General features: G+C 54.6%; 9 protein-coding genes and 1 long non-coding RNA gene across 14 annotated transcripts; 5 read left to right on the forward strand and 5 right to left on the reverse strand.

Moving 5' to 3' along the window:
- The first annotated feature begins 518 nt into the window (after window positions 1-518).
- Window positions 519-20,592, forward strand: ARAP3 (ArfGAP with RhoGAP domain, ankyrin repeat and PH domain 3). 4 transcript variants are annotated; one of them, XM_065690357.1, is made up of 34 exons: window positions 519-709; window positions 2,390-3,481; window positions 4,106-4,152; window positions 4,424-4,497; window positions 4,712-4,779; window positions 8,778-9,047; window positions 9,284-9,353; window positions 10,105-10,225; window positions 10,445-10,632; window positions 11,278-11,384; window positions 11,490-11,689; window positions 11,815-11,900; window positions 12,040-12,222; window positions 12,468-12,606; window positions 12,914-13,045; window positions 13,117-13,270; window positions 13,378-13,480; window positions 13,698-13,896; window positions 13,986-14,049; window positions 14,350-14,513; window positions 14,644-14,856; window positions 14,992-15,097; window positions 15,525-15,672; window positions 15,853-15,921; window positions 16,179-16,253; window positions 16,358-16,472; window positions 16,601-16,729; window positions 16,888-17,021; window positions 17,153-17,235; window positions 17,451-17,486; window positions 18,183-18,246; window positions 18,330-18,467; window positions 18,726-18,764; window positions 19,393-20,592. In XM_065690357.1, the coding sequence occupies exons 2-34, from the start codon at window positions 2,430-2,432 to the stop codon at window positions 19,957-19,959; spliced, it is 5,337 nt and encodes a 1,778-aa protein (XP_065546429.1). In that variant the 5' UTR covers window positions 519-709; window positions 2,390-2,429; the 3' UTR covers window positions 19,960-20,592. The 4 variants fall into 4 exon arrangements, with proteins under 4 accessions (XP_065546429.1, XP_065546432.1, XP_065546431.1 ...); XM_065690360.1 differs by having other exon boundaries at window positions 15,591-15,672; XM_065690359.1 differs by having other exon boundaries at window positions 4,109-4,152.
- On the reverse strand, window positions 20,561-22,938 carry LOC136019801 (proteinase-activated receptor 2-like). The gene is made up of 2 exons (XM_065690361.1): window positions 22,665-22,938; window positions 20,561-21,893 (listed from the first exon to the last, which is right to left on the reverse strand). The coding sequence occupies exons 1-2, from the start codon at window positions 22,759-22,761 to the stop codon at window positions 20,869-20,871; spliced, it is 1,122 nt and encodes a 373-aa protein (XP_065546433.1). The 5' UTR covers window positions 22,762-22,938; the 3' UTR covers window positions 20,561-20,868.
- Window positions 22,939-24,148: 1,210 nt separating this feature from the next.
- Window positions 24,149-29,919, forward strand: FCHSD1 (FCH and double SH3 domains 1). The gene is made up of 19 exons (XM_065690779.1): window positions 24,149-24,264; window positions 24,512-24,609; window positions 24,872-24,917; window positions 25,780-25,853; window positions 26,058-26,202; window positions 26,282-26,418; window positions 26,495-26,558; window positions 26,653-26,781; window positions 26,980-27,102; window positions 27,184-27,279; window positions 27,363-27,470; window positions 27,574-27,678; window positions 27,928-28,158; window positions 28,247-28,330; window positions 28,443-28,599; window positions 28,685-28,890; window positions 29,015-29,114; window positions 29,185-29,252; window positions 29,393-29,919. Exons 1-19 carry the CDS (start codon window positions 24,244-24,246, stop codon window positions 29,456-29,458), a joined length of 2,058 nt encoding a protein of 685 aa, XP_065546851.1. The 5' UTR covers window positions 24,149-24,243; the 3' UTR covers window positions 29,459-29,919.
- An 830-nt stretch (window positions 29,920-30,749) lies between these two features.
- Window positions 30,750-42,739, reverse strand: RELL2 (RELT like 2). The gene is made up of 7 exons (XM_065690439.1): window positions 42,701-42,739; window positions 39,187-39,400; window positions 37,492-37,557; window positions 37,348-37,414; window positions 36,860-37,048; window positions 32,553-33,123; window positions 30,750-30,791 (listed from the first exon to the last, which is right to left on the reverse strand). The coding sequence occupies exons 1-7, from the start codon at window positions 42,737-42,739 to the stop codon at window positions 30,750-30,752; spliced, it is 1,188 nt and encodes a 395-aa protein (XP_065546511.1).
- Window positions 42,740-44,942: 2,203 nt separating this feature from the next.
- HDAC3 (histone deacetylase 3) lies at window positions 44,943-58,285 on the forward strand. Of its 2 annotated transcripts, XM_065690437.1 has the most exons (15): window positions 44,943-45,048; window positions 45,265-45,347; window positions 48,994-49,136; window positions 50,861-50,942; window positions 51,826-51,882; window positions 51,974-52,029; window positions 53,908-54,041; window positions 54,319-54,399; window positions 54,485-54,558; window positions 54,766-54,830; window positions 55,539-55,628; window positions 55,745-55,803; window positions 56,166-56,245; window positions 56,624-56,781; window positions 57,052-58,285. In XM_065690437.1, the coding sequence occupies exons 1-15, from the start codon at window positions 44,994-44,996 to the stop codon at window positions 57,119-57,121; spliced, it is 1,287 nt and encodes a 428-aa protein (XP_065546509.1). In that variant the 5' UTR covers window positions 44,943-44,993; the 3' UTR covers window positions 57,122-58,285. The 2 variants fall into 2 exon arrangements, with proteins under 2 accessions (XP_065546509.1, XP_065546510.1); XM_065690438.1 differs by lacking the exons at window positions 44,943-45,048; window positions 45,265-45,347; window positions 48,994-49,136; ... (1 more) ...; window positions 51,826-51,882; window positions 51,974-52,029 and adding an exon at window positions 52,997-53,432.
- Window positions 58,286-65,134: 6,849 nt separating this feature from the next.
- LOC136020052 (uncharacterized) lies at window positions 65,135-84,906 on the forward strand. Its single transcript, XR_010615174.1, has 4 exons — window positions 65,135-65,198; window positions 68,061-68,151; window positions 70,722-70,823; window positions 83,983-84,906. It is a non-coding gene; the product is annotated as an uncharacterized LOC136020052 (long non-coding RNA).
- Window positions 84,907-92,214: 7,308 nt separating this feature from the next.
- LOC136020088 (uncharacterized) lies at window positions 92,215-229,795 on the reverse strand. Its single transcript, XM_065690816.1, has 6 exons — window positions 227,215-229,795; window positions 227,022-227,125; window positions 220,991-223,781; window positions 111,639-111,697; window positions 99,772-99,860; window positions 92,215-94,609 (listed from the first exon to the last, which is right to left on the reverse strand). Exons 1-6 carry the CDS (start codon window positions 229,657-229,659, stop codon window positions 94,383-94,385), a joined length of 5,715 nt encoding a protein of 1,904 aa, XP_065546888.1. The 5' UTR covers window positions 229,660-229,795; the 3' UTR covers window positions 92,215-94,382.
- LOC136019700 (uncharacterized) lies at window positions 133,731-147,343 on the forward strand. Its single transcript, XM_065690162.1, has 2 exons — window positions 133,731-134,395; window positions 142,240-147,343. The coding sequence occupies exon 2, from the start codon at window positions 144,053-144,055 to the stop codon at window positions 144,737-144,739; it is 687 nt and encodes a 228-aa protein (XP_065546234.1). The 5' UTR covers window positions 133,731-134,395; window positions 142,240-144,052; the 3' UTR covers window positions 144,740-147,343.
- On the reverse strand, window positions 203,851-206,543 carry LOC136020074 (protocadherin gamma-A10-like). The gene has a single exon (XM_065690799.1). It carries the CDS (start codon window positions 206,344-206,346, stop codon window positions 203,851-203,853), a length of 2,496 nt encoding a protein of 831 aa, XP_065546871.1. The 5' UTR covers window positions 206,347-206,543.
- On the reverse strand, window positions 216,289-219,056 carry LOC136019699 (protocadherin gamma-A2-like). The gene has a single exon (XM_065690161.1). The coding sequence runs from the start codon at window positions 218,731-218,733 to the stop codon at window positions 216,289-216,291; it is 2,445 nt and encodes an 814-aa protein (XP_065546233.1). The 5' UTR covers window positions 218,734-219,056.
- Window positions 229,796-236,786: the final 6,991 nt, after the last annotated feature.

Raw genomic sequence — 236,786 nt, forward strand, 5'->3', positions numbered from 1 at the left:
GCTCTCATGATGGGGCAGCAGCAGTGGGGTGGGTGCTGCATCCCCAGCATCCCTAGAGCTCAAGGCATGGGTCTGTAGTCCCCAGCATTCCACCCAGCCAGCACCAGCCCTCCCCTGTCCCCTCATAAACATGGGCATTTCAGCCTGTTTCCACCAATCTGGCAGGACCTGCACCCTGCCTTGTTCTGGGCCATGATGAGTATCTCACCTGTGTGTGGCCAGAGGTGGGAGCAGCCGACAGAGCCCGATACACCTGCGAACGTCAAACATCTCCCTCAGCTGTGCAGCCTTTGGTGTGGGTGAAGGTTTTTCCATGGCAATGCACATGGGGAGCAGGATCTTCACCGGGAAGGTGAGAGAAGGAGCACGAGGGGGTGCGCAGCGAGAATGCAGCCCATAAAGGAGGGCAGAGCCTGGCTGAGGGGCAGGACACGGGGCAGCCAGGGGCAGGGTCATGCCGGGGAAGGGGCAGGACGGGGCAGGGATGGGGGCCGGAGGGCTGGGCTGTAGGAGGGACCGGCAGCGGGAGGCGGGCTGGGTGCCTCGAAGCCAGGCTGTGCCCGCAGCAGCTCCTGCTCGAGGTGCCTGCGGGCCGATCCCTGTGCCCGGCGCACACCTTGGCATCACCCTGGAGCCCAGAGCAGGACGGAGCCCGCAGCGGCGCTGCCACCGGCCTGGGGGAGCTGCGGACCGCGCTGCGGGGCGAGAGGTGAGGGACAACGCCGGCGGTGGCAGCGGGTGGATGGGGCAGACCTGGGACAGGGAGGGAAGGGCCCGGGCTGGGGCAGTTCGTGCCTGCTTCCAGCGCCCTGAGCCGGTTGGTCCTGCAGGGACAGGGACGGTGTCCATCTCCCTGTGAAGTGCCATTGCCCGTGGGCTCAGCGGGACGGCCCCAGAGAGCCACAACCAAGCCAGTGCCCAGTGCCTGGCATAGGGGGGGTCTTGGGAGCCAGGTCCTAGCAGGCAGCTGCCTGCTGACGCCCCCCAGGCAGGGTAGGCAGCAGGCAAAGCTGCCCACAGGTCCCTCAGGGCAATACAGGCACCGGAAAGGGGGAAATTGCCCAATTTCTGCTGGGTATAGCCCTTTAACCCTGTGGCAGTGATACCCAGCTCACACCCATACAGGCCATCACCCTCCATGCCCCTCTGCCCAGCCCCTCTGCCCAGCCTCTGTCCTACCACAACAGGCTGCAGTGTCCCCATGCCTTGCTCCCCCACCTTCTCAGCCAGCTCCTGCCATGGCTGTCCCTACTCTGGTACACAGCCACTTGCCCTATGGGGAGCCCCCCATGCACACACACACGGGGCTGGGCACACACATGTAAGCAGAGCCCTGCTCTTCACATATGCTTGCTGACAGCATCCTCCTCATGTGCTCAGGCTCACCACAGCCACCACCAGCACACCAGCCCCATGGCACTCGTGCAGCCAGCAGTGGGGAGCACGCAGAAGCCTGCACAGGGATCGTGCAGCAGGAATCCTGGCCTGGCTGTCCCTCGGCTCCTGCGGGAGGGGGCAGGGGATGTGTGGGATCATGCAGGCAGCAGGAAGGAAGCCTGTGCTGAACAATAGGGGGAAATGGAGGAACTGGAAAAAGACCGAGTGGCAGCACAGTCAGCACAGATGGTTTAGTGCGGAGCAGCGTGATTCATGGGAAAAGGCCCTCAGCGCTCCGCAGAGACCACAGCTCTGTCCCAGAGCTGTGCCAGCAAAGATCTGGGGATGGGGGTCCCTAACAGAGCGGGGCCCGGCCGGTGTCAGCATGCGGAGCCCCCAGCCATGCCCCTCTGCCTCCAGCTGTGGGTGCTGGCAATGGGATGGGGTGGGTGGGAGGCTTCCCCCCCTCTGCCGTGAGTCACGCTGACCTCTCCCATGCCCTCGCCAGCAGTGACAGAGGGAGATTATGGTCTGTCCTTCCGGCCGCAGAGCCCTCCCCGCGCTGGCCGGCTCAGGAGCTCATCCCCTGGGAGGGGCCCAGCTGCTCCCCCCATTATCTGCCTCGGGCAGCCCCTCGGCCGGGACACCCCTCTGGCTGCTCCCATCCTCCTCACACCCAGCCCCGTGCCTGGCAGAGCCCGGGATGTCCCCTCGCCTGGCAGCCGCGCAGAAACCTGCTCCCCCGTGAGCCCCCGGCTGCTCCGTTCCTGCCTGGACTCGGGTCACGGCCTCGCCGACAAAGCGGGGCCAGGATCCGGCAGCTCCGGGGAGGGGCGAGAGGCTTGGGGCTGCGGAACAACAGGATGCGGGCTCCTGGAGCTGGGAGGTGAGCAACAACGGGGAGAGCGGTGAGGCAGGGGGAGCTCCGGGAGCTGCCCGTGCTCCCACCCACAGCCGAGCACCGCCGTCCCCTCCTGCCACCTCCTCATCCACTTTCTCTCCTCTTCCACAGATGATGGGCTGAGCATCCGTCGCAGAGGCACCCCAGGGCCATGAGCTCTCCGTGCGGTCCTGACTCCGATATCGCAGACTGGCTGGCCACCATCCACTTGGAGAGGTACCGGGATGTCTTCAAGCAGCATGGGTACCATGTGGCCAGAGACGCCACCTCACTTGACACTGACCGCCTGCAGCAGCTCGGCATCACCGCCACTGGGCACCGCAAAAGGATCCTGAACTTGGTGCAGCAGACACGGGTGCTCAGTCAGTCCTGGAGAGGACCCGCAGCAGAAGATACCCATTTCCAAGCCATTGAGGGTCTGGATGCCCCCCAAACAGGCAAGGATGCCATGAAAGCAGAGCCAGGAGGGGCCACTGACACCTTGGGGACGCAGCAGCTTGTGGCTGCGCCCGCCCAGGCATCACCTGTAGACAAGAAGGACCCTGCTCCTCCCCTCGTGAAGCCTGTTCCCAAGCCGAGGACGGTTTTCCCTCGCTCCAAGCCGGAGCAGAGCTCAGCACCTGCACCGCCAGCACGCCCCACGGTGCCGGTGCACACACACAGAGACAGGACCGCTGCAGCCTTTGTGGTGCTGGAGGGGTTTGTGCCGGGGGAGAGCTCCACGGATCTGGAGAGCCCAGAGCCCCGGCCAGCGCAGCCGGTTGGGCCAGGGGCAGCCGTGGCCATGGGCATGGGCTTATCCCGGCTGCGGGTGCGGGACAGCGCTCGGGAGGGGACATGGTCCCCGCCAGCTCTGGATCATGGACAAACCCTGGAGGCATCAGAGAAATCCCCCCTGTCTGTCCCGTCCGTCCCACCACGGCACAGCCACAGGGTCCCAGCGGTGGAGATTGGCACTGGGAGTGTTCCAGAGGGTCACCCTGCATCCATCCCAGCCAGGAGAGATCCCTCGCCGTGCCCCAGACCAGCCCCGCAGCCCGCCTCAGCGCAGGGCAGGATGGAGATGGTGTCCAACGTCATCTATGAAGGACTTAAGCGCCTGTCAGCACCCACTGAGGACTCGGGAGGGGAGGAGGGTCCCCAGGGCCAGGCTCAGCCCCAGGCCCTGTCCCCACACGGGCCGACCCAGCCGGACAAGCCTGAGTAAGCAGATGCTTTCCCTCCCCACAGTGAGTGGAGGGGGGGACAAAGCAGCCAGATCCAAGGATCCAAAAACCCCCTCCATTCCCAGGACCCCATTCCCAGCCTGGCCCTGCCTGCCTCCGGGTGCTGACAAGCCCCTTTCACCACCCTTCCCGTGCCTCCCCCAGGCTCTGCATGGAGCCAGCCCGCAGGGCAGCTGGGATCCCTCTGAGATGACAGGGTGACCATGGGCCCCCGGATGGCTCCTCTGGTTGGGGGGAGAAGCTGCTGCCCCTCCTCTGCCCCCTCCACGCAGCAGGGTTGGGGGTCCCTGCTGTGGTGAGGGGTGGCTGAGTGAGGGTCTGGGTCTGGCTTCTGCTGGGAGCAAGGTGGGAGATGTTAGAGGGGGTGACCTGGGATGGGAAATGCCTGGCAGCCCCAGGGGCCACAGCCTGGGGTTGGGAGAAGGGAGCGAAGGAGGGCGCTAGGAGCGGGGAGGGGATGCTGCACATCTCGGGGGACGAAGCCGGGTTCTGCCCCAGTCAGACACAGCCTCAAGCTCATGTAAGCCAGATGGAAAAACACGATGGAGAAATGCCGCCCCATCCCAGCCGCAGCCACAATAACGCCTCTCCTGTTTTCCAGCAGTCCCGGATTGCCCCCTGTTCCGCAGAGACCCACCAGCACATCAGGTGAGAGCACCCAGGGTGCGCAGCGGGGACCTCCCGGTGTCCCCAAGGAAGGGGGGTGAGGAGGACACCCTCTGCCTTGTCCGCAGGTCCTGCCCTGTGCCCCTGTCCCTCTCAGGGCCACATCTGGTTCCCATCTCTGTGGTGCTTTGGATGTTGGGGTTCACTGTGGTGGGCCCAGTGCGGGGTCCCCTTTGGGGCTGTCAGTCCTGGCCGGTTGCTGCCCGCAGCAGGCACTGCTGACTGCCTTTCCCTCCCATATCTCTGCCCACAGAGGTCAGTGAGCAGCTCGTCAGCCCCTACAGCGAGACCATCTTTGGGCACATAGCCCCATCACGGGAGCAGAAGGTGAGAGGACACTGTGGGGATGGTGGGTGGCCCCTGACGTCACTGCATCCCGTCAGCTGCTGGTGGTGACACGGAGGTGCCTGGCAGTGCTGAGCATCACTGGTGGGCTGCGGGTCACAAGCTAAGCCCCCTTGCAGTGGGCCAGGCTGGTTGAGGAGGTTTGGGGTGGGAGAAGGCAGAGAGGAGGGGAGATATGACCAATCTCTCCTCCCAGGGTGCTGGCATCTCTGATCAGAGCTGTGAGGCAGTGCCCGAGCTGGACCTGGAGCGAGAAGCGTGCAGGTAGGAATCACCTCCTCTGGGCTCAGGGTCTGGGATTTGCATGCCAAGGGACAAGGACACCACTGGGGACAGCCTGAGAGGCTGTGGAAGCTTTTCCCCCACTGCAGAGCTGATCAGGAGTGTCTGGGATCAGGTCAGCAGTCACAAGAAGAGCTGATAGGCTCGGAGATGAGAAGAGGTCGTGCTGGTGTGTGGCCCTCGAGGGGTCAGTGCTTGCCAACAGATGCTGTGGAGCTGTTCCAGTTGTTCTGGGCACCTACACACCAGGCAGAGCCTGGATTTGGCTGCTGGAGGCAGGAAAACACCAGGGAGGACAGGGATCAGTCAGAAATGGGATGGCTCTGAGGGCCAGATGAAGGAATGTGCAACCTCCGAAGGCTGCAGCATCATTTGATCAGTATCTGCCGATCTATCACATGCTGTGGTGGACAGTGAGATTATGAGGGGCACTTTAAAATGCTTTTGAAATGCCCTTTCCATAATTCCTGATACCATCTCAGAAAGAGGAAGGGAAGTTGCTCTTCCTGTTTCAGATGGGGAGGGTTCCTTTTCCTGTGTTCTTCAGAGAGGAGGCGCTGAGCTGCAGCTCTGTGTCCCTCAGCTCTGCCGTGGCTTTGTTGGCCAGTGCATCCCCATGCCCCTGCCTCTCTGGTCCCAGTATTGGTCGGTCCAGTTCTGGGAGCGAGTGTGATCCAGTGTCACAATCCCAACACAGGCCATGGGCTGGAATTGCAAATAGCTGGGAATAGGAGCTTTGGAAACAGAAATACTGACATCTGCTGTGGAGCCGCTGAACCAGCAGTTCAGAGCAGGGCTGGGTGCCTGTGGGTCACAGTTTCCATCCGCCAGCTTCCAGGGAGCTGGGATGCAGGGCATCCTGAGGGCATCAGCTGGTGCTTTCAGCCCTGGACCCACCAGGGTCTTGCTGAGAGGAGATGGGATGTGACCATCAGCAGGGTCAGAGGCAGCAGTTGACAGGGTTTTCTCACAGCCTGAGCACTAAGGTTGGGGCATGGGGAGTTGAACAAGAGACAGAAAAGCCTCTGAAGACCTTTTGCACTGTGCTCGTAAACCCTTTTGGTGGGCTGATCCAATGCTTTCCTCCCCACCAGTCCAACCATGATCCCCCTGGAACAGAGCTACGGGCTATCTATATGAGGTACCTTCTCTCACCCTCTTCTGGGGCAGTTCCATCTGGACCACGCTGCTCCCTGGCTTGGGGTCTGGGCATTGAGGGTCAGTGTTAGAAATGAGCAGAGCTGCCTTTGCCAGCAGCAAGATCTCCTCAGCAAAGAGGAAGAGGAATGAGAAATTACGTTTAAACCTGGGAGCTGCATCTCTGAGGGTCCAGCAGAGGCTGGAGCGTAAACTGGGATTCACCCACTCTGACACTGGGCACCTTCATCCAAGCTGGTGATGCTCAGCCCCATGAAATGCTGGTGTGGAGGATAGCATCTGCCCTGCTTCAGACATCAGTCTTGGCAGGAGAGAGATGGCACAGCTGTGCCTGTGTCACCTCATGGAGCTCAGGGCACTGGGTCAGACAGCAGCTCTTTGTAATGAAGATAGTGGACCTTACCCTGGCTCGCATCAAGACTCACGATGAGATGATCCTCAGGAACATACATACCCAGACTGCTGCTCCCCACACCTCAAGGCATCTTCCCTGTGGAAGAGAAACACTGGGAATGGTGTAACCATGACAGCTTATTCCTTATCTCCCTACCTACCTCAAGGTTGATTGTCTGGCCCGTGACCCCCAGCTGAAGTAACCAGATCCATCAGCAGCTCTTTGGTCCCCTCACCACCTGCAGATCTTTTTCCTCCATCACCCGCCCTCCATCTCCCAGATTCCCCATGTAAACACTGACAGGCTGAGACTGCCCCAACTCAGTGCACCTCAAGCATCATGTTCCAGGCTCAGCTGACCTGGAATTACCCTTTCCTTGCCCTGGGGACTCATTTGGCCCTAATGTTGGTTGTTTTCATTGCCCAGCACCAGCTGAAAGGGAGATGACTTGGCCTTAGCACACTTGCTTGGAGGTTTGGAGCTTTCCTCTACCAACCTTGTCCTCAAGGGCAGAGCTAGGAGTTGGCCTGAGTCTTGGTGTGCTCCTGGGATGCTGAGAGACCCCACTCCAGCTGGGCCATGAGCTTTGCTTGTCCCTGCCAGATGCTGCTTGTCCTCCAGCTCTTTGTGGCCTCAGTGGCTGTAAATCATGGCTCAGGAAGGGGCTGTCATAGGGTTTTCCTCTTCTTCTCTTGCCCTGACCCATTGAGAGCATCTCTCTCCCACTTGGCTCTGGCATCAAGGCTGATGTCCACCTATGATGTGCAGAGTCCTCCAGCCACCCCGTTCCCTGGGCAGCCCCTCCTGAAGGAGCTGGACACTAGGCTGGGACTGCAGCCAGATCCATCACCCTGCCAAGGCTCTGTTACACCAGTTCAACAGCAGTGGTCATTGTGATCTGAGCCTCCAACCACCCATGGCCTTTTCTTGCCTTTCTGGAGCCAAACAGGCCATTTTCCCTCTCCAGCCCCCCACACTATCCCAGAGCTGACCCCCAGCCTGGGTGGCTCCAGCCCAACATCCTCCCAGGCAGACTGCAGGTCTTGCTTTTGTCCCACATGGTTTGATAATGTCCAATGGCCTCATAAGGTTCTTATCCATGGCCAAAGCACAGGTCCATGCATTGCCTTAGTTCCTATGATGAGGCAGTGCTCAAAACAAGGTGTTTTGAGAATTTGCAATGAGTGAAGGTGTTTGCAGTCATTCTCCTGGTTCAAAAGCATTCCAGCACATGGTATGGTGCTGGAGGTGGTTTCTTACATTGAGTAACACCCCCAGTAGGTTTCTCCTCCATACATTTCTCCTTCTGCAACATCCCATAGTGAGGATTCCCGCAGATCAGCTGCTTCTGCACCCTGCTCCTGCTGGCTTTATCTGCTGTCACCCAGCTCCTGTGGCTGGAGCAGAGGTGGCCGGGAGATGCTTTACTGCCCTCCTCATGCTGCTCATGACTTCAGGAACCTGCCCCATCACTCACCTTTTCCCCACTGGAGAAGTGAAGCACCACTTGCTCACGTGCTCCTCAGGCAGAAGCTGTGACAGGGCTTGGACCATCCTCACTGCCTGTCTTGGAGTCTTTTCTTCATCTTAGCATTGGATGCCACCAGTGATCCAGTGGTAAGGGTGCTCTGCTGCTGGTGCTGCAGCTGGGGTGTCCCAGCTTCTATGGCTCTCTTGCTGCCCATCACCATTGCACCTGGGCAGCTCTGCTCTTTGCTCCTGAGACTGTCAGACATTCCCCAGCACATTTCCTTTCCAGGGAAAGAGCCACGTCTGGCTGGGAGGGCTGAGGGGAAGGGGCAGGCTTAGCGGTTTATTTTTATAACTTCCTTTTATTGTTATGGCTGGATGGGCTCACCAGGCCTGGCTGGGGGCGCCGCACAGCTTCCCAACAACAGGAGATGGCTGCAGGAGCTCCACCGGCCCATCTCTCCATCCCAATCCCTTTGCAAAACACAAGAGCGGGCAGGAAGGTGTCGTGGCAGAAGGACATTCCCAGTGCCATGAGCACTGGAGGGTTAGAGTTAGAAGGAAGCTGAAACCCCTGGTGAGGAGGTCTGGGGTGGGTGTAGAGCAGGGAGCAGGAGGTGGGACTGGGATTGGTTTGCTGCCTGCGAAGAGGGGCAGGTGATGCCAGGGCTTTGAAGATGTGCAGGGACCTGTGCAGTGTTACCCACAGTGGGGAAGCCCATTTTGCCAGGTAGCCCCAGCCTTGCCACCATATGGGACTGGCTGAGCCTCAGGCTGCTGGTGGCTACAGGGATCACGAACACTGAGCCCTTGTCCCACCCTGCTCATGGAGGTGCAAACACCACATCACTGGGTGTCCCAAGGAGCTCAGGATGGGGCCAGGGGCAGTGTGAGACATCCCAATGGGATGGCATTAAGCTGCCATAGGCAGGCTTCCTCATAGTCCTGTTTCCTACAGGACAAGCAGTGAGTGCAGCAGTGAGGGAAGGAGTGAGGATGAGGAGACCCGGTCCCGGCTCATTGACCGCATCATCCAGAATGACACGGAGGGATACTCCACTGTGGAGGCACCGCGGGCCGAGGGCACCCCGTTCATCCTGCCTGCACATCTCTACCCAGATGAGGTCCTGGACGACCTCACCATCTCCCCTTATGCCAGCTTCACATCTCTGTCTGAACCCCGGCCCACCATGCTCAGCGGATGGCTGGACAAGCTCTCCCCACAGGGGTATGTGCCCACCCATGGGGCAGTCCCCATAGGTAAAGCTCCCTTGGGCAAGGCTGGTGAGGTTGGCACACTGGTCACCGTGCCAGACCTCCCCACAGGAGAAGGAACCATTTGGGTACCACTGCATCGGTCTCTGTGCAGACATTCTTAGGGGAACAGGGGTCTGTGAGCAGATGAGGGGTCCCTGGGGGGATCATCTCCTTCCCAACAGCCTCATTCTTCTGCCATCCCAACAGGAACTATGTCTTCCAGAGGCGCTATGTCCGTTTCGACGGGAAGAACCTGATGTACTTCAGCAGTGAGAAGGTACCAAGGGGCAGGATGTGGGCAGGGTGGGAAGGCTGCACTAAGAGCAGGGTGCCTTGACACCACGTGAGCTGCCATGGCCCCTTTGCCTCCTCCTGTCCTGCTGTAAGGAGCCAGCACTCCTTTACCATCACCAGGGCAGAGCAGCCGTGGTGGGGATCTGAACACAGCCTCGTGCTATAGGAAGCCCAGGGTAGCAAGGGTCCCTCTGCCAACAGGGAGCAGCAAGGGGACCCCTTCTGGCTCCCATGCACTGGGGTGGACCACAAATGTGGGATCTCTGGGTGCCACCATGGACCCATCCCTGCCTGAATCCTCATCTCCTTGTGGCCCCAGGCTCTCTGAGGCAGCACCCAGCTGAGTACCTAGGGATGTGCTGCACAGAGCAGCTTTTCTTGCTGTGGGTGCTGTACTGTGGGTTAGGCACATGTGATGAAACAACCCTTTCCTGTCTCACGTCCTCTCATCCTTCCATGGGTGCATGGCCCCATTTAGGCATGATGTGGGGTGTTGGTGGCTGCCACACCACATGAGGTGACAGACACTGTTTCTGTGGCCCCAAGTCAGCGGCACCCATGCAGAAACAGGTACCATGCATGGCCCACAGCTGCAAGAGCTTGCAGGCATTCCTGTCCCATCTCGTTACCCCTATGGTAATGGCACCACAGGGGCAGGGGCTGAGGTGGGTGGGCTATGGAGGTGTCCCACAGGAAGGGCAAAGGGGGATAACCCTGCCTGGGGCTCATTCCAGGAGCCCTACCCTAAGGGAGTGATTCCGCTGTCCGTGATCGAGATGGCTCGCTGCACCAAGGACAACAAGTTCCAAGTCATCACCAGCCACCGGATCTTTGTCTTCCGTGCTGAGAATGAGGGTAAGCGAAGACCCCAGCCAGGGACCACCGGTCCCTAAGGAACCTTCCCTGCCTCCATCCTCCAGCCAGAGCATCCCAGGGGCAGCTCTCACCCCCTCCCCAAGCCATCCAGCCACGATGATCAAGGGGACCTGTCCCCTGCCATGTCCGCTGGGTGCTCTGCTCCATGCCAGGGCTGTTGGGAAGGGCTCAGACCGCTCCCTCATGCCTGGTCCCCAGCCCAGAGGAATGAGTGGTGCTCCACGCTGCAGAAGAAGGTGACGGAGCAGCGCCTGGTGGGGTCCCGGCCCCGGCCCGCCAACACCGCCCACTGCCAGAAATCCGGAACCCTGGAGCTGAAGGGACAGAAGTCCAAGGTGTTTGCAACCCTGAGCCTGCCTGAGATGTGGCTGTACAAGAGTGAGCAGGTTGGTGGCTGGACCAGACACTGCAGTGGGCTGAACAGGATGAGGGCAATGGAGGGGTGGAGGGATTTTAGCTAGGGCTGGTGCCAAAGGGAGAGCAGAGAGGAAGAAGACAGGTAGGAGAAAGGGAATGGCAGAGCAGGAAGCGGGAGATGCTGCACACAGCAGTAGTAGGAGCTTGGGCTTGGAGATGCAGGTACCAGGAATGGACCCCCCCTTCCAGTCTTCTCACTATGACCTGCTTCCCAAGGGGTTCCCCTCCTCCTGCCTGCTGAGCTTTCTCAGCACCCCCTTTTCTTTCCCAGTCACTTCATTTTCAGTTTGCAGACATGCACTGAGCAACATCGAGTCTCTGTGGTTTCTGCTCAAGTTGATACTTGCTTTATGAGTGTGCCTGACCCCAAAATTAAGGGGCTGCGTGCCTTTCATTTTAAGGTGTCACGTACTTGCAGGATGCTTTATGTCAGCCCTCATGAGGTACCTGAGAGATGTGACATGGTACCAGGTCTGCTTGTCCAGGCGAAGCAGGGATAGGATGCTGGGGGTGCTGGATGCAGCAGCCTGTCTCCAGCCCCAGCATCACTGGGTGGTGCATCCACTGCAGCCATGGCACTGCAGAGCCAACACCAATGTCACTCTGAATTGCAGTTCTTTAAAATGGGCATTGGCATCTGCGTGATTGAGATGCGCGGCTCCACCATCCGCGAAGCCAAGAACCGCAGCTTCGAGCTCATCACCCCCTCCAAAATATTCAGGTACCCCAGTTATCCAGTGGGATGAGGTGAGGGGAGCAGGCGGATGCTGGACCCGGGTGCTGGTTGCTCCAGGCCCCTGAGTTTTGGCTCTGCTGGTGTTCATAGCTTTGTGGCGGAGTCAGAGCGAGAGAAGCGAGAGTGGATGGAGGCCCTGCAGGAGGCCATAGCTGAGATGCTCTATGACTACGAGGTGGCAGAGAAGATCTGGTCCAACAAAGCCAACAAACACTGTGCGGACTGCTGGGCTCCGAGCCCCGACTGGGCATCCATCAACCTGTGTGTGGTTATCTGCAAGCAGTGTGCAGGCCAGTACATCTCCCATGGGGGTCCCATGGGTGTGGGTCGGGGGTGAGGGCTGCGGTATGGGTGCGACGCGGGTACCACTTCCCCTGGTGGGATCAAGGGGTGCTCACTCTCTTGCTCCTCACAGGGCAGCACCGCAGTCTGGGCTCCAACATCTCCAAAGTGCAAAGCCTGAAGCTTGACACCAGCGTCTGGTCCAATGAAATCGTACAGGTAGAGGCACTCAGGGCAGGATGCTGGGGCTGGCACAGCAGGCTCAGGGTCCGGGCTGCTTCTCCACACAGGGCAGCAGCCCCACGGTCTCCCTCGGGATGCACCTGACCCTCGCCATGACCTCGGGACTCTCCTACAGCTCTTTATCATGCTGGGAAACGACCGAGCCAACCGTTTTTGGGCCGCTCGCCTTCCCGCTGCTGAGGCCCTGCACCCAGACGCCAGCACCGAGCAGAGACGGGACTTCATCTCCCGCAAGTACCGAGAGGGACGGTACCGCCTGCCCCATCCCCACTACACCACGCAGGAGGATGTGCTCCAGGTAGGAGCAGGGAACCTCGGGATGCAGGCAGGATACTGGGGTGCTGGGAACCATCGCAGAGCTCCATCCAGAGATGCCAGCACCTCCTGCTTGGCTGTGTCTGCCCGCACCCTTGTGCCAGGCAGCTCTGGGGGCTCTGGTGGGAGGTTGTACCCCACTTTGCCTGCCTTCAAGCACCCCCAGCAGCAGGCTGGGGCTCTCTGTGTGCCAGGACATGGTCCCTACAGGCACTTGTCCCATCCCAGGCACTGTGCACTGCAGTGACAGGACCAGCTCTGCTCAAGACCATCCTGCAGTTCTTCTCATCCACGGAGGCTGGGCTGGCAGCTGACCCTGCTGCTTGCGAGGTGGCACTGGAGAGGAAAAGGCTCAGGAACCATTCAGGTACGAGGAACCACAAGCCCCATCTGTCTGTGATATGGGGGTTTCCTCCTATCCACTGCCCCCCACAGCATGCCCCAAGGCTGGGGACAGGCAGGACACTAGATGCTGTGGCTCACCGGGTGTCCCCCCTGCACCCTCTTTTGGGATGGGGCAAGGCAGTGGGTTCTTCTGGAGCCCCTATTCAGGGAGCCCCATGTCTGGCACACCTGCTTACTCACACCTGCATGAGTGGGGTCTCCCTGCCCCTCCACTACCCACACCTTGGTGGGTGTCTGCTCCTGCCTGCTATCAACATCATTCCCCACAGGGACACCCCGCACACAGGAACCGGGTCCGGAGGGGGTCTACAATGAGATCACGCAGCCAGTGGCACACAGTGGGTACCTGTACCGGGCCACAGCCTCACACAAGCTCCCAGGCAGCAAGAAGAGCAAAGAGGGTAAGTGTGGGGAGCACAGGAGGGCAGCCAGGGAGTGCGCACCCCGGTGCCACTGAGCCCTGGTCCCACAGACTTCCAGCGCACGTGGTGCTCCCTGGAGAGAGCCCTGCTCTTCTTCGAGACAGAGAAATGCACGGAGCCCCAGGGCCACATCGAGAGCGGGGACCTCCTCTCCATGGGTGTGAGCAGAGCTCAGGCAGTCGCCAGCCCTGGCCCCACTGAAAGGTACCCCCAGCAGTGCCCCCACTGCATACCCATGGATGGGCATTGCTCCTGCTTGGAGCAGGTTCAGGGTAAGGGGCTGCCCTGATGGGCTGCTTCATCCTCTGCAGGTTCCGCTTCACCCTCGAGCTCTTCCTCACTGGGGAGAAAGTGCAGCAGCTGGGAACCGATGGGCCTGAGACACTGCAAGCATGGGCCAGTGCCATCGGCAAGGTGAGCCAGCCCCAGTGCCATGCCAATGGTGTGTCCCCGGGCTCTGTCCCTGCCTGCCCATTGTGCTCCCCACACTCTTCATCGTCTGTGTCAAGCATCCTCCTTCCCTTTGCAGGGGCTCCCACCCTCCCCAGCAACCTACCCCCATCCCCATGGGGTCTGCGCTCGGGTGCTGAGCCCTGTCCTTCCCCATCTCACCTCTGGCTCCCTCCCGCAGTGGTTCACCCCCGTGAGCTGTCACTGCCTGCTGGGCTACGAGTTCCAGCGCGTGGGCCAGCTGCGCTACAAGTGCATGCTCAACCCCGAGCGGTGGCAGCAGGCCTTCTTCATCCTGCAGAAAGCCCACCTCTTCATCTGCCCCGCGGAGGACGACGGGGCTGAGGACAGCATCAACCTGCGGCGGCTGCAGGAGCTCAGTGAGTGCCATGCTGCAGCCCGGGACAAGGCACCATAGGGCGGGTGGCCATGTATGGCTCTGACCCCTCCACTTCTCACCTCAATGCAGGTCTGGTTCCCCCCACGGAGACTCCAGAGAAGAAGGAGCTGCTGATCCTGGTGGAGATGGGGAGGTGAGGCCTGGCTGTGGGAATGATGGAGAATGAGACAAGCAACCTTAGCCGGCTGCCCAGGATAAAGACACTCATCCTTGGGTTGATGCTGGTCCCAAGCCCATGGTGGGGATGCTACTGGGACAGCAGGGCTGTGGCTAAGTGGCTTACAGAGGTCACCCCAGCCTAGGGTCTTACTGGGGTAGGGTGTCCCCTGGCTCAGCCTGTCTGTGCTTTGCTCCCTGTGCATAAGGGCAGGAGGGGGTAACCTGCCACCCCTGGCAACCTTCATTCCCTCTTTTCTGCCCTTGTTGTTCTCAGGACATTTTACCTGCAGGGCTTGTCGCGGGCGGACTCGGCAGCATGGTACAGCGACATCCAGGCATCAGCAGGGGGCCGGGGCAACGCGCTGCGGGACCAGCAGCTGAGCCGGGCAGACATCCCCATCATCGTGGACAGCTGCATCGCCTTCATCACGCAGTACGGTGAGCCCGGCATGTGGACCACAGCCACAGCATCCACCAACACACACGGGGTGGCCAACAGGGCCAGGCAGCCCCATTAGGGATTCTCTGGGCAGGATAGGGCCTCCATGACCCCATGTCCCTTTCCCAGGGCTGCGGCATGAGGGGATTTACCGCAAGAATGGAGCCAAGTCCCGTATCAAGGTACTGATGGAGGAGTTCCGGCGGGATGCCCGCAATGTCAAGCTGCGCATCAGTGACAACTTCATTGAGGATGTCACGGATGTGCTGAAGAGGTTCTTCCGAGAGCTGGAAGATCCTGTCTTCACCCTGGAGCTGCACCCACAGTGGAAGGAGGCTGCAGGTACATCCTCCTACCACGCTGGGCTGCCTGCCAGGGACCCAAGGGTCAACATCCCTCAGGGCAGGGTCCTGGTACCCTGTCAGCTGTGGATCCACTGGGCTCACCATTAAGCCATTACCTGTTTGTCTCACTCAGAAATACCCTCGAAGCCCCAGCGCCTGGAGCGGTACAAGGAGCTCATTCAGCGCCTGCCTCGCCTCAACCACAAGACCCTGGCTGCACTCATCGGGCATCTCTACCGGTCAGTGGGACACCTCTCTGCAGGGTCCCCTGGTCCAGCTGGGGTACCCAAGGCCAGCCAGAAGTGTGGGACCACTCCATTGCTCAGGGAATGCTGGCTGCCATCCCAGGGAGACAGGAAGAGCCCAGTGCCCGTGCCCTGCTTCATCAGCCCTCCAGCTGCTGGGGTGTGGTGAAGCATGATGCTCTGGGACACATCAAATGTTCCCAAAGTCATCCTGTAGCAAGGGGGAGTGACAGGAGGTTTAGGAGTAAAGGACACCCCCCTGTAGGGTGTAAACTTCACCCAGTGCCACAAAAGAGAGAAAAAAAAACGAAATTCCACAGCTGCTTTTCAGGAGAGTTTGTAGGAGGCAGAGGAGGGTGGCTGGGGCTGGAACCCCATCCAGTGTGGGACCAGCCCCGCACCTCTGTCCTCCTCGTCCCAGGGTGCAGAAATGTGCAGACCTCAACCAGATGAGCACCAAGAACCTGTCGCTTCTCTTCGCACCCAGCCTCTTCCAAACCGATGGCAAAGGGGAGCACGAAGTCAAGGTGATGGAAGACCTCATTGACAACTATGTCAGCATCTTCAATGTAAGCTCCCTGCAGGGCCTTGCCAGTCCCCTGCATGATGGCTCTGTCTCCCTCCCTCTTTATCCCTCCATGCTGCCCACCTCTGCCTTGCCCTGCATCCCTCCATCCTGGCAATGTGTCCTCACTCCACATTGACTCCATGTGTCTCCCTTCTCACCCTGTGCATCCTTCCTCTGGAAGATTGATGAGGACCAGGTATCCCAGATGGATCTGGAGAACAGTCTGATCACCACCTGGAAGGACACTCAGGTACTGGAGATGTGCTTGCCAGTACCCATCATGTCAGGGACCCCTGGGCTGGTGGGGCTCCCAGGTTCCCACTGTCCCACACCAGATATATGGGGAAGAAACTTCCCCACTTGTGTCCCATTTGCCCATCACCTTGAGGCTCCCGCCCAGGGGATAACACCCGCAGCAACCTGGGCCACCATCCCAAGCCCCATAGAGAGGGGCTATGCACAGCACCCACACCAGCACAGCACCAATGCCACCCTCTCTTCCTGCAGCTCTCACAGGCAGGGGACCTCATCATCGAGGTTTACCTGGAGCAGAAGCTGCCCGACTGCTGCGTGACCCTGAAGGTGAGTCCCAAAGGAGACCATGCTGGTCAGGGAGGGTGCAGGCACAGCCTGTCCCTGGGACCCATCCTGCTACCACCTGCAGCTCCCCGTGTGTCCGGCCCCAGGTGTCCCCCACGATGACAGCAGAGGAGCTCACCAACCATGTGCTGGAGATGCGCAATGTGGCAGCCAGCCTGGACATCTGGCTGACCTTTGAGGCCCTGGAGAATGGGGAGCTGGGTGAGTGTGGTGGGATGGCACAGGGGGATGCTCTCAGCAAGGCAGGGTTGGTGAGGAGAAGTGTGGGGTGAGGGGGGCAGCTTGCTGCTGGTGACAGGGAAGGGGACACGGTGTCTGTGCCTCCCCAGAGCGGCCCCTGCACCCCAAGGAGAAGGTGCTGGAGCAAGCTTTGCAGTGGTGCAAGCTCCCGGAGCCCAGTGCCGCATACCTGCTGGTGAAGAAGGTCCCCATCGGTGAGGGCAGCTGCCTCTTCACAGGTAAGGCAGTCACAAAGGGTCCCAGCCTTAAAAGGTGCCCCCAAGGGGGACTGCTCTGCCTGAGCTTCCCCTTGCCCTGGCCACCACCCTGCAGACATCAGGGGCACATCCCTGAGACCACTGTGGGACCCTGACCCTTGTCTCCCCAAACTGGGCAGGCGTCAAGCGTGAGACCCCCAAGTGTGGGCTGCTGAGGTGCCGTGAGGAGCCCCCCAAGCTGCTGGGGAACAAGTTTCAGGAGCGCTACTTCGTCATCCGGGACCGGAGGCTGCTGCTGCTCAAGGAGAAGAGGGTACCCAGGGGATGCTGAGGGAGGAGAGGCAGGGAGGGGAGCCTGGGGACAGCAGTGGCACAGTATTGGCTGTCCTCCTGATTGGGTGGCTGGCACCAAGCTGGACTGACCCCATGGATCTCCTTCTCCAGAGTGCCAAACCGGAGCGGGAGTGGCCCCTGGATGCAGCCAAGGTTTACATGGGCATTAGGAAGAAGCTGAAGCCACCAGCCCAGTAAGTGGGACCTTCCCTGGGGCATGCATCCCTCTGTTCCTTGGTCACCTCCAAGCGAACCCAGGCACTGGGAGCATGCCAAGCCCCAGTGGGACCCAAACCCACGACAAGCTTGGATCCATGGGGGAGCTCAGCCCCCTGCCACTGCCCACAGACCTTGGGCTGTGTCTGAGCTCAGTGCTGCCTCCTCACAGCCCATCTCTTCCTTTGCCCAGGTGGGGTTTCACACTGACCCTGGACAAGCAGCAGCTGTGAGTATCTGTCCCTGCCACCCTGGGGCTGGGGGTGTTGAGATCAATCCCTCACTTCAGTGGCAGTGGCACAGCCAGGGGCAGTGCTATGGGACCCAGGGGTCAGGGCAGAGCTGGTGCCTGGCTGGGGCTCTCAAGGGACAGAGTGTAGAACGCACCCTGGCACAAGGTGGGAGCCAGGCTCTAGGTGCAATCTCCGTACCATACACCCCTCCTACCTCCCCATCCACACCAGCACCCCCAGGAGATGCATCTCCAAGCACCCACAGCAGGCTCCAGAGGGACCTGCCCACCCTGCTCAGGTCTGCATGCCACCTGCATGGCTGTGCTGCCTGCCAGCCTCCACCCGGCTCAGCTCTGTGTCCTCATCACTCAACACCTGCACTAAGCTGGGCTCCCTGCACTGGCTTCCCTAGCACCCCTGGGTGCCTGGGCACATCCCCGCATCCTGCTGATCCCCTCCCCATCCCCACTGCTGATGCTAGGACAGGGACACGGGGCTGAGAAGTTCTGCTAAGGGCAGCAAGGGCAGATGAGCTGAGGAGCCCAACAAGCTCTCGCTTTGCCCTGAAGCATGATTTGGGTTTCAGGGGTGTAGTTGTGCCTGACAGCCCCACGTTCACGGGCAGGGTGACAAGAGGACATGGGCCCCACTGGCCCTGCTCCTTGGCAGCCTCTCCACTGACTCCTCTGCAGGTACCTGGTATGCTCGGGACAGGCTGAGCTGTGGGACTGGACCACCAGCATCCTCAAGGCTCAGGTGGGTGCAGACTGGCTGTGCTGTGGCCGGAGGGGGCTGTCAGGGCAGCCCAGCATGACCCCACTCCCTGTCCCTGTGCACAGCATGATGACCTGCGCCCCGTGATCCTGCGCCGGCGCTCCTCCTCCGACCTCGCCAAGCAGAAGTTCGGCACCATGCCGCTGGTGCCGCTGCACGGGGACAGCACCGATGCCACCATGCTCTCTGCCAACCAGACCCTGGTAAAGCCCCACAGCTACCCCTGCCCACAGGGGCTTCTGCACCCACCCAGCTCCATGCACCCATCCCAGCTCCATGCACCCACCCCAGGGCCCCAGAGGCAGGTGCATGCGCGGGTCCCTGATGGATACTTCGGGTGGGTGTCCCTGTGCTTGGTGCTGTGCTCATGTCCACAGCAGCTCCCTGCTGCCTGCCCAGGCATCCACAACCCTACTCCATGCTATCTCGAGCTTACCTTTGCCCATCTCTTCTGTTTCCAGCGTCGCCTGCACACGAGAAGGACTTTGTCCATGTTCTTTGTAAGTACCAGCACACTTTGAATGCATCCATTGCTGGCTTCGAACTTTGCTGGCAATGGGATGTCACCTACCCTTGAGACATGCCCAGGCCATCCTGCCCACACTGTGTGGCAGAGGACGGGGTGCCCACTACTCTGGGTGTCCCATACCCAGGGATGGGGGTCCCTGCATGGTCCTGGTGTGTGCAAGCAAGACCACAACAGACCAGCCCAGTTCCCACAGCCTCTCCCATTGCCCAGAAAAGATCAACATAAATGTGAGGAAACAGGTTTAAGTCCTCCTCACCATCAAGTTATTTGCATGGGAGACGCCTGGCTGGACCTCACCTCACCTGGCTCTGTGCTCTACGTAAGCACCCATCTTCCCTGCCCACCCCAGACCACCTCTGCCAAGGGAGGCAGGGCTGGTGCTACAGCCTGGTGGTGAGGACCATGCCCCAGCAGGCGCCAAAATGCTCACCCTCCATCAGCAACAGGGAAGAAAGGGAACAGTGCCTGAGCCAAGAGAGCTGATGGATAATGGGTCCACGGCAGGGATTGCAGGGAGGGCAAGCTGAGGGGGGATGGAGGGGTACACTGCTGAGCGGTGCGGACAGTGCCCCTCACCGTGACATCCTGCCCTCCTGCAGCCCATGAAGGTTCACCAGGACTCCCTGGAGGAGCAGCAGGAGAAGGAGGCGGATGCTGATCCTGTCTACGAGGAGGTGGGCAACTTCCCCGAGCTGGCCACACTGGAGCTGGGGCAGGGGCTGCTGGCAGACCTGTCTGCTGTGCCCCCCATGGACAGGTCCAAGAAGCCATCCCTGTTCCCTGAGCATCCCCCAGCCACAGCGCTGCGCTCCTCGCTGCCCGCCAGCCCTGCCCAGAGGGTGGCAAGTCCCTCTGTCACCAAAGCCTTGTCTCTCGAGAGGGGCTTGAACCTGGAGAGTGACAGAGCTCCAGCCCAGGGGCTCAGACCCACCAAAACGGCTTCTCTGGAGAGGAACATGGAGCCTTCACTGGCACTGGGCAAGGACTGGGAGCAGGCCACCATGCCAGGGAGCAGTCCCAGTGCAGACACCACCGTGGAGATGCCCAGGAAGAGGAGCATTCAGCCGCCTTCACCCATCAATGACAAACTCATCCAGGAGCTCAGCAGTGTCATCCTCAGGAAGAATGAGGGCCAGCCGCCGGGGCCGGGCCAGCCAGTGACGTGACCCACTGTGCCAAAGGGGTGGCCACCGACCTGGGGGTTAAGTAGTGCCCAGCAGCAGCAACAATGGGTACCCCACACTCCTACAGCATGGAGCACGCACCCTCCTCCTCCTCCTCACCTGGGAGTGGGGACCAGTGGGGACCCGGGGACTAGTGGGAATCAGAGGACTAGTGGGGACAAGGATGCTGAGCCATGGTACCCCCTCTTGGGAAGGCTGGGGATGCTGCCCCATGTGCTCTCCCTCCTGGGTGGCATATCTGTCACTGGGCCCAGCACCACGGGAAGCAAGTAAAAGGGAAAATAAAAGCAGAAACATGGAGCCTGCATGTTTCAGCAGCATCCAGTGTCAGGCACAGGGCACAGGGTGCCTGCTGGCATGGGGAAGCACAGCATGATGTCCCCTCTCCAGCCTTTGGCCCATGGGACACATCAGAACACCCAAGCCACCCCCCAGTTCCCTTCTTGCCTCTAGCATGGCATATTTATGGGGGGAGAAGGGTCATCAATGGGAGCAGGGCTGGCCATGTGTGCCCGGAGCATAGTCCTGGCGATGGAGGACAGCTCCTGCTCAGCCAGGGTATTTATACCTCTTCCTTCCAGCAGCAGGGAGAAATAAAGGTTTATTTGTACTCTGGAGGGTTTGGTCACTGCAGGAGGAGCAATGAGGGATGTTGGCATCCATTAGATGGGGAAATAAGGGTGCCAGGGCCAGGCACCAGGCTGGGGACCAATGGGACAAGGGCACCACCAGCAGAGGAGCTACAAAACTGGATGAAGCCCAGATGCAGGGTGGGATCTTCTGCCCAAGGCTGATGCCAGCCTGGGACAGCGCAGCCCTTTGTGGTGGCACCACACCACAGGATGTCCCCCTTTGGGGCAGGGGGACACAGCACAGCACCCCAAGCGCTGCCTACAGCTGGCTCTGCTCATTGGACCGCAGGGGCAAGGCTGCCTTCTCCAAAGCCCTTCCCGAGGAGGTGTTGAGCCCCCTCAGGCAGCAGCTGCCTGCATCCCGCACCCAGACCCGGAAATCCCGGGAGACGTAGAAGTAGACGAAGGGATCGAAGCAGTTGTTGAAGGCACTGAGCACCAGGGCCACAGTGTACCACATGTATGTGGCGTTGTGGCACCCCGTGGCCTCCAGCATATAGTGGATGAAGAGCAGCACGTTGCTGGGGGTGAAGCAGAGGATGAAGACCAGGAGGACCACGGCCAGGACATGCACCACTTGCCTATAGCGTCTGCCCTCTGCCAGCAGCCGCACTAGGATGCAGCTGTAGGAGGCGGTCATGAGCACAAAGGGCAAGCCAAAGCCCAGCCCCACCAGGCAGAGGAAATAGTAGACAAGGAACGTGTGCTTATCCTTTCCTAGGACATCGTGGCACGTTGTGATGTTCAGGCTCGAGATATGACTTGTCTGGGGGCACAAAAGCAGAGGGGTCATGCCCAGCCCCACCACCAGCCAGATGCCTACAGAGACACCCGCCTTGACCCATGTCTGACTGGAGCCTTTCCACAGGAATGGGTGCATAACAGAGATATAACGCTCCAGGCCAACGCAGGTGAGGAAGAGGATGGAGCTGTACATGTTCCCATAGAAGAAGGCCATCATAGTGCGGCACAGGTAGTCCCCAAAGAGCCAGTGATTGCCCAGGAGGTGGTAGGAGATCTTGAAGGGAAGCAGGAGGGCAAAGAGCAGGTCAGCACTCGCCAGGTTGAGCAGGAAGAAGGTGCTGGAACATCTCCTGAAGTTGGTCACCAAGACCCAGCAGGCCAGAGCGTTGGCTGGCAGCCCCACGAGCAGGACCATGGAGTAGAGGGCAGGCAGGAGGCGAGTGGTGAGGGTGCTGTTGAGGAAACCTTCCACAGAAGCACTGGGGCAAACGGTTTCTTCTTGGGCAGTGAGGGGGATCAAGGCTCGCCCTTTGCCACGCACTGTGGAGGGGACAAGGATTAGGCTCAGGTCTCACCGCCCCTTCCCACTCAGGACCATGCAGGAGCTGTCATCAGCAACCGCAGGACCTGGCATTGCTCTGCTCCATGGCTCAGAATACGGGACCCCCATGAGCAACTGGTCCCCTGCAACCCAACAGGATCAAAAGGGCAGACAGGAAACCCACAGGGACAGGGTTGGGATAAGGCCACCCATGCCATCATAGGAGATGTTCTCCCACTGGGGCTGCTTCCTCCTCCTCCTGGCCAGGCCCCCAGCTAGGAAGCTGCCTCCTTGTTTTCTTGCAGTCAGAGGCTTTTCACTGCATGCTCAGAACAAAAGTGAAGAACAGGAAGGTCCAGGACACCAGACAAACAACTTCTGATCAAATCCCTCTTCTGGCTGGCTCAGAAAACATCCAGGCTTTGCTGTCCTTTTGTCACCCCCAGCTCCAAAGGCTCCATCCAGATGGTCCCCAGAGGACCCTGGTTACATCCAACAGGTTTCCCACAACCTCTGCCACCCCTCCACATCCAGGGCACAGGGGAAATTCAGGTTACAAGAGCAGTAACCCGATTTTTGCTGCCAAATGGAGAAAGGATGGCCAGGTTTCAGCTCTTCACTTAGGTTTTGAAAGTGGACACCCAGGGAAGGCAGCAGAGTAGAGCCCTGAGCTTTTACCATGACACCCAGATATCCCCTCCAAGTATCACAGGACATGATGGGTGCCCCTGGCCTGCCCCATCACCCTATAGACCCACCAAGACACTTACTTGGGGAGACTTGGACTGCCAAGCCAAGGCAGGCGCAGCCGAGCAGGAGGGTGACACAGGCGGCAGCAGAGCCGGGCGATGGCACTGTCCGGGACATCTCTGCGGGGTGGCCTCTGCACAAGCTGGGTCTGAAAGAGCATCACAGGCAGGGCTGGCCCCTCCGTGCGTCACCGCGGCAGGACCGGCGCCAGCCCCGACCCACTGCCTCCTTCCTCTTTCACTCCATGTCGTGCCGGTGACCACATCCTCGTGGTGAGACGAGGCGGGAGCTCCAGATGACCATCAGCAGCCCCCACCGGCGAGCACGCAGGGGACACGCTTGAAGCTGGGGTGATTTCCAGCCGCCTGCCCGCAGTGACGCTGTGGGGAGGGGGAAGCAGGCGCAAGGCAGCCATCGAAAGACAGTTGTGAACCACAGTGGAGCCGTACGTGTCCCACGAGAAGGGCAGGAAGGAGGCAGCTGGGTTTCAGCCTGGTGATGTCTTCAGCAACGTGCCTTGGGACAGGCATCACACTCATCACCTTGGTCTGGCTGATGAGCCAATGTCACCCTGTAGATGGGGCCATCCTGCGTTGTCCCACTCATCTGCCTCCTTCCTGCCACCAGAGTTGGTGCTGGGTGGCCCCCGGTTCATTTTCCCAGCTCCTTCGTGCAGCAGAGAGGCCATGGATGGGAACAACAGACCCGGTGACACAGCCCCAGCCCAGCCTTGTGTATCGACATGCATCAGCCAGGACATGTGCAGCAGGCACCAAAACTGTGAGAGGAGGAGCAAGGGGGAAAAAAAGGGGCAGTGGGGAAAGCCACGAGCTCTGCAGGAATCATAGGCAGAGAAAAAGCAGGATGGAAATAGAGAGATGAAGGGGATGGAAGAGAGATGGGATAGCGACAGAGGGAATGGGAGACAAGGTGGGTCAAAGGCTGGCTGGGGACCCCCCCAGGTTCTTGTTGCCCCCCACCGAATGCCCCTGCTCAGATCTGTGCCTGTGTCCCCATGGCACGACCCTGCCATCCAGGGGCTCTGCATCCTCCACATGCCGTGGAACCCCACATGTCCCTGTGTCTGGAGGCTGAGACCCCACTGCCCCACATGCTCCCACAGGACCGGTGCCCCAGCACCCCACATCACCCCAGCGCACCGGGGGTCACAGTGTCCCGGGACCATTGCCCTGCGTGTCCTCACCTCAGCGCTCCCAGTGCCCCTGTGCATTTCGCACGTCGCCCTGCCCAAGGGCATGGCCCCCACTGCTCGCTGTGTCCCCCCCGTCCCCATCTCCCCATGTCCCCACGCATGCCCCACCGCTTCGAACAGAAGCGCGGCGCCGACCACGAGGTGGCGCTGGGGACACGGAGCTGGGGGCGTGGCTTGCTCGCTGCGGTGGGCGGGGCTTGCCCAGACAGAGGGGCGTGTCATCGGCAGGGCCAGAAGTGGGCGGGGTTTTAGGGAGGGCGGGGTTGTGGGCGGGGCCTCTGGAGGGGCGGGTCCGGTCGCGGCAGTTCCGGGCTCTGCACGCGCGGGGCGGGCACCGGGTACCGGGAGCGCGGCCGCGGCTGGGACCGGGTCCGGGCATCGCCGCGATGCAGCCGCCGCCGCGCAAGGTGAGCGCGGGCTCGCGGCGGGGCGCCGGGCGCTGGGGACCGCTTCCCCCCGGGTGACAGCGGGGCCGGGACCTGCGGAGCGGGAGTCGCCCCCGGCGGACCCGCATGGGCGCTGGGCCCTGGCCACCGGCACCTGCAGCGGCCCCCGTTGTGGTGGGCAGTGGGGACCGGTGCCGGGGCAGCGCACGCCGGCCCGGCGCGGCCGGGTCCGCAGCGTCGCCGGGGGCTGAGCGGTGCCGTCCCGCAGGTGAAGCTCACGCAGGAGGTGCGGGTCCACGTCCTGGAGCAGCTCTCGGGCCTGCAGGGCAAGCAGCAGCGGGATGCCGAGCTGCTGGAGGACATCAGGTAGGGCCCCACGCCGGTCTGTGTGTGTCCCCTCCAGAGCTGAGACCGGGCAGCTCATCCCACGTGTGAGGCGAGGGCCCAGCCCGCTGGGCACGGCTCACCTTGAGCCTGCCGCGCCGAGGTCGTGGGCTCCATCACCCGCCAGGGTAGCCAGATGGGGGCATTGCGCGGTGGGGTGGTGGCAGGGGGGTGATGGCAGGGGTGGCACGTCCCTACCTTCCTGTGTGGGTCCTCACCAGCCCTCTATGCCTGCTCCCCACAGGTCCTACAGCAAGCAGAGGGCTGCCATCGACAGGGAGTATGGGCAGGTGAGGTGGTGCCACCAGTTCAGGAACCGATGGGCTGGGGGAACATGAGACCAGGCTCCATCCTTCCTGTGTGGGGGGCTCTGGAGCAGAGCACAGCATCATTCAATGATGGGCAGAGTTGGAAATTATCCAGCCAACAGGGCTTGGCTGGTCCGTGTCAGCCATGGAGGGCTGTGGTGATGGGTGAAGCATTTTCCCTGCTGGAGACGGGGGGGCTGACACACTGACCACCTCAGGGCACCCACTGGGATGCTTTGCTGAGCACAGCATGTCTGAGCCTCACGTGTTTGGGGGGCCTGGAGGGAAAATCTTGCAGTGGGAGGAAGCTGCTTGGCTCCGCTGTCTGCTGGGTCATCGCAGGGCTCTGCTCTTAAATGTCAGAGCCTTGGTTTGCTCTGTGAGATGTCCTCGCAGCATCCCTTGGGCACAGCCTGCAGCGGAGTTGCATCCCCCCTCCCTGCAGCTGGGCTCCGTGCCATCCTGCTCCCTCTCTGCTCTCCAGTCTGGGGGGGGACCATGCCCTCAAGATTGGGGTCTTGCTTTGCTGGGGGCTCCTCTGCCCCACCTCTGCAGCCAGTGTCCCTCACTAGTGTCCCTTTGCCAGTCTTCTGCCCTAAAAGCCACAGTAAGGGGGTCGTCTTATAGGAGTGGCTGCTTCCCAAAAAGCTTTTCTGCAGGAAGCATGATGAGATCCCTGCTGACATCCAGCTACTGTGAGATGCTTGCCCTCCCTGCTCTGAGGACACCCGTGGGGTGAAGAGACAATGTGGGGGACCCCAATTTCAGCCCCAGAGCGGGATGGTGGGATTCTGGAGTACTCGGCAGGGTTGGGGAGTGCTGGTGATGCTGGGTCTGTCCACAGGCACTGCAGAGGCTGGCAAGCCAGTTTGTGAAGAGAGACTGGCAGCGGGGCCGCGGCGAGGCCAGCGACTCAAGGTGGGAGCAAGGGGCTGGGGTTGGGGCTGGCTGCGCACATCCATGGCCCTCCCAGCTGGGAGATGCCTAATGCCACCCAGGATTTCAGCATCCCGGGGGTGGGATGTAAGGAAGGATGTGGTACCTGACTCAGATGGGACTGGGGATGCTGTTAGGGAGGCTGGAGGGAGCCCTGCCTTGTCCTAACCCTCATGCCCTGCACAGGAGCACAGTTGCTGTCTGGAGAGGTGTCATTGAGGGGACCGCACACGCCGGGCAGGTCCGTGTCACTGCCTCGGAGAGCTACCGTGCCCTCGCCACGGAGGCCGCCCGCACCGCCCGGCTCTCCAAGGAGAGGATGCTCAAGAAGGTACCAGGACGAGGACATGTCCCCTGTGCCTGGGCAGTGGGGACTGCTCCATGTGACCCACTGCTGGCGCTCCCCACAGGGCATTGAGCGGCTGCAGAAGGCCCAGGCAGAGCTGCTGGACACGGTGAAGGAGCTGGATAAGGCGAAGAAGCAGTTCACCCACCTCCAGCGGAGCAATGAGGTGGCCAAGGACAAGGCGGCTGATGTGGAGGCTCGGTGAGCAGAGGGGATGGTGGGAGACGGCTGCCATGGCTGCAGGGTGGGCTCACATCTCCTCTCCTACCCTCCCTAGGCTCCGGAAGAGTGACCGGAGGATATTTCACACCAAGGCCAGCCTGCAAAAGCTCAGTGCCAAGGTCAGCAGCACAGGGTATCCAAACAGTGGGGTGCAGGGCGATGGTGTGGTGGCCCTTAGCCTGTCACCAATCCCTGCTCTCCCCATCCCCGCAGTTCTCTGCAAGGCTGGCTGAGCACTCGAGGCAGCTCGCAGGGGTGCACAATGAGTACAGCTTTGCCCTGGTGTCTGCTACTGCCCACCTGGAGCACTACTGGCGTGTGGAGCTGCCGGCTGCCATGCAGGTAGGAGCCGCCTGGACCATCCATGTCCCCTCCCGAGGTTTCTACAAGAAGCATCTCCCCAGTGCTGCTGCGAGGGGGTGCAGCAGAGAAGGTGCTGACGGTGCAGAGTCAGAGGGCAGGGATGCTCCCCAGGGGATGCAGGTAGTGCTGGGGGGATGCGGGCAGTGCCATGGGTGGTTCCCACCCGCTTTCCTGCAGGCACTGGATGGTGACCTCTACGAGAGGCTGCGGGAGCACTTGTCAGCAGCCAGCCGGACAGAAGTGGAGACCTGCCGGGCCACACGGGACTGCTTCCAGGGCGTTGCAGAGGCATCTGCACGGGTAACAGCCCCCCTCCAGGAGCTGGGTAAGGCAGGAGGGGATGGACAACCCCCCCAGTCTCACACTGCTCCACTTCTGCAGGTGTGCCGGGAGCAGGACCTCATCCTCTTCCTGCAGGAGCATCCCTCCTTCACCCTGGCCCCTGAGCAGCGCCTCCAGCTCACTGGGATGGAGGAGGTAGGTGGTGGGTGATGGGACATCACAGCAAGGTGGGGGGGCTGCACAGCCAGCCCCTTCTCAGCCACCATGTCCTCACCCAGGTATGCCTGCTGCCACCTGGGGATGATGGGGCCAGCCTGGAGAAGGAGGCACGACGCTGGGCTACACGGGTGGCCCGGGACCGCAAAAACAGGGTGCACAGTGAGGAGGTGGGTGCTGTCCTTCCCCACGGAGTGCAGGGGGTTCAAGGAGAGGCTTTCCTTGTTTTCTCCCCTGCTCTCTCTTTCCCATTGACCTGTGGTGCCCACTTAGGTGCTGCAGCGGCTGGAGGCCAGGCGGCAGCAGGTCGCAGAGGTGGAAGCAGCTGCCGTGGAGCGGCAGATGGAAGAAGTGAGGGAGAACATCCGGAAGGCAGAGGTGGGTCCCTCTCTCAGGATGCTCAGGGTGGGTTCCAGGTCTGTCACCCACAGGGTGGTGGATGCAGGAACGGGAGCTGTGGTGGATGCAGGGATGGGGAGGTGTGGATGCAGGGATGGGCGGTGCGGTGTCTGGGGATGCTCTGCCACTATGACAATCATGCTGGGGACAAGGGGTGATGGGGCTTGCTGGGCTGTCCCCGCACCCCATAGGTGTCCCCATAGACCTGGATAATGCATGTGTGCACAGGTGAGCCGAGTGAAGGCAGAGGCACGGCTGGCGCTGCTGCGGGCAGCAGGGCTGGATGTGGACACTTGGGTGGCGGGGGCCATGGTGGGGGCAGGAGAAGAGGCTCCCACAGGGCTGGATCCAGCTGAGTTCGATGACTACGAGGACAGTGACGAGCCAGATGAGGACGATGAGCCTGGCCCTGCTGCCCGCACCTACCCCTACACCTGCCGGGTGATCTTTGGGTACCAGGTACAGCCATGGGTGCCTGTCCCTCACCCTGCCTGCCCGGGGCCAGCAGCCTCAGCATCCCTGCCACTTTGTCGCCTGTACCCTGCAGGGCTGCCAGGCAGATGAGCTGTCCATCACCCAGGGAGAGGAGCTGGAGATCATCGAGGATGGGGACGCAGAGGAGTGGGTGAAGGTGGGAATGGGATGATTCCCTCCACCATGCTGGGGGAGGACACATTACGGAGGTCCCCGGTGCTGTCCCCTCTCCGGGGGCTGGGATGGTTATGTAGTTTCTGTCCCCTCAGGCTCGAAACAAGGCCGGCCAGGTTGGCTACGTTCCTGAAAAGTACCTACTGTCCCTGGGGGGTGAGCCAGGGGCCGGGGCTGGTCCTCCAGGACCTTCTGCATTGCACCGCCAGCTCTCCAGCATCATGGCTGCAGAACTGGTGCTGGAGCCCGGAGGTGGGTGCTGGAGCATCCCCCCAACCCTGGGGATGGGGACAGGTCACCCAGAGCGTGCTGAGCCCCTGCCACATCCTCCCCACAGCCTGGCTCGTGCGAGCTCTGTATGACTATGAGGGGCAGAGCCCTGAGGAGCTGAGCTTCCCCGAGGGGGCCATCATCCGAGTGCTGCCCCGCGCTGCCGGCGAGGTGGATGATGGCTTCTGGACAGGTGACTTCGATGGCCGCGTTGGTGTCTTCCCCTCGCTGGTGGTGGAGGAACTCACCGGGGCACGGGAGCCAACTGGGCAGGTCCGTGGTCCGCAGTCATTGTGTCCTCGTAGTGTGGGGCAGCCCCAGTCTTGCGCAGTGGCTGCTGGGGGTTAGACCCCCTCCCTTCCCTCTGTTCCCATCCCTCTTGGCTGTGTCTTCGCAGGAGCTGCCATCGCCGTCCCCACCGCCCTTCTCCCCTCCTGGCCTCGCACCTGGGGCCAGCCTGGTCCCCAACCCCTCTCCTGAAGCATCAACGCTAGGAGGTGAGTGCTGGGGGGCTGGGAAGGGGCCGGGGCAGGCAGAGAGCTGGGCTGAGCTGCTGCGCACTTCCAGGTTGCCGGCAGGATGGCGCAGGCAGCGGGCAGAGCTCTCCGGACCTGGCAGCCACCCGCCTCCGGCCAGTAAGCCCCATCACAGCGATGCTGTGTCCCCAGACCTGTCCCCATCTCTCCTGTAACATGAGACAGCACCATCTGTGTGCTTTGGGGGGGTCTGAAGGGTGATGGGTGTCCTTGGTACCACTTCCCTTCTCTCTCCACAGCTTCGTGCACCACCACCACCGCCCGGCAGAGCCCCTGAGCCTGACCCCGAGCTGCCCTTCAGCTGACCTTGCAGGTCCCACATCCCTCCCTGCTCCTCAACTCACTTCACCCCAGTGAGCCCCCATGGGCTGCTGTCCTGCAGCAGGGGCTTGCACCGCCTCGTACCCTGAGCTGGTCTCTCCATGGGCCGCATCCTGCCCAGCGCCGCTTGCAGAGTGGTCCTGCATCCCTTTACAGCACGTGGCATCCTCACAGCCCCTCTATAGGTGTGCTCAGTGCTAAGGCTGGGCCCCATCTCACCCACCTCTTTGCTCTGCCCCTTCCATCACCCATGCAGCCCTGGTTCCTGGGGTCATCTCCCCACAGGCAGGAGTGGGCACTGGGGGCTGTGCCCCAATAAAGCCAGTTAAGCCTCTGCTGAGGGGTTCAGCAGCTTTAATGGTTTTAGCTTGTCTATGTACAGTGCGGTTACACACCAAAGCTCGCTGCGGGCACAGGGGCTGCCCGCTGGCCTGGCTGCAATCCTGTGCCCCCCCGGGCCAGGCTCCAGCCTTTTCTGTGCTGGGGATGTGGCTGGAAGCTCCTCTCTCCGCCTCATTCCGCAGGGACCTGGCCGGGTCCCTTGCCGGTGCAGGATGTGGGCCTGTGCCCGCTCTGCGTGGCAGGAGTGCCCCGGGGGGGCTGTGCTCTGTGGTGAACGTGCTGGGTGGGTTGGGGGTGCTGCCCCACACCCTGGGGGAGCTCAAGCTGCTGCCTCCATCCCTGCCCCTCTCTGCAGCCCCTCGGGTCCATCCTTTCCCCGGCACCGGGTAGGCAGTGGGGACCTGGTCCTGTCCTGCCCCTGCCAGGCCTGGGGGGGTCTCCGGGGCGGGTGCAGTGGGTGGGAGTCGGGTACCTATTGCCAATGGGATGAGGTCTGGCGCCGAGCGCGTTGTCTGTAACGTCGGCGTGTCTCTCCGGCCATGCCAAGCGCGTAGCTGCCAACCCAGGGCCAGGGCCGGCTGCCCCACGGGTACCCCATGGCAGAGCCCCCAGCCCGGCGGGGGTCAGGGGCTGAGCACCTCCTGTCCACGCTCCAGCCAGGAGCGGAGAGGAGCTGTAGGGAGAGGGGCAAGAGGATGGGGCTTGTCCCTGTGGCCACAGCATCCCCCATGTCTGCCCAGAGCCAGCATCACTGCCTGGGGCTGGGCACACTGGTAATAGGACCTGCCAGTGCAGGACCCAGGGCACTGGGAACCAACCCTCCTGGAGCAGGGGTTCATCCTCTCTCCGTCACCAGGCCATGACCCACTAGAGCAGAGACACTGCTGCTTCCCACCCCAGCCATCACCCAGGGACTGGGGACAAGCACTCACGTCACACGGTTGCTCCTCGGTCCTGCACCACAGCACTGGGCTCCTGTGGGATAGAGGAGGGATGTGGATGTCAGTGCTCCTGTGGGAGCAGGATGATGGGGTAGGGGAGCTGGTCTCCACTGGCCACAGCAGTGATCCATGGGCCAGTGAGCAGAACCCTGCTGAGGCTCCAGGAGCTGACAACAGCACAAACACCATCTTGCTGCCCTTCATCACCTGCAGGACACATTGAGCAGGACCTCGTAGTGGCCCTGGTTGGGACCTAAGGATGAGGGAGCATCAGAGTGGTGCCAGGGCTTGATGACAGATGTTCTAGTGATTGCTGTTCTCCTGGGACTCCATGTCCTGGAGCTCACCAAAGCAACAGCCCAAAGCCTGGTGCAGGGTCCAAGGCAAGAGCCTGGCACCACAGAGGAGAAAGAGGAGAAAAAAGTCACCATGTCCCTGGGCTTACCCTGGGTGTAACTGCTTCCCCAGTGATCAGAGGGGCCACAGCTATTGCCCAAGGCACAGAGGGTCATGGGAGGAAGGAGGACTTGCCACCACCTCTCCAGGTCTCTGGAGAAGGGCTACAACCCATCGGCTCTGTCCTGTGTGGATGCCTTGGGCTGCCCTTCATGAAACAGTTGGAACCTTCCAGCCTGTCCCCCAGAAAGCAAAGAGAGGGCCAATAAACGCAGTGAGTTCCTGCCTTTTCCCTAGCCTGCCTTAGTCAGGCACCTTTCCCTGGCTCTTCAGTGCTGATGCAGTCAGCTCCATCCCATCTCCCTGCCAAGGGCTGCAAGCATGGTCCATGCCTGGCCCATGGAGCTCCAGCACAGCCAGCCCCAGGGAATTGCTCTGGCTCTTTATCCAGATCGTTTGCTTCCTTTTCTTCCAAGCATTTTGCACACATGTCCAGTGCTGGTTTGGTGTGATGAGCTACAAGGCCAGCTCCTGGGGCTGCTTGCAGGTGGGGTGATGTTGCATGAGGTGCCCTCCCCAGCTCCCTTCACGAAAGACTTTCTCCATAGCCACAGGTGAGTGAATGGATACATTGGGTGGCTGCTGCCACCACCAACAGCCTCATTTGCTCATTGATAACAGCCACTGATAGGGAGCAAATCCCCTAAGGTGGGGGCTATTGATGGCCAAGCAAATGGTGTCCTCACCAGTGCTCTCTGGCACCTCCAGCAGGGTGGCTGGGTGGGATCGTTGGGAGATATCAGGGTACTGGGAGCTCCAGCTATGGTGCTTCCTGTCTGAGCACAGCCAGCACCAGCCCCTCTGGAGCAAGGAAGAACAACCAAGAACTGACCGGTTGGCTTTGCCATCTCTTAACTTCAAGGCAAGAAAGGCTGCTGGTGCTATCTGTCCCTGCCTGGACATTGTGCTGGGGTCATGTTGAGCATTGTGGTGAGGCTACAGTTTCAGAGGAACCAAGCTATGTGCAGTGATGGAGCTCCCTCAGTTCAAGTAAAAGCCACCCCAACTACTAAAGAAAACTCATCCCTTGCCCTAGGGACAGCTGGCAGCAGGTCTGCAGCATCTCCCATGCAAGCCAGCCTGTGACCTGCCTTTGCCCCAGCAGTGCAGGTACTGGTGGGACGGGACCTGTCATAGTGACTGCATCCCCCAGACATCAGGAACAGATGGAATCAAGAAAGATGAGCAGAAACAGCGTGGCAGGCCAGGTCCCATGCCACAGCTCACACCACCACACTGGGGCTGGTTGATGTTGTCAGCAGTGCTTGGGATGCTGAGCCACAACCCAAACCCCCCAGCCCAGAGGACCCCACAGAGACAAGGAAGAAGAGGAACCCACCTTCTGCCCCACATCCCCCACTGCGGGCTGTTTCCTGCTGCTGTCATCTCTTCCCAAGTCATCAACCTGCTCATGCAGACTCAGGCTCCCGTGAATATCCGACACTTCATCTGCCGACCCCAGTCCGATCTCCTCCAGGCAGATGCTGGCTCCTTCCTGCACCAGCGCTCCCGGGATGCTGGGGCTCGACCCTCCGAGCATCCGCTGGCTCAGCAGCTTCCTCTGGCGGCTGGTGCTGCCGGGAGCAGTGCCAGCATCCTGCAGGGATCCCGCCGTGCCGGAGCCCTTGCCCGCCCGCCGGCTGTCGCGAGTGCCGGAGCTGGCTGGGGTGTTCGGGGCCGGGGTGGTGGAGCAGCTCTGCCCCCCGCTTTTGCCACCCTGGACACCCTTCTGGACGTCTCCGTTCTGCAGGCCACCCGTGGGGACAGTCCCATTGCGAGCCCGCTCCCGCTGGAGCCTCTCGCTGCTGTGCTCCAGCTCCTCTGTGCTCAGCTCCCGGCTGCCGTCGGGCAGGGGCCCATCCTGCTGCTCATGGAAAGCGGGTTTCTTCCCGATGTGTGTGACACGAAACCTGGAATGGGGGCAGGATGGATAAAAATCCTTTCCCTTCTTTTCCCCAGCTGTATTCCCAGCTTGCCTGCACCTCCAGCCTTGGTTCTCCTCTCTTTGTCATCAACTGGTGATGATCTCTGACCTTCCAGACTCACTCAACACCACTGCCCCCCACTCTAGCCATGCCCCCACTGACTTAATCCCATTTTCCCCTTCATTTTTGGCAGAATAGAGAAGGATGAAAAGGTCAATCCAGATGTTGTCTGGTGCAGGCACTGCCAGCCTGTTTTCCCTGTAAGATGGGTCACAGCTCTTGGAAATGTTCCAAGATGCAACCTGGATGAGCAGGAGCGTGCACAGAAACTCAGGTGTTGATTCAGAAGGTGAAATACAAGCCTGCTAAGCCTGGTAAGGAGGGGATGGCCATGAAGAGCTGCACGGAAGTTGGTCTGACACCCTCAGAGGATTAGTTTATAATCAGAGGTGATGCAGTATTACACATGGGGAGGAGAAGTCAGGGATCTACCATAACTTTGGGATTTGTGAGGCGTAATGCGTAGGCAAAGCCTAAGTCTGAATTGCAAGCAAGCCAATTGTGACCAATACTGTTATTCCTCTTTGGAAGCAAGGCAAGTGACTGCTGGACCAGCAGATGGGAAGGCTCTTCCATGTAAGCTGGTGTCCACCAGCCAAGGAAGACTGATCCCATCACAGAGATCTCCCACAGTCCATGACTCACTCAGCAGCCCTGTGCTTGAGTCACATGTGGAGGAGCTGCAGATGTCCCTGGCTGTGTGGAAGCCCAGCTGCGAACCAGCATTGGGGCAAAACACAACTTCAGCAGCAAAATTCAAGCTGCCAGGGCTGAAAGAACAGGGCCCAAAGGTCAAGGACATGGCAGTACAGCCACTCGGAAGGAAGGAGCTGAGAAGAAAGGTCCAAGACATAAGAAGAGAAGCCAGATGAGATGCCAGAGGTAAAGGAGACCACGGCCAGGCTGAGGACCTGGTGGCAGTCTGTGGGCAGCACAGACCCTTCTGCAGATTGCTCTTGGTTGGAAGGGTCAGGAAGAGAAATGCTCCAGCTCCAGATGAGGTACCCACAGGACTGCTCGGACCAGCAGCAGCAAATGTGACCTTTCAGGTCTATCCAGATAATTGGTGATAAGGCACCAAGCACTGCGATTCGGGAAGACCAGAGAATGTTCCAGACCTGAAGAGGGCCAGGGAGGAGGCACAAATGACAAGACCATTGAGCAATGCCAGCCTGGAGGAGCCAGGAACAGCTTCAAAGGAACAGGCAGGGTTCGGACTGGAGGGGGCACAAGAGGTAACGTAGCCAGCTTCTGTGCGGTGAGGGGAAAGGCAGGAGAGCGCTGTCTGTCTCCTCATCAGCATCACTGAGGCATTTGATTCAGTAGGATGGGACACTGTGGCTGACCGGGCTAAGGACGGAGGGAGAGACCCTCCAGTGGACAAGCTCTGCCGCCTACAACTGGTTTAGAGAAAGCCCTGGGATAAATGGTGAATCAGTCAATAATGTGAGAGTGCAGACCATATAATGCTGATTGCCTCAGAATTAGAGAATCATTTAAGAGCAAAGAGCCCTCGGAAGGTTGCCAGTCCAACCCTCTGCTCGGAACCAGGCCACCTCCCACCCTCAGGCAGATTGCTCAAGGCCCCGTCCAGTCTCCAAGGCTGGAGACCCCTCCGCTCCTCTGGGCCCTGCCCCAGGGCTGCACCATTCTCATAGTGAAAGGGTTTTTTCCTTACGGCTTTTCTGGATTTCTCTTGCTGCAGCTTTTGGCCACTGCCTCTTCCCTGTGCATCCCTGGGAAGAGTCAAGCTCCACCTCCATTTAAACTCCCCCACCCCTTTGAGTAGGTCTAGAGAGCAATTAGATCCCCCTCTATTACTTCTTCAGACTAAATAAACGTGGTTCCCTCAGCAGCGCCTCACATGCCACATGCTCCAGCCCCTGGTGATCTTGATGGACCTCCACTATCCTCCCTCCTTTCCACTCCACTAGGGATAAGGCTGTGCCTACCAGCTGCCAACCAGACTCAGTCAATGAGCTGCAGGTAACAGGGAAGGGTGCTGCACTCTCAACCACCATGTCCAAGAAAAAAGCAACAGAAAGAGAACAAAACCTGAGGATTGCAACAGAAGAGGTGGGTTAAAGGAGCTTTTGTCTGTAGCATCAGTCATGAGTCAAAGCACTTCATGCAATCAAGATATTCCTAGTAAATAAGGTACAGCAAGGGCAGTACCAGAAGAGCCATCCAAGATCTGGAAGAGCAAAGGGGCCAGCTTAGAAATGAGAACGAGGATCTGGAGGTAGTTTTGTATCTTATGGGCTCACAGGACCCTTGGCTTTCTGACCTCATAGCAAGGAGATTCGGGAAGTGGAAACTTCTAATACGATCTTGGAGAGATGCTATGACTGCACCATGGAGAAGGCTGGTGTAACACAGGATATTAGCAAGGTTGAAGAGAGAAAAAACAGATTTGCAGGAAGGTGCCTGTGGGAAAGGAGACCATCTTCTCTGGCACTCAGAGGTGACTGAGAGGAGACTGACAAGAGCATGGCCAAAGGACACAGAGGAGTGGAGTGGATGGAGCTGGGCACCAGCCGGGGAATGAGACTAGCCATGAGTATGCAATTGTGCAGAGATCTGGCCACCAACCACCACCAAGGACAGCTGACAGCTACAGGTGAAGAGGAAGTCAGAAGACATCATCTTTATCACCATATCACTTTATCCTTATCACCATAAAGTGAGATTGTAGCTGGAGTTCAGCATGGGGCGGTCCAGTGTGTGTCTCCTCCAGCTCCCCATAAAGCCCCCGATTCACCTCCCTACTGAAACTCCTAGCTGTGATGGTGGAAAAACCCAAAGCTCACCCCCGTGATGCCCACTCTGGCTCAACATCACCATGAACAACCATCTCTCTGGACCACAATGTGCAGCTTCAGCAGATCTTATGCTCTAATAAAGACCCACTGCAGGATCTGAGCACAGCAGAGCTCTGTGTCTCACCAAGGTGTCCATCCAGGGACCAGCAATCGCTCATCATCCTGCTCTGGTCAGCACAGCAGTGTGGAGCTGAGCCCTGGAGGACTTTGTCAAAGGTTTCGTGCTGGGGAATGGGGCAACCTGGGCAATGCTGCAGATGGTACTAAAGGTTATGGACTACACAGAGACCACAGGAAGTCCCTTGAGGTGAAACCAGTTGGTGACTGTAAAAGTATCTGTGGGAAGTACCAGGTACACTCCCCTGTTCTTATGTTCCTGCCAAGTCATCTAATTACAGTCGTCATTTGACAGAGACCTGGAGGAGTACGTTCTGATGATGGTGGCTGGTAACTTGGACCTGGGCCCTGCTGTCACCTCCTCTCCTTCCTAATGAGATCCCTAAAACCTGGGGTCACTGCTGCTGTTGGGCAGCAAGAGTCCTGCTTGCACATAGCTGGGACAGTAGGCTTTGAGAGGACATGGATTTGGGGCTCTGCCCAGCACTGAGTCATCAGAACAACACAGGCTTGAGTCACCTTCCTCAAGGAGAAGGAGGGAAGCCACCACATGAGCATCGTGGCCTGCCACGTGCCACAGGCATTTCCAGGTCTAAGAGGCCCCTGGGTCCTCAGGACTGCAAGTGGGGAAGGGGAAAGGACCAAGGGAACTGAGAAGACTCTACATGATGCTTGCTCCAGCAGAGCAGATGGGCCGTGTCTGGCAAGTGTCACTGAAGTACCTGCCCACTGAGAAGACGGTGGTCTCTCCAGGGTGCATCCTGCCTTTGCCATCCTTGGACCGTCCTTGTCGATGCAGTGGGTGCCTCTTCCTCTTGCTGCAGTGGATGCAGGGGGCCTGCGTGGAGCCCAGATGCACTGTGTGGTGATGTGGTGGGCCCCCGTCCTGGCTGTTACGGTGGGGACAAAGGCTGCAAATAGAAAGACGTGACAGTCATGTTATCTGGATACTTCCCAACCATGGAGCAGCCTCACTGCAGCAAGCCTTGGGAAGCAGCAGCTCTGAACAGGACCTCCTGTGGGGAGAGGAATGAAGAAGAACTATTCCCCTTGACAGTGGGGTAAAGCAACCCTTGGGAGAGCAGGACTTGTTATTGGGAAGATGCTTTATAACATGCTAGAAAGGGGCTGGCTGCAGCCTCCAAACCAAGGTGATACCCAAAGGCTGCTCCTCTCTTACTCGCCACAAGCTGGTATAGGCTTCCCTCACCTGGGCACTGGCACTGGGATGTCCCCTTCATTGTCTCCCAGCATCTCCTTGAGGGCTTCCGCATTTGCTGAAGAGAGAGGAAGAAGGGAATGCATCAGCTGAAGCGGTCAGCACGTCTCCAGGCCAGCCCTAGGAAGTGCTCACCTTCATTTTGTATGATGCATCTCACAATCTTCTCAACAGTGTCCTCGTTCAGCTCCTCCTCTTCATCTGGAAAGAGAAACTGTGGCACTGAGGGCTGGGGATTTGGGCACCAGTCCCTCCCCAGAGCAGCCACGTCAACAGAGAGGTTGGGGAAGCCTCATGTCCCCCATCAAGCTGGGAAACCCATGGGGAGCAGCAAATCCCTCACCTTGGAAAAGAAATGGCTAGACCAGGAGCCATGTGTGTGTGGAGACACATACAGGGGTTGTGTTGCTCCTTCAGAACTGGGGGCATCACGAGAAATGAGTGGGGAGAAGGTTCAAAACAAATCAAAAGAGGAGGTTCCTTGGGGGCACAGTTCAGCCCTGGAGCCCCTGGCTGCAGGATGCTGCTGGTGCTGAGTGTCCAAGGGTAAACAGGACAAGTTCACAGTAAAGAAACCTACTGGGGCCTGTTAAATATGGAGAAGCCATCTCTGATGGTGCAAACCAGGAGCTGCACACTTTCAGAAGCCTAACAGACTGTGCTGGGGAAACTTGGCTTAGTGTCTGCTCCATTGAGGTATTCATCCCCAGCATCCTTCTCAGCCTGCTTCTGGCCACTGTCAGAGGCAGGAGGCTTGGCTGAGCGGGCTTCAGCCCAGTTCACAATGTTACATGTTCCAGTGAGCAGATCAGAGCCATGGTCTGGAAGGCAGCTGCCTCAAAGAGCATGGTCAGGGGCTACCACCATGATCCTGGAAGCCTATGGACATGTTTCCCTTGGCTGTGGCATATCCTGCAGGCAAAGCCAATCCTGGAAAGTTCAGACACTGTCTCCGTTTGCAGCCAAGTCAATTAGCCAAAGGAGTGTATGCAAGGACACCAAGAAGCTCCTCTTGTGTCCATAGGTGTGCTGGAGGAGCCACGTTACCTTCCTGTGCATGAGAAGTGGTAGCAGGAGGTGCTGATCCCCCCAAGCACTGGTGATGGCACAGGGAAGGTGGAGGAGGTATGCAGCACCATTTGGCCTACAGAAGCAGCCAGAGGAACATGTTTTCTCCATTTCAGCAGATATTCATGAAACCATTAAAAGTCAGATCTTGCTTGGACCAAGCTCTAGCTTGTACCCACAGTTGATGCTGCAGTGATTTCCCAATCTAACTACCCAAGAGTGACTTACAGGGAAGTGATGGAGAAAAAACCCTAAAAGTCACCTTCCAGCTCCAGCCTCCATGAACACAGCAGGGACTGGAAGAAGACATCAGTGATAGCAAACACCATGCTGCCTCCATGCCGGATCTCCTAATGCCAAAAGGGCAGAGGGACAGCTTGTGTTCTGGTTGAGGGATGCTTCGCTTGTATGGGATGTGGGACATAATTCGGGGGATTCAGCAGGACCTGGCTGTTCATCAGCATTATCTTTTGGTGATCATGCTGCTTTGGGAAGAACCAGATGCTGGTTCCCACCTCCTTGACACCACCAGACTTTCCAGCCTGTGGAGCCAGCAGTTCAGAGGGCTCTTCAGACAACAACACTCCCAATCCCCAGGGAACACCGCACTGCCCACCCCTTTTTCCTAGCCCAGCAGCACGTGATGGGTAATCCTCCCATCCCCAGCCCACATCACAGGAGTGTGTTTAAAGGAGCATCAATCTACGTCAAGCAAAAGATAGCATCGGATCCCCACTGAGCCCCCCAAGCCCCAGCACTCACTGGCCTGGAGCTCCGCCAGCACATCTTTATTATCTGGGTCGAGCTCGTCCCGGAAAGTCCGGCACCGGTAACCCTTCTTCTTCAGAACATGGCAGATCAGGAAACCCACCAGCCCCATGATGAAGAAGACAAGGACGAGGAGGAAGACCATAGACAGGCTGTGCTGGGGGTCTGTCTCCCCATCGTCGGTGCTGTGATGGTCTGACATGCGGATCTAGGAGAAGGGGGAAGGCAGCTCAAAGAACACAGTGCTTACCCCCCATGCCCATCCTCTTCTTCCTCCTCTTCCTCCTGTCCACCTTCAGCAAGAGCCACAGAGGTGGCTCCGTGCAGTCTCCCAAGGACACTGCTGCCCCACACGCACCCGGCAAGAGGCATCCCAAGGGCAGCGGTGGCAGCATCCCTGCAGGCCTGCCCGGTCCCCGGCTGCGGCGCTTCCCCATCCCTTGCAAGCAGCTTCCCAAGGGCACCGGTTCCCCGGCCTCCTCCGGGCTCTGCGGCGAGCGGCATCACCCCGCTCGCCCTTGCAGGAGGATGAGCACCCTCATAGCACAGCGCCGACCCGCCACCCCCTGCATCCGTCGCTACTCACGGCCGGGGGCCTCCACCGGCACAGGCAAAGGCAGAGGCAAAGTCACAGGCAAAGGCAGAGGCAGGGCAGGCAGGGAGCCGCGGCAGCCGGGAGGGCGGAGGGCCGAGCCGGCCGGCAGCTCCAGCATCGTCCGCCCGCAGAACCGAGCTCATTCCCGGCGCCCCGGCTCCCCTGGGCTTTCCCATCTCCCTTCCCGGGGGCTCAGAGCGCGGCCGCCCGCTCGCCGGTTCCACTTTCCGGTACGAGGCAGGGTGTCCCCCGGCTGTCCCCGCTGCTGCGGCGGTACCTGGGCCTGCGGTCCTCCGCAGAGCTCTCCTCTTCACCTTCACCTGCCTCCTAGCAACCCCGCATCCCTGCGGCCCGGGACCGCGGCGAGCATCCTCTGGCCCCCAGGCTCCCGGCTGCCTCTTCCTTCCTTGGAAGGAGCCGAGCTGCTCCTGGGAGACGCGGCAGCCCGCCGCTGTCTGACAGCGAGAGCAGCCCGCCTGTCCCGGCGCTGGGAAGAATCACTCCAAAGAGGTTTCAGGGGAGGAAGGTGCAGAGGGAAGCTCAGGGAATGCCGGCGGCTGCAGCGGGGAGCAAACAGGAACGCCGCTCAGGGAAGCCGGCGCTGGCAAGCTGCTGCCCGCCCCGAGGCGAAAAACCTCACCCACATGCGAGCCAGCCCTGGTTCCCCCGGCACCCTCCTTTCCTAAGCGCTCGGCGATTTTTAGAGCAGTGAGCCGTGGTGATGGGGGGGGCACAGGGGTAGAAGTGGGGCTCAGATAGACCAGGACTGGTCCTGCACCGGTGTGTGCAAGGGGAGAGGGGTGCAGACACCCTCACTATGATCACAGCACCGAGGACATGGTGGAAAAGGAGCCCCTGGGGACCCCACAGCCCAACCCTCTGCCCCATGCAATGGTCTCTCCCTCCTTCCTCAAAAGGGATGACTGAGCCATTTGAAATCTCCAGCCGTGGTGCTCCCAGGACCTCCCTTTCCATCTCCACCACATTATCCTCACTCTGGGAGGCTTCGTCCAACTCTTTCCTACTACAACCTAGGCTTGCTCCTTTCCATCCTCAGCCCACCTGCCAGTTTTCCACCTAGACCCTGAGAAGCACAGGCAACCCTCCCACCCCATCTCTAGCAAGCTATCAATCTATATACACATTCAGTTGTAGGAATTATCCCACCATAATCCATATTGCCATGAGGAAACTTGCAGCTCCTTATCATCAACTGTGTAATGATGAAGGCTCCTGTCCTTATCCACAAGTGAGGACAACTCAAGTGAGGACCAAGGGTCACCTCCCAGGAGCACAGGAGCTCCATCAATGTAACATCAGGAGGTCACAACATCATAGGTACCACTCATATGCCTGCTGTCCTGGTAGGGACAGCTAAGATGGACCATCTATGGCAAGACCACAGGCAGTGAGACTTATTCCTCCTGCCATGCACTGCTACAGCCGCAGGAGAGGAGAAGTCTCCTAATGCTGGAACACACTGCAGCATCATCCAAGTCTCTGCTGATCAAGACCTTAAAGGTGGTTTACTCCTTGCCCTTGTTTCTTTGAAGAGGGGGACCTCACAGGAATGGGTTTTTGCAGAGCCCAAAGGGAATGCAGTCATTGCGAGCTTATTCCCATTTTCCTCATGCCCACACACGCTGTCCTGCACAACAAATCACTCTTTCTCCTCCCAGGCATTCCCGCCCACCCAACGCATTGCTGCACCCTTCCAGCTTCCAGCCTCCAGCCGTGCCAGGCGAAACGAGCCCAGGTTGCTCAGTCCTCCCTTCTCGGAGGGAAGATTCCCTTTTCCCACTGCGTCTGGTGTCGAAGTATTTCCACAACCCAGCAACCCACCTGGGGACAAATCCTGGTCTCAGTGGGGTGAACGGGATGAGGAGGGGGCTCCACTGCTTGTCATAGAATTGTAGAATCATAGAATGGTTTGGGTTGGAAAGGCCCTTAAGATCATCCAGTTCCAACCCCCTGCCATGGGCAGGGACACCTCACACTAAACCATGTCACCCAAGGCTCTGTCCAACCTGGCCTTGAACACTGCCAGGGATGGAGCATTCACAGCTTCCCTGGGCAACCCATTTCAGTGCCTCACCACCCTTACAGTAAAGAATTTCTTCCTTATATCCAATCTAAACTTCCCCTGTTTAAGTTTTAACCCATTTTACCCCTTGTCCTATCACTACAGTCCCTAATGAAGAGCTCTGCAGCTGGGTTATCCCAGCCCATAGTGTTTCTCTTCCTAATGCCTCCCTCCAGAGAATGGTCCGAGTCTCCATCCTCCTTCCACCACCCCAGCCTCAGCATCCCTCTGGTCTGCTCAGTCCTTGTCCCACTGTGGGACCCCGTTAGCACTTCAATGGCCAGACCATGAGCCTTGGCCCATGCAGCACCTCACAGGTGATCCAAGAAAGATACCACAGCTCCTCTCTGCCCCAGGACGAGGCACCATGGCAGGCATGAATCCACACAGCTGAGATAAGCCTTCCAAAGAGGCTGAGTCCATCCTGGCCAGGGGGATGGTCACCACATGGGGCTAAGCTCCACACAATGCCAGGGAGATGTGAACATGGTTATGGGCTGGATGCCCATGGCTCATCCAGAAGCTGGGCTCTGCATCCTCTGTCCCCTCCTAACCCCATTCCAGCTCCTGTCCCCATCCTGTGTGACCCCACCAGCCAAGGCAGCACAAGCTGAGACACAGCACCAATCCTGCCGGAGCTCCAAGTCCTTGGAGGCTTTGCTTCCTCCTGTGCCATTGCCTGGAAGCCTTTAAATTTTAAGCCATCAGGTCTAGAGGTGGCATGGGAAGGAGGAGACAGAGCAATAAGAAGGGATGGGAGAACAGTGTTGTCCCACATCACCCCATACCATGGCAAGCTCTGGTCCCGGTGTATTTTACCAGGACTTTACCTCTTGTCTATTCTCTTCCCATGCTTCCTCTGCAGCCATCACAACAGATGTCACCCCACAAGCAATGTGAACACTCCCGCTTAGGGGTTCATCCACCCTGGCCCTGCTGCTTGTCCACATGGCAGCTAAGCGGGACAGATCGCCTGGTTCCAGGAATCCCATGGGCATGCTCCTACCAGGGTTTCCACTGTGATGCTCAGCCCAGAAACTGCCATTGTCTCTGCAGAAGTGCTACATCCCATTGCATCAAACACCTCCCTGATTACTAAGCCCTTATTTAAGATTTTCAAACATCCCCAGCAAGCTAATGGACTTTCAACCACAGCGCACAAAGAGCATCAAAAATACCCTTCTCCGATGCTTTCTTTGCACCGCTCCAAGATTCGTAAAGATGCCTAGAGCAGTGACTGGCTTCCAGAAAGGGAGCTGGGCCAGCAAAGCCGGGAGAAGGGCTGTGTTTGTTCCTTCCTCACCCCTATCCCCAGCTGGCTGGATGCTATCTGCTGGCAGCACCTTGCAGAGTGACAACCGGGTGACCATCATGCTGAGGCAGCAGCCCCACCAAGACGTCAGCACGCTCCTTGTGCTCCCTGCTACACCCTTGTTGTTCTGCATGTTCAAAGCCTGTTTATTGAAATGGTGCTGCGCTCAGTGCTCACTGTGCCAAGAATCACAGCTCTGAGGGTCCACAGCCCTGTGGGGTCAAGGCCAGAGGGTCTTGCATATCCTGGAGTATCCATGCGTTGGAGCCAGCATCCCAAATGGAAACGCTCATGAGGAATAGTGTGAAGGGAGCGGCGCCCCTGCAGTAAGTGGCAAAGCCAGCCAGAAGCATCATTTAATAATCCCATGATTTAATGGCACCTTGAAACTAGTCCCTCACCTGCTTGCTGCCAGCACAGACCTCAAAATCCCATGCCATCACCTGAATGCCCTGCCAGCCCCATCCCACACACCCCAGCCATGCATGAAGGAAGCTCCCCTTGCTGCATGCCGATGGGTTTCCCTCCTACACCTTTATTACCCAGCACCAAAATCCTGCTGCTGAGAAGCCATGAAACATCCTGGTGCCAAGCTGATGTGGTCTCCATCCTTACCCAGCTCTTGGTGTGTCCCTTGGGTGTCCTTGCCTTTTGCCTGTTGCTCTCTGACACCCCAGCAGGTGGTTTGGGAAGCCTGGCTCCAGCTCAGCATCCTTCACCCCCAGTCTTCTGCCCGCAGGAAGTGAGACTGGCACGACCAAGACTTTGCCAAGCGTTGATTTTGGCTGATTTGTTTTCCAAGCCTTTGGACAAGGCCACCTGCTCCTTTCAACCTTCCTTCTTTCCAGCCCACAGGGAACAGTTTTCTGCCACCAGTGTCACTCACAGCATGGCCCCAGCCCTGTCTCTCCCTGGCTCCAGGGGAGGTTCATGGTTTTCCATCCGTTCCACGTGGCTGCTGTTTTGTACACAGCAATTTTCCATGGAGCTTTTGTCCACCCCCTGCCTGGCAGTGCCTCTCTGTCTGCCAACCCCATCAGGTTATTGTTGAAGGGGGGACCTGCAGCTGGAAGTGCTGCTTGGCTGGGTGACACCCAGTGGTGGTGGTCCACATCGGGGCTGCACCCCAGAAGGAGGTGAAACCCAGCAAGGTTTTTGGTGCCCCATGGAGACCTCACCACCCCATCCACTGTGCCTCAGCTGGTGGGCTGAAGCAGCTGGGGGTGACTGGGATACAAGTGGGGGTAACTGGTGAGCAACTGGGAGTGACTGGGGGGCAGCTGTGGGGCTACAGAAGAGAATCCAGGGGGCAACTGCTGTCAGCTTGGAGTAACTGGGGGCAGCTGGGAGTGACTGTGGGGTAGCTGTAGGGCTACAGAAAAGAATCAGTGGGCAACTGGGATCAGCGAGGGGTGACTGGGGAGCAGATACAGGGTTATGCGAGAGGGTTCAGCAGGCGGCTGGGGTAATGGGCGGTAGCTGGGAGTGACTGGGGGCAGCTGGGGGCTAGTAGGAGGCAGCGAGGTGAGACTGAGGTGCAACTCGAGGTAACCGGTGGGCATCTGGACGTGCTCGGTGGCCCCTGTAGGGCTACAGTGGCCAGCTGCGGTCAGCCGCGGGTAACCGCGGAGCGGGCAGGGTAACTGCGGTCGGCACTAGGACCGCGGTGGGGGGGGGGGGGGCCGCAGCGACCGCCCCGCCCCTAGCACTCCCCCGGACCTCTATTAAAGGCGCTCAAGGAGGTTCGGGCTGACGGCGCGGCGTGATGACGTTGACGGGAGCGCGCGGCGGCGGGTCTCGGTTTCTCCGCCATGGCGAAGACCGTGGCCTATTTCTACGACCCGGACGTGGGCAACTTCCACTACGGTGCGGGCCAGGCAGAGCGGGGCCGGAGGCAGCCGGGGCCGGGCGACGCAGGGGCCGCGCCGGGGCCGCGGCCGGGGTCTGTCTCGGCGCGGGGCGGGGATATGGCCTAGCCCGGCCTGGGGCCGGGTCCCTCACCGGCGGCTCCCGTCACGGCCCCGGTGAGTGGGGAGCGGCCGCCGTGCCCCGGCGGTGACTCCCCGTGTGTTTCCCATTCAGGAGCCGGGCACCCCATGAAGCCGCACCGCCTGGCGCTCACCCACAGCCTGGTCCTGCACTACGGGCTCTACAAGAAGATGATCGTAAGCAGCGGGGCCGCGCCTGGGGCTGGGCGCGGCGAGGGGGGACTGCGCGGGGCGGCTCTGGGCAGGCAACGGCCGCAGCTGGTGTGGGCGCTTCAGCGCGCAGGGCGGGTGGTGGAGCCCTGTGCTCGCACCTGCCCGCTTGAGTTGCGGCCTGCGTGGTAGGGCTTGGCCTGTGAGAGTAGGTTCTTCACAGCTTTCCTATGGTGCTGCTTGCCCTGCAGCTCCACTTTGGCACAGCAGGTAATGGAGTTCTTACAGACAGGGCTTTGAGCAGTCCCTGGGCCCCTGTGCCATCCAGCACTGATCTGAAAGGTCCCATCAATGTCTTGTTCAAGTGTGTCTGAAGCTGCGGCAGAGATGCAGCGTGACATTGCTGTGTCTGTAGCCCCTTCTCGGGTTGACCCCATGAGCACTGTGGACTGTGTGATCATGAAACAGTTAAAGCTGAAAAAATCAAACCCTCAAGAGGCTTCCTTATTCACCTTTATGTGGTAATGGGGTTCACTTATCCCATCTCACACCTGATCGCTGAGTGTCCAGCCTGCTGTTCAATGCTTTTGTTGCCCAGCCAGCTCCAACAACCGAGTCCAATGGGTTCTTAGTGTTGACCTGACAGAACATAGTCAGCATAGAGTGATAGTCAAAAAGCAAACAAGTCTTCATCTTCTAAGAAATTATCTACTTTGGGGATAATGGCATATAACCGTGAGTGCGTGAAGCCCTTTTTGACATCTGTTTGATTTCACTTGGCACAGGCAGGGTTGAACGCTGCGCCTTTCTCTAGAATCCTTGTTCACTTTTCTGCCCCTTCTTGCAGAACAGAGCAAATGAAAAGCTCTCAGGAGCACAGGGCATGTAACTTAATGCCTCACAATACAACATCAGGGCAAGAATGATGAAAATCTTCTACAGGCCCTATTGAGGTGGCTTTTGTGCATTTTGATGTGCAGAACATGCCACCTGCAACAGTTGATTGTCTTGGGGCAGCTTCTTCAGTCTCTTGTGGGTTTGTTCTCACTTTCAGTGAGCTGTTTTGAACCATTGAGTGATTTAATTCCTGGCTGGCCTGCTTCCAGGCTGTGCTATCTGATCCAGAGGCTGGGTGTAGCTGCTGCCTATTGTCTGTGATCTGTTTGATGAGCCCTAGGGAAGAGCCTGTGTCCAGAATGTTCCTCCTGTTGTAAACCCAGAAGTGCCTGGAGCTGTAGTTTACGTGTGTATATGTGTGTATTTATATGTACATATATGGGCACACACAGTCATGCATTTACGGTGTCTTTTCTTGGGAAGTATGCTGTTAAAAGAGGTAAGAAGCACTTCTGTTATGGTCATCATTGTGCATAGCTAGCAAATGGGGATGGGAGATGAAAGGAGGGCACAAATGCACCATTACTCTGATCTGTGAGGCTCGTTAAGACTTTCCTATGTCCTTCCTCTTTCCCGGGTGTTCCTCACCCTTCTGCAATCAGGTTCTGCTCCTTATGATCCTCTGCAAACCAGCAGCTTCCCTTGTTACTCATGAGTCTGAACAGGGATTCCCCAATCCCTGGCAGTGTGCAAGGCCAGGTTGGACACAGGGGCTTGGAGCAAGCTGCTGTAGTGGAAGGTGTCCCTGCCCGTGGCAGGGGGTTGGAACTGGATGAGCTGTAAGGTTCGTTCCAACCCAAACCATTTTGTGGTTCTGTGATAACTGGCTGACCTTGGAGGTTAGACTGCAGTTTGTGCTCTCAAAATGATTGTAGAAGTCAGTCCTGGGTTGTTGTTTGCAATTGTAGATGATTGCAAGGAACTGGTAATAGTTGGGCTTGTTCTGAGGCTGTAGAGAAGAAAGTGCAATCAGGATGTCTCAGTGCTGTGTTTTCACACCTGCAGCATCATGCCTTAGTACTAAGTTGTGAGCTGCTGTGAAAACGTGGTGGTTGTGCAGAGCTGCCAGACAGAAATGTGTCACTTCCAGTCCCCTTCAACAGCTCCACATCCTTCTTATGCCATCTTAAAGCTGAAAGCCACAGAGGAAGCTGCCTCCTGAACAGTCTGTGACTGGGAAAGTTATGAGCAAATAAAAGCAGGGATTGTGGTCAGCTGTGACTATAAAAGGTCCTGTTAAGGTTGTGTTGTGGTTACATCATTATGTGACTTCTCTGCCTCCTCCAAATAAAAGGCTGCCATCCTGTCAAGCTGGGTTTGCCTCCTTCCACCTTTCCCAGCTTCCCTGTGGCTGTGGTGGTGTGGGAATGCAGTGAACTTAGGGGTAAACTTAAACAGGGGAAGTTCAGGTTACATATAAGGAAGAAGCTCTTCCCTGTGAGGGTGCTGAGGCGCTGGCACAGGGTGCCCAGAGAAGCTGTGGCTGCCCCATCCCTGACAGTGTTCAAGGCCAGGTTGGACACAGGGGCTTGGAGCAAGCTGCTCCAGTGGAAGGGGTCCCTGCCCATGGCAGGGGTTGGAACTGGATGAGCTTTAAGGTCCTTTCCAATCCAAACCATTCTGTGATTGCTGGGAGCAGGATAAAGGGTGGAAGGTGGCAGGTTGTTTCCTCTGCCAGCAGCTGAGCCTGTCTTGAAGCTTTTGGTCTTCTCCCCATTTCCCTTTCTGCTTTGAATTGTACATCCCTACTTTTTGTTCTCCAAGAGAGCCTCTGGATATCTTTGAGAACTGTTTCTTTTCCATTATGACTCTTTAGCTTTGGGTTTGGTCTTGTTTGATTAAATCAACCATCAGGATTTCTGGGAGAGCCCTCATGGGATCAGGAAGGCTGCAGCAGCTCCTTCAGCAGCTGCACTACAGGCTCATGCTGTGAATTACTTTATCTTCCTCCTTTGAGTTGTCAGAGGCAGCAGCCTCTGAGAAACACCAAACCCCACACATCCATGTGGAAAACTCCATTACCACACACAGATCAGATCAGGAAAGGAGATGATGGGTTTGTTCTGTATCTGAAAACTAACATTCTCCTTCTTAGCCCAGGAAATGGGTGCCTTGCTGCAGCTGCCCTCATAAATTTTCCCTTTGAATACAAGCTCGTGCACTTAAATTGTCCTCATGTTCCACTTTTTCTGTAAAGGGCCTTCTTTCATTAAAGATAAATTGGGAAGCACATAAAAGCTCTCTTGTTGATTTTTAGTGCAACTCAAATTGCTTCTTGCCAGGTACGTGGTGTTAATTTTTAACTCCCTGTATATTGAGGTATGTGCATTAAGTGCCAGACTGGCAAGTCTGTATTGTCACACGGGCTTGAATTTGAATCCATCCACTTCCCTGCACATTTTTTTCCCAGCTTTCCAAAGACAACAAAGCTTATGCAACTCTATCAGCTGTCTGTGAGCTTTCTGCAAGTGACTTTGGAACCTCTCAGTCCACTGCAGGCAATTCCAATGGAGGGACCAAAACCACCCGTATGTCAAGGACTTAAAATTGTGTGAAAGCTGGTGAATAGTGCCCCCGGTGAAGAGAAGACTTGGTAGGAAAACAGGCTTTGTGGAACTCATTGAACTTAAATGAACAGAGATGTCAGGAAGCCAATGTACTGGGATTGTTTTTGATATATCACATGCTGGTTGTTTGTCCATTAGCGTGGGACTTCTCACAGTCAAAGCATACCCAAGTTTGGATGGGAAATAAGTCTTGCCTTTCTCTCTTGAAGGTTTTCAAACCATACCAGGCATCCCAGCATGACATGTGCCGATTCCACTCCGAGGACTACATAGACTTCCTGCAGAGAGTGAGTCCCAACAACATGCAGGGGTTCACCAAGAGCCTCAATGCCTTCAACGTGGGAGATGACTGGTGAGTGCTCTGTGCCTCCTCCGCAGTCACAAATGGGGTGCTCGTACATGGCTGTGTCTAGAGGGGCCATTTAGTATGTCCCATTTCTTTTCTTGTTTGTAACCAGGATAAGGTTTGTGTCCCTCTTATGTGTCTCAGATTACTAGAACCTCCTCAATTCCTTTCACGTCTCCTTAGCTCTTGCAGTCTTCCTTTTTAGATCTACATTTAGGCTGTAAGCTTGTTGTATTAGAGATGATATTTCTGCTTGTTCTTGCAGAGCCTCAGTTCTTGAACATGGTGACTATCTCTTTTAATAATTTCCTGCCGTTTTAGCCACCTTAATATATGCATGTTAAGTTCAAGACAGCTTTGAGAGTCTGAGTTTCAGGTAGAACTAGGAGATACTCATGCTTCTTTACAAAACTACGTGAGGTCTTGTTGAGAACATTCCATTCCAGCCTTTAATGCTTGTGAGATGGAACTTGAAAGAAATATATGGAAGGGCTCTGTGTGTGACTGAGGAAATGGCAATATGCCTTGTCTGGTTGAGGACTATACGGGCTGTCAGTAAGATTGTTCTTATGTATTCTGTGGAGGGGAAAGCTTTTAAGTACTATCATGGGAGGAGTTATGTTAACTAGAGAGCAGTGGTAGCCCAATTATAGCCTGGGGTTTAATATTTAGGCTGAGAATAAGAAGACTGTTCTATAACCTTGCTGCTCCGATGATCAGACCCCATCTTATCAGAAATGAAAGGGGAAGTAAGACCCTGTGGTCTTTGAGCCATTGCTTGACCATGAATGAAATGTGGGACACTTGTCAGCCACCTGGTGACACAGGGGCTGCATGTCCTGTGTTTCTATACTCTCCCAGTGCCTGGGCTGGCTCTGCATGGTGGGATGGATCAGACCTTAGTGCTGTCATAACAGCTGTGTTCAGTATGACCCAGCAGTAAGCACTTGCAGCCCAGAAAGCCAGCCATGTCTGTGGAGAAGAGCTTTGGACAAGGGCCTGTAGGGGTAGGACAAGGGCCAATGTCTTTAACCTGCCAGCAGAGAGACTGAGATGAGCTGTCAGGCAGAAGCTCTTCCCTGTGAGGGTGCTGAGGCGCTGGCACAGGGTGCCCAGAGAAGCTGTGGTTGCACCATCCCTGACAGTGTTCAAGGCCAGGTTGGACACAGGGGCTTGGAGCAAGCTGCTCTAGTGGAAGGTGTCCCTGCTCGTGGCAGGGGTTGGAACTGGATGAGCTTTAAGGTCCCTTCCAACCCAAACCATTCTAGGGTTCATCTCCAGTTGCAGTGTATGGCGTGCAGGGCTGTGTGCCTGGAAGCAGAGTGGGTGCAGGATCTTCTAGATACAGCCATGGGGAGATAGTGTAGGAGCAGACCAGCCCTCCCCTCTCCTCAGCATCTCTCATCGTGTCCCAGATCTGGTCCCATGTCAGCAGGGCTGCAGGACAGGCTCCAGCATGGTTGTGAGCAGGGAAGCCTTGTCAGGGCTGGCTTGCAAGCTTTGTTAGTCACTATCAAACTCAGAGTTTCCCATTGTGTTTGCGGCTGGATTGCTCCCTGCTGGCTTTCAGTGTGTTAATAATAAGCAGGGTCAGAGTGATCCCAAATTAATTGTTTCACAGAGAGTGAGTTATGATCTTGCTCAGGTGATGTCCCTGGATAGTTTTATTCCTGGCTTTCTTCTGGAGAACAAGGTGATGTCCTGTGTTTGAATCGTGGTTTCTTTTCCAGCCCAGTGTTTCCAGGACTCTTTGAATTTTGTTCTCGCTACACTGGGGCCTCCCTGCAGGGAGCAACACAGCTGAACAACAAGGTAAGCTGCTGGCCTTATCTTTTGAAACACCATCATAAAAGCCAACTGTGTTTAAGGAGAACCTTCTGGCTTTGTTAGTAAAGCAGCATAGCCAGCAGTGCTGTGCTGCAGTGTGAATACCTGGTGCTGTAGGACTATTAAGCTTAAGAATGTTCCTGTACTGTCAGAGGCAACCATTCAGTAGATGTTTAAACTGAATGGAGTCAGAGGATACTGATGCTGCGCATACTAAAGCCATAAAGTTCTCTTAGCACTGTGGAATGAACCTGGAGTCCTCAGTGAAACTGGCTGCTGAGAGACCAAGGGTGCTGCTAGGTCTATGCTATGGACATGCACTGAATGAGCCCACACAGAAGGTCTGAAGAAGAGGGTCACTCAGGAGTGTATAAAAAAAGTAATCTACATAGGTTTGAGTCAGAGACTGAGAAAGGTCTGAGGGGGAAGAGCAAGCGCAGAAACAAACTGTATGTGCCTGGTGCTGGGCTGCTGCTGGCTGGTGCTGGGAGATGATCTGTGCTCTAGCAGGGAATGTAGAGCACAGGGCTAATCCAGTATAGATGTGGTGTAGCCAAAACCAGTTACTGTGAGGATGGTGAGGTGCTGGCGCAGGGTACGCAGAGAAGCTGTGGCTGCCCCATCCCTTGCAGTGTTGAAAACCAGGTTGGATGAGGCTTGGAGCAACCTGCTCTAGTGGAAGGTGTCTCTGCCTGAGGACTCTGGAATTGGATGAGCTTTAAGCTCCCTTCCAATTCAAACCATCCTCCACAAGCAAAGGAAAGGCCAGAATGGTGTTTGTGTGCCACAGGCCTGGGCAGATTGAAGTGAGTGCAAGATTGTTGTTACCACATTGTCACCTGAAATTAACTTGCCTTTCCTTTCCTAGATCTGTGACATTGCGATAAACTGGGCAGGGGGCCTGCATCATGCAAAGAAGTTTGAGGTAATGAGGCAATTTTATGTATTCCTGACTTGTTGAGGCCCCAGCTCTGTGTTGATCCTGTTCTAATGCTGCTCTGTTTTCTATCTTACAGGCTTCTGGGTTTTGTTATGTTAATGACATAGTTATTGGCATCCTGGAGCTGCTCAAGTAAGGACCTGGGGCAAGTGCAGTCCTGTCCTGGTTGGCTGTAGTTTCCCTTTTCTCTGCTCCCCTTTTCATTTGCCTTTCTAGTATCCAGGAAGGCCAGCAAACAACTCAATTGTTGTCCTGGCCTCTTCAGATATAGGAAGTGGGGCTTGAGAACTGCAGTATGTGACTCCAGTTTCGCTGCATGCAGGTTAAGAGATACAAGAGTTCTTCAGTTCCATTTCTCATCCATCTGTGAAATGCTCATTTCAGGGTCTCCTGACTCTCAGCATTTTGGCCACGGTGAATCTGTTGTAGGTAAATGCATATTATAGCTCACAGGAGGCAGGTAAAGACTCCAATCTGTCTTGTTTTGCTTGATTGGCTTACGAAGAGGATTTGAGCACCACATCAAAGGACACTTGCTTTGAGTAGAAAAGAGTCAGATTACTTTTCTTTTTAGAAATTGAAAAATAAATTCAGAGTGGAAGAGTTACAGAAACGCCTCCAGCTTTTTGAATAATCTGGTTTCTAAATTACTTTTTTTTTTTTGTACTTTCCAATGCCCTCCTTGCCCCTGAATCTAATTGAGATATTACAGAATTAAAAAAGATTTGGGCTGACCAGACAGCAATTACATGACTGGCAAGCCTGCTCGCTCTTAAAGCCAGATGCATGAGATGTACTGGGGTGTCCTGTACCTCTTTTCCTCTCTTCCAGTCTTCCTGCTCTGTGCTTCTAACCTCAGGTCTTCACTGTGAATCTCTGTGCACCCATTTTCTAGTCTCATGTGAGTCCCATACACCGAAGGCTTCAAGTACAGCCCAGTTACCCCTTAAAGGAGATTATAATATCACAGAATCCCAGACTGGTTTGGGTTAGAAGAGACCTTAAATCTTATCCAGTTCCAGCCCCTGCCACAGGCAGGGACACCTCCCACTAAAGCAGCTTGCTCCAAGCCCCTGTGTCCAACCTGGCCTTGAACACTACCAGGGATGGGACAGCCACAGCTTCTCTGGGCACCCTGTGCCAGCGCCTCAGCACCCTCACAGAGAAGAACTTCTGCCTAAGAGCTCATCTAATCTCCCCTCTGGCAGGTTAAAGCCTTGGTCTGTCCCTACAGGCCCTTGTCCCAAGCCCCTCTCCAGATTTCCTGTAGCCCCTTTAGGCACTGGAGCTGCTCTAAGGTCTCCCCTTAAGGAGCTTTCTCTTCAGGCTGAACCAGCCCAGCTATCTCAGCCTGTCTCAGGAACAGAGGTGTATTTGATCATTACCCTAATGCATTTACTTGTGATGATCTCCCCTTCTCCATCCTGTCTCTGTGACCCAGCAGGCTTCTTCTCCAGTAAATTTAGTACAGTCTGGTGTTCTTGGTGCTCACCAACTGGGACATATTGCTGACAGTTCTCTGGGACATGGAGGAAGTAAGTGTTCAGCCTCCTCCTTGGCTAGCCTGTCTTTCATTTCCTGATATGATTAAAAAAGTGTTGGAGCTCTTAATAATTTACTAATGGCATCTTGCTTATAGAGGAAACCAAAGCCTGCAACCCATGGCATGGGAGTTGGAACCAGGTGATCTTTAAGGTCCCTCGCAAACAAAACCATTCTGTGATTCGATAAAATAGGTTCTCTTCAATATGTGCTTCCCAAGACATTTCTGGCCTCATCTGAAAACCTTTTACTTTAATACTTATTTCCAAGCACATCAGAAGTAAATATTTTAGTGGTGGGGCATGTTTGACTCTAAAATGTCTCATATTGAGTTCTTTTGGCGAGTGGCTTATGGGTGGATGGTGGTGGTGATGGTGGTCAGAGTATCAGGTGATGCTGAGGCATGGGGGGAACAGTGAGGTCGGCTGTGAAGCAGACAGTAATGCCATTTCCTCCTGTGTTCAACAGGTATCACCCACGTGTGCTGTACATTGATATCGATATCCACCACGGAGATGGGGTACAGGAGGCTTTCTACTTGACAGACCGTGTCATGACAGTGTCATTTCATAAATATGGGAACTATTTCTTTCCTGGTACAGGTAGGTATTTTTCCCTTATAGTGTGAACCTGGCCTCACTTCAGAATCCTTTGGAAGCTCTGCTGGAGTATTAAAGTGTAAAACCATGAAATGAGAGCTGCAGGGAGAAATGATGGAAGAAAGGGCATGGAAAAGCAATCACAGATGAGCAGAAGTGTAGTTATTTGTTAAAAACAGAGATCCTAGCTAGGTTAAGAGATCTCAACCCAGACCAGATCTGCCCTTCCCACACCTCTGAAGCCTCAGAGCTGTTGTGACTTCTGTCTTTCCCTGGCCAGGTGACATGTATGAAGTTGGCGCAGAGAGCGGGCGTTACTACTGTCTCAATGTGCCTCTGCGGGATGGCATTGATGACCAAAGTAGGTGTTTCCTGCCCTTTCCCCTTGCCAAGGTGTTTGCTGGTCCTTCTCCAGAGCCAAGCCAAATCTACCTTTCTCTCCACAGGTTATAAACACCTCTTCCAGCCAGTCATTAACCAGGTGGTAGATTACTATCAACCCACCTGCATAGTGCTGCAGGTAAGAAAGTGTGTTCATCCCTTTGAGGTTGGAGTGGGCTGCTATCAGTGTGTTACCTCCAGTTCTGGGGAGTCAGGGTTGGTGTGTCCTGGCCTAGCTGCTGTCCCAACCCTCTGGTGAATAAGGTTGGACAAGGAGTAGGAATGCTGTTGTGTCTGGAAAGCAATGCCTTTGTAGCAAGAACTCTGGTCTTTTTCTGCTCCCCAGTGCGGTGCTGATTCTCTGGGTTGTGACCGTTTGGGTTGTTTTAACCTCAGTATCAGAGGACATGGGTAAGTACAGCAGGGCTGGGGCACAGCAGGTGGTTGAAAGACCATCATTTAGTCTGGGGGGCTCTCCTGAGTCCTGTGCTAGGAGGACTGAGCTTTGACTTCAGCCTTCCAGCAGCACCAGCAGGATTTTGGGCTTTTCTTAACTCTGGTGTGACAGGAGGGGGTCTCAGAATAAGGCTTCATAGAAGGTGCTGGCTCACAGAGTAGCACATGGTTCAGGCTGCCTAGGTGGAAGCCCTGAACTTGGGTGTATCACACCAGCCATCGTGACAGTGGGACCTGTCTTGTGTATGCTTGCAACCCAGAAATCCCCATGTGCTGGGCTGCATCCCCAGAGCGTGAGCAGGAGGTCGGGGAGGGGATTCTCCCCCTCTCCTGTGTGCTTGGGAGACTGAGATGAGCTCTTAGGCAGAAACTCTTCCCTGTGAGGGTGCTGAGGCGCTGGCACAGGGTGCCCAGAGAAGCTGTGGCTGCCCCATCCCTGGCAGTGCTCAAGGCCAGGTTGGACACAGGGGCTTGGAGCAAGCTGCTCCAGTGGAAGGGGTCCCTGCCTGTGACAGGGGATGGAACTGGATGAGCTTTAAGGTCCCTTCCAACCCAAACCATTCTAGGATTCTATGTAGTGGTGTTTTAGTGCATAGTGAGATTTCTGACATATGGATGTGTGCTGCAATTAACAGCTTTGGCATTTTTCTTTTGGGGTTCTAGGGAGTGTGTGGAGTATGTGAAGAGCTTCAACATCCCCTTGCTGGTGCTGGGAGGAGGTGGTTACACAGTCCGCAATGTGGCACGTTGTTGGTGAGTCTCTCCTCTGCTTGTTGAGGGTCACTGGATAAGCAGTTGCTGTGGCCTGTGTCCCTTCAGAGAAAGCTACGTGGTGCATGGACTGACCTTATCTTACTCCATGTTTCCAGGACTTATGAAACATCATTGCTTGTAGATGAAGCCATTAGCGAAGAGCTCCCTTACAGTGGTAAGTTGGAGTTTTGTGTTTTCCTCATTAGATAAGGTATTTGTTACATCAGCTTAAGAATTAACACTTCTGGTCTGCCTTGACCACAGATAGAAGGATGAAAGAGGCCTTGGTTGTTTTCTACCACCCACTTTGCTGGGCAGACACACCATTACTGTGTTATGTATCATTTAATCCAGATTGTTTCCTTCTTAGTGACCTGAGTGTTTCTTTTACTGGCTGTTCATACAATTCCTTGTGGATGCAGAGCTGTAAATCACTCTGATTTTTAGGGTCTGGTCCCTCCTAGCATGGTGGGAGCGAGCTCTGCTTTCCGCAGAGCACTCTGGGCTCTGTGCTGTAACTCTCTTATTCCATCACAGAGTACTTTGAATACTTTGCTCCAGACTTCACCCTTCATCCTGATGTCAGTACAAGGATTGAAAATCAGAACTCCAGACAGGTAAGTCCTTGCAGCCTTATTGCAGGGTTAGCTGGGCAGTAGCAAAACCCTGGGGTTGATGCTGTGCCCTGTGAAACCAGGTAGAGGTTTCCAGGCAAGGAATTCTTGTGGGGCTGAAAACTGACCAAGAACAAGCAGAACCTTTCTTTTGGGATGTCAGGAAGTCTCCCAGCATTTGAAAGCCTTGCTGGGTTGCCTGTTTTGGGTGTTTGAGTTTCAGTGACTGAATTAACTCCTTCCTCTATCTGCTCTGATAAACAGTTTCTTGCACACTTTTGCTTCTCACGGCCACCACGCAGGTGATGCAGGCAGGTAGCAGTGGTTCATGCACACTGCCAGATCTCACTGTGGTCATCTCTCTGTTTTTCCTATATATAGTACTTGGATCAGATCAGGCAGACAATATTTGAGAACCTGAAGATGCTGAACCATGCTCCCAGTGTGCAGATCCATGATGTCCCTTCTGACTTGCTCAGCTACGATCGCACAGATGAGCCTGATCCAGAGGAAAGAGGCTCTGAGGAAAACTATAGCAGGTACCAGATCCTGTTCTGGAGAAAGGGGGCTTCCCTTCCTGTCCTGGTACACTGGAGACCATCTGTTTCCTAGAACAGATACTAAATCATTTCCAAATCTCTGGTTTTATCCAGCGAGCCTCTATCTAGAAATGTGTGGTCTCCTCACACAATATGTTATGGGGTATTTGGGTGCAGGGCATCTTCTGACCTTCAGTGGTGGAAGGCATTCTCTTGTGGCCTCCAGGGTGCCAGGGCTCTCCTTGCTGATGGTGATTGTCTCTCCCCTAGGCCTGAAGCTGCCAATGAGTTCTATGACGGTGACCACGATAACGACAAAGAGAGTGATGTTGAGATTTGAGAGCTCTGCTGTGGGGCAATGGACTGTGGGGGCTCCCGCATTGGACATGGGTGCTTGGAGCAGGTAACTGGTGTAGGACCCAGTTAGCCCTCCCTTTGAATTTCATTGTATGGGGTGGCAGCAGAAACACCACCACTGCAGGCTTCTGCTACCTGGAGAGGCAGAGAGCAGGAAAACGTGTTCCTTCCTGTCTACCATGTTACGGTTCCAGTTGTCACTGCTCTGGGATATGGGAACTCAAGTAGCACTCGATCCGTGCTGTGTTCTGGCTGCAGCCGTGCAGCTGCCTTCAGAGCCTGACCCATGGTGGTTTCATCACCTCATATAACTCCCATGCAGGCTCCTGCCAGCAGCATGGAGCTGGAGTGGTTGCGCCTACGATCTCTGCCTCTCTTCTGCAGCAGCACCTGATACATCCTGCCCTCCCCAGCCCTCTATTCAGGTACCCAGTTGCCTGTCCTCTGAAGCCTGCACTGAAAGCTGCTTCTTGGTGTCCCTCCTAACCATCTGATGCTCCACAGCTCAAGGAAAACTTTGAGAAGACAAGGCCAGTTGTGGGATAGGGGTTGGGAGAGTCCCTGGGACAGGGAGCAGCTTGATGGAGCAGGATGGAGGAATGGATGCAGGGCATAGTCTTGTTCCTCCTCTCTCCTTCCCCCCCTCAGTTTTTGTGTTCCAAATGAGTACTGGAACGCTTTGAGTTGGACCGAACTTCCCTGTTCTCTGTATTCTTCAAGAGGCTAAAATCACTGGAGCAGAGGTTTGGCTGTTGTACTTGTCAGTACAGAATGTCTTGCGTCTCTAATACAGCTTCCAGCTGTGTTGTCCAAGGTCACACATGGCCCTTCTGTGTGTTAGCAAGAGATTTGGGCTGCTTGCTCAGAGTGGAAACCATTCCCTCTTCAATGTAAGATGTTACTCTGCTTATGGGTGAGGGAAGCTGCTTCCTCCAGGGCCTGCCTACTTGCCTCCACACAGCAGAGATTTCCCTTGGCTATCCCTCATATCCCAGACTTTGCTGCTCCTCCTCCCAGATCATCACCTGGTACCTGGTTTGGAGCTCATGTGGGGAGGCGGGAGGGCTTTAGCCTCTGTCTGTACTGTTCTGGTTGTTTACTGATGTCTTTAAACATTAAAAGAAGAGGCAGTATTTTTCTTACCTGATCTGTTGTTTGTCTGTTTAATGCTCACACCCTTGCCTCCTGTCCTCAAGATTGAGAACATGAGACTCATCCCCAGCAGGGTAGTGTCTGAACATGAGGGCTGTAAACCCATGTGTGTTGGAGGGGCTATCTACAAATGTTAGAGGAGCATCAAATGAAGCTAGAAAGGGGCCAGCTTAAAAAGGGGGAGATTGCTTTGCACACATGAAGGTGAGCTGTGCAAGCTCTTGTCACCAGGTAATGTGAAATGTGGCTTCAGAAAGGACTTGGGGGCAGGGGGGGAAATCAAGGCTGTTAATACAGAGACACTTCTGGGTTTAGGTTGGTGGTGGCTGGCTGAGTGCTCTGGGGAAGCATTGCTGCGTGCTTGCCCTGTGCTTGTACCATTCCTGTATTTGTCATTTGGTCACTGCAGGGTGGGCACAGGGCTAGATGGACCTTTAACCTCTTAAGATCCCTTGCAACACAAACTGTTCTAAGATTCTATGAGACAGGACTTGGCAAAGAATTTCCTCCTGGGGCAGAATTACCTTGAATGAAGGAAAACACAAAGGGGCTGTTGGAAGCTCTGTGTTGCTGTGCTGTGACCTGCAGGTCTCTAGGACAGGAGCGGTGGCACTGGAGGGGTTCTGCAGCAGAGCAGGGGGTGCTTTTGTTCCGTTAGAGCTGCTCTTTCAGGCAGGCCTCCCTGCAATCCGGGTCATGGTGCAGAGCTGCCTTTGGACACCAGGTGGCAGATGGATCTCTTGCTGTGTATGGAGGCTCTGTGTCCTGCTGCTGCTTGTGCTTCCAGTCCTGGTGGGAGCCTGACGGGGGGGCTTCAGACCCGGAGGAGGGATATGGGGGGTGGGCAGAGTCCTGGCTGTGCTCTGGGAGAGCTCAGGGAGACCCCAGTGTGATGCAGCTGCTGCAGGACCCATGAGGGGCAGGGGATCAATTCAGGCCTACCCTATTTCAGGTTAAAATTAGTGCCCCTTGGTTAATAAACTGAGCTCAGGGTTATCTGCAGGCCAAGTGAAGCTTCTGCTCTCCCCAGTCCCACTGCAGCCAGAAGGGTGAACCAGGAGCCCACTAGAAGCATTCTTTCTGCATGGGGAAGAATGAGGGAGTCAAAAAGTGCAGGTAGGACAATTAAATCATAGAATCCCACACTGGTTTGGGTTGGAAGGGACCTTAAAGCTCATCCAGCTCCAACCCCTGCCACGGGCAGGGACCCCTTCCACTGGAGCAGCTTGCTCCAAGCCCCTGTGTCCAGCCTGGCCTTGAGCACTGCCAGGGATGGGGCAGCCACAGCTTCTCTGGGCACCCTGTGCCAGCGCCTCAGCACCCTCACAGGGAAGAGCTTCTGCCTAAGAGCTCATCTCAGTCTCCCCTCAGGCAGGTTAAAGCCATCCCCCTTGGCCTGTCCCTACAGGCCCTTGTCCAAAGCCCCTCTCCAGGGTTCTTTTAGAACACTGCCAGTCCTGTTCCATTTGTCACCCACCAGTGTGCCCAAGTCCTTCTCTGCAGGGCTGCTCTCAATCCATTCATCCTTCAGCCTTTACCGACATTGGGGATTGCCCTGGCCTCACTGAGCATGATGTGGTTTGTATGGCTCCAGCCTGTGCAGGTCCCTCTGGATGACATCCCTTCAAGTGCATCACCTTCTCCACTCAGCCTGCCTGCAGGTGAGTCCAGGCTGTGGGTGCACTCAATCCCACTGTCTCAAGCCACTGATATTATGTAGTGCAGGTGTCAGTATGGACCCTGGAGGGGGACCACCACATGTTCAATTTGGCTGTTGAGTCGCTGACTGTAACTCCCAGGATGCAGCCATGCACCAAATTCTTTATTCACCTAATAAGATCCAGAGCTTTGTTGGAAGTCAGTGACTCCTTAGCTCCAGAAGGCCAGATCCAGAAAGTATTTAGCTCCCAACCCATAGAAACTTAAGATACCATTAAGAGACAGTGGTGCTATAAGCACCCAGCCAGGGGTCAGGGACCTGAATGCCTTGTGTGGCCCAAACCAAAGCTTCTCTCCAAATGGAACTTTGGGAATCTCTGCAAATGCTGCCCAGCTCTGTGGCAGAGCTCCCAAAGTGTCTGCTTCTGGTTCACCAGGCCCTTCAGGTGCTCACAATGCATTTAAAGCATCCCCATATGCCCTTCACATGTCCCTGAATTTCCAGGATGCTGGGAGCCATCACTTCCTCTTGCTCACAGGTGTCTTGCTAAGGGATCCCTGGCACAAGTGTCTCCTCGAGCCAATACCTCCTTCCCTTGTCCTTTTCCAGTCCCATGTCCCCAGCTCCATCACCTCTCTCTGGTGAGGAAGAGGCCTTCAGCATACTGCAGCTGTAACTTCTTCTCTTCCTCACATGTCCATGCCTGTCGTGCCAGCACTGGCTGAGCAAGTGACAGTGAATAGGGATGGAAACGTCTCTCTTCCTCTGTTGCTTAGGAATATTCTTAGGCAAGATGGAGAAGTCTGTCTCCAAACCCAGGAGCTGGTAAATCCTGGCTCAGAAGTGTCTGCTGATGGGGGGGAGCTCACCAGGCATCTCTCCAGCGTTGTGGAATGATTCCAAGGGTCCTCTGGAGGTCTCTGGTGCATCTGTCCTGCTCCAAGTAAAGGCCAACCTGAAAGTTAGAGATTGCCCAGGGCCTTTTGCAGTCAAGTTTGAATCTCTTCAAGGACAGGGATTGGAGGATGCGGTCGAGCTCCCTTCCTGGTGCTTAACCACCCTCATGAATGTTTTCACATTCTCCTTGTATCAGGATTTTCCCTGTTGGAGCTGGTGGCTGTTACCCCTTAGCCTTCTCCCTGCTCTTGCTCCCTCATTTCTCCCGGAGTGCTGCTGTGAAACACACATTAACAGCATCTATACTTTCATACGGTGCTGGTGGGAAACTGATTGCTCCTTTGCTTTTTGAAGGAGGCAGAACCTCTTTGGAGAGCTTTCTCCCTGGATCTTTCATTTCATCTCTGTATCATGTCCTAAGAGAGGGTTTTGAGCCTATTCCCTGGAGTTTCTGAACACTGAAGTCACTCTTCACCACACTTGGGCACTCTATAAGTACAGGTACAACATTAGCTGGTCTGGGGGATGTTTGTACATTCCCCCTGTTTCCCATCCACATGTACCAGAGTCTGGAGAGGAGAACCACAACCAGCTCACAAACCTCCTGTAGCATGGCTGTGTATTTTAGCAGCTGATATTTTCATCTTGCAACAGGCAATGGTGTTACCTGTATGTCTCAGACTGACCTTTAGTTACACTCCAGGGCAAGCAGCACTTTTCCTGCCCTTGCAGTGCCATCCTTTGGGCACCCGGCCTGCTCCGGCTGCAGCAGACATCCCAGTACAGGTGTTTTTCCAGGTGGATGTGGTGTTTCTAACAGAAGATGTGTAGAAAAGTAAGTGGGAACGAGGTCAGGCTGCCACCCAGGGCTGCCTCCTTGGGAGCCAGGAGTTGCTGCTGTCCCCATTGCGGATGCTCACTTCTGAGGGTGCTGCAGGTGGTGGGTGCACCCAGTCCTGGGGTGCAGCTCCTGCCTGTCCCAGGCTGCTGCCACTGCAAGAAGCACTTGGGATATTACTGATGGGCATGCACACACTGTGTGCTGCTTACTGGGGGACACTGGGAGCTGGGCTTTGCCTGTGGTAGCCCCTATACTTACCCATCGCGTTCACACTGGGACATCAGTGCCGGGCAGTGATTTTATTTGCAGTTTGAGCATCAAGAGGCCCCTGCGTGAACCCCAGGTCAGGGCCAGCGGTGCCCAAGGGTATGAATTAGCCTTATGTGGGTTTGGGGGATTTCTGGCTGTGAAAACCGGGGGCTTTCCGTGTGCCCCCCGGTTGGGTGCTCCCATTCCCAGGTCCCTTGCAGTGCTGTTTTCATCCGCCAGGTGCGCGCAGTTGAGCCGCCTTGGCTCGCTTCCCGGGAATGAGCTCAGAGGCTTCTGATTGGGAGAAGGGATCAGCTGCTTTGCTGACGAGGGCTGACGCATCCCTGCATCCTTCGCTGCATCCCCCATCTCTCCCCCCGCGACCTCCTTTTCCAGACAAAGAGGGGAAGTGCTGGCTGCGTGCGCATCCCATCCTGCGCGCTGTCAGCCCCCGCTTCTGCACTGCCCCCCCTCCTGCTCTGCGCCGCCCCCCCCGGAACCTGGGGGAAGGAGCTCAGCTCCCATTGCCAGCAGCCTTTGTCCTGTCAGGCAGCTTCCTTTGGGAGATTTGTCTTTACGTTCAATGCCTGTGACAGGGCCATAATTGGGGAGGGGGGGGGTCCATCTGCTGCTGAGGGGAACAGGGGCTCGCAGGGAGAAATCACCTGCCCTGGCACACAAAGGCAGCACTTGCCCCCCAGCCTTTCGGGTGCTTGGTTGTCAGGCAGTTTGAGAGCAGGAGAAGGGATTAGCAGTGGTTTGTGCATTAAAAGTGACAGGGATCTCTGTAGCATTGTGTGAGTCCCTCTCTGCACCCCTCTGCTGTGGGTGTATTGTCTCCAGTGCACCCCCTTCCTGCCCAGTGCTCTCAGCCCATTGTTGTAATGTTGGTGTACTGCTCCTCTATTCCTGGTCCCCCAAACCCCCTTCCCTGCAGGCACTGTACGTTTGGATGGGTGCCCAGTAATGCCACCATACCCTGGTCCTGCTGGGGACCACCATCCCACCGAGCCCATGTCTATTGCTCCTGCCCCATGGCATCATCTCACCAGGCTGGGGTCCACCCTGATGTCTCACTGTGTTTTCCCAGTGCTTCCAGCCTGAGTCACCTCGGGGATGCTGAGCATACACCCATCTGTCCTGGGTTCAGCAGTTAGCATTTTTCTCCCTCTTAGTAGCTGGTGCAGCACTGTGTTTTTGACTTTTGGCCTGGGAACAGAGCTGGTAACACAAATGTTTACCCTGACCAAGGACTTTGTGAGTCTCATGCTCTGCCAGGGATGAGGGGAGGCCGGGAGGAAGCAGAGACAGGACCCCTGACCTAAACTAGCCAAAGAGGTATCCATACCACAGCACGTCATGCCCAGGATGTAACTGAGAGTTACCCGGAAGGAATGGTGCACTGCGGGGTTGGACCAGGTATCTGTCGGTGCTCGGTCAGGTGGGGTAGGGTGAGTTATCGGTCGGCTGGTGCTGAGGTGTTGTATTCTCTTCTATTGTTATTTCCTTTATCATTATTATCATTGGTGGTAGCAGCAGTGATCTGTGTTATACCTTAGTTACTAAACTGTTCTTATCTCAACCCGTGGGAGTTGCATTCTTTTCAATTCTCTCTGTTCCTCCGGGTGTACGGGGAGGACAAGAAGGGTGGGAGTGAGTGGACGAGCTGTGTGGCTCGGGTTGAACCACAACACCGTCTTTAGCAGCCCCAGAGCTACGTTTTGCAACTCTTTTTTCAGTTCCCCATTGCTCACAGGATGAGGTGTTCTGGCACCTCGTCTGTTGGTGCCTCTTCTTATGCAGCAACACTGCACAAATACCTGATGCTTGGTGCACTCCTGCTGCCAGTTCTGACCCGCCCAGCTCCCTGCCATCCCAGTGCCAGCGTTGCTTGGCTTCTGCCATGCAGGGGGACATGCCCATAGTTTTTCAGCTGCAGAAGTGACAGTGATAAAGCTAACATCCCCCTCGCCACCGCCACCCCCCCTCCGGGTGTCCCATCCACTGTGTCTGCACCCCAGCATGCTCTAAAGCAAGAGCATCACCCCGAGCTCCAGCTTGGAGCTTCACCCTGATCCCACTGGAAGGATGGCTCTCCCCCAGGGAAGGCCCTTAAAGGTATTGCTGTACTGAGGTGGGGTTTGCTGTGTGCAGCTCTGTGGTATGTAAGTGCTGGTACCCCCAAACCGGTGCTTGCCAGGCTGAATGTTTGCAGCTGTAGCGCCAAAATGTGTGCTGGGCACCCCGCTCCTGGCTGAATTCAATCCTTTGGTGTTAGCACTTTACCTGCAGTCCTCCATATAAGCACTTTCTCTCTGTCTTTCTGTATCTTAAACCTTCTTGCTTTTCTTCCTCCTTTTCCTCAGTGTTTAAGTTACAAAAAGGACTCGGGGGCCTGGATCTGTTTGTGGTGGTGTCTCATAGCTGAGTGACGACTTTTGGACTTTTTTGAACTGATCTTGTGAAAACTTCTTGCAAAATTCCCTTGGGAATTTAAGCCTCGGATCCAAATGGAATTTTGGTCCACACTGACATGCTCCTGGCTTGAAAGTTTGGATGCTCAGTGAGTGGCTTGCAAGGTACCTGTGTGCTCGCTTTGCATGTGCCCTTTTGTCCCTAAACCTTCCCTAGGGACAGCATTTGGTCACCCCATCTCAGAAGGGTGCTGGTTCTCCCCTCATGTTCGTCTTCAGCCCTTTCTCCCATCCCTGGGCCTGTATATGCTCCTACAAGAGGTAACGCCAGGCTTTGAGCACTCAGCCTCGTGTGTAAATTAATACAAATGAAATTGGGTGGTTTCTCTCAAACCTGGAAAAGTATATGATTGTGCAGAGCTGTGGGCATTAACTGTGGGGAGTTTCGTGTGAAACATGCTGCTTTTAATACAAAATACTCCCTTTTTCCTCAGGATTGTGAATGTAACACAGCAGGGAAAAGCAGGATAAAAAGGGATGGTGGGGAGAGGCAACCAGGAGAGCTCTGGAGGTGGCAAGGTTGCTGAAGGCTTTTAAGCCAATATTTTGGCTATAAAAAGCAATTTAAATGCCTCAGTAAGGGCTGGTTGGGGTCTCTCTTCCTGCTTGGAGGCTGTGGGGCTGGGGAGCTGCTTCCCCCCCCCACAGCCCGGGAGCGGCTCATCCAGCAGCAGAGGGTGCTCATGCTCCGCCGTGCAAATCCCGCTTCTCCCTCAGCCATCTTAGGGAAAAGCGGATTCCTTCCCTGCAGTCTCCATTTTATGTTTCTGACGCAGAAAATATAAAGGTTGGCAAAGGGAGAGGGCTGGGGGGGAACCGGGATGTGCCGAGGAGAAGCTTGGCAGCGCTTTCCCGGCGCCAGGGTGGGATGCGGGGCTTGGAGCAGGGGAGGCAGCGAGCCCTGATCTGTGCCGGGGGGATGCAGAGTGAGGGGGTCTCGGAGGGAGATGCCAGAATTGGGGCTGGGGGTTCTGCGGAATGAGCTGTGTTTGGGATGGAATGCTGCTTGGAGTCCCCGGGGCTGTATGGTGCCCTCCATCCATCCCTCCGCAGGATGCTCCATATTCCTGTTTTTGAACCCACATCTCCATAGGAGGCTGAGCAGACCCCACAAACCGCCTGGAAGTGGGATGGAGCTACGGTTTCACTGCAGAGCTTCTGTTGTCCGGGCTCCCCACATGAGAGGGACTTTCCTGTTTCCATTGTTCCGGACGCTGGGATCTATTCTTGCTCTATTTTTCCTTCCTGCCTGTGCACATTGGGAGGAGTGGGATGTTGCCCCAGGTTCGTGACCAACAACTCTTGGCAGCAGCACCTTTCCCAGCTGTATGGAGAGCCCCAGGAGAGCTGCCAGCATGTGATATTGAGTAACTATTGTCAGCATCTCTATTTGTAGTAACCATTTTTATGTTGTTTGTCACTGCATCCTTCGTGTTATGCGGTGGAGCACTTGGGGGCGAGCAGGCATTTCCCAATCCAGGATATGAAGCAAGATGGCAACTCACTGGAGGCTTCTCCAACAGTGAATTTCACTGAACAAACCAAACAAGGATGCTGTCGGATCGGAGATGGGCTGCGGTCCCCTCCCAGTTACCGGTTCTTTACGGACTCTTGCTCTGTACTGAGCACAACACATCCCTCCCTTCCATGAGAGGTGGTTGGCAGGAGACAGAGTTCTGTGAGCCTCTGTACTGGGTTTGTTTGCAGTTTTATTCAGGCTAAAGAATGCAGTTAAAGGGTTTTCATTCGTGGCACCTATTGTTTCCAGTACCTGAGGACCAAATTGCTAAGTCATCACCCTCACAGACATAGTACGTGCCATAAAGCATCCAACTAACTTCAAACCAGCTGGAGCTCCCAGCTCCAAAACCTGCCTCAGGTGTGGATTAAATACTTCACAATTTGGTCCAAGTCCATCAGCAAACTTAGACCAAAATCCCCAGGAAAGCTGACTTGTTTTGAGTCTGTTTCGATGAGTCTGCACAAGCAGTGCCAGGGAGGTGGGGGATATCCCTGCTTAGTCACTCCTTGTTAGAGAAATCTGTGCCTTTCATTCTTGTGCTTATCAAGGCTCAGTTTATTCCCAATTTCTTACATCCCCTTCTGTTGTTTTTCCTAGAAATGTGGTGGTTTGGTTTTGGGGGGGGAGGTTGTTGTTTGTGGGGGTTTTTTTTTTTTTGTTTTTTGTTTGTGGTTTTTTTTTTTTTTCCCCCCAGCTTTTTGCTTTGCTTTTACCCGAAAGCATGGAGCAGTTGGGTATTTCTTCTGTCCCACAGCCATGCTCAAAGATGCTTCTCGGAGGTAACAAACGTCGTGAGACTGCTGCGGTTTCTCGGGAGCCATAAATGAGTATCTTTTCCTTTAAATACCCTGAGTTAAAGCTCCCTTTGTTTGTGATCTTGTGCCTATACGAAAATAGGTCAGTGATTCTGTGCCGGCAGCGGCTCCGGGCGCCGGCGCGGCTGCAGGAGGAGGCACGGAGCGGCGGCACAGCCATAGGTCAGCTCAAGGAAGGGATGCTCGTCCTCTCCTGCCTTGTTACTGGGCAGTGTTCCGTTTCAGGGACTGCTGAGCGGAGGGGGGGGTGATGTTGGGGGTGCTACAGGCTCCTGCAGTCCCCATGCCCACGGTATTGAAGGGGGAGCAGAGCTCACCAAGCAGAGCTGCTCAGGGTTGGGTTTCTGTGCTGCTTCTCCCCCTGCCTATGGCTGGGATACTGCAGGAAGGGGTGCCTTGGCTTTACTACCCCTCTGGGATGGGTAAAAACCCCTCTGCTTGTTCCAGCCCATAGTGAAGCAACGGGTTTTCAGGCATCTGAGCAGTGGGATGCCTGTCATGGTCAGTGGTGTGGAGCTGGCAGAGGCAGAGTCGCAGAACAGGGTGCAAACCCTTTTCATACCCCTCTGTGCAAGTCCCAGGAGTGTCGGTGGGGACTGTCCATGCTCCCAGAGAACGGGGTGTCTGTGGCAGCCTCACTCCTGTGCAATGTAAAGGAAATAGCTGTTAAAGAAGGGGCAGGAAAGCCTGGGCACTGTGCTGATGCTGGGCATCTTTCAGTCACTTTTTCAGCACCAAACCTGCAAACACATCTCCTGAAACCCTTCCCTCGTGCCTCTCCACAAATCCTTTGGTGTTCAGTGCCTCGCACTGAGCTTTGTTATGCAAGTGGATATTGTGGACATTGTCAGGCCTGAAGTCTCTGCACTGATTTAAGGCAATAGATGTCTTCAGTGAGGTTATCTTGCCTTTGTGGCAGAGTAACCTGTGCCTGTATCTGTGGATGCAGGGAAAGCAACGCTCTGATCGTTCCCTACCCGTTTGTAAAGGCATTTGTTGCATGTAGCAGCCAGAGCTTTGGTACTTATTAGGAGGTCAGTTCTGGTCAGCCTCTGCATGAAGAAAAGCCGGGTGCTTCCCCAAAGCATGACTCCTTCAACAGCTCACAGATTACCTGGGTTTGCTGTACTCAGAAGAGAGACCAGGAAGGCAAGACAAGAAAGACCCTCCAAAGACAAAAGGGGGAAGGAGCCGCACTTGCTGGGTTTGGACAGTCCTCTGCCAGTGGGACCACGTCAGAAACCACTTCTCTCTGGTGCTCATAAGGGGGTTGTTCTAAAGCTTGACCCATGCTTTTTCTGTGCCCTGGCAGATGTTTCCTGGGGCTTCTCCACTTGCCTTATGAAGAGATAAGACTGGTCCTGGAGCTGGAGGAGGCTGGGCTGAGCATTAACCTGGTGCAGGTGAGTTTCTGCTTCTGCCCTTTGTGTAAGAAAGGGAGAGGTGTACAGTCAGGGACCTGTTTGCACTCGGCATCTCTTGAACTTCGCCCTGGTGCAGGTCCAGGCAGCTCTGTGCTCTTCTCTTGTAGAACTTGCTCAAGCTTCCACAGCTGATTAAACTCAGAAAAGTGCAGCTGTGGCAGAGTGTGAGCAGGGCTTCTGATGAGTGAGTTTTCCTCCAGTGTGATCCAACAGGGATCACATCAGCATCGTTCCCCTGACAGAAAAACTGCATTTTTCGCTATTTTGTTCCTTGTGTGTTGCCCAACTCCACCTCTCGTCTTGTGCTCCCTGCAGGGTTTCCCTGTCTAGTATTGCACAAAAGATGATGAATCAGGCTTAACACTGAGATGTACCCTCAGAATCTGGTGCTAAACATCAGCTACAGCAGCAGAAGTTCAACTTTGGGGGTGGGAAGGGGGAATAAGTGGGAGAAAAAGAGAGAAAAGGAAAAGCTCTCCCAGTGGCCACATGGGGAGAGAAGCAACAGGAGTCTCCCTGAATAAGCGCTTTTCTCCAGTGCAGCAAGAAAAGAGTCCCCCAAATACTTTTCCTACCGCAGCTCTTTGGGCATTTCAAGCCTTGCTCAGTGCCCCCGTTGTCAGTCCTTAGGCTCAAGTGTTGATTGGAGCCGGCTTTGATTAGGTGTAGATGTTGCAATGCTAATTGCCCATTAAGCTTAGTGCTGCCCATCCTTGAGTGATGTTTAGTGGTGCTTTAAGGCCCCTTGTCTCCTGCTGAGGGCCCTGGTTGAAGTTTAGAGCTCCCAGCACAAAGGGCTGGAAAAGGTGGATCCTCTTTTCCCCCATCAGTGGTAATTAACTATTCCCGTCTAATTGCTTCCCACTGCCACACAGAGCACAGCAAAGGGCTTCGAGGCTGATTCAGAGGGGATAAGGTTAAGGCACTGTGTGGGTCCAGTGTTAGTCTTAGGTCTGGTTCTCTAAGCCCTTATTTGCTCTCAAGGAAAACAGCACTGGAAAGTCTCCTCTCTAACATACACACCCTGCTTACCCTAGGGACTTTATTTCTCAGTCACCTTCTCTTCTTCATCCTGCTGCCTTATAATGTTTCTTAGCATCCTTATGACCAACCAGTGATGAACTTAAATTCTGTACTTAATTTGACCAAAAAAGGGCTACCAATGTCTTTAACCTGCTTGAACAGCAGTAATTGTCCTTGGACTGCTGGATCAGTTCAGCTTTATTACCCGAGTTTCCAAATAGGCTCACTCTGCCTGTAGAGGAGGCAGCTTTATCAACTCACTTTGTGGGGAGAGTCTCGATGAGTAAATTTTGGACTAGATCTATATGTCCTTGTATGTGTTCCAGAAAATCTGTGCTCCCTGTCATTGTTCCCTGTGTACAAGCTTCCATAACACATGTGGTTGCTGGGCTTCACACCCCCACCCTGCTTTTTATAAAGGCAGGGATAAAAAAAGGAAGAGTAAAGAGCTCCCTATTTATCTTCCCAAAGCATCTCGAGATGGTCTCGGCTGTCCTGTTTTTAAGACACAGAGCTCTGAGTTGTGCGCACAGGAGGAATCTGATGTTTGACAGGCGAAAGCATCTGGTAGAACTCCAAAAGAATAGGTCATTTTCTCCTGCCACGCTTAATTCCAAACCCATACAAACTTGGCCACGTGATGCCGATAGGAAACACCCACTGCAAACTGATTTTGTTCCTTTTCGTCAGTGTTAGAAGCCTTCAAACTGTTGAAGCTATAAAACCTCCTGTAGCAAAAGTGTTAAGTTTTCACAGTCCATTTTGCCTTGCTGTGGGATAATGGGCAAGAAGAGCTTGAGGTAGGGAACGTGAAGAGCAGGACCCCATGTCTGATGGCTCCTGCACTGAGGAGGATGGGTTCTCTCGGTGTTAAGACCATGACCACAAATGATAGCACCAACACATCAGAAACAGGGGAGTGGAAAATAAATGTGGTTTTGTTCCTAATGCCTTTATAACGTTTGTGAGGTACAGGAAGGATAAAACACCTCAAAGATGCCTTTTCCTGTAATTTTTTCACTTGTATTGATCAGAGTACTGTTTTTACAGTTGAAATGTGTTCAGGGCTTAGAAGGAGCCTCCCTGGGAAGGATGGTGATTCTGCCATCATTCAACCCTTGCCAATGATTTTTCTGGAAGCATCTCCCCCTGTGCCCAGCTGTGTGTAACCTGCCTAGTATCTGCAGCCTGAATTCCATCTCCTTCCTTCTCAAATCCTGGATAACCTTATAAGCCCATTCCTGGCCATAACAACATGCATTCAGTTTGAGGTCTTCTAAAGAAGGTCAATTTAGATGAGCTCTTAGGCAGAAGCTCTTCCCTGTGAGGGTGCTGAGGCGCTGGCACAGGGTGCCCAGAGAAGCTGTGGCTGCCCCATCCCTGGCAGTGTTCAAGGCCAGGTTGGACGCAGGGGCTTGGAGCAAGCTGCTCCAGTGGAAGGGGTCCCTGCCTGTGGCAGGGGATGAAACTGGATGAGCTTTAAGGTCCCTTCCAACCCAAACCAATCCGATTCTCCTTCCCAACAGTTTGCCTGACAATGGGATCTGACTGCAGAAGTGCTCTGGTGACAGAACCCACCTGTTCAGAAAATAGCTCTGGTTGCCATAACATGTTGGGAAGCAGCACAGGTAATGAGCAACCGTTTTTCAGTAACTGCCTGTATTCAGTCATGTCCCAAAAGCAGCAGGTCCTGCCTAGTGGGCTGCTTCAGAGATGTGCCTGTGCTGCTGCAGATGCTGTGGCATGGACATGCTCAATGACAGCCCCTTGAGACTCAGTCACTGCTCATCTTGAGAAGCATCTTTTTATCTCTGTTCAAACACATCTTTCTGCCTTACCTTCCTGCTGATCTCTGTGCTTGTCGCTTTGTTGGACTCTGGCTGAGGTCAGCAGGAAACAAGTGCTTGATGGGTCTGAAGCCTGCGGGACTGCAGGCATCACTTCAGTGCTTTCTGCAGTTCATCTTACAAGTGGGAGCTGGCAATGGCAAAGACAGCTATTGCTGCGTGCCAGCTCTGGTGCCTGCACGCATCCTGCACCTACTCACCTACCTGCTGCCTCCGGCGATGAGGCTTGATTTGTCATGGTTTTGGTTGGTAGAATGGAGTGAGCATCATACAGTGTGGGCTCCACCTCTGCAGCTCAAAGCCTGACCCCTGGGTCTCTGGGGGGTGGTAGCTCTGGGGCAGCCTGGGGACTCTGGAGCAGAACCAGAGCAATCAGCTCCCTGCAGGGTGAGTGCTTTAGTGCGGGTGGCTCAAGGAACTGGTTGGGATCCTCTGGGTTTATTTCCCAATCACCTGCATGTGGGTGGCTAAAAAGTACACCCAGAGGATTTCCAGCACCTGGGAATATCTGTTGGTGAGGCTTTCAATGCCTCCCATATGGTCCTGTCTTCCTGACCATTTCTTCTCATGACTAGCTCCATCACACAAAATCCTGGGATCGGAGGTGGTCCCAGTGAAGATGACATGCTTCCTGTGGCTCAGAAACAGGGACTTGGATCTTGGCTGCTCTGAGCAGGGACAGTTTTGTCTCATTGCTGTCTGTGGCTGCAAAACCTGAGGCTGCATCCCAAAGATGCCTCATTTGTGGTGTTACAGGGGAAGCCTTTTTCCTATCCGAGCTGTGGCTGTGCTGTCCTGTGTGGGGTGCCGAAGGAAAGAAACATTGATGGAATGGGCGGATGTGATGCCTGGAAGGAAGGATACTCATTGTTTTGTCCTGTGATACAAGGCTGGTGGTGCTGAGTCAGTGTCCAGGGAGGAAGGAAAATAGGAGGCAGGAGCAGGATACAGACTGCAGATGTATCCGTCCTTTGGACAGAGGATGACAGCTCCCAGCTGCCCCCCTGGTGCTCTGCTCTTCTCTTACCTGGGCTAGTATTTACATTCAGCTAATCAGTCTCCTTCTAACATAGCTATATGTCACTGTATAACTGTCCCATCCCTTCTCCCAGGCTGCTGAGCCAACGCCACTGTGCTGCACTAGAGCTGGGCAGGGCGCTTCACTGTGTCTCTGCACCCCAGTCTGGGGCTGTCAGTCTTTAAGCAGCTTTTAACAACAGGTCCAAAGAAATCACCTTTTAATCTCATTTTAGTGACTGGAGGTGGCTGAAGTGTGCAGACCTTTCCTGTTGTGTGTGTGTCCCATATCAAAATACTGCAAAAACAAAGAGCAGGGAAAGCATTGGTGCTGGCTCAGTTTGTATTTTTCCTGCAGAGTTCTCTCATCTGATCTCAGCCTGGAGAAGAGAAGGCTTCTTAAGGGGAGCCTTAGAGCAGCTCCAGTGCCTAAAGGGGCTGCAGGAAACCTGGAGAGGGGCTTTGGGCAAGGGCCTGTAGGGACAGGCCAAGGGGAATGGCTTTAACCTGCCCGAGGGGAGACTGAGCTGAGCTCTTAGGCAGAAGCTCTTCCCTGTGAGGGTGCTGAGGCGCTGGCACAGGGTGCCCAGAGAAGCTGTGGCTGCCCCATCCCTGGCAGTGCTCAAGGCCAGGTTGGACACAGGGGCTTGGAGCAAGCTGCTCCAGTGGAAGGGGTCCCTGCCCGTGGCAGGGGTTGGAACTGGATGAGCTTTAAGGCCCCTTCCAACCCAAACCAGTCTGGGATTCTGTCACCTGCCTGTGAAATGCACATGAGGGTATTTGTGAGCGAGCTTTGCCCTTGCTCTGAGCACACACTCCCCAGCCAGGAGCAGGAAAGTCCGTACTTCCTGGGTGATCTGCTGCTGGGGAGCACGGCGGTGTTGCCTGAACAGTTAATTTTCAGTGTGTGGGGGTGATTTAATGGATCTAAATGGGGGATGAGCCACACTTCTGGCAGTGAGGACAAAGGGATTTTCAGGGGGGAGGTCTGGAGCCCTGAAGACAGTTGAAGGATAGAAACTGCTCTCCTGCTTAAAGCAAGTATTTTAGGAATGTCTTTCTCTGTTCTTCTTCCTTTTTGTGTTTTTGTCTGCTGAGAACACGTAGAAAAGCTTCAACATGCCAAAAGGACATACTATGGATGTGCGGTGTGGTCTGAACTGCCCAGCTGACACAGATGAGGGCAATGAATCGGTGGGGAAAAATTTACAGCATCCTTTTGGTTTTAGAAACAAAAACGTTTCCAAGTGGATATGAACAGTGGCAGAAGGGATTCACGGCCCTCTGCAAAGTCTGGAGGCTGAGTAGGAGGGTTCATCATGTGGGAAAAGGCATTTATGTCGTGGTGTGGACCACAGGAGTGTTCCTCAACAGCTGGGGGGATCTTGCAGTGCTGCAGGGATGCTATCTGCCATCGGCGAGGGATCTCTGTCATTCTGAGCCTCACTGACAGCTTTGGACAAAGGGATTGCTGCTCTGTTCAGTTGTTTGCAAGTGAGTTGCCTGGATGCATCCTGGAGAGAGCTTAGGGCAGCCTTCTAATACCTGTAGGGGCTACAGGAAACCTGGAGAGGGGCTTTGGACAAGGGCCTGTACGCACAGGCCAAGGGGAATGGCTTTAACCTGCCAGAGGGGAGATTGAGATGAGCTCTTAGGCAGAAGCTCTTCCCAGTGATGGTGGTGTCCTGACCCTGCCTGCCCTTCTCAAAAGCCCCCCTCCACCTTTCTTGCCAGCCCTACATATTCTGCCTATATAGAATGCAGCAGTTTACATGACACACCAAAACCCTGTATGGCCTTTCAATACTTCAGTCTTGTGCCCTGTCTCCTCCAGGGTGAGTGTTAACACCGGAGCTCTTCTCCCTGCTCCCAGCCCATTCCGCAGCAGGCTGGCATCAGCTCCTCTGTTCAACCACAAACGTTTCAGATTTCTTTGCAAATGTGTTTTAAAAGGGGGCATGGGGAGGCCATAAACAACTCAGGAGCTTTCCCAGGGCTGTAGCCTGAACCCGGGAGTACCTAAACCAGCAGGGCAGTCTCTGTGGGAGAGTCCTGCAGTGACTGTGCAGCCTCAGGTTCCTCTTTCCTCACCTCGCCTGTGCCCTCACCTCTAGGTGAGGGAATCCTACAGCAGTTTCTGTACTGCTTCCGGAGAGCAGGGTGGACCTCATCCCTCCTGGCACTGCCCGATGAACAGCAAAACCATGTTCTGATGTTACTGTGTTCTGCTTTCCTTCCTAGCTCCATACGTGCTCAGGGATGTAGATCTAACCCTGTCACTTTGTAATAACAGCCATTTCCTTCCCCTTTTTGCAACATCATCATGTTACATCAGGATGTTAACATGTGCCTTCTCCAGGCACAGACCTGAGAGGCCACATAAGTGACAAGTGACCCGTCTCAGCAGTTCTGGCTAGTCTGAATTTAACCTGCTGCTTGGCTCAGGAGGTTAACGCGACCCTGTCCCCACAGCGTGGGCTTTCTCCCTTAGTCTGCTCCGTGCTACCAGATGCATTCTTTGCTTCCAACATATGGACTCAATTACTGTCCCTCTCTCTTGATTTCCTGCCTCTTTGTGTTTCCTGAAACTCATCCGCTCCTCCTGGCAGCTTGAACTCCTGCAGTGAGATGCTTTGCAAGCTCTTGCATTCCTCCGTCTCTACCTCCTGCCGCTTTGCTGCCTCTGACAAGGTGGTCCTGATCCAGAGCACGCACAGATAAGGCTGCAGACCCACACCGTCCCTAGAGCTCAGCCCAGGAAGCCCGAGGGCTTGGCTTGCCATGGTGGAGCTAGCCAGCCCACTAAATGCATGTTCCGTGTCTAGCCTCTGTGTCCCTGCTCCTTCAGAGAGGTCCCCACCCTGCCTCAGCGTTGTTCCTAGATCACTCCGGTGTTTTCAGCCAACTTCTCTCTTTGCAATACTTGGGTTTATTCCTCCCCCCCACACATCCCCCTTCGCTTCTGAGCCCGTGGGCTTTCTGAGCCTCTGTGCTTTGAAAGGAGCATCAAACTGCTCTGGGCTCCTCCTAGGTGCTGTTCGGCTTCTTTCCTGTTCATCTACTCCTGCAGAAAAGCCCATGCCTCCTGCCTTTAAAAGCATTTGAGGAGGAAGGAAGAGGGAGCTCCATCTTCTCCGTTACTGGTTCTCTCAACCCTTTCGTGCTTCTCCGGGAGACCCCCAGGCGTTGTTGTGTTGTGGTGCTGGAAATCTAAAGAAATCTGAGCTTATTCAAGGGACAGGAGGATGGAAATGGTTAAATCACACAAACGAGCAAGTTAATGCTTTCCATCCCCTTGCTGGCATGTTTCGGTTTGTGGAAGGGGGTCTGGCCAGCAGCTGTGCCAGCAATTGTAGCTCTAAAAGAGTATTTTCTTTGTGTCAGCTTTCATCCGTGGCCCCTTTGGATTCCCCTGGCTCCTGCAGATGCCGGAGTTTCCAGGGCTGCTGCTGCGAGGCCCTGTGACTGTTTTCCCTCCCATACCCGGCGATGGAGTTAGATGGGGGGGAGGGGGCGGTGAAGAAATCACTGATTGCTTCCTGCCCCATCCTTACCCTTGCCCAAGCAGAGGAAGGGTACTTTTCCCAGGATACAAGTGACTTGGCAGCGCTGGCAAACAGAATGAAAAGCTGCATCTCTGAACCCGGGAGCACAAGGGAGCAACTTGGGGTGCAGCTCAGGAGGATCCAGCAGACAAGTATTTGTGGCTGAGCAGTCCTGCAGCCAGCTTCAGATGCAGGAGCCGCCTTGTATAAGAAGGCTTCTTTACTGCTATGTGTACATAGCTATATATGGCTTATATATTATGAGATATTGTATAATAAGCTGTATTACAGTAAGCCTGGACACTGTGTGTCCATGTTCTCTCTCCTAAGGTCACTGAGCCCCAGCAGCAGGCACAGGGAATGGGTTGTGCCTGTGCTGTTGTTTGAGCTTCCCTTCGAGGGATGGTGCCTGTTGCCCCCCTCCCTCCCCCTGCCCCCGAGCTCCCCTACAAAGAATAGTAACTACTTAGGATCTCCCGAGTACCAGAGCCCTGCTTGTCCAGTACTCAGAGACCCCTTTGTGTGATACCAGACTAAACTTATCACTGCTTTTCTTACCCACAGCAGGAAGGTGTTGGCTGAGCTCTGCAATAGACAGCATCACCTTAAATCACCTCCCTAACTTCCTACTCACCTTCTCCTGACACATTTTCCTATTGCAGGCAGTGGTAGAAGCATAGAGAAGAAGTCCAGTGAAAAGGGTGTTTAAAAGTCCTTGAGTGCACTGAAGCTGGGTGGAGGTGGGAGGGGTGGAAGGGTGGTAAATGAAGCCCAGAGGTGGGGCTCTGTCACTGTCACTGCATCCTTCCTCAGCCTTCCAGTCCCATTGTCTGGCTTGGGCTGAGCTCAGTCTGAAGACCCCATTTGGTCACTGCCCTGTCTCAACCTCAGGGACCCTTTGCAGCCCCCCAGACTCTCTACTTAGCCTTGGCACAAGTGGGTAGGTAAGTGTAAGAAATTAAAAAGCCCTAATAGATGCCAGTGGTTACTGGTGCCACTCAAGCCTGCCCTAAAGACATCGAGAGCCCCACAGGTGAATTTGGACTGGTTTGCTGTGAGAAGAGCATCTCTGCCAGCCAAAGTCACAGTGGGGGCTCTTGTGTCACTCCTGGGAGCCCCCAAGTTTCCAGTGACTTGTGGGGTGTATTCCCCCTCGATCCTTACAGCCTCCCTTCAATAGCCCAAAAGCCAGGTCTGATAGCCCGTTTCGTGCCCAAGCGTGCTGCCCCTGCTCCGTTCTGCCGTGTTTCTGGGGTGCAGGGTGCTGCTGGTGTGGGCAATGGGGACGGGGGGTGGCAGGCAGCACAGGCAGCCTCTCACAGATGTTTAATGGGATTTTACAGCTCTGGGTCTCATCGGGAGCTGTTGTCACGGAAACAGATCTGCAGAGCCCCGTGCGCTCGGCGTTAACCGCCTCGGTGCCGTGCTGATGGCCAGGGCAGGATGTGCGTCAAGGCTGGTGGTGAGTGATTTGGATCTGGAGCTCGCAGCCTCTGCCTGGCTTTGCAGAGGCGGCTGGTTTATTTCGGTCTGGTGGTTTAATGGCTTCTTAAACCTGCTCGTGGGATCCTGGAGCACAAGGCTGGGAGCATGTTCTGCCCCTGTGTCCTGGCCCTCTTGCTCTCAAGCTTGGGAGACTCCTACACTAACGAGAGGAGACAACAGGCAAGGGTGGGCGCAGGGAAATGTCCTACCAGTGCCTGCTCCCAGCGCATCTCATAGGCTGCAGCGCGGGGACCTCCTCTGGGTGTGTGGCTGGACAGGAGAGGGCACCAGAGCTGCGCTGCCACCCCGGTGGTGGCAGGGCACGGGCCACCCCTGCACATGGCTCCCCGAGGGGTGACATCCCTGTTGCTAGGGCAGGCTGGCAGCTGAGGCCAGGCTAATCGCCTTAGCGGCCTGAGCACCATCACGAGAGTGAAGAGAGATTAGAGGGCACGGCGGTATTAGCTCATTGGAGAGGCACAAGGAGACAACTGAGGCAAGCAGAGAGGGAGAAGACCCCGGGGAGACTTCAGCGGAGCAGCTGGAGAGGCCTCCTCCATAGGCAGCAAATAACCCAACAGCTGGGATCTCTGGGGAAGTGAAAGGCTTTAGACACCATACCCAAGAATCCCAGCGGAGCTGCCCCTGCTCCCTCCTCCCCAGCAGCAAGGCGTTGCCAGGCAGTCTGGGTCCTAATCTATTCCCACCCATCCTGGGGGGGCGAATGTGTGTGAATGCTTTCCCAGCCCCTACACTGCCATGGGGCATGAAAACATTCCCTCAAAGCATATGCCCCATCCCTGGCAGTGTCCAAGGCCAGGTTGGACACAGGCTTGGAGCAAGCTGCTCCAGTGGAAGGTGTCCCTGCCCACGGCAGGGGGTTGGAAGTGTATGAGCTTTAAGGTCCCTTCCAACACAAACCAGTCTGGGATTCTATGGTTCTATATATAGTGAAGAGCCACTGGAGTTTACTCCGTATCTGAGAGACATGGAAGACAGGATATTGAACATACACTATCCCTTTTCCCGATTTTCCATGGCAGAGAAGGGGGTGAGTGAACTGCACAGTTCACTCCACTGTGAAGGAGCTCAGATGCAGGGCTCTGTGCCCTCTTCCTGCCACATCAGTGTCACCGGGTTCTGTGTTTCCTTCTCCAGTGGCTAACAGGGCTGGAGTGATGGATGCTTTACAGGAAGCTTTGTGGTCCAGCAGCCTGTCTCACCGCAGCAAGGCAGCGTGGCAGGGTACGTGCTGCTTCCTGGCTGTGCCATCTCTGTGCTGCTTCCCACAAGGAGTTCCAGGGCTGGTGAGGAAAGGAAAAAACATGGTGCCTACTTTTACCACTTGCTCTTTGTTCCTTCCTTGCAGCTGTCAAGGAAACCATGGCATGGTTCACATACCCAGCTGGTATTGCTGTAGTCGCTGATGTTACAGCCTTTTAATCTACATCCAAAATAGCTTCTCCACCCCTCCATTCCTGGTGGCTTACACAGCATCTTTCACTGCACACTCCCGCCTGCCATTGTCTGTTCTCCTGTCCAGTGATGCAGACCAGGACACCAGTCTTAAAATCATACGCTGTTTGGGTTAGAAGGGACCTTTAAAGGTCATCTGGTCTGACACCTCTGCAATGAGGAGGGACATCTTCAACTAGATCAGGGTGCTCAGAGCCCTGTCTAACATGACCTTGAATATTTCCAGGATGGGGCATCTTTGGGCAACCTGTGCCAGTGTCTCGCCATCCTCAGTGTAAAAGATCTCTTCCCCATATCTAGCCTGAACTTACTCTTTCCATTTAAAACCATGACCCCTTGTCCTATTGCAACAAACCCTACTAGAAGTTTTATGTTAAGGAACAGAATTGTACCTTTTAGGTTCACAAGTGTGGTAAAGACAGGACCAGAGAGACATGGAAAGAGTCGAGGTGGTAGTGAGAGATATGGAAATACCCCACCCATTGCCAGCAGCTACAGCAAAAGACAGAGAAAAGCCTTGTTCTGTATTAGAGGCAGAAAGAAGAGAGATCAAGAAGGTTTGGAAAAGGAGGCAACTTTTCCAAGGAAACAGGTTCACAAATGGCACAGTGAAGAGATGTTAAAGCAGCTTCTGTGCTGCTGAAAGTGGCAGCTGTACAGGAGGTTCTGGGTAGAGGGGATGTGATGTGCTCAGAATGGAAAAGAAAGTAGGGAAAAACAGGACCCAACATGGGAGTGAGGACACAGAAGTGGCCATAAGCTGGTGACCAGACCAGAAGAGTGGGGTAGGAAGATCTCTCAGCCAACCACTTGGAAAAACAAAACCAGGGTAGAGATGTAGAAAAGATAAAGCCATAACTTTTCTGGCACAAATACAGGAGGATGAGGGTCAGGAGAAGCAGAGGGAGAAATCTCCAGCTCAGCTTCAGCAGCCTACAGCAGCAGTGAGATGCTTGCTCATCTTTTACATGCAGAAAAGGGCAGGGATTTAAAGCAATGGGGCTGATCTGCCTCTTGGCCTCAGCAGGGTCCAAGTCTAATGGGTGGTTAGTGTAGCCTTGCTGCCCCCTCAGACCCTGACCATCTTGGTGTCTGTATGGCAGATGTGCCTTGGTGCTGTGCAGGGTACTTGTGGTCCTCCACCAGTGATGGGACTGTGACTGAGTGGCAGCAGCACAAAACCTGTAGGTACATGTGACACAGCACCATGTGTACTCCCATACATGGCCTCGGCTGTCAGTGACAGCGTGCCCTGTGTCCATTATCATCTGACTTGGTTTCACCCCTCTGGCCCTTTCCCAGAGGAGCACTCTGTGCTCTGAGGGCAGGAAGCTCTTGCTGCAATCAAAACCCTGGTGGGAGGGAGCACTTGCTGCCTTTGCAGCTGGTTCAGACCCAGCTTCCTTGGAGGGGGAGGATTTCCCTTTCCACACCTGCAAAAACAGAGGGCCTGGACTCGCTGCCTACAGGAGGAAATGACCAAGAGGGTTCTGGAGGTAGGAGCTGGGAGGGGGGTACCAGACACTTGAGCCTGAACTCTGCCTGGCACCATGGGATTCCCTTCCCCTGGCCTGGATCTTCCCCTTCTTTTGCTTTTCTCAGGAAGTGATTTCAGTTCAGTGCAGTACCCATGTGGTTGTCTCATGGTTTAACCCCATGGGCAGCTAAAAGCCACTGAACAGCTGAACGTCTTCCTGCTGATGAGAAGCAGTGAATGAATTCCTCATTGCTTTGCTGTTGCTTTACCTATTAAACCACCTTTATCTCAACCCTTACCCTTCTGATTCTGACCCCATCCTGATGCAGGCTAGGGAGTGAGTAGCTGTGTGTTGCTGAGCTGCCCAAAGCAGCTCAGGGTTAACCCATGCCAGGTCTGGGAGCATGTGTTTGCAGAGGATGCTGCTGGAGCTGGTGCTTCTCCAGGTCCTCCTCCCCTTGACTCTCCTGTCTGGTGCTTTGCAGTCCCCAGAAGCCCTCCCAGTGGGATGTATTGTTCTCCATCACCAGTTGTCAGGACATTTCTCCATGGCCTGTCACAGCTGCCGAGGAAGACAGGAGCTCAGCATGTGAGCCTTGTCAGCTCTGATCTGACTCCCATCCTGCCTAGCAGCTGGCTCTATTCTGCCTCGAGCAGCTCCATCCCTAGACTGGAAAGGAATGGGGAAAGCCACTGGGCTTCTGCTTAATAGCTTAAAGGACCCGTTGTAGAGGATCGAGGTCAGCGAAAGGGGATGCCGCAGCCAGCTCATCGAGGAAGACGTGCAGGGCACGGACACAATAGCTCCGTGTCCTCCTCTGGTCTGGCTTAGCACTTGTCCTACCCTTGAGCTTCAGCCAGATGATTCAGAATTGGTTTGTGGTTGAAGTGACTCAAGCCGTGTCCTTTTCTGCTGCCCCAACGTCATGCGTGTGCCATCTGCTTCCCACCATGCAGCAAAGTGAAGGCGGAAAATCAATCACAAATCCATTGCTGCTTGTCCGAGCATCCAAAGGGAAGGGGGGGGGGGGTTTAGCTGGGCTGAATTCAAGGGGACTCTTCCTCCTCAGAGAGGATGCTGCTGTGGTGCACAGAGCAGACACAGTACCAGGTGGTTGCCTGGTCTGTGGGAGAGATGATGATGGTTGTCATCCCAATCCAAGCCAGGGGAACAGGGCAGGTTGCAGCCTTTGCTGGTGGATGTGATCATACCAGGGCAAAAATCTGTGTATTGTGTGTAGGAGGCAGCAATTTCCAAGTATTCCTGAAATGTTTTGCTTGTCCTCTGTAAAGCCACTGAAATCTCAAACCAGATCTGCTGGGGATGACCGAAAATAGCATCTTTGGGCATGGGTTTTCAGCCCAGTGATCCCTTCGCCAAGCCATATATACTCTTTGCCCAAAGCACTATCTATGTTCAGTAGTTCCAGTGTTTTCCTGTTGTTCTGCTGCTGCTGGCATGAGAAGCCACTTGATAAAGCCACCTGGATTTCCAGAGGAGTCTCTTGCAGTCTCCTAAACCAGCTAAGCTCCCACAGGATGAGAGGGGAGGTTCCTATCTGCCTGCTAACCTGTTATTTAACTGGGTAAAGGCAGGAAACAAAATTCATCAGGAAGACTGTGAATAGTAGGGATATTTCTGGCACTACTTCAGTAGGAAAGAAACAAAAGCCTGGCTGTGAAGGGCTGCAAAGGGTTCTCATCTGGATGTTTGGAGGCTTGGGGCATCTCAAAGGGGTTGTCTTGCCCTGTGTGCCTTTCCTTTATAACTCTACAGAGATGCTCTGAGCATCTGTTGCCATTGGGAGCGAAACGTGGGGGCTGTGGGGTGTCTGTGGCAATGTCAGCCAAGTGTTCTGAGGTATTTAAACCCCAAAAGCCCCCTCTGAGACCTCGAAGTATCTGGGAAAGAGGAAGGAAAAGCAACCGCAGCGGCAGCCTTTTCTGTTTTATATGCGCTGTGCTGCCTGCAGTTCTGGTTCCCCTGCCTGAAGGGGGACACCATAAGCTAGATAAGGAGCTGAGCGAGGCAGCGAGGGTAACTGGGGCTGCTTAATTCAGGAAAAGAACACGAAGGAGGCATATGAAATCATAACCTGGAGATGTCGGGGTCTCTCCCACGGGAGTGAAGCTGGCAGGGGTAGGTTTAAATGCCAAGCTGCAGTTTCACAGCCCTCCTCTTCACAGGATGTTGCAGATGCTTTCAGCCTGCCCGGGTTAAATAAAGCAACGGAATAAAGCATTTATGGAAGAAAACGGTGGGAGGATGTGAGAAAATTCACCGGTTGGGAAAGATGAGAGAGTGTCAGTGCGGGCGTGAGGGAGAGCTGGGACCTGCGAGGAGCGGAGGTGGAGGGCGGGAGCCGTCTGCTGGGTTCCTGCCAGGCCTTGGGAAGGGGTTATCCTGGGGGCTGAGGAAGGATGAGGAGCAAGGAGCTGCTGCTGCAGGCTGGGGTTTGGGAGCCATGGGGGAGCCTGTGAGAAGGGGCTGCTGGATCAGAGGAGGGTGTGCAGAGGGGGAAGGACAAGCAGTGCATTGAGAAGAGGCTCCTGCTTTCTTTCAGCTCTCTTTAGCTGTGCTACAGTCCAGCTGGCAGCTGGGGGGACACATCTCACCCTCCTCCTTTCTGCTGTAGCCCTGAGGGAATCAGTGCACAAAGCCTGGCAGCTCTGAATGCTCCCTGTGTTGTCTGCCCAGACCAAATGCCTCATCCCTGAGGGGCTGACCCAGCAGTAGCACCCACACAGGGTCCACACAGCAGGGTCCAGCACCTAAAAACGCCCACCCTCCATAGGGGACACCCTGGCAGCAGACCTGGAAGGGAGATGGTTGACATCTGTGTTTGGAGGTAGTCAGTCTCTCCCCAGCCAGGCTCTGCACATGATCTGCGTGCATCAGCCCTGCTGCGCACAAAACCCCCCACCTATCCCCCCTGGTCCCTCCATGTTCCTCTTGCTTTTCTAGCTTAGGGGTGGGGGCAGACCCACAGGTAATGTTTCCTGCCCCATGTGGGGCTGCAGGTGGGAGCAGGGCAGGGAGAGGTGAGGAGTAGTTTCAGCTGTGCTCCAGGGATGGGTGCTGGGTTTGTGAGGGTTATCTAGCTGACCCTCCGAAAGGCTTTTAAATCCTGTATAGAACCTTATAGCTCGTCTCCTCTGCACATTTTAATGTGCCTTCCTTTGGTATTTCAGGAGCTATGCTTACAGCAAGAAAGGCTTTCAGTCCCAAAAGAGTTAACTTCTCATTGCCTGCAGCATCTGGGCACTAATTCAGCTGCTGCTTTATATTCCTGAGCAGGTCTCCTCCCTTCTGCCATCCCTTTCCCATCATAAAAACTACATCTTCCCATGCACTGAAGGCAGGATGCTGTGTTGTGGTGGTGCTCAGCCCTGTCTCCCCTTCTACTGTGTGCCCCGGTGCTGATCGGTGCTCAGTGGCTGCTCTAATTCAGGGCTGTTGCCTTGAGTGTGGTGTCATGTGCTGTCTGGGCCTCGTTACTGGGACACCAACACTTGGCTGTGTTTGGAAGGCAATGCCAGGCTTAAATGGATAAGGCCAAAGTGTAGGGCATGGGGGGATTTAGAGGGCTGTAATCTTGTCAGGCGGCATCTTCTGTTATCCCATCACTATTCCCTCCCATGGGGTGCACAGGGGCCTCTTAAGGAGGTGGTGTCTGAGATGTGGAGTCCCATTAGTGTCATGGTGTTGCCCCTAAGGGAGCTATGCCTGCTCTCTGGGGTTGGGGTGAAGAAAGGCAGGGGTCTGAAACTCTTAACGTGGTGCACTGGGCAGACCCGGACCATATTCCCCTGGTGGGAGCTTCTTGATTCCCCATTGTCTTGAGGTCCTCCAGCCCAGCATGAGGAAGATGAACCAGAGCTGGCCTGGAGGTTCTACCAGAGCTTCTCCCCGATGTTTTCAACAACACCTTACTTTCAGAACAAGTGGGACCAGCAAAGCCATTGAGGTGACAGGAGATAGTGGCATCCTGGAGGACACAGTGAAGACTATCAGCTGCTTGTGCTACACGTTGTCACTGGGCAAAGGCAGAAAACTGCTGGACCATCAGAAGCTTTCAGTAAGTAAAATGAGCTTTCACACAGTGCGTGGCTGTGAAGGGTGATGCATTTTCTTTCTTGCTTTTGGAGCTGCTTGACGCAGTTTTTGTGTCACTGTAGCTCTCCTGTCCAATCTTTGGTCTGCCCCTATAGACAAGTGAAGGGTCAAAGGCTTCAAGCCAAGGGGAGGAACCTCATCTGCAGTTCCCATGCTGGAGCAGACTGAGCAGAAAGGCAGAGACAGAGGGGCAAGCCACAGCCCTCCCTACACACAGCTTGGTGCTGGGGTGCCAGAGCAGGGACTCCAGTTCTTGTCTTGCAGGGTGTTGGCTGTTGGTGAAGTAGTTTACAGTGGGAACAGCTCTGCTCTAGCTTGCAGCTTCCAGGCATTGAGTTTTCTGTCCTAGTTTAACATATTTGTAACACTGAAGTAATGGAAAGATCCGTAACAGCCCAGCATCACCTGGAACCAGTACACAGCTTGGCTGCTGTCACATCCCTGCAGGAGCAGGCAGGCTGATCCCAGCCCAGGGAGCTGGGGTACCAGGAGGGTGGAGAAGAAACTAGGGTGGCTGGGAATGCTGTCGGGGAGAAGGGAGAATGGCCACATACGGAGGGGTGAGCCAGCACAAGGAGTGCAGCCGGGTCTGGGGCCTTTAACATGGCTGCAACCACAGTGCAGGCTCTTTGCTGCTGGAGCCTGTGCCTGTCCAAGCACTACTGGGAGCACTGGTCCCTCCTGGGGTCACCCTGAGCCTTTGCAGCTTTTAGTTTTAATGCTCTTTTGTGTTCACTAATAATACAATTCCGTTTTTTTTTTTTTTTGTATCATTTGGGTGTTCCTGGGGCTCGTCCATCATATCACAGGCTGGAAGCTCAGCAGCCCCATGTGACAAGTGGCACAGCTTCTGGTCCCCTCATGGCGGTGGCTGCATTCAGCTGGGCTCTTTGTGCTTCCAATGCACTTCATGTCTATTATCTCACTCCAGTCCCAGGTGCTCAGCTCATGCAAAGCCAGTGGTGCATGAACCAGAGAGAATAAGAGTGAGCATGTGGATGCAGAGAGGCCCTTGGGAAGAGGTAGGAGTGAGTACAAGAGGTTTGTGCTTGAAAGAGAAAAATGCTGATTGTAGAGGGGAGAAGAGTTGCTTGGGTTCAGCCTTGAGCAGCTGATTGGGCAGGATGGTGCTGGACATGGTCCAAGGACTCCCCACACTCAAGCCAGGGAGAACCAGGAGCCCACTAGAAGCAACGTTTGACCACTTCTGCCTTGGAATGGATGAGAGAGTCAAAAAGAACAGGTAGGACAGTTAAGCCATAGAGTGACAGACTGGGTTGGAAGGGACCTTAAAGCTCATACACTTCCAACCCCCTGCCACGGGCAGGAACCCCTTCCACTGGAGCAGCTTGCTCCAAGCCCCTGTGTCCAACCTGGCCTTGAGCACTGCCAGGGATGGGGCAGCCACAGCTTCTCTGGGCACCCTGTGCCAGCGCCTCAGCACCCTCCCAGGGAAGAGCTTCTGCCTAAGAGCCCATCTCAGTTTCCCCTCGGGCAGGTTAAAGCCATTCCCCTTGGCTTGTCCCTACAGGCCCTTGTCCCAAGCCCCTCTCCACATTCTCCATCGGTCCCTCTGCCTTCTTAGTGCCTGGGGCATCAGAGGGCTCCTTGCAGGGGCAAGAGCTCTGCCACCCTTATGTCAGGGATGTACTGGGCTCTGCCAGGCTGGTGAGTCCAGGCAGGGGTTGCCTTCATGCAACCAAATGCCCGTGGCTGCACTCAGCAGTCCCAGAACGGTGCAAAATGAAAGAGAAATTGGGATACATGAGCTGCACCCGGGCCAGCCTGGAGCCCTGCCTGAGAGCTTTTATTCTCTTGTAGCGGTTCCTTTCATATAAAGCCTTTTCTTATGGCTTTGCAGCTGTGATGGTCTGCATTATTGTGGCAGTCTATATGAACAAAAAAAGGAGAAATAAACATTATTTTTGGTACAAAAATGTGATCTTTCCTCTGTCTCATACCTTTGCTGATGCAGAGATGAACCTGGAGCTTTGGGGCACTCATCCAGGGGCCTCATCCAGGCTGGGGTGGGCAGCTGGGGAGCTGGAGGTCCTGTTCCCTGCGCAGAAATCCACCTGGGCAAAGCTGGCTCCTGAGAGCCCAGACATGGAGTGGGCTCTGGGGAATGGATGTGTCCCCCCTGCCCAAATGCCACCCGGGCTGAAAGCCACATGGGTGGGAAGCTGGTGAGGGCAGTAGCCACCCTGACTGTCCAAATCCTTGCCATGATGGCTGTTCCCCAGGGATAAAGGAGAGAGCAGAGCCCTGGGCACAGCGCTTGAGCCCTTCTTGTCCCCAGAGGTGCATGTGGCAGCCGTGTGACAGCAGTGTCTCTCCTGGTGACCCCTCAAAGGGGTCCTCCTGCCCTGGCTCTCCTGTCAGCAGCACCAGCCCTGCCACCGGCTGAGTTTTGAGGTCAACCCCGCCAGCAATGGGCCAGGCTGCAGCTCCTGCTGCTCTGCTGGGAGGAAGGCCAGATGGCCCCTTCAGAGGCACAAATGCTTTGCCATGTGCTGGTGGCCCTGGCTTGGTGGCACAGGAGGAGTTTGTCCTTGCGACTGGTTCTGTGAGTGGGGCTGGAGCCAAGGGCTAAAGGCTGTGTCTGACAACACAGCCTGGGCTGCATTCCTCATCCTGGGACTAAGACCACATTGCAGGAGCTGTTTTGCTGCTAAGTCCTAATGTCTCATGGTAGGTACTCCAAGGGGTGCCTGAAACCCAGCCGCTGCCAGACCCATCCCCTCCTGTCCTGGGCAGCACTGCCTTTACCCCCCTGCCTGCATGGGGGAGCAGTCCCTGCCACCACGGGTTTAGGAAGGTGGTGGTGGTACATCACCAAGGGGGTCATCAGTATCCCCTGGGACTGCTTCAGCCCCTCCTGCTGCAGCAAGCTGCCACCAGCATCTCCTCCTTATCCTCTGTCCTCCTCCACTCCTCCCCATCACCCCACAAGCACAGTTTTGGGGGGACATGGCCATCAGCCAGGGCTGTCTTTTAAAGTGTCTCTGCCTTTTCTCCAGCCCCCTTTCCTGTCCGAGGTGTTGCTATTGCTGCCACGGGTGTGGGATGGCGCCAGCCAACCAGCTCTGGTGCCGCTGGGCTTTCGGGACAGGCATGGACCCACAGGGGACTGCAGGGATGGTTTCAAAATGAGGGCAGGGACCTGATTATTGCTCTACTTTGTGTCAAACCTCACTTCGGGTTTTTATAGCAGCCTTTTGATGACCTCCTCAATGACAAGTTGCTAATTGGAATGGCCTCGGAGATGCCAAGATGGGTTGATGCCGGGTTACAGGGTGAGGACACCCCAAAGCTCTGCAGGAGCCAGCAGAGACCTCGTGAGCTTCAGCAGGGAGAAGTGCTGCATTGCCCTTGGGTGCTGCAGCAGTGGAGGAGGATTTCTGGTTCCTGACAGCACGAGGCATCCACCAGCATCCTGTAGAACAGCGGGCTCCAAACTGGTTTTACTACATTCCCTCAATATATTTATGGACGTATAAATTACCTGCACATACTAATGGGTATGTTGTAAAGTACAAACTAAACCAGAAATTAAAACAGGATGGGGTAAAGAGGAAAAAAGAACCAGTTTAAAATGGGGCTTTTATGTTTATTAATGGTACTAAAAAGTATTTTCTTCCCACACCTCAGTGGACTATCTCCTGCACCCCACTTTGGGGACCACTGGGGAGAAGGGAGCCAGAACCGCGACCCCATCTGGCACCCACAGACCCTTCCCCATGTCCCCCCTTCCCTCCCCTCCGGATGCTGCCCCACACAAAGCACCTTTGTCTGCCTCTTCCTCTTCCTCTGCTCTTGTCTGGCTGCTCTCCCTCCCTGGCGCCTGTCCTGTCTCCCTGTGCAGCACAAGGACCCTCTTCCTCTATCTCAGGGCAGGGGGTCCAAGCCCCCCATTGCCCCATTGAGGCTCATGGGGACTCCCTTGGCTGTGCCCTTGTCCAGAGGTAATGGTCAGGGTCCCCACCCCTCTTGTCCTGGCATTCATCCATGTCTTGGGGATCCACTGTCCTGTTGCCAATCATGGCACAGCTTCACCAGCTGCTTTTCTTTCCCCATGCCCGCAGGGCTGTGGCACTTGGGGTTCACCCGGAGGGCTCCCCCTACATCCCATGTGGCATGAGCCCTGTGGGAGAGAGGGGATGTACCCGGCATGTGTCTCCGCTCCCCAGCCCAAAACTGGCAGTAGCTTCCAAACCTTGGCCAGTGGGATGTGCCACCCATGTCCCCGTCTCCTGCAAAGGGGTGTTCCTGACTACAGAGGCAGCATCACACACAGGGACCAAGTGCATGTGTTGGCTCCTCCACCAGCAATGTGGTGACAGCGACCCTGGTGGTCCTACCCACAGCAGTGCAGAGGCCCCAGCAAGTTCCAAGGGACAGCAGTGTCCCCTTGGAGCAGAGCTCATCCAGCCACACCATGGCCCAACAGCAGTGCCCAAGGCAGTCCCCCCTCTTCCTGATTTGCCTTCATCCCGCTGGCATCCCATCCCTTGTTTTGCCTTCCCCTCCTCTCCCTTCTCACTGGCTCCATGACTTCATGTCTTGGCCACGGATGCCATCAGCTCCTCCAGCACTCAGCTGGACAAGGGCTCTGCCCTGTGGGGAGGACAGACAGACCGAGCAGCATGACAGACCCCAAGAAGCAAACACCACTGCACAGCAGAGGCCACCACGAGGTCACACAGGCTGTAAAGGGCAAAATCCCACCACAGCCTATTTCACCTGGTCTCCTCCATGTGATGGATGAGCTCCCGGCAGGCACCGAGTCCCGGCAGGGCCGGCAAAGGGCAGGCAGTGCCCTCCCTCCAACCTCTTCCCCCACTGCAGTCACAAGGTACCAGCCAGCAAAAGGCAAGTTTTGTTCCATCTGCACACGCTGGGCTTAAGCTCTTAAAAGGAATCATAAATCAAAGCATGGGGAAGTGGATTTATGGAGCAAGAAGGGACACAGAGGATGCTGAAACACTTCTCATTGCCAGCCGGGAATGTGAGGCTGTGAGAAGAGCCGGCTGTGGCACGGGGAGACACAGCCCCAGGGGATGTTATGGTGAGGGGCTGGCAGGGAGCTGGGAAGTGTGGGCTGTGGGAAGGGCTTTCCCACCACGTCACCCCCTTCTATGGACACCCCTGTTCTATGGACATCCACTCCCCTTGCCTAGCCCACTCTCTGCCCCAGAAAGCCCCTTTTAGACCTTTTCTATCCCAAGCACCAGGGTTTCTAAGTGCTTTTTGACAGCGCCAGCCCTCCTCGCTGATCTGTTTATGGCAGAAGCAGCCCCACCACCCAACCCCCCCCCCACCGACCCCCTCCCCACCACCACCTTCCCGGGGCTCAAAATCCAGCTGCAGGCTTTTGGCACAGGGATGCATGAAGCCTCGCTTAACCCTGCATCTCCCAGGCTCTGGGTCAGACCAGGGTGATCTCCTGCCCGCCTTTGGGCCCCCAAAGGAGCAGGCAAGAGGGAGCCAAGTGGAAATTCAGCCTTTTTAGCGATTATTCCCCCCTCCGCCTCTTTGCTGGGTGAGATCATGGCTGGAGGAGCTGACCGATGGGACTTGGCCCATGACCGCAGCCTGATGCCAAGGAGCATGCCAGCAGGCAGGATGCCAGCTCCCCACCCAGCCCTCCCCGTGGCCGAGCGGCCACAGGGCACCTCAGCTCACAAACTCAGTGGAAAACCAGGTTTGCTCAATTCCTTTTGGTTTGTTTGGAGGGTTTTTGCTGTTGTTTCAGTTTGATTTTCAAGGTCAACTGCCCAAAAAAGTGACTGCTGCAAACAAGAGCCCCATGAGCTGGTGACGTGGGACCATCACTGCCCGCAGCATCTGCAGGCTCCAGCCTTGCCAGCAGCAGGGGGTGGGCTGGGGGCAGTCCCAGGGGAAAGACAATGGGGTCTCCAGCACTATGTAACTTGTTTCTGTATCATCAAGGGCTTCCAGCTCAGCTGCCTGCAGAACAGCTTAGGGCTCCCCTGGTCCCATGCCATGGTTGCATCTGGGAGGGTGACAAGGGACAGCAAGGAAGGGGGAAGAGGCAATGAGCTGCTCCTAATGTGGGGGAAAGAAGGAGACGGAGGAGAGGCAGAGCAAGGCAGCAGCAGGAGGGCACTACAGTGAAGGAGGATACAAGACCCTTACGGCTGTCGTTGATGTTCAGAGCATCCCAGCATGGACCCTCACTGGCTCACTGCTCACTGGCTGAGCCACCTCACAGTGCTGGTGATTATACCTGCACTCCCCACACATCTAGTTGGGGTACAGCTACTCAGCCCCCCAGCATCCAGCACCGAGCTGTAACCCATGGTCCCACTCCAGCCACTGAGTCCCTCGGTGCCCTCCATGACTGGAAGTGAAAGACACCCTGCACCCCTCACTCGCCCCTGTCACACATCCAGGATCATCCCCTCCTTTCCAAGGCCATGCCGCCCTTCCTAGGAGTGATGCCTCCAGTCCCCTGCTAGTCACTCAGCCCGAGTGGCTGCCGGGGGCTCAGCCTTGTCACCCTCTTCATATCCCTTTTGTCAGGGCTGTGATCCAGGCTCTGTTTCTGTTGGCCTCCTTTTCCCCATCACCTCAGCTCAGGAAGCTCTCCATCAGCTAACCATGCTGGGATGAACATGTTCCCACTCCCACGTGTCCCTGCTAATTAGCACAGCTGACCGGGTTCCCTTCATCGGTGTTAGTTGGCCAGGCTTGTCTTTGTGCCCTGTTTTCTCAATGCCCTGGGGTGATTTTAATGCAACAGAAAGGAGAAATGAAATGAAACTGAACACGTATCCTCACACTGCTCACATCCTCACACTGACACCAGCAGCTGGGGACGTGGGGACACCATGGGGCTCAGGGCACTGGGGAGGCTGAAGCCACACCAATGGCCACAGCTCTGCAAAGCCTCTTTGCTTCCCACCAGCAGTGGCTGTCACCCAGCCACGGATCCGCTGGATTGACCACCCCTCTTCCTGCATCCACAGCCCCCATCACCCAGCTCTGGGTGCTCTGGGACAATGTCACCCTAGCTAGGTGACATTCCAGCCCTGCGGGTGGCACCTGGAAGCACTCACCCCTGCTCCCCATTGATGTGATTGATCCCTCCAGAGCTGCCCTAATGCACTCCAGGTGCTCCAGCATGGGAGGGATGGTGACCCCAGGGCTGGGGGCAGAGGGCACAGTGTGACAGGGGCCCCACAGCTCCAGGTCACTGCTCTGTTCCCACCCTGATTCCCCCCATGCCCTCCCCTGTGGTCTGTGACCGCCTGTTCCAAAGGGGGATGCTCTGAGGGTTGGAACATCCTCCCATGCGTGTGCATGTGGGTGCACACGTGTTTGCATGTGACGTGTGGGACGGGGGCTGTCCTTATGCGCACAGGGAGGAGGGTTGGCTCTGTGGGGTGCAGGGGCTGTGCCCTACACATTGCAAAGGGGAGGGGGGGCAGCCCAACCTCCTCCCAGCCTGGCTCTGTGTGTGTCTGTCTGTCAGGCCCACTCTGCCCCCACCTCCTCCACCTCCCCCTCCCATCTGGGCAGCAGCAGCTTGTGTTTTCCTCTGGTTGCGACATGACACCATGAACTGTGGGATGTTTCCCCCTGGCCTGTGTCAGACACCCCTACAGGGAGGAGGGGGCTCATATTGGCCAGGGGACCCCGCATACAGCACCTGACCCCCACCATGAAAACCCCAGGGTTGGAGAAGGGAGAGTGAATCCCTGGTGGTGATGGGGAACAGTCACCATCTCCCCCCAGGGCTGGGGAAGGGTGACCAGGCCCCTGCCAGTGATGGGGAAGGGCACCTGGATCCGCTTGGAGCTGGGAAAGGGGCTGTAGCTGTGGACACCGTGGTGTCCTCAGTCATGACTGACAACCATGTCACCCTCCACCCTTGGGGACCTGGGAATGAGGGTGCCCCAAGAGCATCCCCACTGCCAGAGCCAGGCTGAGGCTGAACCACTGCCTCGAGCAGCCCCGGCACTGCAGCAGCACTGGGATGGACAGGCCCCATCTGTGCCCCCCTCTTCCCATCAGAATAAAGAAAACACATTCAGAAGAAACCATTTTATTATTTTTTTTTCCCAAAGAAAAAAAGCCATATAAATATTAGAGTATAAAACTTGCGTGTAACACATCGACGTTGGTCTATACGGGTATAAGAAGGATATAAGCATATATATAATATATAAGTATAATTCAATATTAGACACATTGAAAGGGCAAACGTGTTCATTTCACGTACACTCGGAGTACAGAGCACATGGAAAGAAGATACAGAGAGAATTGAAAATACTGGTGGCCACGAGTTAGTTACCAAGATTAAAAAGAACACAGCACTAAATACACAACACTCACTACGCTACCTCGGGTTGCAGGTTAAAAAGAAATATAAAGACTACCATTCAGCTACAGCATTTTGGGGGGGGGGGGGCAGGTGGCAGCTGCAGGGGACAGAGTGGGAACTGCTCCCAGTGCAGCCAGTGCTGGAGGTGGCTGGATCCGGAAGGACAACAGCGGATGCTCCTGCTGCCCTAGGTTTGGGGAGGGGGCAGCAGTGGGGTGGCCGCAGCCTGGTTCAGAGGGCTGGATCTGCTTGGGTGAGTTATGTGTTAGTGGTTAAAAATGGAAAAACAACCCCCCCCCCCCCAAGAACCCGCTTGCCGGCCACCCCGCAGCCCCTCTCCTTGCTCTGGCTACACAAAACCCTATTTTGCCAACCTGGGGGGGGGCGGGCAGGTCAGAGCTGCTTTGATATGGGAAGCTGGCCTGGTGCAAGGGTGATGGGTGTGTGGAGAAACTCTATTCCTCATCCTTTGATTCCCTACACAGGGTGGAAAGCCCAAAGCCAGTGGGCACATCTCATCTGAGCTGGCTTGGCATGGTCCCTTGTGACATCCCCATCTTGTTGCCCTGTCTCGCCAGCTTTGCAACACCACCCCATGCTCACCCCCAGCTCTTGGCTCCCTTCCCCAGGTCTGGTCCCCAAACGCCGTCGAACCAACCATCACTTACTCAGTCACCAACTCTCAAAGCCATGCGCCAGCAGCTCCGCATATCTCCCTGCTTTGGCTGAGACCCAGAATAACCCCCAAATAAGAAGTGATGAATTTCCCTATCCCATTTCACCCATCCCACCCACCCCACTCCTCCCAAAGCAGCCCCAGCACAGAGGGGCTGTTCACACCATGCTGCATGGGCATGCGAGGACTTCTCTGGGTCCATGGAGCTAACTGCGCTAGTGCAGGCATGAGGTGAAGGATGTGCATGCAGAAACGGTGTGCAGAAGCGTGAAGCATCGTCCCCTGGTCCCCTTCATGGGGCCTTGGCCAGATGGCCACCTGGCCACAGGGGAGTGAGACTCTCTTAGCTTTAATTCCAGAAGAACATTGACTGTACATATAAATATTTACTGCAAAGAAGGGATGAGATGTGTCTGCTCTTCGGAGACCCCTAGAACCGCTGGGGCAGCTGCCGCACACCTCGGCATGCTCCTCATTGAATTCCCTACCTCTGGCATCAGGAGGGGGGTTTTAATCTCGTATTTCAGGCCATCAGTGGTTGCACTTTAAAACAAGAAAATAAATGTTTAGGATGCAGCTTTGCCATATTCATTTTGACTCATGCAATATAAACACTTATTGTTTTTCCAGGTACAGGGAAGCAGGAACTGAAGCACTCCCTACCAACTTCTCAGCAACAAATCCATCGCTATCATTAACCGGGGGTGAATTTTACTAATGGGAAGTTTAAGAGCAAAGATCTGGAGCATGGGCTCTAAGCTAGGAACTTCCTTTCCAAAGAAAAAATGATTGAAGTTCTATAAATTAAAAGATCCCTGCTAGAATTATTTACACCGGGCAAGCCAAGCACAAGCTTTGTGCCTTTCTAGGACTATCTGGGAGCAAATCGGATCCGAAGATGTGGCAGAAGACCTTCTGCCCTTGCATATTCTAACACCCAAGGGATCGTATAAAACATTAGCAAGTATTCACAGGGCACTTGTTTGCGTTCGGTTTAGCTTCCAGATTGGTTTTCATCATGAGATCTAACAGCAGCAAGACCCTGCTCCTAGCTCTGATGATGATGAGGAGATACATTCGCAGTGTTTCCTACTTTTAGCATCACAACAAATTCACATTCATCCTCTGGCCTGAGCTGTGGGTTGAGGGAGTGCTGGAGCCGGCTGCCCTGTGGCTCTAAGGTCTCCTTCTTCTTCTCTACTTCTTCTCCTTCTTCCCGGACTTCTTCTTGTTGCCTCCCGAGGCACCGGCGTTCTTGGCATCGCGCTTGCCGGCAGCGTTGGTGAGGGTGGCGGTGCTGCCCGGGATGTAGACGTTCTGCCGGTAATCGGGGACGTGCTGCAGGGTGAACTGGGGGCCATAGCGGGCACTCAGCCCCATGGTACCCGTCCCACCGCCCAGCGTCGAGTTGCCATCAGCAGCTTCTGTGGGGGACACCAGAGGGTGGGGGGAAAGAGAAGGGCAGGTTGTTACTGTCGGACAAGCATCAGCAGCCCCAAAAGGCTCTCACTGGGTGTCAAACCCAGACCTCAGTGCCACCAAACCTCACCCCAACCCTTCATTACCCTTCAGTGCTATTGCTCCATGGGATGGCTGCAATGTGCACGATGGAGAGCACAGCACAGCCGGCACCAAAATTCCTTGTTTTCATCTCATATGGTTGCTAAAGTCTTGGGATTTGGGGCCTCCAGCCAACCTCTTCTCTGCCCTTGGCAGTGATGGGGCTGCCTGTCCCACCCTGCCTGCCTGCTGCTGCCTTCTTAGCCCCCCTGCACATAATAACAACCCCCCCACCGAAAGCATCCTCATTACAAACATATTGTACAGCCACAACCATTAGCAACGCATTAAGGGAAATCCAATACTATTTTGTTTTTCCATTGCATTTAAAACCCTGCCCCCAGCATTTCTCCAGCCAGGTTTATTCAGGGAGCAGAGCACAGGAGATGAGAAAGAAAACCCCTCCCCTGCAGTACTGCAAAATGGCTCTAGGAAGCCGAGCACAAAGGAAATCAATGCTGAAGCGCGTCTCATGGTCCAGATCTGGGAGCAGGGGGAGGGGAAGGCAAATTAATTCCTGTTGCTCTGCAAAGCGCCAGCATGGAGAGAGCAAGCGTAGGGATGGGGAAGGGCTCAGATTCCCCCTTGGTTGCTGGGGCATAGCTGTAAGGTAGCAACCAGATGGAGACAGGGGGGATGCATGGAAGCAGGGGGAGAAATGAACATGGGGGGATGGCAAAGCACAAGAGATGCTTGTTGCCATGGGCTGCTGCATGATGTGCTTCAGTGCAACTGCCTGTGCGTGGCTCAGGGTGGGATCCTTGCCCAGCCGTGCTCAGAAATGATTTGCTAAACCCAGTTCTCTGCCCTGGATACTGTGGATCTTAGCCTTTTAACTGCTTCATGGCTGCGGACACACTCTCCTGGGAGGCTGGAGAGACCCAGCAAGAGCACATGAAGGACCCAAGGCAGAGTCCAGGGCTTCTGCTCTCTCCTTTCAAAGGTGGAAAGACCACAAGAATAAAAATAAACAAGCAGAGATCATGGGCCAGTCCTCACGTGTTTCTCCTCTCTCCAGATGAGATCCATGCATGCCTCTTTGTTGCCTTTGCTTCCCCTAAGCAGATGTAGGTGGCTAAGTCAGCCAGAAAGCTAGACAAAAAGCTGGGCCACATCCCCCCACCCCCTGCAATACTGCCATGTACACATCCCCTCACAGGGGTCAGAAGTATGAAGCAACTGCAGCTTGAAAAGTTACAGCTGCTCTGCTGGAGCCAGAGGAGAAGGAAAACACACAGCGAGTCCAAAACCAGGCAGGACGTTGTGCCCCAGGCCAGGGGATGCACAGGGCAGTGTATAAACACAGCGAACCAGCGTGGGGAAATGTCCTTTGCTTCCCACTGTGGAAGCAGCCACCAGAAGGAAAATTTTTCTCCTGTCCCCATTAAGCGGGTCCCAGACCTGGCAGGGCTTTGAGGACCTCGGGCTGCAGGAGATGTGCACATACAGTTGGTGATATCGTCCATCCACACTCGTCTCATCAGCAGCTTATTTCAAAACTAACCAGCACAACCACACACTCGTCAGGGTGTTAAACTGAGAATGGGATGGCTGGAGATGTGGGGTCAGACCAGGCTGCAGCCAGGGACTGACCTGCAGGTGGACTATGGCCTCTGGCAGCAGGGGAGATAACATTTTCAAGGCTCTTGTAGCTGTAGAGCCAGCTGGGGGCTTGGTGGGCTTGGAAACCTTCTCTACTGCCCTGGGCCATCCCAGATGCACCAGGGCTCTGAGCGGTGATGGGGCTGGGGCGCTGCCAGCACCACCCAGGACAAGTGGTCTCCATGAACTAGTTTGCAGTCACAGCAGTTTTTCACAGGGGAGAAAAAGCCACCCATGAAGTTCCCAGCCTGCCAGTTGGTCCCGGGGAAGAGCAAAGGGCTGTTTCTAGGTAACACTGCCATTAAGGCTGAAAAGAAGAGAGAACAGGGACAATAGAGGTTTATAAATGGGCACTGAGCTGCTCTTGCCAAGCAGGGCCCTTCAGCTCTTGTTACAGGAAAGGTTACACTCAGCCTTTACCAGCAGCCAGCTATTACCCCAAATGGTCCTGAGAAGGAAAACAAGGATTTGGTCTTCACAAAAATAACCAGCTAGCAGCTCCATCAGCCTCATGGGCAGAGCGGAGGAGAGGCGGGAGGCAGCCCCAGAGCATGTGTTGCGGCATCTGCTGGGGGGCTTTCAGGAGAACCCAATATAGAGTGTCTGCCCCTGCCTGCAGGCAGCAGAGCTGGGGAGAAGTACCTCCTCCAGCTGCCTTTCTGTATGCTCTCCCATCATCTCATGGCACCCCTACAAATTCTCCCTGGAAGCCAGAGTATTTTAAGGACAGGACGTCTGTCCTTTAGTGTCTGGTGTCCTGGAGCATCTGTGCTCCTGGGTCTATCTTTGCAGCTGCCTCTGCCCTTTCAGATGTCTCAAAATACAAATTTTTATGTTGTTCCCAGCTGCAAGGGAAGGAGATCACAGAATCATAGAATCCCAGACTGGTTTGTGTTGGAAGGGACCTTAAAGCTCACACACTTCCAACCCCCTGGCATGGGCAGGGACCCTTCCCACTAGAGCAGGTTGCTCCAAGCCCCTGTGTCCAGCCTGGCCTTGAGCACTGCCAGGGATGGGGCAGCCACAGCTTCGCTGGGCACCCTGTGCCAGCGCCTCAGCACCCTCACAGGGAAGAGCTTCTGCCTAAGAGCTCATCTCAGTCTCCCCTCGGGCAGGTTAAAGCCATTCCCCTTGGCCTGTCCCTACAGGCCCTTGTCCCAAGCCCCTCTCCAGGTTCCCTGCAGCCCCTTTAGGCACTGGAGCTGCTCTCAGGTCTCCCCTTCAGGAGCCTTCTCTTGTCCAGGCTGCCCCAGCCCAGCTCTCTCAGCCTGGCTCCAGAGCAGAGCTGCTCCAGCCCTCGCAGCAGTGAAAATTTCTGAAGATCCAGCAGGAAGCCCAGGAAGGCAGACAGAAGCCCTACAGCAGTCACAGCCCTGGGGGAAAACCAGCTCCCCGCATTGAGCTTGGGAGTGTGGTTTAACCACTGGGCAAATAATTTAATCCCCAGAGCCACTGGATCGCAGTCTTGGCATGGCAGGGCCAGCTTGGCCTCTTGCTGAAGCAAAGGATAACACCCGGCACAGGGTAAGGATGCATTCATGGCATCCACAGCCATTTCTAGGGAGCATCCTTAGCTCATGGAGCAGAGCAGCATCAGAGGAGTTCCTGCCTCTCAGATGGTCTCTGGTAAGTGTAGCTTGAGCCTGGGTTTGACATGGTGTGGGTGGAAATTGACATTCAGCACACAGTGCCATCACCTCTCTCACTGTGTCCCACCTGCCACCCCAGAGCTGAGAAATCATCGGGTGAAAGTAAGAGATAAGGATCATTTAAAAAGCCAGGAAACATCACCTAAGGATGGGCAGCACAAAGCTTAATGGGGATTAACACTGCCCCTAATTGAGGATTGCTGCAATCAACACTATGAGCTCTCACTAAGAGTGAGAGCAGAAAAGAGGGGGACAGAGATCAGGGGAGACATCACAGCACAGTGCTGGTGGAAAAAGCTTGTGCTGTGTCTGCAAATGGATTCATCCATCCATCCATCCCTCCCTCCCTCCCTCCCTCCTTCTGTCCCTCCAGCACAGCAAGGGACCAGCATGGGGAAGGAAAGGATGGAGTGCACAGAGCCATCCTCTTGTGGGGCTGCAGCAGGGGAAGCCCTGATCTGGTAGATGGATCTGCTTTAAATTAACCCCCAGGGTGAACTGAATCCGTGGGAGAGGTTAGGACTGTGGAGACTTGTGAAACTGGGGGAGATAGGCTGCAATGGGGCTCAGGGCTACATGGAAGTCAGGGCTTAACCTTGAAGGGACTCGCTCAGCTCCCTGGTGCTCTGGCTGGAGCAGCGGTCAGAAAAAACAGCTTTATTTGTGAGCGAGGAAACCGGATCTGGCGGCACTGGGTGATGATAACCACATGCAACCCCAGAGGATATTTTTCCATGGTCGTTTTTCAGAGCAGAGACACGTTTTCGCATTGCTCCTTTCCCTTGAGTGTAAACAAGTCCCTTGCCCAAGACCTTCATCCCCTCCCCTGGCCACAGCAGCTGTGTCTCCAGGCTGCCTGGTGTCTGCACAACAGCAAAGTTCATCTGCAGCAGCTTTCCAAGAAAGCAACGCCAAAGCCATCCCCCTCCCCCAGATTCTTTCTCTCCCAGCAGCTCAAAGGAAGCATCCCAAGCATTCTGCACAAGGTTTTATGGCTGTGCTGTTGCTTCTATTTTTAAATCAAGGGGGAAAGGACTGTGAGGCATTTATAAATAAAGGCTGCATGAAAAACAGCCTCTTCATCCGTAGTGCTGCACAGAGTGATAATTGCACTTCGTGACTGTGGGTGCATGGGAATACCCCTCCCTGCCCACCACTTCCACGTGGCACAGCTGTAAAGCAGAACAAACCAACCCAAAATGACCCCAAATCAAAACCCTGTGACTACAACTACAGTGAACCACTGGTGCAAACCAGTGTCTCCGGACACAAGGTTTGTTGGGGATACTGAATCAGGCATTTACTGTATTCCTAGCCTAGTCTCTAGCCACAAACAAATCTTCCAGGCTTCCTACCTCCTCGCCTTATAGCAAGTGGCAACACAGCACAGGTTTCATTTGACCTTTTGGAACCAAGTAGTTTATAAAACATCATTTCAAGACTGTCTCTTTCATGTAACAGAACTGCATCACAAGCCAGATAACATTCTGTTCAGTACATACAGAATATATATTGCGTGGAAGAGGTAGCCCTTTCTACAGCATGCCTGATGCTGATGGCTATCTGGTATCTCCTCTGCCTGAATCCTTCCTGACCCCTCTCCTCTGCAGGGTAACACACAGTGCTCTTCCACCGCCTTCTGTTGAAGAAGGACTTCTGAAGCCACCCCAGTTAACAGATACATCAATCCCATCAGCATCTTATCTAACAGCATGCACTGAGATGTCCACACGAGAGCATGAGCCATGGTTTTCCCACACACGATAGAGACCAACCATTTGCTGAAGCCAGGATCATGGCTTGGAGCATCTCCGTGTCAAACTGGTTGTTCGGCCAGGCTCCACCTTCCTCTCCATTCTGGGAGCTATGGGAAGAGAAAAGAAACAGCAAGTTACTGCAGCTGGGTCAGGAGGAGTGAGCTTGTCAGAGCACACCAGAAACCAAGGCTGAAGGCTTTAAATCCTTCTAGTAAATAACACTGTCCTACGAAATAACTTTGAGGTCTCTATCCTCCACCAGGCTTTTGAAGAAGAACCAGCAACACCAAAAGCACTTGGGGGCTCAGTGGTGCTTCGAGCAACACCTACCTAACTTCTGGTGACTTCATAGACAGCCAACACCTTATCACCTCAAAACCCCATCAACACCTTCCCACTGATACAATGCAATATTGCAAAAAAAAAAACACAAATGGTCCTAAAGCCCTAGAGATGCATTCACCCTTGTGTGATCAGGTCCCCTGGTCCTTTTCCAGGCCATATGAGTGGATACACCCCTCAAGCTATTTCAGGCTACAACTCCATTCACAGGATGGAAGGTGAGAAAACCCTGTGGCTGGGTGGGCTTTGGGATCTGCATGGAGCCAGTTGTCACACACTGCAAAACTTACTCTAAAGGGAGTCCAAGAGTAGGCATCAGCTCTGCAAAGCTGGCAGCAAACAGTTCTGGGGAGGCTGGATCAACAGGAAGAGGAGAGAAGGACATTCGGTTCCTTGGGACAGGCTGATGGGAGGGCTGAGCACCACAGATGTGCCTGGGAAAGCTCTGGGGATACTGTCAGACTTTAGCCAAGGAGGTTTTGTGGCTGAGGCTACAATCAGCAGCCTGTGCACAGTTAAACAAGCTCCGCTTTCATGTTTGCCAGGTGCCAGCTGTGCTCAGCCGCTGCTCACTGGTGCTGGCACTTCCCCTCCAGAGGGGTCAGGGCTGCTGTCCCAGAGCCCCTCCGGAACCTTCCTGCTTCCAGCAGAGACCTGAACATCTCATCAGCTTCCTGTGCCCTCCTCTGCTCTGACCCTAAATGACCACATCACTGAGACTACCTCTCCCCATTGAGTGCTCTGACAACCACAGCTCTTGCCACCTGCTGGGATACCAGGATCTGCCCCTTGGCTGGGTGCTGCCTCGCTTGGCATGAGGGCGGCCCTGTTCCTGCAGCTGGGAGCTCTCTAGAAGTGACACAGGGGAGTTTGAAAGCCCTCTCCCTTGGAGAGAGCTGAACCTGTTTCCCAGGGCAAGCATTCAAATACCAGGGTACAAGGCACAGACGTGGCCTCCTCCTCCACCGCTGTGGTCCCGGCCCTTACACCCAGGAGCTGCCAGACCCCAAAGCCCTGTTCGGACCCCGAAGCCCTGCTCAGACCCCAAAGCCCTGCTCAGACATGCTCAAGCAGCCAAGATCTCCCCCAGCTCTGGGGTCTCCTGCCGGCAGCTTCATGCTTGAGCTGCCAGCACAGGCACTGCTGATGCCGGCTCAACACTGCATGCAGGGCAGCAGATGGGCTCTTCACCCCAATGCCAAGCACCTCCCTATCCAAGTGCCCTCACTGCCTGTGCCTGTGGTCAGCCCTCACAGAGGACAGGCTCAACACGGCCCTTTTGGAAGTGGGATAGACCCACAGGCACGTCCTTGAAGGATGCATCTGCCACAGTGACCTTGTAGTCAGACTCCCTTTGAAACACATGATCTAAGTGTAGATACATGTATGGATGCTCCCATGTACTCTGTGCAAAATCTTGTCTCAAGCAACTTGTCCAGAGACACAAAGAACCTGTGCCAGGACCACCTGATCATCCATCCCTTCCCCTTCTGTACTGCCTGCCTGATCCATCCCCAGCCAAGCAGGACACTGCTTTCACACTGGTTTATTCATGGAGGATGAATCCAATCACTAATGTAGCAGGGGCTGCCCTGGCATGACCCTACCAACAGCACCACTTCTGAAATACCTGCTGTCTGCTGCGACCCAGGGCATCCCAAAAACTATTTATATCCCTCCTCCACAATGCATGTGGTGGCACGGTTTCAGGAAGGCCAGAAGCAAGGTTTGCCTGCCTCACAAATGGATTTCGGTGCTTGCATGATGGATGTGCTGAGACTACTCAGACATGGGCACTGCTGCCCTGACTGCCTGTTGGGCCAGCCAGCAGCATGCAGGCAACCCAGGCAGTGAGGACAAGGTGGGGACAGCCCTGGGGCTGCAGTGACCTGTTACTGTCAGAAGCAGGGCTGGGAATAGAGCCCCAGGCTAGATCCAATAAAGGACTTAGGAACCTTTTTGCACTAAACCCCATTGCAAACCACAACCCATTCAGCCACCAGTTAACCCCAGCAGCTCCTGCCCCACTGGGGCTGTTGAGGTTTCCAGGTTTTTGAGGTCTGCAGGAAAGCGGTCCAGAAGCACCCCAGTGCCTCCGAGCTGCTGCTCCTGGCTCAGGGAACTGCCCCAGCGTGGTGATAGCATCCAGGGATGGGGAAAGGGAAATCACAAGGAAGTGCCGAATCTCTCCTTTTTAATTGAAATATTCCAGGGGTTTGACCTCTGGTTTGAAAGCAGAGGCCCAGGTTCAACTCCCTCCATGACACAGCAGTGCCAGCATCATATTTTCCACCTCCTGAAAGACTCTTTCCCCCCACCTCTCCTTCAGGCAATGAGCTGCACAAGAAGACAGAAGCTCCTCCTGCCTCCTGTCAAAGCTGCATGCCCTAGGACAGCAGGAATGCACAGAAGGAAAGGCCCACCCTGTGGTCAGGGCATTGACCTTGGAGGTAGCACCAGGACCCCCACGCTCACTGAGCTCCCTAACCAGAGGGCAATTGTCTGTACTCTTGACCTGCTGGCTACGATCTTACCAGTAACACCCAGTCAGTTTCCATCCCAGGAAGGGTGCACTGGTGACTCATGTTCAGCCTGATGCAGCCCTTCTCTGCAAGCATACTGCACCCAGTGCTCCCAAATTTTGCACAAAGAGCCCCAAAGCTGTGTGCCTGCTCCCTGTGATGCAGAAAAGCTATTTTAGAAATGCCTTAGAGTTGCAAAAAATGGTTGAGCTCAGTTGTCTAAGCAGGAAATTCAAGTGCCTCAATTACTTGCAGTGCAATAATCCGGAATTCAGAGGCACATGAGAAAAATAAGTGCTGTAATCTAAAAACACCCCAAAATAACTTCTCGCTTTGGCAGAAGGCACACAGCTGATGACCAGGTCTGGCCACCTTCCACGGCGATAGGATGGAGTTGTGAATCAGAGCTGTGAATCACTGATTCAATAGCGAGCAGCCTGCCCTGCCCTTCTCCCCTGCCTGGAATGGGCAGATCTCAGACCCCTTCTTGCAGCACTGCTGGGGCACTGCTTCAGGGAGGCTGCCTGGAAGGGAAGGGCTGGTTCCTATGGAAATGATTCCAAGGACTCCCTGTTTATAATACAAATGCCATTGACTCAATAGTAGGTTTTTTTTCCTAAAACCCGTCCCCCATAGGAGAGATTTTTTTTTCCCCTCTGTTCAATCCTACTCCACACTTCAAAGCTCAGAAAAGAGCTGGCTTTCATTTCTGGGAACGTTTCCAGCCCCGCTAGGACTGGAGGGAAGGAAGCAAACCCACATTTGAGACAAACCAAGGGATGCAGCATCTTTAGGGGAGGTTCCAGGCATGGTGGACACAGAGCACAGGACAGGGGCTGTGCCAGCACCGCAGGTACAGCCAGTGCACAACCTGCAAACCCCTTCACTAAGCCTCTATGTGAAAATTAGGGAACGCTGAAATGAAAGGCTTGCCCTGCAGCCCTGACACAGCCCCACAACAAGCTGCATCATGTGGTTGCCCCATTACCAAGGACATCTGCTCCAGCAGCACAGAGTGGACCTGGCTGCTTTGCTGACCAGCTATTTCACACCGCCCCAACCACCACATCCCTTTTTAACTCCCATTTCGAGCAGAGCCCAGAATTATTCATTTCCTGCCGGGGTTGCTATGGAGCTCGTCACTATGGCAGCCGCAGGCCTCGCAAACAGGGATTTGCACAACTGCCTGGTGGAGTCATGAAAAAACTGTTTTCCTTGCTCTGCAGCTGGAATCAGGAGCTATAGCAGTGCCACAACAAACTGGACAAGTTGATTTGTGCCTGAGCAGTGCTCTCGGAGCCCCAGGGGCTGGAAAGGGCAGCCCAGCACCCCATGAACCAGACCCCAGCACCCTGGGGTGCCTGTCAGGGCTTCAGGCTGCGCTTGCCTTCAGCAATTTCCCAGGACACCCTCAGCATCCTCCCTCCTCTCTCATTTGAGGCTTTCTGGCTCAGGCAGCAGTGCCCTCCCTCCCTCCCCCCATTCAACACCTCTCCCACCTCATAGCCTGGGTGCCCCCAAGCTTCCCCACTCCAGGGAGGGGATGTGACTGGGGTTTGTTTCTCCTCCCACACTCTTCCTTTTTCACTCCTCTTTGTTCCCCCTGAGCAGCACTCTGACCAGGGGTATCTTCAAACCCATTCCTCCAGCCCAGTTCTGAGGCAGCCCCCCCCCCCCGTCCCCTCAGGCTTCCCCCTCTGCACTTCTGTCTCCTCTCTCCCAGCTGCCTCCAAGTCCTCCCCATCCCCCTTCCATCTCCCACACACAGCTCCAGCCAGAGGCAGCAGCAATAAAATCTCAGCCTGCGTGTTTCCAGGCTGGCAAAGTGACAAGAAAGAGGGAATGGATCTGTCCTCGCTGGTGCTGTGCCTCCTCCGCGCTTAAGGTGTGCTGGGGACACAGTCCCGCGGCTGGGGATGCAGCCCCAGGATGAGCATCCTTCTGTCCTACTGCCACACCAGCCGCCCCCAGCCACAACCCACAGACCACCCTCCCGCCTTCCCCAGCCTCGGAAAACAATGGAATCAGCTCAAAATTGCCACAATTTCCTGCTCTTCTCCTTTCCTTAGCAGAGGATGCTGCCGGCCCTTCCCCCATCACATTCCCTGCCGCTTTTGTAATGCCATTACAAGGGCCTGGATGAGGCCCAGCTTTAAGATCATGACTTTGCAAAGATGAGATTGAAAATGCTATAGCAGGCAAGCGGGGGAAAGATTTGCAGGCTCCCAAAGCACCGGTGAACCCTTACTTCCAGCCAGCTGAGCTGCTGGGATGCTGCACTGCCAGGCAGAGGAAGAACAAAAGGCCACAATGGCTCTAAAAGGGGGACCAGGGGCAGTGTCCCCCCTCCCAGGGACGCTTCTAGCCCTCCTGAATAAGATGGAGCTGAGGGCAGGAATTATTTCAGCCAGCCAATCCTGCCACCATCCTTAACCCACCATGAAGGATATTTTGAGAAATGCTTTGGAAAGGCTATTGTGCCTATTTGTCGGATCCCTGCACTCCTGCAGCCGGCCATGGCATGTGCTCAGCTGTGCAGGAAGCAGATGGAGAGAGAAAAGTTAAACTAATACACATAGCACCTGCTAAATTACCTAAAATAATGTTTCTATACATAAAGCAATGATGATGAAACTGCTGATATTCCAGGAGCTTTCCAGAATGAGAAACATGTTCCATTGCTAGGATATTTCCCTTTCTCCATAAAAGACTCTCCAGCTTTTGTCCAATCTGACAGGATCCAAATAGCTCTGACTTCAAGGGCCTTGACAAATGCAGGTAAAGGGATTATTGGCCTAGGATGGTCAATAAGGGAAGGAAACATTCAGCTGAAGTGGGGTACATGAAATAGAGAGCCCAAATACTGAATGTGCTGAGATTTGGGCTGTAATAAACAAAAAGGTGAAACCCGTAAGCAGAAATGCTCACAGGCATCATGCACAGCACAATCAGCTCAATGGTATCCTGGCTGTGGAAGTGGGGTGGGACCAGGACACATCACTACAAAACCTCCAGCTTCCAGTCCCAAGAAGTTGAAGGGCTTTTCCCCTGGCTCAGCTCTGCAGGACGAGGGGAAAGGAGAGCAGTTATCCACGGGGAACGCCTGCTCCCAGCATCAAAACAGCTCCTGCCTGTCCCAGCACCTGAAAGCCACTCCAAAACTTCACCCTGGGGCTGCAGCCCACGCTAGGAGCAAAGCCGGGCTCTGAGAAGTCTCCTAATGCTTTAAAGCAGCATCTGCTCTGCAGCATTTGATAGGAAACCACAGTCATAGAATCACAGAATCATCTAGGTTGGAAAACACCTTTATGATCCTCGAATCCAACTGTAAACCTAACACTGCCAGGTCCACCACTAAACCCTGTCGCTAAGTGCCACATCTTTTAAATGCTCCCAGGGCTGGTGACCCCAGCACTGCCCTGGGAAGCCTGTTTCCATGCCTGAGCACCCTTTGGGGCAGGAATGGTTCCTAATATCCAGTCTAAGCTTCCCCTGGTGTGGCTTGAGGCCTTTTCCTCTTGTCCTGTCACTTGCTACTCAGGAGGAGACCAACACCCACCTCAGTACCTGAACTCTTTTCAGGTAGTTTTAGAGATCAATGAGGTGTCCCCTCAGCCTCCTTTTCTCCAGACTAACACCCCCAGGTCTCTCAGCTGCTCTTCATAAGACTTGTGGTCTGGGACCTTCACCAGGGTTCTTGCCCTACGTCAGCCATGCTCCAGCACCTCAAAGCCAAGAGCCTCTGAATGTCCTTCAACCTTTCCTATTTCAAGACCCACCAAGGCAAAACCAAACCTGGCAGACGCAACCATCTGGCCCTTGCTGGGCTTCTGTGGTTCCAAACCATTCTGTGATTCTGTGAATGCAAACCAGGCAGAAGCAGCAGTAATTTTAGCCCAAAGGCTGCTGCACCTTTTTTGGTTCACCTGCAAACACGTGGAACTTCACCTGGCAAAGCGACCACCAGTGCTGGCTTCAACCCTTGAGTGCATTTGCGATAGTGCATTTGGGATGGAAACCTGAGGATTACAGTTATGTCCTAAACTTCCCCGTGTGCTGCTTCTCTTGACACTGTCAGTGGGAATCCTGCACAGCCCAGAAGTGCCAGCAGTCACTCCTAGGGCTCCTGGCCTTCCCTGACTCACTGTGCACCTCACTAGCTGCATGTTCTGCAGGTGACCCTGTCCTGAGGCCTGTCTCCTGACTTCTGCAGGCTGCCCAGCATGTGCCCATTTTCACCCGTTTCCAGTGAAAGAGTGAACAGAAGGCAAATCCACCAGCATTTCCCTATACATCCCTACTGGTGCATGTGTGCATGTGCTTTATAGCACTTGCTACTGTGTCCACTATAACATTACACAAACTTGCAGTATAAATTCCCAAGGCGTTACAACACCCACAAACTCCCCTATGGCTGCTGGGTTAGCACATGTTTCTTTTTAAGAAGGATGTGGTAAACCTTCATCTGTGGTCAGTTGTCTTTCTGCTGTGTATCCTCCCCTGTGCTGTGTAAGCCCATAAACGTCCATGTCTCCCTCTCTCTATCCTCTGCCCCAGCTGCTGCATGCTCTGGGATGTCCCACAAGACACACACATAGAGGGTCCCATTGGCAGAGCATGTCCTGGTACAGTGGGGTGTCATGCAGGACCTCCTAATGACACCAAACATAGACCAGAAGCCCCCCAAGCTGCAGCCACCCTTTGGTGGTACCTGCATGCTCTGAGGCCCAAGAATGCTTCCGAGAGCTTTAAGCACCATATTGGGGCACCTTTTTCCCCTCCCTCACCACACACAGGCAGGCTGCTGCTAGTCCTACAAGCCCAACTTCTGGAGCTGTTGTGTGTAACCCAAACAAAAAACCCTCCTTTCCTTTGTGGCTCTCTGGTGGGCACTGCTGCAGCATCCCCACTGCCAGCCCCAAACCCCTTCTGTTGCACTTTCCTTCCTCCCACTGCACAGGTAGGGGATGATGAACCTCACTATTGGCTGTGTTGGGGCTTGGAGGGGGAGTCTGCCTCGCAACAGCACTGGAAAGCATTAACACAAGGAGATTCAGGATTGGAGGGGATAAATAGGGGGGAGGTGATGTGTGTGAAATGGCACTTTGCATCTTCTTTGTATGCTTTGCTCCTCCCTCCCCTGGAGTGACCAGGGATTCTCATACTGCTCCTCACCTCCTTTCAAGTCCCCCACCATGGTCTCTGGTGTGCCTCCTGCCTATGATCTCCCTCTACCTTGCCAAGAACATATCAGTTCTTCCCAGCCCTGGATGTCTCACCCTTCCATGCCCACCTGTGAGCAATACAGAGCCCTCCCCACTCCTCCAGGCAGGAAATCCTGACTTGATCCTGGTGTTTTCCTGCATAAACCATCACACAGAGATCAAAACAAAGCTGCCGGGGTCAGGCAAGTATCGAATATGCGGGGCACAAGCCTGGTCTCTCTTTCTTTGGCAACTAGTGACAAAGCAACAAGATAGGTCCCTTGTACCAATCCCAGTCCCTGCATTCTCCCCCCACATGCCACCCCCACTCCCCCCCCGGGAAACCCCAATGATCCCAAGGGATGTCCTGCAACACTGCCAGACTGTATGTCTACTTCACTTAGGACAATTCATTGCTGTAATCTCCACTACATCCACTGATCTGATTTGTCTGGGAATAGCATCTGCTGCTTGGTATCATTCCGTATTCAGCCACATTTGCCCAGAGACAGCATGGGTGTTTCTTTGTTTTTAGAAAACAAAAGACCATCATTAAACAAATTCACTTATATCTATCCTCCTGTTTTTCCCCAACAAGATTAATTGAGAATTGCTCTACTCAGGTCTGACTCGCTGCCACATTTTCAGAGAATATTGGCTGAGCTCTTATTTCCTAAGCGTGTGCACCAGAGCTCCCCTGTGCTTCAAGACAAAGAACAAATTCTCTTTGTTGTCCCATAACAGCAATATATGGGATCGAGAGACGGTCCCTTGCTGAGCTTACCCAGAGTTTTGCCTGGTTCCAGGTGCTCAGAGACATGTGAGATTTGCTTCAGTGGGCAGAATTATGCTGAGAAAAGACAGAATTGTTCTTTCTCCAATTCTCATGAAGACAGCAAAGGAGAAATCACAACATGTGTTTAAACCTGCTTTCTGGTTTAGGGTCAGTGCAGCACTCCTTCTGGGATCCATTCAAACCACAAGCCTAAGCTGTCTTGTCTTTATTGCTATTTAATTTGGGTCAGACAAACAGCTAAAAGCATGTCCCGTTTTTACCTTTTCATCTAATAGGTGGCCTGCATTCCCCAAGCACCAAGCAGAGCCCTGCAGTTCAGAGGGCTCATGGTGTGAGCTAACATTGGAGAGAGTAACAGCGGGCAGGACTCAGGCCCGCAGCCTGTTTATTATCTACACTACCAGTCAGTGCCTGGGGAATTCACACACTAGACATCAAACCGCTGGGAAGAGCACGACGGGGAGCAGACTGCTCTCCAGGATTTGCCTGTTTGATGTCTAGGAAGACATCAGGGATGGGCACTGAACATATGATACCACTTTCTATTTCCATCCTTTACTACTGTGGCACAGGTTTAGAATAAGAACATCTCCCTCAATTTAACTTAAAAACAGGATAAAAGAAACAAGAAAAATAAAAATATTTTTTCAATAAAGACAGCTGTTCCATTGCAAATGTGGCATCTGCACACAGGCATGTGGGGAAAACAGCAGGAATTAAAATCCACTGAGTTATTTCAGTACCAGCCTATGCCTAGACAAAGCCCTTCTCCAAACCCAAGGGCCAGCCTGGGCAGCCCATATTACAGGAGCCCCTAGCACAACAGCACCGACATGAGCTCCTAGCGGCTGTTTCAGGGACTGCTGTGGGCACCCAAGTCTCAGATCATCAGGGGTAACATCACGGCTCATGCAGCAGAACCAACACATTGGGTTAGTTTAGCTCTCTGAGGCTGTCTTTCCTCCTGCCCTCTCTCTTCCCACCCCACATGCTGCTGCTCCCTCTTAGGCACTGCGAAGGGGCTGGAGATGTAAAGAGCTTTAGGCAGAGGCTGGGGTGAGGGTCACTGCCCCATGACCTGAGAAGAGATTCCTGTCATTGAGTTAAGTAGGTCTGGACTGCAACAGATCTGTGCCTTGATGAGCACCAGCATGATGCTAGAAGAGGGGGCAATAGAGCTTGCTTTGATGGAGCTCATTTACTTGCTTCTGTAACAAAGCTATTACAGCAGCTCTGGTGCACTTCTGTATTGAGCTTTGCTAATTGCCATTGGAACTAGAGCATAAATGGGTAGACTTTTCCTAATTAAAATGTTGTCAGTGATGGGGAACTCAACAAACCTCTGAGAAAACTATTCCAGCAATGGCCTTGTTTTAAAGTCCATGGCTGGTTTCTAGTAGGAATGCTTTATCTACTTCAAAGGCTCATTCCATTTTAGCCTTGTCAGCTAGAAGAGCCTAGTAACAAAGCTTAGCCACTGCAACAAGTTGGCTATAGCAGACTCTTCATTTTCTGTTAAGCTAAATTATCAAGCCAGACCCAGGCAAAGACTCAGACACAAGCAGCTGCCACATATGTTTTACTGCAAATTCCAACACTAAAATCCAAAACCCAACACTCCCTGTGGCACCATGTAAACCTCCACAGGAGCTGCCCAAGTGGCCACCAGGAATGACAAAGCACAGAGGTATGAGCTTCTCTCTTTTCCACAGCCAGCCAAGGAAGCACATTATCTGAATTTACTCCTGACTGCTCCAAGGGTATAATCCTTCAGTTTGCCACCCCAGAACACAATGTTTTCACATAAGTTATCCTGGAGGTAGTTTCATCATACACAATAACTTCTGGTCTGGTTGGAGTATACACAGAGGAAGGTGGACTCCAAGTTTTAAGTCCTTTCTCACCCTGATGGTACTCTAAGTTCACCCTTTGAAGAGGATCCCTGCCTCTTGCTTATGGACCAGGAGGGAAGACAGGAGAGGTGAAGGGCACCTGCTCAACATTTTCTTGTCAATACTTTCTCACCATGGGCCAAGAAAAGCAAACAGCTGGGCCAGAGGCGAAAGCACACAGTCACGAGAGGCGTACTTTTGGGAGGCAGGTCTCTGCTCTGCAGCCCCGGCTTCTTATCTTTTTGACATCACACGCAAAAACTCAGCCATGGCTTTGACAGCAAGACCAGACCTTGGGAAATAGCCTTCCTGTGAGCCTCCTGAACCATAAATTTCTTCCTTAGCCTCCCCCTGCCCAGTTTCCCAGCTCCAGTGGGAAGCATGGAGAGTGTTCCCCACCTGAATGAACCATCCCATGTTGGTGATTGCACTTCCCAAGGAATTCAAGAAAGGTTTCAAACTTCCCAACAGAGTTGGATCCAGGGGTCCCAACCCTGATTCAGCCAGACTAGCTCATGGGAGAAAGCACACACAGCAGCATTTCATGAGGGACTTGATCTTGCTGAGTTAGATGTGGCTGGGACACATTTCTCTAGAAGGGCCTTTGGGGACCTGGGGCTCAGCCACCCAAACTCTGGCTGCCACAGGGGCTAACATAGCCAGAGCAGGCAATACCCTTCAGCAGCACAGAGCCTGAGGGTCCATGACTGGTAAAGGAACCCATGGTGATTTCTAGTGGCATCTGTTCATGGGGAGGAATCAAGATTTTGGACTCAGAATCTAGTCTAAATGCTCAAAATATGTTTCAGAGAAGAAACCTTTCTCTGTGAAGCATGCTTTCCAGTCTCCAAATCATCTCAACTTTACCTGAAGGTCCCTCTGATTCCTGACTATCCTAGAGCTGTAGACACCAAAACCAGGCACACCATTGCAAACAACAGCTCACACCACCACAAAACAGAGCTGGCACAGAAGCAGCACTCTTTCTGACTCTTTGGCTGGACAATTCTACCAGTGACAGGGAACACCCATTCTCAGAGCTACCAGTATAGGACTTTCCAGCCCTGAAAGTGGGATGCAAAGGAAAGAAACATTCACCAGACATATACATGAAGACAGAGGCACTTACCCACTGGTTCCAGGTCTCTGGGTCTGAGAGAAGCGCCAGTCTGTGTTAGGCTGAGCTTGCTGCAAAGAAAATAGAAGAGTTTTAGTACCTCGGTTCTCGATTTGAAAATGAAAGCGAACTGATCCTGGATTATTTCAGTGTGGAATATCAGCGTGTTCCTTCCAAGTAAAGCAAATCAATTAGAACAAAAGGAAAGCTCCCCCTCCTCCTTTCTTGAGGATTTCTGAAGCAGCATGAATACTGAAAAGCATGAAAACTATTCAGCAAATAATCTTCCACAGCAGCTCAGGAAACCAGGCTGTGAAAGAAATGAAGCATGAAATAAACTGATAAGAGCATCAATTCAGCAGGAGCAATGGTACCAAAGTAATGAGCTTGGAGGAGCAAGAGAGTGGGGGTGGTAGCTGATACTGAGAAAGATGCTTTTAATGCCAGAAGGTAAAATGGAAACAGACCTTCCTAATCTGTCCTTCTTCTGTTCTTAAAAAGGCCTGACTGAGATCCTGATCTCACACGTTGTATTTGAATAACTTTTCCTAGATGCTGTGCCCTCAGAGCATTACAATATTTTTCTGTCCACAAAGAAAAAGAATGAACTTCCGACAGCAAAAGAAAAAAGCATTATTTGTTTAGGAGACACAATCAACTTTGGACACAGCAGCACACTTCATTAGTAAGCCCCCGTATCACTTTCTGCCTGTGTTATTTCACCATCAAACAATGGACATTTTGTAAATAAGGAAGGACATGAAGCAAGCTTGTATATTCCTGTTTGAATCACGCCTTTGTGAAGAGCACTAAATAGCAGAACTGTTTGCTGTCTGGAAGACACATACTTCCGAGAATCATAATCTCCTTAATTAACTTCAGAATGATAACATGCGACCTAGAAAGAATAGCATTTCTCTCAGTTACCTTCAAAATGAGCAGTTCATCATCCATACAGTGGAACAGCTATTTTATAGGATTATTCTGCTTGTACATGCAATTACTTAGGAAAAGTGAAGATGGGTAAAGCTGACCTAGATTTTGATTTAGTAAATGTGATTTCATTAATTTCTCCACAGCTTTGATGATTCTGATGGAAGAATATATTAGAATAAATTACTCCCCTAAAATAGAGGCCCTATTGGTACCCAAGCGGCATGCAAATGAAGCTGTTTAAATACTTGCCCTTCAGATTTGAGATACACATTTCTGCACACACAGTTCTGCACTAGATAAGCCCTTCTCAATCTGTATTTTGAATTCCTGTCGTAATTACCACTTTCAAATTTAGGGCAGGCATTTATGACACAAAATTACTTTACTTTTTATATCCCAGCATCATAAAAGCTACAGCTAAACACAGTCACCTACATCCATATTTAGACACCTGAATATAAATGCCTGTAGTCTCTGCTAGCCCAAGGGCACGTAAGGTCACCAAGATGCTTGCAAAAAATGTCACTATGTTCAGTGCTGAATAGTGAATTCAGCCCCTTGCTCAGAATAACCAAGCTGGAAAATGACCCCTTGCCAGGGAACAATCAGTATTTAACAACACTTTGGGGGTTAAGAAAGGAGAAATATCTACAATACACCTCTCAAACAAAGCAGAAGCAGCACCAACAAACTTTGCTTTCAGATAATCTTGTATGCCATGCAGAATCATAGAACCATAGAATAGTTTGGGTTGGAAGGGACCTTCGAAGGTCATCTAAGTCCAATCCCCCTGTAATGAGCAGCGGTTAAAAGAATCAAAAAGTTAAACACCCCCAAAATCATATTCCTGACCATGCTGAGAATCACTTCAAAAACAAAAGAGTACGAACGGGGCTAAGGCAAAACTCCAGCTCTACAAACACACAGTCTCTGATTTTACAGTGCTGCCCACCCCCTTCCCCACTTCCATCAAACCGAGCCAAAGCTTTCACCTGCCACTTCCCAGGAGGTGACAGTGACACATGTTCCCTGAGGCCACCTTCTCAGGTAGAAGGACAGAGAACAGCCAACTGGCCTGGATATTACCAACCATTGCATTTAGCAGACAGGACAGCAAGAACCCCCCCTTTTCTTACCCCATCGCAGGGACTCGCTAAGGTGCTGGTCACCTGCTCATAGGCAGCCACAGTCTCCGCAGTGCTAGAATGGCTGAAAGGTTTTACAAAGAGGAAATCACTCTGGTCAGACATGGGCGAAAAACAAGAGGTGTAATTCTGTGCCTGGGAGGTCAAGCCCGCTCCTCCCACGTCCAGGTACTTGATGAAGCCATCTGGCTTCATTTGCCCACGGAAATGGGAGGCAGGCTTGCGGCCAGTCCCTCGGCAGCAACCCGCAAAGGTCCAGCTGGCAGTGCCAGCTTTGAGACACCGGGCAGCTGCCACAGCAAACATCACACAGGACACAAGGGAAATGGACACCAAGGAGATGATGAGGTAAAGAGTTAGGTTGGTATCCTTGGGAGAAGATTTGGGGAGGTCCAAGGACCTGGAAAAGTCCTGCACACTGTTTTCCTCTGGAGAAATTACTATTACCACAGAGGCCGAGAGGGATGGTGTCCCATTGTCCCTCACTTCAACAACCAGCCTGTGGGGATCTTCTGACTCTCTGAGAGCCTGTGCAACCCTTATCTCTCCAGAGCGGCGCTCCACTTGGAAAGGCAAAGCCTCAGCAGTCTCCTGCAGCTGGTAGGACAGCCAGGCGTTATGGCCACTATCAGCATCAACAGCTACAATTTTGGTGACCAGATAGCCAGGCTCTGCCAAGACCGGGATGGTTTGGTGGAAAGCAGAGCCCTGAGGGACAGATGGGTAGACAATGGTGGGGGCATTGTCATTCTCATCCAGGACAAACACATGGACCACAGCAGTGCTACTCAGTGCAGGAGACCCACCATCCTTCACCTCTACAGGCACCTGGAACACCTTGTCCTGCTCATAGTCCAGAGCTCGCACGGTGTAGATGGTGCCATTGTCCTGGTCTATGCGGAAGTAGGTCGAGATGGGTATATCCTGCACCCCGTTGTCCAAGATGGAGTAAGACAGCTTGGAGTTGCTACCCTCATCAGGATCAGATGCTGACACTGAAAAGACAGAAGTTCCAGGAAGGGAGTTTTCCTGAACGTGAGCTGTATCAAAAGGGCTGCTGAAGTTTGGTGCATTATCGTTCACGTCAGCGATTTGGAGGTAAAAGGTTTTTTGGGTAGCCCTCTGTGGGAACCCTGAATCCACAGCCCTCACTGTGATATTGTATCCACTGGCCTTCTCCCGATCAAGGGGACCATTTGTAACCAGGGAGAAATGCTCTTTAAAAGACGACACCAGTTTAAATGGGAGCTCTTTTGCTATCTGCAGACGGACCTGCCCATTGTCACCAGAATCACTGTCCTTCACACCAATGAGGGCAATCACAGTGCCAGGGGTTGCATCCTCCTGCACTGGGCTGGAGAGAGAGGTCAGCACGATCTCTGGGCTGTTATCATTGATATCAATTAATTCCACTCGCAGGTGACAGTGTCCTTCCATGGCTGGGGATCCCTTGTCCCTGGCTCGAACCGCAATCTCATAAGCACTGGATTCCTCATAATCCAGGGGGGCTTTGGTTCTGATCTCCCCTGTCCGGGGATCTAAGGAAAACAGCTTGGTGAATTTACCAGGTGAATTATTGCTTGTTTTGAAAGAATATTCCACATCCCCGTTGGGACCTTCATCCAGGTCGGTGACATTCAACTTGGTGACTAGAGTGCCCACCGGTACGTTTTCCTCCAGGTGTACCTTGGATATAGGTGGATCACAGACAGGAGGGTTGTCATTTGCATCCAGGACATGGATGGTAACCTTGGCAGTGCCAGATTTCACCGGATTCCCTCCATCCAGGGCTGTCAGTGTTAAATGATGAACAGGCACTTTCTCTCTATCCAGTGCTTTTTCAAGTATGATCTCGGGCATTTTAACCCCATCTCCCCTCATGTTGATACTCAGGGCAAAATGCTCGCTGGGGCTGAGTTCATAGGTGGAGATGGAGTTGGAGCCCATATCCGGGTCTTCTGCTACCTCCAAGGGTAGCCGAGTCCCAGGGTTGGCTACCTCAGTGATCTCCAAGACCACCTCTGGCTTAGGGAACTGGGGCGCGTTGTCATTCACGTCGAGGACGTCCACCTCAATACGGTGGAGCTGGAGGGGATTCTCCATGACGAGCTGGAGGTGCAGGGAGCACGTGGGGCTCTGCCCACACAGTGCCTCCCGGTCCAGCCTCCTATCAAGGAGCAACACGCCCGCCGCTAAGTCCACCTGGAAGTGCCGCTGCCCACCCTCGCTCACCAGCCGCAAGTTGCGAGTAGCCAGGCTCCGCACCTCCACCCCTAGGTCCTTGGCCAGGTCGCCCACCGAGGAGCCCGGCTCTCGGTCCTCGGGCACAGAGTAGCGGAGCTGGGCGCTGCTGGGAGCCGGCAGGCAGGAGAGAGCTGCGAGCAGCAGCGGGAGCTGCCATGGCCAGCCCCGTCCCCCAAGCATCCCGTGCCGGGTGTGCGAGCGGAGCAGCGCGGAGCGGAGCGGCGGCGGCTCCGAGCAGCCTCCCCCGCCTCCCCGCTGCCGGCCCCGGCAGCCGCCGCCGCGCCAGAACCCCGGTGCCCCGGGGGCTCCGAGCGACTGTTGCAGGGAGGAAGCCGCCGCCGGAACCGCCGGAGCCGGGCAGAGAGGGATGGAGGGGGGTGGCGGGGGGTGATCGCAGCCCGGCCGGCTGAGCCGCTTCTCGGCACGCAAAGACACACAAAGTGGGCGAGCGGAGGGGATGGAACGAGTGACAGTTTTACGTCTCTCCACAGCCCCCTCCTCCTCCTCCTCCTCCTTTTTCTCTCCCTCCTCCTCCTCCACCGCCTTCCCCAAAATACGCACAGCGCAGCACAACCCCCCCCAGCCCCGCCGCCGCCAATCCGCCCTCACAGCGCCGGGAGGGCGCCGGGGACTCCCGGCAGCGGCAACCCCCGCTCAGCTCCGCCCCGCCCGGCTGCTGGCAGCGGGCTCCGGCGGGCACCCCCCCCCTCCAAAGCTGCTGGGGGTGCCGCACCCCGAGAAGTTTCGGTGCCGAGCCCCGCAGACGCCGGGGCTGCGGTCGGGACAGACTCAGACGCTCCAGAGCTCACCTCTTTGCACAGGGTGGCATCCGGCAGGTTGGCACCGGCTGGACCCGCGGAGGGTTTCACAAACATGAACTCGCTGATGTCCGATACCGGCGAAAAGCAGGAGCGATAAAGCGGGGCGGGGGGCGCCGTGGCTGTCACCTGGACGCCCATCACCGTGTCCCCTTGCTTAGGCTCATAATGCCAGCGCCCAAAAATGTGGCTGGGTGGGGGCTGAAGCGTATTCACGCTTTCCACGCAGCAGTCCTGGCTGGAAGACGCTGAGCCCCGCCGGAGGCACCGCACACCCAGTGTGACCAGTCCCACCAGTGAGATGGTGGAGATGAGCACTAGTGACACAATCAGGTAAAGGGTGATTGTGGGTAAGCCCCCACCGTCAGTAGCACGAGCCTCAGAGCCCTGCAAGGCCTCAGGGCCCTTCTCCTCCACCAGCACCACCAGTGTGACTGCTGTGGAGAGTGGGGGCTCCCCAGCATCCCGGACCACCACCAGCAGTTCGTGCTCAGAGGCATCCGTCTCCTGTAGGGCCCGTGTGATCCAGACCTCCCCAGAACGCAGGGTCACACTGAAAAGCCCTGGGTCTGTGGCTTCCACGAGGTGGTAGGAGAGCCAGGCATTGAGGCCAGAGTCCGCATCTATTGCCACCACCTTGGTGATGAGAGCAGGAGGGGTGGTGAAGGGGGAGATTCGGAACTGGGTGGCAGAGTCCTCCCCGGCCCTGGGGAAATGCACCTGTGGGGCATTGTCATTCTGGTCCACTATAAAAATGTGAACCAGCGTCCTGTTCCTAAGGGCCGGGGAGCCACCATCGGAGACCTCCACATGGAACTGGAGATAGGTGGTTTGCTCATAGTCAAAAGGGAATTTGGCAGAGACCTGCCCAGTTGTGGGATGTATGGAGAGGTAGCGAGTTGGATCCAGGCCTGGATCTGTCCCACCTGCTCGCAGGATGGTGTAAGAGAGGCGGGAATTCTGCTCTGAGTCAGGGTCAGCAGCAGAGACTGTAACCAGTACGCTGCCCACTGCATTGTTTTCTGCCACAAGCACTTCGTAGGATGCTTGCTCAAACTGGGGTGCGTTGTCATTGACATCTGCCAGGGCAATGGGCAAGACGGTGTGGCGGGAGAGCGGGGGCCTGCCCAGGTCCGAGGCAGAGATGGTGACATTATAGTAGGCAATATACTCCCGGTCCAAACGGGTACTGGTTAGTAGTGAGTACTGGTGCTCATAGTCCTTACGCAGCTGGAAAGGAAGATCTGGAGACACATGACATTGGACCTTGCCCTGGTCACCAGAGTCCTTGTCTCTGACATGGATCACGGCCACCACAGTGCCTGGAGGTGCATCCTCGCTCAAGGAGCTTGAGAATGAGGTAAGAATGACCTCTGGGGCATTGTCATTCACATCAGTGATTTCCACCACCACACTGCAGTGCTCCTCCATCGTGGGTGACCCCATGTCCTTGGCCTCCACTTCAATCTCATACACTGTAGCCTCTTCAAAGTCCAGGTTGCCTTGGACACGAATCTCCCCAGTTTGCTCATCGATGGCAAAGATCTGGCGTAAGGCAGCTGAGTTGTGGCTGCTGAGGGAGTAGCGGATGTCTCCATTGGGCCCTTCATCCACATCGGTGGCATTTAATTTCACCACAAGGGTGCCCAATGGCGAGTTCTCCACCAAGCGGGCTCCATACGATGGTTTGTCAAAGACTGGGTGGTTGTCATTGGCATCCAGGACCTGAATGGTGATGCGTGTCTTGCTGGACTTGGGTGGAGAGCCCCCATCTTCAGCTGTCAGGACCAGCTGGTGGAAAGCTCTGAGTTCCCTGTCCAGGGCCCGCTCCAGCACCAGCTCAGGGAACTTCCCACCATCTGTGCGTGCCTTCACGTTGAGGTTGAAGTTCTCATTGGCACTCAGGTGATAGGTCTGCAAGGTGTTGGTGCCTACATCAGCATCCTGGGCAGGCTGGATGGGGAAGCGGGCACCCAGGGAGGCCAACTCATAGATCCGCAAGGAAACCTCATCACTGGGGAACACCGGGGGGTTGTCATTGATATCCAGGATCTCCACCTCAATGCGGTAAAACTCCACTGGGTTCTCGATGGCAAGTTTCAGGTGGAGGAAGCAGCGTGGGTTCTGCCCGCAGAGCTGCTCCCGGTCTATCCGCTCACTGACCATTATAACACCGGTGTTCACATTGACTGAGAAGTACTGCGAATCCGAATCGGACAGTACCTGCAGATTAGCTGCCGCCAGTTTTGCCACATCGGTGCCCAGGTCCTTCGCGATGTTGCCCACGAAGGCGCCCCGGGTGAGCTCCTCGGGGATGCTGTACCGGATCTGCGCAGAGGAGCTGTGCAGGAACAAACAGAAGGAGAAGACACGCGGCAGCCCCAGGGACCGGCCCGCCTTTCCCGCCCTCGGCATCCTTGCCGGGTGGGCGGCCGGGCCGCGCTCCCTTCCGCGCTCCGGGGCCGCGCTCAGCGCTCGCCGCTCCCATTCATTGTGCGGGGCGGACGCGGTCCACCGGGGGCGGGGGGGCGAGGGGCTCCGCGCAGCCGCCCTGCCATTGGCTCCGTACGCAGCACCGCTCCTCCAATCGCCGCGCTCCGTGCCCAGGACAGCAACAACGGCGCCAATCGCAACCCGCGGGCGGTTGCCGCGCGGCGCGAACCTGCGCGGCGCTTCCCCGAGCGGCGGCGGCGGCGGCGGCTCCGCGGTCCCCGCGCCCGGGCGGGAGCGAGGAGGGGCGGCCCCGGGGGAAGGCGCGGCAGTGCCCGGTCCGCTGCGGTACGGCCCGGCCCGGCGAGCCCCGCGCCGGCGCCGCCTTCCCCCGCCCCTAGACTCTCACCTGGCCGCGGTCCCGCAGCGTACCGGCGGCGCACAGGAAAGCCCCGGGTTCCCTCGGTAGGGTGGCGGGGCGCGGGCAAGGCCGCAGGAAGGTGAAGTCGCTCCCTTCGGAGCCGGGGGAGAAGCAGGTGCTGTAGCACTGGGATGGGGAGTCGGTGGGTCGCAGGGTGACCTCCATGTACTTAAGGGTGCCGTCGGAGTTGAGCTGGAGCTTGGGGCTGGAGTGCTTGAAGAAGTCCCGGGACGGTGATTCATGGTGCCAGCAGCAGGGCGAGGCGGCAGCATGGCCTCTGCGCCGGAAACACCGGGTGGCCAGGAGGGTGACGGTGGCGAGCGCCACAGTGCTAACGGCTGCCAGAGCGATGATCAGGTAGAGGGTTAGGTCCGGCTTCTCCTTGGCACCAGCCAGGAAGTCCCGAGGGCTGTAGCTCTCCTCGAGGGCTGCCTCCTCCAGGACCACAGTGATGGGGATGGTGGTGGAGAGTGGTGGGTCACCATTGTCCTTCACCTGGACAATAAGCTGCTGCGCTGTCATGTCAGTGTCTTTGAAGGCACGCGCTGTCCGCACCTCCCCTGTGTACAGTGACACGTGGAACAAAGAGGGGTCAGTGGACTGTGGCAGCAGATGGTATGAGAGCCAGGCATTATGCCCAGCATCTGCATCCACTGCCGTCACCTTGGTGACCAGGTAGCCTGGTGGGGCAGACAGTGGAACCCTCTGTGGTGCCGGAACATCGCTGTCACTGGCAGGGTGCAGGATGGCGGGGGCGTGGTCATTCTGGTCCAGCACAAAGATGTAGACAGTAACATTGGCACGGAGTGGGGGGGACCCCGAGTCCCGCACAGCCACAGAGACTGGCAGAACCTGCATCAGCTCAAAGTCAAAGGTGCGCTGAGCATAGAGGTTGCCATTGTCAGGGTTGATGTGGACGAAGGAAGAGGTGGGGGCACCCTGCACTTGCCCACTCTGTATGGAGTAAACAAGCCGGGAATTATCCCCGTCGTCAGGGTCTGAGGCAGAGACAGTGCACAGCAGGGAGCCAGGCGGGTTGTTCTCCAGGAGAAAGGCATCGTAGGAGGGCTGCATGAAGCGGGGGGGGTTGTCATTCACATCAGATATGTTGAGGAGCAGCGTGAGCGTTGTGGTGAGAGCAGGAGACCCACCATCCTGGGCAATCAGCTCCACTACATACCGTGAGGTGGACTCTCGGTCCAGAGTCTCTCGGGTGACCAGGGAGAAGTGGTTCTGCAGGGACCTGATGGCAAAAGGCACATCAGAAGAGATCCCCAAACTCACATCCCCACTGGTCCCCGAGTCTCTGTCCCGTACGTTGAAGAGCCCCACGACTGTCTCCGGTGGGGTATCTTCTGGCACTGGGTTCAGCAAGGAAGTGACCAGGACCTCGGGGGGGTTGTCATTGGCATCCTCCACTTCCACTCGCAGTACACAGTGGCCCTCCATCTCCGGGACCCCTCCATCATGGGCTCGCACATAAATCTCATAGAAAGGTGATTCCTCAAAGTCCAGGGCCCCACTTATCCGGACCTCCCCGCTGCGGGGATCCAGGGCAAAAAGCCTTCGGACTGAGTCAGAAGTGTGAACCCCAAAGGAATACTGTATCTCCCCATTGGGACCCTCATCAGGGTCAGATGCATTGAGACGGAGGAGCAGGGCCCCCACAGGTGTGTTTTCCGGGACTTGCACCTTATACGTGGCACGGTCAAAGGTGGGTGCATTGTCATTGACATCCAGGACCAGAATTGTTATCTGTGCCGTGCCCGAGAGGGCTGGGCTTCCCCCATCCATGGCTGTCAGCACCAGCTGCAGTTCTGGCTCCTCTTCCCGGTCCAAGGCACGCTCCAGCACCAGCTCCGGGAAGAGTTTGCCATCCTGCTGCTGCTTGACGTCCAGGGAGAAGTGGGAGTTGGGACTTAGCCGGTAGGAACCCACAGCATTGGTGCCCACATCGGGGTCCTGCGCGCTCTCCAGGGGGAAGCGCGTAGCCACTGTGGCAGACTCAGCGACGCGGAGGGTGCGGTGAGAGGTGGGGAAGCTCGGGGAGTTGTCATTCAGGTCCAGGATCTCCACTTCCAGGCGGAAGAGCTGCAGGGGGTTCTCTGTCACCACCTGCACCGACAGCACGCAGCTGACAGCCGCTCCGCACAGACGCTCCCGGTCCAGCTGCTGGCTCACCACCAGCGCGCCGCTGTCCAGGCGCACTGCGAAGTAGCGCTGGCTCTCCTCTGAGCCCAGGCGCAGTCTGCGACCTGGCAGCTCCTCCACCTTCAAGCCCAGGTCCCGGGCCACGTTCCCCACCATGGTTCCCACCTCAGACTCCTCAACCACCGAGTAATGGATCTGTCCGGAGACCCAGCCCCAGCCGCAGAGCAAAAACAAACTCAGTACTTGCCATTTCCAGGCGGGTCGCTGGAGGCTGACGCTTTCCATGTCCGTGTGCGTCCGGCCTGGGACTCAGCAGGCTCTGGGGAGCTGAGAAAAAGATCCCTGTGTTTCTCTCTTCCACGGCTTGGAAACAGCTCCGGGGCTCCGGCAGGCTGCGGCTCCGGCTGTCAGCCTCTGAGCAGAGGGGGTGGGCTGGGGGAGGGGAACTGAATCACAGCCCCAGCGCGGAGGTGGGGGGGGGGGGGGGGGGGAACAGAGAAGCAGATTTCCCCCCCCGCTTCAGATCAGCGCCCAATTGGCCGGGAGCTCCGTCCCCTCTCAGCCAGGAGTCGCTCTCAGTAGGTGAGGGAAGCAGGGGCCCGAGCCGGCGGCACCAGCAGGGCTGCCGCCCCCGGCCTCCCCTCCGCCTCCCCTCACTTGCTCCCACAGCTCGCTTCTCGTTCGCAGGGAAACTGCACGTCCTGGTAGCCTGGAAGTTAGGTACAAGCCCTCCCTGTGTGCTCCCCCTTCCACAATGGTGGCTTCACATCGCACCCACAGACAAAGGGCAGCTGTCATGAACACGGGCCAAAGGACTTTTCATGCCTGATGAAAAGGTGCTTGTTAGAGCCCTGATGTTTCAGGGGCTCTTCTCCCACTCCTTTTCTTCCCCTCAGCTAATGCTTTGGCCACTGCCTTCACCCTATTATTGCCTCTGTAAGTGAGGTATCACTGCCATCAGTACCACCATCAGCTAGGGGACCTCTCACCGAGACAGGGGCACCCAGACCTGCCAGGCCCCCGTGGGTGTTGGAGGAAGAAGGTGGGAAGGCAGAGCTGGATGAGCCATTCAAAGCCAGAATGTAATTGCTTCCCGTGCACACCTGGCCGGATGCCACTTCTTCACCCTGGGACAAGGAAGGGGTCAATCTTCACAGTACCTAAGTCACTGCAAACACACAGAGTAAGGCAACAACCCACCAGACCACCACCGGATTACAACATCGGGTCAGGATGTCAGACTGGGAAGGAGGTCCGAGCATCCCACCTGGCAAACACACAAATTCTGCTTTGCAGACAAGCAATCTCCTGGAGAGCAAAAGCAGGGTTCTCAACCTTGCCTGTGGGAAGCATCACAGTAATTTCCCCCTCTCCCTGTATCAGAGGATGATGGCAAGCTACGGAGTGTTAGCTCACTTCACATCCCTGCAGAAGCTTTGTGCAGTTATGCCCTGGAGTCCTGTTCTCAAGGCCACCCTGACCCCCCTTCAGTGCACATAGACCTTGGGGGGCTGGTGTCCACAGCAGTGAGACAGGGCACGCAGCTCCTGCCTGGGACCCTGCCTATCCCCAGTGCCTGGGCACCAAAGGGACCTGGGGGAACAGGCAAGAGAGGCTGGGAACAGCCATGCACGGTGCACCGTGACAGGGACATCATCCTTCGGGGAAAGGACAGAGGCAGCGGAGATGCTCTGCAGCGCAGACACACACACACACACCCCCCGCACCCCCAGTCCAAGAGCCACGGGGAGCCACAACGCTGCTGCCAGTCAGCGAAAGACAGAGCAAGGAACCTCCCGATTAGTGCAGAACACGGCCCGAGTCCCACCTACTGCCTGCTTCGGAAAGCGGAGGGGGGGGGTAGGCGGTGGAGTGGGGAGAGAAGGCATTCTTAAAGGGCCAGAGCAGCAAAAAGCTAGACAGGTGGATTCCCTACGTTCAGAAACCAATACCTGCTTGTATGTACTCATTCCCTGAGGGCTTCTGGTGGTGTTACCAGCAGGTTCCAGTAACCTTGACTGTGGGATGTGCCCTGTCCCCATCCCAGGCAGAGTCCAGGCCAGCACACCTGGGTGACAGACATTGCCGCTGGCAACACGGGGTGCAGCAGCCCTGGAAAAGGGCTTGGTGCTGCTGCGGTGCCTCAGCAGAAGCCCTCTACGAAGCTCACATGGTCTGGGAGAACACACTCAATGTCCCAAGGTGGCTCAGTCACCAAGGGGCTGGAGCAAGGGGCAGGCTTCACAAGGGTGATCCTGCTGTTGCTTGGGTCTGCCAAAGCCTGGGATGGGGATGGTGGCGAGGCAGGAAGGGATAGAGGAGATATCCCTCTTCCAGAAGGCCAGAGCTCACCTGTAGAAAGGTTCTGACCAAGGCAACCCAGGGAGCTGAGAGATCAGGGCAGCATCCCTCAGGGCAGGACACACCACCTGTCATAGATGGGGCCAGCACCATCCTCACTGCATTGGTTTCAGGGTCTGGCTGTTGCCCTGCAGAGCAAAGAGGTATAAAGCCTTTGCAGGCTTGACATGGTCCGTGGCACTGGGCTGGATCTTCTGTCACCACAGAGACTGCAAACTCAGGGCTCAGTGCCAGCCGGGGCTCGAGTTACCACCTGCCCATTATCACCTCCTTCCTAATCATTTACTGTCCCCAGCCACAGAGGCATCTTGCCAGGACCCTTTGGTGCAGGGGACATCCTTGTCCCCAGCTGTAACACAGCCCACAAAATACAGAGGAACACTTGCTCCTGCAGCTGCTGCAGCCATGCCCATCTGCCAGAAATCAGAAGTGCTGAGTTTGAGCAGCAGCACAAGGTGGGGGGGGGGGGGGGGGGGGGGAGAGAGAGAAAAAAGAAAGCCATAAAAAAATCTGTTTCTGCCTCAGTCTGTGATTTGGCCGCAGTGAGCAGGCGGCACACGCAGCTCCACACCCATGCACAGCTTCCGCTGCACCTCACTTCCTTCTGCTCTAAGGAACCGGTCACTCCTACACACAGCCTCCCCAGAGGAGACACATTACTGGCACCAACCACCTCGGAAACCCATCAGATGTCCCCCCAGTTCCACTGGATCCACCACCCAGCCTCATCATAAAGGAACAAAGCATTGCTATAATTGAAAGCTCTCAAGATGCACAATTCCCAGCAGGGAAGAAGCACAGAAGCTGCCTGCCATGCGCAAATGCCTTCCTGACTGCTGTTTGTTCAGTCAGGATATTAGACATCACCCAGAGAGCATATTACAAATCATACAGAGCTTGTAATAGGGGTGTTTAAACACCTGCTTGGAAGGCTCACCATCCTGCTCAGAGCTACAATCCAGCATGACGGAGCCCTGCAAGCTACTGGGGCAGTCTGCAATGCCTCCCCCCAACACTGAAGTCAACATCATCACAAAACTTCTACAGAAACAAAATCGGAACCATGAGTCAAACATAAAGCAAGACATGGATGGGAAGGACTGCTCTGTGGCCACAGACCATCAAACGGAGGAACCAGCATCGTCCTTTGGCTTTGCGTGCTACACCGTGGGAAGCAGCACCCTGGTTTTCCAGTAGGATGGTGGCTCCCAGCCCCATTTGCACCACCACCTCCTCAGCCCACACCAGAGCATGATGCAGAGTGGCTATGTTCCCCTCCCAGCCCCTGACCCCACCAAGTACTCCAGCTCTTATTTTGCGGAGGGAAGAATATACCATTTGCAGCAAACTTTCTGCCAAGGATTTGGAAGTTGTTGCAAGTTGACCTCAGCTTCCATCGGTTACTCATGCAAGGCATACCCGAAACTGCATCGGAAAGACCTATGTTTGCTCACCTCAGCAAACTGACTCACTTGATCCTGCTCACCACAGTGCAAATGTCAACAAGATGGCTCATTTGACTCCAGAGAAGACCTGTTCAGCTATGGCTAAATGCTCTTCAGAGGCATGGCGCAACTGGATATTTCCCCCAGCCCCAATCCACTATCATATGCATATGGCACAAATGAACCATGGCTCTGCTCAGCACTGTGACACGCCACGGAAGGAGCTACATTACCTCAGCAGGTGTGGGTAGACGGCTTGCAGTGCCCACGATCTGGTGGTACAGCCCTGGCTCACCATTCCTTATGGTGCTCTGGCGGCTCCCCAGGGGGCTGGAAGAGAAGGGCTTTTTACACAGGACATCACTCTGGTGAGAGTCTGTGGTGAGATAGACCTGGTGGTACAAGTTTGGTGGCATGAAGCCACCCCGGACAGCATCAATGTGGTGGAAGGGCCCAGGTGTCCTGTACAGGGTGCTCCTGGAACTGTTGTACAGCTCCTTGGACTGCCTCCACTTGTAGCACTTAAAGATGCCTACTGACAACATGGTGATGAAGAAAGCTGCTGACACTAAGATCACAGCCAGGATGAGATAGAAGGTCACATGCCTCTTGGGATCGGCAGGTGACACTTCAGTGAGGTCAGTGAGCACCTCCTTGACCATCTCAGCCACAGAGATGGAGACAGTGGCAGTGGCAGACAGCACAGGCTCCCCATGGTCTTTGAGCAGGATGACTAGTGTGTGCTGGGGAGCATCGTCGTCCCGGAGCTGGCGGGCTGTGAAGATCTCCCCGCTGTGCAGCCCAACTGAGAAAAGGCTGGGGTCAGTGGCCTGCAACAGGGTATAGGAGATCCATGCATTGTACCCTGCATCTGCATCCACTGCCACCACCTTGGTGACCATGTGCCTGGCAGGAGTGCCTGGTGCCACCACATCTGTATAGGTGGCATTGGTGTTGGGGTGAGGGTACAGCACAGCTGGGGCATTATCATTGAGGTCAGTGACAAACACACTGACTGAGACATTAGTGGCCAGAGGTGGAGAGCCACCATCCTGGACCTGCACAGTCATGCTGAACTCCACCTGGTCCTCATGGTCCAGAGACGTGAGCAGGTAGAGGGTGCCATTCTCCCGGTTGATAGAGAAGAGGTGGCCTACACTGGAGTCACCCTGTAAGAGGGTATAGGAGAGATGGGCATTGCTCCCAAGGTCCGGGTCTGTGGCACTGACATTAAGAATGGGAATGCCAGGCATGTTGTTCTCCAGCACATACACATCGTAGGAGTCCTGGGAAGACTTGGGCGCATTGTCATTGACATCTGATACCTGCACCAGGATCTGTTTTGCCACAGACAAGGGTGGTGAGCCCGAGTCCTTGGCTGTGACGGTGATGTTATACTCTGATGTCTTTTCCCGGTCCAGAGCTGCTTTTGTTTTCAATGTGTAGTAATTTTTGAGGGAGGAGCTGAGCATGAACGGGATCCCAGGGGAAATGAAACAGTTCACCAGACCGTTGTCATGTGAGTCCAAGTCGGTTACACTCAGAAGAGCTACGACTGTCCCTGGGGCTGCATCTTCAGGCACAGGGCTGTACACAGAAGTCACTGTCACCTCTGGAGCATTGTCATTCACATCCAAAACTTCCACCAGCACTTTGCAATGAGCCACACCAGGAACAGCACCCTTGTCTTTAGCCTGTAAGTAAATCTCATACAGCTTTGTTTCCTCATAGTCCAGCTGTCCCTTGACCCTCAACTCCCCTGTGGCCGAGTCCAGAGCAAAGAGTTCTCGTACCTTGGTGGGCGTGTGGCTGCTGAAGGAATAGATGATGTCTCCATTGGGCCCATCATCAAGATCGTACGCACTGATCTTGGCAACCAGGGTACCACTGGGCGTATTCTCCCTCACACTTGCCTTGTAGGTGGATTGATTGAAGACCGGGGTGTTATCATTGGCGTCCACGACGTCAATGTGGATCTGCACGTGGGCCGATCGTGGCGGGCTGCCTCCATCCAGTGCGGTCAAGACCAAGTGCAACTCCCGTTGCTCCTCCCTGTCTAGCTCTTTCTCCAGCACCAGCTCCGCGTACTTGCTGCCATCCACCCTCGTCTGCACGTCGAGCACAAAGTGGGGGTTGGCGCTGAGCTGGTAGGTCTGCAAAGAGTTAATCCCCACATCGGGGTCTTGCGCGCTCTCTAGCGGGAAGCGAGCTCCCGCTGCCACCGACTCGCTGATTTCCAGCCTCGCCTGGCTGCTGGGAAAAACCGGGTCGTTGTCATTGATGTCCTGGATCTCCACGGCGCCGCTGTACAGCTCCAGCGGGTTTTCCACCACGATCTCAAAGCTGAGGGAACAGGGAGAGAGCGCTCCGCACAGCTCCTCCCGGTCGATCCGCTCGCTCACCAGCAGCGCGCCACTCGCCAGATCCACCCCGAAGTACTTCTTGCTGCCGCCGGACACCACCCGCAGCCGGCGTCCCGGCAGCCGCCCCAGGTCCAACGCCAAGTCGGCTACCACGTTTCCCACCGCGGAGCCTCTCCGCGCCTCCTCGGGAATCGCATAGCGAATAGCGGCGGAAACCCAATCGGAAACGCCGAACAAAAGCAAGAGGCTCAGTACCTGCCCCGTCGTCACCCCGCGGCTCCTTACAGCAACGCCGTTCATCGCACAGGACGGCCGCGCTCACCTCTTCGTCCCCCCGCCCCAGCTAGAAATCCTCAGCTCGCCCCGTCATGCCGCTGGCCAGCGCGCCCCGGGAAGCGGCGGCGGCAGGAGGACGGGCATTGCTTTCCGGGCTGCGCCGCGACTCCCTCCCGGGCTCTCTCTGAGACCGTCTGCGCCTCATCCCGGCTCCGAGCGGGGCCGGGCCGGCAGATCCCCCCCGCTCCATCATTGGCCGACAGCGGCACACACAGTCCCGGCCAATAACTGCACGGAGCGCAGGGCTACCGGAACTCCGCCGAGGTGCAGCGGGGCTCCAGCCCGTTGACCCCGAAGGGAAAGAGCAAACCTGCGAGAAACCCGGCTGATGACAGCCGGGCTGGGAGAAGCAGTGTAGGAAGGGCACGGGGACTGCCGTGTGCAGGAAGGAAGGTGTAAGAGATGGTGGAGAGGATGACGCCAGAAAGAAAGGGATGGAAACGGGGGAGGGCAGGGGTTGTCCCGGGAAAACCTCGCTGGAAAGAAGCAGCGGGAACAAGAAGGGGAGGTGAAGAGGGTCGGCCGGGGTACACAGGGCGCCGAGGAAATCCAGCTCCGTGTCCTTCGGGACCTTCAGAATGCCGGTCCTCCCACCCAAGTGCTTGGTCAGACCCTTCCTGATACCTCACGGCGTCGCGCCTTTGTGCCACCAAAGCACCGTAGTCGGCAAAACGACACAGATTTAGTGCTGCCGAGTGATAAGCAGCTGCTCCGGCAGCAGCACAGTCACCCCGCAGGGCAGCTCCTGCTGCGGGGTCCCCAGGACCACCTGGGACCTGCACCTCCTGTACCTTCCGAGGCGCCCCCTCCATGCCCCGTCACTGTTCCCGCAGGCATCTTCCCCGACAAATCGTAAAGTTCTCGGTTTAATACGCCCTCCTGCTCTCGCCACCGCTCAGCTTGCTCCCTGGTACCTGTTTCCACCAGCCAGAAGTGGGAAAATCACGGTCTGGTTCGCCGGGGTCGGGAGCGGTTCCCGTTCCCGTACAACAACAGCCCAGCAGGTTCACAGCACCGCGTGAACCACGGCACCAGCAGCGCCTGGGCAAGAAACAGCCAATTCCCGGGATGCCAGCCTGCGGTTGCAGTTGTTGCTGTCATCAGTAACTCGTGATAGGACCGGTTTCCCGACGTTTCGAGTGCTCATATGAATAAAACTACCGCTAATTTCGGGGTTTTTTTCTCCATCACCTACGTAACTGCTCAGCTATCACGGTGGGAAAGGGACAAGGAAGCTTGATAAGGGAGCGCCAGAACAAATGTCAATGGCGGCTGTGGCCAAGAAACAGCGCCCAGGTGTCCTCCCACAGCCGAGACATATAACGAAAGGATGGCGATGCCTGCGAAATAACTCGGGCTGGAAAGGAGCTCCCAGGAGTTCATTCACAGACCGAGAGAAAGGACAAGGCTCTCCTGCAAACCTGGTTCGGAAACGCGGTGGCTGGATTTCTGTTACCCTGCTGCTTGTTATGGCTGCATCGTGGAAGGGCTGCAATTAACACAAACCAACGTGGGAGACACGACACAGGGACCTTGATTCTGTCCTCGCTCCGTACAGCCCTGTTACCTGCCGTGAGCGGGCAGGATCTTCCCACAGACGTAGTATCAAACGGCCGGCACAGTCTTTCCTCTCTGCATGCTATTTCCTTTCCTACTGAATAAACCCTACGAGTAATAAATCCTATCAGGGCTACTTAGCATTCTTACCAGTCCACAGAATGTGATAAAAGTATACGCACCACGCTGGTAATATCCGTTAGTCATCTAACGCTGTATTTTAATAGAATTTAATTTCGGAGCAATTTAAAGACTGAGAAAGAAAATTGTATGCTTTAACCACTGCAGCTGCATCGTGCACGTAAGTACATGTTATTCTCTATCCTTTTTGGAACTCCATAGGTCCTTATGCAACCAAATCCCAATTACTTATAAAGAGTAGAAAATCCGCATCTTGCTTCGAGGCAAATTTTGAAACAGCATTCTGCCACCCGTTTTCTCTGAAATACGCCCTGAATCTTTTTTCCCAAGCACTGCCCATTTCGTGTCTTTCCTAAACACAATTCACTGAGTAATTTTGTCTACCACGAGTACCACAATTAAGGAATTTCTCATGAGTGCACACACAACCCCTATTCAGAGTACCTCGTTCGCTTAATCCCAGCAACAGCAGAACGGCCAAGCAGCAGAGAGCTGAGTACAGCAAAGATCTCAGGAAAGGCATAGAACATTTCCATGTATTTTGGGTGATCTGCAGACATTACGTCTCCTTCACTTTGACAGGAAGCCCGAACATTGAAAGTGATGCTTCATTGTTCCAGAAATGAAATTGTTCCGGATATTGTTCCATTGCTCTCACCATTTGGAGGCAAGTGGAAACGTGTGACAGTTTAAGGGGAAAACCGCCTTTTCCCTGCATCAGGAATTCCTTCGGGGACGGGCTCAAGCCAAACCCCAGCCAGAGCTGCTCAGTGGTGTTATTCCCGGCTCTGCCGGGGCTCAGGAGAACCCGGTGGCAGCAGCAAACCCAAAGCATTTTTGCTCTGCTCCGGGTTCAGAGCTACAGTGAGGCACCAGCCCCGGCTCCCCAGACGGCGGGGATATGGTAAGTCACGGGTTTGCACAACATCTTCCTTTTGAGAGCCTATGAAAAAAAATCCAAAAAACCCCCAACAAACCAAAACCACATCTACAAAACGAGTTGGGAAAAGCCGGGAACCGAGTTGCTGCCTCACTGAACGAACACGCCGGGATAGATCACACACCGTTATCACAGGAAAACGCTCAGATCCGGCTGAGATAATAAAGGAAGCAGTCACTACACTAAGACGAAAGGGCTGCCTCAGCCTCGGACCTCAAGACATTTTTGCCCCCGCTCCACCCTGTATCCACTCACCACCCCGGCTCGGTGAAACTTGCGCTAGGAGTAGGACAGACAGCAGTACTGACAACACTGTGTTGCGCCTCGGGGCACAAACGACAAATCGCGGACGAGACTGAGCAGGTAAAATGGTAGTCAGGGGCCCATGTGCCCCCCAAACCTTGCACAGACTCTCCTGAGCAGCGCTCCCGGAGACGACGTTGAGTTCTGTCGGTTGCCCACCCATCTCTGAGCGGAGAGCAGAGGAAGATGATTCACACAAGCCCGAAGACTCACACAAGCCGGCAGAGAGGGGATCCCAGGACAGAAACTCACCTGTGCCAGGATCCCAGGGCTGGAAGGGTCTTTGCCAGAGTCAGTGCCTGAGCCAGGTTCCCCAGCTAGGAGACGATCAGAAAGCGCTGATGCCGCTGGTCTCAGAAATGTAAAATCCTTCCGTCCCGACTCGGAGGCTAAACACACCTCATAGGAGTAGGGCAAGGGCAAAGTGCTGTTGCAGTAGTTGTACGGTGCTTTTGAGCCAAGGGTGGAATACATTTCTTTATCAGAAGTAATAAAACCGGAAGGGCTCCTCGACCGTCGGCATTTAAAGAACAATATCAAAATGACTGTGAAAACGAACAATAAGCACACAGCAACGAGTGCCACTACAAGAATGAGATTTAGATCAGATGTCAGCTCGGGCACAGCATCTCTGTCGCTCAGCTCCGGCAGCGCCTCCTGCAAGCTCTCGGCCAGCACCACGTGCAGCGTGGCCGTGGCCGACAGCGCCGGCTGCCCGTGGTCCTTCACCACGGCCACGAGCCGCTGCTTCGCCGCGTCCCTGTCCGACACAGCCCGCGCCGTGCGCACCTCGCCGCTGTGCAGCCCCACGCGGAACAGCGCCGGCTCCGGCGGCTGCACGAGCTCGTACGACAGCCAGGCGTTGCGCCCCGCGTCCGCGTCCACCGCCACCACCTTGGCCACCAGGTACCCGGCCTCGGCCGACCGCGGCACCATCTCGAAAGGGACGGGGGCCGCGGCAGCTCCCGTGCCCGTGTCTGTCCCCGAGCTCACCGCCGGCCACAGCACCCGCGGCGCGTTGTCGTTGCGGTCCAACACGAAGACGCGCACCGTCGCCGTTGAGCTCCGAGCCGGTTCCCCGCCGTCCTGCGCCCGCACCACCACCGCGAACTCTCGGCACTGCTCGTAGTCGAAGGAGCGCTGCGCGTACACTGCGCCGCTCTGCGCCTCCACCGACACGTACGGCTCCGCGCCCGCGCTGCCACCCTCCAACGAGTACCTCACGCGCCCGTTGCTGCCTGCGTCCGCGTCTCGCGCACTCACGTGCAGCACCAACGCCCCCGCAGCGTTGTTCTCTGCCACGTAGGCGCTGTAGGCGGCCTCCTCGAACACCGGCGCGTTGTCGTTCACGTCCGACACCTCCAGCACCAGCGCCGTGCTGCTCGAGAGCGCCGGGCTGCCCCGGTCTCTCGCCACCACCGTCACCCGGTGCTCGGATTTCTGCTCCCGGTCCAGCGCGCTCGCCGTCACCACCTTGTGCGAGCCGCCCGACGACGCCACGAGCGACAGCGGCGCCTCGCCCGACAGCTCGCACCACACCTGACCGTTCTCCCCAGAGTCCGGGTCCTTCACGTTCAGCAGGGCCACAACCGTACCGGCCGGCGCGTCCTCGGGCACAGGGCTCGACACCGACAGCACCGTGATTTTCGGCGCATTGTCGTTCACGTCCAGCACCTCCACCTCCACCTCGCAGTGCGCCAACAGCCCACCCCCGTCCCTCGCTTCCACTGCCAGGCTGAACGAACGCGTGTCCTCGAAGTCCAGCGCCTCCTGAAGCGTGATCCTCCCGCTCTCCGTGTCCACCATGAACTTCTGAAGCACCTCAGCCGGCATTTTCCCAAAGCCGTACGTGATGCGGGCGTTGCTGCCTGAGTCGGCATCAGAGGCGGAGACGTTCAGCACCGTCGAGCCCGGCAGTGCATCCTCCCGCAGGCTCACTCGATACCGCTCCTGCGCGAACACGGGGGCGTTGTCGTTGGCATCGGTGACGTTAATGAAGAGCTGGGCGGTGCCGCTCCGGGGCGGCTTCCCTCCGTCCACCGCCGTCAGCAGCAGCCGCAGGCTCTGTTCTCTCTCCCGGTCCAGCGCCCGGCGCAGCACCAGCTCTGCGAATTTGCGTGCGTCCTTGCTCTCCTTCACCTCCACCGCGAAGTACTCGTTGTTCTCCAGCTCGTAGCTCTGCAGCGAGTTGCTTCCAACGTCTGTGTCTTCCGCCATGCCCAAGTAAAACCGGGCGCCAGGAGAAGTTAACTCGTTGATCTCCAGCTGGAAACTGTCTTGTGGAAACCGCGGCGCGTTGTCGTTCACGTCCTGGATGGCCACGTCGACGTGGAAAACGTTGAGCGGGTTATGCACCACCGTCTCGAAGCTGACAGAGCAGGACGCCGACTTGCCGCACATCTCCTCCCGGTCCAGCCTCTCGCTCACGTACAGGTTCCCGTTCTCCCCGCTCACGGTAAAGTATTGCTTCGCGGCGCTCAGCCGCAGCTTGCGTGCCGGCAGCTCCGCCGGGCTCAGCCCCAGGTCCCTCGCCAGCGGCCCCACCAGCGAGCCTCTGGCCAGCTCCTCGGGGATGACATAGCGGAGCCGCTCCGGCGACGCACGGCAGCACCAGCACAGCAGCAAAGCGGGCAGCAGCACCCGCTGGCTCTGCATCTGCCTGCCCGCCATTCTCGGCAGCGCTCGCTTCGTCTCCCCTTCCCTTTCAACCTCTCTCCGCAGCGGGAGCAGGGGCTGCCGGAGGCAGCGAGCTCGGCGCCGGCTCTGACGCCGCTGCTAACAGCGTCGCCTCTCGCCCTTGCTGGCTGTGCCGCTGCCGCTGTGGCTAGCTACGGGCGACCGAGAGTCTGCGGGGGCAGGACGCTGCGGCGGCTCCCGCTCCGGCTCCAGAACCGCTCCGCGTCGGCCAACAGCGGCACCCGGAGGCGCCGCGACGCCACCGCAGCTGGGTGATGGCCGTGCGGTGATCCGGTCTCTACGCTCTGAATCACGCTGTCAGCGGATACCAGCAGTCGGCGCCATCGGCCACCGAAAAACGCGTTCATCCTCCAGTTCGGGGTTTCTCACTCCCGGCTGAAGGCGAACCAAGCAGCTCTGTTCAGCTGGGGAAATCACCAGCCTGGTTGGGGAACGCGTTACCAAGCAGCGGAGCAGCGCGCACCTCGTACAGAGAGCACAGGTAAGTACAGGTGAGTTCAAGCATGTACACTGCACAGCAAATGTCTGACATATTCCAACAGCTTCTACTACTGCTGCAGGTTGTCTTCAGCAATTTTCTTTCATTTCTACGAGTTTTGTGAAGCAACAGCTACAAAATACTTAAAAGGGGGAGCTGTTGTGGAAAGGAAGCATCAGAACCGCCAATTTATAACCCTTTTATCTTATATACCTCTCAGAATGGCTGAGACGGGGAAAAACTAGCAATATCTAAGAACATGGACGGGCAGCAAAAAGGTCCCCATGGCCAAGGAGACTTCAATTAACAGTGTGCAATTCCAAGAATCGGAAAAGGGAGTGGTGTACTTCTTGCTGGTGATGCCCGTGGTGTCTGGGACACATGCTGCCCGAGCTACCTTTCCCAGGATAGGCATAGACTTGCAGAAAAGAATACAACAACAAAAGTAGCAAGAAGTCAGGAGGGCAGCAATGGAGAATACAGTTCACCCATGACACAAACACAGCATGTTCTTTGCACCGACAATACACAAAACCCTCCAGGAGTGGGGTGCTCTGAAAATGGAAAGGATAAAACCCTCTTAAGTGCATCGCCTATGAAAAAGTACTTGATCCTCCTCAGTGCTTGTTTGTACAAGTAACACCACCTCTTAGCAACAGCTGAAGGAAATCAAAGAATGCAAGACTCTGTAAACCACCACATGGTTCATGACCATGGAGAGAGAGGGGCACATTATCACCACCTGAACCATATGAAGTGCTACCAAGACCACGGGTTTTGAAACTACAGGAACAGCAGGTTTTCCTAATGCTCCCATTGCTCTGGACAAGAGATGACAGCATGGATGGCTACTGTGCTCATTTCACTGGGACCTGCTGATAACTCAGCTCCTGGTTATGCCATTCTCGCAGTTCCCTTAGATGGTACAGAAACTGACTACAGGACTCAGTTTCTCCTTCACAAGCTTATTCCACTGCGGCAGCTCTTAATAAACAATCACTCAGCCACAACATCGCTCTGAGAATAGGTTCTTCCTCACCAACACGACCATTCTCACAAAGAAGCAGCCACACTCTTCTTCAGGTGGAGAGACACATACAAGAGGGTTACCTACCTATACTGAGCAGATATTTATGCAGAACGTTGATCTTCCTCAACGTTTCTTGCATTGCATTACGAAGGTGTGCTTACATTTTTTACAAATATTAATGATAAATTAAAACTATGTTGTAAGGCAATAGTGATAAACAAGAAATGAACATTATATCAGCATTAGAAGCATTAGGACATGCTATTGCTACACCCTCAGCTACACTGCTACCTCTACCTTATTGTAAAAGACATGACAAGCAGTAAAGCAGATATAAAGTGACCACAGGACAGTAACGATCACTTGGAGATCAACCCTCATTTGGCAGAGGAGGCCACAAGGTAGCTGTGCAAAGAGGCTTCTCGTGGGAAACAAGCTCACTCTCACAAAATCATTCCATGTGCAATAAGACTCTGGATGCACTCAGCAGCTGGTAAGGAGCACAGGAGAAAGCAGACTTTCTAACCAGTGATGCTATTAAGAACACATGCTACTCTGCTCTTCACTCTGCTTGCACTGATTTTAAACATAGACCCAGTGCTGCTACACGAGGGATAATGGTATGAAACAAGCTGTAAGGCAACATAAAAGTCACAATAACGTGTCACAGCAAAAGTATCTTCACATGTCTTGAACTGCCACACTGTCTGTAGTGCAGCCCAAAAAGAACCGCTACAATACTCTTTATAGTACTTCACCCATAGTTTGTAGGTCTAAGAAGTGGGTTATGGAGTCTACAGGCACAAGGCTCAGTCTGCGAACATCCAGTTCTTCAACTGCACTCCATGTTTGGAAGAGCATAGTGGGGGGTCACCACCAAGATGTTCCTGTACACACATGTATTTTGGAACTGCTAATAACTAATTTCACTCTTCTTCAATCTTCAATCCAGAGCATGGAGCTCACTTTTGAACCAACGAAGGAAACTTCCACAAGCAACAAAGAACTCATAGGATGCCTGTGAACGGGCTTCTGGTTGAGGAAGAAGTACCTCCAGTGGCTTAATTCTGGTACGCAAAATTAAAAGCACAGTCACTACTGGGTGAGGAGCACACTGTGTGTGAGGAACACGAGACAAGACCAAGACCCAACTCAGAGAACGGTTTCATTTCCAACAACAGCTTACATTCCTCCCAAATAAAGGCAGTTAAATAAAAAAGATGTGCAAGAAGGGGAGGCTAAGAATTGTGAAAGCAAAGACGGACAAAAGAAAAATACCTCAACATGCGGTTAACTTAAAAACCATTTTGTGTTTGCAATAGTCCCGTCCTATACACAAAACCACTCACTGGCTGGTAAGAAGCACAGAAAAAGAGATTCTTTCTAATGAGTACTGCTATTAAAAATGTAGAAAGCTTCATTCCTCACACACTGCTTTCAACAATGATAAATAACAAATGATACAAGATAAAGTGGTACAACACGTGCAAACAGGTAGTGCTATGAAACAAGAAATAAGGCTGCCTAAAATACACAAAATATTAACCTATCACAGAAATTTATAACCGGGACAGATAACGCTCCATTTCCGATGCTACTAAGTTTCTGTTGAGAATAAACCTGACAATGCTAATGACGCAAATTTCCATTTGCTATTAAACCGACTTTTTCAAATGAGTCATCACTACCAGGAATCCCATATTGAACACGGCAAGAGAGGAAAACGAACTGGCACCTTATAAAAACACGGAGCATAACGACAAGCAAAGTCCCGCCAGGACACGAAGCATGGCAAAAGGAACCATCAGGAAAGGGCAGAGAAGAAAATCAGGAAAGGAAGCAGAAAGCAGGAAAGCTCCTTGGAGGAACTCACCGTTGGAACGGCGGGGTCCTCCCCGAGCAGCGCTGTGGGCTTGTCGGGGGGTAGCTGGGCCGGGAGGGTGTCGCAGCAGCTGCCGGAGGACAAGCGGAGCTGGCTCTTGCGCGAGTCGGCGGTGAGCGACACCTCGTGCGAGTAGGAGTGCAGGAAGGCGCGGACGCCGTCGATGCCCACGAAGTGCGAGGCCGGGACGCCGCGCAAGGCGGCGCTGCCCGACGCCGCCAGCAGCTGCGAGCGGCGCCAGCGCCGCAGGCGCAGAGCCAGCAGCAGCAGCAGGAAGGCGAGGAAGAGGCAGGACACGGCCGCCACGGCCAGCACCAGCCAGCGCGTGAGGCTGGCGGCCGGCTCGCCCGGCGCCGCCGCCGCGCTGCCCAGCTCCGAGAGCAGCTCGGCCACGCTCTCGGCCAGCACCACCGTCAGCGTGGCCGTGGCCGACAGCGCCGGCCGCCCGTGGTCCTTCACCACCACCACCAGGCTCTGCCGCGCCGCGTCGCGGGCCAGCGGGAAGCGCGCCGTGCGCACCTCGCCGCTGTGCAGCCCCACGCGGAACAGCCCCGGCTCCGTCGCCTTGGCCAGCTCGTACGACAGCCACGCGTTCTGCCCCGCGTCCGCGTCCACCGCCACCACCTTGGCCACCAGCGCCCCGGGCTCCGCCGACCGCGGCGCCAGCTCCACGCCCGCCCAGCCCGAGACCGCCGCTGCCGAAGGCGCCGCCGCCGGCGGGTACAGCACCTGCGGCGCGTTGTCGTTCTCGTCCACGATCTCCAGCAGCACGGACACGTTGCTGCTCAGCGCCGGCGCGCCGCCGTCCTCCGCCCACACCCACAGCCGCACCTCGCGCACCTCCTCGTAGTCGAACGAGCGCAGCGCGTACAGCGCGCCCGTCTCCGCCTGCACCGACACGTAGGACGAGAGCGGCGCGCCCCGCACCCGCCCCTCCGACAGCCGGTACCGCACGCGCGCGTTCTGCCCCCAGTCCGCGTCCGACGCTCGCACCGTCAGCACCAGCGCTCCCGCCGCGTTGTTCTCGGCCAGCCGGGCGCTGTAGCGCGGCTCCGCGAACACGGGTGCGTTGTCGTTCACGTCCAGCACCCGCAGTGCCAGCACCGCGCTGCTCTGCAGCGCCGGAGACCCGCTGTCTACCGCCCGCACGGTCAGGTTGTACTCCGACACCTTCTCGCGGTCCAGCTCTCTCGACGTCACGACGCTGTAGTAGCTGCCCTGGGAGCTCCGCAGCCGGAACGGGACACCCTCGTCCAGGGAGCACCGCACCTGGCCGTTCGCTCCCGAGTCCCGGTCCTGCACGTGCAACAGGGCCACCACCGTCCCCGGCGGTGCATCCTCTGAGATCTCCCTCAGTGCAGACCGCACCGAAATTTCGGGGGCATTGTCGTTGACGTCTGTCACCGTGATCACGACTTTCGCTGTATCAAATAGCTCTCCTCTGTCGAGTGCCTGTACCTGCAGTTCATGTATGGAGAGTTTTTCGAAGTCCAAACTGTCCTTTAGGGATATTTCTCCCGTCTCAGAGTCCAAATGGAAAAGTTCCGACGCCCGGTCTGAAATTTTATGGAAAACGTATTTCACTTGTCCGTTCAGCCCCTCATCGGCGTCGGCGGCGATGAGGGTAACGAGGACGGAACCCACGGGCACTTCCTCAGCCACACGCACCGTGTACTCTGCCTGGCTGAATACGGGCGCGTTGTCGTTGGCGTCAAGCACGGCCACGCGGATCCGCGCCGTGCCCGTCCGCGCAGGCTCTCCACCGTCGCTCGCCCTCAACACCAGCTCGTGGAACGCCGCCTCCTCCCGGTCCAGTGCTTTCGCCAGCACCAGCTCGGGACGCTGATCCCCACCGGGACCCGCCTGCACGGCCAGCGAGAAGTGCTCGTCGCCGCTCAGCTCGTAGCGCTGCAGGGAATTCGGGCCCGAGTCCGGGTCGTGAGCCTCGGCCAGGAGAAACCGCGTCCCAGGGGCTGTCGTCTCGCTCATTCGCAGTTCCTTTTCTGCTTGTCGGAAGCTGGGCGCGTTGTCATTAACGTCCACGACTTCCACTTCGATTTCATAAAACTTCATTTCCCCCTCCACGATCACCTCACACCGCAGGACGCATTGCTGCATGCTCTCGCACAGCTGCTCCCTGTCTATCCTCTCCGCTGTCACCAAATGGCCCGTCTTCCCCTGCAGAGCAAAATACTGCGTCCTACCTTCAGAGGCTACTCGGACGCCGAGGTCACGGAGCGCCGGCAGCTCCAGCCCCAGGTCCTTGGCCACGTCGCCCACGAACGAGCCCTTGGGCAGTTCCTCGGGGACCCTGTAGCGCAGCTGCCCCCATGCTGCGTCCCACGCCAACACCAGAACGGTCCACAGCAGCGCTCGCTCCCGCTGGCCCCAGCTCCTTCCCGCCGCTCCCATCTCCGCCGAGATCCCGCACCGCCGCAGACAGCTCCCCACCACCGACCGCTGTTCTGTCTCCTTCTCGTCCTGCTGCTGCACTGTCTCCCGGTCCGTATCGCCTCTCCCGGCTTCTGACGGCGTCCCCTCCTCCTCGCTGTAGCACAGCTCCGCACCACGGGTCCGCTTGCAGATTGCTCGGCCGCCGAGACAACCAGCGAGCGAGCGAGCGAGCGAGCCGGGCCGCAGCGGGAGGGGCTGCCGGCATCGCTCCGGCCTTCCTCTCTCTCCTCCTCGGTCAACAGCGGCGCCCGCAGCCTCCTCCCGGCACTACAGGCACCGAGCGATGCCGAGCGGTGCCTGCCCGGCTTTGCCCATGGTCACCTCGCGGAGACGGCACGGACGCCAGAGAGCCGTCATCGGGTCCCGACCAGCGATGATTTCCAGCCTCGGCTGATCTTGAGGAGAGCTCTTCCGTTATCTTCGCGGCGTTGCTTCCGGGCAGAATTAAGACTTCTTCGGTGGCTCTTCTACCTCTAGGATTATTTATGTGTCCCTCAGTCAGCAGGTGCAATCTCCCCCACCATTTGCACAACTTTTTGAAGTCGTTGTTCCTGAATTACATTTCCCTCAGTTTTTCAGCAGATCTTAACTATCAGACTGAATTGACATCAGCCACATTAATTTCCCAAAACCTGAGTAATGGCACAAAGCAGAGATGAAGATGCTTATTCAAAGACAGTTGTACTCCAGGCTGGCCCTTCCTCTGGACTTTTTTACTTTTCCCCTGCACTCCAGAGACTGCTCTGAATCACCCTGCATTGCTGCCACTCTCCCACTCCCACTCGGGAATAATTCATTACAGCCTGACACTAGAAGCTGTGCTTTTCTACTTAGGACTTGGGGCTCCTCTGGGAGTCAGACAATGAAACAGCATTTTTCCAACCCCATTACATAGAGTTGGTGCATCTCACTCTACACACCAAGGAACCACCTTCACCTTTGTTAACATTGCACACAACACAAGCTTTGTAGAGAAAAAAAAAAAAAAAAAAAAAAGAAAAGCTGAACCTAAATATGTGCTGAACCAAGACATGACACCACTGACTAACTCACAATTTTCTCCCAGAAATATGAAGCTGTAAGTTTAAAGGCTTTATCATGGGGCACTTTCTTCAGCTTATTCTTCTGAGATAACACAGCAGATTCTCTTTTAGCTTCTCATTCTTTCTGCTCACACCTACAATTCTGTCTTAGGAGGATGATGTATCTGAAATTTGTGTTCCAAATTATACCGCAGTAAACTTTTACATTATGTGCAGACAGAATTTCTCACACTGCCCAAATATCACACAAAATGAAGACTACATTTGCAGACAGATACCAGTGAAAGAAGTTCAGCACATAACTCAGAAAAAGGATCCCAACACGGATGCAGGGAGATAGGTTTCTCTCCTCGTCACACTACTTGGAAGAAATGTAAAATATTTGCATGTGCATAAGCGATATGGAGCTCCAATAAAGACCCAGACATCGAAGTATTAACTCAAAGACATCATCATCTTACTTCAGCACATGGGCAATTGGGAAGATACACTAAAGCTTAATATAAACTGTACCTCTATGCTAAAAAATGATCATGCAGTAGGAAAGCGAACTGATGAACCCATAGCTTGGACAGGAATTTTGAGAAGTGTGACATCAAAAAATAAGACACCTGCAAACTCATTTTCTGTAGGTCTGCAATAAACCCTAGGAATCAACACAGCACAGGCCATGTTTCCACCAGTACCTCCTCACACACAGCACACCAAGACTCTTCAAACCCTTCACAACTTGCATCATTGTCCTTGATCGTCCTCATTTGCAGACAGATTCCATCGAAAGAAAAGTTGCATAGACAACTTTTCCTCACCATGGATAGTATCTGACTTCTCACTATCTCTCCATAACAAGCAAGAGCATTTTTCCAGTGATGTTTAAGGGAAATACATCTATTAAAGTCTACCTTTTACAGCTGTAAATATCAAAGACATGTATGGTACACGCAGAAAAATGTAACAGATCTAATCTCCCGCACACTATCAGAGACAACTGCCCACCTTCAAATCATCACAAGGAGCAAGGAAGAAGTGAATACATGCAAAATCAAAACGATAATAGCATGCTTTTCTTGATCAATATCTCTTATTGTAGGTACGTAATTTAGGTTTTGAATAGGGAATTAATGATCACTTGGCTCCTCCCAAAGCTCCCATTATGATATTTGCTGTCAGTTAAAAACATCACAACAACCTGCAAACACACAAAAAGTACCTTCCAGGGCTCCCCATCCACATTGAGTAACATGTCTTCTGCCAAGCTTCTTTGGGAAGATGAAACTTACATTGCCCGATAATACAGCTGGGCAAAGAACAGAGAAAGGAGCAGCCCATGTCTCTTGTGCCTTTCAACAGCCCCTCAGGCATTCTACCCGTATATCATCATTTCACATGCAGAGTTGTTATGCAAATGGTGTCTTAGAGAACTTTCTCTGCCTTTCAGGACGAGGAACCAGCATCACATCATGAGTGGCACAGGCCTTAGCACCGGGCAAAAAAAGCTTGTTGACACACCCATGCTCCTGGTACCAAGCCAGCCTCTCACCCTCCTTGTTCTGCATCAATAACCTTAAGTAGCACCAAACACTGTATCCTGTTCTTGACCATATGTAGGCTAAAAGCTGACAATGAAGAGTTTCATTCCTTGACGGTTTAGTGAAACGATTACATCAAAATCTTTGTCTTTGAATCAGAGCACCTTCATGGAATGAATGGAAACTGCTAGCCAGACTGACAACTAGAAGAGCTCTCTACTAACAACCAAACTGAAAACCAGGTGTAGAACAGGAGACAAAACAAGGCAAAAATAAGAAAACAGGAATGTGATGGCACCATAGCTTTGCAGCTCCGAGTATGTCATCAGTTGTAGGTTTATAAGACTAGTATCTAGTTAGTTGGTTCAAGACTCAGTCATGAATACGAGCCAAACAACTCCATCATGCACATGGGCAATTTTGCAGATGTGTAACTGCAACTCTTTATGCAACCTTTATATCTACACCCAAAAAGTACCATTCACACGAAAAGCTGTATCAGACATAGTGCATACAATGAGTAACTTCCTGGCACATACTTCAAAGAACAAGCCCCCAGACTAGAAATTTATTACAAATATACTCTCCCATCCCCTACATTCCCAATTTTAAAACTGCCAAAACATCAGCAGATACTTCATATGAGCAGGAGCCACTGAAAACATCTGAAGGTTGCTCAAGGCTGGGGAAAGCTTCATACAACCAACAAGGACAAATAGATGGCAAAATGACGTTTCATACAACAGTTCTTAGACACAGAACCCCAGAGTCATGCTGGCACTTCCATGGCTACTTCTTACAGAGAAAATTGTCAGAGAACTGTCATCCCCTCTGAGGCAGAAGGAAGAGGGGGCTTTGTGGTAGTGTCAGGAAACTGGTAACTTCCAAATATACTTGTTAGAAGTACAGCTATTAAGAACAACACAACCTAAAACACATGGGAGGAAATTCCCAACACCCCCTATAGAGCTGGAATAACACGTCTAGCAAACATTCTTTAGGAAGAAATAAGATCCCGCAGATAGGCACTGGACAGAGAAAGGAGCAACCCTGTCTCATGTATCCTTCAAGAGCCACTCAGGCACAGCTGCCCTGACTATCCTTCCAACACTTCAACACAAGGTGTTTATTGCGTATGTTTATACCACTACACTAAGATGACAAATTTTCTGCTCATGCCACTTCAGAAAAGAAAGATCAAGGTGTAAAAGGAAATCAGGCACAGACCATCAGAAGAGACTGGGTCACTGAACAGCGTGAAACACAACGAGGACGTGCAACACAAAACACCTCTATAAGGAAAGTACTGCCGGCAGAACTCTCGCTCCTCCCTTCTCTCCACCCGTTGGGAACATGAGCAATCACCCCACGCTCCCCTACCAGGAACAAGAAGCACCAACACCCAGAGCGGGCTTAGCCAGGCTTCGCCTTCCCTGTCCCACAGCTCCCCGCGCAGAACACGGAAAAGAAAAACAAACCATCTCAGAAAGGTCAGAGAAACAGCAGAGGAAAGGAAGCGGCGCAGAGAAAGGCTCCTGGGAGGAACTCACCGTTGGAACGTTGGGGTCCTCCCCGAGCAGTAGTGCGGGCTCGTCGGGAGGCGGCCGGGCCGGGAGGGTGTCGCAGCAGCTGCCGGAGGACAAGCGGAGCTGGCTCTTGCGCGAGTCGGCAGTGAGCGACACCTCGTGCGAGTAGGAGTGCAGGAAGGCGCGGACGCCGTCGATGCCCACGAAGTGCGAGGCCGGGACGCCGCGCAAGGCGGCGCTGCCCGACGCCGCCGGCAGCTGCGAGCGGCGCCAGCGCCGCAGGCGCAGAGCCAGCAGCAGCAGCAGGAAGGCGAGGAAGAGGCAGGACACGGCCGCCACGGCCAGCACCAGCCAGCGCGTGAGGCTGGCGGCCGGCTCGCCCGGCGCCGCCGCCGCGCTGCCCAGCTCCGAGAGCAGCTCGGCCACGCTCTCGGCCAGCACCACCGTCAGCGTGGCCGTGGCCGACAGCGCCGGCCGCCCGTGGTCCTTCACCACCACCACCAGGCTCTGCCGCGCCGCGTCGCGGGCCAGCGGGAAGCGCGCCGTGCGCACCTCGCCGCTGTGCAGCCCCACGCGGAACAGCCCCGGCTCCGTCGCCTTGGCCAGCTCGTACGACAGCCACGCGTTCTGCCCCGCGTCCGCGTCCACCGCCACCACCTTGGCCACCAGCGCCCCGGGCTCCGCCGACCGCGGCGCCAGCTCCACGCCCGCCCAGCCCGAGACCGCCGCTGCCGAAGGCGCCGCCGCCGGCGGGTACAGCACCTGCGGCGCGTTGTCGTTCTCGTCCACGATCTCCAGCAGCACGGACACGTTGCTGCTCAGCGCCGGCGCGCCGCCGTCCTCCGCCCACACCCACAGCCGCACCTCGCGCACCTCCTCGTAGTCGAACGAGCGCAGCGCGTACAGCGCGCCCGTCTCCGCCTGCACCGACACGTAGGACGACAGCGGCGCGCCCCGCACCCGCCCCTCCGACAGCCGGTACCGCACGCGCGCGTTCTGCCCCCAGTCCGCGTCCGACGCTCGCACCGTCAGCACCAGCGCTCCCGCCGCGTTGTTCTCGGCCAGCCGGGCGCTGTAGCGCGGCTCCGCGAACACGGGCGCGTTGTCGTTCACGTCCAGCAGCCGCAGCGTCAGCACCGCGTTGCTCTGCAGCGCCGGCGACCCGCCGTCCACTGCCCGCACGGTCAGGTTGTACTCTGACACCTTCTCGCGGTCCAGCTCTCCAGACGTCACCACGCGGTAGTAGCTGCCTTGGGAGCTCTGCAGTCGGAACGGGACATCCCCGTCCAGCAAGCACCGCACCTGTCCGTTCGCCACCGAGTCCCGGTCCTGCACGTGCAGCAGCGCCACCACCGTCCCCGGCGCCGCGTCCTCCGATATCTCGCTCAGCGATGACCGCACCGAAATCTTGGGGGCGTTATCGTTGACGTCTGTCACTGTAATCACGACTTTCGCTGTATCTGATAGTTCTCCTCCGTCGAGTGCCTGCACCTCTAACTCGTGTATGAAGACTTCCTCAAAGTCCAAATCGTTCTTCAGAGATATTTCTCCCGTCTCAGAGTCCAGCTGGAAAAGTTCCGACGTCCGGTCTGAAATTTTATGGAAAACGTATTTCACGTGTCCGTTCAGACCCTCATCGGCGTCGGCGGCTGTGAGAGTGATGAGGACGGAACCCACGGGCACGTTCTCCGCCACACGCACCGTGTACTCTGGCTGGCTGAACACGGGCGCGTTGTCATTGGCGTCAAGCACAGCCACTCGGATCCGAGCCGTACCCGTCCGCGCAGGCTCTCCACCGTCGCTCGCTCTCAGCACCAGCTCGTGGAACGCCGCCTTCTCCCGGTCCAGCGCCTTCGCCAGCACCAGCTCGGGACGCTGATCGCCGCCGGGACCCGCCTGCACGGCCAGCGAGAAGTGCTCGTCGCCGCTCAGCTCGTAGCGCTGCAGGGAATTCGGCCCTGAGTCCGGGTCGTGAGCCCCGGACAGGGGAAACCGCATCCCAGGGGCTGTCATCTCGCTCATTCTCAGTTCTTTTTCTGCTTGTCGGAAGCTGGGCGCGTTATCGTTAATGTCCGTGATCTCCACTTCGATGTCGTAAACCTGCATATCCCCGTCTATTATCACTTCACATCGTAGCATGCATTTCTCAACAAGCCGGCACAGCTGCTCCCTGTCTATTCTCTCCGTCGTCATCAAATGGCCCGTCTTCCAGTGCAGGTCGAAATATTGCATCCTGCCTTCGAAAACGACTCGGACGCCGCGGTCACGGAGCGCCGGCAGCTCCAGCCCCAGGTCCTTGGCCACGTCGCCCACGAACGAGCCCTTGGGCAGCTCCTCGGGAATCGTGTAGCGCAGCTGCCCCCACGCCGCGTCCCACGCTGCCACCAGGACGGTGCACAGCAGCGCTCGCTCCCGCCGGCTCCAGCACCTTCCCGCCGCACTCATCTCCACAGCGGTCCCGCCGGCCCCACTCAGACTCACGTAGCTCCTCTCCGCTGACCGGTCTTCTGGCTTCTGCTCCTTGTCCAGGTCCGTGTCTCCGCTTCAGGCCGCGGCCGAAACCCCTGTGCCTCGCTGTAGGACGGCTCCGCACCGCTGGGACGCTCACAGACAGTCCGGCCGCCAAAACAGTCAACGATCGGGCGAGCTAACGGGGCCGCAGGGGCGGGGCTGCCAGCAGCGTTCCGGCCTTCCTCTCGCTCCTCCTCGGTCAACAGCGGCGCCCGCAGCCTCCTCCCGGCACTGCAGGCACTGAGCTCTGCCCAGCGCTGCCCTCCCTGCCTTGCCCAAGGCCAGCTCGCGGGGAGGGCAGTGGCGATACGGAGCAGCCATTGCGTCCCAGCCTGCGGTAATCGGCCTCGGTTGCTCACGACACGAACTCTTCCGTCATCCTCGCGGACATCCCGGCCAGGCAGAAATAACAAGCCTCCCGTGTCTTTGCTAATTCTACCGGTTATGAATATTTGTGTGCTCGTCAGTCCGCAGGCACAATCTCCCCCACCATTTGCACATCTTTTTGTAGTCCTTCTGCCTGATTGACTTTTCCCTCAGCCTTTCAGCAGATCAAAACTATGTCAGACTGGAATGACATCGGCCACATTTATTTCCCAAATCCCGAGTAGTAGCACAAAGCAGAGATGAAGATCCCTCCACTATGATAGCCGTCCCCCAGGCTGGCCCTTCTCTCTGTACCCTGTTTTTCCCCTGCACTCCAGAGGCAGCTGTGGATCATCCTGATTGTTCTCATTCTCCCATTAGGGAATGTTTCAATACAGCCTGACACTGGAGGCTGCACTTCCATTTAGGACTGGGGATCCTCTAGGATTCAGACAATAAAACACCATGTTCCCAACCCCATTATGCAGAGTTGGTGCATCTCATTCTACACACTAAGGAACCACCTCCACGTTTAACTCATAACATTGCACACACCACAACCAAGAGATGACATCATTATATAGCCGAATTTTTTCTGTATGAAGCTGTAAGTTTAAAGGCCTTATCATGGGGCATTTTCTTCAGCTTATTCTTCCGAGAAAACGTAACAGATTCCCTTTTATCGTCTCTTTCTGCTCACACCTACAATTCTGTCTTAGGAGGATGAAGTACCTGGTTTGTGTTCCAAATTATACTGCAGTAAACTTTTACATTATGTGCAGACAGAATTTCTCACACTGCCCAAATGTCACACAAAAGGAAAACTACATTTGCAGACAGATACCAGTGAAAGAAGTTCAGCACATAACTCAGAAAAAGGATCCCAACACGGATGCAGGGAGATAGGTTTCTCTCCTCGTCACACTACTTGGAAGAAATGTAAAATATTTGCATGTGCATAAGCGATATGGAGCTCCAATAAAGACCCAGACATCGAAGTATTAACTCAAAGACATCATCATCCTACTTCAGCACATGGGCAATTGGGAAGATACACTAATTTTAAAGCTCAGCATAAACTGTATATCTATGCTCAGTCACTGATCAACAGGAAAGCAAACTGACAAACCCATAGCTTGGACAGGAATTTTGAGAAGTGTGATATCAAAAAATAAGACACCTGCAAACTCATTTTCTGTAGGTCTGCAATAAACCCTAGGAATCAACACAGCACAGGCCATGTTTCCACCAGTACCTCCTCACACACAGCAGCTCCAAGACTCTTCAAACCCTTCACAACTTGCATCATTGTCCTTGATCATCCTCATTTGCAGACAGATTCCATCGAAAGAAAAGTTGCATAGACAACTTTTCCTCACCATGGATAGTATCTGACTTCTCACTATCTCTCCATAACAAGCAAGAGCATTTCTTCCAGTGATGCTTAAGGGAAATACATCTATTAAAGTCTATCTTTTACAGCTGTAAATATCAAAGACATGTATGGGACATGCAGAAAAATATAACAGATCTAATCTACCACACACTATCAGAGACAACTGCCCACCTTCAAATTATTACCATAAGAACAGGGAGAAGTGAACACATGGAAAATCAAAATGATCGTAGCATGCTTTCATTGATCAATATCTACTAGAGTAGGTACATAATTCAGGTCTTGAGCAAGGAATGAACAATCACTTGGCTCCTCCCAAAGCTCCCATTATGGCATTTGCTGTCAGTTATAAACATCACAACAACCTGCAAACACGCAAAAAGTACCTTCCAGGGCTTCCCATCCACACTGAGTAACATGTCTTCAGCCAACCTTCTTTGGGAAAATTAAACTTGCATTGCCCAATAATACAGCTGGGCAAAAAACAGAGAAAGGAACAGCCCATGTCTCTTGTGCCCTTCAACAGCCCCTCAGCCATTCTACCTATCCACCATCATTCCATATGCAGAGTTATTATACAAATGCTCTTACCAGAGGACTCCCATTGCCTTTCAGGACAAAGAACCAGTATCATACAACGAGTGGCACAGGCCTCGGCACCAGGCAAAAGGCATGTTGACTCACCTGTGCTCCAGGCCAGACTCTTACTCTCCTTGCTCTGCATTTAACAGCCTTTAGTTTTTCCACAAACTGTACCCTGTTTTGGACCATATGTACACTAGGAGTCAACAATGAAGAGTTTAATTTCCTGATTTTTTAGTGAAACAGAATTACATCAAATTCTTTCTCTTAGCATCAGAAAACCTTCACAGAATGGATGGAAACGCCTACAGCCTGATAATTGGAACAGCTCTCTACTATCAGCCAAACTGAGTCTGGGGTTTAGGTTAGGAGACAAAACAAGGCAAAAATGAGAAAACTGCACAAGTAAAGGCTTCATAGCTCTGCAGTTCCAAGTATGTCATATGTATTAGGTACATAAGAAGAATATCTAGCTGGTTAGTTAATGATTCAGTCATTGGTATTAGCACAAAGATACTGTCATGCACAAAGGCAATTTGTCAGATACACTCTGCAACTCTTCATGCAACATTTACATCCATGCCAAATAACTACCATTCACAGGAAAAGCTGCATTGGACACGACAGTGCATAAAATGAGTAACTTCCTGGCAATTACTTCAAAAACAAGCCCCAGTAGCAGAAATTCATTACAGAAATACCTTCCTATCCCCTACATTCCCACCAGTTTTAAAACTGGCAATAACATCAGCAGTCTCTTCATGTGAGCAAGAGCTATTGATAACACCTGAAGTTTGATCAAGGACAAGAAAAGCCTTATACAGCCGTGATGAAACTTTGTCTTACAGGGACACAGAGATGGCAAGAGGAATTGAACAAAGCAGTTCTTTAACACAATACCACAGAGTCACGTTGGTACTTCCATGGCTATGAACTGCAGACAAATGAGTCAGAGGATTGTTATCCTCTCAGGTCGCAGAGAAATGGGGCTTGGTGAAATCGGTAGAACACTGTTTTCTCCTCCACATGTACTTCTCATAAGTATGTAATTCAGCTGTTAATTAGGAACACCACAACAACGAACCAACACACGGGATAAACCCCCCTGGCCTTACCCATAAAGCTAGAATAACATGTTTTCTAGCAAACATTCTATGGAAAGATGAAACACGCCCAACAAAGTATTTCTTTGCAGCTGTAAACATGAAAACCATGTGTGGAAAAGAAAAAAATATAATGTAACATACTATGAGAAAAAACAGCCAATGTTTAGATCATCACGATGAGCAAGGGAAAAAGTTAACATATGCAAAATCAAAAGGATCAGAATATGTTCTTCCTGAGTTCTAGAGTACGTACATAGTCCAAGTATTTGTAGGGAATAATAGTTGGGTTTTTCCAAAAGTCCCGTTATAGCATTTGTCATAAATACGTAACTAAGTTGTCACAAACACACATGAAGAACCTCCGAGAACCCCCCCCAGAGCTGGATTAACATCACTTCTAGCAACCATTCTTTGGGAAAACAAAACTCACACTGCAGGATACTACAGTTGGGCACAGTCCCCAGGACTTACTTCGAGAATCCTTCATAACTCGCATAGCATTGCTTGCACTTATTTACATCACAACACTAAGATGAAGAAACATTGTCAGCTCACACCAGTTTAGAACAGAAACTTCAAGATTTAAAAAAAAATAAAAATTGATGCAGACGTCCAGGAGAGACTAGGTCACTTAAGAGTGTGGAACACACTGAAGACGTGGTAAAACACAAAGCAATGCCCAAACTAAAGTACCACCGGCAGCAGCTATGGACCTTACAACTCCCCCATAAGACTGGAACCTGAACAAACAGCCCATATTTCCCTAACGAAAGCAAGAAACACCAGCACCCAGAACGGGGCTCGAACAAGCTTTGTCTTCCTCGTCCATACAGCTCCACGGGACGCACACGGAACACGAGACCTACCGGGGAAAGGGTAGGGAAGAAACGCGGGAAAGGAAGTGGTGCGGAGAAAGGCTGCTGGGAGGAACTCACCGGGGGAGCGGAGAGATCCGCGCTGCGAGGAGCCTCAATGATGTCTCCAAGAAGCGGCTCGGGCTCGTCGGGAGGCGGCCGGGCCGGGAGGGTGTCGCAGCAGCTGCCGGAGGACAAGCGGAGCTGGCTCTTGCGCGAGTCGGCAGTGAGCGACACCTCGTGCGAGTAGGAGTGCAGGAAGGCGCGGACGCCGTCGATGCCCACGAAGTGCGAGGCCGGGACGCCGCGCAAGGAGGCGCTGCCCGACGCCGCCAGCAGCTGCGAGCGGCGCCAGCGCCGCAGGCGCAGAGCCAGCAGCAGCAGCAGGAAGGCGAGGAAGAGGCAGGACACGGCCGCCACGGCCAGCACCAGCCAGCGCGTGAGGCTGGCGGCCGGCTCGCCCGGCGCCGCCGCCGCGCTGCCCAGCTCCGAGAGCAGCTCGGCCACGCTCTCGGCCAGCACCACCGTCAGCGTGGCCGTGGCCGACAGCGCCGGCCGCCCGTGGTCCTTCACCACCACCACCAGGCTCTGCCGCGCCGCGTCGCGGGCCAGCGGGAAGCGCGCCGTGCGCACCTCGCCGCTGTGCAGCCCCACGCGGAACAGCCCCGGCTCCGTCGCCTTGGCCAGCTCGTACGACAGCCACGCGTTCTGCCCCGCGTCCGCGTCCACCGCCACCACCTTGGCCACCAGCGCCCCGGGCTCCGCCGACCGCGGCGCCAGCTCCACGCCCGCCCAGCCCGAGACCGCCGCTGCCGAAGGCGCCGCCGCCGGCGGGTACAGCACCTGCGGCGCGTTGTCGTTCTCGTCCACGATCTCCAGCAGCACGGACACGTTGCTGCTCAGCGCCGGCGCGCCGCCGTCCTCCGCCCACACCCACAGCCGCACCTCGCGCACCTCCTCGTAGTCGAACGAGCGCAGCGCGTACAGCGCGCCCGTCTCCGCCTGCACCGACACGTAGGACGAGAGCGGCGCGCCCCGCACCCGCCCCTCCGACAGCCGGTACCGCACGCGCGCGTTCTGCCCCCAGTCCGCGTCCGACGCTCGCACCGTCAGCACCAGCGCTCCCGCCGCGTTGTTCTCGGCCAGCCGGGCGCTGTAGCGCGGCTCCGCGAACACGGGCGCGTTGTCGTTCACGTCCAGCACCCGCAGTGCCAGCACCGCGTTGCTCTGTAGCGCCGGCGACCCGCCGTCCACTGCCCGCACGGTCATGTTATACTCCGACACCTTCTCGCGGTCCAGCTCTCCAGACGTCACCACGCGGTAGTAGCTGCCTTGGGAGCTCTGCAGTCGGAACGGGACATCCCCATCCAGCAAGCACCGCACCTGGCCGTTTGCCCCAGAGTCCCGGTCCTGCACGTGCAGCAGCGCCACCACCGTCCCCGGCGCCGCGTCCTCCGATATCTCGCTCAGCGATGACCGCACCGAAATCTTGGGGGCGTTATCGTTGACGTCTGTCACTGTAATCACGACTTTCGCAGAGTCGAAAAGGCCCCCTCCATCATGTGCCTGCACCTCCAGTTCGTGTGTTGATACTTCCTCAAAGTCCAGATTGCCTACCAATGTGAGCGCTCCTGTCTCAGAGCCCAGCTCGAAAATCTTCGAGGCTTTCTCTGTGATTTTCGTGAACGAGTATTTCACGTGCCCATTCAGCCCATCGTCGTGGTCGGAGGCCATGAGAGTGACGAGGACGGCGCCCACGGTCACGTCCTCGGCCACACGCACCGTGTACTCTGCCTGGCTGAACACGGGCGCGTTGTCATTGGCGTCAAGCACGGCCACGCGGATCCGCGCCGTGCCCGTCCGCGCAGGCTCTCCACCGTCGCTCGCCCTCAGCACCAGCTCGTGGAACGCCGCCTCCTCACGGTCCAGCGCCTTCGCCAGCACCAGCTCGGGACGCTGATCCCCACCGGGACCCGCCTGCACGGCCAGCGAGAAGTGCTCGTCGCCGCTCAGCTCGTAGCGCCGCAGAGAATTCGGGCCAGCGTCTGGGTCGTGAGCTTCGGCCAAGGGAAACCGCGACCCGGGAGCTGTCGTCTCGCTCATTCTCAGTTCTTTTTCTGCTTGTCGGAAGCTGGGCGCGTTGTCGTTAACGTCCGTGATTTCCACTTCGATCTCATAAAACTTCATTTCTCCCTCCACGATCACCTCACACCGCAGCACACATTGCTGCATGCTCTCGCACAGCTGCTCCCTGTCTATTCTCTCCGTCGTCACCAAATGCCCCGTTTTCCCGTGCAGGGCGAAATACTGCATCCTACCTTCGGAGTCTATTCTGACGCCGCGATCACGGATCGCTGGCAGCTCCAGCCCCAGGTCCTTGGCCAAGTCGCCCACGAAAGAGCCTTTGGGCAGCTCCTCGGGAACAGAGTAATGCAGCTGCCCCCAAGCCGCGTCCCACGTTGCGATCAGGACGCCCCACAGCAGAGCTCGCTCTGGCTGGCCCAAGCGCTTCCCCGCCGTGCCCATCGCTGGTGCCCTGCCGGCTCCTCACCGCCACAGGCAGCTCCCCGCCGCCGACCACTGTTCTTTCTCCTCCTCCTGCTGCTGCACTGTTTCCCAGTTCGGACCGCCGCTCCCGGCAGCTACCACCGGCGCCTCCGCCTCGCTGCAGCACGGCTCCGCACCGCGGGGACGCTCGGCACCCGAGGCGATCAGCGAACGAGTGAGCGGGGCGGGCGGGGCTGCCGGCAGCGTTCCGGCCTTCCCCTCGCTCCTCCTCGGTCAACAGCGGCGCCCGCAGCCTCCTCACGGCACTGCAGGCACGGAGCTATGCCAAGCGCTGCCCGCTCGGCTTTTCTTAAAGCCAGCTCTCAGGGAGGTTACAGGCGATAAAGAGATGCCATCGAGTCCCAGCCAGCTGTGATCTCCTGCCTCGATTGTTCTTGTGAGGAGCTCTTCCCTGATCCTCGCAGCGATCCCGGCCAGGCAGAAATAACACTACTTCTTTGGCTCTGCTACTTGTACTGCACAAAAAACTTCTGTGCCCATCAGCCCGTAGGCACAATCTCCCCCATTTGCACTTTTTGTAGTCGTTGTGGTTTAGTGACTTTTCCCTCATCCTTTCAGCAGATTAAAACTGCCAGAGTGGAATGACATCAGCCACATTCATTTCCCAAATGCTGAGTAGTAGCACAAGGCAGAGATGCCTCTTCATAGATGTCTTCCAGGCTGGCCTTTCCTCTGGTCTTTGTTAATTTTCCCCTGCACTACAAAGGCTGCTCTGGATCACCCTGAATTGTTCCCCTTCTCCAACTTCCTTTCGGGAATGTGTCATTAGAGTCTGGCAATACAGGCTGAGCTTCCGTTTAGGACTTGGGGCTCCTGTGGGAGTCAGACAAAGAACAGCATTTTCCCAACCCCATTATGTAGAGTTGGTGAATCTTATTCTACACACTAAGGAACCACCTTCGCGATTACTAACTCATAACATCGCACACAACACAACCTTTGTAGAGAAAAAATTCAGCTAAACCTGAACATATGATGAACCAAGAAATGATATTACTGAGCAACCCAAATTTTTGTCCCAAAGGTATGAAGCTGTAAGTTTAAACCTCTTATCATGGGGCACTTTCTCCAGCTTATTCTTCTGAGAAAACACAGATTTTATTTTAGCTTCTCATATTTTCTGCTCACACCTACTATTCTGTTTTAGGAGGCTATAGTACATATTTGAGGTTCGAATTTCAGATTATACCGCAGTAAACTCCCACATCTGCCCGCCTCTGGACAGACAATTTCTCACACTGCTCAGATGTCACACAAAAGGAATGCTACATTTGCAGACAGACACCAGTGGAAGAAAAGTTCAACACATAACTGTGAGAAAGGATCCCAACATGGATGCATGGAGAGAGATTTCTTTTCTTGTCACACTACTTGGAAGCAACCTAAAATGTTCTCAAATGCATAAACGATATGCAGCTCTGATAAAGACACGGTCATCAAAGTATTAACTCAAAGACACTATCATCCTACTTCAGCTCATGGCAACTTGGAAGACACATGACTCACAGCTTAATGTATTGTACATCTATGCTAAAAAATGATCATGCAAAGGAAATCAAAGTGATGAACCCACAGCTTGGACAGTTGGATTCTGAGATATGTGGCATCCAAAGATGACACCTTCAGACTCATTTTTTGTAGGCCAGCAAGCAACCCTGAGAAATGATAAATCAACACAACATAGGCCATATCTCCACCAGTACCTCCTCACACACAGTGCCTCCAGGACTCCTCAAACCCTTCATAGCTTACATCATTGTCCTTGATCTTTCTCATTTGCAGACAGACCCCATCGAAAGGAAAGTTGCACAGAACATCTCTTTACCATGGATCTGACTTCTATCCCTACATAACAAGCAAGAGCATATTTTCCAGTTACATTTTAAGGAAATATGCCTATGAAAGTCCCTTTCAGCTGTAAACATGAAAGGCATGTATGAGACAGGCAGGCAAATAAACCAGATCTAATATTGCACACATTATCAGAGACAGCTGCCCACCTTCAGATTATTACAACGAGTACTGAGAGAAGTGAGCACATGCAGAAACAAAAGGATCATTAGACACTGTTCTTGATCATGACTTTTACAATAGATACCTAATTCTGGTATTCAGTTGGGAATGAATAATCACTTTCACAAAGCCTTTATAGCATTTGTCATATGGGCCTAATTAAGCTGTCAGTTAAAAACACCACAAAAACCTGCAAACAGGCAATCGGGACCTTCCAGGGTACAGCTGGAATGACATTCCTTTGGCCAAGATTCATCGGGAGGATGAAACTTGTATTGATTGATATTATAGCTGGGAACTGAACAGGGAAAGGAGCAGCCCATGTCTCCTGTGCCCTTCAACAGACCCTCAGCCTTTCTACCCATGCATCATCATTCCACATGCAGAGTTATTATACAAATGCTCTCTCATCAGAGGACTCCCACTGCCTTTCAGGACAAGAAACCAGCATCACATCATGAGTGGCACAGGCCCTGGCTTCAGGCAAAAAGCATATTGACACCTATTTTCATGGTTCTAAGCCAGCTTCTCGCCCTCCTTGCTATGCATTCACGTTCTTCAGTTGAACCACAGATTAAAGCCTATTTTCGATCTATGAGCTACACGTAGGCTAGAAGCCGATGTTTCATTCCTTGATATTTCAGAGAAACAGAATTACGTCAAAATCTGTCTTGGCAGATGAACACCTTCATAGGATGGATGGAAAGTGTTCCCCCAGCCTGATAATTGGAAGAGCTCTCTGCTATCAACCAAACACCCCAGATTTAGGAGACAAAACAAGGCAGGAATAAGTAATGGAAAAGTGAAGGAACCATAGCTCAGCATCTCTGTGTTATCTGTAGAAGGTACATAAGAAGAGTTTGTAGCTGATTAGTTGAAAACTCAGTCATGAGTATCAGCTCAACAACACTACCATGCACATGGGCAATTTTGAGGTGTGTGACTCTGCAACTCTTCATGCAAAATTTGCATCCATGCCAAATAGCTACCGTTCACAGGAAAGGCTGCATCGGACATGACTGCGCATAAAATGAGTAACTTCCAAGTGTATACTTCAAAAAACAAGCCCAAATCCCAGAAATATCCTCCATCCCCTACAATCTCACCAATATTAATACTGACAAAACGTCAGCATTTATTTCACTTGAGAAGGTGACACTGAAAACATCTGAAGTTGGTCAAGGCTGCGGAAAGTTTCATACAACCAACAAGGACATACAGATGGCAAAATGATGGGTCAAGCAGCAGTTCTTAAACAATGTAGCCGTGAGTCATGTTGGCACTTCCATTCCTACCGCTTGCTGAGATGTTCTTATGAGTACTGTCACCCCTTCTTTGAAAAAATACAGGAAAATGGGACTTGGTGGAAGTGACTGAACACTGTTGGCTCCTCCAAGGGTACTTGTCATAAGTACATTATTTAACTGTCAGGAACACCACAAAAACCTACAGCACATGGGAGGAGTCTTCCAAAGCTCCCTACAGAGCTAGAATATCATGTCTTCCAGCAAACATTCTTTGGGAAGATGAAAAAGTCACATTATAATACACTGCAGGTGGGCACTGGAAAGATGCAAACCATGTCTCCTGTGCACTTCAAACAGCCACTCATGCACAACTGCCAAGACCCTGACGTTCACAACTCCCATAGAGTTCCCTGCATTATATTTACATATTTACATTAAGATGAAGACAGGCCACTTCAGAGCAGAAATGTCAAAGTTGCATAGCAAACTAGGCATGGACCACCAGGAGAGATTAACAGCGTGGAACACAGCAAAGACACGGCAAAAAACCGAAGCCTTGCTCCAAGGAAAGTCCTGCCTCCAGCTGCCTCTGTCCTCCCGCCTCATCACCCGCTGGCAACCAGAGCAACAGCCCATGTTGTCCTGACGAGAGCAAGAGGCACCTGCAACCAGAACAGAGCTCAGACAAGCTTTGCCTTCCTCGTCCACACAGATCTCCGAGCAGAACACGGAACCCGTGACAGGACAGATAATCAGCAAAGTGAAGGAAGGGGCTTGGAGAAAAGCTCCTGGGAGGAACTCACCGGGAGAGCGGCGGGGTCCGCGGGGCGGGCGGCCGCAACGTCCTCCCCGAGTAGCGGCGCGGGATCATCGCGGGGAGGCCGGGCCGGGAGGGTGTCGCAGCAGCTGCCGGAGGACAAGCGGAGCTGGCTCTTGCGCGAGTCGGCGGTGAGCGACACCTCGTGCGAGTAGGAGTGCAGGAAGGCGCGGACGCCGTCGATGCCCACGAAGTGCGAGGCCGGGACGCCGCGCAAGGCGGCGCTGCCCGACGCCGCCAGCAGCTGCGAGCGGCGCCAGCGCCGCAGGCGCAGAGCCAGCAGCAGCAGCAGGAAGGCGAGGAAGAGGCAGGACACGGCCGCCACGGCCAGCACCAGCCAGCGCGTGAGGCTGGCGGCCGGCTCGCCCGGCGCCGCCGCCGCGCTGCCCAGCTCCGAGAGCAGCTCGGCCACGCTCTCGGCCAGCACCACCGTCAGCGTGGCCGTGGCCGACAGCGCCGGCCGCCCGTGGTCCTTCACCACCACCACCAGGCTCTGCCGCGCCGCGTCGCGGGCCAGCGGGAAGCGCGCCGTGCGCACCTCGCCGCTGTGCAGCCCCACGCGGAACAGCCCCGGCTCCGTCGCCTTGGCCAGCTCGTACGACAGCCACGCGTTCTGCCCCGCGTCCGCGTCCACCGCCACCACCTTGGCCACCAGCGCCCCGGGCTCCGCCGACCGCGGCGCCAGCTCCACGCCCGCCCAGCCCGAGACCGCCGCTGCCGAAGGCGCCGCCGCCGGCGGGTACAGCACCTGCGGCGCGTTGTCGTTCTCGTCCACGATCTCCAGCAGCACGGACACGTTGCTGCTCAGCGCCGGCGCGCCGCCGTCCTCCGCCCACACCCACAGCCGCACCTCGCGCACCTCCTCGTAGTCGAACGAGCGCAGCGCGTACAGCGCGCCCGTCTCCGCCTGCACCGACACGTAGGACGAGAGCGGCGCGCCCCGCACCCGCCCCTCCGACAGCCGGTACCGCACGCGCGCGTTCTGCCCCCAGTCCGCGTCCGACGCTCGCACCGTCAGCACCAGCGCTCCCGCCGCGTTGTTCTCGGCCAGCCGGGCGCTGTAGCGCGGCTCCGCGAACACGGGTGCGTTGTCGTTCACGTCCAGCACCCGCAGCGCCAGCACCGCGCTGCTCTGTAGCGCCGGCGACCCACCGTCCACTGCCCGCACGGTCACGTTGTACTCCGACACCTTCTCGCGGTCCAACATTCCCGCCGTCACCACGCTGTAGTAGCTGCCCTGCGAGCTCCGCAGCCGGAACGGGACACCCTCGTCCAGGGAGCACCGCACCTGTCCGTTCGCCCCCGCGTCCAGGTCCTGCACGTGCAGCAGGGCTACCACTGTCCCCGGCTGCGCATCCTCCGAGATATCTGTCAATGCCGACCGCACCGAAATCTCGGGGGCGTTGTCGTTGACGTCTGTCACCGTGATCACGATTTTCGCTGTGTCGAAAAGCTCTCCTCCGTCCCTTGCCTGCACCTGCAATTCGTAGGAATCCCCCTCCTCGAAGTCCAGGGGTCTCACCAATGTGAGTGAACCTGTCTCAGCGTCCAGCTCTAAAATTCTCGATGCTTTCACTGTGATTTTCTTCAATGAATATTTCACGTGCCCGTTCAGACCCTCGTCGGCGTCAGAGGCCATGATGGTTACGAGGACAGAGCCCACGGGCACGTCCTCGGCCACACACACCGTGTACTCCTCCTGGCTGAACACGGGTGCGTTGTCATTGGCGTCCAGCACCATCACGCGGATCCGCGCCGTGCCCGTCCGAGCAGGCTCTCCCCCATCACTCGCCCTCAGCATGAGCTCGTGAAAAGCCGCCTCCTCCCGGTCCAGCGCCTTCGCCAGCACCAGCTCGGGACGCTGATCCCCTCCAGGACCGGCCTGCACGGCCAGCGAAAAGTGCTCGTCGCCACTCAACTCATAGTGCTGAAGGGAATTCAGGCCTAAGTCCGGGTCGTGAGCTTCAGCTAATGGAAACCGCGACCCCGGAGCTGTTGACTCGCTCATTCTCTCCTCCATCTCCATTTCCTCGAACTTGGGAGCATTGTCATTAATGTCCGTGATTTCCACTTCGACGCCGTAAACCTGCATTTCCCCGTCTAGTATCACCTCACACCGCAGCAAGCATTGTCGCACACTCTCGCACAGCTGCTCCCTGTCTATCCTCTCCGCTGTCACCAAATGGCCCGTTTTCCCGTGTAAGGCGAAATACTGCGTCCTACCTTCAGAGACGACTCGAACTCCGCGGTCGCGGAGCGCCGGCAGCTCCAGCCCCAGGTCCTTGGCAACGTCGCCCACGACAGAGCCTTTGGGCAGCTCCTCGGGAACCGAGTAGCGCAGCTGTCCCCACGCCGCGTCGAAAGCTGAGATCAGGACTCCCCACAGCAGGGCTCTCTTCCGTCGGCTCCAGCTCCTCTCCGCCGCGCCCATCTCCGCCGCAGACAGCTCCCTGCCGCCGGCCCCCGCTCCAGCTCTTTCTCCTGCGCCTGCTGCACTGGCTCCCTGTCCTGGTCTCCGCTGCCGTTTCCTGCCGCTGGCTCCTCACCCTCACCGCAGCACGGCTCTGCACTGCGGGGACGCTTGCAGACCGGCGGGCCGCCGAGAGAACCAGAGAGAGAGCGAGCGAGCCGGGCCTCAGCGGGCGGGGCTGCCGGTCGCTCTCCGTCTTTCCTCTCGCTCCTCTTCGGTCAACAGCGGCGCCCGCAGCTTCGTCGTGGCACTGCAGGCACGGAGCGCTGCTGAGCCGTGTCCGCCCGGTCTTGCCCAAGGCTAGCAGAGCCGGCACAGGTGACACGGCGAGCAGTCAACGGATTCCAACTCTTCCGTGATCCTAGCTGCGATCTCGGGCAGGAGGAAGGCAAATTCCACCTCCTGCAACAACTGAATGGCGGTGATGGCAGTATATTGAAAGTAAAAGACTTGTTATTTGAACGTGCAGCATATTCTTTCTCTTAACCCGTAAGTCCTAATGCTTCATCTCCGATACGAAATTTTTAGCAGTGATTTTCGAGTGACTAATACAAGGAGAGCAACAGTAAACAGGTTCGGAGGTCCAAACCGCAATAACACCTCACCTTCTCGAGAACCATCGTTTTTAATTAACACATGCGCCGGGGGATTTGATTTAAATATTTCACTCCCTATGGAAAAGATTAAGGTCTTGAACGGCAATTTCCCCTTTTAATACACATAAAATTAGCGGATTTATAGTTTTACATATTTACGTTTATCAAGTAATTCAATAGCTTGAAAGTAGTGTAGTTTTCTCAGAAATCACGGTGCAAAGGATTTGTGTGGCTTGGTTTAAACCACGACAATGTGTTAACGATTCAGCTAATCTTTGACTGTCCATGTCTGTAGGACACCTCTTCAACAACATACCACGGGAAGCAAGAAAGTACAGCTGCAAACCCTCAACTACAGTGACCATCTGTAAACCTACAAATGGGCTCTATTCGAATGGGCTTAATTGCTGCCATTTTGCATTCTTGGTATGGGTAGAGACCTCTCCAGGTACAATAGGTAGACAAAACTATGTAAAAAGTGTCTGAGAGACCCAAGTCCTCGATTTAGTCAAAGCCGTCACACTCGTGCAACTATTTCTGCAGCGACCTTCCCCTAAACGATGGGAAGGCACATAACAGGGGCGGGGAAATAAACTGCCACTTCTCCATTTTTAGATCCACACACATACTACCTTAGAGAGTCCAACACAACATAGTAACCAAGGGGATTATTTTCAGGTTTAAGCCAGCACCAACTCCATCTCTTTGGGAAAAATCAATCAGGAAGGAAAAATTTCCAGTACCGAGCATCCACCCCATTTCCCCCATCACAAAAAATTAGCAAATCTCATTCTGTTCAGGATTCACCTTCACCACTGCTGACTCATAACATTACACAAGGTTTGTGGTAAAAACTTATCACTTGAACCTGAATTTCCAACCTCTGATGAGCCAGAAAGCGCTGCCTCTAGCTGCCTGCTCTGAATGGGAGTTACCCCTTCTTTCTTTCAAGCCTTCACGTACACACACAGATCATCAGTTCCGATTCCCTCACCCGTGAAAACCCAGAAAACACGGGGCTTCAGAATGACCTAAGGATCTTCCACAGCACATAAAGGGTTCTTGATATCCAGAACTAATGTATACCACTTCTTACGGAACGTAGAAAAAAATTAACAAAGTGTGCTGAACCAACAGGGGCAATCACTAACTCCCTGCAATGAACAGAGAATTAAGCCTTGCTTTCTGAATGTCCAGCATAAACAGCAGTTGACGCTGGTGACGAATCAAGAACTGACTTTCGCAGTTCTTACTGCAAAAAAAAAAAAAAAAAAAAAAAAAAAAAGGCACTGGACATGATAAAGTCATCCGCTCCTGGAAACGGAGATAAGCACGACCCCCAGCCCCAGCAGACCAACAAATAGCAACAGCAAAAGCAAAACACTGTTTAGGAAAGGCTCCCAGATATGCAACTAAATCAGGGCTTACAGACCTGCGGTGTGCTGGGCTCCGCGGGAGGCTTGCCAGCGCCGTCAATACTGGTGAGGCTCCGCACTCCGCAGGGCTCCCCACAGAGAAGCTCCTCTGCGGGCAGGCTGGGAAGCGGCGGCGGTGGCCAAGCGGCCTCGGCGACGGAGCGTCCTGGCGCCACGCACAGGTTGTAGGAGTAGGGCAAGGTGCCCTCGCAGAAGTCGGCCGGGAAGGCGGCGATGGCGCCGTCCCCTGAGAAGCGCTGCGCGCCCAGGCAGCGCAGCACAGCGGGCGGCGCGGCACGGCGGCCCCTTGCCAGCACGGCCAGCGCCACGCTCAGCAGGAAGAGCGCGGACAGGAGAGCCAGCGCCAGCACGAGGGAGAACTGCAGATCCGCCGCCGAGTCGGAGCCCGCCGCCCGCTCGCTCAGCTCCGGCAGCGCCTCCTGCAAGCTCTCGGCCAGCACCACGTGCAGCGTGGCCGTGGCCGACAGCGCCGGCTGCCCGTGGTCCTTCACCACGGCCACGAGCCGCTGCTTCGCCGCGTCCCTGTCCGATACGGCCCGCGCCGTGCGCACCTCGCCGCTGTGCAGCCCCACGCGGAACAGCGCCGGCTCTGAAGCCTGCACCAGCTCGTACGACAGCCAGGCGTTGCGCCCCGCGTCCGCGTCCACCGCCACCACCTTGGCCACCAGGTACCCGGCCTCGACCGACCGCGGCACCACCTCGAAAGGAACCGCTGCCGGGGCCGCGGCCGAGTCTGTCCCTGCGCCTGCCGCCGGCCACAGCACCCGCGGCGCGTTGTCGTTGCGGTCCAACACGAAGACGCGCACCGTCGCCGTTGAGCTCCGAGCCGGTTCCCCGCCGTCCTGTGCTCGCACCACCACCGCGAACTCTCGGCACTGCTCGTAGTCGAAGGAGCGCTGCGCGTACACTGCGCCGCTCTGCGCCTCCACCGACACGTACGGCTCCGCGCCCGCGCTGCCACCCTCCAACGAGTACCTCACGCGCCCGTTGCTGCCTGCGTCCGCGTCTCGCGCACTCACGTGCAGCACCAACGCCCCCGCAGCGTTGTTCTCTGCCACGTAGGCGCTGTAGGCGGCCTCCTCGAACACCGGCGCGTTGTCGTTCACGTCCGACACCTCCAGCACCAGCGCCGTGCTGCTCGAGAGCGCCGGGCTGCCCCGGTCTCTCGCCACCACCGTCACCCGGTGCTCGGATTTCTGCTCCCGGTCCAGCGCGCTCGCCGTCACCACCTTGTACGAGCCGCCCGACGACGCCACGAGCGACAGCGGCGCCTCGCCCGACAGCTCGCACCACACCTGACCGTTCTCCCCAGAGTCCGGGTCTTGCACGTTCAGCAGGGCCACAACCGTACCGGCCGGCGCGTCCTCGGGCACAGGGCTCGACACCGACAGCACCGTGATTTCGGGCTCGTTGTCGTTCACGTCCAGCACCTCCACTTCCACCTTGCAGTGAGCCAACAAACCGCCCCCGTCCTTTGCCTCTATCAGCAGCGCGTAGCCACGCGTGTCCTCAAAGTCCAGCGCCTCCTGCAGCGTGATCCTCCCGCTTTCCCCATCCAGCATGAACTTCTGAAGCACCTTGAGCGGCATTTTCCCAAAGCCGTACGTGATGCGGGCGTTGCTGCCAGCGTCGGCATCAGAGGCGGAGACGTTCAGCACCGTCGAGCCCGGCAGTGCATCCTCCCGCAGGCTCACTCGATACCGCTCCTGCGCGAACACGGGGGCGTTGTCGTTGGCATCGGTGACGTTAATGAAGAGCTGGGCGGTGCCGCTCCGGGGAGGGTTCCCGCCGTCCACCGCCGTCAGCAGCAGCCGCAGGCTCTGTTCTCTCTCCCGGTCCAGCGCCCGGCGCAGCACTAGGTCCGCGAACTGGCTGCCGTCCGGGCTCTCCTTCACCTCCACTGCGAAGTACTCGTTGGCTTCCAGCTCGTAGCCCTGCAGCGAGTTACTGCCCACGTCTGCGTCTTCCGCCATGACCAAAGCAAATTGGGCGCCGAGGGAAGTGAGCTCATTAATCTCCATGTGGAAACTGTCTTGCGGAAACCTCGGCGCGTTGTCGTTCACGTCCTGGATTGCCACGTCGACGTGGAAAACATTAAGCGGGTTATGCACCACCGCCTCGAAGCTGACAGAGCAGGACACCGACTTGCCGCACATCTCCTCCCGGTCCAGCCTCTCGCTCACGTACAGGTTCCCGTTCTCCCCGCTCACGGTAAAGTATTGCTTCGCGGCGCTCAGCCGCAGCTTGCGTGCCGGCAGCTCTTCCGGGCTCAGCCCCAGGTCCCTCGCCAGCGGCCCCACCAGCGAGCCTCTGCCCAGCTCCTCGGGGATGGAGTAGTGGAGCCGCTCCGGCGCCGCCCGGCAGCACCAGCACAGCAGCAGAGCGGGCAGCAGCACTCGCCCGGCTGCTGCCCGCCGGCTCTGTCCCTGCCTGCCCGCCATTCTCGGCAGCGCTCGGCACACTCTTCCCTCCTGCCGCTGCCTTTCGTCTCTTCTAGCCCCTCTCTACAGCGAGCTCAGGGGCTGCTGAAGGGCAGAGAGTTCGGCTCTGGCTATGACGCCGCTGCTTCCCCTTCCGCCTCTCGCCCCTGTTTCCCGTGCCGCTGCCTTTCTGGCCGGTGGCGGGTGAGCGAGCAGCCTGCAGCCTCAGGACGCTGCGGCGGCTCCGGCTGCTGCTTTACCTTCCCCACAGCTCTGCGTCGGCCAACAGCGGCACCCGGAGGCCCCAGGACGCCACCGCAGCTGGGTGACAGCTGCGCTCCCGGGGACCAGAGGATCTGGGGCTGCTCTCGTGATTATGGCAGCAACGGCAGCCACCCACCGAAAATGGATTTCTGTTGCCACAGAAGGCTTTTAAAGTAGTATTACACTCGGTCAGGATGAATTTCTTTTCACTCCGAATTGCTCAGGTTCTATTCTGATTTAGAATAAGGATTAACACTGATGGAGAAGTAAGGCCTAATGTTAGGGGACCTGAACTCAGACCTTCTAACCGTCCACTTGACAACCTCATATGTCTTCAACTGACTTGCCAATATGTTATTGGGGACACCCTGCACGTGTTCTTTCACTGGAAACACTGGCTGCTTTGAAATGCCACTCTGCACTAACATCTGACACATTGCTAAACAAATCTATGGTGTTAATTACAATTAAGCTGTACACCAAGGAAATCAAGAAAACCAAAACCATAAATTGAATAAAACAAGCAAAGGAAGTGCTAGAAAAATTCACCAGCTCTTGGCAATAATTTTAGCTTTTACAGAAGGCTGGCTTAGATCCCATTCTACGCAGCTGTAGACAAGAGAGATGAGGAACAGTAAGGAAGAGGAAACTGCTGCCCAGCATGGAAGATAAACTGAATAATGACAGCACAAAGAGCACAAGGAAATCAACCTCAGAGAAAACAGCCATCCCACTATTGCTGCCATTTCTGCAGCTGCCCTTCACCAAAAGGCATGATGGCGCAAGGTTGATGGGATGAACATTCATTAGGGTGGAACAATCTCACTTCATCAACCATATGCAGGTTTCCTTATTGAGTGCAACACCAAAACAGCATTAAACAACCCACTTTTGTTCATCAGTCACCAAGGTGAGAGTCCATTGTTTCAGGAAAAAATTATCAGGAAGGAAAAATCTCAAGCATCTGGCATCAATCACATTTTCCCAATCCCATCATATAAAGTTGCAAACCCATAAATTAGACAAGCAAGGCATAGAAGCAGCAGAAGAGAATGTGTTGTCAGAGAAACTTACCTGGAAATCTCCTTGCTCCTCACAGGGGGCATTGAAATTCATCCCTGGGAGCACCTGGAAGTAATTTCTATCTCAAGTTTCTTTATGGCCTAAAGTCTTTGCACTACACAATAGCAAGTTCAGTTTAATAGTTACAAGCTCTCAGCAATTGTTTTCTATTCTGTGGCTTGATCATCCCTCAAAATATATGAAGCATTAAGAGTAAAGGCCTTTTCATGGTCCTCTTTTCCCAGCTCAGTATTGAGCAATACAACAGATTCTCTTCTAGCTTCTGCTCACACCTACAATTCTGTATTAGATGGCGGTAGTATTTGCTGCAAACCAACAAGCACAGTGTCAAATGCTTAAGCACTGACCAAAACGGGGAAGAACCACGACCTTCAAAGAAACAATGTCCTGAAAGGAAGTGTAACTACAGCTGTGGAGGAACTCTACACTGTAATGTTACAGGGAGATACAACTTTGATAAAGGTTTCCCACAAGATTTATAAGCCATTCTACACCTGCATCATCCTTATACATGCTGATTTATGGTGTAGCTGCTCTACTACCATTGCCTTTCAGAACAGGGAAAAAAGACCACAAAAAATATGGCACAGGCCTTGGCACCAGGTAGGAAATCCAACCATTGCCCAAGGAAAGCTGCATTGACCCACCTATTTTCTTGATTCCAAGCCAGCCTCTTACCCTCCTTGCTCTGCATTTACAGCCTTTATTTGCACCATGGACATTTTGTGCACCTGTCAGCCTCACTTGAAGGACCATGTCATTCTGTGACATCTCAGAAACGGGTATATCAAAGTCTTGGCAGTTGAAAACCTTCAGGTTATGGATGGAAATGCCTCAGATCAACAGATGTAAAAGATCTTACAATGTTTTAAGGGTTAGGGATAATGAGGCCCAGCTTTAGACCTGGACAACAAACAAGGCAAGAATGGGGAACCTATGTTAAATTATGATGCAAAACTGAAGGAATCATAGCTTAACATTACAAAGTATGTCATTGGTAGTAGCTACATAAAAGGGAGGTCTGTTTGGCAAAAAGACAACAGGAGCTAACAGCGCAGACCATAGCCACATTCCCTTCAGACAATAAAAGGTAAAGTCATGAACCACAAGACAATATAAAAAAAAATGACACCTTCAGAATAATTTTCTGTCAGCCAGTGATAAACCCTGGGAATCAACATATGTCATGTCTCCACCACTACAACCATACACACAGCACTGAGACTCTTCAAACCCTTCTCAGTTTTCATTGTTATGGATTTTCATCAACTGCAGGGTCCACAGAAAGAAGCTGCACAGAGAATGTCTCCTTATCATGGATAATATTAGACTTCTCATTTGTATGTGACAAGCAAGTGCATTTCTTCAAATGACATTTTAAAAAAACACATCTATGAAAGTCACATTACTGCAATAAACGTGAAAATCATATACCAGACAGGAATGCAGCAGTAACATCTCACACACACAGCTTCACAACCCTAAACATGAAAGGGACACATGGTACATACAGAAAGATATACCAGAAGTAATTTCCACATACTATGAGAGCAATGGCCCATGTTCAGATGAGCACAATGATCAAGGAAAAGAAATACATTCGAAAACAAAATCATAAGGTTATATTCCTGATGGTTTCTAAAGCAATTCAGGGAATGAATAACCAGTTGATTTCTCCCAAAGCAACCGCTGATGCATTTCTCATAATTAAACTGTCACAACCTTCAAATACACATGAAGAACCTCCAAGGGCTCCCCATACAACTAGAATAACCTGTCTTTTAGCAAAAATTCCATGAGAAGACGAACCTTACAATGGAGGATACTATGGTTGGGCACAGTTCCCACATCTTTACATCTCTAACAAGTTGAAGACACATTGCTCATGACACTTAAGAGACCACAAGGTTTAAAAACACCAGGCACTAACCTACAGAGTAGACTGGGTCCCTTAACAGCATGGAACACAATGAAGTGGCAAAGCAAGAAAGTCCCAGAACCAACGTAAGTCCTGCTGGCAGCAACCACGCTTCTCCTGTCTCCAGCGAGAAACCTGAGCAAACACCCCAAGATCCCCTGCCGGGAGAAAGAGGAAGCAGCACCCAACGCGGGGCAGAGAAAAACTTGACCTTTCTTGTCCACACAGCTCCCCGCGAGGAACACAGAACCCGTCGGAGATAGAGCAGAGGCAACACCGGGAAGGAAGAGGAGCAGAGAAAGGCTCCTGTGAGAAACTCACCGTGGGAGTGGCGAAGTCAGAGCAGCGGGAGGCCGAAGGGTCCTCCCCGAGCAGCGGCGCGGGCTCCTCGGCAGGCGGCCGGGCCGGGAGGGTGTCGCAGCAGCTGCCGGAGGACAAGCGGAGCTGGCTCTTGCGCGAGTCGGCAGTGAGCGACACCTCGTGCGAGTAGGAGTGCAGGAAGGCGCGGACGCCGTCGATGCCCACGAAGTGGGAGGCCGGGACGCCGCGCAAGGCGGCGCTGCCCGACGCCGCCAGCAGCTGAGAGCGGCGCCAGCGCCGCAGGCGCAGAGCCAGCAGCAGCAGCAGGAAGGCGAGGAAGAGGCAGGACACGGCCGCCACGGCCAGCACCAGCCAGCGCGTGAGGCTGGCGGCCGGCTCGCCCGGCGCCGCCGCCGCGCTGCCCAGCTCCGAGAGCAGCTCGGCCACGCTCTCGGCCAGCACCACCGTCAGCGTGGCCGTGGCCGACAGCGCCGGCCGCCCGTGGTCCTTCACCACCACCACCAGGCTCTGCCGCGCCGCGTCGCGGGCCAGCGGGAAGCGCGCCGTGCGCACCTCGCCGCTGTGCAGCCCCACGCGGAACAGCCCCGGCTCCGTCGCCTTGGCCAGCTCGTACGACAGCCACGCGTTCTGCCCCGCGTCCGCGTCCACCGCCACCACCTTGGCCACCAGCGCCCCGGGCTCCGCCGACCGCGGCGCCAGCTCCACGCCCGCCCAGCCCGAGACCGCCGCTGCCGAAGGCGCCGCCGCCGGCGGGTACAGCACCTGCGGCGCGTTGTCGTTCTCGTCCACGATCTCCAGCAGCACGGACACGTTGCTGCTCAGCGCCGGCGCGCCGCCGTCCTCCGCCCACACCCACAGCCGCACCTCGCGCACCTCCTCGTAGTCGAACGAGCGCAGCGCGTACAGCGCGCCCGTCTCCGCCTGCACCGACACGTAGGACGAGAGCGGCGCGCCCCGCACCCGCCCCTCCGACAGCCGGTACCGCACGCGCGCGTTCTGCCCCCAGTCCGCGTCCGACGCTCGCACCGTCAGCACCAGCGCTCCCGCCGCGTTGTTCTCGGCCAGCCGGGCGCTGTAGCGCGGCTCCGCGAACACGGGTGCGTTGTCGTTCACGTCCAGCACCCGCAGTGCCAGCACCAAGCTGCTCTGCAGCGCCGGCGACCCGCCGTCCACTGCCCGCACGGTCACGTTGTACTCCGACACCTTCTCGCGGTCCAGCTCCCTCTCCGTCACGATGCGGTAATAATCCTCAAAGGTCTTCTCGAGCCGGAACGGGAGGCCATCGGTGATGCTGCACTGCACCTGGCCGTTCGCTCCCGAGTCCCGGTCCTGCACATGCAGCAGGGCCACTACCGTCCCCGGCGCTGCGTCCTCCTTGATTTCCCTTAAAGCCGACGACAGCGACAGTTCGGGCACGTTGTCGTTGACGTCTGTCACAGTGATCAGGACTTTCGTTGTGTCAGAAAGGCCCCCGCCGTCCCGCGCCTGTACTTGCATTTCGTAGGAATCGCCTTCCTCGAAATCCAGGCTTCGCGCTAACGTGAGCGCTCCCGTCTCAGCTTCAACCTCAAAAATACGCGAGGCTTTCTCTTTGATTTTCTTCAATGAGTATTTCACGTGCCCGTTCAGACCCTCGTCAGCGTCGAAGGCTGTGAGAGTGATGAGGACGGAACCCACGGGCTCGTCCTCGGCCACACGTACCGTGTACTCTGCCTGGCTGAACACGGGCGCGTTGTCGTTAGCGTCTAGCACAGCCACTCGGATCCGCGCCGTACCCGTCCGCGCAGGCTCTCCGCCGTCGCTCGCCCTCAGCACCAGCTCGTGGAACGCCGCCTCCTCCCGGTCCAGCGCCTTCGCCAGCACCAGCTCGGGACGCTGATCGCCGCCGGGACCAGCCTGCACGGCCAGCGAGAAGTGCTCGTCGCCGCTCAGCTCGTAGCGCTGCAGGGAATTCGGGCCCGCGTCTGGGTCTTGAGCCTCAGGCAAGGGAAATCGTGACCCCGGGAGTGTCGATTCGCTTATCCTCTCTTCCAGCTCCATGTCATTGAAGCTGGGTGCGTTGTCATTTACATCCGTGATCTCCACTTCGATTTTGTACACCTGCATTTTCCCCTCCACGATCACCTCACAGCGTAGCACGCATTGTTGCTCACTCTCACACAGCTGCTCTCTGTCTATCCTCTCCACCGTCACCAAATGGCCCATCTTCCCGTGCAGCGCGAAATACTGCACCCTGCCTCTGTCCAAGAGGCGGACTCCGTGGTCTCGGATCGCGGGCATCTCCAGCCCTAGGTCTTTGGTCACGTCGCCCACAAACGAGCCCTTGGGCAGCTCCTCGGGAACCGAGTAGCGCAGCTGCCCCCACGCCGCGTCCGACGCCGCCACTAGGACGGTGCACAGCAGCACTCCCTCCCGCCGGCTCCAGCACCTTCCCCCCGTGCTCATCTCCGCGCGGCACCGCCTGTTCCGCACCACTGTATTCAGCTCCCCAGCGCCAACCGCTTTTCTGGCTGCTCCTCGTCCGGCTTCTGCTCCGTCTCCCCTCCTGAATCGCCTCTGCCGGGCGCTTCCGCCGGCCCCTCCGCCTTGCTGTAGCAAGGCTCCTCACCGAGGGTATGCTAGCAAACCGTCTGCCGCTGAGACAGCTAGCGAGCGAGCCCGGCCGCAGCGGGCGGGGCTGCCTGCATCGCTCCTGCCTTCTCTCGCTCCTCCTTGGTCAACAGCGGCGCCCGCAGCCTCCTTACGGAACTGCAGGCACCGAGCGCTGCCGAGGCTGCCCGCCCGGCCTTGCCCTGTTCCAGCTCTCGGGAACAGCACAGGCGACACGGAACAGCCATCTGGCCCTAGCTCCTCCTTGACTGTCGCTTCGAACCCGACCATGAGGAAAGCAAATTCCTTCTGTGCGCCTGGAACAATTGAATGGCGGTCATGATGGTATATTGAAAGTAAAATACTTGGTCGTATTTGAACGTGTACTATATTCTTAGTCTCATCCTATAAGACCAAATACTTCATCTCCAATACTGAATTTTAAGCTGTCGTTATCGAGTTACTAATGCAAAGAGAGCAATAGAAAACAGGCTCTGAGATCCAAAACGCAACAATCAGACACATAAGCTTCTCACCTGCTCGAGACGCAGCCGCTCATTAACACATGCGCCGGGGGATTTGCTTTAAATACTTCAGTCCGTATGGAAAATATTAAGGTCTTGAACAGCAATTTCCCCTTAGTAACGCACAGAAAATTATCGGATAGTTTTACATAGTCACGTTTATCCAGTAATTCGATTGCTTAAACGATATTTTCTCAGAAATCACGGTGTAAAATATTTCAACGTGTTAACTATTCAGCTAATCGACTCTTCATGTTGATAGGACACCTCTTCAACAAGATACCATAGGAAGGAGAAGACAACCACAGCTGCGCACCCTAAACTACACGGACCATTTGTAAACCTACAAATGGGCTTTATTCGAGTGCTTTATTGCTGTCATTTTGCATTATCTGGATGGGTAGAGACCTCTCCAGATACAATATGCAAACGAAACAATGTAAGAAGTGACTGAGAGACCCAAGTCCTGGTTTTAGTCAAAATAAACCCGTCTTACTCGTACAAATATTAAACCCGTCATACTCGCACAACTATTTCTGCAGCGACCTAAACGATGGGAAGGCATATGTCAGGGGCAAGGAAATAATCTGTCACTTCTTCATTTTTAGAGCCACACGTTACCTTAGGGAGTGCAACACAACACAGTAACCAAGGGGGTTGTATTCAGCTGTCAACTATCTCCAAGTCTATCTTTTTGGGGAAACGCAATCACGAAGGAAAAATTTCCAGCACCAAGCGTCAACCCACATCCCCCATCAGAATTAGCAGATCTCGTTCTGTGCAGTGAGGATTCGCCTTCACCATTGCTGACTCATAACATTACACAACAACACATGGTTTGTGATAAAAACTTAGCACTTGAACCTGAATTCCCGACTTCTGATGAGCCAGAAAGTACTGCCACTAGATAGATGCTCTGAATGGGAGTTACCCCTTTTTTCATTCGTTCATGTACACACAGAGACCAGCACTTCTGATTCCCTCAAACGAAGTATTACAGGAGAAAAAGCAAGGAGCTTCAAACACCCAAGAAACTTCTGCAGCACATGAAGGGCTCCTGATAACCAGAAATAATGTATACTACTTCTTACGGAATATATATTGTAGAAAAACTTCCCAACTGAAACAGCGTATGATGAACCAACAAGGATCATCACTACCTTCCTGCTATGAAAGGAAAATTCTCTTTCTAAACGTCCAGCATAATAAGAGCGCATTATACCTGCAAGCTACACCACACAAATTGGCGGCGGGTGAAGAGCCAAAGAGTGCCCTTTCAAACTTTCTATTGTTAAAAAAGGCCATGGGACAAGATTATTTCATATGTTCCTGGAAACAGAGACCACCACGAACTCCAGGCCCAGCAGAGCCACATAGAGCAACAGCAAAACACCTGTTCGGAAAAACTTAGACATAAGGAAGGAAACAAAGGCTTACAGACCTGCTGTACGTCGGGATCCACGGGCGGTTCTCCAGTGATACCTCTCCTGCTCGGGTTTCGCTCTGCGCAGGTACCACAGCCGAAAAGCTCCTCCGCGGGCAGGCTAGGCGGAGATGGCCGCGGCCAACAAGCCTCGGCGACAGCACGTCCAGGCGCCACGCACAGGTTGTAGGAGTAGGGCAAGGTGCCCTCGCAGAAGTCGGCCGGGAAGGCGGCGACGGCGCCGTCCCCTGAGAAGCGCTGCGCGCCCAGGCAGCGCAGCACAGCGGGCGGCGCGGCACGGCGGCCCCTTGCCAGCACGGCCAGCGCCACGCTCAGCAGGAAGAGCGCGGACAGGAGAGCCAGCGCCAGCACGAGGGAGAACTGCAGATCCGCCGCCGAGTCGGAGCCCGCCGCCCGCTCGCTCAGCTCCGGCAGCGCCTCCTGCAAGCTCTCGGCCAGCACCACGTGCAGCGTGGCCGTGGCCGACAGCGCCGGCTGCCCGTGGTCCTTCACCACGGCCACGAGCCGCTGCTTCGCCGCGTCCCTGTCCGACACAGCCCGCGCCGTGCGCACCTCGCCGCTGTGCAGCCCCACGCGGAACAGCGCCGGCTCTGAAGCCTGCACCAGCTCGTACGACAGCCAGGCGTTGCGCCCCGCGTCCGCGTCCACCGCCACCACCTTGGCCACAAGATACCCGGCCTCGGCCGACCGCGGCACCACCTCGAATGGGGCAGCGGCAGAGGACAATCCCGGGTCTGTCCCTGCGCCTGCCGCCGGCCACAGCACCCGCGGCGCGTTGTCGTTGCGGTCCAACACGAAGACGCGCACCGTCGCCGTCGAGCTCCGCGACGGTTCCCCGCCGTCCTGCGCCCGCACCACCACAGCGAACTCTCGGCACTGCTCGTAGTCGAAGGAGCGCTGCGCGTACACTGCGCCGCTCTGCGCCTCCACCGACACGTACGGCTCCGCGCCCGCGCTGCCACCCTCCAACGAGTACCTCACGCGCCCGTTGCTGCCTGCGTCCGCGTCTCGCGCACTCACGTGCAGCACCAACGCCCCCGCAGCGTTGTTCTCTGCCACGTAGGCGCTGTAGGCGGCCTCCTCGAACACCGGCGCGTTGTCGTTCACGTCCGACACCTCCAGCACCAGCGCCGTGCTGCTCGAGAGCGCCGGGCTGCCCCGGTCTCTCGCCACCACCGTCACCCGGTGCTCGGATTTCTGCTCCCGGTCCAGCGCGCTCGCCGTCACCACCTTGTACGAGCCGCCCGACGACGCCACGAGCGACAGCGGCGCCTCGCCCGACAGCTCGCACCACACCTGACCGTTCTCCCCAGAGTCCGGGTCTTGCACGTTCAGCAGGGCCACCACCGTGCCGGCCGGTGCGTCCTCGGATACTTGGCTCGACACCGACAGCACCGTGATTTCGGGCTCGTTGTCGTTCACGTCCAGCACCTCCACTTCCACCTTGCAGTGCGCTACTAGACCGCCCCCGTCCCTCGCCTCCACCAGCAGCGTGTAGCCACGCGTGTCCTCAAAGTCCAGCGCCTCCTGCAGCGTGATCCTCCCGCTCTCTTCATCCAGCATGAACTTCTGAAGCACCTTGAGCGGCATTTTCCCAAAGCCGTACGTGATGCGGGCATTGTTGCCTGAGTCGGCATCAGAGGCGGAGACGTTCAGCACCGTCGAGCCCGGCAGTGCATCCTCCCGCAGGCTCACTCGATACCGCTCCTGCGCGAACACGGGGGCGTTGTCGTTGGCATCGGTGACGTTAATGAAGAGCTGGGCGGTGCCGCTCCGGGGCGGCTTCCCTCCGTCCACCGCCGTCAGCAGCAGCCGCAGGCTCTGTTCTCTCTCCCGGTCCAGCGACCGGCGCAGGACCAGCTCAGCGAACTTGCTGCCGTCCTGGTTCTCCTTCACCTCCACCGCGAAGTATCCGTTGGTGTCCAGCTCATAGCCCTGTAGCGTGTTGCTGCCCACGTCCGCGTCTTCCGCCATGACCAAGGGAAAACGGGCCCCGGGAGAAGTAAATTCATTGATCTCCAGCTGGAAACTGTCATGTGGAAACCGCGGAGAGTTATCATTTACATCCTGGATGGCCACGTCGACGTGGAAAACGTTGAGCGGGTTCTGCACCACCGCCTCGAAGCTGACAGAGCAGGACACCGACTTGCCGCACATCTCCTCCCGGTCCAGCCTCTCGCTCACGTACAGGTTCCCGTTCTCCCCGCTCACGGTAAAGTATTGCTTCGCGGCGCTCAGCCGCAGCTTGCGTGCCGGCAGCTCTTCCGGGCTCAGCCCCAGGTCCCTCGCCAGCGGCCCCACCAGCGAGCCTCTGTCCAGTTCCTCAGGGATGGAGTAGTGGAGCCGCTCCGGCGCCGCCCGGCAGCACCAGCACAGCAGCAAAGCGGGCAGCAGCACTCGCCCGGCCGCTGGCCTCCGGCTCTGCATCTGCCTGCCCGCCATTCTCGGCAGCGCTCGCAGCACTCGTCTGTCCTGCCGCTGCCTTCCCTCTCTTCCAGCCCCTCTCCGCAGGCAGCGCAGGGTCTGCCAGAGGGCAGTGAGCTGGGCGCTAGCTCTGACGCCGCTTCTCCCAGCGCCCCCTCTCACTTCTCCTGCCCGACCCGCTGCCGCTCTGGCCGGCTCCGAGCGAGCGAGCAGCCTGCCTAGGCAGGACGCTGCAGAGGCTGCGGCTTCGGAGCCGGCTCCGCTCTGCGTCGGCCAACAGCGGCACCCGGAGGCCCTGCGACACCACCGCATCCTATGGATGTCCGTGCTCCCGGGGACCAGAGGATCAGGGGCTGCCCCCGTGACTATGGCTGCAACGGCTGCCACCCACAGAAAGTCTGTTTCTGCAGGAGGCTTTTTAGTATTACACTATGTCAGGATGAATTTATTTTTCGTCTGAATTCAGGTTTGATTCTGATTTAGAATAAGAATTTACATTGATGGGTAAATAAGGCCTAAAGGTAGTGGATCTGAATTCAGACCACCTAACAGTCCATTTGTCGAGACCATATGTCTCCAATTGAGCAGCCAGCATGTTATGGGGGACACCCTGCACGCCCTCTCTTACTGACAAACTGGGATGCTTTGGAATACCCCTCTGCGAAACCTGAGACACATTGCTAAACGCAGCTATGCTGATAATTACAACCAAAAATGTGCACTGGGGAAATCAAGACTAGAAAACCAAAATCATAAACCACATAAAGCAAGGAAGCACAAGGAGTCAGTCACCAGCCCTTGGCAATAGTTTCAGCTGTGTGGCGTGCTATTCTAAAAAACTGGTTTAGATCGCATTCTACACAGCTGTAGAAAAGAGAGATAAGGAACAGCAAGGAAGAGGGAACTGCCACCCAGCATCGAAGACAAACTGAGTAATGACTGCACAAAGAGAACAAGGAAATCAAGCTCAGAGAAAATTGAGCCATCCCACTATTGCTGCCATTTCTGCAGCTGCCCTTCACCAAAAGGCATGATGGCACAAGGCTCATGGGACGAACATGGGTGGAACAATCTGTCACTTCTTTCATCGACCACATGCACATTTCCTTATCGAGTGTGACACCAAAACAGCATTAACCGACCAACTTCTGTTCATCAGTCACCAAGGTGAGAGTCCATCGTTTCAGGAAAAAATTATCAGGAAGGAAAAATCTCAAGGATCGATCATCAATCACATTTTCCTGACCCCATCATGTAGAATTGCAAACCCATAAATCAGACAAGTAAGGCAAGGAAGCATTAGAAGAGAAAATGTCAGAGAAACTTACCTGAAAATCTTCTTGCTCCTCACAGCAGGCATTGAAATTCATCCCTGGGAGCAGCTGGAAGTCATTCCTATCTCAAGCTCCTTTGTGGGCCTAAAGTCTTTCTCTGCACTACACAGTAGCATGTTCAGTTTAATAGTCACCAGCTCTCAGCAATTTCCTACTCTGTGGCCTGATCATCTCTCAGAAATATGAAGCATTAAGAATAAATGCATGGTCCTCTTTTTCCAGCTCAGTATTTAACAGTACAACAGATTGTTCTAGTTCTGCTTAATTCTCCTCACCCCTACAATTCTCAAATGGTTGTATCAAGTATTTGCTGTGAAACAACACGTACAGTGTCAAATGTAAAAGCACTGTCCAAACTGGGGAAGAAGTACCACGACTTTTGAAGAAACAATGGCCTGAAAAGTAGCGTAACTACAGCTGTGGAGGAACTCTACACTGTAATGTTACAAGTAGAAACAACTTGGATAAAGAAGGTTTCCCACAAGATTTATAAGGTGTTATACCCTTGCATCAGCTTTCTACATGCTGATTTATGATGCAAATGCTCTTTCAGTTCTCTTTTAGAAAAGGGAAACCAGAATCACACACACACAAAAAAAAAAAAAAAATGGCACAGGCGGTGGCACCAGGCAGGAAATCAAACCTTTGCCCAAGGAAATCTATATTGACACATCTATTTTCTTGATTCCAAGCCAGGCTTTCACCCTCCTTGCTCCGCATTTATAGACATTAGTTGCACCAAAGCAAATGCACAGCTTTTTGGCCGTATGTCAGCCACAGGTGAAGAAGCGTGTCATTCTGTGACATCTCAGGGGAGCAGATACATCAAAGTCTTTTTCTTGGCAGTTCAACACATTCAGGTTATGGATGGAAACTACTGCCCCAGTCCGAAAAGCATGAGATCTTTTAATATTTTAATGGTTAGCAGGGACAATGAGGCCCAACCTTAAACCTGGACAACAAACAAAGCAAAAATGGGGAACCTGCAGAATTGAAGGCTTCACAGTTTAACATGTCAGAGTATGTCATTGGTAGCAGGTATTCAAAATGGAGACCTAATTGGTAAAAAAACCCAAGAGCACAACACATTCCCTCCAGTCGATTTGACAGTAAAAAAAAAAAAAAAAAAAAGGTAAAGCCATGAATCACAAATGTGGGCCTCATCAAACAGCTAGGACAACCTTTACACCATCTTTACATCTTACAGACATTCCAAATTATACCACAACAAACCTTTACACCTGCCCTGTCTGTGCACAGACAGAATTTCTCATCGTGCCTAAAGTTACACAACAGGAAAGCTACATTTGCAGAGAGACACCACAGAAAGGAAAGCTTCACATGCACCTTCTCCTTAGTGAGACCATAGATTGCAACATGGACACAGGCAAAGAGATTTCTCTGCTCATCACACTACTTGAAAGCAATATAAAATATTCTCAATTGCATAAGTGATATCCAGCTCTGATAAAGAACTGGTCATTGTAGCTCAAAGATACCATCATCCTTCCTTTGCACACAGATAACCTGGAAGATACACGACTCTCAAAACACAAAGTATTTATGGTCACTGATCAAGGTGCAGAAAAGCAAACTGATAAACCCACAGCATGGACAGTTGAAGCCCAAGCAAGGCGATATCAAAAAATATACCTTCAGAATCATTTTCTGTAAGCCAGTGAGAAACCCTGGGAATCAACACAACACATCGTGTCTCCACTGCTACGACCTCGCACACAGTGGCATTGAGAATCCTCAAATCCTTCTCAGCCTGCATTGTTGTAATTGATTTTCATCAATTGCAGAATCCACCGTTTTGCACGAATTGCAGCTGCACAGTGTCTCCTCACCATAGATAATATGTGACTTCTCACTATCTCCATATGCCAAGCAAGAGAATTTCATCAAATAACATAAAAAACCAGGTGTATGAAAGACTCATTACAGGGATAAACATGAAAAGCATGTACTGGACAGGACTGAAGCAGTAACAGATCTCACCTCCCATATGCATCTTTACAGCTCTAAACATGAAAGGGACATACGGCGCATGCAAAGAGATAAAACTAATTTCTACATACTGTGAGAGGAATAGCCCATGTTTAAATGAGCGTAATGAGCAAGGAAAAGTAACACACTAGAAAACAATATGACCATATTATAAAATATATATTGGCTTCTAGAGCAATTCAGGGAATGAATAATCAGTTGGCTTCTACCAAAGATCATGTTAAGTCAAACTGTAAGAACAACCTGCAAACACACTTGAACCTCCCATGATTCCCCCATACAAGTGGAATAAACTTTTAGCAAAAGTTCCATGAGAAGACGAAACTTATAATAGAGGATATTATGGTTGGGCACAGTTCCCACATCTTTGCACCTCTGAAAAAATGAAGATATATTGTATGCTCATGCCACTTCAGAACAGAAACGTCAAAATTTAAAAGAATCGGGTGTGGACCTACAGGGGAGGCTGGGTCACTTAACAGCGTGGAACACAACGAAGACGTGGCAAAACAAGAAAGTCCCAGCCCCAAAATAAGTCCTGCTGGCAGCAACCTCGCTTCTCCCAACTCCCGCGGGAAACCTGAGCAAAAAACCCCAAGTTCCCCTCCGGGCAGAAAGAGGCAGCAGCACCCACCGCGGGGCAGAGAAAAACTTGGCCATTCTCGTCCACACAGTTCCCAGCGAGGAACACAGAACCCGTCGGAGATAGGGCAGAAGCAACACCGAGAAGGAAGAGGCGGGGAGAAAGGATCGTGTGAGAAACTCACCGTGGGAGTGGGGTGGTCGGAGCGGCGGGTGGCGGCAGGATCCTCCCCGAGCAGCGGCGAGGGCTCGTCGGGAGGCGGCCGGGCCGGGAGGGTGTCGCAGCAGCTGCCGGAGGACAAGCGGAGCTGGCTCTTGCGCGAGTCGGCAGTGAGCGACACCTCGTGCGAGTAGGAGTGCAGGAAGGCGCGGACGCCGTCGATGCCCACGAAGTGGGAGGCCGGGACGCCGCGCAAGGAGGCGCTGCCCGACGCCGCCAGCAGCTGAGAGCGGCGCCAGCGCCGCAGGCGCAGAGCCAGCAGCAGCAGCAGGAAGGCGAGGAAGAGGCAGGACACGGCCGCCACGGCCAGCACCAGCCAGCGCGTGAGGCTGGCGGCCGGCTCGCCCGGCGCCGCCGCCGCGCTGCCCAGCTCCGAGAGCAGCTCGGCCACGCTCTCGGCCAGCACCACCGTCAGCGTGGCCGTGGCCGACAGCGCCGGCCGCCCGTGGTCCTTCACCACCACCACCAGGCTCTGCCGCGCCGCGTCGCGGGCCAGCGGGAAGCGCGCCGTGCGCACCTCGCCGCTGTGCAGCCCCACGCGGAACAGCCCCGGCTCCGTCGCCTTGGCCAGCTCGTACGACAGCCACGCGTTCTGCCCCGCGTCCGCGTCCACCGCCACCACCTTGGCCACCAGCGCCCCGGGCTCCGCCGACCGCGGCGCCAGCTCCACGCCCGCCCAGCCCGAGACCGCCGCTGCCGAAGGCGCCGCCGCCGGCGGGTACAGCACCTGCGGCGCGTTGTCGTTCTCGTCCACGATCTCCAGCAGCACGGACACGTTGCTGCTCAGCGCCGGCGCGCCGCCGTCCTCCGCCCACACCCACAGCCGCACCTCGCGCACCTCCTCGTAGTCGAACGAGCGCAGCGCGTACAGCGCGCCCGTCTCCGCCTGCACCGACACGTAGGACGAGAGCGGCGCGCCCCGCACCCGCCCCTCCGACAGCCGGTACCGCACGCGCGCGTTCTGCCCCCAGTCCGCGTCCGACGCTCGCACCGTCAGCACCAGCGCTCCCGCCGCGTTGTTCTCGGCCAGCCGGGCGCTGTAGCGCGGCTCCGCGAACACGGGTGCGTTGTCGTTCACGTCCAGCACCCCCAGTGCCAGCACCGCACTGCTCTGCAGTGCCGGAGACCCGCTGTCTACCGCCCGCACGGTCACGTTGTACTCCGACACCTTCTCGCGGTCCAGCGGCCCTGCCGTCACGACGCTGTAGTAGCTGCCCTGCGAGCTCCGCAGCCGGAATGGTACTCCTCCGTCCAGCGAGCACTGCACCTTGCTGTTCGTCTCCGAGTCCCGGTCGTGCACATGTAGGAGGGCCACTACCGTCCCCAGTGGCGCTTCCTCTGAGATCTCGCTCAGAGACGAGCGCACCGAAATCACCGGGGCGTTATCGTTGACGTCTGTCACTGTAATCACGACTCTCGCGGTGTCGAAAAGGTCCCCTCCATCATGTGCCTGCACCTCCAGTTCGTGTGATGATACTTCCTCAAAGTCCAGGCATCCTACTATCGTGAGTGCTCCTGTCTCAGAGTCCAGCTCGAAGATTTTGGAGGCTTTCTCTGTGATTTTCGTCAACGAATATTTCACGTGCCCGTTCAGACCCTCGTCAGCGTCGGTGGCCGTAAGAGTGACGAGGAGGGAACCCACGGGCACATCTTCGGCCACACGCACCGTGTACTCGTCCTGGCTGAAAACCGGTGAGTTGTCGTTGGCGTCTAGTACCATCACGCGGATCCGCGCCGTGCCCGTCCGCGCTGGCTCACCGCTGTCGCTCGCCCTCAACACCAGCTCGTGAAAGGCCGCCTCCTCACGGTCCAGCGCCTTCGCCAGCACCAACTCGGGACGCTGATCCCCGCTAGGACCTGCCTGTACGGCCAGCGAGAAGTGCTCGTCGCCGCTCAGCTCGTAGCGCTGCAGGGAATTCAGACCTGAGTCCGGGTCATGAGCCCTGATTAGAGGAAACCTCGTCCCCGGGGCTGTCGTCTCGCTCATTCTCAGTTCTTTTTCTTCTTGTCGGAAGCTGGGAGTGTTGTCGTTAACGTCCGTGATTTCCACTTCGATTTCATAAAACTTCATTTCCCCTTCCAAGATCACCTCACACCGCAGCACGCATTGCTGCACGCTTTCGCACAGCTGCTCCCTGTCTATTCTTTCCGCCATCCCCAAATGGCCCGTTTTCCCGTGCAAAGCGAAATATTGCATCCTACCTTCAGAGGCTACTCGGATTCGGCGGTCGCGGAGCACCGGCAGCTCCAGCCCCAGGTCCTTGGCAACGTCTCCCACGAACGAGCCCTTGGGCAGCTCCTCGGGAATCGTGTAGCGCAGCTGTCCCCACGCCGCGTCCCACGCTGTCATCAGGAGGGTCCACAGCAGCGCTCGCTCCCGCCTTCTCCAGCGCCCCCCCGCTGCGCCCATCTCCGCCGTAGCCCCGTCTCCGCAGCGCCGCAGACAGCTCCCAGACGAGACCGCTGTTCTGTCTCCTTATTTTCCTCCGGCTGCTACACTGTCTCCCGTTCCTGATCTCCTCCGCCTCGCTGCAGCGCGGCTCTGCACCGTGGGGACGCTCGTAGAATCCGCAGCCGTCTATACACCCGAGAGAGAGTAAACGATCTGGCCGCAGCGGGCGGGACTGCCGGCATCGCTCCGGCCTTCCTCTTTCTCCTTCTCGGTCAACAGCGGCGCCCACAGCCTCTTCCCGGCACTGCAGGCACCGAGCGCTGCCCTGCCAGCTTTGCCCACAACCAGCTCGCAGGGACGTCACAGGCGACACAGAGCTGCCCTTTGATTCAGTCCAGCTGTAATCTCCTGCCCCGTTTGTTCTTGTGGCGAGCTCTTCCGTGATCCTAGCAGCGATCCCGGCCAGGCAGAAATAACATTCGTTCTATGGCTCTGCTACTTCTACCGAATGGGAAACTCACGTCCGTCAGCCCGCAGGCACAATCCATTTGCATAACTTTTTGTAGTCGTTGTGCTTGAATGACTTTTCTCTCAGCCTTTCAGCACATCTAAACGGTATCAGACTGGAATGACATCAGCCACATTAATCTTCCAAATCCTGAGTAGTAGCACAAGGTAGAGATGAAGATCCCCTTCATACATGGTTGTCTTTCAGGCTGGCCCTTCCTCTGGACATAGTTACTTTTTCCCCTGCACTCCAGAAACTGCTCTCGATCACTGTGCATTGCTCCCCTTTTTCAACTTCCTCTTGGGAATATTTCATTACAGCCTGACACTACAGGCGACATTCCCATTTGGGACTTTGGGCTACTCTGGGAGTCGGGCAACGAAATGGCGTTTTCCCAACCCCATCATGTACAGCTGGTGCATCTCATTCTACACCCTAAGGAACGACCTTCACGTTTACTATCTCCTAACATTGCACACAACACAACCTCTGTAGAGAAAAATTTTCAGCTGAACCTGAACATGTGATGAAACAAGAAATGACATCACTGAATAACCCAGATTTTTCTCCCAGGAATATGAAGCTGTTAGTTTTAAGGCTTTATCATGGGGCACTTTCTTCAGCTAATTTTCTGAGAACACAACAGATTTTCTTTTAGCTTCTCGCATTTTCTGCTCACACCTACGATTCTGTCTTAGGAGGCTGTAGTACATATGTGAGGTTTGAATTTCAGATTATACCACAGTAAACTTCTACATCTGCCTGTCTCTGAACAGACAGAATTTCTCACGCTGGCAGGATGTCACACGACAGGAAAGCTACATTCGCAGACATATCAGTGAAAGAGAAGCTAAACACATGTGAGAAAGGATCCTAACATGGATGCATGGAGAGATATTTATCTTCTTGTCACACTACTTGGAAGCAACCTAAAATGTTAAATGCATAAGCAACATGCAGGTCCCAGTCATCGAAGTATTAACTCAAAGACACTATCATCCTACTTCAGCTCATGGCAACTTGGAAGATAGACTCACAGCTTAATGTAATTTATACATCTATGCTAAAAAATGATCATACAAAGCAAATCAAACTGATGAACCCACAGCTTGGACAGTTGGATTCTAAGATATGTGACAAAGACACCTGACACATTTCTGTAGGCCAGCAGGCAACCCTGAGAAAGGATAAATCAACACAACACATGCCATGTCTCCACCAGTACCTCCTCACACACAGCAACTCCAGGACTCCTCAAACCCTTCATAACTTTCATCATCATCCTTGATCTTTCTCATTTGCAGACAGACCCCAACGAAAGAAAAGTTGCACAGAGAACATCTTTTTAACATGGATCTGACTTCTATCTCTACATAAGCAAGAGCACAGGCCCTGGCTTCAGGCAAAAAGCATATTGACACCTATTTTCACGGTTCTAAGCCACCTTCTTGCTCTCATTGCTGTGCATTCACATTCTTCAGTTGAACCACAGATTATATCCTATTTTTCATCCATGAGCTATATGTGTGCTAGAAGCCGATAAGAATTTCGTTCCTTGATGTTTCAGAGAAACAGAATTACATCAAAATCTGTCTTGGCAGATGAACACCTTCATAGGATGGATGGAAAGTGTTCCCCCAGCCTGATAATTGGAAGAGCTCTCTGCTATCAACCAAACACCCCAGATTTAGAATAGGAGACAAAACAAGGCAGGAATAAGTAATGGAAAAGTGAAGGAACCATAGCTCAGCATCTCTGTGTTATCTGTAGAAGGTACATAAGAAGAGTTTGTAGCTGATTAGTTGAAGACTCAGTCATGAGTATCAGCTCAACAACACTACCATGCACATGGGCAATTTTGAGGTGTGTGACTCTGCAACTCTTCATGCAAAATTTGCATCCATGCCAAATAGCTACCGTTCACAGGAAAGGCTGCATCGGACATGACTATGCATAAAATGAGTAACTTCCAAGTGTATACTTCAAAAAACAAGCCCAAATCCCAGAAATATCCTCCATCCCCTACAATCTCCCCAATATTAATACTGACAAAACGTCAGCATTTATTTCACTTGAGAAGGTGACACTGAAAACATCTGAAGTTGGTCAAGGCTGCGGAAAGTTTCATACAACCAACAAGGACATACAGATGGCAAAATGATGGGTCAAGCAGCAGTTCTTAAACAATGTAGCCGTGAGTCATGTTGGCACTTCCATTCCTACCGCTTGCTGAGATGTTCTTATGAGTACTGTCACCCCTTCTTTGAAAAAATACAGGAAAATGGGACTTGGTGGAAGTGACTGAACACTGTTGGCTCCTCCAAGGGTACTTGTCATAAGTACATTATGTAACTGTCAGGAACACCACAAAAACCTACAGCACATGGGAGGAGTCTTCCAAAGCTCCCTACAGAGCTAGAATATCATGTCTTCCAGCAAACATTCTTTGGGAAGATGAAAAAGTCACATTATAATACACTGCAGGTGGGCACTGGAAAGAAGCAAACCATGTCTCCTGTGCACTTCAAACAGCCACTCATGCACAACTGCCAAGACCCTGACGTTCACAACTCCCATAGAGTTCCCTGCATTATATTTATGTATTTACATTAAGATGAAGACAGGCCACTTCAGAGCAGAAATGTCAAAGTTGCATAGCAAACTAGGCATGGACCACCAGGAGAGATTAACAGCGTGGAACACAGCAAAGACACGGCAAAAAACCGAAGCCTTGCTCCAAGGAAAGTCCTGCCTCCAGCTGCCTCTGTCCTCCCGCCTCAGCACCCGCTGGCAACCAGAGCAACAGCCCATGTTGTCCTGACGAGAGCAAGAGGCACCTGCACCCAGAACAGAGCTCAGACAAGCTTTGCCTTCCTCGTCCACACAGATCTCCGAGCAGAACACGGAACCCGTGACAGGACAGATAATCAGCAAAGTGAAGGAAGGGGCTTGGAGAAAAGCTCCTGGGAGGAACTCACCGGGAGAGAGGCGGGGTCCGCGGGGCGGGCGGCCGCAACGTCCTCCCCGAGTAGCGGCGCGGGATCATCGCGGGGGGGCCGAGCCGGGAGGGTGTCGCAGCAGCTGCCGGAGGACAAGCGGAGCTGGCTCTTGCGCGAGTCGGCAGTGAGCGACACCTCGTGCGAGTAGGAGTGCAGGAAGGCGCGGACGCCGTCGATGCCCACGAAGTGCGAGGCCGGGACGCCGCGCAAGGCGGCGCTGCCCGACGCCGCCAGCAGCTGCGAGCGGCGCCAGCGCCGCAGGCGCAGAGCCAGCAGCAGCAGCAGGAAGGCGAGGAAGAGGCAGGACACGGCCGCCACGGCCAGCACCAGCCAGCGCGTGAGGCTGGCGGCCGGCTCGCCCGGCGCCGCCGCCGCGCTGCCCAGCTCCGAGAGCAGCTCGGCCACGCTCTCGGCCAGCACCACCGTCAGCGTGGCCGTGGCCGACAGCGCCGGCCGCCCGTGGTCCTTCACCACCACCACCAGGCTCTGCCGCGCCGCGTCGCGGGCCAGCGGGAAGCGCGCCGTGCGCACCTCGCCGCTGTGCAGCCCCACGCGGAACAGCCCCGGCTCCGTCGCCTTGGCCAGCTCGTACGACAGCCACGCGTTCTGCCCCGCGTCCGCGTCCACCGCCACCACCTTGGCCACCAGCGCCCCGGGCTCCGCCGACCGCGGCGCCAGCTCCACGCCCGCCCAGCCCGAGACCGCCGCTGCCGAAGGCGCCGCCGCCGGCGGGTACAGCACCTGCGGCGCGTTGTCGTTCTCGTCCACGATCTCCAGCAGCACGGACACGTTGCTGCTCAGCGCCGGCGCGCCGCCGTCCTCCGCCCACACCCACAGCCGCACCTCGCGCACCTCCTCGTAGTCGAACGAGCGCAGCGCGTACAGCGCGCCCGTCTCCGCCTGCACCGACACGTAGGACGAGAGCGGCGCGCCCCGCACCCGCCCCTCCGACAGCCGGTACCGCACGCGCGCGTTCTGCCCCCAGTCCGCGTCCGACGCTCGCACCGTCAGCACCAGCGCGCCCGCCGCGTTGTTCTCGGCCAGACGGGCGCTGTAGCGCGGCTCCGAGAACACGGGCGCGTTGTCGTTCACGTCCAGCACCCGCAGTGCCAGCACCGCGTTGCTCTGCAGCGCCGGCGACCCACCGTCCACTGCCCGCACGGTCAGGTTGTACTCTGACACCTTCTCGCGATCCAGCTGCCCCGCTGTCACGACGCGGTAGTAGTCCTTAAAGGTCTTTTCCAGCCGAAACGGGAGATTTTCGCTGATGCTGCACTGCACGTGGCCGTTCGCCCCCGAGTCCCGGTCCTGCACGTGCAGCAGGGCCACTACCGTCCCCAGTGGCGCGTCCTCAGAGATCTCGCTCAGTGACGACGACATCGTCAATTCTGGTGCGTTGTCGTTGACGTCTATCACCGTTATCCCGACATTAGCCGTGTCGAAAAGTCCCCCTCCATCGTGCGCCTGTATCTCCAGTTCGTGTGAGGAGATTTCTTCAAAGTCCAAACCTTCCTTCAGGGAAATTGTTCCCATCTCAGAGTCCAGCTGGAAAAGTTCCGACTCCCGGTCTGAAATCTTACGGAAAATGTATTTCACGTGTCCGTTCAACCCCTCGTCGGCGTCGGTGGCTATGAGAGTGACAAGGACGGAATCCACGGGCACGTCCTCTGCCACACGCACCGTGTACTCCTCCTGGCTGAAAACGGGTGAGTTGTCGTTAGTGTCCAGCACCGTTACGCGGATCCGCGCCGTGCCCGTCCGCGCAGGCTCTCCGCCGTCGCTCGCCCTCAGCACCAGCTCGTGGAACGCCGCCTCCTCCCGGTCCAGCGCCTTCGCCAGCACCAGCTCGGGACGCTGATCGCCGCCGGGACCCGCCTGCACGGCCAGCGAGAAGTGCTCGTCGCCGCTCAGCTCGTAGCGCTGCAGGGAATTCGTCCCCGAGTCCTGATCGTGAGCCCCGGCCAGGGGAAACCGCGCCCCCGGTACTGTCGATTCGCTCATTTTCAGCTGCATCTCTATATCTCGGAAGCTGGGAGTGTTGTCGTTAATGTCCGTGATCTCCACCTCGATGCCGTAAACCTGCATTTCTCCCTCCACTATCAGCTCACATCGCAGCACACATTTCTCCACCAGTCGGCACAGCTGCTCCCTGTCTATCCTCTCCGCTGTCACCAAATAGCCCGTTTTTCCCTGCAGAGCGAAATACTGCGTCCTACCTCTGTCCAATAGGCGGACGCCGCGATCGCGGAGCGCCGGCAGTTCCAGCCCCAGGTCCTTGGCCACGTCGCCCACGAACGAGCCCTTGGGCAGCTCCTCGGGAACCGAGTAGTGCAGCTGCCCCACCGCCACGTCCCACGCTGCCACTAGAACACCCCACAGCAGGGTTCGCTCCGGCCGTCCCCAGCGCCTCTCCGCAGCACCCATCTCCGCCGCTGCCCTGCCGGCTCTGCTGCGACTTAGAGCTCCCCGCCGCCGATAGCTGTTGCGTCTCCTTTGCTCCCCGGCTGCTGCACTGTCTCCCGGACAGGATCGCCTCTCCCGGCCGTTACCACCTACCCCTCTTCCTCGCTGCAGCACGACTCCGCACAGCGGGGCTGCTTCGCGGTCCGCCCAGCCGCGGAGACAGCCAGCGAGCGAGAGAGAGATAGAGCCGGGCCGCAGCTGGCGGGCTGCCGGCAGCGCTCCGTCTTCCCTCTCGCTCCTCAGTCAACAGCGGCGCCCGCAGCCACCTCCCGGCACTGCAGGCACCGAACGATGCCGAGCCCTGCCCGCTCGGTTTTGCCCAAAGCCAGCTCTCAGGGAGGTCACAGGCGATACGGAGCTGCCATCGAGTCCCAGCCAGCGATGATCTCCTGCTTCCTCTATACATGCTCTTCCGTGATCCGTATGTCAGGGATTTCCACCTCCCAGGAATAATGAAGTGGTGATGGTGATGTATGTAATGTGAAATTCTTCTCCCCCAAGGAACAATTGTTTTGTAAAGGTGATATAATGGAGATATAAATTTCTTTTCATATGATATGCAGAGTATTACAAGCCTTAGCCATTTAGTCCACGGGCACTCTCTCTCACACCATTTGCAGAGGTTTTTTTTAGTCTTTGAGCTACAATGACTTTTCCCTCAGCCTTTCAGCAGCTACAAAGCTGTATCAGACCAAAAAGTCATCGACCACATTAATTTCCTAAATCCCGAGCATAACTGCACAAGGCAGTTATGAAGACAGTTGTCCCTCAAAGGCAGTGATCCTCCAGGCTGGCTATTCTCTCTAGACTTTGTTACTTTTCCTGTGCACATCGGGGCTGCTCTGGATCATCCTGCATTGCTCCCAGCACAACTTCGGAATTTTTCATTACAACCCGAATAATACAGGTTGCACTTCCACTTAGGACTGTCTCCTTCGGGAGTCCAACACTGAAATATCTTTAAACAAAATGTTCATGTTCACCTGTCATCCAGGGGCCAGTTCGTTGCTTTGACTAGGACAGATCACAAAGTAAAAGTCTCAAACATCGAGTGTCAATTCCAACTTCTCTACCCTGTTGTGCAGAGCTGGCGGATCTCATTCTATGCGCTAAGGAACCACTTTCACCTTTACTAACTCATGACATTCCAGGCAACACAACCTTTATAGAAAAAACTCAGCTGAACCTGAATGTGTGATGAATCAAGAAATACCATCATTAACTGCTCTGAGTGGGAAATGCAAATTCAATATTTGTTACATTGAGAACATCCTGCATAAGCAAAGCTCTTTACGTCCAAGAGATCCACCACACGCGTCATTTTATGCAGCACATGTTGAATGTGGAGAACATCCCCAAGGAGCTTACATGTGTGATGGCTAATGATGCGGGATGTATTCTCTCTCACAAACTGGCAGCACTGCTTATCTGCAAATTGTCTGATGCACTCAATCCCCCTGTCTATGAATATACTAAGTAGTCCAAGGATCCCTGCAGAGACTCTTGAAAGACACCATACATCACTCAGATCATGTTTACATCTGTTCCCCCTAACAGAACACAAAGACTCCCTCACATCTGCCTTTGACACCTTCTGGAGCATGAAAAAGAGGCATTAACACACAACTTATTGTTAAAGCTATGCTGATAATTACGAGTACGCATACGCAGACAACAAATAAAAGGAAAAAAACAGCCGCAAACGTAACATCAGACAAGCAATGCAAGGAAGCATTAGAAGAGAAAGTGGTGTCAGAGAAACTCACTGGGAAGTCTCCTTGGTCTACACTGCAGCCATTGAAATTCTTCCCTAGAGCACCTGGAAGTCATTCCTATCTCAAGCTGCACCTACGGCCCCAGTCTTCCTCTGGACCACATAGTAGCAGGGGTTATTTTTAGGAATAGTAATCAGATCTCAGCAACTGTTTTCTACACTGTGGCCTGCTCATCCCCAAAAATATGATGGTGTAAGTTTAAAGGTCTTACCATGGGCTCATCCTTCAGAGAAAATACAACAGATTTTCTTTAGCTTCTTATTCATTCTCCTCACACGACCACTGTCGAGTTTCAAATGCAAAAGCACTGTCCAGAAATGGGGAAAAGGAACCATGATCTTCCAGAAAACGAAAGTATGAAAAAAAGTGTAGCTACAGCTGCGAAGAAGCTCTACATCACACAGTCCAGGGAGATAGAGGGATAACAAAGAGGAATTATAAGCCATTCTACCTACATATCACACATCTACATGCTGAGTTACCAAACAAATGCTCTACTACCATTGCCTTTAAGCACAGGGAAACCAGGGTCACACAAAAAAATGGCACAGGCCTTAGCACCAGGATGGAAATCAAACCATTGCTCAGCCGAAACCAATCTGACCCACTTATTTTCCAGATTCAAACCCAACCTCTCACCCTTCTTGCTCCGCATTCATAGTCCTTGTTTGTGACACAGACAATATCCTGTATTTAGACAAGTCATCCACAGGTGAAGGAGAGTTTTATTCTGTGATATCTCAGGGAAAAAACATATATCACAGTCTTTGTTTTTGCAGAGGAAATCCTCAAAATTATGGTTGGAAACTATTATCCCAGTCCAACAAGTGTAAGAGATCTTTTAATGTTTTAGGCTCAGTTTTAAACCTGGACAACAAACAAGGCAATAATGGGGAATCTGCAGAAGTGAAGGCATTATAGCTTAATATCTCAGAGTATGTCAGCTGTAGTAGGTACACAAGAGGGGGGTCTAGTTGGTACAAAATAGATGGGAGTTCATAGCACAGACAGTAGCCACATTCATTCAAGGCAATTTCTCTAGATAATAAAAAAAGAGGTAAATGGATGGAACCATGACTGTGGGCCTCACCAAACCACCAGGACAAACGGAATATACCATCCTTCCATGTTTTAGATATTTCAAATTATACCACAGCAAACTTTTACACCAGCCCTGTCTCTGGACAGACAGAACTGCTCACTCTGACCAAATTTTATGCAACAGAAAAGCTACTTTTGCATTCAGACACCAGAAAGAAAAGTGCACACAACTACTTCTTACTGAGAACAAGGATCACAACATGGAAGAGTGCAAAGAGATTGCTCATCACACTAATTGGGAACAATGTAAAATATTCTCAAGTATGTGTACGATATGCAGTTCTGAAGACCCAGTCGTGGAAGTACCAGATCAAAGACACCATCATCCTACCTACAGCATATAGACAACTTGAAAGATGAGTCTCACAACTTTGTATAAATTGTACATTTATGCTAAAAAAAGATCATGCTACAGAAAAGCAAATGGATGAACCTGCCAGAGCTTGGACAGTCAGAGATGTGCAATATCCAAAAATAAGACAGCTTCACACTTTTTCTAGGCCAGCTATAAACCCTCAGAATTGACAATACATATGGTACATCTCCCCCAGAGCCTCCTCGAACACAGCACCTCAAGACCCTCCTCAAGCCATTCACATACTGCATCATTGTCCTTGATCTCAGACTATCTGAAGGAAAAGTTGCACAGACAACTTCTTACCATAGACAAGATTCAACTTCAAACCATGTCTATGTGACAAGCAGGAGCACTATTTCGAGACATTTTAAGGAAATATGTCTGTGAAGTCTTTCACTTACAGATGTAAACATGCAAGGGACATACAGGACAGATAAACAAATAGATCTGATGTGCCACACACTAAGAAAACTGCCCACATTCAGATTATTCCAATGAGCATGCAAAGAAGTTAAAATATGAAAAAAACCCCACCTGATAATGGCACTTAGAGTAGGTATATAAATCAGGTTTTTCACAGGAAAAGAATAATCAGATGGCTCCTTCGAAATAATTTGTCATATGTACATAATTAAGGTGTCAGATAAAAACATCACAACAACCTGCAAACACACAAGAACCTTCTAGGGCTCCCCATACATCCTGAATAACATGTCTTTGGCCAAGCTTCTTTGGGAACATGAAACATTGCCCAATAAAACACTGGGCACTGAACAGGGAAAACAGCAACCCACGTCTCTTGTGCCATTAACCAGCCCATCAGCCATTCTACCCATGAATCATTGTTCCATAATATGCAGCAATGCTGAGTTACTATGCAAGTGCTCTCTTATCAGAGGACAGCCACTGTCTCTCAGGACAGGGAACCAGCATCACAGCATGAGTGGCACAGGCCCTGGCACCAGGTAAAAAGCATGCTGACCAGCCTGTGTTCCTGGTTCCAAGCCAGCCTCTCATCCTCCTTGTTCTGCATTAACAGCCTTTAGTAGTACCACCAACTATATCCTATTTTTGAGCATAGAAGCTACAAGCTGACAAGAGTTTCATTCCTTGATGTTTTAGAGAAACAGGACAACAGGAGACAAAACAAGGCAAGAATAAGAAAACAAGAATGTGAGGGCACCTTAGCTTTGCAGTATGTCATCTGTGTAGGTTTGTAAGACAATTATCATGCTGGTTGGTTCAAGACTCAGTCATGAGTATCAGCAATCATGCCGAATGACACCATCATGCACATGGGCAATTTGACAGATACGTGACTGCAATTCTTCATGCAATGTTTACATCTACGTCCAATAACTAACGTTCACAGGACAAGCAGCATCAGACATGACAGTACATAAAACGAGTATCTTCCTGGCACATACTTCAAAGTATGAGCCCCAAATCAAGAAATTAACAAAAATACCCTCCCATCCCCTGTATTCCTGTCAATTTTGAGACTGTTTAAACATCATTAGTTACTTCATGCAAGCAAGAGCCACTGAAAACACCTGAAAGGTTTCTCAAGGCCGGGGAAAGCTTCAACCAACCAAGGACAAATAGATGGCAAAACGACGTTTCACATGGCAGTTCTTAGACACAGTACCCAGAGAAATGTTGTGACTTCCATGGCTAATGCTCGCAGTAAAACGCATCAGAGGATTCTCGTCCTTTCTCAGGATGCAGAAAAAGGGAGACTGATGGAAGTGGCAGAACTCACCCACAGCTTCCATGAGAAATCTCTCCAGCCCTTCACCAGCCACCCTGTGTTCTTTCATGTGTTTACATCGCTATACTAAGATGAAGACACACTGTCGCCACACAACACTGTCAGCACGGGCTGCCTCCTCTACCGCTGTAACCATGAGCAATCACTATAAAAGGGGAGCAGAGAAAGGCCCCCGAAAGGAACTCACCGTGGAAGCGGCGAGGTCAACGCGGCGAGTGGCAGCAGAATCATCCAAGAGCAACTTAGCGGGTTCGTCGGCCGGCGGCCGGGCCGAGAGGGTGTCGCAGCAGCTGCCGGAGGACAAGCGGAGCTGGCTCTTGCGCGAGTCGGCGGTGAGCGACACCTCGTGCGAGTAGGAGTGCAGGAAGGCGCGGACGCCGTCGATGCCCACGAAGTGCGAGGCCGGGACGCCGCGCAAGGCGGCGCTGCCCGACTCCTCCAGCAGCTGCGAGCGGCGCCAGCGCCGCAGGCGCAGAGCCAGCAGCAGCAGCAGGAAGGCGAGGAAGAGGCAGGACACGGCCGCCACAGCCAGCACCAGCCAGCGCGTGAGGCTGGCGGCCGGCTCGCCCGGCGCCGCCGCCGCGCTGCCCAGCTCCGAGAGCAGCTCGGCCACGCTCTCGGCCAGCACCACCGTCAGCGTGGCCGTGGCCGACAGCGCCGGCCGCCCGTGGTCCTTCACCACCACCACCAGGCTCTGCCGCGCCGCGTCGCGGGCCAGCGGGAAGCGCGCCGTGCGCACCTCGCCGCTGTGCAGCCCCACGCGGAACAGCCCCGGCTCCGTCGCCTTGGCCAGCTCGTACGACAGCCACGCGTTCTGCCCCGCGTCCGCGTCCACCGCCACCACCTTGGCCACCAGCGCCCCGGGCTCCGCCGACCGCGGCGCCAGCTCCACGCCCGCCCAGCCCGAGACCGCCGCTGCCGAAGGCGCCGCCGCCGGCGGGTACAGCACCTGCGGCGCGTTGTCGTTCTCGTCCACGATCTCCAGCAGCACGGACACGTTGCTGCTCAGCGCCGGCGCGCCGCCGTCCTCCGCCCACACCCACAGCCGCACCTCGCGCACCTCCTCGTAGTCGAACGAGCGCAGCGCGTACAGCGCGCCCGTCTCCGCCTGCACCGACACGTAGGACGAGAGCGGCGCGCCCCGCACCCGCCCCTCCGACAGCCGGTACCGCACGCGCGCGTTCTGCCCCCAGTCCGCGTCCGACGCTCGCACCGTCAGCACCAGCGCTCCCGCCGCGTTGTTCTCGGCCAGCCGGGCGCTGTAGCGCGGCTCCGCGAACACGGGCGCGTTGTCGTTCACGTCCAGCACCCGCAGTGCCAGCACCGCGTTGCTCTGCATCGCCGGCGACCCGCCGTCCACTGCCCGCACGGTCAGGTTGTACTCTGACACCTTCTCGCGGTCCAGCTGCCCTGCCGTCACGACGCGGTAGTAGTCCTTAAAGGTCTTCTCCAGCCGAAACGGGAGATTTTCGCCGATGCTGCACTGCACCTGGCCGTTCGCCCCCGAGTCCCGGTCTTGCACGTGCAGCAGTGCTACCACCGTCCCCGGCTGTGCATCCTCTGAGATCTCGCTCAGGGACGACCGCACCGAAATCTCGGGGATATTGTCGTTGATGTCTGTCACGGTAATAATGACAAGTGCCGTGTCGAAAAGTTCCCCACCATCATGTGCCTGAGCTTGCAGTTCGTAGGAGTACTCTTCCTCGAAGTCCAGACTCCGCACTAACGTGAGCGCTCCTGTCTCAGAATCCAGTTGGAAAATCTGGGATGCCGTGTCCTTCGTTTTCTTCAATGAGTATTTCACGTGCCCGTTCAGGCCCTCGTCAGCGTCGACGGCAGTAAGGTTGACGAGAATAGAGCCCACGGGCACGTCCTCGGCCACACGTAACTTGTACTCCGCCTGGCTGAACACGGGCGCGTTGTCGTTGGCGTCCAGCACCATCACGCGGATCCGCGCCGTGCCCGTCCGCGCAGGCTCTCCGCCGTCGCTCGCCCTCAGCACCAGCTCGTGGAACGCCGCCTCCTCCCGGTCCAGCGCCTTCTCCAGCACCAGCTCGGGACGCTGATCCCCGCCGGGACCCGCCTGCACGGCCAGCGAGAAGTGCTCGTCGCCGCTCAGCTCGTAGCGCTGCAGGGAATTCGGCCCTGAGTCCGGGTCGTGAGCCCCGGCCAGGGGAAACCGCGACCCCGGGGCTGTCATCTCGCTCATTCTGATTTCCGTTTCTGTCTCCTGGAAACCGGGTGCGTTGTCGTTAATGTCCGTGATCTCTACTTCGATGTCGTAAACCTGCATTTCCCCATCTACAACTACCTCACATCGCAGCACACATTTCTCCACTAGTCGGCACAGCTGCTCCCTGTCTATCCTCTCCGCCGTCACCAAATGACCCATCTTCCTGTGCAGGGCGAAATACTGCGTCCTACCTTCGGAGGTGACTCGGACTCCGCGGTAGCGGGCTGCCGGCAGCTCCAGCCCCAGGTCCTTGGCAACGTCACCCACGAACGAGCCTTTTGGCAGCTCTTCGGGAACCGAGTAGCGCAGCTGCCCCCACGCCTCGTTCCACGCCGCCATCAGAACGACCCACAGCAGGGCACGCTCCCGCCGCTCCCAGCGTCTCTCCGCTCCTCTCATCACCGCCGCACACAGCTCCCCTCCGCGGTACCGCTGTTCTGTCTCCTTTTCCTTCTTCGGCTGCTGCACTGCCTACCGGTCCGGATCGCGCCTGCCGCCAGCTACCACCGGCCCCTTCGCCTCGCTGCAGCACGGCTCTCACCGCGGGAACGCTCGCAGACAGTCCGTCCGCCGAGACAGACAGCAGGCGAGCTACCGAGCGAGTCGGACTGCAGCGGGCGGGGCTGCCGGCAGCGCTCCGGCCTTACTCTCGCTCCTCCTCGGTCAACAGCGGCGCCCGCAGCCTTCTCTCGGCACTGCAGTCATTGAGCGCTGCTGAGCGCTGCCAGCCCGGCTCCTGTCGAGCTTTTCCGTGAATCGTAGGCTGTTTCCTTCGCCCGTCATTCCAACAACAGTCTCCAACACTACGTTATCCGTGGTACTTGAATGACTGGGCAAAAGAAAACTGGTTCTAAGATCCCAAATGCAGTAATCAGACACACTCTTCTCAACCCCCCTGAAAACCAGGTTTCAGCTTATTAATCCACATGGCGGGAGCGTTTTTTTAAATACTTCAGTTCACAAGGAACAAGCTTCAACTTCACTGCACTACGTGTTCGAGAAAAAATCAGAGCTGATACATCTGCCCTTGCTATTGTGAATGGTTTTATAGGTCTACTCCACATTTTTCCCCCCAATATTCGAGTGCGAAAATGAAGGACTTCAACGGACAATTTCCCTTTTTAATATGCCATATAAAATTAAGAGGGTTTATAATTTATTCAAGTAACTTTAGCTCTGACTGATGTAAAGGATTGTAACTTGTTAAACTTTTCAGCTAATCCTTGACTCTTCGTGTTGGTAGGACACCTCTTCAACAAAACAAAATACCATAGGACAGGAGATAATTACAGCTGCAAACCCTGAACCAGGCGGACCAGTTTGAAATGTGTAAATGGGGTTTATTCCCGTGCCTACTTGCTGCATTTTTGCACACCTCGTTCTCGGTTTAATTATGTTCTCAGAATGGGTAGAAGACTATCCTGGTAACGAGGCAAACACAACAACTATGGCTACAAGTGACTGACAGACCGAACTCCTTAGTCCAAGCACCTCTGTTAGGGAAATGGGGAGAGAAAAAGAGGACAGTTTCCGAAATACAAAAGAGCTTGTTGGTTTTTTATTATTATTTTTTATTTTTGGGTTTGTGGGGTTTATATTTTTGGGTTTTGGGTTTTTGTTTTTTTTTTTTTTTTGAGATCCCACATTACACCTTCACCCAGGGAAAAGGAATGAGCAGTAACTGCACTAAGAACTAAAGAAAAATCACGCCCAGACAGAACTTATCCTTGCTATCAATGCTTGCATTTCTGCAGCAGCCTTCTACAAAAGACAGGAGGGGACAAGGTGCAAGACGGGAACATTCACTGGGGAAAAACAATGTGTAAATGCTCCCTTCACAGAACCACATGCGCGTTTCGTTTGGGACACAGCATTAACCAGGGCCAAGTCTATAGTTTTGGTAAAAAGTGATTAGGAAGGAAACATCTCCAATAAGAAGCTCCACCCCGTTTTATAGACCCCGTTCCGCAGAGCTGAAAGATCTCCTTCTACATAGTGTGGATCCATCTGCACCGTTACTGACACGCAAAATTTCAGACACCACCAGCTCCTCAGCTTTTAGAGTAAGTTCTTGTCCATTTAGCTCTTTCATGTAAAACCTTGTCCGCAGGCACAATCTACACACACACCAACTGCAAACTTTAGTCGTTGTGGTAGAATGACTTTTCCCTCAGCCTTTCAGCAGATCAAAACTGTATCAGACCGGAACACAATGAGCCAAATTAATTTCGCAGATTCCGAGCAGTAGTACCGCAAAGCAGCGATAAAATTCCCCCCATCAGACAGAGTCCTTCTCAGGACTTAGTTACTTTCCCCCTGCAATCCAGAGGCTGCTGTGCATCACCCTGCATTGCTCCCTCTTCTCCCACCAGCACGTGGGAATTTTCCATTACAGCCTGACACTTCTCCTTGGACTTGCAGCCATGCTCTAGAGTAACTCAGAAGCAGGCAGTGATGCACACAGAAAAATATAAGACATAGTTGCACAGAGAACTTCGACAAATAAGGCCAGGACAAAATTAATCCGTCAAGATCCAATTAAAAGCAAGAACCGACCCAGGAGGATTACATGTGTGATAGCTCGTCATACGCCAAAAAATGTGACTTTTCACAGTGAATGCTCCCCCCAGAAAAGGCCACAGGACCTCTGGTTCTTGGAAACAGAGACCAGCATGACCTTCCCCCAGCCGAGCAATGAAGAGCAATACAGCATACAGCCGGTACGAAAAGACCACCGATAAGGACTGAAGGGCGGGCTTACAAACCTGAGGTACGTCGGGATCCGAGAGCGGTTTTCCCACGACGGCGGTGCTGGTGAGGCTCCGTTCTCCGCTGGGCTCCCCACAGAGAAGCTCCTCCGCTGGCAGGTTAGAAAGCGGCGGCGGTGGCCAAGTGGCCTCGGCGACGGCTCGTCCTGGCGCCACGCACAGGTTGTAGGAGTAGGGCAAGGTGCCCTCGCAGAAGTCGGCCGGGAAGGCGGCGAGGGCGCCGTCCCCTGAGAAGCGCTGCGCGCCCAGGCAGCGCAGCACAGCGGGCGGCGCGGCACGGCGGCCCCTTGCCAGCACGGCCAGCGCCACGCTCAGCAGGAAGAGCGCGGACAGGAGAGCCAGCGCCAGCACGAGGGAGAACTGCAGATCCGCCGCCGAGTCGGAGCCCGCCGCCCGCTCGCTCAGCTCCGGCAGCGCCTCCTGCAAGCTCTCGGCCAGCACCACGTGCAGCGTGGCCGTGGCCGACAGCGCCGGCTGCCCGTGGTCCTTCACCACGGCCACGAGCCGCTGCTTCGCCGCGTCCCTGTCCGATACGGCCCGCGCCGTGCGCACCTCGCCGCTGTGCAGCCCCACGCGGAACAGCGCCGGCTCTGAAGCCTGCACCAGCTCGTACGACAGCCAGGCGTTGCGCCCCGCGTCCGCGTCCACCGCCACCACCTTGGCCACCAGGTACCCGGCCTCGGCCGACCGCGGCACCACCTCGAACGGGACCGGGGCCGTGGCCGCGCCCGTGTCTGGGTCTGTCACGGAGCCCGCCGCCGGCCAAAGCACCCGCGGGGCGTTGTCGTTGCGGTCCAACACGAAGACGCGCACCGTCGCCGTTGAGCTCCGCGACGGAGACCCACTGTCCTGCGCTCGAACCACCACCGCGAACTCTCGGCACTGCTCATAGTCGAAGGAGCGCTGCGCGTACACGGCACCGCTCTGCGCCTCCACCGACACGAACGGCTCCGCGCCCGCGCTGCCACCCTCCAACGAATACCTCACACGCCCGTTGCTGCCAGCGTCCGCGTCCCGAGCCCTCACTCGCAGAACTAGCGAGCCCGCTGCGTTGTTCTCTGCCACGTAGGCGCTGTAGGCGGCCTCCTCGAACACCGGCGCGTTGTCGTTCACGTCCGACACCTCCAGCACCAGCGCCGTGCTGCTCGAGAGCGCCGGGCTGCCCCGGTCTCTCGCCACCACCGTCACCCGGTGCTCGGATTTCTGCTCCCGGTCCAGCGCGCTCGCCGTCACTACCTTGTGCGAGCCGCCCGACGACGCCACGAGCGACAGCGGCGCCTCGCCCGACAGCTCGCACCACACCTGACCGTTCTCCCCAGAGTCCGGATCCTTCACGTTCAGCAGGGCCACAACCGTACCGGCCGGAGCGTCCTCGGGCACAGGGCTCGACACCGACAGCACCGTGATTTCGGGCTCGTTGTCGTTCACGTCCAGCACCTCCACCTCCACCTCGCAGTGCGTTAAAAGTCCGCCCCCGTCCCTCGCTTCTACTAAGAGCGTGTAGGCACGCGTGTCCTCGAAATCTAGCGTCTCCTGCAGCGTGACCCTCCCGCTCTCCTCGTCTATCGCGAACTTTTGAAGCACCTTGAGCGGCATTTTCCCAAAGCCGTACGTGATGCGGGCGTTGCTGCCTGAGTCGGCATCAGAGGCGGAGACGTTCAGCACCGTCGAGCCCGGCAGTGCATCCTCCCGCAGGCTCACACGATACCGCTCTTGCGAGAACACGGGGGCGTTGTCGTTGGCATCGGTGACGTTAATGAAGAGCTGGGCGGTGCCGCTCCGGGGAGGGTCCCCGCCGTCTACCGCCGTCAGCAGCAGCCGCAGGCTCTGTTCTCTCTCCCGGTCAAGCGCCTGGCGCAGCACCAGCTCCGCGAACTTGCTGCCGTCCTTTCTCTCCTTCACCTCCAACGCGAAGTACTCATTGTTCTCCAGCTCGTAGCTCTGCAGCGAGTTACTGCCCACGTCTATGTCTTCTGCCATTCCCAAGGCAAAGCGGGCGCCGGGAGAAGTGAATTCGTTGATCTCCAGCTGGAAACTGTCTTGCGGAAACCGCGGAGAGTTATCATTTACATCCTGGATGGCCACGTCGACGTGGAAAACATTAAGTGGGTTCTGCACCACCGCCTCGAAGCTGACAGAGCAGGACGCCGACTTGCCGCACATCTCCTCCCGGTCCAGCCTCTCGCTCACGTACAGGTTCCCGTTCTCCCCGCTCACGGTAAAGTATTGCTTCGCGGCGCTCAGCCGCAGCTTGCGTGCCGGCAGCTCTTCCGGGCTCAGCCCCAGGTCCCTCGCCAATGGCCCCACCAGCGAGCCTCTGGCCAGCTCCTCAGGGATGGAGTAGTGGAGCCGCTCTGGCGCCGCCCGGCAGCACCAACACAGCAGGAAAGCGGGCAGCAGCACTCGCCCGGCTGCTGGCCGCCGGCTGTGCCCCTTCCTGCTCGCTATTGTCGGCAGCTCTCGCATTGCTCTTCCCTCCTGCCGCTCCTTCTCCTTCAGCCCCTCTCCACAGAGAGAGCAGGGTATTCCGGAGGGCAGCGAGCTCGATGCGGGCTGTGACGCCGCTGCTTCTCCCTCCGCCTCTCGCCTCTACCGCCCGTGCCGCTGCCGCTGTGGCCGTCACCCGGCTAGCGAGCAGCCTGCTGGGGAAGGACGCTGCGGCGGCGGCGGCGGCTGCGGCTTCGGCTCCGGCTCCAGCGCCGCGCCGTGTCGGCCAACAGCGACACCCGGAGGCGTCTCGGTGCCACCGCAGCCGGGTGATGGCCGCGCTCCCGGGACTCACGGGTCGGGGTCATAAAAGCAACGGCAGCCACCCACAGAAATAAGTTTTCTCTATTAAAAGCTTTTAAAGTAGTATTGCACTTAGTATAAATTCTTTTTACTCTGAGTTTAGGTTTTATTCCTATTTAGAATGAGGATTAACAGAATTGTGAGGCCTAAAGGTAGTGGACCTGAACTCACATCATGTTATAGTCCACTTTTCTAACCCCTATCTATCCAACATATCCACTTGCTTATCCATATCTATCCAGAGTAGCCAATATGTTACTGGGAAATGTGGGGGCGACACCCTGCATGCATTGTCCCTCTGGCATATACTCTGTTCCTGGAAACCTTGGCTGGATTGGGTTGCCACTTTGCACACTTTTGATGCAGCCATCTATGCCTGAATGAGCAGCCGTATGCCTATGAAAGCCTTCCTCTTCCCAGTTGAAAGCATCAAAGGAGCTTATGGAAAATGCACCCACGCAAATGGAATAGATGTGGCCTTTCACCTAAACCTATACACCTAGGAAATCAAGAACAAAGCAAAACCATAAATCACACAAGCAAGGAAATTAATTAGAAAAGAAAGTCACCAGCCCTTGGCAATTATTTCTGCTACTGAAGGCTGGCTTAGATCGCATTCTACACAGCTGTAGAAAAGAGAGATGAGGAAAGGTAAGGAAGAGGGAACTGCTACCAAGCATGGAAGACAAACTGAGTAATGACAGCACAAAGAGAACAAGGAAATCAAGCTCAGAGAAAATTAATCCATCTCTCTACTGCTGCCATTTCTGCAGCTGTCCTTCACCCAAAGGCATGAGGGCACAAGGCTGAGAAGAGCACTCATTAGGGTGAACAATATGTCACTTCTCTGTTCGTGGACAACACACATTCTTACTGATTCCAAAAACAAAACAGCATTAACCAACCAGCTTCTGTTCATCAGTCACTATGGTGAGAGTCCATTGTTTCAGAAAAAATTACCAGGAAGAAAAAATCTCAAGTATCGAGCATCAACCACATTTTCCTGACCCCATCATGTAGAGTTGCAAACCCATAAATCAGACAAGTAAGGCAAGGAAGTATTAGAAAAGAAAGTGCTGTCAGGGAAAATTATCTGGAAGTCTTCTTGCTCCTCACTGCAGGCATTGAAATTCATCCATGGGAGCAGCTGGAAGTCATTCTTGTCTCAATCTGCTTTGTGGGCTTAAAGTCTTCCTCTGCACTACACAGTAGAGGGTTCAGTCTAATAGTCACCAGCTCTCAGGCAATTGCTTTCTACTCTGTGGCCTGATCATCTGTCAAAATATGAAGAGGAAACGCCTCTTTCTCAGTCAGCTCAGTATTCAATAATGAAACAGATTCTCTTTTAGCTTCTGCTTCATTATTCTCACATTGACAAGTCTATCTTACGTGGCTGAAGGAATTGCTGCAAAACATGCACAGTTTCAAATGCAAAAGTGCTACTGAAAATAGGGAAAGAGCCACAACTGTTGGGGAAACAATGTCCTGAAAGGAAGTGTAACTACAGTTGTGAAGTAACTCTACACTGTAATGTTACAGGGAGATAGAACTTTATTAGAGAAGGTTTCCCACAAGATTTATAACGTTTATATGCATCAGCTTTCTGCATACTGATTTATGTTGCAAATGCTCTCTTACCATTCCGTTTCAGAAAAGGGAAACCGGGATCAAACAAACAAATGGCACAGGTCTTGGCACCAGGCAGGAAATCAAACCATTGCCCAAGGAAAATATTTGCCTACTTGCTCTGCATTTACAGCCATTAGTTGCACCAAAGCAAATGCCCAGCATTTTGGCCATATGTCAGCCACAGGTGAAGGATTGTGTCATTCCGTGACATTTCAAGGAAATAGATACGTCAAGGTCTTTTTTTTGGCAGCTGATCACCTTCAGGTTATGGGTGGAAACTACCGCACCAGTCCAACAAGAGTAAGACATCTTTTAACGTTTTAATGGTTAGCAGGGACAATGAGGCCCAGCTTTAAACCTGAACAACAAACAAGGAAAGAATGGGGAATGTACAGAAATGGAGGCATCGTACCTTAACATTTCAGAGTCTGTCATCAGTAACAGGTATGCTAAAGAGGGACCTAGTTGGTAAAAACTCCACAAGAGCTCACATCACAGTCCCTCGCTGCATTCCCTCCTGTCAGTTTCTTTGGACAAGGAAAAAGCCAAATTCATGAATCACAAATGTGGGCGTCATCAACCAGGACAAACAACCTTCACACAATCTTTACATCTTAGACATTGCAAATTATACCACAACAAACCTTTACACCTGCCCCGTCTGTGCACAGAATTGCTCATTGTGCCTAAAGTTACACAACAGGAAAGCTACATTTGCAGAGAGACACCACATAGAGGAAAGCTGTACATGCAGCTTCTCCTTAGTGAGACCATGGATTGCAACACGGCCGCATGCAAAGAGATTTTTTTGCCCATCACTCTACTTGGAAGCAATATGAAACGTTCCAACTACATAAGTAATATGCAACTCTCATAAAGACCCAGTCATGAAAGTATCACCTCAAAGATACCATCATCCTTCCTTAGCATATGGGTGATTTGGAAGATATGCGACTCTCAAAGCTTAATATAAAGTGTACATCTATGCTCATTCACTGATTATGGAACATGAAACAAAACTATGAACTCAGTTTGGACATATTTCAACCAAGGTGATATCCAAGCATATGACACCTTCAGATCATTTTCTGTAAGCTAGCAATAAATTCTGGGAATCAACACAGCATATGCCATGTCTCCTCAAACACTTCACAGCTTTCATTATTGTCAATGATCATCACCATTTGCAGACAGAGTCCATCAAAAGAGTTGCACAGAAAACTTCTCCCTACTATGGATAATATTTAACTTCTCATCATGTCTATGTATCAAGGAAGAGCATTTCAAGTGAAAATTTAAGGAAACATGTCTATGAAAATCTTTCTCTTCACAGCTCTAAACATGAAAGGAACATATGGGATAGGCATATGTTCATATCTAACAGAACAGATTTCCACATCCCATGAGAGGAATAGCCCATGTTCAGATCACCACAATTAGCAAGGAACAAGTTAACACATACTAAAACAAAGGGATCATAATATTATATTCTTGATAATGGCTCAATTTCTTTACTAGGCAATGGATAATCAGTTGGCTCCTCCCAAAGCTCCTGCTAAGGCATTTCTCATAACTAAACTGTAAGAACCTGCAAACACACATGAAGAACCTCCGAGGGGTCCCTATACAGACAGAATAAAATATCTTCTCGCATATGTTCCTTAAGAAGGCAAAACTCACACTGCAAGACACTAGTGTTGGGCACATCTCCCACAACTCACTTGAATAACCCTTGACGCTCATAAAATAGCATGCACATCTGTACATCCCGACACTAAGACGAAGATACATTGTTCTCACACCACTTGAGAGCAGAAACTTCGTTTCAAAACGAAAAAATTAGACATAGACTTCTAAGAAAGACTGAGTCCACAACGTGGAACACAGTGAAGACATGGTAAAAAACAACAGTTCCAGCCACTATAAAAGCCCTTCCCACAGCAGCCTCATTGCTCCCACTTCCCCACTTGCTGGAAAGCTGAAATACCCCAAGTTCTCCTCCCGGCATTAAGAAGCACCAGAAAACACCCCGGGAAAGAGACAAGCTTTGCATTTCCGGTCCCCACAGCTCCCCGCAGAGCACGCAGAACCCGTCGGGGAAAGAGCAGAAAATCAGAAAAGGGAAGGAAGCGGAGTGGAGAAAGGCTTCTGGAAAGAACTCACCGGGGGAATGGACGGGTCGACGCGGCGAGAGGCCGCAGGGTCATCCCCGACCAACGGCGCAGGTTCGTTGGGTGGCGGCCTGACCGGGAGGGTGTCGCAGCAGCTGCCGGAGGACAAGCGGAGCTGGCTCTTGCGCGAGTCGGCAGTGAGCGACACCACGTGCGAGTAGGAGTGCAGGAAGGCGCGGACGCCGTCGATGCCCACGAAGTGCGAGGCCGGGACGCCGCGCAAGGAGGCGCTGCCCGACGCCGCCAGCAGCTGCGAGCGGCGCCAGCGCCGCAGGCGCAGAGCCAGCAGCAGCAGCAGGAAGGCGAGGAAGAGGCAGGACACGGCCGCCACGGCCAGCACCAGCCAGCGCGTGAGGCTGGCGGCCGGCTCGCCCGGCGCCGCCGCCGCGCTGCCCAGCTCCGAGAGCAGCTCGGCCACGCTCTCGGCCAGCACCACCGTCAGCGTGGCCGTGGCCGACAGCGCCGGCCGCCCGTGGTCCTTCACCACCACCACCAGGCTCTGCCGCGCCGCGTCGCGGGCCAGCGGGAAGCGCGCCGTGCGCACCTCGCCGCTGTGCAGCCCCACGCGGAACAGCCCCGGCTCCGTCGCCTTGGCCAGCTCGTACGACAGCCACGCGTTCTGCCCCGCGTCCGCGTCCACCGCCACCACCTTGGCCACCAGCGCCCCGGGCTCCGCCGACCGCGGCGCCAGCTCCACGCCCGCCCAGCCCGAGACCGCCGCTGCCGAAGGCGCCGCCGCCGGCGGGTACAGCACCTGCGGCGCGTTGTCGTTCTCGTCCACGATCTCCAGCAGCACGGACACGTTGCTGCTCAGCGCCGGCGCGCCGCCGTCCTCCGCCCACACCCACAGCCGCACCTCGCGCACCTCCTCGTAGTCGAACGAGCGCAGCGCGTACAGCGCGCCCGTCTCCGCCTGCACCGACACGTAGGACGAGAGCGGCGCGCCCCGCACCCGCCCCTCCGACAGCCGGTACCGCACGCGCGCGTTCTGCCCCCAGTCCGCGTCCGACGCTCGCACCGTCAGCACCAGCGCTCCCGCCGCGTTGTTCTCGGCCAGCCGGGCGCTGTAGCGCGGCTCCGCGAACACGGGTGCGTTGTCGTTCACGTCCAGCACCCGTAGTGTCAGCAGCGCTCTGCTCTGCATTGCCGGCGACCCACCGTCCACTGCCCGCACGGTCAGGTTGTACTCTGACACCTTCTCGCGGTCCAGCTCTCCTGACGTCACCACGCGGTAGTAGCTGCCCTGCGAGCTCCGAAGCCGGAACGGGACACCCTCGGTCAGGGAGCACCGCACCTGGCCGTTCGCCCCCGAGTCCCTGTCCTGCACGTGCAGCAGGGCCACCACCGTCCCCGGCGGCGCGTTCTCTGAGACCTCGCTCAACGAGGATCTCACTGAAATCTCGGGTGCATTGTCGTTGACGTCTGTCACCGTGATCGCGACTATTGCCGTGTCAGAAAGACCTCCGCCGTCCCGTGCCTGCACCTGCAGTTCGTGTGAGGAGATTTCTTCAAAGTCTAAATTGTCCTTCAGGGATATTTCTCCCGTCTCAGGACTTAAGTGGAACAGTTCCGACGCTCGGTCTGAAATTTTATGGAAACTGTATTTCACGTGTCCGTTCAGACCCTCGTCAGCGTCGGTGGCCTTGAGGGTGACGAGGACGGAGCCCATGGGCACGTTCTCGGTCACACGCACCATGTACTCCTCCTGGCTGAACACGGGCGCGTTGTCATTGGCGTCCAGCACCATCACGCGAATCCGAGCCGTGCCCGTCCGCGCAGGCTCTCCACCGTCGCTCGCTCTCAGCACCAGTTCGTGAAAGGCCGCCTCCTCCCGGTCCAGCGCCTTCTCCAGCACCAGCTCGGGACGCTGATCCCCGCCGGGACCAGCCTGTACGGCCAGCGAGAAGTGCTCGTCGCCGCTCAGCTCGTAGCGCTGCAGGGAATTCGGGCCTGCGTCCGGGTCGTGAGCCCCGGCCAAGGGAAACCGTGAACCCGGGGCGGTCATCTCGCTCATTGTCTCCTCTAGCTCGGTTTCCTTGAAACTGGGAGCGTTGTCGTTAATGTCCATGATCTCCACTTCGATGCCGTAAACCTGCATATCTCCCTCCACTATCACCTTACAGCGCAGCACACATTTCTCCAGTAGTCGGCACAGCTGCTCCCTGTCTATCCTCTCCGCCGTTACCAAATGACCCGTCTTCCCCTGCAACGTGAAATACTGCGTCCTTCCTTCGGAGATGACTCGGACTCCGCGGTCACGGAGCGCCAGCAGCTCCAGCCCCAGGTCCTTGATCACGTCGCCCACGAACGAGCCCTTGGGCAGCTCCTCGGGAACCGAGTAGCGCAGCTGCCCGCACGCCGCGTTCCACGCCGCCACCAGAACACCCCACAGCAAGGCTCGCTCCCGCCGTCCCCAGCGCCTCCCCGCTGCGCCCATCTCCGCCGCAGCACCCCCGACCCCGCACCTCCGCAGCCAGTTGCCGACCGCTGCTGTGGCTTCTCCTCTCTGGTTAGTGCACTGTCTCCTGTTCCTGGTCGCCCCTACGTCTCACTGTATCACGGCTCCGCACCGCGGGGACGCTGGCAGACCGTGTGGCCGCCGAGACAGACAGCCCGCGAGCGAGCGAGTCTGCCTGCAACGGGCGGGGCTGCCGGCAGCGCTCTGGCCTTCCTCTCGCTCCTCCTCGGTCAACAGCGGCGCCCTCAGCCTCCTCTCGGCACTGCAAGCACCGGGGGCTGCCGAGCGCTGCTCTCGCGGCTTTGACCACTGCAAGGTCGCAGGAACGGCACAGGTGCCATCGAGCCCTGGACAGCGCTGACTTCTTGTAGCGGCTCCCCTCGAGACTAACTCTTTCGTGATCTAAGCTGCGATCCTAGCACAGTCTTCGTGTGGTTTTCTTATCCCTACCTTATGAGAAGTGGGTTTTCTGATGGTGATCTAGAATACATAGAATATTCTCTATGATGGCTGGAACATTACAGGCTTTACCCCATCAGTCCTTAGGCACTATCTCCCCCACCAATTGCATCGTTTTGCAGTCGTTGGGCTTGAATGAAGTTTCCCTCAGCTTTCAGCAAATGAAAACAATATCATGCAATCAGAATGCTCTCTCCCTTCATCCCGCAGTATAGCTCTGGTCATTCACTCTGGAGTTTGTTACTTTTCCCGTGCACACAAGATGCCTCTCTGGCCACACTTCCACCCTTGGGTCTCCATTCAAGAGTAATTCAGCACAAACAAAAACAAAACCATCAGCACATAGCACACCCTTAGCTTAAATGCTATCACCCTGGACAAAGTATCTCGTGATTTTAGGGGAAAAGAGAAAAAGAAACCGTGTTCAGAAAACCAGCCAGCGTTTTTCTGTCCCATTCTATGCCACTGTACAAAAGACAGATGAGGAGGGAACTGCCAGCCAGGATGGAAGACAAAGCACGAATAACCACACAAAGAGAATAAGGAAACCAAGCTCAGAGAAAATGAACCTATCTCACTACCACTGCCATTTTACAGCAGCCTTTCACTAAAAGGTGTGATGGCACATGGCTGGGGGAGGAATATTCATTACAGAGGAACAATCTGCCACTTGCACAACCTGCTCCATTCATGAAGCCACTCTCACATTTCTTTAGTGAGTACAACACCAAAACAGTATTAACCAACATTCTTGTTCAACTGTCACCAAAGTGAAAGTCCATCACTTCAGGAAAAAGCACTCATAAATGAAAAATCTCAAGCATTATTATCACACTTTCCTAACAGCATCATGTAGAGTTACAAACCCATAAATTAGACAAGCAAGTCAAGGAAGCATTAGAAGAGAAAGTGCTGTCAGAGAAACTCACTAGGAAGTCGTCTTGGTCTTCAGTGAAGGTCATTGTATTTCATCACTAGGAGCACCTGGAAGTCATCCCTATCTCAAGCTGCAAGTACAGCCCTTAAGTCTTCCTCTGAACTATATAGGAGGGGGAGGTCCGTTTAAAAATAATCACCAGCTCTAAGCGATTGTTTTCTATTCCGTGGCCTGTTCATCTCCCAAAAACATGAAGCACTAGAAGTAAAGACTTTATTATGGGCCTCTTTCTCCAACTCCTTTTTAGAGAATACAACCGATTCTCTTTTATATTCTGGCTTAATTTTCATCAGGGATAACATTCTGTCTTAGGTGAATTAAGTTGGTAACTATGGCAAAACAACACCCAGTTTCAAATGCAAAATCATTTTCCAGATACAGGGAAAGGAACCACAAACTCCAGGGAAACCAAGGTCTGAAAGAAAGAGTAGCTACAGCTCTGAAGAAACTCCGTATCACATTCCATGGAGATACAGATGGATAACAGAGATTTCATGGAGAAATTATAAGATGCTCTACCCATGCATCAGTCTTCTAAATAGATATTTACTGTGCAAATGCTCTGTTCTCAGAGGACTCCCATTGTATTTCAGGACAGAGAAACCAGGATCACACAAAACATAGCACAAGCCTTGGCACCAGGCAGGAAATCAAAACTTTGCTCAGCCCAAAGCACATCGACCCACCTCTTCTCCTGATTCCAAGCCAGCCTCTCACCCTCCTTGCTCTGCAGTCATAGCCCTTAGTCACGCCACAGACAATAGCCAGAATTTTGGCCAGATGTTTGACACAGGTGAAAGAATATGTAATTCTTTGACATCTTAGGGAAACAGGTATATCAAAGATTTGTTTTGGTAGGTGAACACCTTCAGGGTACGGATGGAAACTGTTGCCCCAGACCAACAATTATAAGAGATATTTTAATGTTTCAAGGGTTACCAGGATCACTGACCCAGCTTTAGATCTGGACAACAAACAAGTCACGTATAGGAAACATGCAAAAGTGAAAGCATCGTAGCTTAATATTTCATATTATTTCATCGCTAGCAGGTACACAAGAGGGGGATCTAGGTAAAAAGTCCACAGGACATTCACACAGGAGCTTATACCACAGACCCTGACCATAGTTCTTCAAGGTAATTTCTTCGTATAGTGACAAAGGGGAAATGTATCAAACCATGAGTATGGACCTCAAATAACTAGGACAAACTGAACTTCCACACCTTCCATTTAGCCATTCCAACTTGTAGTACAGCAAACTTTTCCACCTGCCCTGTCTCTGCACAGGCAGAACTTTTCACCCTGCCCAAATCTCACAAAACATGAAAGCTACATATGACAGATAGATACCATCGAACAAAATGCTGTGGACACAAATTCTCAGAGCCCAGAGGTCACAACACATCTGCATGTGAAATGATTTTTCTGCTCATCCCATACAGTTTGATGAAATATCAAGGGTTCTAATGGCCATAAGCAATATGGGGATCAGTTCAAGTCCTGGTCATGTTCAGACACATTTATACTCACTTTCTGAAGGCCAGCAATAAGCCCTGTGAATTGAGAAAACATGCACCTTGTCTCCACCAGTACCTCCACATACACAACAACCCTGAAACTCTCCTCAGATGTGTCACAGCTCACATTGTTCTCAGTGATCATAGAAACATAGAATAACAGAATCATAGAATGGTTTGGATTGGGAGCAATCTTTAAAGCTCATCCAGCTCCAAACCCCTGCGCAGGAAGGGACACCTTCCACTAAACCATGCTCCTCAAAGGCCCGTCCAACCTGGTTTTGAACACTACCTATGATGGGGCAGCCACAGCTTCTCTGGGCACCCTGTGCCAGCGCTTCAGCACCCTCACAGGGAAGAACTTCTCCCTAATATAAATCTATCCTCTTTCAGTTTAAAGCCATTCTACCTTGTCCTATCACAATATGTGCTTGTAGAAAGAACCTCTTTCTTGTAGGGCTTTCTTGTAAGCCCCCTTAAGGTACTCAAAGGCTGCTATCTCCCCCAGAGCTTTCAGTCTGAACAACCCCACCTCCCTCAGCCTGTGTCCATTGGAGAGGTACTCCAGTCCTCTGATCATCTTTATGGCCTCCTCTGGAGTTGCTCCAACAGGTCCACGTCCTTCTTACATTGTGGTCCCAGAGCTGAATACGCTATTCCAAGTGGGGTCTCATGAGAATAAGGTAGAAGGGGAGAATCACCTCCCTCGCATTGCTGGTCACTTTTCTTTTGATGCAACCCAGAACACTGTTGCGTTTCTGGGCTGTAAGCATACATTCCAGGTCACATAGAGCTTCTCATCAATCAACACCCCCAAGTCCTTCTCCTCAGGGCTGTTCTCAATCCAACCATCCTGCATTTGTGCTTTCGATTGCCCCAAGCAGGTGTAGGACCTTGTACTTTGCCTTGTTGAACTCCATTAAATTTGCATGGGTTCACATCTCAAACCTACCCAGGTCCCTCTGAATGGCATTCCTTCCCTCGAAATGTGTTGCCTGCACTACACAGCTTGGTCTCATCCACAAACTTGTTGAGAGTGCTTGATCCTGCTGTCCATGTCGCCAACAAAGATATTAAACATCAGAAGTCCCAATATGAACCTCTGAGGAACACCACTCATCACTTGGACTTTGAGCCTTGACTGCAACTCTTTGAGTGCAACCAGCTAACTCCTTATGCACCAAGTACTCTGACCATCAGACATGCTGCTCCAATTTAGAGACAAGAATGTTGTCCAGGACAGTGTCTAATGCTTTGCACAAACGCAGACAGATATCTTCCCTTATCTACCAATGCTGTAACTTCATTGTAGTAGATCACCATATTTGTCAGTCACAGTTTACCATAAGAGAGACCACGCTGGCTGTCATAAATCACCTCCTAAATTTCCAAGTGCCTTAGTATAGTTTCAGGGAGGATCTCCTTCATGATCTTGCAAGGTTGAGACTGACAAGACTGACTGGCCTGTACTTCCCCAGGACTTTTATCTCTTTTTAAAAATGGGGGTTATGTTTCCTATTTCCCACTCAGTGGGAATTTTACTGGACTGCCACAACTTCTCAAATACAATGCATAGTGTCCTGGTTACTTTATCTGCCAGTTTCCTCAGGACTTATGGATGCATGTCCTCAGGTCCCATGTTCTTGTGCACCTTCAGGTTCCTTAGATGGTCTCAGATTTGATCTTTACATACAGCAGATGTTTCTTCATTCTCCTTGCCTTCTCCAAGTTAGGTGATGTGGCTGGAGCAGTTGCCAATGAAGACAAGGCAAAAAAATGATAGAGTACCTTGGCCCTCTCCATGTCCTAGGTACTAGGTCTCTCTTTTCCTTCTGGAGACAACCCACAGATTCCCTAGTCTTTCTTTTATCACAGATGGACCTAGAGAAGCTTTTGTTGTTGCCTTTGACATCCCTATATACATTTAATTCTATCAGGGCTTTCCTAACCTGATTCCCATCTGTCCAGAATATTTCTCTGTATTTCTCCCAGGCTACCTGCCCTTGTTTCCACCCTCTGCAGGCTTCCTTTTTCTGCTGGAGTTTTTCCAGGAGCTCCTTGTTAATTCATGCAGTCCACCTGTTGTTTTTGCCTGACTTCTTCTTTGTTGGGATGCATTTCATCTGAGCTTGGAGGAGGCAGTCCTTGAATATTAATCAGATTTCTTGGGCTCCTCTTCTGTCCAGAACTTTATCCTGTGGTACTCTACCACATCCCTGAAGAGGCCAATGTCTGCTCTCTTGTCTGCTCTCCTAAGTCCAGGGTAGCCAACTTGCTGTACACACTCCTACCACGTAAGTATCTCAAACTGCAGCATTTCATGTTCACTGCAGCCATGGCTGTCCTCATGCTTCACATTTTCCACTAGCTCCTCTTTGTTGATGAGGACAAGGTCCAGCATAACCCCTCTCCTCGATGGCTCCTCTGTCACTTGGAGGAGAAAATTACCATCAATGTATTCCAGGAACCTCCTGGATTGCTTATGCCCGGCTATGTTGTCCCTACACCAGATACTGGGTTAGTTGCAGTCCCCAGTGAGGAACAGGGCTTGTGAACGTGAGGCTGTTCCTGTCTATAGAAGGCCTCATCTGCTTGGTCCTCCTGGTATCGCAGCCTGTAGCAGACACACTTCACAATATCATCTGTCTGTGCCCTCCTTTTAATCCTGACCCATAAGCTCTCAGTCAGCTTCTTATCAAACCACAGGTGGAGCTCCATGAGTTCCACATGGTCATTGATCTAGAGGGCAACATCCCCTCCTCATCTCCCCAGTCTGTCTTCATAAATTAACCTTCACCATTTGCAGACAGACTCCATCAAAAGAAAAGATGCAAAGAGAACTGCTCACCAAGCATCAACCCCGTTTCCTTAACCCCATTGTGTAGAGTTGGTGAATATCATTCCACATTGTAAGGATCCACTTTCACCCATACTGACTCTTAGCATTTGAGAACACATGAGTTTCACAGACAAATTCTTCAGCTGAAACTGAATGTGTGATGAACAAAGATACCACCACTAACTGCCTACTCTGAGTAGAAAAGGAACAAATGCAAATATTAATGCTGCCATTTCTGCAGCTCCCTTCTCCAAAAGTTAGAAAGATTCACTTTGGAGGAACAATCTGTAACTTCTCCACCTATGGAGCCACATGCAAGTTTCACAAAACAGCATGAAGGAACAGCTTTGCATCCAGGTCTCAAACAAGACCAAGTACATTGGTTTGGGAAAAAAGTGGAAAGAAATCTCCATCACACAGAATCACCATGTCACTAATTTACTGTGCTCAACATTACTAACTCACATGTGAGATGTAGGCCAAACCTCTCAGGTGAACCTGAACCTGCAATCACCAAAGGACCATGCAGCACTACAGCCAAATGCCTGCTCGTAAAAGAAGGGAGTGACCCCATTCTTTCATTCCTCTACAAGGACAGAGACCAGCACTCCAAATCTATACCATCCTGGAACATGCAGGGGAAGAAAACAACAGTTCAGCAAGGTTCCAGGACAGTAAAAACATGCAGACTTATGGAGCTGTGGCAAGTCAGGCTCCACAGGCAGCTCTCCTGCACTGGTGCAGCTACTCAGGCATTGCTACTCAATGGGCTCCCTGCCAAGAAGCTCCTTCAAAGCCACTTTCATGGATTGGAATTATTCCCCCAGCCCAGCAAATATAAGACATCTTTTAATGTTTTATGTTTCATCATGCAAAATGAGGTCAGCTTTAGACCTGGACAACAAACAGTGGGAAACATAGAGCACTGAACAAATCAAAGCTTAACATTTTAGATAATGTCAACTATAGTACATACACAAGAGTGGGATCTGGTTGGTTAAAAGTCCACAGGAAATCATCCCACCTTTCCACAAGGCAATTTCTTTAGATGATAAAAAACCCTCCATGCAAAGCCCCAGCTGTGGGCCTCATATGAAAACCAGGACAAAATGAACTTTTACACCATCATTACATATTTCAGAAATTTCAAATGATACCACAGCAAATGTTTTCAACAGCCCTGCCTCTGAACAGACAGAATTTCTCACCCTGCCCAAATATTATGCAACAGGAAAGATACATTTGTAGACAGACACCAACAAAAAAGAATGGGCATACACAACTTCTGAGAACAAGGATTGCAACACAAACACATATAAAGAGATTTATCTGCTCATAACACTACTTGAAAGCAATGTAAAATGTTCTCAAGCACGTAAGTGATATGCATCTCTGATAAAGACCTAGTTGTCAAAATATCAACTCAAAACCATCATAATCCTACTTCAGAACATGGGCAACTTGGTTCATGACTCAAAGAACAATGGAATCTGTATGTCTGTTCTCAGTCACTGATCATGCAATAGGAAAGAAAAACACAAGCAAAGCGATGTAAAAAAATAATACGTCAACAGAATCATTATTCCATAGGACAACAATAAGTCCTGGGAATGAACACAACAGAGGAGATATCTCCATAAGTACCTCTGCACACACAGCACCAACGAGACTCTCCTCAGGCCCTTCACAGCTGCATTGTTGTCATTGATCTTAAACAACTGCAGACAGACTCAATTGAAAGAAGTTGCACAGAGAACTTCTCCTTACTATGGATAATATTTGACTTTCTACAACATGCATGTGACAAGCAAGAGCATTTATTCAAGTATCATTTTGAGGAAACAAATATATGAAGTCTTCTTCTTTATTGCTTTAAACATGAAAGCAACCTATGGAACAGGGAAGTAGAAGTAACAGGCTTGATCTTCCACATATTATCAGAGAGAACAGCCTACCTTCAGTACATCACAAGCAGCAAGACAAATCAGCAAGGCATAAAGTTTACACATGAAGGAAGGACGATTTGGAGAAGGCTGAGGTTCTTAATGACTTCTTTGCCTCAGTCTTCACTGGCAAGTGCTCTGACCATACCACCCAAGTCTTGGAAGACAGATGCAGGGACTGTGAGAATGAAGACCTTAGGCCCACTGTAGGAGAGGATCTGGTTCAAGACCATCTTAAGAATCTGAATGTGCACAAGTCCATGGGACTTGATGAAATCCATCCGTGGGTCCTGAAGGAGCTAGTGAATAAGCCACTGGTGACAGCCAGCATGGCTTCACTAAGGGGAAATCCTGCCTGACCAATTTGGTGGCCTTCTATGATGGGGCTACGGAACTGATGGACAGGGGTAGAGCAGTTGACATCATCTACCTGGGCTTCTGCAAAGAGTTCGACACTGTCCTGCATGGCATCCTTGTCTCTAAATTGGAGAGACATCAATTCGATAGATAGACACTCAGTGGATAAAGAACTGGCTGGATGGCCACACACAAAGAGTTGTGGTCAATGGCTCAATGTCCGGCTGGAGACCAGTAACGAGTGGTGTCCCTCAGGGATCACTGTTGAGACTGGTCTTGTTCAATGTCTTTGTCTGTGACAGGGACAGTGGGATTGAGTGCGCCCTCAGCAAGTTTGCCAATGACACCAAGCTGTGTGGTTCAGTTGATAAGCTGGAGGGAAGGCATGCCATCCAGAGGGACCTTGACATGCTTTTGAGGTGGGCTGATGCCAGCCTTATGGAGTTTATGGACCCTTACGGGTCAGGGCAATCCCAGGCACAGCTACCAGCTGGGCAGAGAAGAGATACAGAGTGGCCCTGAGGTGAAGGACTTAGGAGTGTTGGTCAATGAGAAACTAAACATGGGCCGGCAGAGTGCGCTTGCAGCCTAAAGGCCAGCAATATCCTGGGCTGCATCAAAAGAAGCAGGTCAAAGGAGGTGATCCTGCCTCTCTGCTCTCGTGAGACCTCACCTGGAGTATTGTGTGCAGTTCTGGTGTCCTCAACATTAAAAGGACATGGAACTGTTGGAACAAGTCCAGAGGAGGCCACGAGGATGATCAGGGGACTGGAGCACCTCCCGTATGAAGACAGGCTGAGAAAGTTGGGGCTGTTCAGCCTGGAGAAGAGAAGGCTGTGTGGAGACATCATAGCAGCCTTCCAGTACCTGAAGGGGGCCTATAGGAATGCTGGGGAGGGTCTCTTCGTCAGGGAATGTAGTGACAGGACAAGGGGTAATGGGTTAAAACTTAAACAGGGGAAATTTAGATTGGATATAAGGAAGAAGTTCTTTCCTGTTAGGGTGGTGAGGCACTGGAATGGGCTGCCCTGGGAAGCTATGAGTGCTCCATCCCTGACAGTGTTCAAGGCCAGGATGGACAGAGCCTTGGGTGACATGGTGTAGTGTGAGGTGTCCCTGCCCATGGCAGGGGGGTTGGAACTAGATGATCTTAAGGTCCTTTCCAACCCTAACTATTCTATGATTCTATGATCACAGCATACTCTTCTTGATAATGGCTTTTAGGCTAGAAATATAATTCAGATAGTAGGCAATGATTCCACTCCTGGCTCCTCCAAAAGTTCCCATTACCACACCTGTCATAAGTGCATCATTCAGCTGTCAGTTAAAAACCACCACAACCTGAAAACACACAGGAGAAATCTTCCACGGATGCCCATACAGATGGGCTAAAATGTCTTCTAGCAAGCATTCTTTGGGAAGATGAAACTCACACTGTATGATACTTACAGTTGGGCACTGGCCACAAAATTTAAGAAACCATGACTCTTGTGTCTTCAAGAGCCCCTCCTTCACAAGTACCATGACCCTGCTCTCCAACCCTACACCACTCAGTGGTGCTCTTTGCATATCTTTACATATCTACACTAAGAAAAATAAATGTCTGCTCATGAGACTTCAGAGAAGAAATGTCAAGGTTTAAAAGAAAAAGCAGACCCGTTTACGGGAAGAAACTGTGTCACTTAACATAGTGAAGACGTCCTAAAAGACAAAGCCCCCCTCCAAGGAAACTCCCGCTGGCAGCAGGCTCGCTCCTTCCGGCCCTCCACTCGCTAACATCCCACGTTCCCCTCCTGGGAACAAGAGGCACTAGCACTCAGCAACAAAACACAAGCAGCAGAAAGAAGAAAGTGGCGTGGAGAAAGGCTCCTAAGAGGAACTCACCGGGGTAACGGCGGGATCTGCGCAGCAGGATGCTGCAATGTCCTCCCCGGCTAGCGGCGTGGGATCATCGGGAGGCGGCCGGGCCTGGAGGGTGTCGCAGCAGCTGCCGGAGGACAAGCGGAGCTGGCTCTTGCGCGAGTCGGCGGTGAGCGACACCTCGTGCGAGTAGGAGTGCAGGAAGGCGCGGACGCCGTCGATGCCCACGAAGTGCGAGGCCGGGACGCCGCGCAAGGCGGCGCTGCCCGACGCCGCCAGCAGCTGCGAGCGGCGCCAGCGCCGCAGGCGCAGAGCCAGCAGCAGCAGCAGGAAGGCGAGGAAGAGGCAGGACACGGCCGCCACGGCCAGCACCAGCCAGCGCGTGAGGCTGGCGGCCGGCTCGCCCGGCGCCGCCGCCGCGCTGCCCAGCTCCGAGAGCAGCTCGGCCACGCTCTCGGCCAGCACCACCGTCAGCGTGGCCGTGGCCGACAGCGCCGGCCGCCCGTGGTCCTTCACCACCACCACCAGGCTCTGCCGCGCCGCGTCGCGGGCCAGCGGGAAGCGCGCCGTGCGCACCTCGCCGCTGTGCAGCCCCACGCGGAACAGCCCCGGCTCCGTCGCCTTGGCCAGCTCGTACGACAGCCACGCGTTCTGCCCCGCGTCCGCGTCCACCGCCACCACCTTGGCCACCAGCGCCCCGGGCTCCGCCGACCGCGGCGCCAGCTCCACGCCCGCCCAGCCCGAGACCGCCGCTGCCGAAGGCGCCGCCGCCGGCGGGTACAGCACCTGCGGCGCGTTGTCGTTCTCGTCCACGATCTCCAGCAGCACGGACACGTTGCTGCTCAGCGCCGGCGCGCCGCCGTCCTCCGCCCACACCCACAGCCGAACCTCGCGCACCTCCTCGTAGTCGAACGAGCGCAGCGCGTACAGCGCGCCCGTCTCCGCCTGCACCGACACGTAGGACGAGAGCGGCGCGCCCCGCACCCGCCCCTCCGACAGCCGGTACCGCACGCGCGCGTTCTGCCCCCAGTCCGCGTCCGACGCTCGCACCGTCAGCACCAGCGCTCCCGCCGCGTTGTTCTCGGCCAGCCGGGCGCTGTAGCGCGGCTCCGCGAACACGGGCGCGTTGTCGTTCACGTCCAGCACCCGCAGTGCCAGCACCACGCTGCTCTGCATCGCTGGCGACCCACCGTCCACCGCCCGCACGGTCACGTTGTACTCCGACACCTTCTCGCGGTCCAGCTCCCCTGCCGTCACTATGCGGTAGTAGTCTTCAAAGGTCTTCTCCAGGCGGAACGGGAAACTCTCGGCAATGCTGCACCGCACGTGACCGTTCGCTCCCGAGTCATGGTCCTGCACGTGCAGCAAGGCCATTACCGTTCCCGGCGGTGCATCCTCGGAGATCTCGCTGAGAAACGACGACATCGTCAATTCTGGAGCATTGTCGTTAACGTCTGCCACCGTGATCCCAACATTAGCCGTGTCGAAAAGGCCCCCACCGTCGTGTGCCTGCACTTGCAATTCGTAGGAGTCACCTTCCTCGAAGTCCAGGTTACGCACCAGTGTTATCTCTCCCGTCTCTGCGTCTAGCAAGAATGCCTGCGATGCCCTGTCCTTTGTTTTCTTCAATGAATATTTCAGGTGTCCGTTCAGACCCTCGTCGGCGTCAGAAGCCGTGACAGCGACAAGAACGGAGCCCACGGGCACGTCCTCCGGCACGCGTACCATGTACTCCGACTGGCTGAACACGGGCGCGTTGTCGTTGGCGTCCAGAACGACCACTCGGATTTGCGCCGTGCCTGTGAGAGCCGGCTCTCCACCATCGCTCGCTCTCAGCACCAGCTCGTGAAAAGCCGCCTCCTCCCGGTCCAGCGCCTTCGCCAGCACCAGCTCCGGACGCTGATCCCCACCGGGACCCGCCTGCACGGCCAGCGAGAAGTGTTCGTCGCCGCTCAGCTCGTAGCGCTGCAGGGAATTCGTCCCCAAGTCCGGGTCGTGAGCTTCGGCCAGGGGAAACCGCGAACCCGGGGCTGTTAACTCGCTCATTCTCAGCTCCATTTCTGCCTCTTCAAAACTGGGCTCGCTGTCGTTAATGTCTGTGATCTCTACTTCGATTTTGTAAACCTTCATTTCTCCCTCCACGATCACCTCACAGCGCAGCACGCATTGCCGCTCACTCTCACAGATCTGCTCCCTGTCTATCCTCTCCGCCGTCACCAAATGGCCCGTCTTCCCGTGCAGGGCGAAATACTGCGCCTTACCTCTCTCCAACAAGCGAAGACCGCGGTCGCGGACAGCCGGCAGCTCCAGCCCCAGGTCCTTGGGCATGTCGCCTACGAATGAGCCCTTGGGCAGCTCCTCGGGAACCGAGTAGCGCAGCTGCCCCCACGCCGCGTCCCACGCCGCCACCAGGATGGCCCACAGCAGCGCTCGTTCCTGCCAGTCCCAGCGCATTCCCCCCGAGCCGATCTCTGTCACAGGCCCGTCTACCCCGCACCGCCGCAGACAGCGCCCCGCCGCCGACCCCTGCTCCTTGTCCTTCTCCTGCTCCGGCAGCTGCACTGGCTCCTGGTCCGTGTCTCCGCTCCTGCCGCAGCGCCGGCTTCTCCCCCTCGCTACCGCACGGCTCCGCACTGCGGGAACGCCCGGAGACAGCCCGGCAGCCGAGACAACCAGCGAGCGAGTGAGCGAGCCCGGTCGCAGCTGGGGGGGGGCTGCCGGCAGCAATCCGGCCTTCCTCTCGCTCCTCCTCGGTCAACAGCGGCGCCCGCAGCCTCCTCTCGGCACTGCAGGCACTAAGTTTTTTATCTTTCATAGCTGAATGATTGGTACAAGGAGATCAAAACAGGTTCCGAGACCTAAACGCAGTAATGTCACACACCCTTCCGCAAACCGGATTTCAGGTCACTAAACCAGGCGGCGGGAACTTTGCTTTAAATACTTTGTTCAGAGCAAGCTTCAAATTCAGTACACTACCAACCCCGCCGAATTTGAGACCTTTTGTGAGCAGAGCATGACACAGAGAACTACATCTGGCTTGTCTTGCGACAGGTTTTATGAGGCTACTCAACGATTTCCTTATAAACGCATTTTTCCCAATATTCGACTGGAAAAGCGAAGCCGAAGGACTTCGAGTAATTTCCCCTTTAAAACCACATAAAATTAGAGGGTTTATTTTTTATCCAAGTAATTAGATAGCTCTGGGATACTGATGTAAAGGGTTGCAACTTGTTAAACTTTTCAGCTAATCCTCTACGTGCTGGTAGGACACTTCAACAGCATAGGACAGTAGACTATTACAGCTGCAGACCCTCAGCTACCGCGAAACACTTGTAATTGTGCAAATGGGTTTTATTCGAGTGATCAATTGCTGCTACTTTGCGTACCTCGTTCTCGGGTTGGATGAGCACTCAGGATGGGTAGAGGACTATCCTGGTAAAACAGGCAAAAGCAGCAACTATAAGTGACGAACTCATGAGCAGTAAATGCACTAAGAACTCAGAAAAATCATGCCCAGACAGAACTTGTCCTTGCCATTAATGCTGCCATTTCTGCAGCAGCCTTCTCCAAAAGACAGGAGAGGACAATGTGGAAGACGGGAACATTCACTAGGTATGGACAATCTATAAACCACATGAGTGTTTCCTTTAGTACAGGACTATCGTTTCGGTAAAAAGTGATTAGGAAGGAAAAATCTCTAAATCCAAGCATCAATCCCATTTTCTCGACTCCGCTATGCAGTTAGACGATCTGCACAGTGTGGATCTGCCTGCACTGTTACCGACCCACAGCATTTCAGATAACACTAGCTCCCTAGTCTTTTAAGTTCTTGTCTTTTTAGCTTTTTCGTTTAAAACAAACCTTAATCAGAACTCCGCAGGCACAATCTCTTCTACAAACTGCAGTTTTTTTGTAGTCGTTGTGCTAGAATGACTTTTCCCTCAGCCTTTCAGCAGATGAGAACGGTGTGAGACCGGCACGCCATCAGTCACATTAATCTCCCAAATCCCGAGCAATAGCACAAGACATCGATGAAGATCCCCTCACAAAGAGGCACCTCCCCCCCCCCAAAAAAAAAGAGAGCCCCCTCAGAGAAGTTAGACATTCCTGTGGACTTTCCCCCTGCGCTCCGGAGGCTGATCTGGATCACCCTGCATTGCTCCTGCTTCTGCCACCGACACTGGGGAACTTTTCATTGCAGGCTGACATTACTGCCTAGGACTTGCGGCTCCGCTCTAGACTAACTCCGCAGCAGATACTAATGCACACACACACTCTGTCGTGGAGTCATTACAACAACAACAAAAAAAACAAACAAAAAAAATAGGACAGCACGCAATCTCTTCACGCTGAAAAAAGCACAGCTCTTTGAGAAAAGAGGATTAAAGAAAATGGGTTCTGAAACAAAAAATGTTGGATTTGCTGGGGATTTCTTGGACAAAATTAACCCTTGAAGAGCCAATTAACAGCAAGAAGCTTCACACGAGGACTACACATGTGATGGGTGGTCACGAGCGGAAAAGTGACTATTCACAGTGAATGGTCCCAAAAAAAGGCCACGGCACAGGATTATTTCTTTCGTTCCTGAAAACAGAGATCGGCATGACCACGCAATCCCCAGCCTTTCACCCTTGGCAGAGCAACCACGGATAACCGCACAGAGCCTGATAGGAAAGACCCGAGATGAGGATGTGAGCGCGGGCTTACAGACCTGCTGTACGTCGGAATCCGCCGGTGGTTTTCCCACGACGGCGCTGCTGGTCAGGCTTCGCTCTCCGAGGGACTCCCCACAGAGAAGCTCCTCCGCTGGCGGGTTAGAAAGCGGCGGCGGTGGCCAAGTGGCCTCGGCGACGGCTCGTCCTGGCGCCACGCACAGGTTGTAGGAGTAGGGCAAGGTGCCCTCGCAGAAATCGGCCGGGAAGGCGGCGCCAGCCCCGGAGAAGCCCTGAGAGCCCAGGCAGCGCAGCACAGCGGGCGGCGCGGCACGGCGGCCCCTTGCCAGCACGGCCAGCGCCACGCTCAGCAGGAAGAGCGCGGACAGGAGAGCCAGCGCCAGCACGAGGGAGAACTGCAGATCCGCCGCCGAGTCGGAGCCCGCCGCCCGCTCGCTCAGCTCCGGCAGCGCCTCCTGCAAGCTCTCGGCCAGCACCACGTGCAGCGTGGCCGTGGCCGACAGCGCCGGCTGCCCGTGGTCCTTCACCACGGCCACGAGCCGCTGCTTCGCCGCGTCCCTGTCCGATACGGCCCGCGCCGTGCGCACCTCGCCGCTGTGCAGCCCCACGCGGAACAGCGCCGGCTCTGAAGCCTGCACAAGCTCGTACGACAGCCAGGCGTTGCGCCCCGCGTCCGCGTCCACCGCCACCACCTTGGCCACCAGGTACCCGGCCTCGGCCGACCGCGGAACCATCTCGAAAGGGACCGAGGCCACGGCCAGTCCCGGGTCTGTCCCTGCGCCCGCCGCCGGCCACAGCACCCGCGGCGCGTTGTCGTTGCGGTCCAACACGAAGACGCGCACCGTCGCCGTTGAGCTCCGAGCCGGTTCCCCGCCGTCCTGAGCTCGCACCACCACCGCGAACTCTCGGCACTGCTCGTAGTCGAAGGAGCGCTGCGCGTACACTGCGCCGCTCTGCGCCTCCACCGACACGTACGGCTCCGCGCCCGCGCTGCCACCCTCCAACGAGTACCTCACGCGCCCGTTGCTGCCTGCGTCCGCGTCTCGCGCACTCACGTGCAGCACCAGCGCCCCCGCAGCGTTATTCTCCTCCACGTAGGCGCTGTAGGCGGCCTCCTCGAACACCGGCGCGTTGTCGTTCACGTCCGACACCTCCAGCACCAGCGCCGTGCTGCTCGAGAGCGCCGGGCTGCCCCGGTCTCTCGCCACCACCGTCACCCGGTGCTCGGATTTCTGCTCCCGGTCCAGCGCGCTCGCCGTCACCACCTTGTACGAGCCGCCCGACGACGCCACGAGCGACAGCGGCGCCTCGCCCGACAGCTCGCACCACACCTGACCGTTCTCCCCAGAGTCCGGGTCCTTCACGTTCAGCAGGGCCACCACCGTGCCGGCCGGTGCGTCCTCGGCCACAGGGCTCGACACCGACAGCACCGTGATTTCGGGCTCGTTGTCGTTCACGTCCAGCACCTCCACCTCCACCTCGCAGTGAGCCAAGAGACCGCCCCCGTCCTTTGCTTCAACGGCCAGGCTGAACGAGCCCGTGTCCTCGAAGTCCAGTGCCTCCTGCAGCGTGATCCTCCCGCTCTCCGCATCTACCATGAACTTCTGAAGCACCTTGTCCGGTGTTTCTCCGAAGCCGTATGTGATGCGGGCGTTGCTGCCTGAGTCCGCATCAGAGGCGGAGACGTTCAGCACCGTCGAGCCCGGCAGTGCATCCTCCCGCAGGCTCACTCGATACCGCTCCTGCGCGAACACGGGGGCGTTGTCGTTGGCATCGGTGACGTTAATGAAGAGCTGGGCGGTGCCGCTCCGGGGAGGCTTCCCTCCGTCCACCGCCGTCAGCAGCAGCCGCAGGCTCTGTTCTCTCTCCCGGTCCAGCGACCGGCGCAGGACCAGCTCAGCGAATTTGCGTCTGTCCTTGCTCTCCTTCACCTCCACTACGAAGTACTCGTTAGTCTCCAGCTTGTAGTCCTGTAGCGAGTTACTATCCACGTCCTCATCCTCAGCAACTCCCAAGTAAAACCGAGCGCCGGGAGGTGTGGATTCTACTATTTCTAACTGAATGTTTTCCTTAAGAAACCGTGGAGAGTTATCATTTACATCCTGGATTGCCACGTCGACGTGGAAAACATTAAGTGGGTTCTGCACCACCGCCTCGAAGCTGACAGAGCAGGACGCCGACTTGCCGCACATCTCCTCCCGGTCCAGCCTCTCGCTCACGTACAGGTTCCCGTTCTCCCCGCTCACGGTAAAGTATTGCTTCGCGGCGCTCAGCCGCAGCTTGCGTGCCGGCAGCTCTTCCGGTCTCAGCCCCAGATCCCTCGCCAGCGGCCCCACCAGCGAGCCTCTGGCCAGCTCCTCGGGAATGGCGTAGCGGAGCCGCTCTGGCGCCGCCCGGCAGCACCAGCACAGCAGTAAAGAGGGCAGCAGCATTAGGCCGGCTGCTGCCCGCCGGCTTTGCCTCTGCCTACCCGCCATTCTCGGCAGACCTAGGCGCGCTCCTTCCTCCTGCCGCTGCCTTCTTTCTCTTCCAGCCCCTCTGCGAAGTGAGCGCAGGGGCTGCCGGAGGGCACGGAGCTCGATGCCGGCTCGGACGCCGCCTCTCACCTCTTCTGCCCGTGCCGCTGCCGCTGTTGCCGGCACTGGACGAGCGAGCAGCCTGCGGCGGCAGGACGTTGCGGGGGCTCCGGCTGCAGCTTTGGATCTATCTCCTCTTCGCGTTAGCCAACAGCGGCACCCGGAGGCGCCTCGATGACACCGCAGTCGGGTCGGAGGCTGCTCCCCTGATACCAGCAGCGGCAGCCGCCCACCTGAAGAATTATTTCTGTAGCTACAAAGACTTTCAAATTATATTACACTGCTTCAGGGTGAATTTAATTTTACTCTGAATTGCTCACTTTTGATTCTGATTTAAAATAACGGTTATCACTGATGGAGAAATATGAGTCTTAATGGTAGTGGACCTGAACTCAGGCCGTCTAACAGTCGACTTGCCAAACGTGAATCCCTCCAACAGAGAAGCCAACATGTTCTGGAAGACCGTTTAGGGGACACCCTGCATGCCTCGTCCCTCTGACTCTGTTCCTGGAACTGCACCCTTGCTCGGGCAATTAGAACAGATATTTGAGCGGAAATCATGAGGTCCAGATATAGTGCATGACAAGATGCAAGGTAAGTCTTAGAAACATTCAGAAATGAACAGAACAGGACGACTACCATTTCTGAGGCCAAATTATCTGTTTACAGGGAGTCTCCTGTCCTTTTTTTTTCACACACACTGTTCCACAGAGATGAAACTTCTACTTAGGTTATGTTTACATTGGGTACTCCTGAAAATAACAACACGCTGAACAGCTGCTGCACCATGAGCAAGAGGCACTAACCTACAACACATTGCCAAACAAAGCTATGCTGATAATTACAACTAAACTTGTACACTGAGGAAATCAAGAAGAGGAAACCCAAGCCATAACTCACACAAGCAGGCAAGGAAGCATTAGAAAAGAAAGCCACCAGCTCTTGGGAATTGCTTCTACTGTGTGGCAGCATTCTAAAAAAAAAAAAAAAAAAAAAAAAAAAAAAAAAAAAGAGAAAGAAACAAACCAAGAAACCCCAACAACTAAACCATTTTTTAAAAGGCTGCTTTATATCCCACACAGCTGTAGAAGATGAGAAATGGTAAGGAGGAGGGAACTGCCACCCAGCATGGAAGACAAACTGAGTAATAACTGCACAAAGAGAACAAGGAAATCAAGCTCAGAGAAAATGAACTCATACCACTACTCTTGCCATTTCTGTAGCCACCCTTCACCTAAAGGCATGATGGCACAAGGCTGAGGAGATGAACATTAGGGCATGTTCATCTGTCACCAAAGTGAATGTTCATTATTGAGCAGTTTCATGACACCATCACATAACATTACAAACCCTTAAATCAAACAAGGCAAGGAAGTGTTAGAAAAGAATGTGCTGTCACAGAAACTCACCTGTAAGTCTTCTTGCTACTCACTGCAGGCACTGAAATTCATCCCTGGGAGCACCTGAAAGCTGTTCCTATCTCAAGCTGCAACTGTGGGCCTACAGTCTTCCTCTGCACTACATAATATCGTGTTCAGTTTAATAGTCACCAGCTCTCAGCAACTGTTTTCTATTCTGTGGCCTGCTCACCTCCCAGAAATATGAAGCAGTAAAAGGCCTTATCATGGACCTCCTTTTCCACCTCAGTATTCAACAATACAACAAATTCTCTTCTACCTTCTGCTTCATTTTCCTCATGGTTACAATATTGTCTTAGATGGCTGTAGTAAATATGTACTGCAAATCAACATTCACATTACCAAATGTAAAAGCACAGTCCAAAATGGTGAAAAATAACCATGACATCTGAGGAAAAATGTCCTCAAAGGAAGTGTAATTACAGTTAAGGAACACTACACTGTAATGTTACAGGGAGATACAAATTGGATAAAGAAGGTTTCTCACAAGTTTTATAAGCCATTGTACCTTTGCTTCATCCTTCTATGCACTGATTTATGGTGCAAATGCTCTACTACTATTGCATTTCAGAACAGGGAGACTAGGATCACACAAAACATGGCACAGGCCTTCGCACCAGGCAGAAAAATCAAAGCACTGCCCAAGCAAAGCCATGCTGACCCACCTATTTTCCTGGTTCAAAGCCAGGCTTTCACTCTCCTTGCTTTGTATTCCAAGCCCTTAGTTGCACTACAGACCATGTCCAATATTTTGCCCATATGTCAGCCATAGGTGGAGGAGCGCGTCATTCTGTGACATCTCAGGGAAACAGGTGTATCAAAGTGTTCATCTTGGCAGTTGAACACCTTCAGGCTACGGATGGCAACTGCTCCTGCAGCCCAACAAGTATAAAAGAGCCTTAATGTTTTAAGGATTAACAGGGACAATCAGGCTCAGCTTTAGACCTGGATAACAAACAAGGCAAGAATGGGGAACCTGCAGAAGTGAAGGAATCATAGCCAACATTTCAGCTGCAGCAGGTACACTAAAGGACCTATTTGTAAAAAGACCAAAGGAGCTCACACCACAGACAGTAGCCACATTCCCCCAAGACAATTCTGTGGACAATAAGAAAATCTAAATACATGAACCACAACTGTGAGCCTCAAATAACAACCAGTACAAACTGACCTTTTACACCATCTTTACATGTTATAGACACTACAAATTATACCACAGCAAAACTTTGCACCTGACCAGGATTTCTTACCCTGCCCAAACTTACACAACAGAAAAGTTACATTTGCATTCAGACACCATTGAAAGAAAAGTTGCACATGCAGCTTCTCCTTCTAGAGGAGATTCTCACCATGCAGAGATATTTCTCTTTTCACCACACTATTGTAAAAAGTGTACATCTATGCTCTGTCACTGATCATGGAACAGGAAAGCAAACTAATGAACCCACAGCTTGGACAGTTGGAGCCAAATCAAGGCAATATCCAAAACATATGACATCTTCAGAATCATTTTCAGTACACCAGCAATAAACCCTGGGAATCGACACAACACGTTTCCACCAATACCTTCACACAGACACCACCACCGAGATCTCGTACCCATCACAGCTTGCATTAGTGTCATTGATTTTCATCAACTGCAGACAAACTCCACCAAAAGAGTTGCACAGAAATGCCTCTAAGGCATAATTAAACCGATACAAGTGCAAACACACATGGAGAACCTATCAGGGCAACCCATACAGGTGCAATGACACCCCTTCTAGCAAAAATTACTTTGGAAGGCAAAACTCACAGAGCAGGACATTACTCTTGGGCGCAGGTCCTTCACAACTCGAATGTATTGCTCGAACATATTTACATCTCTAAAGTAAGATGAAGACACATTTCTACTCATGCCCCTACAGAAGAAAAGTCAAAGTGTAAAAAAAAACGAGACATGAGGCTACTGTAGAGACTGGGTCACTGAACAGCATGGAACAAAGCAAATATGTGGTAAAACATGACACCTTCCTCCAAGGAAACGCCGGCTGGCCTCGCCGCCTGCTCCTCCTGCCTCGCCATCCGCTGCAAACCTGAGCCTACACACCCCACGGTCCACTCCTCGGCGGAAGAGGCGCCAGAATTCAGAGCGCGGCTCAGATAATCTTTCCCTTCGTCGTCCCCACAGCTCCCCGTGCTACAGACGGAACAGGAAAAAAGAATCCACCGAGAAAAGAGCAGACAAGCAGCAGGGAGAAGGAAGAAAGACTCCTGGAAAGAACTCACCGTGGGAGCAGAGAGGTCCAAGCGGCGGGTGGCGGCAGGATCCTGCCCAAGCAGCGGCGCGGGCTCGTCAGGTGGCGGACGGGCCTGGAGGGTGTCGCAGCAGCTGCCGGAGGACAAGCGGAGCTGGCTCTTGCGCGAGTCGGCGGTGAGCGACACCTCGTGCGAGTAGGAGCGCAGGAAGGCGCGGACGCCGTCGATGCCCACGAAGTGAGAGGCCGGGACGCCGCGCAAGGAGGCGCTGCCCGACGCCGCCAGCAGCTGCGAGCGGCGCCAGCGCCGCAGGCGCAGCGCCAGCAGCAGCAGCAGGAAGGCGAGGAAGAGGCAGGACACGGCCGCCACGGCCAGCACCAGCCAGCGCATGAGGCTGGCGGCCGGCTCGCCCGGCGCCGCCGCCGCGCTGCCCAGCTCCGAGAGCAGCTCGGCCACGCTCTCGGCCAGCACCACCGTCAGCGTGGCCGTGGCCGACAGCGCCGGCCGCCCGTGGTCCTTCACCACCACCACCAGGCTCTGCCGCGCCGCGTCGCGGGCCAGCGGGAAGCGCGCCGTGCGCACCTCGCCGCTGTGCAGCCCCACGCGGAACAGCCCCGGCTCCGTCGCCTTGGCCAGCTCGTACGACAGCCACGCGTTCTGCCCCGCGTCCGCGTCCACCGCCACCACCTTGGCCACCAGCGCCCCGGGCTCCGCCGACCGCGGCGCCAGCTCCACGCCCGCCCAGCCCGAGACCGCCGCTGCCGAAGGCGCCGCCGCCGGCGGGTACAGCACCTGCGGCGCGTTGTCGTTCTCGTCCACGATCTCCAGCAGCACGGACACGTTGCTGCTCAGCGCCGGCGCGCCGCCGTCCTCCGCCCACACCCACAGCCGCACCTCGCGCACCTCCTCGTAGTCGAACGAGCGCAGCGCGTACAGCGCGCCCGTCTCCGCCTGCACCGACACGTAGGACGAGAGCGGCGCGCCCCGCACCCGCCCCTCCGACAGCCGGTACCGCACGCGCGCGTTCTGCCCCCAGTCCGCGTCCGACGCTCGCACCGTCAGCACCAGCGCTCCCGCCGCGTTGTTCTCGGCCAGCCGGGCTCTGTAGTGCGGCTCCGCGAACACGGGTGCGTTGTCGTTCACGTCCAGCACCCGCAGCGCCAGCACCGCGCTACTCTCCTTCGCCGGCGACCCGCCGTCCACTGCCCGCACGGTCAGGTTGTACTCTGACACCTTCTCGCGGTCCAGCTCTCCCACCGTCAGCACGCGGTAGTAATCCTCAAAGGTCTTTTCCAGCTGGAACGGCAGACTCTCACTGATGCTGCACCTCACCTGTCCGTTCGCCCCCGAGTCCCTGTCCTGCACGTGCAGCAGTGCCACCACCGCCCCCGATATCGCGTCCTCAGAGATCTCACTCAGAGCCGACCGCACCGAAATCTCGGGGGCATTGTCGTTGACGTCTGTCACCATGATCGCGATTTTCGCTGTATCTGATAGTTCTCCTCCGTCGAGTGCCTGCACCTGCAGTTCATGTGTGGCGATTTCCTCAAAGTCCAAATCGTCCTTTAGGGATATTTCTCCCGTCTCAGAGTCTAGCTGGAAAAGTTCCGACGCTCGGTCTGAAATTTTATGGAAACTGTATTTCACGTGTCCGTTCAGACCCTCGTCAATGTCAAAGGCCGTGAGGGTAACGAGGACTGAGCCCACGGGCATGTCCTCGGCCACACGCACCGTGTACTCCTCCTGGCTGAATACGGGCGCGTTGTCATTGGCGTCCAGCACCATCACGCGAATCCGCGCTGTGCCCGACCGCGCAGGCTCTCCGCCGTCGCTCGCTCTCAGCACCAGCTCGTGGAACGCCGCCTCCTCACGGTCCAGCGCCTTCGCCAGCACCAGCTCAGGACGCTGATCCCCACCGGGACCTGCCTGCACGGCCAGCGAGAAGTGCTCGTCGCCGCTCAGCTCGTAGCGCTTCAGGGAATTCGGGCCTGCGTCAGGGTCGTGAGCTTCGGCCAAGGTAAACCGTGACCCAGGAGCTGTCATCTCGCTCATTCGCAGTTCCTTTTCTGCTTGTCGGAAGCTGGGCGCATTGTCGTTAATGTCCGTGATCTCCACTTCGATTTTGTAAACCTTCATTTCCTCCTCCACGATAACCTCACAGTGCAGCACGCATTTCTCCACCAGCTGGCACAGCTGCTCCCTGTCTATCTTCTCCGCTGTCACCAAATGGCCCGTTTTTCCGTGCAAGGCGAAATACTGCGTCCTGCCTTCAGAGACGACTCGGACGCCGCGGTGGCGGAGAACCGGCAGCTCCAGTCCCAGGTCCTTGGCCACGTCGCCCACGAACGAGCCCTTGGGCAGCTCCTCTGGAACCGAGTAGCGCAGCTGCCCCCACGCCGCGTCCCACGCTGCCACCAGGACGCCCCACAGCAGAGTTCTCTCACACCGGCTCCAGCGTCCCTCCGCCGTACCCATCTCCTCCGCGTCCCCGCCGATCCCGCACCGCCGCAAACACTTCCCTCCTTTGCCGACCGCTGTGCCGGTTTGCGCTCCGTCTCCCGATCCGTGTCGCTGCTTCCGGCCGCTGCTGCCGCCGACCCCTCTGCCTCGATGTAGCAGGGTTGCGCACCGCGGGGACGCTCGCAGACCGCCCGGCTGCCGAGACAGCCAGCGAGCGAGCCGGGCCGCAGCGGGAGGGGTTGCCGGCAGCGGTTCGAGCTTTCCTCTCTCTCCTCTTCGGTCAACAGCGGCGCCTGCAGCCTCCTCCCTGCACTGCAGTCGTCAGCCGCTGCCGAGCGCTGCCCGCCCGCCCCTACCCAGTTCCAGCTCGCGGGGACGGCACAGGCGACACGGAGTTGTCCCCGGGTCCCGGTGATTTCCTTACTCGTTTGCTCTCGAGACGAGGTCTGCCATCACTCTCTCGGCGATCCTGGCCAGGCAGAAATAATATTTTCTGTGGCTCTACTAGTTCTTCCACACGGAATATTTTATGTGCCCATCACTCTGCAGGCACAATCTCCCTCACCAACTGCATAGTTTTTTGTAGTCATTGTGGTTGAATGTCTCTTCCCTCAGCCTTTCAGGAGATCAAAACTGTATCAGACTGGAATGACATCAGCCACATTAATTTCCCAAATCCCAAGTAATAGCACAAGGCAGAAATCAAGAGAGACAGCTGTCCTCCAGACTGGCCCTTTGTACCCTGTTACTTCTCCCCTCCACTCCAGAGGCTGCTCTGGATCACCCTACATTTGTCAAATTTCTCCCATTACCAATCGGGAATAATTCATTACAGCCTGACACTAGAGTCTGGGCTTCCACTTAGGATTTCAGGCTCCTCTGGGAGTCAGACAACAAAACATCATTTTCCCAACGCTGTTATGTAGAGTTGGCAGACATCATTCTACACACTAAGGAATGGCCTTCACCTTTATTAACTCACAGCATTTCACACAACACAACCTTTGTAGAGAAAACTTTTCAGCTGTACCTGAACATGTGATGAACCAAGAAATTCCATCACTAACTGCTCCGAGTAGAAAACAATAAACTGCTTGATGGTGTACTCAGTCCCACTAAGAAAATACTAAATAGTCCAAGGGTATCAATATGGACCCTTGTGGGAGAGCACATGTCACTGGTTTCCTCTTGAATATTGAGCCATTGACTATAACTCTTAGAACTTGGTCATCCAGCCAGTTCGCCAACCATCTAATTGTCCACCTGTCATATCTATCCCTTTAAGTGGCCACCATGTTGAAATGTGTGGAGTACACCCTGCAGGCCTTCTCACACTGTCTTCTAGTCTATTCGTGGCAACCTTTGCTGGGCTGGGTTGCCATTTTACACTGATGACTGCAGCAGAGATGGCTTTGCTTTCTTTTGCTACAGACATGTATTTCTTAAGCCAAACTTACTGAGAAACTGGAACTCAAACTGTGTGATACTCCATCAGGAACACGTGTTATGTATAGCAAGCAAGGAAATGCTCATCAGGTTTTCCACAGGCTAACAGACAGAGCTTCCTGGTCTTTTTTCTAACCCTATACAACTTGCAAGATTGCTTCTGTCCTTCCCATAATTGGCAGAAACCTATCATAAGAGGAAGATGTCCTACCATTGCACCAAGAAGGGAGGTACATTTGGCTTCTCACCACCATTCTCAGAAGAAACACAAGGACTCTGAATCACACAAATGAGAAAAAAAAAAACCAAAATTAAAGAGGAGTGGTCATTCAACAGAGTTTGGGTCACCGAACTATTCGCTTAAGGAGGAATCTCTTCCCCTCATTAATCACACACACCATTCCAGAGAGGTGCAACCTCTGCTCAGTTCATGTTTATGTTTGTTCCCCCAAACAATAATAGAACGTAAAACCACCCTCGTATCTCCTGCCTTTCACACCCACTGGAGCATCAGCAAGAAGCACTAATACATGACACATTGCTAAATGAATCTATGCTGATAATTACAGGAAACATATACACCTAGGAAACCAAGAAGATAAAAACAAAACCATAAATCAGACAAGGCAAGAAAGCCTTAGAAAATGAAGTGTTGTCATTGAAACTCACCAGGAAATCTTGCTGGTCGTCACTGTGGGCACTGAAATTCAATCCTGGGAGCACCTTAATGTCATTCCTATCTAAAGTAGCAAGTGTGGCCCTAAAGTCTTCATCTGTACCACATAGTATCAGGGTTCAGTTTAAGAAACACTCACCAGCCTTCAGGCATTGTTTTTACCATGTCACATGCTATTCTCCCAAAGATACGAAGCTGTAAGTTTAAAGGCCTTATCATAGAATCATAGAATAGTTCAGGTTGAAAAGGACCTTAAGATCATCTAGTTCCAACACCCCTGCCATGTGCCGGGACGCCTTGCCCTAGACCATGTTGCCCAATGTTCTCTCCAACCTGGCCTTGAGCACTTCCAGGGAAGAAGCATTCGCCACGTCTTTGGGCAACCTGTGCCAGTGCCTAAACATCCTCACAATGAACAACTTCTTCCTTATACTTTCTAACCTGAACTTCCCCTGTTTCAGTTTGAACCTGTTACCTCTTGTAGGCCCCCTTCAAATACTGGAAGGCTGCTATGAGGTCTCAAAGCAGCCTTCTCCAGGCTGAATAACCCCAAATTTCTTAACCTGTTTTGTACACAAGGTGCTCCAGTCCCCTTATCTTTGTGGCCCTCCTCTGGACTTGCTCCAACAGCTCCATGTCCTTCTTATGTTAAGGACACCAGAACTGCACACAGTACACCAAGTGAGGTCTCACAAGAGGAGAGTAAAGGGGAAGGATCACCTCCTTTGACCTGCTGGTCACTCTTCTTTTGATTCAGCCTAGTATACAGTTGGCTTTCTGGGCTGCAAGCACACATTGCCGGCTCATGTTCAGTTTCTCATTGACCAATACCTCCAAGTCCTTCTCTGCAGGGCTACTCTGAATCACTTCACCCAGCCTGTAGCTGTGCCTGGGATTGCCCTGACCAGGTGTAGGACCTTACACTTTCCTGAACTTCATGAAGTTGGCACCACACAGCTTAGTGTTGTTAGCAAACTTACTGAGGGCGCCTCGAACCCACTGTCTATGTTGCTGACAAAGACGTCAAGATCGGTCCCAACACTGACCCCTGAGGGACACCACTCGTTACCCATCTCCATCTGGACATTGAGCCACTGACCACAACTCTTTGCATACGGCCATCCAGATAATTCTTTATTCATCAAGTGGTCCATCAATCAAATTTATGTTTCTCCACTTTAGAGACAAGGGTGTCATGAGGACAGTGTTGAACACTTTGCACAAGTCCAGGTAGATGCCATGAACTGCTTTGCTCCTATCCATCAATTCTGTAGCCCCATCGTAGGACACTAAATTGGTCAGGCACGATTTGCTCTCAGTGAAGCCATGCTGGCTGTCACCAACCACCTCATTGCTTTTCATGTGCTTTAGCATTAGCATGCTTTCCAGGAGAATCTGATACAAAATTTTGCCAGGCAGAGGTGAGACTGAATGGTCTGTATTTTTCTGGCTCTTGCATTTTCCCCTTCTTGAAAATGGGGGTTATATTTCCGTTTTCCCAGTTGCTGGGTACTTCACCTGACTGCCATGATTTTTAAAAAATGGACAGTGGCTTAGCAACTTCAATTGCCAGCTACCTCAGGACCCACGGATGGATTTCTTCAGGTCCCATAAGGACTTGTGCACTTTCAGATTCTTAAGATGATCTTGAACCTGATCCTCTCCTACAGTAGGCCTAAGGTCTTAATTCTCACAGTCCCTGCATCTGCCTTCCAAGACTTGGGTGGTGTGGTCAGAGCACATGCTAGTGAAGACTGTGGCAAAGAAGTCATTGAGAACCTCAGCCTTTTCCAAATATAGGGTAGACAGTTCTCTTGTTTCCTTTCAGAGAGGGTCCATATTATTTCTAGACTTTCTTTTGTTTGCAACATACCCACAGAAGCCCTTCCTGTTATTCTTGACATCCCTGGCCAGACTCAATTCTATCTGGACATTAGCTTTCCTGACCTGATCCCTAGCTTCCCAATGTTCCTGTATTCTTCCCAGGCTGCCTGTTCTTCCTTCCATTTTCTGTAAGCTTCTTCTTTCACGTTTTCTCAGCAGTTACTTATCCACCCACGGAGGCCTCTTGGCTTTCCAGCCCCATTTCCTTCTTGCAGGGACACAACACTCCTGAGCTTGGAGCAGGTAATCTTTAAATATCAACCAGCAGTCTTGGGCCCCCTGCCCTCTAGGGTTTTATCCCGTGGAACTGTATTGAGTAGGTTCCTGAAGAGGCCAAAGTCTTCTCTCTTGAAATCCAGGGCCCTTCTCATTGCCCCGAGGATCACAAACTCCACCATCTCATGATCACTGCAGTGAAGGCTGCCCTGGAGCATCACATTCCCATCCAGTCCCTCCCTGTTGGTGAGTACAAGGTCAAGCATGGCACCTCTCCTTGTTGGCTCCTCTGTTACTTGCAGGAGGAAGTTGTCTTTCACACAACTGAGACACCTCCTGGATTGCTTGTGCTGGGCCATACTATCCTTCCAACAGATACTGGGGTGGTTGAAGTCCCCCATGAGGACAAAGACCTGCAATTGTGGGCTGCTCCTATCTGTCTACAGAGAGCTTCATCCAGAGTCTTCCTGATCAGGCAGCCTGCAGCAGGTTCCCACAGTAACGTCCCCATCATAGTTCTCCCTTTGAACCTAACCCACAAACTCATCACTCGTCCCTGGGCAGAGTTCCATACTCTCCAGACTTCCATTGACATAAGTAGCTACACCCCTCACCCCTGTCTGCCTGGCCTGTCTTTCCTAAAGAGCCTATAACTTTCCATTCCAACACTCCAGTCATAGGAGCCATCCCACCATACTTCCATGATTCCAACAATGTCATATTCACTTAGATGTGTACACATCCCTAATTCCTATTGTTTCTTCCCCATCATAGGACACTTTCTCCAGTGCATTTTTCTAAGAAAACCCAACAGATTCTCTTTTAGATTCTCATTCTTTCTGCTCACACTTAAATTCTGTGTTAGGAGGCTAAAGTAAGTATTTGTTGCAAAAAAACATGCAGTTTCAAATGCAAAAGCACTGTCCAGAAATAGGAAAAAGGAACCATGACCTTTCAGGAAAGAAGGGCCTGAAAGAAAGTGGAACAGCTGTGAAGAAACACTGTATCACATTCAGGGAGATACAGATGGATAATGGAGATTTCAGAAGGATTACCAGCCATTCTAGCTATACGTCATATCTCTACGTGCTCGGCTGTTGTACAAATGCTCTGCAACCATTGCATTTCAGAACAGGGAAACTAGGATTACAATAAAAAAATGGCACAGGCCTTGGCACCAGGTAGGAATTCAAGCTGTTGCTCAGTCAAAATCACACTGACTCATCTATTTTCCATGTTCAAAATGAGCATCTTGCCCTCCTTGCTCTACATTCACAGCCCATAGTCACACCATGGACTACATTCAGTGTTTTGGCCATATACTGGCCACAGGTGAGAGGTCATGTCATTGTGTGACATCATAGAGAAAAAAAGTATATCAAAGCCTTAGCTTTGTAGATGAAATCACTGAAGTTATCAATGGAAACCATTACCCAGTCCAACAATTATGACATCTTTTAATATCGTAAGGGTTAGCAGCCACGAGATCCAGCTTTAGACCTGGACAACGAACAACGGAACAACAGGAAACTTGCAGAGGTGAGGGCATTATAGCTTAAAATTTCAGAGTTATCTCAACTGTACTAGGTACACAAAAGGAGGATCTAGTTGATAAAATGTCCACAGGAGCTCACACCAGAGAACATATCCACATTTCCTCATTTTGGACAATAAAAAAGAGGTAAATGCATGGACAGCTATGAACCTCATACGAAAAAAAGGGACAAACAGAACTTTTACGTAATCTGTACATCTTTTAGACATTTCAAATTATACCACAGCAAACATACACCTGCTAAGTCTCTGCATAGACAGAATTTCTCACCGTGCCCAGATGTCACACGAAAGGAAAGCTATATTTGCAGAAAACACCACTGAAAGAGAAGTTCAACACATAACTGAGAAAAAAGATCACAGTATTGGTGTATGGAGAGGGATTTCTCTCCTCATCACACTACTTGGAAGCAATGTAAAATTTTCTCAAGTGTATAAGTGATATGCAGCTCCAATAAAGACCCAGTCAAAGTATTAGTTCAAAGATGCAATCCTACTTCAGCACATGGACAACTTAGAGGACACATGATTCTCAAAGCCTAATGTAAAGCATATATCTAGGCCCGGTAAGTGATCATGTAACAGGAAAGCAAACTCATGAACCCACAGCTTGGAGAGTCAAATTCTGAAATGTGTGATACCCAAAGATAACACACCCTCAGAGTCATTTCCTGTTAGACCAGCAATAAACCCTGTAAACTGACATAATACATGCCATGTCTCCACCATACCTACACACACACAGGACCCCTAAGATTCTTCAAATGCTTCACAGTTTGCATCACTGTCACTGATCTTCATCAATTACAGACTCCATCAAAAGTTACACAGAGAATGTCTCCTTACAATGAATAATATTTAACTCCTACCAGTGCATCAGCATTCCACATGCAGAGATAATATACAAATGCTCTCTTATCAGGACTCCCACTGCCTTTCAGGACAAGGAACCAACATCACAGCTTGAGCGGCACAGGCCTTGGCACCAGGCAAAAGGCATGTTGACCCACCCGTAGTTCTGGTACGAAGCCATTCTCTCATCTTCCTTGTTCTGCATAAAGAGCCTTTAGTACCACCACAGACTATATCCTATTTTTGACCATATGTGGGCTAGAAGCTGACAATGAAGAGTTTCATTCCTTGACATTTTAGGGAAACAAAATTACATCAAAATCTTTGTCTTGGCAGCAGAACTCCTTCACAGAATGGATGGACACTGCCCCCCTAGACCGACAACTAGAAGAGCTCTCTACTAACAGCCAAATTGAAACCCAGGTGTAGAACAGAAGACAAAGCAAGGCAAGAATAAGAAAATGGGGATGTGAAGGCACCACAGCTTAGTAGCTCCAATTTTGTCATCTGTAGT

This window comes from Lathamus discolor, chromosome 10 (genome assembly GCF_037157495.1).
Source record: "Lathamus discolor isolate bLatDis1 chromosome 10, bLatDis1.hap1, whole genome shotgun sequence".
NCBI lineage: Eukaryota > Metazoa > Chordata > Aves > Psittaciformes > Psittacidae > Lathamus > Lathamus discolor.

What these genes read in the sequence shown, in the direction of transcription:
- LOC136020074 (XM_065690799.1), bottom strand. Translation starts at nt 206,346, where the DNA reads ATGGGCGCAGCGGGGAGGCGCTGGGGACGGCGGGAGCGAGCCTTGCTG.
- ARAP3 (XM_065690357.1), top strand. Translation starts at nt 2,430, where the DNA reads ATGAGCTCTCCGTGCGGTCCTGACTCCGATATCGCAGACTGGCTGGCC. An exon ending in TATCTGCAAGCAGTGTGCAG is followed by an intron (nt 11,690 to 11,814) that starts GCCAGTACATCT and finishes TGCTCCTCACAG; the next exon opens with GGCAGCACCGCAGTCTGGGC. An exon ending in GCGGCGGCTGCAGGAGCTCA is followed by an intron (nt 13,897 to 13,985) that starts GTGAGTGCCATG and finishes ACCTCAATGCAG; the next exon opens with GTCTGGTTCCCCCCACGGAG.
- RELL2 (XM_065690439.1), bottom strand. Translation starts at nt 42,739, where the DNA reads ATGGCTGCAGAGGAAGCATGGGAAGAGAATAGACAAGAG. An exon ending in ATCCCAGTGCCAGTGCCCAG is followed by an intron (nt 37,049 to 37,347) that starts GTGAGGGAAGCC and finishes TTCTATTTGCAG; the next exon opens with CCTTTGTCCCCACCGTAACA. An exon ending in TGGGGGATGTGGGGCAGAAG is followed by an intron (nt 30,792 to 32,552) that starts GTGGGTTCCTCT and finishes TCTATCCCACAG; the next exon opens with GAGCCCAGTGCTGTGGTGCA.
- LOC136020088 (XM_065690816.1), bottom strand. Translation starts at nt 229,659, where the DNA reads ATGGGTACGGCGGAGGGACGCTGGAGCCGGTGTGAGAGAACTCTGCTG. An exon ending in TGGACCTCTCTGCTCCCACG is followed by an intron (nt 227,126 to 227,214) that starts GTGAGTTCTTTC and finishes TTCCGTCTGTAG; the next exon opens with CACGGGGAGCTGTGGGGACG. An exon ending in GATCCTGGCTTCAGCAAATG is followed by an intron (nt 94,610 to 99,771) that starts GTTGGTCTCTAT and finishes TGTCCCCCACAG; the next exon opens with AAGCTGCTGATGGCAACTCG.
- LOC136019700 (XM_065690162.1), top strand. Translation starts at nt 144,053, where the DNA reads ATGCCCACGAAGTGCGAGGCCGGGACGCCGCGCAAGGCGGCGCTGCCC.
- LOC136019699 (XM_065690161.1), bottom strand. Translation starts at nt 218,733, where the DNA reads ATGCGCTGGGACTGGCAGGAACGAGCGCTGCTGTGGGCCATCCTGGTG.
- LOC136019801 (XM_065690361.1), bottom strand. Translation starts at nt 22,761, where the DNA reads ATGTCCCGGACAGTGCCATCGCCCGGCTCTGCTGCCGCCTGTGTCACC. An exon ending in GGCAGTCCAAGTCTCCCCAA is followed by an intron (nt 21,894 to 22,664) that starts GTAAGTGTCTTG and finishes TCCCCTCCACAG; the next exon opens with TGCGTGGCAAAGGGCGAGCC.
- FCHSD1 (XM_065690779.1), top strand. Translation starts at nt 24,244, where the DNA reads ATGCAGCCGCCGCCGCGCAAG. An exon ending in TGCAGCCGCCGCCGCGCAAG is followed by an intron (nt 24,265 to 24,511) that starts GTGAGCGCGGGC and finishes GCCGTCCCGCAG; the next exon opens with GTGAAGCTCACGCAGGAGGT. An exon ending in CAGCCACCCGCCTCCGGCCA is followed by an intron (nt 29,253 to 29,392) that starts GTAAGCCCCATC and finishes CTCTCTCCACAG; the next exon opens with CTTCGTGCACCACCACCACC.
- HDAC3 (XM_065690437.1), top strand. Translation starts at nt 44,994, where the DNA reads ATGGCGAAGACCGTGGCCTATTTCTACGACCCGGACGTGGGCAACTTC. An exon ending in CAACACAGCTGAACAACAAG is followed by an intron (nt 50,943 to 51,825) that starts GTAAGCTGCTGG and finishes TTCCTTTCCTAG; the next exon opens with ATCTGTGACATTGCGATAAA. An exon ending in CGAAGAGCTCCCTTACAGTG is followed by an intron (nt 55,804 to 56,165) that starts GTAAGTTGGAGT and finishes ATTCCATCACAG; the next exon opens with AGTACTTTGAATACTTTGCT.